Here is a 259,410-nt window from a genome sequence, read left to right as displayed (position 1 = left end):
TTCTAAAATGTACTCAACTTTTCTATAGCAAATCTTAAAGGGGCCATGGCACAATACTTTTTTTTAAGATGTCAAATAAATCTTTGGTGTCTCCAGAGCACATATGTGAAGTTTTAGCTCAAAATACCATATAGATAATTTATTATAGCATGTTAAAATTGACACTTTGTTGTAGTGAGCAAAAATGTGCCGTTTTGGGTGTGTCCTTTAAAATGCAAATGAGCTGATGAAATTCAAACACTGATCACAATGATGGTGGTTTGTTGCAATTAAAACTCAATTGTGCTTTTCTCTGCACTAAATGGCAGTGCTGTGGTTGGATAGTGGTGGTATTATTATAATAAGCCCTTCTTATGACATCATAAGGAGAGCCAAATTTCAACGTCTTCTTTTTTCATGTGCTTGTAGAGAATGGTTTACCAAAACTAAGTTACTGGGTTGATCTTTTTCACATTTTCTAGGTTGATAGAAGCACTGGGGACCCAATCATAGCACTTAAACATGGAAAAAGTCAGATTTTCATGCCATGGCCCCTTTAAAGTATACTACAATATTTCTACATGTGGATAGGCCTAACTGACAATATTTACACATATTTATATAAACTCACACATATAATGCAGAAACATGCACTTAATTAACATGCAGTTATGCATAGTTATGCATATTCAAATATAAAGTTATTACATTTCTAAAACACTAATTAACTAAGTTGCTAAGCATTAAGGTTATTGGTAGCGTCAGGTTGCCTGTATTCAACTTTGATTGTTGTTCCAGTAGTTTTAAATTACCAGTATCATTCAAAATAGTTTTGTTTTATCAACAACATCCATAAATGAACCATTGTTTTAAGATTATACACTGTAAAAAGTGAAAAGTTGAATCAACTTAAAGGGGACATATCATGAAAATCTGACTTTTTCATGTTTAAGTGTTATAATTGGGTCCCCAGTGCTTCTATCAACCTAGAAAATGTGAAAAAGATCAACCCAGTAACTTAGTTTTGGTAAACCATCTTCTGCAAGCATGTGAAAAAATAGGTAATTGAAATTTGGCTCCTCTGTGATGTAAGAAGGGAATAATACCGCCCCTTAATCTGCACTATCCAACCACGGCACTGACAATTAGTGCAGAGATCAGCTCATTTGCATTTTAAAGGACACACCCAGAGATTTATTACTTTAAAGGTCCCGTTCTTTCGTTTTTGAAGCTTTGATTGTGTTTACAGTGTGCAATATAACATGTGTTCATGTTTCAAATGTAAAAAACACGGTATTTTTCCACACAATTGACTTATCTGCATACCACTGTTTTCACTGTCCTCAAAACAGGCTGATGTCTCCTTGTTCTTTGAAGTTCTCCTTCAGAAATACATACTGATTGTGTAGTTTGTTTAGTGTTTAGCTTAGCTGGCGACTGACGTATTCCTGTGGGCGGAGTTTAGTCAACAAATTGTTCTAGTGACGTCTTAAATGCAGGAAGTAGAGGGCTGTAGTCCAAACCGGCCGTTCGCTGTAGGCTTTGAAAGGCGAATTCTGTTAAAGAAAATATATAGCCTGGCAGTGAACTTTGAGCTTTATCATTTTACATGTATGCTATTATAGCAACATTACACACTAACTAGGCCCTACTAGGGTTTAAAAAATGGGATCAGAAAGAACGTGACTTTAAGTTGATTAAACTTTCATTTTGCAGGTGATACCAATCGAAGTTGTTGAACCAACTTTTCACTTTTTACAGTGTAGATTTTGCCACAATAAACACAAATGTATAGTCTTTAAAACTACAATTTAGTATTAAAAATCGTAATCAATCTTCCAAAAACAAAGCTACTTCACTTTTAATGTAACAAACCACGGCTTATTTCCTAAGGGCAGATATAGAAAAGATTATATCTAACATTATTTAAACAATGTTAGACAGGCTCATGCTAAACTTATATTTCTGAGTTATTTAAAATAGGAAGCAAGTGTAAAATAAAGCACTTGGATCTGCTTATGGCCAGTATGAGCACACGAGACAAACTGTCTAGTTCCCCTGACATAATTTCTTTGCAGCCATTGTTTGTCCCGTCATATTCTTGATTTGACAGGAGAATATCTTAATGAATTTAGACAGCATTACTTTAACAACCCTCAGATTGTTAGATTATTTTGCAATGCATGACAAGTTTCCTGTAATCTAATCATGCATGAGATCACAAAGGCTGGATGGAATAGTTGGATTAGAACAGTTAGACAGGCCTGGTGTGGTAAAGCAATCATCCACAGGTTTAAACTAGTGCTTGCCTGCAGCCTTTTTTCAGAACAAACCAGGAGCGTTTACTTTTCAATTCTTAAAATGTTTTAATTATTGCAAGTTATGCAAACTATATAAAAGGCTATATTAAAATGACTATTAAAAAATAAAAAGAAGAAGTACCTGTGACTGGAATATTTGAATCCTTGCAGAAAAGCAGGAATGCCGTTTGAAACCAAACCGAAAGCAGTGCTGTAAAAGAATGTAGGCTATTTTGATAAAAAAAACCTTTGACTATTCAAAGACCGTTCACTTCAGTTCAAAACACACTCTAATTAATTTTCCTCATAAATTTAAACAGAATTGAAAACCTTAATGCATTTGGCCTTCAGACTGAATGGATCAATGATTCGTACAAATACCCATCCAAGTTATCCTGATTGAAATGAAAATCATAGGGTCTCAACCTATTGCCAAGCACAAAATACGAATAGAAACGCACACTTAGCTATCACAATCCACAAAAACTGGCGTAATAGCTTGACTGTGACTAACATGTCTTCCCACAGCCTTCCCATTGCATTTCACTTAGCACAGTCTACGATCCATTTGGATCCATTGCACAGCTTGGCATCAAACTGACAGATGCTACAGATCCAGCTTTGCTGAGGAGCTGGAACAAAACATACCATCATCTGCATTTCATTCAGAATCGATCAAAATAACAGACACACACAGTCAGAAGTACAGAAATCCACATATGCAAACAATTTGATTGATAAGGTAAGTGCCTTGAACTTTAGGGCAAGGTGAGAAGAAACCTGCACCCACATGTTTAACCAAAATGCACAAGGTTATAGCATGTAACTTAATAAACAGCCTTCTGCCTGTCACTACATATTTAACTTAATGTAGACTATATTTACTACAGCTCAAAAAAATGCAAAACCATGACTTGGCCTGCAAGTGTCTCATATAAAGAGGCATGCAACAATTAAATCCTTTTTCAGCCTACAAAAATGTTCAAAATTTTAGCCCCAACATCTGAAAATAATCCAAATCGAAGAAAAAAAAAAGAACCAGACAACACAATATTAATAACCAATAGTATTTAATGAACATTCCCAGTTTTGCCCTGTACCCCTGAACTAGCTCCGCCCCCTCTAGAGAGTTCTTTCCCACATAGATTGAATCAGGCAATTGGCCATTTCACCAGACCTAAACATGTATGAATGTGTGTATTTCTGAATGCATGGGTGTCTGTGTTTCTATGCAAGGAAAAACTTCATCAATGACAAAAAAATAAATCTCATTTTAAAATGTTAAGATTCTGTCCAATTACAAGAAGAGAAACAGAACGGGGGCCATTGGTTAGTGTCGCTAAGACAATCTAAAAGAATATGCTCTAAAATGCACTTTCATAACAGCATAAAGCAAAATAAAAGAAAAACATCAAGTCATAGAGCGCCACCTACTGGTTGTGCTCAGCTTTGGTCATAGAACAGGAAGGGGGAAAGACACATAGACAAACATCTTCAGATACAGCTAGACTTGTCCATTACATTTCTCATACAGTACAAATATCTGATTTCCAGCACTTGAAGATTAGCTTACTCCAAAGTCCATTTATGCTGAATTAGCCTCAGCATTTATCATTTCATCTGTAAATAGTTTAGAAAGACGGATTAAAATGAAACACATTGAAATTAAACCATTGCCAGTATTGCTTCCATAAGAAAAAGGAGGAAAGGAGATGTACTGGGACAATCTTTGCGTCAGAAGATTGTCTCCAGAAATATAGTATGCACATTAGAATGAACAGGCTTATCCCATCAATTGAAAAATTAGGCTGACCTCGTTATAAACGTGTATATATGCGCGCGCGTGTGTGTGTGTATGCGTATGTGTGTTGTGGGGTGCAGGGCAATATACGAGTCTCTTCCACCTGTCCAAGCAGCTGCAGTTCTTGCCAATATTACACTCTCACAGGCAATACACCCTATTTAATTCCTTTTCCTCAGGTTCCCGCTTAGGGGCGCTTTTCACTCCTCTTCCAATCGAAAAACAAGAAACAAAATATTAAACCCTCCAGACGCCTGGGAGGGGAAGAAGGGTGGAGGGGAATGCGTGTCGTTTCCATCCCTCTCGGTTCCCTTCCTCCTGCTCCCTTGCTTGGCAGGTAGGGGGTGTCGGACTCCACCTCCAGTGCACTGCAGAGAGGGGTGGGGCAATAGCACCAATCTCCCCTCCTCCAATCAAAACAAGCAAGGTTGGGAGGCGCTCTCAATTTGAGGCGCTGCTGTTGGAGGAGCTAGACGTGGAGGGGATGGCCATGCTGGAGTTACCGGTGGCAGCCACTGACTTGCGTATGTGAGGGAGGAGGTAGGGATCGCTGGAAAGCTGGTGAACATCAATACGATCCTCCTTACGATACACCAGACATCTGCGAATAAAAGCCTAAAGTAGACAAGGAAGAGAAGAGAAAAGTATGCATTACATTCTTAAAACAGTTTAGTCTGTCATGACACAGCAGTATTAAAGCATAAAGAAACGCATTATTTTAAAAATGGGTATTGATGTATTTACTTTGGAAAAAACATAGACGGATTGAGGGCTCATAAACCCTTCATTTCGTAACACTCAGATACATCAATTCTGGGAAAGAGAACACACAGAGGAAATAATCAACACCCGGTTGAGCATAAATACCTTAGCCTCGGGCGAGACTCCTGGTTTGGGAGGAAACTGCACCTCTGTGGCCTTGAGAATAGTGTTCTCTTGCAGGATGTCCTGCTGGGACTGGTTATGACCGAACGGCTGTGCGGAGAAAGACAAAAAAAGAGATGAGAAGAGAGACTTGTGCATCTCAACATACAAAGAGAAGTGTCACAGTATCATTTACCTTCTTCCCATAGAGGCACTGGTAAAATATAACACCAACTGACCAAACATCCACTTTGTTAGAGATCTTAGGTGGCTCTTTTCCAACCACAAAGCATTCTGGGGGAAGATACCTGGACCGCGAGAAGAAATGCTGAGATGAGTTTTGCAATGATAGCTCAGCTACTTTTTTATACTTGTTAACTAAAAATCAGGGTCAACTTTATTGGCACCAACAATTACACATATAAGCACATCGATATGTGTGCATCCACTCACCAGTATGTTCCCGCCCCCTGTGATGTCAGCTCCATGCCGTCCACCCCATAGTTATCATCATCCATAATCTTGGACAGGCCAAAGTCTGTGATTTTAATCTCTCCACATGCTGTGCCATTGACCAGCAGGATGTTACCTAGCCAAACACGGGAGTCAGTACTTCTGTTTACACCTCATTTACATTCATCTCGGGAGACGCTGTGTTCACAAAGCTCAACTAGTAGGAAATAGTACTAGCGATGCCAAGTTCATACGTTTAATACCCATGAAAACACAGACATGCCAATATAAGGTCTGCGGGTGTAGGTGTCAATACCTGGTTTGAGGTCGTAATGGATGATTGGTGGGCGGATTTCATTTAGGTACTTGAGGGCGTTGACAACTTGCATTATGATGGATCGAGCCTCTTTCTCTGACATTAGCTTGTGTTGTTTTAGGTAGAAATCCAGATCGTTCCCCTCGCAGTACTCCAGTACAGTGCAGAATCTAGAGAAAATATACACATTTTAACAATGAAGTTATTATGCACTACTTAGCTTTAAAAAATGAAAAATGCAGACATTTCAACAAGAGCGCAATTACTCACGAGTCGGTATCCAGTGAGAAATAGTCATACAGTTTAACTATCCTGGGATGGTCTAGCTCCTTATGGATCCTATATTCTCGACACGCGTGTCTGAAACAACGTTAGTCAATAATAGCATATGTAATTCATATTTTCTATATGAATTAAAAGAAAATGGCATTTTATAAATGTTTGCAAAACATTTCCTAGCAAGCCTGTGAGCTGTTTGCATTAGTCAAAGCAAAGATGTTTGCATTACACTTACTTGTGATAGTTCTCCTTCTTCTCATCCCTCCAGTTTTTATTAAGCTGGTGAATCTTCACAGCCACATACCTCTGCTCAGTCAAATCAAAGGCCTACAAAAACATAAGTTTAAAAAAAATATATAACTTATGTAGAGGTAAAAAAGGATGAATATTAACTCTTTCCCGCCATTGACGAGTTATTTCGTCAATTAAAGTGCACCTATGTCATTGTTTAAAAACAATGTTATTTTGTGTTTTTGGTATAATACAATGTGTTTGTGTGGTTTATGGTTAAAAAACACATTATTTTCCATATATCGTAATTTTTTTAGCTCCAGATATACTGCCTTCCTCAAACGCTTTGATTTTGTACAAAACTCATTGATATGAAAAGCGTCGTCCCCCTGATTGGCCAGCTAATCTGTACATTGTGATTGGCCTGAATACCTCTGACGTCAGCTGGAAATGTGTCGCTCCTTACCATGTTTGAAAGATTCGCACACAATGCAATGCTGACAGGAGTTAACTTACAGGCTGTGAGAAAGCAGGAGGAATTATGATACTGTCGATCTTGTCCACGTCAACAGGCCCAGGAAGTAAACTGTTGCAGTCCAAGAAAAAAGATTTACGTTGGAAACGATAACTCGCGTCATCGTTTACTTTGGGGTTTGTACCTTCTGCATATCTTTAACATGTACTAGGGTTCCCACACTTTAGTTAACTTCAAATTCAAGGACTAAATGTGGGGACACTTTCAAGGGAGATCAAGGTAAGATCGTGTTACCTTCTAAGATACATTGTTACAGTTCCCTTTCGAGGAAACTCGTGCTGCATCACTGCGTTGACACTTTGGGATTTAAAAGTGGGTCAAGGGGTAAGTGCGTTTGAATGTGTATATCAAATTCAACCAATGGTGAGGCTTAACGACAAAGACAGGGTGACGCGGGAGCCAGGAAGTATATCGCTATCTGAAATATTGCCAAAGACGGCGTTACACAGATGCAATGGCAAGGGAGACGGAGCGGAGTTACATACATAACCAAAGATGTTTTTATTTGTCAAACACAGCTATGCAAAAAACATTCACATACTGAAGTTATAAGCATTTGAAGCGAACAGTTTAGCACGTGTGCTTAAAAAGTCTAAAATTTTTATGATATTATCCTACACTACACAGGGAACGATATGGATTTTTTCCCCAGAAAAAATATATTTTCAAAAACTTCCCAGGGCCTTGATTGTTATTTTTCCCCCAGATTCACAAACTTTCAAGGATTTCAAGGACCCGTGGGAACCCTGATGGACACACTCACCCCGGATTTCCGCTGCATTACGCTCCGCACTCCGCCGTCCGCCAATACCCACCAGTTCCATATTTGTTGCAGAGCGGCTGCGTGCTAAAGTGACGAGGACCCATGAGGTCTCGCAAATTCACGTGATGATCGCGCGATATCTAGTTCTGTCTCCACCCATTATGACATTAAATTATGACGTTTTGCTGGACCAGCCCAGATCACAACACGAGATCTCGCGAATTCAGGTATGATCACGCGATATAGTTATGGCTCCGCCCTGCGGAGCTGTCCGGCAAAAATAGAAGCTCTGCGTATTTGTTCCGGAGGGCTGCGGATGGCCGGATCTGTGACGGATTCGGAATGCAGTCAGTGGAAATACACACATTGACTTGAATGGAAACCAATTGACTCCGGCGCCGTTCCGCAGTCGGTGGAAATCCGGGGTCACACACCAAAGGAAATGTAAAATCGTGAATCGGAAGGTAGTTGCTCTTTAAGAGAAAACGCTTCCAAGCCAATTACAAGTTTTTAAGGCAATCCATATTTTCACTATAATCCACTAGGTGGCGCTCTTACCCAACTTATAAAACACTAAAGCACCCACTATATCCAAAAACAGTAAAAACTATGTATATATTTTGATAATGGTTCTAAATGTGATCTCTAAAAAAATCTCCTTTACAAAAATGCAATGATCTCAGCTTTTTGTTCAAAATGTTGTATTTTTTAAGAAACCTACCTATATTTAAGAGGTCATAAAAAACAAATGAAGACAGGATAAAAACTATTTAAAGAAGAGAGTCTGTTCCTATATTTTTTTATCTCACATTTTTCTGGAAGTCATTCAACTTTTTGAAAATCATATATGCTGGCTTGCAATCTTTTTAAAAACGCTGGCGGGGAAAGAGTTCATCAAAAATATTTGTATTTTTCTGTATTTTTGTTAAGAGAGAAAAGTTGAAACAGAAGGTGAAGGTCCAAAAGGGTAGCCTGGGTGCCAGCCGATCTTAGCCCCGCCCACAAGATTTTGTAAACGGGAAGATGGGTCTGGGGTTTCTGCGTTGAGGAGCTACTATGCTAGGACAAACGCTGGTCGAACCAATCAAATTGTCAGGGGTGGCTTTATACGATGATGGACAGATAATCAACAGTAACGTAATGAACCACGTCACCAAAGAGTGCGTGTGTTGAATGGCTGCCGCTGTAGAGTTCAGATGTGTGGATTCTGACATTGAGTCTGTTCTAAAAGATATCGACAGAGCATTGATTTTAAAAGAGGAACAGAGAAATGCGAGCAGGGCATTTGTTGATGTTTTTGCCGTCCTTCCTATTCGGCAAAAGTTGGTTGCAACTGAAATGGCTAACGTTATCACGGCGATGCAACTCAGCGTGCACGACGAGATGGATATAATTAGCGGTCGTTGCCAGCTTCTTTTCGGAAGCCCGGAATCGTGGTTGCTGAATAAGTGGAGGGACATGCTAGGCTCCAATATTTTCAAGCAAACGTAATGGGTATCATCGTGGATGAAGTTCACCTAACGTACAAATGGTAAGAGATAGTCTTACTCTATGACTTAGTTAATACTTCATGTTGTGATATAAACGAAATGTTGTAAACATAATAGGTGTTGATGTACATTCACTAAATCACAATGTTAGTGTCATTGTAGCGAAATAACTAGCAGTTCGGTCAGGCTGCAAAGACGTAATTTCAACATACGTCACACACTCCGTTGCTCTGATTGGTCGTAGGTCTATCCAATTGAGTGCAGAGGCATTTTTCGGTTGAGACACGCCTCATAATTATTGCTCAATGGAGCGGTATCAGACTAGACTAGAATTGAGTATGGCAACGTCAGGCTACCAAAAGGCTGCTATGAAATTCAAGAAACAACCAATCATTCTGTATTTTTTGGCAGCATCACAGATCTTCTCTCACCTTATAAACCTCACTGAAGCCTCCTCTACCCAGCAGATGCAGGAGCAGGTAACGGTCATTTAGCGTGGGATGATCTTTAAACCTAAGGGTCAGAGAGACAGTCACATCACAATAGATAAATCCAGCATAAGCTTTGTAATGATTAACCTCTGAGGATCTAAACTTAAGGTCGTTAGAGGAACAGAGGAAAGATAGAGGAGCATACTGGGAATTATCTTCATTGTGGATTCTCTTGAGCTCTCGAATGTGAAGATTACGCACACGCTCCAACCGCTCCAACTCCACCTGAATCTCCGCTTCCTCCTGTCAAACACACACATCACTTAGACATGCACACCTATTACCATGACAACATCAATTCCATCTCATGCGTCATATATATCTGAAGACGCAAATACCTTCTTCAGGTGGCCGAGTCTCAATTTAAATATTTCTTCCTGCTCGTGGTATTCTGCTAATGATAACCTGGGAGCACAATGATAAACAGTGAATCACTATTACAAAACTACTACAACCAAACTACACAAAGCCCATCAAAAAGCAAGCTTACATCTCGTTCTCAGCGCCGTTGCTTTTGCTCTTGCGTTTGTTGGGTTCCAGGTTCGGAGGAGGAGTCTGGCTGGCGTTGGGCGGCTTCTTTTTCATCAGAAGTTTCCGCTGCCTCTCGATGTCCTCTCGCTGAGCATTCACTCGCTCTTGTTGTCTACAAACACATGCAGTAAAAAATTAGTGATGATTTCAGGATATAAATACAAAAAAAGTATGTAAAAGTCATCAGTACACAGCCATCTAAATATGACCAATACAAGTATGATGAAATGCCACAAGATTTTAAAGCTACTTTCTAATTTCTAATTGTACAAGTTTTGGTTGATAATATATTCAGAGTAAATTATACCAGAAATCTAATATTGCTTTTTCCAAGCCATTTTCTCTTCACATACACAAACTGAGCAGATTTTGCAAGTATGTGTATGCGACAATAAAGCATCTGAAGTATCTACACGTGCGGCCCACATACTTGACTAGGTTCTGAAAGGCATAGCCATCTGTCCACTGCTCGGTGAAGGACGCTCCGTGTCTGACGGTGGTGAAATGGCCGAGACGCAGCCGGTCCTGCATGCTCTTTTCCCTGCATGCAATTTTCTCCTGCTTGGACTGAAAAACAAACACAATTTAGGAATTATATAAAATGCACTATATGTACCGAACTCGATATATGCTAGCACAAACATCCTGGTTTTGAAAGACACCAAACCATGACACTGTTAGCATCTATTCAAACACATTAACATGCACACCCACCTTTTCAATAAGCAGTTTCTTGCTCATGGTTACACATTTGTTGAGTCGTTCTTTACACCGTTCCAGCAATTTCTGTTGCTCGTCGATCTGTCTGCGCAGGTCACAGTTCATCTGCGATGCACAAACCCATCAACATGAGCTTATTCTTCAGTAGACCAAAATCAAATCTAAAACTTTAAAATTTCTGTTCCTTTCTAAAATTACTTGGTAACTAAAGATCATACCCTGAGCAGGTCATCAATACGTCCCTCTTTCTTCTCCAGATCTGAACTTTTACTGCTCTCCAGCGCTGCTAACTTCTCCATTGTCAACTCCGACTGAAACCAAAAATTAAGGTGAGTGGCAGGTTATAAAAGATTTTAAAGTCTCTGTAACTGTGAATGTGCTTCGTATGTGCACAGTAATGTTGTGTTACCTGTGTGGTTCGGTGCTGGGTGTGTGTGGAGGCTGGCTTGTGGAGACAGGAGGAATGGGAGTGGTCTGTGTTCACGGAGCTTATAGAAGAGGGGCTTCCTTGCTGCACCTGTCAATCAAAAACAAGCAGTCTGAGAGGATCAGCAAAAAATATCACACTATAGATACAGGAGGGCCTGCCTGTTTTATTATTAGACATTTAAAAACATGGGTTAGTGGCATTTTAAAAGATAACTTGTTATGGAAATCATCACATTTCACCAGTTTCTGTATTAACCACTGGAATGTTATGTTAGGGCACTAAATGAAATTCATACTGGCTACATAAGATTTGTGAAGGAACAGAAAGGTCAAGTAGTAAAAGACTCACAGCAGCAGGGTTTGAAAGAGAGTGCTGAGGCGAGGAGCGCACCACTGGAGGAATGCCACGCGCTGGGCTAGTGCCAGTACCACTGCCCCCTGCGAACTGCATGCAAACAAAGCCAGTAACAGAGTTCAGAGCCAACAAAAATAAGCATGACAATTAAGCTTGATTTAATCACTTATGACCTATGATTAAATCGCTTTAGTTAAATTACAAGTTAGTGTGAAAGCACAAGAATGGGCGTTAAATGGCTGTTAATTGAAAAACAGCTGACAGCTGTATCTCACAGACAGAGGCTGTTTAATACAACTGGTATTAAAGGAATATTCCATTTTCTTAAAAGAAAAATCAGACAATTCACTCACCACCATGTCATCCAAATGTTGATGTCTTTCTTTGTTCAGTCGAGAAGAAATTATGTTTTTTTAGGAAAACATTGCAGGATTTTTCTCATTTTAATGGACTTTATTAGACACCAACAATTAAAACGTAACTCAACACGTAACAGTTTTTTTCAACGGAGTTTCAAAGGACTATAAACAATCCCAAACGAGGCATAAGGGTCTTATCTAGCAAAACGATTGTCATTTTTGACATAAGAAATAAAAAATATGCTCTTTTAAACCACAACTTTTCGTCTAGGTCCGGTCCAGCGCGACCTAACGTAAATGCGTAGTGACGTAGGAAGGTCACGTTACATATATAAAAGACATTTGCGGACCATTGTAAACAATTAACTGACACAAAGACATTAATTAGTATCAGTTGACATACAACAACGTAAGAACGGTCCTCTTTCAACACACTTGTAAACACTGGGGCGGAGTTTCGCGTTCGTCTTCTGTGACCTCTTGACGTCATGACGTATTGCCTGGGGCCACGCTGGCGCATCACGACCAGATCTAGACGAGAAGTTGTGCTTTAAAAGTGTATATTTGTTATTTTTCTTGTCAAAAATGACAATCGTTTTGCTAGATAAGACACTTATGCCTCATTTGGGATTGTTTATAGTCCTTTGAAACTCCGTTGAAAAAAACTGTTACGTGTTGAGTTAAGTGTTAATTGTTGGTGTCTATTTAAGTCCATTAAAATGAGAAAAATCCTGCAATGTTTTCCTCAAAAAACATAATTTCTTCTCGACTGAACAAAGAAAGACATCAACATTTTGTTGAGTAAGTTACCTGGATTTTTCTTTAAAGAAAATGGAATATTCCTTTAAGATGTGTTTTGGTCAATTAGATCACAAGTGGACAACGCTAAATACAGGTGTAAACAGGGTATGAAATGTTTTAAAGCTTATCCACTGTCAATGAACACAGGCCTACCTCAAAATAATCACTGATTTTGTGGCCTCTGGCTCCTCCTTTGCCTGGGAGAAAGATGGTGGATATGTTTTAGAATATGGTTGGAATGTGAACAACTGTCACGTTTTATAAATACTTGGATGTGGAACGCACTGATTCTTCAAATCACTGTGTCAATGGTGATCCTCAAATCAACTCACCCTGGTTGTCATAAGGGTCTCCTTTCCTTTTACGTGGTCTCTGATCATTGGATTTCTTCTCGGGCGTCTGGAGAGAGAACAATGACCACAGAGGGAGAAAGACACAGAATGAGAGAGAATTCATGACATCACCTCATTCCACAACCCTATCCATTCCTGAAGTTTCCATTTAAATGTTAATCACTACTACATGCTCATGCAACCTCATGAAAACACTAGAGGCCAACATCTGCAGACTACCCTAAAGCCCATGTTAAAGGCGTGCGAGAGCTCTATACTGTAGATGATCCGTAGCCTGACGTGCACCTCACCAAATTTTTAACAGCGCGTCAGTTCTACGCAGACCGCAAGCGCTGTGATTGGTCCACTAGAAATCCTCCCGTCAGGTAAAAAACCTGTGTCGTAGGTATTTCCATTTGCGATGGTAAGAACAAAGATGGGCCAGGTTGAGGAGTGATTTAACTGCAAAATTAGTCGCTGTTTATTTACTTCCATCACTGCCGGTCTTCTCAAAACATACACAAGTTGCTGTTTCTTCTTTGTTTGTGGGTTAAACTTTCCAGGCTGCTTCTTCATTGACGTTGCTCTGCTGCTGTGGTTACACGCGTGGATACTGCCTACCAACGGTCTGCATGCGTGTTTGGATGTCGACGCGGACGACACAGTGTAACCTACGCCGTCACAGCTACGCACAACTATAATGAGCCCTTAATAGATCAACTAGATAGATTAGCAGACTAAGCAATATAAACGAAAACCAACTTGTTTTTAACAAGGTAGCTGATGACACTTATTTTATGTTCTTGTTTGTGCTTCACATCTAGGACTGGGACAATAAATCGTGAGATTCTCCAGGAAATGCCTGGAGGGCATATTTACACCACTTTCCTTCAAACCTTTTCATGTATTTTCATAATATTAAGAATATTTATAATGATGATGTTTGACAAGTTTTGCTTTTTTAAATGCATGTTATAAAGATTGATAAGTACGTCCTACTGATCAAAGATTCATAGTACATAAAAGAGCTGTGCGTAATATCGCCTTTGTCAGGGCTCGAAATTGCGACCATTTTGGTCGCATATGCGACCGAAATTTAATATGTGCGACCTTAAAATATATTTGGGAGCATTTGTGCGACTGCCCATTTTGTTGTGACGCGAGTTGATTGTGATCCTGCGTGCTGGCGCTGTCCCAGGTTCAGTGTTCTCTCCAACGTTACATAACCAATCAAATTTCACCATTACGTTCTTGCGTTTAATGAAGACCGCAGATTGGCTAATATGAGCGTCAGTCATTCCTTGTTGCCGTGAAGCGCGGAAATGTGAAAAGACGAACGCGTCGCGAGCATTGAGAGCGAGCCGATTACAGCCAATGTTATTACTATATTTTTTGACGACGATCCGGATTCAAATGTAACTCCACCACCGGAAAATACGAGTTGACGTTAAACCTTTCAGAGAGAGTGGCTTAAAGATTTCGAGTGTCTCCGCTATGAAAATGTAACTTACTGTGTTTACTGTAAATCCTGTAAAACGGCGTTAATGGCGGAATCAAAACATTTTAAGCGCCAGACGTACCTTGCTTAAACATGGCGAAAGTGCCAAAAACACAAGACGTGTCATGACAAATGTGATTATTATTGATGGAGACACAGACCTGTCTGTCAAAGTGTGTTTGATGGTGTATGTGCGCATGCGCTGGTGAATGGACATTCGACAAACATCCTTGTGGTCCATGTTGCTGTGGAATACCACAATGCTGATGGTATGTTTTTGTTGTATTTTTTAAAACATTGCCTATTTAGTAGTAAAAGCATCCTGGTAATGCAGTTATCAATACCAATATATATTAGCCTTCTATATTAGGGTCACCTTTGTAATTTCACAATTAATCAGTGTTTTACGTGTTTGCTAGATTTTCTATGTAATCTTAATCATGTTACCTGTAATTGTTAAATTATTATTGCTGCTATACTATTTCAACAGCATTTGGGTATTAATTTATGAATTTATGCAGCAAAAAATAAAATAAAATAAAATAGAAGACCAACTTTTAAATGCTGGCCATAGGACGTGTAAAGCCCGGTGGTGGTGTTTTATTTTTAATAAAATAAATCTATTAACATTTACATTGTAGTTGTGGTGCTTTTTAATTTTTGGAAGGATGCGCCTACATTTTTGCTGGTGCTCCTAACTCTTTAAAGTTGGGAGCACCAGTGCTACCAAATAAAAAAGTTAATTTTGAGCCCTGGCCTTTGTGATTCAAAAATCGATATCAGTCAGGCATTATTAGTATGGGGAGAGTTTTTCGGTTTGCCCAAGCCATAGCTAATGGCAGGCAAATCTGTTTCGAAAACAGCCTTGCTGTATAAAATAAACACCACACTTTTAAATGCTTGCATAACAAAGAAGTATAAATGTGCATGATTTACAAAATTCAAGTGCAGGGCTCAACATAAAGGACGGCCCAATGCCCCGGGGCCAGTGTGAGAGACACTCGGGCCAGTAAACAGTATTGGCACTGGCTTCGCCCTAAGTCACTAAAATATTTTTTCTGCCTGTGGCCTTTTGACTATATGCAGTCTTATGCAAGGTTACCATCACATTTTAAGCATCGCAAACATTAACTTCTCAGCAATGTCATGAGGTTTCTTCTAACTAATTGGTTGTTGTGGACACAGTTGCAGGTTACGTAAGCTAGTAGAGCCAAAAGACACTAAGATCGTGCCGACAGCCTCTAATTATAAGGCAAAACGAAAAAAAGTAATTATTTAAAATCTTGTAAGCAGACCTTTACACGATGAAAGAAACGATGCAATGTTTTGCACAGTTTGCCATCAGTTTCCAGAAAAAGTCGGGAGCCTTTTTCATTGGATCAAGCAACTACAGTAAATAAAGCTTCGAAGCTAATGAGCATTGTCTTAACAAATGATGAATATGTATACAATTATATTTGACTTTTGAATTATTATTTTAAATATGTGACACTGAAAATTCTGGCAGGGCAGGTGAAAACCTAAACCACTGGCCTGACTGGGCCAATATATACAATTCTTTGCATTGAGCCCTGAAGTGTCTGCTTAAAAAAGGGAGGGCAACAAAATAAGTCAAAAAATAAAGGAAACCACCTTTCCAACCAGACGCCCCAGTGCAACATTGCTGGTTAAATTAAAACATGGCGCCAAATAAACCAAACCTGCCCTGAGAGATTATCTCGATTCAAAAATAAATTCACATCACAAGGACCAAATCGGTACTAACCTCCAGCTCTTTGTCACTGAGAGAGCCCACGCTGCACAGGCTCTGGTTAGATGACTCGTTGGGTCCAGAACCCTGCAGAGAGGAAGAAGACAAATGACTAGATTTACAGTGTTTCAAAAACTGCCAGGGTTTAAAAGGCTGCAAAAGACAAACTCCTGCCCAATTCTGTCTCTAATTCCCTCATCATTGCATGTTGGCCTGAAGGAAAATAAATTATCAACTACGAAAGGGTTGGAAGGAGACCTGCAGGGAAACACAAACGGCGTTCAACAAGTGATAGCATTTCGAGGAAAGAGAGGCTTTTTTTAAAATAATTTCATACGCATGTTATTAATAGACACTTAAATAATTAAATAAAGCCTGACGCAGTGACAGATGCTGATCATTCTGGTCAGGTCAGGCTAAAACCCTCCACAATCCAATAACACGGCGATAAATGCGCTCATGCGGTGCACCTACTGCTGTTTCTTAAACAGAGACTAAAGAGATTGTGACCACTATGATCAGCATCTATCTTCTGAGTTAATGACCAGTTAAATCCCTGATAAAATCTAGCTTGCTTGATATTATTTCTCAGTCCATGGCATGGACTCTTATAAATAAATGATATAAATGCAGTCACATATCAAAAATGCTAATTGATTACCATGGTGATTTACATTTATGCACTTGGCAGACACACTTATAAAAAAGCAAAATCAAGTGCATTCAATCAATATTTCTATATATCAGTATGCGTGTTCCCTGGGAAACAAAACCACAACCTCAACTATCAAGTATCTAATAAAGTATGTTTTTAAGGGGTAAACACTTGAATGACTACAACATAAAATGCGAGCGTCTATTAAACGCAAATCATTTTGAGAATGAAACGGCACATTATATTTACTAAAGCGAGGACAAATACAAAAATTACACATTCAGTGTCAAGTTACTCCACAAAATGAATACTACCGTATTTTTCGGTCTATAAGCCGCGTTTTTTTCATAACTTGGCTTGTGCTGCGTCTTATAGTCAGGTGCACCTTGTAAGTCAGTATGAATTAATTTTGACATTTATGAGGCAAGAGACAACATTACCGTCTATAGCCGCGAGAGTCCGCTTCTGTATTTATGTAATTCATTGGATTTAGTAATTTGGAATGACGAGTATGCTAACTTAACGCTAGTTGGCTTGTTCGGTTAATTTAGCCAATTCAACCTTCCAGGTAAGTTCTTATGCTATGGTTTATCGTTTAAATAACTGATAATATTACTTTAAAGGCGGAGTCCACGATGTTTGAAAACCAATGTTGATATTTGAAATCACCTAAACAAACACGCCCCTACCCCAATAGAATCTGGACCTTCTGTTGATAGACCCACCCCACACATACGCAACCCGGCATTCGATTTGATTGGCTATAAGTGTGTTTTGGTAGTGGGCCCGTCTCCTTTTCCAAAGCGTTTTTCAAACATCGTGGACTCCGCCTTTAACGTACAGACATCCATTCAGCCTGCTGTTCTGTTTGCTATTGTTTAGGTGAATAACTTGCCTTTCCAGATTAAATGTCTGTTCTTCGCCTTGGATTTTGTGAAATAATTTTCTAAATAAACACAACGTATAGTCTACTGTGACTTCGTCTTAATGACGCATTTTTGAATTATGCTGCTTATACTCCGATGCGGCTTATATACTGGAAAGTACAGTAGTTTATCAGACAGAAATGTCGAAGGGAAATATTAAGTCACCCATTGTTTAGTCACCATTTTTAATCTTGTTAAGTCTTACACACCTCCAACAGATGAGAGCAAGAATGGCAGGTGTGACATCCTCTACCACAATAAAAACTATTCTCAAGGGAAGTCTAAAACCATTTTTACATAGCACGGTGATGCAAGAAAATTGCCATAAATTGCCATCTGTGTAAATGCAAACATGTCCCGGAATCGATCACCGGATCAAACCCAGGATGGGGACATTGCTGGGATCAGTCACAGAACACGCCCAAATGGCAGGAACAATGCCCTAACGCCCCATTCAGACAGCCAACGGCAAGCAGTAGCAGAGCGACGCGATCTCATTCATTTCAATGGAAACCTGGCGACTTCTGGCGACACGAGCGAAAGTGACCGTTGGCTAGAGCCCTGTATTTCAGCCCGAGCCCGACGGGGCCCGACCTGTTTACGCCCTTCGGGTCGAGTGTCGGGCCAATTTTAACGTCACAGCAGATACGCGGGCCGGACCTCGGGCTTATTTAGGCTTCTCCATCTTTTTATATTTTTCAATTTAATTAAAAGAACCTTTTGACAGACATTGATGATTGCAAAACAAACATAGGAAGACGTTTAACCTATCGCATGAGTCCGCTACGCACAGCCACACATTTACAATGCAGCTGTTGCGTATAACAGCAGGACCTTCAGCGCACCAGGAAAAATTATAAATGGAGTACTAGATTAAAACCTTGGACACTGTACATAATCTATGCAGACAGCATCCAAGACATAATCTATAAAAGACTTCTCCCTGTAGTAATTTCGTGTAAGAAGGGTGTGTCTTTATTTCTTGTTTGTGTATGTTTCAACTTTTTTTCTTAGTTTAACTGTTGGATGGATACATGAATAGCCATGTTCTGTGGTTAAGTCCTTACATTTAAAAAAAATGTATATGCATTGCGAAGTTGTTAGATAAGGTAGCATGCATGTTTATTCTGTTTCATGTTTATTTCGTTTCGTTTTATATAGCCCTTTTTATTTTTTTATTTCTGCGCCCGTTGCAACTGCGAGCAGCAGAGCAACCTGCATTCGCTTTTTAAAAATATAGTGTGTTTATAATAAACGTTTAAACTAACATTGTGATATGCTGAAAATATATATTTTATATTGTTGTTATTATAGGCAAGTGAAGTGTTGATTTGAGAGGCTCAATTCATCAAACATGTCGTCAACTTGCTGTCGGCTGCTAACAGCTTATAATAAAAAACTTTAACAAACAAAAAATGCTCTAAAATGTTAATAAAAAAAGAAATATAACTATTTTGTCATTTAAAACGAAACTGAACTGCTTTAATTGCTGCAAGAGTACAGCTGTACAACCTGTGTAAGGAGTTATTTTTTGCTATTTCTGCGGATTTCTTTTGCAAAATCTATGCGGAATTTTGCAGAATAATTTAAAATGTTTTAAAACGATCCAAAATATTACAAAATATGCGCTGTGAATATTACAAAAAATAAAATATTTTATAACTATATTATACATTTTATTAAAGGATTACCCTGAATTAAACTGGACCAACATGAACCAACAGATAATGGATAATGTGCTGTCACGACCATAGAGTTTTATATAAATTACATATATTACTGTCTACAGTGTAAGAGTAAAAAGAAAAAGCTTCTCATAATGAATGTAGCATATAGCAAGATAATTTCATCAGTTTAACAACACAATATTTATATATTTATCTTGTAAACGGATTTTAAATAATAAATAATTGTCGCGTCAAGAGAGACGATAGAGATCTCATTAACTTCTCCGCAGTAAGTTTTATTTCAAATTCAAGTTTACATATTAAATAGGCTATTAATAAGTTTGTGTTTCTCTCATAAAAACCTCACAGCAGACAGCACAGACGTCTACTCACAAACACAATGCAGTGATGCGGACACAGATTCCTAATGGGGAGAATTAAAAAGTTCGGACTCGGGTCGGACTCGGGCTGAGAATTCTGATAAGCTGTCGGACAGGGGCCGGGCTAGGGCCTAAGCGTCTCGGGCCAGGGCCGGGTCAGGGCCTAGATTTCCGGCCCGTGCAGGGCTCTACCGTTGGCGACCGTATGGGCGTGTCCAGCGACGCAAGAAAGTTAAGAAAAGTTTAACTTTATGCAAATGTCGAGCGACTTTCGGGAGCGACTACCAATGAGAACAAGGCAGTGGAGTTCACGTCATCCTTCTCTCATCAGTTACTGGGGTGGATGGTACTCATTTGTTTATGACAAGCAGATTTAGAAACGCCTCATTGAAAGAGACAAGCGGCACACAGCGATAACGTCGCTGGCTGTCTGAACGAGGGGTAAGAGATTGTCCACGACTACAAGCTGTAACTGAGACTGGCCGCTAACTTAATAGAACGATGTGCAATGTGCTAGTTTATGATTTAATCTGAAAAAATGAACATGTGTGGATTCTCAGGAGAGAAATCACAGATAAGAAGCAAACTTAAATGCTGCAGGATCTTTACAGGAATCGGGATATGTAAATGCATGCACGAAAAATCACTGGCAGTGTGAATGAAAGAAAATCATACAATCCCGAGACACATCATCAGCGTTTTTCTGGAATCTCTTTTTGAAAAGGTCTTAAGGAGGATAGTCATTTAAACCAAAAGAGATCTGCTTGCTAAATTTACACTTTAATGACATGCATGAGCTTGTGTGGAAAATGGCAGAAAATAAAAGCGTTATTCAGACAGCAGGAGCAGTAAGGCCAGGGAGAGGAAAAAATGAACTTAAACATGAACGTAGACAGGCACAGAGCCAAAGCAAACATACAAATGAGTCCTGGAATTAAGAAGGAAAGACAGAATGATGCTGCAGATGCTGTATGGATGGATGGATGAGGTCTGATGCAAGTGGGAAGGTATGTGCAGGAATTTGTAATTATCATAAATAAATAAGATCGTAGTGATGAGGCAGAAATATTTCAATGAGACCGGACAGACCTTGGCAACTCCGACTCCAGTGAAGCGCGCCTCCAGCAGCTCCTGCCTGCGAGGATCCAAGCTGTGCAATTCCTCCATCATGGCTGTGAGAAAGAGAGGAAGAGTTTGCATTACATTATGTAGTCATAGTGATGTTGACAGATTGACAAGACAGTGATGTGTGTGACAAGTTGAGTCATATGTACCTAATGCCCTACATGTTTTCGAGACCATTCTGAGACCAAGTCACCCCCCTCAACCCCCATCTACCACAGTATACTCATCATTAGTTCACTCCCGCCCAAAGCGATACTGTATGGAGGAAAATGTGCAAGATTTTTTAGAGACTGATTTCCATTCTCAACCACACAGAACATGTAAACTACCAAACATGTTATTAAATGTTAAATTCCAGTAGTTTTGCTATTTGTTCAACCCCAAAATAAATGCAATCACTGCAAAGGCAAACACTTATACAATAATAACTAATATTGTCTGGGGATTTGTCTAAAGCGGAAAAACACCATGAAACCCTATATGTTTCCTAACCAAGAAAAACTATTAAAACATTAGAGAGCTTACAGAGTTGTTTTACTTGAGTCAAATTCATTGCACATCCAACATGTTTTAAACACACAATTTCAGAAAAAAGCCCAAGAATAACCTTACATTTGCAGAATGCCGTTTATTTTTACACTTTAACATGATGAATTAGCATGGTTATTAAGCTAGCATCCTAGCTACATCATGATATGTGTGTGACTGACTAAAATAATCGATAACAAATCCAAACAAATACCAGCTTGCGGAAGAAATACATTAACAAATAACAAAAACACAAAAAATATATATTAAATAACATTTCAGTCACTATTTACCCATCGATTTTGCTTCTATTGTCTGTTGTTCTTCCGTAGACATGAAAATATCCCGGTCTAACCCTTTAAACGTGAACATCTGTCTTTGTACCTGTGATATCGGTGTCTTTCCGCCCTTTTGCTGTTAAATTTGGTTTCTTTCTTCGACCGTTCTCCTCTTATGGTCTCCCGTCTCGCCCTTCCCGCCTCAGCCCGACATTTCAGCGCTGGGCCTCAGTCGAATCCCCGACCCCCGCCTGCGCTCGATGCCTAGAATGTCGCTAGGGGACGCCAGCTCCGCGTCCTACTGTGGGCCGAGGACTGCTAGACCTCAGATGACTTGATGTGGGGCTTGATCTCCCGAACCCGCCTTTCTCCGCTGGCCTCTTCGATGTCAATTTACTGCCAGATTTAGGAAATGTGGCACCTCACCGCAGAATTTTACTTAGAGATTTCCTCTACGAACGTTGTCGATTTACTTTTAAATGAATAAATCTTGGTGGTGTTATCAGATATCAGTTTATCTTGGTTGTCGTCCCTGCTCCGGGTCAGCACCGAACCGGGATCCGGTCCTGGAATGATAAAATTGCTCTTTAAATTCCGTTCCGCCCGCACACCTCGATTGCAAAAGATCGGTTGTTGTAGCTTGACATATTGTTATTGGAATCTGATTCGTGAATTCAGAATCAATTCGGTTCGATTCTATTTTTTTTGCAATGTAAACAATAATCAGTAAATCTCATATTTTCTCGTGAGATTGTGCAAGACTTTTCTACCTTTCGACCACGCCCATATACACTATTCAGTACTTATCAATGAAAGTACCCCTCAATATAATTTCGTGCATTTTCATTGTTTGATAGCGCCTTGCTTTGCAAATAAATAAAATATCAACTTTACTACAGTGTACAGTGGCATCAGGATTGTACAGTGATGGTATCAAATGGTATTATTTTGAAAAGTACAATAAAATTGACATTGTGCTCACTAATCTATAAATACTTATTTGCAGTTGAGACTTACAATCAACTGACATCTTTTGGACTCATTAAGTGGCAACATTTAGGGACTTTACATTAAGATATGATAAATAATAGCAAACAATGTTAATACATTTATAGACCCTTACATGCACATGGTCTTTTTTGATAGCAATACAGTCCAAGCTTGTGCACCTGGAACTCTGTTTTAAAAAATGTATTTTTGATGGAGTAAAGACTTACTTAGAGCCAAGTAGATCAATTGTTTTGTATTTGGAAACAAATCGATAAAGGATACTATGAAACTGGATATGATAAAGGTTAGGCAAAACTTTTATATTGGACAATGAGACAAATTGTCATTTATTATCATTATGAAGAAAGAGCTTTTACTAATTTTGTTTTCAGATAAAACCTGGGTTCTTGATCCTGTTCTTGGATAGCTACTTTTCTGGAGAATATCCAACTTTAACCATTTAATCACAGTTCTTATCTTTTAAAGTTTAGGCATGTTTGTAGAGTCAGGAAGGTAGACCTCTATTAGTAGGATTGAGTACCCCTAAATACAATGTTGAAATGCATGAGAAGGACAATGAAGAAGTATTTTCAAAATAAGCTTGACTATGAAAGTTTAGATTTAATTCATACATTAACAATTTTTAAGACTGAAAGTTTATACATTTCTGTGACTTCCAAACTTGGAAATCACAACTATTAAATTCCTGGCCTTCCAAAACCATGAGAAATCAGTTGTGATGTCATAACCAATGAGAATTATTCATACAAGATATATGAAATCCAGCTTTTGAGACGTACTCTGAAAATTTTCAGCACATGAACACATTTATAATTTACAGTCTCTCTACAGCCCCAACCGAACTTCTTGTTACAGGAAGAAACGCGTTCAAAAAAGAAAAAGCACTATTCATAAAAGCGCATGGTCTTAATAAATAATCAACATAAAATGTAAAATAAAAACTGATGAAATAAGTAAAGGAGTTGGAGAGGTTGATACTTAAACAAGCTTTTACGTATGTTCAACAGCATCCTTGTTTATTTGTAAAATTAAAATAAACATCTTTAAAAACATTAGTTAATGTGACGAATGGGCAGTTAGGAGTCCACTAATGCGTCATGGGACCTAAAGTCTTCCAACATCCTTTTCAAGCAGACTCCATAAGACTGAACATTTGTTCACTTGAGAGCATTCAGCACGGTCTCCGATTTATATAAAAAATGCAGTTCTGTGAACTCTTGCAACCTGTCCATCATTCAAAGGGCTTGACGTCACAAGGACAACATTCTTATGGGTCAGCAGAGCCAAATCACAGCCAAACAGCCATGAATTTAAGTGGGTGCCAGAGCCTTGCGATACTTGCATTGTACCCAAACTCTGTACATAGTCAGCTGCTTTCCTCTGTTCACTTGTAAGCGCCGGTCCACCATATTTTGCACCTTCTCCAATCCAGCACTGGTGAAAAGATCATGCAGTTCATCTGGAAGACATGACAAACATCATGAAATGAAACTAGCTTAGAAAGCAAGGCCTCCCTTTATTTTATCCATATATGGTCAATGTTCTGTCACCATGTATTGTGTAAGCTAGTTTTAATCACCAACAAAAGGCTGCTGTATGGCATAAGACAATACAACACAAGTCTGAACAGGTATTTACCTTGTGTGAAGAAATAGACGCGCGTTCCATCCCCTCTAACGTAAAAATTTTCAGACAAGCACCTCCCTAAATGAGTAAAGAGCAGGCAAATTTGAGTCAGATACAACCAGTAAGACGAACATGATTTATTGATCATCTGAAAATTGAGCGCGCACACACACACACAAATAAAAATGCATTAACTTTTCACAAAATTCACCTTTTTTGAAACGAAGCTGTGCCATGTCGTAGCGGCCATAGTCTCTCATTAAAAGTACTCCACCAGGCTTCAGCAATTGTGCTAATCTATTTATAGCATTCTGCATCCTACAAGAAAGAAGTTAATGTATTGATTAGTGGATGATTGATGCTTACTGATGGCAATAAATATGAAAAGGAAAAAAACAGGGTGATCAAGAATTCTCATTCACTGTCCTGGAAATTTGTAATAATGACCAGCTGAGTGCACATCAGGCTTATTATATATACACATGTATTTACTCAAGTATATGAAATATATATATTGGAGTTAAAAAAAAAAAAAATCACAGCTACAGTATGTCCAGTAGGCATAATAAAGCAATGCTTTATTAGTCAAAATCCAAAAATAAAACACTAGCTCTTATTTATATTAGGTCATTTAAGAAGGTTTTACGAACATACCTTACAAAAAAACACTACAAGTGTGCAATTTAAGACAAAACAATCTTGCAAATATATGTTAAATTTAAACAGGACAAGGCGTTTTTAAATTAAAGCAGCTCAAACATGCATTTTAATCTGGGACTAGCAGGATAAGCCCTGTCTGGGAAACCACCCCTTAAAATAATACACTAAAAATATTTGAAAGCAGAAAACTTGTTTTTTTCCCCACAGTGTTCCTGTTTGCTTTCGATAATACGTTTGCCAAATGCATACATGTAACAAATGTATCTATACACAATGTTATTGTTAGCTAACGTTTCTGGTCAAGCAGCCACAGATATAGATCAATAATGAAAAAAAAAATTGCAATGATGGACAGATTTTTTTTTTAAGAATGGGAACGTTTCCCTCGAAACACACCAAATTAGAGCAATTCCATGCAAATGTCAACCGTATCCTGAAAATTTATTTAAAAATTAATTATTTTTTAATTAAATTAATTATTAAATTATAAAAAAAATATTTTTTTATATAAATTCTTTACACTCGTAATTGCATCATGTATAATCGTCCTAAGCCCGGGATACACTGCACGATTATATAGACGGTTTCATCGGACGCACGTGATACACGTCTGGATCCGAACTTTTTTTCCGGTTTCGTTTTTTTAATGGTCTGACTAGTTGCTAAACTGATCTCTTGAACAAATTCCTAGTCGAAAATAACAAATGTTTTGGTTTCCTAATCTATGTGTTGTTTTTTTGCTTGTTATATAAATAAACTACGTTTAAAGAACTTTGTTGTTATTTATTCTTAGCGGAGTTTACCGGAAGTTACGTGCGGACCGCGACAGCCGCTTGTTTATGTTGTTACTGCTGAAACGGTCTATTGGCTGTCCCAGACGAAAGATTGCCATCGTGAAACAATCGCCGCGATTTTAGTTATCGTGGCTCTTCATCGGTGATCCTATGTCGTACAGTGAGAGAGGTTCAAAGACGGCCGTTTTTCCGGTCTTGCGTCCAAAGACAGCCTACGATAGTTTTCTGACAGTGTCAGAAATTCGGCATGATCACAGCACAGTGTGTACTGGTATTTGTTTACCACGAGCGCATGCTGGTGACGTTGCACAACGTGTGACGCTGCCGCCGAAGCTTCCGTGTCATCATCGTACAGTCCACATGCCTGTCGTACCCGAGTTTAAACAATCCATGTCGTACAGTGTGATAATGTATTAGGTAATGATCTTATAGGAGGGCAAAAATCGTGCAGTGTATTCCGGGCTTTAAAACAGCTGGTGTACGACGTTTTTTAATCACAGAATGCGGCCATGTAAACTAGGGGTGCACCAATAATAAATCGGACGATGATGCTTGCTATGTTTATCAAAGAATTACAGTGAAATGACGCACGTAATATGTGCCACAGAATCATTCCACGTGCATAGATAGATAGATAGATAGATAGATAGATAGATAGATAGATAGATAGATAGATAGATAGATAGATAGATAGATAGATAGATAGATAGATAGACTTTACTGTAGCTCCTATTTAGTAAATATTAATTGCATTGCTTTAGCAGTGCAAATTAAATGGGTTGGACTCCTAGGGGACACAAATATATAATACCACTATATTGTACTCCAAACTACTTTCAATAAAAACACCCATCAAATGCATAAATGTGAACAATTTGCTTGCACACCAAGTCAATGCAATGGGCAGACGCTTTTATCCAAGCTGGCCTACAGTGCCTTACAGGCTGTTTTATCAGTCTTATATGTTGCCTGGAATCAAACCCGTCACCTTTTGCGCTGCTAACACAATGCTCTACCAGTTGAGCTGGCCTGATAAACACTCACTTTTGAGGATGCAAAGCAGAGAGCACAAATATGAGGACAATGACGTCTAGGCTCTGGTCTGGCATTGGATACTCTGCAGACAGCTCACTCATATCATGGACGAATGCGTGGCAGCGTGCTTGGTCATATTCTGGATTCGACTGGCATGAAATACATTGAAATATAAATAAAGTTGAACATGGACTTACTAACAAGTATTAAAGAAATACGTTGTTGCTTTTTGCTTACCTTAACAAGATCAACAGCTGTGCTAGAGAAATCGCAACAGTAAACAAAGAGTCCTGGGTCACTGTGAAGCAAATCGCGAAAAAGTTGAGAAACACAAAGATTACAGAGAAAGATCCATTTGGTTTATATGAATAATGCATATATTCACTCACTTGTTCGTTTTCAAGATAGGAAACACAGTATTGCCCACTCCACAGCCTACCTAAAGATCCCGAAATATACATATAGAATCATACGTAAAACTAAAAAAAAAAATCCTTCAGAAGCTGTATTTAGGGTCATTTAATCACCTGCTTTTAAAACAACTCACCTCCAGGATCCGATAGGATGATGAGGCTCCAGGAAATGTACTCTCACTGTGGGGTGAAGTAACATGTTCGCCATTTAATAAGTTCTTAGGTTCATTATCTGTGGTTCCCTCCTCTCTGGTATCCTGTGAAGCTTTTTGTTGAGGGGCGAGCTCAGGGAACTCCGTAAAAAGCCAGTGGCGATCCTTAAAGAATCGGTTCTCATGAATGGTGTAGAAATCGTTCCAGTATTCATTGGCTCTGCTGTCAAATTCCTCTAAAGGAGAGATACCAACAGAGAACATTTAGCAAGAGTTAAACTATACACAATATATAGTCTGAAGTTAAGGGTATATCCAGTTTGGTAAAACAAGCTTTGATTTTGATAGACTGAAGTAGATAGGTTGAATGTGCTGTTTTCATACCTTGTTTTTCTGCAGGGAGAGGCTGACTGTTTTCCTGCACTTTTTTCTGGGCGGTAGCCTCCTGTTCTGCTGACCACTCCACGTTATCCCTACAGCAGATAAAACCCATCATCAAATGTCAGAGAGTTAAAGCAAGCAAGTAAACAAGGCAGCTGTATTATTCAAAATTATTCAAAAGCAATAACTATGCATTTATGTAATATATTATTTTATCTATGAATGACAAAACACTCCCACAGAAATTGAACATCAATTGGATTCAGTCTTGATCTGTTTTGATGCTATTGGTCAAAAAGATCAGAAAAATAAATGACAAACTCATGGTATGAAAGCATCAGCAGTGTAGTTATAGAGTGTGAGTGAAAAAGACTATCGCACGCACCATGCATTGTGTTGAAAAACCTGTCGTGGGTCTGTCAGGAACCGAGTGCCGAACTGCGGTCGTTTCTGGACATCTGTGAAACTTTCCGTGGGTCCATTAGCAGATTCCGACACGTTTTCCCCGGTGGAAGGCTCAGTAACAACGGCAGGAGCCGCCATGGTCAAGAGAACCGGATGCACATGGTCGTGATTGTAACCAAAGATTATAGATATTAACAAAACGATACGCGATGTCAAAATAAGGAAAGTGCAACGATCAGTCGCTCTAGCAAAGATGTTTCGTCTTCCGGTTAAAGAGCCAATCGTTAAGAGGCTATGTACGGAGTGTTGTAAAGCGCTTTCAACGCTTGCACATGCGCAGTAGCTGTGGCTACATAGAAAAGTATTGTTTTTACGCATTTGAGCTTATTAAACAAAATGTATCATGCAGCTAATGACAATTACAATTGCTGATTAAAATATTTTGTTTAATTGTGATCTTATCCGGTGACTTCAGAGATATCAGTCTTTCTCCATTGAAGTAGATAGGATTTGGTCTTGCATGAGTGAAATAGCTGCCGGTGCCATTACAAACATGGCTGCCGAGTGCGAAGACTTTTCTTATTAAAGGACTTTGGTGTAACTCTCTCTCCGCCACTCAGTTCAGTTCTTCACCACCAGCAAAGATCGCCACCTATCGACCGCCATTAGGCAATGCGCAATAATTTTTTTAAAGAAACATTTAACTGATGTAAATGTAAATTATTTAACAGTTTTCTTAACATTCAGTCCCAAACGTGTACGTGTGCTGTTATTTTGTCGTGAAACACAAAAGCAGAAGTTTTTGAAAAAAAAAAAAAGAAGTTTACTAAGCTCTTTTCCACCCAGGTGGAGTTTATGTGACCCTATTCAAATGGTCTGTAGAATCCTAAAAAGTACCAAAGTAAAGTACCAAAGTGCTGTCCGAAATAAAATATATTAAAATATTGAGAATTACTTAATGAGAAATTAAGTTTAAATAGCCTTGCGTTAAATGCTGGGTATATAATTGGTTAATCAACACATTTGTATATACATTTCCTGGAAAGCTAATAATAACAGTTTAAACAACAACATTGAAACTCCAGTTCAACTGCTGCCATGGAAACAACAGTTCGGTAAAATTCTAGAAAATTGTGCATGTCAGTATCTATGGCAACAAAAGTTTCAGAAGCAACTGCAAAAGTGTTGCTGCAAGAATGTGTCAACTAGAAGCCATATACATGGACGAGCGTGACATGGCATTTACATATTATTAAACCTCATGCTTTGCACTTCATTCTGACACTTAGGACATCATCATCATCATCATCATTATTATCAATAAAGACAGCCATTTCTTCAATTCGCAAGTCAAACTCCAGAGAATTTTTATTAAGAATGCTTTTTCTGTAAAATATTTTTGACACTTTATGCATTAATAAAAGCAGCCGGGATTGGTAGAGACATGGATATGTTGGTGATATGATCATTACCTGTGCCTGAGTGGGCAATGACAGCTCCCTTGTCAGCTGAACCTGTCATATTCATGAATGATCAGGGACTTCCACACTACATGTGCAACCAGCCCCAACATCCTTCAGCTTGGCTTACAAGCCATCACAATTCTTTAGGGCACTGAAAGACTGTCAGTGGGTTAGTTTGTAGGTAACCCTGCTCTTTGGTCCAATGGCTTTTGGTATTTCATCTTTCTTCTTGGAAAAATTCATGTCACACCTGCCCTATAAGTGGATATTATATTTTATATAAGGTGGAAGACAAAGTCTGAATGGGTTTCTTCAGGGTGGCAAAACAGAACACATGTTGGCTCAATCATTCAGACAATAATTGATTTATTTTAGATTACCGGTAATAATATTTCCACACAAGCAACACTCACATCTCTTCTAGAAGTTTTTTTATTTTTTATAAAATTCATAATTGTCAGTTATTTCCCCTGATATATTGTAATGACAGTCATAATGGAGTTTACATTGCATTAGCGTTGTATACTTGAGGCTAGTTTTGTTTATTTATTCATTACTGCCATTCCAGCATCTATATTCATGGTGACAACAGTTAATCTACACACAAGTCAGAAGTCAATACACAAGTTGGGGAGGGCCAATTTACCTAACCTGCATTTCTTTAAGAAACCATAGTACCTGGAGTAAACCCATGCTGACAGTGAAAAAACATTAAAATAGCTAATTGGGTTTTTAAATCAGAACGACTCTATTACATTTAAGACGTCCATGGTAAATAATTCAATCAATTTTGTTCCATAATGTTTTTATTGTAAAGTGTAAAATCATGAATTGGATATTTCTGCATAAAACAATTCAATAAACCAACATATAAACGTTTAACAACAGTCATAAGTTCTCAAGCATGTTATGACATATGGTTATGATGAAACTACTGCAGCACAAACAGCTCTGTGTACAGGATTAGTAAAAACAATCTCCCTATAATTAGGAGCTTTGGGTTTGAGTTTCACAAGATGTCATTTGTTTTATTTTTAAAATGCTTTTCGCACCACTTCCCTGTGCAAGCCAGATTTGAGCACATATAAAGTGTGTGTGCTACAGACTCATGCACTGTTACACCACAGTCACTGATCTCCATAAATCTTGTTGATTGCTTTTGTTACTACTGTATATTCCTAAGCATTTTCATTCCTTATATTCTCATTTTTTTAGCTAGCAATATTTCTGAGCTTAAAGTATTAAATTTAACATTGTGGAAATGAGGAGCTCAGATGCAAAAGCCGCTAAATGCCACCTCGGTCAAACATGAGATATAATGATATTAATCGAATGCTCTGGGCACACACTATACGTTCATCAATAATGTTCTCATACCCACGCCCTGTCTGTTTTTCTCAAACTTGTTTGAAATGTATTGCAATTGTAGACTTGTGCAAGTCTGCAGGGTGGAGTAATGGATAATAAGGCACCTTTAAACATCATCCACAACACCTTTATGATGCAAGTAGGAAAAATCTTATAATAAGACGTTAAATGCATACTAACAGTGCAATACAAAAAGTATTTAGTGCAGAAATGTGTGGTAAGGACAGAACAGTGTACAATTCTTCTCTAAGCAAAACTTTAGCATTAAATCTGTATTTCATTTTGTCATGTCCTCCTAATGTATTATAAAGTTCAGCTTGAGCTGACAGAAAAGCGGTAAGAAGGGATGAATATCAATAAGAGATGAATATCTGTGAAATGTCTGAAGATGTAGTAAATTTGCAACTTACTTTGCACCACTAAATTATTATTTTTAAACAATTTAGTACCATATTTTAATCTCATAAATCAACATTTAAAGACAGCCACAAGTCTTGGAGAAACCCTCCGATGTGATTGGTGGATGAGAACTTCTCTTAGTGATGTTATTCTTTATTGCCATGATATGTTACATTTTGGAAAGTGGTGGTGGCTCCTTTGTAGAGTGGATTATTAGCCTAAAAGACAAAAGACAGTTTCAACATCATGGATATGCAAAATATTGATCACTGAATAAGCTCAAAGCATTAATGTTTCATATCAGCAGACATTTATTACCTACTTTAATTGATGGATGGATGTGTTTTTAGAGCTTTGCATGTTGGCTTTCAAATAAGAAGATAACATGACAGCATTCTAATACAAAATTATTTGTTTATGTTCAGCTGAAAAAAGGAAGTCATCTACATCTACATATGGGATGCCATGAAGGTAAGTAAATTATAAGATAGTTTTCATATTTGGGTTAACTATTCCTTTAATAGGATATGGTTGATTTATTATGGTCATAGATATAAATGAGATGTAAATGTGCCCAGCAAAGAATTTTGCATTTATACGATTTTTAAAACAATTCAGGTTATTTTGGCTAGAAGTGGGTTACTTATACCCGGAATATGTTGGGTCTATAGTTAACCTCCTAAGTGAAATGACGACTATTGCTTGCTGGGTATGTGTGTGTAGGGACGGATTAATGCACGGGTCTATAATGCACGTGCCCATGGCACTGGGCCATGGCAAATTTAGGCTATTGTATGTACACGTTTCATGTAATTTTAATTAATAAAATGGCACTAAATTCTGTAAAATAAAGTGTTTTTAATAAATGCTTTACAAATAAATTATGCCAATGGATTTCATCACTGTTGAGAGCAAGTAAACACAACGTTATGCAGTCACGCGTACCCAGACGTCTTAAATGGCCATATAATCCAAACTGGATTTTGATGACGTGAAAAAGTTTTCCCAAAGGAAATCTCAAAAGATCAGTTAAGGTAAAACCACCTTTTTTATACTATTCCTATCACTACTTTGCACCTTAAAAATGCGTCAGATGAGATAAATTATAAAATGATTTTTAAGAAAATTTTTTTAGATAATAATAAAGATATCTAAAAATTCTTAAGATGCTTTATCTTGATGAGCAAAATGACCCAAGAAAATAAGTCTAGTTTTTAGACCAAAAATATCAAATTTAAGTGATTTTGTGCATAAAACAAGCAAACAAATCTGCCAATGGGGTAAGCAAATTTGAATTTTTCTTGAATTAAGTGTTTAACAAAAATGTTAAAGATTTTTTTGCTTACCCCATTGGCGGATTTCATTTGCTTGTTTTATGCACAAAATCACTTAAATTTGATATTTTTTTCGTTTAAAAACTAGACTTATTTTCATGGGTCGTTTTGCTCATCAAGAAAAAGCATCTTAATTTAAGAATTTTTAGATATTTTTACTGAAAACAAGACAAAAATACTAAGATTTTTTTTTCTTGAAAAGACTTTCTTACTTAGTATTTTTGTCTTGTTTTCAGTAGGAATATATAAAAATTCTTAAATTAAGATATATTTTTTCGACAAGCAAAATGCCCTAAAATAAGTCTAGTTTAGACAAAAAAATATAAAATTTAAGTAAATGTGTGCTTAAAACAAGCAAAAATATTTGCCAATGGGGTGAGAATTTTTTACTTGAATTAGGTGTTTAAGTAAAAAGTTAACTTAAAAAAAAAATCTCACCCCATTGGCAGATGTTTTGGCTTGTTTTAAGCACAAATTCACTTAAATTGTATATTTTTTTGTCTAAAATCTAGACATTTTTATTTTCTTAGGTCATTTTGCTCATCAAGAAAATGCATCTTATTTTAAAACGAGATATTTATACTGAAACAAAAATACGAGATGGTGCCAGGGGGGCCCCAGTTTTATGACATTTATGAAATACTATCCTGAATTCTGTGTAATTAAACCTAAAAAAACCAAGGCTACTAACCAAAAGCACTACTTTTTGTATAATTGAATGTTTTTTTATTAAAATGTTGAGTTTTACAACAGTTTTCTGTCACAAATTTTCTTTGGGGGGCCGCAAAGGAATGCACCGTACACAAGGGGGGCCGCACGCTGAAAAAGTTTGGGATTTTCATTGCTAATCTAAGATACATTTTATGTAATATATGCAAAGTTGTATTTTATATATGACATTTCTGATTTTGCAATAATAAAAAAACAATTAAATAAATGTGTTATTAGGAAAAAGTAAATGCTTTGGTAATACTGCTTGTTTTTGTAATGCATGGATTCGTCTGCTAAATGCGGAAATGTAAATAATATCAGGGATATTCCCCTGTAATATGATTAGGAAAGGTCAGTAGTTTTTTTATCTTCAATAGGCTACTGGTATGATAAAAATGCCATTTTCCGCGTGAAAGTAAATAATGTGTGCATTTATATGCTTTTAGGCTCAATTGTAAATCTTATATTGCAGTACAGGTGCAACACTGTTGTCGAAAAATATGTGGTGCATATTTCCCAGGGCACTTCAAAGTCATAATTCGTGCCTGTGTGTGTGTGTGTGTGTGTGTGTGTGTGTGTGTGTGTGTGTGTGTGTGTTGGTTGGTTGGTTGAAGGGGTTTGGGGGTGGCAACTCACTGCTTCCCACTTGGCCTTGGCTTTCTCTTCCTCAAACTTAGCAAACTCATGGCGGTCATGAACGGTGACCAGGAGCTTCCACAACAAGAGTGCTAGCAGTCCAAGCAACAGGATTGCACCAGTAACAGCAAGAACAACCACCAAGACATCAGGACCCTTAGGACACTCTATCAAAACAGATCACCGGAGAGGGAGGGAGATAGGGATTATTTATATAAAAAACAATCGTTGATTTGGTTGTTACCGTTCAGGTTGCAATTTTGTTCAAGACACACTTGACCTGTAAATATTGTATATTTAGTTGCTTCTGTGCATGTGAATGTGTAGGGAGTGAGGGATATCACTTTAATAATGAAGCATAAATAAATTGGCATCCAGTACAAATTTTTAAGCATTTTTTTCTATTGCGATTGTGTAACAGGGAAAAATAACACATTTGTATGGTTTCTAGAAAAACACAGACATTACCCTGTACTGTACCATCTCAGCCAAAGTGTTGTGTTGGTGTGTGTGTTGGTGTGTAAACGTGTGAATCACACTGCTTTAAAGAATGTTCGACATCATGTCAAGGCATGTTACATTTAACAATGTCTATTTCTCTTTGCCCTTAACTCGCCTGGTTCTTTTACAAGATACAAGAAGGACTTTCCACTGGCATCTTCATAATACTGGAAGTTTTGCACACAGGCGTCCTCATCTTTGTAGCTGCAGTTCACTGCGTTCTTCTCATGAAACTCTGGAAAAAACAGATGGCAAATCAACAGGTGAACAAAAATACATATTGTCAAAAAAGTAAATGCAAATTACAGTTTTTTGTAAATAGCTTGCCCACTAAAGTATACCAGCCTCTCACATATATCTAATCTTCAGAAAAATATGCAAAACTGAAGGCACATTGGTTGCTAAACACTTCTCCTTTTGCAACTGTAAAACAAACTTTTTGCGATACACTGCACAGTCCTATTAGACAAAGTCTAATTTTTTTAGTGAAAATCAGGGCTTTGAACCAGATTTTTTCCTAATTGGTTCGTTCCGAACAGAAACAGTATTTTAACGTTTTCGGTTATCAGTTCAACCCTAAAATTGACGTTCCTAAACCAGTTAGAACAAAAAATAAAGTTCCCGAAACTGGTTAATAGCGTTTCATGTCAGCTGTGGGACATACAAATAAGTGCTGATCATTAGGACATTAAACTTAAATTATTAGTTTACGTAATTTCCCTTTAGTCTCTATCTTGTCATCAAACATTAAAAAGGCTACATTATGTAAGCGGCAAAACTCTAATTCTGACATACAGATATGACATTTGTTGAGTCCACTTAAATATGCGCACACACACAGACGGAGGATGAATTCCAAACAGCGCTTTGTTTGTCGCTCCACATAAAGTGAAAATGACGTTGTTTTTTAGTGCTTTATTCGCAAATGCATTTTAATGAACTACAGTATCAGACACAGTAGCACAACTCTCTCTCAAGTTTATACATCAAGAGTGCTGATCTTTTGAGGGCATAGGGATAATCACGTTTGATTGGAATTGGACCGGTGAGTCCGATGAGTGAACTTCACCGAGTATTGCACAGAAATCTTGTCAAAAAAAAAAATAAATAACGGTATTAACCGGTTACCATTATTTTAAATAAACAATTCTGTTCCGGAACATATATATATATTTAAAGTTTCTGGTTTCATTTCTGTTTCTGGCAAAACATCAAAAGTTTCTGGTTTTCGTTTTCGTTCCGTCAACCGATTCAAAGCCTTGGTGAAATTATATACTCTTATGCATATACAGTCGTGGACGAAATATTACCCCACTTGGTAAATGTGAGCAAAGAAAGCTATGAAAAAAATCCACATTTTTCATTTTGAGCTTTAATAATAAAAAAAAGATGTTTCATTGAAGTAAAACAATAAAAAATGTGGGGGGAGATTACACTATGAAATAAATAATTTTCTCTAACACACATTGAAAACAATTATTTTAAATTTTTATGTGTAAAATATTTATATTAACGTTTTCTTAGCACACAAAGGTGACTAGAAACATGATGTTGTCCAGTCATAACCTTCAGTTTCACAGGAGAAGAAATATGAAGGAACACAAAACCCAAATCCAATGAATCATTCATTACAATGGGTAAAACCAAAGACACAAGCTACACAAAATAGAAAGTGGCTTTAAGGTGTGTTTTTAATGTGTTCAGGCCAGGACCCTTATCAAACTTGCGAAGTTGGGGGCAGATCTGACAATGTATGCCTGAATTACAACAGCTTCCTGTTTTATGACAAAACATCACGCTTTAACAGGCCGTCACGGACACGCCCCACAACGAAAAGTCAAGATCTTCGCAATTTATCACCACAAAGGGCTTAACATCAGTCTGACCAGATATGATGATGATTTGATTAAATTTCTAAGAGCAGTAAATCACGCCATAAAACATGATGGAACTATGATGGAAGCTAAATATTGGCATTGAAATGTGTTCAGGCCAAGACCCTTATCAAACATGTGAAATGTGAGGCAGATTAGACATTGTATGCCTGAGTTATAACAACTCCCTGTTTCATGCGAAAATGGTGAAATTTGTCAGGCCGCCACGGACACACCCTCCAACGAAAAGTCAAAAGCTCCTCAAATTAACCTCGCAAAGGCCTTTAGATCACACAGACCAAATATGATGATGATCTGATTAAATTTCAAGGAGGAGTTCGTTAAAGTATGAAGCCTGGAAATGGCGAAATTTGCACAGAAATCACAGAGAAAATTCAAAATGGCCGACTTCCTGTGGAGTTTAGAGCTTGGTTCAAGAAGAGGCAATAATTGTGGCCAAGGTGTATTTGAAAAAAAAAGTATGATGTGACCCCCCCACACACTTTCAAATTTTTTTCATAAATGAAACATTGGATTTTGGTGAATTTTATAAAAGAAAAGAAAAAGGAGGAATTTATTTTTCTAGCTTTCTTTGCTCATATTTACCAAGGGGGCTAATATGTATTTGGAGCATTGTGCACATACATGAGAAACTCATGTGCTACACTGCACGTGAACAAGTGAGTAAGCTAATTGAAGTGTGAAATGTGAGGTGTGAAGTGTGTGTCTTGGGTTTTGTGTGTAGATTAAGGCAGCAAAGTTTCAGAAACTGTGTGCAATGAAGTTGCACTGTTATTAGTAAAGAGTCTGTTAGTGGAGTGTGGATGTTCCATCTCAGGATGAGATTAAGAGATAGATATTAAGGATCGGTTGGTTGTTGGATGTCGATATAGGCTATAGATGTGTGTGTTTTGCAGTAGAGATTACCCAGCTCATCCACCGGCACAATCTCATCTCTGCAGATGTTATTGCAGTTCTTCTCAAACAGATCTCCTCTCTTGTAGTGCTTACACTCCACACACTCTCTGCAGAAACACACATACACAAACAATTGATGTTTGCACAAACACTTGCGCATATACACTCACTGACCACAGTTTTAGGAACACCTGTTCAATTGCTTGTTAACACAAATCAAAAATAGATACGCAGTTAGCGGCAGTTGTGTGGATGAAAATGCTTCCTTGATGTCTGGTTCAATGTGATAGATGGCAATAGTAGGTTTCCATTGAAACATAAAGCAAAGTTTTTCAAAATTCACAAAAAAAAAGAATGCGAATAAGGTGCGTATTGGTAACCTAGCAACCAACAGTAACTTAAACAAGGCACGCTTAGAAAATGGACAGGACTGCATTTAGTTACGATTTGGCAAGTTATAAATTTACTAGCAGTGCAGCTGGTAATTGCCAAAGCTGTGCAAAGATAAAGAAATGCTGAATTTTTGATGCAGGTGCTAGCAGCAAGAGCACCGCAATGACGTTGAGCCCCATATATGGGAAAGACTACGTTAATACAGCTAGACAATCCGTCACAAGCGAGTGTAAAAAAAAATTTTGAATTAAATGGTGACGTTTCACAAAACTTTTTAAGATCAAAGTCAAATAAATCTACAGAGTGTCTACAGAATACATATCTGAAGTTCCAGCTCAAAATATCATATAATTTATTATAGCATGTTAAAATTCCCACTTTGTAGGTGTGAGCAAAAATGTGCCCTTTTTGGGTGTGTCCTTTAAAATGCAAATGATCTCTGCACTAAATGGCAGTGCCGTGGTTGGATAGTGCAAAATAAGTGGCGGTATTATCCCCTTCTGACATCACAAGGGGAGCCAAATTTCAATGACCTATTTTTTTACATGCTTGCAGAGAATGGTTTACCAGAACTAAGTTACTGGGTTGATCTTTCTCACATTTTATAGGTTGATAGAAGCACTGGGGATCCAATTATAGCACTTAAACATGCAAAAAATCAGATTTTCATGATTTGTCCCATTTAAGGGATTTTTATAAAAAAAATTTGGCATTTCCATCACTCCTTTCTTATGCGATACTTTAAAATCCACATAAAATCAGTGTGATGGCGCAAATGGATGCAGGTTGATCCTCCAACAAAAGACCAGTGGTTGGGAATTGTAAACGAGGTGTACCGTATGGAAAGTCTAACTTTCTCTCTCTGTAAGACTTGGGTTGGTAAATTGTATTAGATATTGGGATAAATGGATCATGCACATCTACCATTGAGTGTGATACAGTAATTTAATCATTGAAAAAAAGAATGCTCCATTTTGTTAACCTATGATGACCCTTTTATTTATCTTATTTTATTTATCTTTATTTTTTCCCCCTTGTATATGTGTCTGTGTTCTTTGTTCTCAATAAAAATCAGTGTGATGAAAACCCAGCTAACTTAAATGACAACTCATTACAACCAAGGTATGCAGAAAACTATCTCTGAATGCACAACATGTCAAACCCTGAAGCAGATGGGCTACAGGAGCAGAAGATCACACTGGGGTTTTTTTTAGAACAGGAAACTGAGGCTACAATTCACACAGGCTCGCCAAAATTGCACAATAGAAGATTGCATAAACGCTTACTGCCTTGATGAATCAATGCAACATTTCAGATATGGTCCAAATTTGATATAAAACAACATGAAAGCCTTATATCAACGGTTCAGGTTAGTGGTGTAATGGTGTGGGGGATATATCTTCTTGGCCCCTTAATACCAGTTGAGCATTGTTTTAACACCACGGCCTAGCTATTGTTGCTGACCATATCCAACCCCTTAAAATCCCAGTGTACCCATCTTCCGATGGCTACTTTTTCCAGCAAGACAATGTATCATGTCACAAAGTTCAAATCATCTCAAACTGGTTTCTTGAACAAGACAATGAGTTCACTGTTGTCCAATGGCCTCCACAGTCAATCCAATAGAGCACCTTTGAGACGTGATGGAATGGGAGATTCGCATCATGGATGTGCAGCCAAACAAATCACTATTAACTGTCAATATGAACCAAAATCTCCATCAAAAATGAGCTAATGATATTAACCAAATGCTCTGGGAGCATACTATATGTCAGGGTTCCCCAAATCTTAGGGTAAGTTTGATTAGGGTTGGACCTAAACTCTGTAGTGCTCTGGCCCTCCAGTGTAAGACTTGGGGAACCCTGCTATACGGTTATCAAATACTTTCCCTTCAAATGTGCTTAATCCCATCTTCATGCCATTCAGAAATACCTGGTTGTTGGTAGAATCCATTACATGAAAAGCCTGATAAAAATGCTCAAGAAAATATGTCAGACGCACTTTTTGCATTGTTTTTTCTCTTTAGGTTCATCCTCGCTTGTACAGCAAAAACCTGAACAACCATGACACATGACGACAATGACAAGTGCACTGCAACTTACTTTTTGATGGTACAGGCATCTGGGCAGGTGGGACATTTTTCACAGGTGAACCCATAAGCTCCTGGCTGAGTGCACTCACAGACACCACACACACAGTGGCCCCGCCCACTACACAACAATCCTCCACTCCCCATACAGGTGTCGGTGCGGGTCGAACAGTCACAGATCTCACCAGACCAACCTGAGTGACACTGACAGGACCCACAGTTGCAGTCGCCATTGCCTAATGGAGACAACATATACATGCATTAATAATGAACAAACCTCAGAAGCATGATTTTTGTTTCAAGCTATCTTTAAAGATTTTTAAAGAAACAGTTAAACTAAAAACAAAAACTACTCATTTGTCATTAATCTTGAGTAGGAATTCACTGATATAATCTATAATCGTTATCCGCAGATAAAAGCAAATTTTTCTAGACTATCTGACATTGGTCAGTTGTTTTAAAACAGCAGATGATCAGGGAAGATTATATCCTAGCAATCAAAAGTGATAGAAAAACACATTAGAACTTAAGAATGCTGTGTGATTATTTTCAATCGAGCGAGTGACGACAAAGTCTGCACTTCTAGGATTTAAAAAGTTAAAAGCAAAACTATCAGTATCTATCGGTTTTGGTAGGTGCTTTTCATCATTTCAAAATATTTCATATGTCAACACATAAAATTGGATTGCATCATGAGTAAATTTTAGAGCAGTTAAGCCTCTTGATTATTTGGGTGTGTCTATTGTACGTTTCGCGCATTTATATACCCAAGGGACACACTTAATGATGATCTTTTATGCATTTTTGACACACCCACAAACACAAAATGATCTAAGTCAATGAGCTATGTCTAAGAAACAATTAAATCTAATTATCTTTATTTCACAAGATCTATCACATGGTACAGAACAGTAAAGCACTTTTTTTCACTCAAAAACTCACTCTCATGATGTTACAAATTCTTTGTTCTGATGAACACAAAGGAAGATATTTTGAATAATGTTTGTAACCAAACTGATCAGAATCGTTCACTTCCATAGTACTCTTTTTTCCGACTATGCAAGTCAATGGTGCTTCTGATTGGTTTGGATACAAACATAAAAAAAAACTTCATCAGAAAAAGAAATTGATACAGATTTGAAACAACATGAGGGTGAGTAAATGCAGAATTTTCATTTTTGGGCAAACTATCCCTTTAATACCTGACAGACATTTTTTTGAGGCAGAAAAAATGGCTGACTTCACACTGAATCCAAAAAGACTAGAAAGGTCTAGAAAGCATAACATTTATTAAAGTGCTTAGTGCAAAAATGTGAATTAAAAACAGAGAAACATGAGCAAACGTTTCTGCAGATTGCTATCCTCAGTGCTCAATATGCAACAAGCAAGCACCTTCTTAGGTAGGGTGACCATACGTGCCATTCTTCCCGGACGCGTCCCGGACAGGATTTCGGTGCGTCTTCCGGAAGTCGTATTTGTCAACTACATACGTCATAGAGGACTATTATTATTATTACAGAAAAGCAACCATTAAAGGAATAGTCTACTCATTTTCAATATTAAAATATGTTATTACCTTAACTAAGAATTGTTGATACATCCCTCTATCATCTGTGTGCGTGCACGTAAGCGCTGGAGCGCGCTGCGACGCTTCGATAGCATTTAGCTTAGCCCCATTCATTCAATGCTACCATTTAGAGATAAAGTTAGAAGTGACCAAACACATAAATGTTTTTCCTATTTAAGACGAGTAGTTATACGAGCAAGTTTGGTGGTACAAAATAAAACGTAGCGCTTTTCTAAGCGGATTTAAAAGAGGAACTATATTTTATGGCGTAATAGCACTTTTGGGAGAGCTTCGACTCGCCTGAAAAGTCCGCTCCCCTTCTCACTCTCATAATGGGAGAGGGAGGGTGTTACCGCGCCGAGTCGAAGTACTCCCAAAAGTGCTATTACGCCATAAAATATAGTTCCTCTTTTAAATCCCTGTGATTTTAAATCTATGTATAGATTCTGGGCTTAAGCATCAAAATCCTCTTTCCTAGAGCAAATACGATAAAGCCTTAAAAATTTACTGTAGGGTAACCCACCTTAGGAGACTATTCTTAGCTGCAGAGGTGGAAAGTAACGAATTACATTTACTCACGTTACTGTAATTGAGAAGTTTTTTGTGTACTTTTACTTTTTTGAGTAGTTTTTAAAATCTGTACTTTTACTTTTACTTAAGTATGTTTTGTTTAAAGTATTGTACTTCGCTACATTTTAAATCATATCCGTTACTGAGTAAAAAAATATTAAAAAAAGCAAGGTGATAAAGACGCGCCACGGATGATTGATTGATGGGCGGGCTGGGCGAACGCGCAAAAAGAACAATGGAGACGGACGAGACAGGCGCGTGCTAATGCAGACCCGCCTCAATTTAATTCTTATTAAAGAAACCACTGGCCATATTTAAGCGACCACTTTCCACTGACGCAAAGCGAGTGTTTCTTTTTATATGAAAGGTAGGATTCATGCTCTTGAGTAAGTAATAAATTGCCGACCGGGTTTTTACCGCTCATTTGCACAATGCTTTTTTAATACCATGCACATTATCTTCCGAGGTCTAGCAGCTTCGCGTCAAGTCAAACACAACTTCAGAACGTCCTCGAGAAGATGTCATATTATTTTTGCTTCAAAAGTGCATAACCACCTGTAAAGATCATTAAACAATTCCATAAATGTTCCTACAATTAAAAACAACTAGTTTGAGATGTATATTCCCTTGTCGTTTTTGAACTATACTAGAATCCTCCACCTCTCCCCGCTGCAAAAAAAAGTAACTTTTACTCTGAGTAAAGTTAAAATGACTTACTTTTTACTTTTACTTGAGTAGATTTTTAGACCAGTAACTTTACTTTTACTTAAGTAAAATATTATTAAAGTAACTTTACTTTTACTTGAGTACAATATTTTATTACTTTTTCCACCTCTGCTTAGCTGTGTCTTTTCTATAAAGAGAGGAAACGATTTGTTTATCAACAAGTGACATACAAGTATCCAAAAAACTGACATTTGTTGTTCCAACCTCATGAGTAAATTTAAACGATTGTCTTAAACAATTCATGTATAGAACAAATGTTTCAAAATCACTTGTAGAGCTTTTGTAAATGACAAAACAATCATCAATGTACCTCTTAAACAAAATTATATTATAAAAAAAAAAATTGTTATTGAAAACATATTTATCCTCCAAAAAACCAAGGTATAAATCAATCTTTAAATAATACTGGTTTTCAAATAAGAAATAATTTTTGGTGAGAACTATTTCACCCATTTCAATGATGAATTTGGATGGAAGGCCATCATCTTCAATACGTGAATCAAGGAAATTTTTTAAGGCCAATAGACCTTCATGATGCAGAATGTTAGTATATAGTGAAGTCACATCCATAGTAGCAAGTACATCCTGTTCAACATTATAAATAGTTGATAAACAGAGGAAATCTGCTGTATCTCTAAGATAACTAGGAAGGGATGTGACTAACGGTCTCAGAACAAAATCAACCAAATTTGAGAGTGGTTCAGTGAGACTATTGTTACCGGCTACTATAAGCCGTCCTGGTAGATTAATCAAGCTTTTATGTACCTTAGGCAGAATGTAGAAAACCTAACAAGGGTTTAAGTTTTGTTCCATATGAAGCCACAGACCCTTTTGGCACCAAGATTGAACTTTTCAAATTTTTCCGGACATTAAGACTCAAATGTTTCTATAAAAATGCTCATTCAGACCAAACATATGTAAATGTGTATAATGCAAGAGCAAAATTCAAACCTACCAGTACTTTTTGTCCATCTAATTCATCTATTGATACATACACTGTAAAAAATGTCTGTAGAAATTACAGTATTAATGGGTGTTACTGGCAACTAGCTGCCAGTAACTTACTGTAGATTTTACATTTATGTTATTTACTGGCAACATTTTGTTCAAAGTTAAATGAACATGAAACATTTTTTGACTTTATCTTCTACAGTAAGTTACTGGCAACCAGCTGCAAAATTACAGCAAATTTTTTAGAGTGTATTGTAGGCTAGTGGAAAGGGATGTGACTAGTTTATTTGAGCAGTCATCCTCAGAACAAAAAGTTCAATTTGATAAACTCTAAAAAAGAGGCTCTTGACAGATTGTGTCGAAATAAAGATATTGTAATTAAACCTGCGGATAAAGGGGGGGGGGGGGGGTTTGGTGCCCCGAGGGCTTTATAATCAGGAGGCTCTTCGTCAATTAGAAAATTCCTCCTACTCTCAAGTTTTACCATCAGATCCAACAGCCCAGTTTCAAAGAGAGATTGAGATGTTTCATCAGGAAGCACCTGCTCAGTTATTGATCTCTGATAAAGAGTTGCAATACTTGTTCAATCGTTCTCCAAGTAGGCCAGTTTTCTACATTCTGCCTATAAGGTACATAAAAGCTTGATTAATCCACCAGGACAGCCTATAGTAGCCGGTAACAAAAGTCTCACTGAACTCTCAAATTTTGTTGATTTTGTTCTGAGACCATTAGTCACATCCCTTCTTAGTTATCTTAGAGATGCAGCAGATTTCCTCCAGTGTTTATCAACTATTTATAATGTTGAACAGGATGCATACTTGCTACTATGGATGTGACTTCACTATATACTAACATTCTACATCATGAAGGTCTTTGTAGGCCTAAGCAAAAGTGTGCCGTTTCTGCGTGTGTTCTTTAAATGCAAATGAGTGGATGAAGTGCAAACACTGATCACAATGATGATGGTTTGTTGTAATTAGAACTCAATTGTGCTATCAATTTTTTTCTCTCTCTCTTTCTCTCTGCACTAGAAAGCAGTGCTGTGGTTGGATAGTGCAGATTAAGGGGGTGTTATTATTGTAAATGGCCTTGCTACCTACCTCACAAGCTCGAACTGATTTTGCCAAGTGGTTGATGTCCTCAGGGCAACATATTGTGTTGACCCAAGGACAAGATTTTTCTAAATAAAACCTAAACCTACCCCAAATCCAAACCCTAACCATAACCAAACCCTAAAATCAGAGGGACATGATAAGTGAAAAACAACGGTCTAGAAACAGCTAATCCTTGTTGTAAGCTTAAACTTAAAACAAACTGTAAACTTATTTCTGAAATCTGATTGGTTGATTGAAATGTTGTCCTGAGGACATCAACCACTTGGCAAAATCAGAAGAGCCTACCTGACAACACAGGCAAAATATGAACAACCTTATTTTTCACATGCTTGCAATGAATGTTTTACCCAAACAAAGTTACTTTTCACATTTTCTAGGTTGAAGCACTGGGGACTCAATTAAATGAGGCATTTAGCACGGTAGACGCAATTCTGATTCATTCTCGCATTTAGTTCATGCTAATGGCGCAAATTGAGCGTCTGACGTGGTACGCGCGAATAGTGCTTTTTGTGCATTTGACGCGAATTTGCGGCTGACGGCCGAGTTGCATTGGCCTTAAACAATTCCTTGATTCATGTATTGAAGATGATGGCCTTCCATCCAAATTCATCATTGAAAAGGCTGAAATGGTTCTCACCAAAAATTATTTCTTATTTGAAAACCAGTATTATTTACAGATTGAGGGCACGGCCATGGGGGCTACTATGGGGTATGACTATGCCAATTTATACCTTGGTTTTTTGGAGGATAAATATGTTTTCAATAACAATCTTTTTTTTGATCATATAATTTTGTTTAAGAGGTACATTGATGATTGTTTTGTCATTTACAAAAGCTCTACAAGTGATTTTGAAACATTTGTTCTAAACATGGATTGTTTAAGATCATCGATTAAATTTACTCATGAAGGTGGAACTACAAATGTCAGTTTTTTGGATATTTGTATATCAATTGTTGATAAACAAATCGTTTCCTCTCTTTAAAGAAAAGACACAGCTAAGAATAGTCTCCTAAGGTGGGTTACCTTATAGTCAATTTTTAAGACTTCATCGTATTTGCTCTAGGAAAGAGGATTTTGATGCTAAAGCCCAGAATCTATACAAAAATTTTAAAACAGATGGGTATCCCAATATATGGCTTGATACTGCACTTGAGAAAGTTTGTAGTTTACAGGAACGGGAAGAAAGCAACTTGATTGTAACTAAAAGTAAGCAAACCTAGTCTTGTGTTTTTAATTCCACATTGAGTCCATTGAGTAATGATGTCAGGAGGATAATTAACAGTCACTGGCACATTATTCAAAGTGATCCTCAGTATGTATTTTATGATCCACCACTTTGTGTTTCTTCCAGGAGTTCTAGTCTGAGGGATAAACTTGTTCATGCAGACACTCATGTCTCTTCTCCGACTACTCGAACTGATGCCCAGGGTCATTTTTCATGCTACAGATGTACTTTTTGCACAAAATATGTCAAATGTCAATCATTTCTACATCCTCGTACACAAAAAAATATATAAGATCAAACAACTGATAACTTGCAAGAGTACATATGTGATTTATATCGTCATTTGTATGTTCTCTGTTATATGTTGGCAAAATCACACATGCTTTACGCACCAGAATGATTGAACATACTAGTGCAATTCGTAGACGTAACGATACATCTCCCATTTATCGTCAATTTAATCGTGCCAAACATTCTTTGTCTGATATGAAGTTCATGGGCATCGAGAGGATTTTACCTCATAGAAAAGTGGAGAGAAACAAGAAACTGTTACAAAGGGAGGCCTTTTGGATCTTTGAACTTAAATCTTTATTTCCTGAGGGTATGAATGAAGAATTTGAATTTTCTTGTTTTCTGTGATTTATTTTCTGTAACATTATTTCTGTATGGATGTTTATACAGTTTATGTTATGTTAAATTTCTCTGTGATTATTGTTGCATATTGAACACTGAGGATAGCAATCTGCTGAAACGTTTGCTCATGTTTCTCTGTTTTTAATTCACATTTTTGCACTGTGCACTTTAATAAATTTTGTACTTTCTAGACCTTTCTAGTCTTTTTAGATTCAGTGTGCAGTGAGACATTTTTTCTGTCTTCTACATATCCTTCTTTGTTCTAAGCATCTGAAGAAACAAATAGTAAACTGAGAGCGCAACAATTTTCTCTAGACAATTTTTTGTCCACATTAGTATGTGTGCCACATAATATTGAATACAAAAACGTGTAAACTTTGCATTCATGTTAATGTTTAATCCACAATAGAGATAACATTTAATTAAAAATGTAAACGCTGTACCCAGTACTACTATTTGTCTGACCTACTTTTTTTCAAAATCAAGCCTTGCTTTTTAAACCTATATCTTATTATATGCAACTGAGCAAAGACGAAGATACAACATGACCTGTAAAAACTTAGTCAGTCATGTGATCTCTATTCAGCTCACAGAGTCACAGGTAATGTGCACAGACTTGCAGAATTGACCGTAATTTCACAACAAATCAAGCATAAGTCTAGCTCATCTGTACGGTTGTGTATGTGGTTACATAACCTAATATGGTGAAACGCCATCCCTGTGCTGAGTTGAAAGTGACATCACTGAATAAAAGGCAGGTACAAAAATCTATGTGCAATCATCCGAAATATGCATTTAACGTAAAAGGGACATTGCAAGACTTTTTTAAAGATGTAAAATAAATCTTTGGTGTCCCCAGAGTACATATGTTAAGTTTTAGCTCAAAAAATCATATAGATCATTTATTATAGCATGTTAAAATTGGCACTTTGTGTGCAAAAATGTGTCGTTTTTGGGTGTGACCTTTAAAATGCAAATGAGCTGATCTCTGTACTAAATGGCAGTGGCGTGATTGGATAGTGCAGATTAAGGGGCGGTATATCCCCTTCTGACATCACAAGGGGAGCCGAATTTCAATGACCTATTTTTTCACATGCTTGTAGAGAATGGTTTACCAAAACTAAGTTATTGGGTTTATCTTATTCATATTTTCTAGGTTGATAAAAGCACTGGGGACCCAATTATAGCACTTAAACATGGAAAAAGTCTGATTTTCATGGTATGTTCCCTTTAAAAGACTACTGTGTTTGTACATGTGTGTCTGTGTAAATAGTTTCTGGAATTTCCATCTACTGTTGACCTCACCTGAACACAGCTGTCCTTTAGAACGAAGACAGCTGAAGTCATCACATTCACAGTACGGGCCCCAAACCTTCCCGAAATCATTCGCGCGACAGGCACACTGGCCGCACACACAGTCTCCTCGTCCACTACAGGCCGCTGTCTCCGGGTTGGGGCTACACTTGTCTTGTTGACTGGGTTTATATTCCCAGTCGGAACACTCGCACTGAGAGCCCAGTCGACCCGGATCGCACAGACAAATGCCGCACTCCAGAGTTCCGTTGCCGTGGTGACAAGAGGGGCTCGCCGGTTCGGAAAACTGCTGACATTGGCAGTCACACTCAAACTCAACAGTGACCTCAAGAGAGTCTTTGAATCCCATTGTTTTTATGGTGAAATTTTGTCTCTTCTCTTTGGGACAACCATGAAGTTTTGCTTCAATGCTAAATGAGACCTAAGAGAAAGAATACAGAGCTTATATTAAAAAGCAAGAGTCTTTGAGGTATTCACAGAGACACACCTCATATATCTTATGGCATATTAATTTAGGAGTTATTTATTTTGTAAACTCTTTGTGAATTAGTTTGTTTTCAGGAAGCATCCTTATGCACAACTATAAAACTGCACCAAATTTATACTAAAACCATTCCTTAATGATATTGATCAAATGACTAATGCATCAGGCGAGCCTACCTTATCCCCAATTTTGAGTCCGGCACAGGATCGGACACCTGCAATGACCTCTCCATTCAGACAGGTTGCATTGATGAACAGCGATAACTCATCCGGAACATCCAACAGCTCCAGCTCAACCTTGGATCTGATCTTCTACAAAGCCAATAATCACTTAAATTAAAGAGCAAGTTCTCTAAGTAGCTTTTGTCTAAATGACTCTTTCGGTTCCTGCATTGCATTAGCAAAACAAAGATCATGGCAGAGAAAACACAATTAAGAAAATGTAGAGATGGGTTTGAACAAAGTGTCTGCCAAATGGACATGTAGATGTGTTCTCTGAAAAACGTCACAAATCAAAATAATGTGAGGGGAACGTGGAATAATTGACAACGGGCCGTTGAATTACTCGAAAATAATGCACACCCAAGTTGGTATTGTGGCAGGACGACAAGTGGAGTTATACCACAGAGACCACAGTTATACAATGGTTACCACAGATATTGCTAAGGCATTACTCTGGTGGTTATTTTAAGACATTTGATAGGTCAGGTGTGCGTTTATCGAAAAATAATGCAATTTTTTCACCAATTAAAATAAAGCGTTTAACAGCCCCATGATATAATGTTACATAAATGAATTAGTGACTTAAAGGAACAGTATGTAAGAAATGTATATCAATTAATCGTAAAATGGCCCTGATATGTCACTAGACATTAAGAAATCATTTTCATTTCAAATACTTATATCACTGACAACAGTGGTCTGGCCAGGATATTGTCATTTAAAAAGTGGAGTTGCAGCCCTCAACTGATGTTTATGTTGTCATTTTGCGTATTGGCCACCAGTTGTGTGATTGCAGTACCAGTTTTAGCCACCAGTTGTGTGATTGCAGTACCAGTTTTAGGGCCAATCTCATTTCTCTGTCTTACCCCTTCCCCTTTGTCTTCGTCTTCCCCTTGCCCCTCGAAACCGAGTAAAGGGGAAAGGGGTAAGACAGATCGTTATTCTAAAAAATGAGACACCACTTGATTACCGTTTGCGTCGACCTTCCCTTGCCGCTAACTGGCTGCTACGTAAACAGACAAGCGTTGACAAACAAAAAAGAGGCCGTTGCCTCAGGTTGTGGTATCAATTGCCTGAGCGGAGCTCAACAAATAGCACATAACTTAGCTGCTAGCTAGCGCCTTAACTAGCGATTCAAAACAAAAACATTACAATTAAAACCGCTTGAACATTTGATTAAAAGTATCATAAAAAATGAGTGTCATAATATAATCTCGATTAAACTGCAGAAATAACGTTACTTTCATTTGTGCGACTCCTTGACAGTTCGACGTTCATCAATAAAACGTCTTGATGTCGGCTCTCCTGAGATATTCCTACGTTAACGTTTACCCCTCTCTTTCAAGTGTGCTCCTTATCACACTTCGTTTCAAGGGCTATGTATCCCTACGCCTTGGCCCTAGCCCTTGATCAAACTGAGAATTGAGACACCCCTTCACCTCACATGAACACGCAAAACCGAGGTGAAGGGGTAAGGGGTAAGACAGAGAAATGAGACGCACCCTTAGCCACAAGTTGTGTGATTGCAATACCAGTTTTGTCCACAATCCTACATACTGTTCCTTTAATTAACACTTTATTTTGATAGTCCACTTTAGACAACTATAAGTAACTTCGCAACTGCTTGTCAACTACCAGTCATTATTACAATATAAGTAGACTGTCTGGTTAATATCTACTAACACTTTATTGTGATAACCCACCAACAGACGCTGTACTGTCTATAAGTAACTTTGCAACTATAGCTGAATATGTAAACATTTTATCGAAATAAAGTGTCAGCGCTACTTACTGCATAAGCATCCAGAATAAGTTGAATAACATTTCCAGAGTCTCCTGATAGTAATCCCACTGCAGAGCCTGGAATCAGCTCACTGTAATTCTGTGACATTTAAGGAAATACGACAACATATGATTGTGTGTACACGTATATGTTATATATATGAAGGTGAGTTTTGTTTGCATTTAAACTCACACGATACAGTGACACCATTTCACTGGTAACAGCAAAGATGAGGTTGATATTATTCTCAGATATCTTGTCTGTGATAAGACCAAGTGAAGGGTAGTCCTACAAAACATATATGTTTAAATATCAGTATACTGTAAAAACATCACCCTTCCAAATATGTAAGGAATAATTGACGACGGGCCGTTGAATTATAAGAAAATAATGCACACCCTAAGTGGTAATGCGTTACACCGCGGGTGTGCATTATTTTCAAATAATTCAAAGGACCGGAGTCAATTATTCCGCTTATACCACGGTTACCACAAACATTGCTCTGGTGACTATTTTTAAGACATTTTAAAGGTTAAGCATGTGGTTATTGAAAAATAATCAACACCCATGGAATATTTCTCAGCCAATCAGAATACAGCATTCAGTAGGTCCGTGGTATAAATATATATAACATGTAGGCTGACCAGTATAGTGGACTTGTCATATTCATTTTTGCTGTTGATATAGCATTTCCCATCATGAGGCTGGACAATTCCGGCAAGTCTGGCATCCAGAGCCAAATGACTCCTATCATCACTAGTAAAGACCAACAAATGAGATGCATCTGGCCTCCATCCAATGTCCTTCTAAAAGAGAAAAAGAAAGTTGATTGTGTGCTATATATATCCATTGCAAACTGTAGTTTAGACAGTGGTGGCTCGTGACTGCTCATCCGAGGGGCGCAAATTCAAAATATTTGTTCAGAGTGTCGTGTGTTGCTTGCGTTTTTAAAATATGTATTTGTTGCGTCATGTGAACCATGTGCATCACGTGTTTTGTCAAATGCCTACATGTTGTGACGAACTTCACATCGAGCGCCCGTGAAAAAAGAAGTCACTGGCCGCCGCAGCGATACTGTTTTTTGTAAGGTATGTTTGTAAAAACTACTTCAATGTCCTAATGTAACTAAGGTCTAGTCCTGGATTAATTTATACCCTGTCTGGGAAACCACCCCTATATGTTTTATATATTCTGTATTTGTCAGTTTATATTGATGAGTGTGTGTGTCACCTTGCACACTACTGCTTGCAGTATGGCATCAAATCCTCCTTCGGGAGCATCTCTATTTCTGGATACTTTCTGTTTCTTCACTTCTTCTGTAAATCGTTCCACCTGCTCCGTCAGAGCGAGTACATTACGATAGCCAAATTGCGGGGGGCAGGTTTGACCCATCTTATATCAACGGAAACACAACAGGTTTTCATATGGTCTTCTTTATGCAAATGTGAAATAAACTTGAGGCTAACTTTAGCTTACTTATAGCAAGGGTTGCTGATGACTTGTTCGGGGTACGTATACATGTAAGGTGAGAGAGGTTTGTCTACAAAAGCTCCGAATCCCATGCGTAGATCACCGGTGACACTGCGTAAACCACGGGCCAGATCACTGCCCAGAGCATAAAGCTTCTGTAGGTCATCTTTCATGGTGTTGGTCATATCCATCAAGTAGTAGAGGTCAACAGGGTAATCTGCTACTTGCTTCACGGTGACAGTGAATTGCTGTGAATCATCTTAAATAAAGGTGGGAGAGCAAAATAATAAGTTGACTTATTAAACATTAAAGGATCAAGATTCATTATGTTTCATCATACCTGGCCTGAGGGTCAGGTGTATTTTTTGTGGTTGCATCTGAACGATGTCGCTCGCTAAGCCCCCAGCTCTGTCACTTAAGGGGATGTCCTGTAGAATCTTCATGCTACTGACTGGAAACTCGATAAACTTCACGCCACATCCGGACTGAATGAGATTGGCCTTTAGATCACATCGGGACAAAGCTGACGCTCCCTTTGCGAAGGCCTGACACATTGAGACAACCAAGAGTGAGGCAATTCAAGCACGCACTTGAATGTGTGTATAAACATTTGTGTCTATAAGGTGTTTGTTACCTCCTGAGAACACCAGGCGCAGGTAGGATGGATAGACAGACATTCTTTACATGTAGTGACTCCTCTAGAAGTGCAGATGTTAGAGCCTAAAACAGGATTATAATTATATTTGAAAACGCAGAGTATATCGCTCTTTAGAAGGATGAGAGCTCAAATGCAAAAGCTGCTTTATCCCGGCCTCGGGCCATTCAGAAATACCGTTTTGGCAGAATCCAACACGCGATGCCAATTTTTCAGCAAAGTCCTCTAAGATCTTGTTCACACTGTAAGTCCAAATCCGATTTGGTGCATGTGATGTTACAGCTTGTGTCGAGCAAAAGTGGGCATGCCAGATGAAGCCTTGATTCGCAGCTTGTGTTGTTAACGTTAAATCACGTGACCAATGACAAACGAAGCTTCACCTTCTGCTCATTCACATACGTCAAGGCCAGGTCTACAGGGGGGCTAGGGGGGGCATTGCCCCCCATTTTCCCTTTGCACCTCCAAAATGTCCAGCCAATCATAAAAAATAGAGTGTCTCTTTAAAAAATAGCGTCCATTGTTAGAAAACGCTATTTATGTAAGCTCCCGCCAACCAATGTCTGCGACAATGTCGGCGATATTGATGAGACACAGAATATGACTTATGTATTTTTTTTTTTTTTTGAGAGAGAGAGACAAATAAAGTAAAAGCTTCAGATCTGTTTTATATATTTTACATTGAGTGTTTTGGCTGCCCACCCAAAATTCATGAATGCCCCCCCAGTCCAGCAAGCCGAGTACCCGACGCTCTTGTCAGAACGTTTAAAGGGGGGGTTTAATGGTATTTCAAGCATTCTGACTTATTAACACAGTTATAGAGTTGTTTCCTCATGCTAAATGTAGGCAAAGTGTCAAAACAGCAGTTGGGCATGTTTCAGAGTATTTCTGTGCCGAATGCACTTCGCCAGGGTTCGTACAAGTTTCGGCTAGTTTTTTTCGATTACGGTTCTAACTGACGTTTCAGGGGTTTTCGATACGTATCACTTCTTTATATGGGCTTCCGCCGGAAAACTTCCCCCGGAAAACCCCGCCCAGCCGTCAGTCAGCGGGAGACCCTAGAGCTTGCTAACAGCTTATCACGCCACTCAGCTTTGTTAAATTTCAAAAGTCAACAATGGCACAACAAGAAGTGTGTTTTTGGATGTAAGGAGAAGACATCCAGCCTTATGGAAACAATGAATATAGTTTATTATCCGGATTAGCAGCGGAGTTTTGCGTGTGTGTTTGATGCTGTGCATTTTCAGAACCAGGTCATGACGAGTTGTCACGTGGTAAGTAAGACTTCTGTCTTATGTTGGAAATAGGCGCGTGTATATTATATAAATGACACGAACATGTAGTTAAGTTAAAACAGTGTTGTATAGTGTTGCATGACTCGTACTCGCTCCTCCTGCGGTAGTAACTCCTCCTTCTTCATTTTTTCGTACGCTATCGGAAAGATTCGGTAAAGCTAATCTTTCTTTTATAAATCTGATTAAACTAAAGACTCTTCAGAGATATAAAGGATGTCATACTACTCTATAGGTACTCCAGATTAACATCAGAAATGCAGAAACAGCGTGTGTTACGTGAGCTTTAAACCCCAGAAGTCCACTCCATTATCAGTTATTTGCATTATTCACATTTTATTCCCACATAATACTGTATAGATAATACTGCATGTACATACTTGTGTGTGAACTTGCGTGATTATTGAATAAAATACAGTATCGAAGAATATTAACTCATACTGGAATTAATTGCCACACTTGAATGAGTAAATACAATTATTATATTGACCATTTACACACACACATGTTGTCTAAGCTTTATTTGTACACATAATAATAATAATATTCATCTGAATTTCATCAGCTTTTTGCTTCATTGACGGAGCTTCTTCCAGAAGCGACTGCTATATGTTTTATTAACCAAATATTGCGCAGTTTTCAACACCCTCTTCTTGAGGCTTTGAATTATGGTTCAAAACAGTAAGGGAAGTATCTGTGCTTCATTCGAGACTTCATTTTCCCATCACTAAATATACAAATGGAATCAATCACATTTAGAAAGTACGAACGACCAAAAACCGCATAAAATCCGTTTTTTTTTTTCGAATCCGTTTCAGGTTACATCCAAAGGTGGTTTGAAATGCGTTTCAAATCGCATTTCCGGAAATCCATTTCAGTCTGACCACTTTGATCGCATTTGTCTAGCTTTTTGGTTACGTCATCCTGTCACGTCACGTAAATTTAACTCCAGCGCAAACTTTGGAACAGTCCATTTCTGACGAAATGATAGGGGTGTTTGGGAAAGTCTATGTATTGGGGTTTATATGATAGATGTTGAGGCAGTTTGTCTTGCCAGGGGCAACGTCATTGCCATAGAAACAGTGCAAATAATCAGCAACACGGCAGATCCTACAGGACGCACAGATCAGATCTGATTCTGAACAGTTGTGATACACAACAATATGGACAGTGAGTCTGTCAAATCAGATACAGGTATGCACCAAAATCAGATATGGACTGACAGTGTGAACAAGGTATAAGTGCACAGAAATCAGGCATTTCTATAACTTTTTCGTTGCCATTAAAGTGAAATCACTGAACCTAAACATAAGAGCCTAATAAAAATGCTATTTTGCAAGAAAACATGATGCAGAGGGTTTTGCATCTGAACTCTTCATATATATCCCATCATTCACACACACACACACACACACACACACACACACACACACACACACACACACACACACACACACACACACACACACACACATATATGTCTTGAACATAATTGAACATGATTTTAATGAATTATTGCTATTGTTAACAATAGTCTAAGTACACAACAACAAAACTAACTTACCCACAGATAAGGAAACTAGTGCTATAACAGATATCCAAACTTCTACCAAAGTAAGTCCCATTTTAATTTATCCAAAGCTACTGGCCAGAGAAAAACAGTCTACTGTTGTGGTTATCTGCGTCCTCTCTGGCTGATTTACTGATGTTTAAACTGGGAGGGGTAGCTGTCATTCCGAAGCATGTTAGAACAGATGACCTCACTCATTTCAGCACTTCCTGACCTAACATGTGTTTCATCACAACTCAATAAAATGTGTAGCCACAGGCAAGTTGAAACTTAACAATTAACTATACATTTCACACTAAAGTTTGTTAAAAAGTACAAAAATTATATTAATTAAACAGTATAGAAATATAGTCATATTCTGCATGAAAATCAATAACTGTTAAGCTTCACAGTATAGTGGTTCACTGGCTTGTAATCATATAGGGAACCATTTAAATGCCATATAGTAGCACCTGTGTAGGACCATTTTGTGCATTACTGTGGTTTCTTATTGTGACTTTTTGTTTCCTTGTTTCTGTTTCGTTCTCGGTGTGAGTGTGTGGTTTATCTTCAGCAATTGAGTAAAGATGTTATTGAAATTGTTTTTCTGTTTGTGCATGTTGACTATCACATCAACATTACACAGTAAAAAGTGTTAAGTTTTTATTACACATTTTTGTGTTAGGCTTTTTAACACACCATGTGCAATTTTAATACATTATGTGTCATTTTGTGTTGTTTTTGTGTTAAAGTAACACAAAATGTGTTGTTCCAAAAATAAAGCAGAGCTGTGTCTATTTTGAGACAGCATTTAGTGCATTTGACAAAAAAAACACTGTATCTAATATTAGAGTGTACAATATTCTTCAGTAACCTTTGAATCACTGATAATTGTAAAAACCTTAAAATTCCTCAGGCCACAAAGCTTAACCAGGTGTGGTGTGTCATCTAGTGGCAATATCAATGTTTTACAGAAGTATGCAGGCTGGCAAGCACCTTAGTTTACCATATTTTCTGATGTATTTTGTAAGAGGAGAAAAATATTTGTAAGTCATTTATCTGCATTTAAAGAGCACCTGTCCTTATAGTATACTTTTGTTTTACCCTATAGTGTATATGACTGATTTAAAAACCTTTGCATTTAAAAACCTTTAATAAGTCTTTGCGTAATGTTATCTTATAATGTGAACAAGAAAGTAACAAAAGAAAGCCTTTTTTGTAGTGGTCTCCAAAAGTAGGACCAAAAATTCTGTATTTTATCAGCCATCCTTCTTTACAAAATCTAATATTATATAAATTCCCCCATTTATAATGGCCTGTGATGCTGCACTGTTCGACTCAATGAAATTGTATGAGAGTACCACCAGTAAGCCCAAATTGTATATTTGGGTGATTCTCACGAAACCATTGAAACACCACGGCACTAATGATTTTAGCTTTAAAATGTGTAATATAGTAACATTAAAAAGCATCAGAATTAACACAATACTGTGTTCTACCTTGCACAATGTGTGATTTTTAACATAAGAATTTATAATTGTAAATTTAATCTCATTTTCTGCTGAAATTCTCATTACCGCAATGTGTCCGGCTGTGTTTGAACATGCGTTATGTTGTAATTTAATCAAATTAACACAAAAATACCAAGAAAAAAATAAATGGATGCCTCGCTAGACTACTCTAGATGACAGAAAAAACACCCACTGAACATTCATGTACAATAATAATGAAGAAAAATTAGGAAAATTATGTGTCCATGCCTGATGTTCTCATCCTCCACAACACTTTTTGAGAACAGTTTAAGCACACATACAGAATTTTAATAAAGTTTGATTTTGAGTGACCAAGCACATGGACCAGTTACTTCAAGATGGCTACCAGGTAAGATCATTTTTTACAGTTAATTTGAAATATTGTCTTGTCAGAATGCTTACACAACATTTTGATTATCATTACCGCAACAGATGCTTATTAAATGTTAATTTAATTAATAGAAGCATAATACTTTGATTTTAAACGCAGATGTGCAGAATCTCCAAATTATGTTCTTTCAGGTTTGTCATGTCATTTTGAAAATATGTCAGTGTTGATGTTTTCTGACTGTTACGGTAATGAGATTTTTTTAGGACTCATTTTTTAAATTATGTTACAAAAAGTGTTAAATGATAAGTAAAAGTTTTTAAATTAATGTTCCCATTTACTCCAGACTTTGTTTTTCAATGTCTGGTGGGAAAAAAAGTAAATTTAAGCAATTTTTACATTTTCATGCTTGACATTTTTAAAACCAAGTTTAAGGAGTTTTGTATAAGCACATTTTTTTTTCAGTTTAGCATTTTGATTAATACTTAATGAGAATTTTCCTCTCTGAATAAGCACTGAAATGCATATGCATAAATAAGGCTATACAAATTTTATCCACATTGCAAAATTTTAATCTGCACTTGCCCAGTTGTTTCTGTTAGCGTATTGGGTGACCTAAGAAAATCAAGTGATAAAACAACAACTTTATTCAAAGCATGCTACACTACTTCAAGTTTCAATGTTGTTTACAAAAAAACAGCATGCAGCATTGAGGTTTCATTTCAAAAGTGCTGGACACACCGAGCATCGCGCATGCCGAGGGAAGAAAGCGGTCTGCAGCAGGTGCGAGCCGAGCAGCGACCGGGAAAAGTCTAGCAGGGTTTACCAGCAGATGCGCGCCTCTCCTCTCGCGTGCTCTCGGTCACAAGTTAAAATCGAAACAAAAATACATTTTGACATTATATAAAGATAAAAACACCCGCGATACCAAGGTGCAAAAGTCACAATGCATGCTTCTGGAAGTGATTGTCTGGTACAAACAATGCAATTATTTATAAATAACTGTACGCTGCTTTTTCTGAGGTAAAAACGTGTAAACACTTCACTGTAAGTTCACTTGTTTCAATACTGTTTCCCTTAATATATAGGCTATACGCAAATGTATCTAAAATACAAAGAGCTACGTAAACATGAATAAACAATACATTCTCATTAAGTAAACGTGCAACTGTATCCCTCATCTTTGCTTTTAACAATTCATTCACGTCGGATTTCTTTACAACAAGAAGAAAGAGTGTTCGTTGCATATCTCCGTTCCCAGTCGGTGCTCAAGCCATTCAGTCCCGCATTACAGGTGACATCTGTCTCTAACTCAACCCGATCATCACTGCCTCGACGTCTTTGGATGGTCTCCGATCCTTAACCAAAAAGTTAATCATACTTTCGGACTTGATCATGAGGTTGCAACCAAGAAAGAAGATCCCGAACATCACGGTGAGCGAGAGGACGCACAGCACGGCAATCTGCACCACACGCGTAACGAACAACTTGCGCTCGTCCTGCGCCAGAACTAAAGACCCGCCGCCGTCGCTCGCGGTCACTTCGCTCCCGTTGCCTGCGCAGCAGTCCACCAGCGTCCCCGCGAGCTCGTGGCTGCGGTTTAGCAGACCCCCGTGCCTAAAAACGGTGTGATTGAAAAATGTTGCGTTCATCCTGGACGCAAAAATACTAAAATACAAAAAAATCAAGACTTTGATGGCATCAACTGACTTTCGGCAACTGCCTGTTGAATCGGCCAAGTTTCATAAGGATGAGAAGTAACGCAAGTAGTTTCTAAAATCATCTGTGGTGATTCACACCATCAATGCAAATTGGATAAAAGTGCGGCGCATTTGTTGCGTTCACAGTTGATTGTTGGGTAACGCACACGATTAGTGCGGCAATGCAACTGAACTGAGACCTGTGCGCAGGTTTAGTGCTTTGTGTGGTCCATGTGGAAAAGGGTGGGGGTGGCCACGAGAGAGCGATCAGCATGAGTGTCGCCTGGGAGACCATCAGACCTGGAAGATGCTCTATTCAGATCAAAAAACGAGCAACATTCCATGTCTTAAAGTTGATGGTGACTTATATATGAAAGAATGTGCTTTTGGAAACATGCGTGGTTTCCCAAAATAAGAAATTGTTGTACAGCCTAAATTAGCCTACAAGAAGAATTGTGTAACCAAAATTTATTGGATTGGATTCACGCAGTGTAAAGTAAATTCAGGAAAACTATGACAATAATTTGAGAAAGTGAAGACAGTGCGTGAGATGATGCCAGGCGAGTTGGTTGAGAGCGCGCGGGCGGACAGGCGTGCGCGCGCGGCTGTTGGCAAATGTCACACTGACAGAAAGAACCGTGGGAGAGATAAGACGGAGATAAATTAAGAAACGACAAACGAAGGGTATTAAACCAAAGAAAACTTTTCTGTAACAGTCAAACTTAAACGTTCAATACTGAATCCTCGCATTCTTTGACAAATGACAGACAAATATATTTTAGTTAATCGAGACGCTGAAATTAGTTTATTCCCCTTCTGAGCTAGATAAAACTTTTTTGCTTAAAGCAATTTTCACTGCCTGTCAGAGAAAATAACGATTTGACAAAAGCGTTTAATACATTCTGGCAAGGGTCATAAGAGATAGACATTTTTCCAAGATAGCGCACAGTGTAAAAGCGCATTAAATATTGTTTTTTTTTACTTTCATCACTTTTAAAATTATCAATTAAGTGGATTAATTAAAAAAAGCATGCACACAGAACCCAAAAAGTCTTCAAACTGTAAATCTACTACAGTATCAGAGTCCTACACACAGCTTTAGTGGACTTCACACATATAACAAACATCTTTGTGTATTTAATAACATTCGTTTTCTTTCTTTGAGACTGAATTTACAATAGCAATTATTACAGTCGGATAGTCTGTATGAATATCAATGCGTTTATGTATCGCACAAACATATTGGATGGATCACCATGCTCCTTAGCAACAAGCAACATTTATGCATGAAGACAGATGGTTGTTGTTGTTTCTTTGAAAAACTGAAAAAATGCGTAATGCAAGAGACAGAGAAGGTTGCAGGGTGCATGGTTAGAAAAGTGGGGAGATGTATTTACCTAACTGAGGGAATTGGCAGCCTAGCAACAAAATTTAAGATGATGTCCCCTAGCAACCAAGTAGGCTTCACCGCCATTTCCCAATGCTCATAGTGGTTAACTTTAACAAACAAGCCAACGACATATATTTTGATAAGTCTGGCACAGCCATGCACGCAAACATACGCAGACACGCTCATGCACTCACTGTTAAACAGGACGCACTGTTCTCGAGCTTTCAGTGTAATTATTTTGGTTGATTCAACTGAGGTACAGAAGAAAACAGGATGAATACAAATGCCTAACCTTTTCTTTTGGCACATAGTTAAAACCGTTTCAAGTCACTGGGGGGTTCAAACCTGTTCCCTCTCACTCATTCTCTCTGGCACGGTCTAAGTGGCACTTTTCTGAGATAACCCAGTGAGGTGCATTAGCAGTCTAGCACTAACCAAAAGACCCAAAGAGGTCACACAGCATGAAGCTGTGTGTGCACTCACATCTGTTTCAGCGAGTTTATGTTGTAATTCCAGTTTCTTATTTAGCCGACATCATGTACTATAAAAATTATTCTGTCTTAGATTTAGTTGATCTTTTTATGCATCTACCCTTATACATGCACAGATACCTGTACACCCATGTTTGAATGCTTATACATGCGTAAGTGCACATGCGTCATGATGTGTGTGCATGTACAAATATAACCCATGCCTTGTGCTTCAAGACATACCTACTAATATACACACACACACACACACATACACAGAGTAACACAAGCTTTCTACCTTACGATTTAATGGTTCTCCCTTCAACCATCTGCTGGGAGAACACGTCACACACACTCACTTCATCTGGTCAAAGATCAGGTTGTCCAGCCGCGCTTAATCCAAACATGCATTATGTGTTATTAGCCCACACTGACCCCAGATCAGGTCTGGAGCTCAAACAATCTTTTAAGCATTCCCCAGCACAATGTGTATGAATGGAAGTGGTGTCACAGGTGAGTAATAGATATCATTGAGGAAGCATTGTCAAGAGAACTTAAATGCACACACACAAAGGCAGCGATCTCGCCTGTGTACTGGTGGCTTATCGCTCTACCTTTCTATTTCAAACAAAGCTCCACAATTCCAGCACACAAGGCAGTAACTAAGCAACAGGCCAGAGATGGGGAGAGAAAAAAGATAGAAAGGATGGGGTGACTATCGTTGGGTCCACTTGTAGCTTCTTTAGCGCTGATCTAATCAGGCCCCTCCACTTTATCTTTTTTACCTCTTATTATTTCTCACAACCTCCTTCATAAGAAAAAAATTGAGATGTCAAGATAAAAACTTCTCTGTCTGAAAGTCTGGTACGGAGAAAAGTACTAAAGGATTACGTTAAAAAATAATAGAGGAGGGTCTTCTCTGTCATCCTGCTTATCTCTTTTCTTGGTTGTGTCTTGTATCGTCTCCTATCTATTGCAATGTCACAATACAGATGGGCTAGGTTTTGTTTAGTTGACATACATGTGCGAATGAAAAGTTTATAATGAGGGATCAGTGATAGTTTTGGTGTTTTACCATACAAAATACTTAAATACTTCATTTATACAGCATTCAATTCAAGCATCAAATGGCTACTGATTTTCTAAGTAAGTTCTTATCACAAAAACTGTCATCCTTTTGGTTGGTTATACAAAAATGCTACATATACAGCAATTTATTTAGCAGAGATAAAAATCTATGATATAGTAAAAAAGAAAAATGGAGAGACCAGGAGTAATTGCTGCAAGGTCTTTATACTCTAAAAATGGCTGGGTTTTTAACCCCTAATGGGTAAATATTGGACAAAATACATGCTGGGTTAAAAATGACCCTGTCCTGGGTTAAAATGATCCAATGTTGGGTTGTTGTTATGCAACCATGGGTTATAATAACCCAGCAGTTGGGTTAAAACAACACGGCATTGAGTCAATTTTAACCCACACTGCAAAAAATGATTTTCAAGAAAAAAAATCTTAGTGTTTTGTCTTGTTTTCAGTAAAAATATCTAAAAATTCCCGAATCAAGATGCCCTTTCCCGATGAGCAAAATGACCCAAGAAAATAAGTCCAGTCTCCAGACCAAAAACATCAAATTTAATTGATTTTGTGCATAAAACAAGCAAAAAAAAAAAAAATCTGCCAATGGGGTAAGCAAAAGAATCTTGAAATTTTTTCTTAAACACTAAAACACCATTTTTTCTTAAACACCATCTCGCTTCCTGCTTTGCTACTGTTCGGACGCTTTTACTTGCGCTCTGTGCTTTGCGCTTTTGCTTTTTCGCTTTTATCTTTTGATTCAACTACCAGCAGTTCAGCACAGTGCTCAAACTAAACAATTGGGCTCTCAAACTAAAACTACAAATTCCTGGAACTATATTGATATTTGGAATATTCAACAACTTGGGGTTTCTATCATAGCAGTCTACCAGTCTGCTATTGCCGGCAGCTGACAATCCTAAAACAGGACAACACAGCTGCCCACACTCAAACAGAAGAAAAGAAGAAAAAATGCCTTCTTTTGGATCTCAATCCACCTGCTGCTCAAACTGCCACAGACTTTTACAAAAGATTGCGGTTCTGGAAACAAAGTTACTTGTGGCGCTGCCGACCCTGCCAGAACATACAGCGGAGCTTCATCGTGGTCCTTCTCAACATAAAGCTGGTGAGTCCTGTGAACCTAATGCTTATAAACAGGTCATAGTGAGCTCAGAGAAACCTAAAGTAATTGAGGACACAAACCGATGGCATAAACAGGGTGCGAGACCCAAAAGTGCTCAAGACATTAGACTGTCACGAGTGTCACAAATTGCTGCATTAGCATCATCTACCCCAGATATGGGTACAACTCGAGTAGCCAATATTGGTATTCTACCACCCCCTGTACGGCTTGAAAATAGATTTGAAGCACTAATGAGTTTGGGTGAAGAATCCCCAAATGTTAATGGACACAGATCACATCAGTCAGTAGCTTACAGAGCTAACAGACGCTCAATATCATACAGGCAGCGGCGCTCCGCTCAGACAGCAGCCGAGCCAAGCACGCTGATAGTGGGTGACAATATTATCAGAAACTTTGAAAGCAAGGCTACCCGTACATACTGTTTTCCTCGTGCAATGGTTTCTGATGTTAACAAGGAACTTGGCAACATTCTGATGAAACATAAGTCTGTCAGTCGGATTGTCATACATGTGGGAAAGAATGATATTCGGAAAGAGCAGTCTGAGCTCCTTAAGGTGGATTTCAATGAACTTTTTGAAACACTTGCAAGACTGAAAGTTAAATCTTTCATCAGTGGACCTCTCCCAGCCCGGGGAACAAATATGTTTTCTCGGCTACTAAGTTTAAATTCATGGCTGCAAAAAACCTGCACCATGAGAGGACTGAATTACATTGACAATTTCAATATCTTCTGGAGCCAAAGGCAACTTTTAAACACAGATGGTATCCACCCAAACAAACTAGGTGCTAGGTTGCTTAAAGACAATATCTTTTTCTCCATGCATCATCCATCAGCTGAGTGTGCCAGTCCACTACTGAACAGCGGAAATGACCACAGGATTTTACACCAGCACCTGGATGGACATTCAGATGACAAGGATAAAACTCTGCAGTCACAACTACTGTTCACAGACACAGCTCAGGCTGAGCCCTGCCCACAGACCTCGCTACAGCTGGATTGTGAATCAACACCCAAGGACGTTTCTGTTGATAATGACCAGAGGAATGATAACACTCCCTCCCAGCCTTCAGGAACACCAGAATCACAGCTGATGTCGTCACACTCTCTCTCCCTCTCTCCAACATCACCACTTCTGGGCTTTTCAGAGAAAATGGAGAAACTGGTATCTGCTGGAACAAAGCTCTCCCACTCTATTGCTGCGAGTCCCCAAATATCAACCAAGAAACGGCGGGCTCCTCAACCACCAAAGCCTTCGGGCCCAGCCTGCCCTCCCCCTCCATCTGAGAGAGCACTCCGACCTCTGCCTCAACGTCAGGGACCACACCAACCCTCATCTGCAAACAGCACTGGTAACTGATGTGTGTTGGGTTCCCGCTACGTCAGCAGTAACAATCATAAATATTTTAAGAACAAGCGGGTGCCCGATGTCCCTTTAGCTTTCCCTATCTCTGTCCTGACATGTGATAGAAAGATGAAGGCTGTCTCCAGCCGCACAGCAATTCTATCTAATCTACTGCCTATAATACGTCATTCTGAGATTGATACAGTGCCAAAACCAGTTACTGTTAAGTTAGCACTTCTGAACATCCGTTCACTAAAGAACAAATCCTTTTTAGTTAATGATCTTATCACCACTAACAACCTGGACTTTATGTTTCTAAATGAAACTTGGTTAGATGACAGCTGCAGTGCTACAGTCCTCAATGAATCAGCCCCACCCAACTTTACCTTTATAAGTGTCTGTAGAGATGTTAGACGGGGTGGAGGAATAGCTGCTTTATTCAAAGATGCCTTTCAATGCAAGCAAGTGTTACTTGGTGATTACCAGTCTTTTGAATATTTGTGTATTGCTTTAAAAGGTACACCACGCATTTTGTTTACAATTATTTATAGACCTCCCAAATACACCTCAGCATTTGTTGATGAATTCACAGAACTTTTATCAACAATTTCCTCTGAATTTGATTATTTTGTTATTGCTGGAGATTTTAATATTCATATAGACAATGCAGAAAACAATGCTGCAATTGAACTGTTAAATGTTTTAAACACCTTTGATCTGACCCAGCACGTGCAAGGTCCTACACACAATCGGGGACACACTCTTGATCTGCTCATTAGCAAGGGTCTAAACATTTCATCCACTGTAATCAAGGATGAAGCCCTATCTGACCATTTCTGTGTTTACTTTGATTTATTGATCTGTCCTGCCACTGATGCTAGATCTGTCTATGTTAAAAAAAGGTTCATAAATGAGAACACCAGTGAGGTATTTATGAATGCTATATCAATGTTGCCAAACATATCGGCAGACTCTGTTGATGTTCTCCTTGAAAACTTTAACATAAAAGTTAAAGATGCCATTGATGGTATAGCTCCAGTAAAGGTCAAGGTGATCACTGGCAGGCGTAAAGCACCCTGGAGAAACACAACAGCAGTACAGCACATGAAAAGAACATGCAGAAAAGCTGAACGTATGTGGCGGAAAACAAAACTTGAAGTACATTATAGCATCTATAAAGACAGTCTTCGTGCTTTCAATGTAGAACTAGGCACAGCTAGACAGACCTTCTTTTCAAACATTATAAACAAAAACATAAACAACACTCGCACTCTTTTTGCTACTGTAGAGAGACTAACAAACCCCCCAAATCAAGTTCCTAGTGAAATGCTCTCTGACAACAAATGCAATGAGTTTGCAACCTTTTTCTTTGAGAAGATCAGTAATATCAGAATGGCGATCAATACGGCCTCATATTGTACTGTGATCAGTCAGATATCATTGCAACAACCTCAGAAATTAGCCATTCTCTCAGAATTTGACATAATTGATATAAAAACCTTGGAAGAAACAGTACAACATCTTAAAGCATCAACTAGCAGCCTTGACACACTCCCCACATCTTTTCTCAAAAAGGTACTTAACTGCTTAGAAACTGACCTCTTAAAAATAGTAAATACCTCTCTGATCACAGGCACCTTTCCAGAGTCATTAAAAACAGCAGTTGTTAAGCCTCTCCTAAAAAAGAGTAACCTAGACAAAACCATACTTAGCAACTACAGACCAATCTCAAATCTTCCGTTTATAAGCAAGATCGTTGAAAAGGTTGTTTTCAATCAGCTGAACAAATTCTTAAACTCAAATGGCTATCTGGACAATTTTCAATCTAGTTTCCGTCAGCATCACAGCACAGAGACAGTGCTCATAAAGATAATAAATGATATTCGCTTAAACTCTGATTCAGGTAAAATATCAGTGCTGGTGCTACTAGATCTTAGTGCTGCCTTTGACACAGTAGATCACACCATACTCTTACATAGACTGGAAAACTGGGTAGGGCTCTCTGGGATGGTCCTCAAATGGTTTAAAACATACCTACAAGGAAGAGGTTACTATGTGAACATAGGTAACCATAAATCTGAGTGGACATCCATGACATGTGGAGTCCCACAGGGTTCAATTCTTGCACCGCTTCTGTTTAATTTGTATATGCTCCCACTTGGTCAAATAATGAAAAAGAACCAAATTGCTTACCACAGCTATGCAGATGACACCCAGATATACTTAGCCCTGTCACCTAATGACTACAGCCCCATTGACTCTCTATGTAAATGCATTGATGAAATTAACTGTTGGGTGCGTCAAAACTTCCTCCAGTTAAACAAAGACAAAACCGAAGTCATTGTATTTGGAAATAAAGATGAAACTCTCAAAGTTAACACATACCTTGACTCTAGGGGTCTAAAGACACAAAATAAAGTCAGAAATCTTGGTGTAATTTTAGAGTCTGACCTTAATTTCAGTAGCCATGTGAAAGCAATAAGCAAATCAGCTTACTACCATCTCAGAAATATTGCCAGAATTAGCTGTTTTGTATCAAGACGGGACTTAGAGAAACTTGTTCATGCTTTCATCACCAGCAGGGTGGATTACTGCAATGGACTTCTTACGGGGATCCCCAAAAAGACCATTAGACAGCTGCAGCTCATACAAAACACTGCTGCCAGAATTCTGACCAGAACCAAAAAATCTGAGCACATTACTCCAGTCCTCAGGTCCTTACACTGGCTTCCTGTTACATTTAGAATAGATTTTAAAGTATTGTTACTCGTTTATAAATCACTTCATGGCTTAGGACCTAAATACATGACAGATATGCTAACTGTATATAAACCTAACAGATTACTCAGATCATTAGGATCAGGTCAGTTAGAAATACCAAGGGTTCACTCAAAACAAGGTGCGTCAGCATTTAGTTATTATGCCACCTCTAGCTGGAATCAGCTTCCAGAAGAGATCAGATGTGCTTCAACAGTAAACATTTTTAAATCAAGATTAAAAACACATCTGTTTAACTCTGCATTTACTGAATGAGCACTGTGCTGCTTCACACTGACTGCACTTTTAACTCAAGTCACTTTTACTTCTGTTTTATTCTTTTTAACATTTTAAAGTGTTTTTATTAAAATCACATTTATTTTCTTTAATTGTTATTCTAAATTCTCATGTATCTTTGTTTTTATTGTGATTTAATTGTGTATCTATTCTTTTTACATTTTCTTTTTTCTCTTTTATATACTGTTTTCTCATTTCTATGTAAAGCACTTTGAATGACCTCTGTGTATGAAATGTGCTATACAAATAAACTTGCCTTGCCTTGCCTTGCCTTGCCTTGCCTTAAATTCAAGAAAAATTCAAGAAAAATTTGCTTACCCTATTGGCAGTTTTTTTGCTTGTTTTATGCACAAAATCACTTAAATTGGATATTTTTGGTCTAAAAACTAAACTTATTTTCTTATGTCTTTTGCTCATCAAGAAAAAGCATCTTAATTTAAGAATTTTTAGATATTTTTACTGAAAACAAGACAAAAATACTAAGATTTTTTTTTCTTTAAAATCATTTTTTGCAGCGCAGCGGTGTGTTCTATTTACAGTGCAAAAAAATGACTTTCTTAGTATTTTTGTCTTGTTTTCAGTAGAAATATCTTAAAATTCTTAAATCAAGATGTATTTTCTTAATAAGCAAAAGTCTAGTTTTTAGACAAATGAATGTGTGCTTAAAACAAGCAAAAATATCTGCCAATGGGGTGAGATATTTTTTCTTGAATTAAGTGTTTAAGAAAAAAGTTAAATTATTTCAAGATTTTTTTTCTCACCCCATTAGTAAATATTTTTGCTTGATTTAAGCACAAATTGTCTAAAAACTACACTTTTTTCTTTGGTCATTTTGCTCATCAAGAAAGTACATCTCAATTCAAGAATTGTCAGATATTTGTACTGAAAACAAGACAAAAATACAAAGAAAGAAAGTAATTTTTGCAGTTTATCCAAAGTGGCTTAAAAATAACCCAGGCATTTTTAGAGTGTATCTCAATTTTTACAATATCTCAAGAGTCCAGTTTTACAAATGCGTATAGTAGGTCAAAATCTGTATGAAAATCCTACACTGAAAATATGATTAATTAAATTTAATCAATAATTTAAACAAAAGTTTTATATTTTATTTTACTTTACTAATCTTTTTTTGTTTAAATGTAGCTTAAATAAATTGATTGCAACCACTTACCTTAAAAAATTGATTAAATTCTTTGAATCATTATTTTCAGTGTATGCGAGTCGAGTAGTATGTTTGCATTCATAGTATTAAAAAAAACTGACCCCAGCAATATAAAAAGTCCCCATCCCAGGATCGATCCTGCAATTCCGGTGCATGTTTGCATCTGAAATCAACGCAACGTGTGAAAGTGATTTAATTGGGGGTCCATAAGAAAACCAGATCATGCATCAGGATCTTCTCGGTTTCTCTATTCAGCAGAATGATGGGCTTTAGACAAGCTGAGGTTCATTATTCTACTGCTACAAAAAGATGCTGATAATAGCAAAGTTTCCACTTAACTTCAAGAGGCTAGGCTGTTGAACAATAGGGAACATCACACTCAAGCAATTATGTGTCAATGATCATTCACCGGGGAACATTCAATACAATGTTTTGAAAAACCTCCAGCATAAGCTAGGAGAACACTTTAGAAAAGAAGTCACTTTAGTATAATTAAAACCAAAAACTAGCAGTGAGTTTAAACAATGCACAATATCTCTCATTTAAATTCTCAAAATGCTTTGTAACAGTACAGTTTACCATCCAGAGCTTCTCTCAACAGGCACAGGAAAAGGCTGTACCAAAATGAACCAAGAGCACTGAAGCATAAGAAGCTTCAATGCCTGGGGGACATTTAAATTAGATATCTTCAGTGCATAGTGGGACCTGATGTCTTAGGAAGTAAAAGAAGGAAGACAGTATGGAGGGCAATATGAGTTCAGGAGAACTAAAAGTGAAGCAACCATGAGCAAAAGCATCTTTAGAGTACGGACAGGAGTACCTTAACTTGGGCAAGATGATCTGTTATCGTGAACGAGCCCAGGAGAAAAGATTTTCATGTTGGTTAAAGCTGGCTTGGTGTTGGTCAAACGTGTTGTTTACAACGAACAAACGCTGGTCAACCAACATTTTTAATGAGGCTGGGATGAAAGAAAGCTTCAGGAACAAAATGATCAAAGGCTGTTTGGTCAGCATGGCCCACAGTCAACCCCTGCTGATACACTAATAACTACCAACTGGTCCACACAGCATCTTTCTTCATTGACAGCCATTTAAATATAAATTCAAACTATTTTGTTATAGAATAGCAGATGTCTCATCACTGCCCAGTTTTTCTGAAGTTGTCTTAAATGTGTGAAATGTATTTTTACACTTTCTTCAGCTTTTCAAGTGACAACTCAAGTTGGACGCTAATAAAGGGTTGGGTGCATGTTGTTATCAGCCAACAAACGTTTTCCCATATTTCCTGCAGCTTCGGAGTAATTAGTCACATGGCATTAACAGTGTAGGTGATTGGCTCAAAAAACCTGCATGTGGGCCGAGGGCCCATAAACAATAGTGGCAGTGAATTAATTTGTGTTTGTATGTTTATACATACAAAGTGTGTGGGTTGGCTTGCTACGTTTAAAGAGTGACATTGTTATTTTTTTAAATAGTAGCTGTAAATGATCTCAATACTCCATAGCTTCACAAAGCATACCTTGTAAGTGTGGCGCACACATACGCGGGCACACACACACAGTGTCATCTGCACCTAAAGCCTGCCATCTCAGGTTAGGGTTACCATAGCAACCAAAAGTGATAATAGCCATATAGTTGGGCACATGCCGCAGGGTATGCGAGTGTGAGATAGAGAGATGTTTCTGTCAAAAAGTCACTGACACTAAGTGGATGATGGCTAGTCATCTGTTATGAAACAGAAACCAGTTAAGACCCTAACACCCTAACATCTGACTACCCTGACTATTACAGACTAAGTGTACCATCTGGACACTTGGTTCATTGAGGATGCATTGGTTCCCAACAGGTTAAGACCCAGGTTTAGAGCCAAAAATGAGTTGTTGTCTGGTCTGATAGAAAATCAGATGAAATGGAGGCTCAAGAAGAGAGCACTTCTGATATCTGGTGTTGTTGGCATCATAGGTCATATGAGTTCAGCTCTTATGTGACCCTGTCTGGGAAATCTAATGATGAGATTAGGAGCATCAAACTTTGATTTCACTCATTTACTTCACTTTAATTTCAATCTTTGACATTGTTTGTTAGTATAAAAGATTTTTTAATAATAAAGATATCAATCTTATATTAACGGAATGTTCTTTACATTATATACACTGAAAAAAATTATTCATTGAATTTAATCTTTTTTTAAGGTAAGTGGTTGCAATCAATTTATTTAAGCTACATTTAAACAAAAATATTAGTAAAGTAATATAAAATATAAAACTTTTGTTTATATGTAGCTTAAATAAATTCATTGCAACCACTAACCTTAAAAAAAATTGATTAAATTCAATGAATTATTTTTTTCAGTGGACGATAATACAAAAACTTAAACTGCATTAATGTTGTTAAATTAGATTAAATTTTTCCTGTTTGTTTTGCTTATACGGTTAATATTAAAAATTCTATCTGTGTGTTTGTGAATGAAAGACGGCGTTAAATATAAAGAAATGAAAAATACAGAAACAATGGAAAACAAACTTATAAAAAATTATAAAAATCTATATACTTGTGCCATTTTCGACAACCTTTCATTCATTTTTTTTTCTCACAGACTATACGTGTGAAACAAGCAGCACAGAATAAAGACATCAGGCATATTGCAGAGCTAAATGCACTTCAAATAAATGAATCTATCCGCTCTCTTTCTGTCGCTCTCATTTCTCGATGCCCTGCAGTGACAGGGCTTTTAAAAATAGCCGCCCCTCCTCCTGATTACTGCACGCGTCTTGATTAATTACAGTGTTTGAGGTGTTACTGTGCTGTGGGTGGGATGGTTTGTGGGAGAGATGCATTGAAACAAGCAGAGAATAGAAGAGTGGGAGCAGACTGCAAGACAAAATGAGACACTCCTGAATTTAACTCTCATGCTTTAGAAGTTTGCTGCTTAACCAGAAGGCTGGAATGGGCCAAGTCTCAGTGCACTGGGGTTCGCTGTTTAAACTACAGGCTCAGATAGATAAAATCTAAAGCTGAACAATAAATAATGAGGACATAGTCTATAGTAGGGACTTAAAGCACTTTAATAGGCTGTAGCAGGGACTTAAAGCACTTTAATAGGCTATAGTAGGGACTTAATGCACTTTAGGCTATAGTAGGGACATAAAGCACTTTAATAGGCTATAGTAGGGACTTAAAGCACTTTGATAGGCTACAGGGACTTAAAGCACTTTGATAGGAGGGACTTAAAGCACTTTAATAGGCTATAGTAGGGACATAAAGCACTTTAATAGGCTATCGTAGTGACTTAAAGCACTTTAATAGGCTATAGGGACTTAAAGCACTTTGATAGGCTATACTAGGGACTTAAAGCACTTTGATAGGCTATAGTAGGGACTTAAAGCACTTTAATAGGCTATAGGGACTTAAAGCACTTTAATAGGCTATAGTAGGGACTTAAAGCACTTTGATAGGCTATAGTAGGGACTTAAAGCACTTTGATAGGCTATAGTAGGGACATAAAGCACTTTAATAGGCTATAGGCACTTAAAGCACTTTAATAGGCTATAGTAGGGACTTAAAGCACTTTAATAGGCTATAGGCACTTAAAGCACTTTAATAGGCTATAGTAGGGACTTAAAGCACTTTGATAGGCTATAGTAGGGACTTAAAGCACTTTAATAGGCTATAGGGACTTAAAGCACTTTAATAGGCTATAGTAGGGACTTAAAGCACTTTGATAGGCTATAGTAGGGACTTAAAGCACTTTGATAGGCTATAGTAGGGACATAAAGCACTTTAATAGGCTATAGGGACTTAAAGCACATTTAATAGGCTATGGTAGGGACTTAAAGCACTTTAATAGGCTATAGTAGGGACATAAATCACTTTAATAGGCTATAGTAGGGACATAAAGCACTTTAATAGGCTATAGGGACTTAAAGCACTTTAATAGGCTATAGTAGGGACATAAAGCACTTTAATAGGCTATAGTAGGGACTTAAAGCACTTTGATAGGCTATTGTAAGGACATAAAGCACTTTGATAGGCTATAGTAGGGACTTAAAGCACTTTAATAGGCTATAGGGACTTAAAGCACTTTAATAGGCTATAGTAGGGACTTAAAGCACTTTGAAAGGCTATAGTAGGGACATAAAGCACTTTAATAGGCTATAGGGACTTAAAGCACTTTAATAGGCTATAGGGACTTAAAGCACTTTAATAGGCTATGGTAGGGACTTAAAGCACTTTAATAGGCTATAGTAGGGACATAAAGCACTTTAATAGGCTATAGTAGGGACTTAAAGCACTTTGATAGGCTATAGTAGGGACTTAAAGCACTTTGATAGGCTATAGTAGGGACATAAAGCACTTTAATAGGCTATAGGGACTTAAAGCACTTTAATAGGCTATAGGGACTTAAAGCACTTTAATAGGCTATGGTAGGGACTTAAAGCACTTTAATAGGCTATAGTAGGGACATAAAGCACTTTAATAGGCTATAGTAGGGACATAAAGCACTTTAATAGGCTATAGGGACTTAAAGCACGTTAATAGGCTATAGGGACCTAAAGCACTTTAATAGGCTATAGTAGGGACATAAAGCACTTTAATAGGCTATAGTAGGGACATAAAGCACTTTAATAGGCTATAGGGACTTAAAGCACTTTAATAGGCTATAGGGACTTAAAGCACGTTAATAGGCTATAGGGACATAAAGCACTTTAATAGGCTATAGTAGGGACTTAAAGCACTTTGATAGGCTATAGTAGGGACTTAAAGCACTTTAATAGGCTATAGTAGGGACTTAAAGCACTTCGATAGGCTATAGTAGGGACTTAAAGCACTTTGATAGGCTATAGTAGGGACATAAAGCACTTTAATAGGCTATAGTAGGCACTTAAAGCACTTTGATAGGCTATAGTAGGGACATAAAGCACTTTAATAGGCTATAGTAGGGACATAAAGCACTTTAATAGGCTATAGGGACTTAAAGCACTTTAATAGGCTATAGGGACTTAAAGCACTTTAATAGGCTATAGTAGGGACATAAAGCACTTTAATAGGCTATAGTAGGGACATAAAGCACTTTAATAGGCTATAGGGACTTAAAGCACTTTAATAGGCTATAGGGACTTAAAGCACGTTAATAGGCTATAGGGACATAAAGCACTTTAATAGGCTATAGTAGGGACTTAAAGCACTTTGATAGGCTATAGTAGGGACTTAAAGCACTTTAATAGGCTATAGTAGGGACTTAAAGCACTTCGATAGGCTATAGTAGGGACTTAAAGCACTTTGATAGGCTATAGTAGGGACATAAAGCACTTTAATAGGCTATAGTAGGCACTTAAAGCACTTTGATAGGCTATAGTAGGGACTTAAAGCACTTTAATAGGCTACAGGGACTTAAAGCATTTTGATAGGCTATAGTAGGGACACAAAGCACTTTAATAGGCTAGGGACTGAAAACACTTTAATAGGGAGGAATAATACCATTTTTGTATTTAATTTCCGAAGTGTCCGAACATTTGAAGTGTCCCCGTACCCACATACAGTGGAATAAATGCAATGTCTTTATATCATTTTACAGAAAACCATTTGAAGTTACATAAAAAGCTTTACGTGCTAAACACTGTCTTTGAAAGTTTATATATCAGGCTCTCTGCGCTCTATCAGACTGCAGCCAGTTCTGGTTGTAGCAGCAAACGGCAGTAATCACTCAAAAAAAGAATTGTCTCTTTAGCTTGTTGTATGCCAGAGTCAACTGAAGGGTGGGAAAATCCCTTTTTTTTTGTGAATATCATAAAAGTACTTTGTTGTGTTTTGCACATACAATATATCAAGGGATTATTCATGCACACAACCAAAGAAAACGTTGTAAGTGGATTCATTTTGTAGAGGAGAACCTAAATTAAAAGATGGTGTAGCATTTATGGCTATCTGTGCTATCTGAGGCAGTTCATGGTCAAGTTTTACTTGCAAGTTTACAAAAGACCATTTCTTACTTCATTATTCATTCGACGATTGTTGGATATGGGATGATAATATAATAAAATGTATGTAATCTTATTCCTTATATACAGACCATTAAATATTAAAGGAATATTTTATATTAAGTCATTTTAGACCCTGCACAGGGTCCGCAGAGTTAAAGCACTTTAATAAGCTATTGGACTTAAAGCAGTTCAAATAGGCTATAGTAGGAAATATCTAATGAATCTAACATTATGTTATGTTGCTTTCTGCACGTATCACAGCAGCTTTGGAGAGAAATCTGAGTTACACTCAGAGGAAGTACACTTTCTCATAATACTGCAACATTATTTCCTGTATTGCTACGACTTTTTTGTGGAAATCTTGACTTTATTCTAGAAACATCACGACTTCGTTCTCATAATTTTACTTATTTATTTACACATGGCAGCATTTTTTCTCCTCTAAGTTAAATGTCACATTATAATGACTTTAAACTTAAGATGGCACTAATTTTCTTTTGTAATCCACTGAAGTTTAAACTTGAGAAGTTTTGAAATCGATTTTTTTTAATTAATTCAATTAAAGTAAAAATAAATAAAGATTTACACTTGAGTAAAGTTCTTTTAAATATTGTACTCTTAAAGTGGCTTATGTGTATTTTCCAACGTCACTCTGTACAACTTTGTCCAAGAAATTTGGGAATGTTCGTTGTTCTTATTTTGTAAAATAAAACGATTATATAGCGCCATCTAGTGGATATAACTAATAAAATATTAAAGAGGTGTTTTATAAAAAACAATTCAGTCATTGCATGATGTCCTTTCATGCTGTGCATGACTACACTTTGGGAGAATGCAAACTTAGTTACTGAATGCTTAAAGTATACTGCATTTGTAATTTACATTAGGCGAGTAAGTGATTTATGCAGCAAATCCACCCAATGTTTATAACATTACTCCCTATTATTTTTATTCTCTACAGACATAGCCAACTACTTTTTTATTATTCACAAACTTCTGTTGATACCTCTGCAGTTTCACAGAAACCTTGAAATTAAAATGACATTGTAAAATCAAATATGAAGGTATTAGGTTGCTTTCAGAGATGATCTTATCAAAAACTTCTCAAACTTGTTTCAGCAATCTTATTATTATTATTGTTCTTTTGTTTTCTTTTATTTGATAACATCATCAGTCGCGTGATTGAAAACAAGATATTCTTAGCAGAGTCAAACCAGTTTAGCAGTTCTGTAAGTTTCTGTAAATAGATTTCTTGGATGTTTGGTCTGTAATAGATTATTAGATTTCATAGGGCTACAAAAACGTTCAATACAAACACAAGGAGGCCTTTGCAAAAATAAATTTATTATTTTATGTAGAATTTGAATTTTACTTATTTTATATATTTTTGCTATTACAGTCTATCTTTGTCAGTTAGATGGTAAGTTGTTCAATCTTGTATTGTTCACCGTGAGTAATTTAAACAAGAAATTCCCTTATTTCTCTCATTTATGTGCAACCAAGCCTCTCTCAAGTGGGAAGGATGCAACAGAAAAGTTTTGAACCTGACTGACGGTCATATCTGTGTTAAAGACTGAACTACATATCAGTGTTTCAAGAAGTATAAAAACCGAAGCAATCTAATGTGTAAAAGCAACATAGACATGGACTGATCATAGTAATATTAAGACAGACATTGTCTATTAACATTTCTCTGTCTGTCCTAATGTACCTGACAACTGAATCTGAAACATACAGGTTAGCCCCTCATGACAAGGACGAAGCTTTATTCCATCTCTTTTTTGAATAAAAATTCAAACAAAAATGATGTATCACATTTTCACATTTCATATCACATTTTCTAAAGCCTTTCAGCTTGAAATTGAGCCACCTTAAATAGTGTCATTTAGTTATATGTCTCCTAATAATCATCAGTGTCCAAGTGGCTGTCAGAAATTGCTCCTATACCCTAAATTACTATTCCCTATATACTTTACTAATATAGTTCACTTGTCATGAATAAAAAGTAAATTCAGCAGCAAGATATAAATTGACTGTCCTTATAGATAAAAAACTTAAAGGCTCATTAATTGGCCAATCACTTTTCTGAAAGGGTTTATTAAAATATTACAACTATTATCGACCAATATATGTATATGAAATATTCTCACTAGTAAAACAAATGCTGGGTGTGGAAGCGCAAACTTGCATGCACTCAGTTAATGAATATTTATAGAATCATAAATCATTGTAATGCTATGCCAAACGCATTCTAGGCATTGTGCAAATGTTATGTCTGCTTGCAAAACACAATGCAAATTTGCATACTTACAATGTTTTGCCACTGAGTTTATGCTGTGACCATTGTACAGTATGGCTGATTTTTATGCGTATAAAATGTTTTAAAAACCTTTGCATGCTGCTTGCATGCTGTTTGCGCTTCAAGTTTCTGTTTTTATAACACAACCAAAAAAAAGTGGGCATCTAATATGCAACTGTCATTCTGTGTAACTTAAGTTTATTAAAAAGTAGAATCTGAAAGTGTTGTACTACTTCTTGAGGTACAGCCATACAAACTTTGGGGAGAAAATCCAAAAAAAGTCACCAATGGCATCTAATGCAACAAGGATAGCAAAAGTCTTGTACTAATAGGCCTACCATAGCACAATGCAGAAATTTTTCAACCCTATGGCTTCCAATTTTGTATGCAAAATATTAATGTAATGGATAAATAGCCTACTTACTGAGAAATCTATGGACTATGACATTTAATATTTTGAAATTCTTTATCTATTAAAATGATCAAAATCAACATTTTCAGTTAGGGAAGTATTCAAAATTTGATTAACTTAACCCCATACATTTTTTTTTGATTGATTGACAGATGTGACATTGCAAAATACAGTATTGTTCAAAATAATAGCAGTACAATGTGACTAACCAGAATAATCAAGGTTTTTAGCATATTTTTTATTGCTACGTGGCAAACAAGTTACCAGTAAGTTCAGTAGATTCTCAGAAAACAAACAAGACCCAGCATTCATGATATGTACGCTCTTAAGGCTGTGCAATTGGGCAATTAGTTGAAAGGGGTGTGTTCAAAAAAATAGCAGTGTCTATCTTTGACTGTACAAACTCAAAACTATTTTGTAGAAACATTTTTTTCTGGGATTTAGCAATCCTGTGAATCACTAAACTAATATTTAGTTGTATGACCACAGTTTTTTAAAACTGCTTGACATCTGTGTGGCATGGAGTCAACCAACTTGTGGCACCTCTCAGCTGTTATTCCACTCCATGATTCTTTAACAACATTCCACAATTCATTCACATTTATTGGTTTTGCTTCAGAAACAGCATTTTTGAATACACCCCACAAGTTCTCAATTGGATTAAGGTCTGGAGATTGGGCTGGCCACTCCATAACATTAATTTTGTTGGTTTGGAACCAAGACTTTGCCCGTTTACTAGTGTGTTTTGGGTAATTGTCTTGTTGAAACAACCATTTCAAGGGCATGTCCTCTTCAGCATAGGGCAACATGACCTCTTCAAGTATTTTAACATATGCAAACTGATCCATGATCCCTGGTATGCAATAAATAGGCCCAACACCATAGTAGGAGAAACATGCCCATATCATGATGCTTGCACATCCATGCTTCACTGTCTTCACTGTGTACTGTGGCTTGAATTCAGAGTTTGGGGGTCGTCTCACAAACTGCCTGTGGCCCTTGGACCCAAAAAGAACAATTTTATTCTCATCAGTCCACAAAATGTTCCTCCATTTCTCTGTAGGCCAGTTGATGTGTTCTTTGGCAAATTGTAAACTCTTCTGCACATGCCTTTTTTTTTAACAGAGGGACTTTGCGGGGGATTCTTGAAAATAGATTCGCTTCACACAGACATCTTTTAACTGTCACAGTACTTACAGGTAACTCCAGACTGTCTTTGATCATCCTGGAGGTGATCATTGGCTGAGCCTTTGCCATTCTGGTTATTCTTCTATCCATTTTGATGGTTGTCTTCCGTTTTCTTCCACGTCTCTCTGGTTTTGCTCTCCATTTTAAGGCATTGGAGATCATTTTAGCTGAACAGCCTATCATTTTTTGCACCTCTTTATAGGTTTTCCCCTCTCCAATCAACTTTTTAATCAAAGTACGCTGTTCTTCTGAACAATGTCTTGAACGACCCATTTTCCTCAGCTTTCAAATGCATGTTCAACAAGTGTTGGCTTCATCCTTAAATAGGGGCCACCTGATTCACACTGTTTCTTTACAAAATTGATGACCTCAGTGATTGAATGCCACACTGCTATTTTTTTGAACACACCCCTTTCAACTAATTCAACTAATTGCCCAATTGCACAGCCCCAAGAGCGTGCACATCATGAATGCTGGGTCTCATTTGTTTTCTGAGAATCTACTGAACCTACTGGTAACTTGTTTGCCACGTAGCATTAAAAAATATACTAAAAACCTTGATTATTCTGGTTAGTCACATTGTACTGCTATTATTTTGAACAATACTGTATGTATTACATAAAAGTAATGCATATTTTAGTAGACTTTGTGTACTGTTGAACACAAACTTTTGTTATGTTGTATTCAAGAAAAATGTGTGGGAGCTAAACACAAAATACGTCTGTTACAGCCATCAATCAATCGAGTGCACCGTGCAAAGAATTTGTTCATGCTTTGTTTGTCTTACATCTTATCATACTGGTGGAGTGTTTGGCTTTTAGTGTTCACCACACGCAAGGGAAAATGACAGCACATAAGCAGGGCGTCACAATAGACACACCTGCATACCTCAATGCAGGGCTTTACGCAGGATTTTATAAATACTGAGGTTTATATATGTATTTTTCTAGGGCATGCACCATGGAAAAAAATCTTATTTCCCTGCTCTACATATATGAATCGTAATACATCAGATAACCAAAGAATTACATAATTATAGATTTTAATCAGCTTGTAAGTAAAACTTAATTGACATTCTAAAGCTCATTAACATATCTAGATTCCAGGGTCATAGACCCTTTTACAGCCTACGTGATCAAATAGTTTGTGTGCGCATTCTTTCAACAGAAGTGGTGTTGTTCCCCATTGGTTCTAACATGTTAGCAATCCAGAAGGTTTATCTAAACGGTTTCCCAACATCAAAATGTCTGGTTGTTGCGTTTGGTTGCACTAATATAATATACGTACAGGGCCGGATTAACATAAGGGCTAGGTGGGCTGAAGCCCCAGGACCCGTGGGATTAGGGGGCCCGTGATTGGCTGGAGGAAAATAGATTGTCAAGTCGTAGGTGGTTGATTTGTGTATAATAAAATAACAAGAAGTTGAAAATGTGCCTGACTGATATAATTCATCGCCCAATCAAATTATCTCTACAATTTTAGTGTTTGTTCACTCTTATTTGCTTATAGACAAAGATAAATTCCCACATATCTGCAATGCCATAAGTGTTATAATGCAGTGACTTGCACTGGTCTTGGTCTTGACTTGGTCTCGGCCTGACTTGGTCTTGGTCATGACTTGGTCTCGGTTTGGGTGGTCTTGATTACAACACTAGTATTCGCTCATATTTTTGAATTTGCGTGGAATTGTCTGCGCTATATGCGATCTACAATTAAACTATCACTTGGATTTAAAATGAAAAGCGCTCATAAACACAACAAGACAAGAGCATCAATAAAGCTCTGCATTGCATGTGACACACAGGTAATGTAGTCAAAATCACCTCGTATATCAGCTCTTCAATGTAAATGTATGATGATTTTGTCAGACGATGTCGCATTAATAAATCAGGATTTTAGCAGTAGTAAAGTGGATTAAACACGAGGTGATATTGGGTCATGTTTAGTCACAATTATATACTCTTTCTTAATGTGTGACAACAAAACAGATAATATGTGAAAATAGCATTTAGTTTTGTTAAAATACAATATAACAATCAATGAAAGTATTGCAGTACAGTAGAAGACTGGCGTGGCAATCAGATGAAAGGGGGCCCTTGGTGTTGCTATAGACCCAGGGCCCAAAGTCCTCTTAATCCAGGCCTGTATATGTATATATGTATCTGGCCACTTTATATTTGGCCATCTGCTAACGTCTTCTATCCACTTCACTGCAATACACAGATCTGGTAACTGTGTTGAAAAAGTTGATAAAGTCAACTTTTTAAAATACCTTTCTCTGTCTGTGTTGCTTCACTGCTGATTCTTGCCATACTTGGCATACGTTGCCACGTCATCATTGTGTACAAACAATAAAAAGGTCTATTGAGAAGAGAGTTTGACTGCATTTGACACAGGAGCTTGTTGAGCTGGTTCAGATACCTGTATTATCTCATGACTCTATGGGCATTGATTATACTCAATAATGTGATATACATTGTTTTACCCTATTAACAGTCTAATGAGGGATTATTTCACTTTTGTGTTAACAGTCTTAGGTCACCTTTTTTACATTGCTTTTTGTTTCTCCAAAACTCACACATTGAAATCTGTTAGCGTGTTGTGGACAGTGGACACGGCTGTATTTGAGTTTCACTGATTAACAAGAGTGTTTAGTTGTGTGTTTTAAAGAAATCATTTTATAAATGTACTTTAAAAGACATTATAACATGGCCTGTCTTATAGCATAAAGTCGTAGGAAGCATTTTCCTAGTGGAAGATTTGCATTGCATCCTACAAATAGGCTAATGACACCAAATCAATATTTCATGTAAATATATTACCTTATAGCAAATAGCTTAATAAACAGGATAACATACATCCAGCTGGCTGATACTGCAAATAAATCCCCTCAGGGTTATTCAAGACCTCTCTTCTTTGTACATCATTTATAAATTCCATTACATCTCTTAAATATATTTATGCATCCCAAATGTAGAATGAGAATTGAAAATGCACTTTAAGAAGTATACTTTTTATATTATCACTTCTTCACTTAATTTTTATTACATATGTATGATTCTGTGTAGCCCAATATCATGTCAAATGTGTTTTTTAAATGACAGAAATACGAGTTTACTCATTTATGATTGCTTTATTATATATATTGAGTGATTTAAACAGTACATGATATCAAATCACTTTGCAGTATAGACTGATTGCATTGAGATCTCATTACTGGAAGTGTACCCGTTAAAAAGAAATCAGTGTGATACTACAATACCAATATGTATCTTTGATGTACTAATATGCACATACAACACATACAACACAATTTTATACATGTTATCATTTATACTACACATACACAACACATTTTGATTACTAGTTTGTTTTCAAATAATTTATCTAAAAAGAAATAAATGAAAAAAAAAACTTCCCTCATTACCTATTTATGACAGTGTGTACGCACGTGTTGCTTCTTCGCTATATAACTATAATTATTATGATTCAAACAACCTTCAAAAAAAGAGACAGAAGATGAGAGAGATGATGGAGAATGTGAGGGTAAGGGGAAATACGGAAAGGCTGGGTGAGCCTCCACTGAAGATATCAAAAAAATCATAGTAAATGGGAGTTGGACTTAACGGAACATCAACACTCCTGATGACACTTGGGATCCAGTCCTGATACTGAGACACTCTGGTGTACACACCAGGAAAACTGGAATCTGCACATCCTCTACCAAAACTTACAACACCAGCCTGTATCCATCTGTTGCCCTCCCTAACGACCAGTGGCCCTCCAGAATCACCCTGCATAGAAATTAATATTTATTTATTTATATCTAGCAAGCACGTAGGTTGTGATGCAACACTTCAATTGAAACTGATATTATCTTAGTTCTAGTTCATGGCAAGACAAGTTATTTCAGGGGACTGTAATAAATGAGCTATACTTGTAAATCAATGATTGGCATTTTACCTGACATGAGTCTTTCCCTCCAACGTTTAATAGTCCAGCACACAGCATGTTGTCTGTGATGCTACCATTATAAGCAATATTGCAGGCAAAGTTGCTCACAATTGGAATCTCCACCTCCTGCAATATGTCAGGATATGTCTCGTCTATAACATAAAAAAGAGATGCAGTAAAGTTTAGTGAAAATGTTGATGGTTGTTGTGACGTTTTTCTCCAGAATCTTCCAAATCTCGTAATTTAAAAAACAATGTTCACTTACTTCCAGAAGTGTCCCCCCATCCTGTCACCCAACATGAAAGTCCTTCATAAAATTCACTGCCAGCAGTAGCCAGACAGACTGGTTGAATATAATCAGTGAAATCCACAGGAGATGAGAGCTGAAGCAGTGCTATGTCATTGTCTTGAGTATTTGTGTCATAGTTAGGATGTCTGATGAGTTGAACCACTGTTCTGGAAATCTCTTGCGGGTTTGGGCCTTGCTGGCTCTGACGTCCCAAGTAGATCACAAAGTCTGATGGGTGGGAGCTATAAATAGAAGCCAGTTTAAATTCATATGCTGTTGATTTAACACTTACACTTTATTTAGGCCTGAACTACTTCATACCCAGGAAAGCAGTGAGCTGCAGACAAAATCCAATCGCTGTTGATGAGACTTGCACCGCAGACATGGCTATTAGTACTGAGTTCGTGAATGCTTACTTGCCAGGGCCAAGACCCCGCAGTCGCATCCTGCCCTCCAACAATTTTGGTGTTGAAAGGAGCTTGGCCGCACACTGAAGGGAAAACTGAACTGTTTTAGTAGTACAAATGACTAAGAAATGTGTTTAAGATTCTGTGTGGAACATTGTGAGTAGTTTATAACTTACCATCTACCATCTGACAGAAGGTGCCTATATGAGGAGGAAAAAAAGAAAATATAATTAATTGGACTAAAAATGAATGTTAATTAACTAATTTCTAAGTGTTTAAGCAGCTCAAAATATGACAAGGATCATAAAACACAGGTATAGAGACAGAGCTGCAAAACAGGGTGGACCTTTCTGCACCCATATAACTTGGTTTGCCACTAAACCACTTTTTTTCTTAATTTTTTTCTGTTGCCAAATCGTAATCTTAGTTTAAGCTAATTTCAGCATTTACTTCTACAGCATTTTTTAAATTAAAAGTGGTATCTGTTAACAACAATGCACCATGAACTAACACGAATAACCAACAAGAATTTGTACATATTTTACGAGTTGACTAATTCCTATCAATTACGGACACATTTGAAGTTTGGTACGATTTGCCTTGCCCCATGTGACATTGAGGTTAGGTGCAGAGTTAGGGGTTCGTTTCGTTTTTTTTTTTTTATGGGAATCGTACAATTTTGCACAATTAACTTCTTATGAAATTCGTAAAATATGTAAGATTTCTCATAAAAATCAGGCTGGAATAACTGTATTGGCAATAACAAACATTAAAGGCATAGTTCATTCAAAAATGAAAATTCCGTCATAATTTTCTCATCCTCGTGTTGTTCTAAATCTGTATGAATTTCTTTTTTCTGATAACAACAAAAGAAGAAATTTTGATAAATGATAATAAGCACACAGTTGACGGTATACCATACACTGTAAAACCTAAAAGTTAAATCAACTCAAACCATTTAATCATATGGAGTTATGCACTTATATTTAAGTTCACACTACTTAAATATAAGTGCATAATTGCACATGACTCAAGTTCATCCAGGTGGATGCTGCACATTGGTGGTGGTTGAGGAGATTCCCCCATTCATATGTAAAGTGCTTTGAGCACTGAGAAAAGCGCTATATAAATGTAACGAATTATTATTATTATTATTATTACTTAAATGTATGTGTTTTAAAACTTAAATGGTCTAATGCAACCGGTTTACTTAAATGGTTTGAGTTAAATTAACTGTTAGGTTTTACTGTGAGGTAAACGGTGCTTACCATCATTTATTAAAATGTCGTCTTCATCGTTTATCACAATACTTCCTTAAAATTTGTTTAATGAGTTTACATAAAGAGTTTATAGAAACATTGTCACCGTGTTTACATTTTACAGTTAAACAACAAACCTATGAAACCAAACAAACTTCCTTTAAAACAGAAAATAGTCTTTATTTTTAAATCTTAGAAAATAGTCTATTTAGTTTTATTATTTCACTGGAGTCAAGTATTCAAATCTATAATTTGTCACATAAAATATGTTTATAAAATATCTTTGATATATTTTTGAAAGCGTTAAAAAAGTCGTATGATATGATATTGTTATTAATTAGAAAATCTTTCACTGTTTAAGAGTTTTCCTCTGTTTAAGAGTTTTAATAAACACTCGCCTACCTGATAGATTAAGTACAGCCACAGCAACACACAAAACTGTATTAAACCCCATTCTTGTGTTCTTACTGCTTACAAGTGACATGTAATATAGCACCACAGGCTTTATATACAGGTATTTTGCCAACTCCCCAATTCTAATATTAGCTCAACTTTTAGTTTCGTCTATGACCAGGAACAATTGAAACATCACACAAAGAACCATTGGTTATGTAATAAGTTCAGCTTCTTTAGCCCACATATTAGTGTAATTTGTTAAACTTAGTAAAGTTTACATTTTAATTAACATATCATACATTGTTTATTTGTCAAATCACATTTATTTGTACAACATTTTTTACAATCCACACTGTTTAGAAAATCATAAAGGAATTATAAATTATAAATTATACAGCCACTTCCTGATCATAGTCACTCCCAATCTTTACAACAAAGCTCTGCTGTTCAGTTCATTCTTTGTCTCCAAATACAATTGTTACAATGTCTATAGGTGTGTTTAAACAGGCTGTTCAATGTTGAGGTGTCATATGCATTTACAAAGCAGTTATTGTTGAATAAATAATATTAAAAGAGTAATGTTTAAAAAGATAAATATAGACAGATGAATATTATATGAAATTATACTTTGAAATAAGTATTTTCAATAGGTTTTTATATTAAAATTGCGTGAGATGCATGGTAACAGGATTATACATTTGGCAGACACTTTTATCAAGAGCAATATACATGCAATTCAAATAGATTTACTGTAAACAAAAAAAAATATTTTAAGACATTATAACTCTGTGCTTCTGTAAATTAACCTTAATGAACAAATATAAGAACAAATAGATGCTGGGTTCACATAAATTGGTGTGGGTATTTCACATTTGAAATGTATAGTTATTTTCTTCGAGTCCAGTAAATGTCAATGGTGCCATCTAAGCAATGTAAGCAATGTAAAATTACAAACCAAAAACCAGTTCAGCAGCTCTGTATGTCTGCAATTGCATTTTTTTTTGTCTTATTATGCTCATGTTTTGAATAAGCCCATAAACCCCAAACAATACTGTCAAACAAGCATTCGCGTTACTATTTTTATTTCAATTAAAACTAGGGATGCACCGATACCGATACTGGATCGGGTATCGGCCTCGATACCACATTTTCTAAAGTACTCATACTCGTTAAAAGTCCCCCAATACCGAGGATCGATACCACTGTCTGTGAAATGTCTATTTTTGTTGTCCAAAGAGGCAGAGTTTACAACAAACTGGAAAACTAGTCCCTTGGTTTTTTTTTGTTGTTTTTTTGTTAAATTATATGACTAAAGCTGTTACCTGTAAATTTAAATCATGTTTTTTATTAAGTACTCGGTATCGATATTGGCAAGTACTGAAATGCAAGTACTCATACTCGTATTCCAAAAAAGTGGTATCGGTGCACCCCTAATTAAAACTTTTAACTCACTTCTGAATACACATTTTTTGCTGCCTTACATTTTTACAAGTTATTTCAATCCACTATAAAATTTTGACCAGTGGTGAGTTGCTGTATAACATATATATCAAAATAAGCTTAAATTGTTTAAGTTAAAGTCATGTAAAAACATTTTTATTGTAAGTTTAAAGGATTTGTAACAACAGTTGGGCTGTGCTTAAGTAGAGCAGCTTTCAGTTTTTACAGTAAGATTGTATAATACATCAGGAAGAGAATGTAAGTTTTTAAAAGACTAAAACAATACACTTACCACTGGTTTCACAGACAAGGCTTAAGGCTAGTCCTTGATTAAAACATGTTTAAGCTGTCTCAACTGAAATAATGTGCACATACAGATCTTAAAATATGCCAGTGTTATTGATTTGTCTTAAGATACACACCAGTAATGTATTTTTCTAAAGCATGTTTATACATTAATACTTTAATGTCTTACTTTAACTAAGGCCCAGTTTGTCATAATTACCACAATGGCTCCCTCTGCTGGTCACCAGAGGCTTTACTACCCAAGATCTCAGGACTCCATCCCACACAATTCTTTTGCAAAAGACTCATTACTGCCACATCTGTTTCCTGGACTATTTAAACCCTGTTCATTATCACTATTATTGCTAAGTATTGTTTGTCTTGGCTATTTCACTGTTCCTTGTTTTCTGTTGTATACCTGTTTTGGTATTCAGCCCTGGCTTTTGCTAAGGCTTGTCTGTGAAACCAGGCCATAGTCCAATGGAAACATGATTAGAAATAAAAAATATTTTTTTTAAGACTGATTAATGTTGGACTAATGTTTCCATAACCAACCGTGAATCAAACAAAACTTTTAAAAAGGGAAGATGAGAGAGATTATGGACATTTTGTGAGGGAAGAGGGAAATAATTGGCATAAATGGTTAGGACTGGTTGAGCTTCCACTAAAGATATCAGGATAGTGCAAAATTGATGCTTTAAATTTTTTAAAAACTTACTTTAATTGTTAACACCTAAAAAAAGTTGTTTTATAAACATTATAAAACCAAATGCATAAATAAAACACCAAGTTTTACCTTATGACCTTGCCATAAATCAATAATTTAATTAATTAATTAAGTATTGGTTCCTTAATGTCACCATGAAACAGAAGTAGCAATTGTTTTATTTTCCCCGTGGTGATGTAAATAAATAATATGTTCGTCTAGCATTGTGTAATAATAAAATACTTTATATTGACATGATCTGGTAGCCAAGATGATGCCACTGCTATTAAGTTTCCAGTTTTTTTATTTAATTTTGCAGTATGTACCGAGGTACTGTCAGATTGTAATTCATCATGCATTGCCATAGCAAAATCTGTTATGTAAATAATTTCAAGAATGTCACCATGCTCTAAAGGTGGCGAATCTTCTTCCTACTTGGCCACGAAGTCTGGATTAACTTTCCAATCTTGTTTGGGATTCAGACATATTCAATCTGGTGAGATGTTTATGCCACAATAGTCTATGTTGGTATTCATCCACTCACAGAGAATAGTCCTAACGTTATCAGACTTCCTTTTGGCATCATTTAATTTGCGCAACGAATGAATTGATAAGCATTTGATACAGTTTGCAAGGTTTGTGTGCGTGTACGAATTTGTAGGATAACGAATACAAACAAACGCATACGAAAACTACAGCGTGCAAAAATCTTACAGGAACAGTATGTAGGATTGTGGCTAAAACTGGTATTGCAATCACACAACTGGTGGCCAATAAACAAAATGACAACATAAACATCAATTGAGGGCTGCAACTCCACTTTTTAAATGACAATATCCTGGCCAGGCCACTGTTGTCAGTGATATAAGTATTTGAAATGAAATTGTTTTCTTAATGTCTAGTGACATATCAGGGCCATTTTATGATTAATTGATATAAATTTCTTACATACTGTTCCTTTAATTGTTTCAAACAAGGCCAGACTATTTATCTTACATTTGAACTTTTTCCAGAGCAGTCACACAACCAAACATCCTTTTTGTAAAGTCGACTCTGCAGATTACAAATTTATGCTTTTTAAAGTAAGCTTGTAAGGTCGAAATAGTGACTTTTAAGAAAAAGTCAGTGAGCATGGCTGTTAACAGTTATAGCCAAAGCAAAATACTTACTTGGCATTTATTTGATGCTTTCATGTGAAGTAACTTGCAGTACACTAATTGCAGGGATCTTCGGAGGAACCTAACCTTACTATAATGAACAGTAAAAAAATGTAATTGACAATGAACATTATATTGATAGCCTAATATACTACTGTTCCCTTTCAGTCGGTCACTACGACGTCACGTCGTGACCGACGAATTGGGAACTCGCTTAGAGAGACCAATCTGCTTCGTATACTACTAAAACGCCAATGAACTTGGCATTGAGATATTTGCATAATGCTGGTGCCGCCCCGCCATGTGCCTTTATAAGCAGCAGGTGCAAATAGGGAAATTAGCCTTTTCGCTTCGAAAGCCGGCATTATCTGCTACTGAGAAGCTACTTTCTGCTCTTCTGGGAACGGTTGCTGAAGTTGATTGACAAGCAGTACTGACACAGCGGACGCTCGCAGTATTCCACTGCTCTACATATTTTTTGTTTTGAGTTTAGTGTGTGCGTTGCCTTTCCCTGTGCGCATCATCAGCTGAGCACCTAAAGAGTGATTTCCCTAAAGAGTGATACGTGAGAGCTCTGTGTCTTTTTAAAGACAGCCACTCTCTCGTATATTCGGAGATCAGGGTCCGTTTCAGGATTGCTTTTCGTCCGTGCGATCTTGGATGCGAGAGGTATAAGGGTTCCAGTTATGGTCACGAGCGCTGTCTTCGTGCTTGGGCATCAAGCACTCTGAGGCTGCGTTCGCGGAGAGTTTTTGGTCTCTCTGTGAGAGCATAACCCTCTTGGATTGCGGAGACGACTGACGTTTCTACGGGAATGCTGTCCGCGCCTTTGCAGTGCTGACGCCGCCGTGGTGCGGCTGTCAAGCGCTCGCAGGACGCTCTTCGCATCATTACGCTGAGTAGGACGGAGGATGCGTCCTCCACCTACCGGCCTCTCATCCTCAGCCGGTTGAGGCTCCGGTGAAGACTGCAGAGTCGTGTTCTACGATTTCTGCCGAATCCATTGGACCTCCTTCTGGTCCCGTTCACTTCTGCAGCATCAGAGGGGTGCCCATTTTTTCCTCCGAGGTGGAGTCGTTCCGGAGATGGCGGCCGTGCCCGCTCGAGCGGCGGAAACGGTAGAGTTGGAGAGGTTAACCCCTCTCCGCCCGAACCGTACCGCCCACGTGATTGGTATTTCGGAGCTGCTCGGGCCTCTTGGTCCTCTCCTCCTGTGCCTTTCTTTCCCAACGGCACGAAGAGCTGACTTGATTTGCGGCCATCTCGGCCGTTCAGCGTTCAGCTTTAGCTTTCACCCCTCACCTCCCTCACCAATGGAGCCGCTAAGGGCGGGGATCCCTTCAGTGGAGCGGGGGGTTGCGATGCAGCTGCGTTCCTGGAGGGACCACCCAACCCTTCCCTCCCGTGTTTGTAGACAGTCGTCCGGTTATGGCCGCTGTCCGTCAGACATGCTGAGAGGCGGCTTCAGCCCTGCACGCAATAACGTTGCTACAGTTTCACCAAGGATTTTCGAGGGAGGCCGCAACCTTCAGTCGTGCGATGTCCACCACAGTGGTTCAAGATCGCCACCTTTGGCTGTGTCTGGCTGACATGACGGATGCAGGCGAGAACAACTTCTTGAATGCTCCTGTCTCACAGACCGGCCTCTTCGCGAGGTCGTGGAGTCGTACAGCTCCGCTGCGCAGACTGAGGCGATCTCCTAGGTCATGCCCCGGCGAAGGAGAGCTGCCCTTGGTCCACCACGCCGGCTCCTCAGTCTGCCTCTCGCCGTCGGCGTCCTGCGGCGGCCACCTCCGTTCCCCTCCTCGGACCCCATCTCGGCAGCGCGGGGGGAACCGGTCGTCAGCAGCTCGCCCGCCCGCTTGGCCGCTTCCCGTGAAATCGGGAGTTTAAGTGGCCAGTAACGGGCGACCCGGATTGGCAGAGGATCACTCTTCAGGAGATGGTGATTCGCTCCTTCCCCTGATAGAGGGTCGGGTGGAAAATTCTTGGTTTGCATGTGTTCCACCGGCGGTTTAGCCGGTACCCACTTAACCACACATAAGAGTGCATTCCTCTTTCCTCTCCAGGTCTCCGGAGGATCGAGAGAGCCGTGAGCGGGCACACACCAGCTCACCCTACCTCTCCTCTATCGCCAGCGGGTGTTCTGAGGAGTCCGAGCCCTCCACTGAGGAGACCGGACCACCAGCACCCTCATCGGAGTCTGCGCTCTCCGCAGAGGAGACCAGACGACCGTCACCTTCAGCGGGCTCAGGTCAGTGTCACACACACATACTGTAGATGTTTATGCTGTCACAGCAGACGCACCGGCAGTCTCACCTGTCTCGCTTCGCTGCCCCACCGCAGGTACTTCGGTAGTGTCGTTAATTCTCCTCGTACGGTGCCTGGGTGCTTGGCTTCAGTTCCGAGCCCGTTTCGTTGGGTTTTACGCACGATCCGCCTCGGTTTTGAAATACAATTACCGGCACACCCCCAAAATTCTCGGGCTTTCGTTTCACTATAGTGAAAGTGTCCAATGCACATGTACTGCGTGCATAAGTCGATGTCCTGCTGGCGAAGGATGTATCGAGCTGGTCCCTCTTATCGAGATGATGATGATAGGGTTTTTCCAGCCTTTATCTCATAGTACCCAAAATACGCGGCGGGTAACGATCGATTTGATTTACGCACCGGTTCTACAAAGGTGGTCTTTTTTGAATCGCCTTAGACCGTTTTTTCGCTCTGCATCGTGGGGTGGGCATATTAATATTAAGAACACCATTCGAGCTGTCTCTCTCTCTCCGTGTCTCCATGAAAGTGCTAGTCACGGCATTAAAATATCAGAGAGAGAGAGTTGTTCGCATTCTGCTTTTATTTATGTCGACTTATAATAGCCCGTTCTTGGCAGACGTGCGCGAACACAGAGAGTTAATGCTTCGGCATGTCGCTCGTTTAAGTAATCAGGTCGACTGGGAAAGCGCAACTTTGCCCCGTGCAGAGGATCCTTTTTCTCAGTATGGAATTAGACTCGATCGACTAATTGGCGTGTTTTTCAAGAGCGCGCAACTAGTCAGTTCTGACTTGCCTCGGTTTAATTCGAGGGAAGTACGCGGTCCCTCTGAAACAATTTCAGAAGCTCCTGGACATATGTCAGCATGCTGCGGCTGTGACACTGCTCGAGCTGCGTCATATGAGACCGCTTCAGCGTTGGCTTTACGACTGAGTCTCGAGGAGAGTGTGGCGCACCGGCATACATCGTGTAAACACTACACCTGCGTGTCATTTAAATTTTCCCCGTAGTAGACCCAGCATTTCTGATAGCAAGATATGCCTCTGAGGGGTCTCCTGGCATTCTGTAGTGCGATGCCCTAAGCACAGAATGACGGGCTTGCAGTCTCTGGGGTGTGCATAGCACCCCAACTGCCGCTAGCAGTGCGCTGTATATCTGGGACTTGTACGCTCCGCTATGGAGATGCGAGGGAAGGATGTATTAGTCGACACCGACAACATTGCGACTGTTGCGTTATTTACCGTTAAGGCGGTTTTGCGCTCTCGTCACCTGTCGCATCTCGCTCATCATCTCCTCCTTTGGAGTCAGAAGCATCTGAGGTCCCTTCGTGCAATTTACATCCCGGGTTCGCTCAATACAGCGGCAGACGCGTTCCCGAGCTGCGCGCTCCGGCGAATGGCGACTCCACCCCCAGACGGTCCAGCTAATTTGGAAGAAGTTCGGTTGTGCGTAGATAGATCTGTTTGCGTCGCCGGACGATACCCACTGTCGCCTATCTTATTCACTAACCGAGGGCAGCCTCGGCGTGGATGCGTTGGCACACAGCTGGCCGCGGGGGGTGCGTAAATACACATTCCTTCCAGTAAGCTTTATTGCGCAGACACTGTGCAAAGTCAGGCAGGACGGGGAGAGCCTTTTATTGATCGTCCGTACTGGACGACCAGGAATTGGTTTTCATAGTTAATGCTCCTCGCGACAGCCCTCCCTGGCGGATTCCCTTGAGGAAGGACTTTCTTTCTCAAGGAAGGGGCACATTTGGCACTCGCGCCCCAACCTGTGGGATCTCCATGTATGGTCGTTGAGCACGCGCAAGGTTTAGGTGATTTATCGCAAGCGGTATCTAACACCATCGGCGCGGTTCGAGCACCGTCCACAAGACGGGCTTACGCGCTTAATGAAACAAGTGCAGGGAATTAAGAAAAGTGGACTCTTATGTGTTTAACAAAGAATGTAGGCCCTTATCAATCAACAGTATGCTGCCATCTGTTATTTGCCAATAAAGTTTTGCTTTTTCTAAAAACTACAACCTGCTTTTGCCCTCTGCTTTCAGCACATACAGTATTTTCATGGTAATGATAGATGTTAAGTAATTAACTAACAATAAAATGTATTGTTTTTTTTTTAAATAAACGTATTAATAAAAAACATGTTTGAGATGGTAGAAATAATTAGGGCTGCACGATTATGACAAAAATAATTTCAAGTTTTAAAATGTTTTATAACTTTCTGTTGAACAGCTGTATATAAATAATATAATGCAAATAAACAAATAATTATCGGAGTCCAAAACGTATGGCTAAAGAACACGTCACCTTATCAATCTATCTAATCTTATCTCTGATTAACCACACTTACGGAAATGGGCAAAATTGACAGCTTTAATTGAGGCTTTTGGCGATAATGCATATTGTTTCACCTGTATTTGTAATCCTGATTCGTTTTTCGATTAATTTTGCAGCTCTAGAAATAATGTTCATGTAAATTATGTTGAATATACTTTAATACATTTTTAAATGCATGCATTACTTGTCCCAGTACGTGTTGCAGTGTAACAGCCCAATAGCGGATTAAGCAAGATAATTGATAAGTGTATTTTGTTGCACCCAAAGCATAGTTATAAATTCTTTGGAACTTAACAGGTATGTTTATTTGTATGTGTGCTGTTGCTTGTCGTAAAACTTAATTGACATAAAATTGACATTAAAGCTCATAATCCATGCCATATCTAGAGTCCAATGTCATAGAGAAGAGAGTTTGACTGCATTTGACACAGGAGCTTGTTAAGCTGGTTCAGTTACATGTTTTCTCATGACACTATGGGCATTGATTACAGTCAGTCATGAAATATACAGTGTTTAACATATTAACAGGAATTCTTTCACTTTTGTGTTAACACAATAACACAGTCTAAGTTCACCTTTCTTTACCTTGCTTGTTGTTTCTCCAAAACTCACACATTAAAATCTGTTAGCTTGTTGTGGACACTGCTGTATTTGAGTTTAGTTGTGTGTTTTAAAGAAATCATTTTATAATTGTACTAAAAGTCATTATTACACGGCCTGTCTTAGCAGGTAATTTGCATTGCATCCTACAAATAGGCTAATGACACCAAATCAATATTTCATGTAAATATATTTATTTATAGCAAATAGCTTAATAAACGGGATAACATACATCCAGCTGGTTGATATTGCAAATAAATCTCCTCAGGGTTATTCAAGACCTCTCTTCTTTGCTGTACATCATTTATATATTCCATATTACATCTCTTAAATATGAAATGCACTTTAGAAAAGAAGTATACTTTTAATATTATCACTTTTTCACATATTATTTTATTAATGTATGATTTTGTGTTTGATGTTTGAAACCGATCATGTAAAATATATGTTTAATAGGGGTGGCACGGTTCACAAAACCCTCGGTTCGTATCACGGTTCTATGGTCACGGTTCTCGGTTCAGTACGGTTCTTGTTGTTATTTTTTTAACACTCCAGAAATGTATTATCTTATTAATGTATTAATTATCCATAATTTAGGATACAGTATTAAAAAAAGTTATATCATGTAATCATGCAGAAACTGAATTTGACTTTATGCACATTATTGGGAACATCCCTGAGGAAAGCCAGGCGAGATTTTGACACAGCAAGAGGGAAGACATTGATGATTTTAACATGCTTTTCATTTATTTGGCAAAAAAGAGAATGTGTATTGCCATCTACATGAACTTTGTGTGCATTTTTAGCACACAAAGATAACTTGCATTTATCAAAATGCCAACTTCAGTGTAGCTTTAAGATTTATCACTGAGAGGCTGCTTAAATACTGCAGAGAGAATATGTGAACGAGAGAGAAACGTTTACACCTGTAATATTTAAATCCGTCTCTTTTGTCCACTTTTCACCATTTCTGTCCTGATTACTTTAAGGGGCAGTTTATGAAATAAGATCGCGCAACTTTCGCACGCTAGCAAAATGAAACTACGCGGAAATCACCCGCTTTCGTTTTATCAACGAAAGGCTAAAAATAGCGCTGAATACGAAAAGACGTAAAACAGTGTTCATTACCTCAGATTAGATAAATGGTCGAAGAGAAGGCTGTCGCGTGTGGCTGTATCTATTGTTTTATTTCCGCTGTCATCATAGGTAACATGAAATAAAAAATGTTTCCACACACCAAACTTATACGACGCTGGCGCATCCTCCAACTGCGGGCAGACTTCTTTTTCTCTCCCTCTTGCCATTTCTACACGTAACATGACCGGCAGCACTCACTCTCCACACCAGTCACCTCTTCTTTCGCGCTATTCGCGAAAGGGGAACACGCTATCTGAGGTCACATACAGGGCACGAGACTACATACATTCGCTTGTCTTTTTTCATGAACCGTGCCACCCCTAATGTTTAAAAAAATGACAGAAGAATAAGTTTACTCATTCTTTTATTATTTAATTGTTTATATTGATAGTACATCTAAATATAAGAATCTATCAGATCACATAGCAGTACCGACTGATTACGTTGAGATCTCATTATACACTTTTGGAAATAAAGGCGTTACTGGAAGGGTACCATTTAAAAAGGTCCTAATATGTACAATTTAGGAAACCAGTGTGATATAAATATGCCAATATGTAGCTATCTTTGATGTACTAATATGCACCCTTTTGCTACAAATGTGGACTTTTTGAAAGGGCACCCTCCCAGTGACAATCTACCATTTTATAAATGTTATCATTTAAGGTTCGATATAAAAAGAACAGAAATATTGTAAGGAATATACTACATTATTCTACACATACACAACTCATTTTTATTAGTTTGTTTTCAAATAAAAGATCAAAAAAGAAAAAAATGAAAAATCACCTAGCCTATGACAGTGTTTACACACATATTGCTTCTTCGCTATATAACTGTAATTACACTGAAAAAAAATAAAGGCTAAATTTACTTAAAAATATAGTGCATCATTTTGCAACCTTTTTTAAGTAAATGCAGCGTATTATTTTTTACAGTGTATTATGGCTCAATACAAGAGGCAGAAGATGAGAGAGATGATGGAGAATGTGAGGAAAACTGGAAATAAGCAAAGGCCGGGTGAGCTTCCACTTAAGACATCATAAGCAATATAATAAATGGGAAACGGAATAAACGGAACATCGCCCATGATGACACTTCCAATCCAGTCCTGATACTGAGACACTCTGGTGTACACACCAGGAAAACTGGGTTCTGCACATCCTCTACCAAAACTTACAACGCCAGCCTGTATCCATCTGCTGCCCTCCCTAACGACCAGTGGCCCTCCAGCATCACCCTGCATAGAAATAAAAAAAGTATTTATTTCTAACTAACAAATATAGCTAAGCACATAGGTTGTAATGCAGTGTCCCAGTTTTATTTGGTGAAGCCCTTAAATTAAGACTGATAATATGATCTTGTAGTTTTAGTTCAAGACAGTTAATCCCAAAGTTATTTCAGGGGACTGTAATAAATGAGCTGTACTTCGATTACAAAGTGCATCATAAAATCAATGATTGACATTTTACCTGACATGAGTCTTTCCCTCCAACGTTTAGTCCAGCACACAGCATGTTGTCTGTGATAGCTCCATTATAGGAAAAATTGCATTCAGAGTTGCTTACAATTGGAACCTCCACCTCCTGCAATATGTCAGGATATGTGCCGTCTATAACATAAAAAAGAGATGCAGTAAAGTTCAGTGAAAATTGTGTCAGTTGTTGTGACGTTTTGTTTCAGAATCTTGCAAATGTGTAATTTTAAAGCAATGTTTACTTACTTCCAAAAATGTCCCCCCATCCTGTCACCCAACTTGAAAGTCCCTGATCAAATTGACTGCCAGCAGCAGCAAGACAAACTGGTTGAATATAATCAGTGAAATTCACAGGAGATGAGAGCTGAAGCAGTGCTATGTCATTGTTTTCAGTATTTGTGTCAAAGTTAGGATGTCTGATGAGTTGAACCACTGTTCTGGAAATCTCTTGCGGGTTTGGGCCTTGCTGGCTCTGACGTCCCAAGTAGATCACAAAGTCTGATGGGTTGGGGCTATAAATAGAAGCCAGTTTTAATTTATATGTTGTTGATTTAACACTTACACTTTATTTAGGCCTGAACTACTTCATACCCAGGAAAGCAGTGAGCTGCAGACAAAATCCAATCGCTGTTGATGAGACTTGCACCGCAGACATGGCTATTAGTACTGAGTTTGTGAATGCTTACTTGCCAGGGCCAAGACCCCGCAGTCGCATCCTGCCCTCCAACAATTTTGGTGTTGAGAGGAGCTTGGCCGCACACTGAGGAGAGAACTGAACTGTATGAGTACTCGGTTCAAATTACTGAAAAATGTGTTTAACATTCTGTGTTGAACATCTTGAGTAGTTTATGACTGACTTACCATCTACCAGCTGACAGAAACTGCCTATATGAGGAAGAAAAAAGAAAATATAATTAGACTAAAAATGAATGTTGTTTAACCAAGTGTTTATGCAGCTCAAAATATGACAAGAATCTTAAAACACATAGAGACAGCGAAGCAAAATAGGGTGGACCTTTCTGCACCCATAACTTGTTTTTAATATTCATAATTTCTCATTGACGTCAAAGTGAGGTTTATTGGTATATTTTCTCTGCAGGGCATTCCTAGTTTGTTTTTTCCACATGTTCCAGTTTATTTATTCATTTTCTAGATTATCGCTTGTCTTACTTTGATGTGTGATATAATCTCCTGTTTGATAGTATTTTGATATTAAAAGCAGTGGCGCCCGGAGACTTTTTTCCGAGAAGTTCATCACAACATGTATGTGTGTGGTTCGTAATTTCAAAATATGTGTTCTGCGCGTCGAGTGATCCTATGCGCATCACGTGTCTTGTCAAAATAAGTGCCTGATGCAGACGCGTCTAAAGGGATTATGATAAAAGAGACCTTCGCGTTTGCCAGATACTTGCATAATCTTATGCTTAATCAGAGTTTACTGTTAAAGGGGTCATAGCGTGAAAATCAGACTTTTTCCATTTTTAAGTGCTATAATTTGGTCCCCAGTGCTTCTATCAACCTAGAAAATGTAATCAAGATTAACCCAGTAACTTTGTTTGGGTAAGCCATTTTCTGCAAGCGTGTGAAAAAATTAGGTCGTTCAGATTTTGCCTGTTTTGTGAGGTAGGTAGTAAGGCGAATTACAATAATACCGCCCCCTTTATCTGCAATATCCAACCACAGCACTGCCATAGTGCAGAGAGAAAGAGAGAAAGGAAAAAGTACTTAACAGCACAATTGAGTTTCAATTACAACAAATCACCATCATTGTGATCAGTGTTTGCACTTCATCCGCTCATTTGCATTTTAAACGACACACCCCAAAACGGCTCACTTTTGCTCAGGCCTACAAATTATCAATTTTTACATGCTATAATAAATTAGCTGTGGAGTATTTTGAGCTAAAACTTCACATACACACTCTGGGGACAGCAAAGATTTATTTTACATCTTAAAAATATGTCATAATATGACCCCTTTAAGGGAGTTTCTTGCGTGTATTTTATGAACGTGAGCGTCTCTTTTATCATAAACGGTTTTGATGCGTGTGCAGCAGGCACTTATATTGACAAAACTTTTAACGGTTTCTTAAAATATATCTTAAAATATATCAGCGCCATTGTTTTGTCTCAAGATCCACATCAGCAATTTGTTTTATAGGTATGTTTGGAAAAACTCCTTAAATGTCCTTAATAACTAAGGCCTAGTCCTGGCTTAATCTAAACCCTGTCCAGGAAACCGGCTTATTGTGTTTAGCAATGGATTTTTTTAAGAATCTCACCTTAGCCATGGTTTGCCACTAAACCACTTTTTCTCTAAATTTTTTCATGTAGCCAAATAGTAATCTTAGTTTACGTTAATTTCAGCATGTACTTCTACATTTTTTAAATCAAAAGTTGTATCTGGTAACGTTAATGCATCATGAACTTACACGAATAACCAACATTAAAGGGATAGTCCACCTAAAAAATTAAAATTCTGTCATCATTTTCTCATCCTCATGTTGTTCTAAATCTGTATTAATTTTTTGTTTGGATGAACGCAAAGGAAGATATTTTGATAAATGAAAGCACAAAGTGTGCTTTTAATTTATCAAAATATCTTCTTCATCATCTTTTATCACAATACTTTCAAAATATTTTTTATGAGTTTATATCCACTGTAAAAAATTGCTGCCTTAATTTTTTTGTTGAATCAACTCAACTCGATTTAGTTAAGTTATGTCGACTTATTGTTGTTTATCTTGAGAAGAGATGAGTTGCTACGACTTATAAAATGAAGTTGACTTTTTTCAACAACTCATCTCTAGTCAAGATAGTTGAAATGACTTGTAAAACTGAGTTGGTTCAACAACAAAAAAAATTCATGCAGCAAATAATTTTTTACAGTGTCAGGAGTTTATAACATTGTCCCAATGTACATTTTAAAGTGAAACCAAACATACTACCTTTAAAATAGCAGTCGTTTTATTATTTCACTGGAGTCAATTCCAGTATTCAAATCTTTAATTTGTTACATAAAATATGTTTATAAAATATCTTTGATATATTTTTGAAAGTAACAAAGTGTTAAAAAAGTTGTATGATATGATATTGTTCTTAGTTAGAAAATCTTTCACTGTTTAAGAGTTTTCCTCTGTTTAAGAGTTTCAATAAACACTCGCCTACCTGATAGATTAAGTACAGCGACAGCAACACACAAAACTGTATTAAACCCCATTCTTGTGTTCTGACTGCTGACAAGTGACGTGTACTAAAGTAACACAGGCTTTATATACAGGTATTTTGAGAACTCCCCAATTCTACTGTTAACTCAACTTTTAGTTTCTTTTATGACCAGGAACAATTGAAACATCACACAAAGAACCTGTTATAAGTTCAGCTTCTTTAGCCCACATCAATTAGTGTAATTTGTAAAAGTTAGTGAGGTTTACATTTTAATTAACTTATCATACATTGTTCATTTGTCAAATCACGTTTATTTATATAGCACTTTTCACAATCCACACTGTTTAGAAAATCATAAAGGAATCAGAAATAAAGAATAAATGTCTTCCCTGTAAACCACTAACTATCCATTTTTTTATCTGCAAAAATAAGTTATCGCATTTTTCATCTTTTCATTGATAGAATTATACAGCCACTTCCCGTTCACAGTCACTCCCCATCTTAACAACAAATCCCTGCTGTTCAGTTCATTCTTTGTCTCCAAATACAACAATGTCTATAGGTGTGTTTAAACAGGCTATTCATTGCTGAGGTGTCATATTACTTTACAAAGCAGTTATTGTTGAATAAATAATATTAAAAGAGTAATGTTTAAAAAGATAAATATAGACAGATGAATATTATATCAAGTTATACTTTGAAATAAGTTTTTTTAAATAGGTTTTGATATTTATGCCATATTATGATAAACCATAAAAACAGCGTGAGATGCATGGCAACAGCATTATACATTTGGCAGACACTTTTATCAAGAGCAATTTACAAGCAATTCAAAAAAATTTACTGTAAAATTACCTTAATGAACAAATATAAGAACAAATAAATGCTGGGTTCACATACATTTGTGTGGGTATTTGACATTTGAAATGTAATCTAGTTATTTTCTTCTTCACAAAGTTAATTCCAAGCCAACTCCAAATCCGGTATTTTCAGTTTTGAAATGTCAACGAGTCCAGTAAATGTCAATGCTGGCATCTAAGCAATGTAAGTAATGTAAAATCACAAACCAAAAACCAGTTCAGCAGCTCTGTATGTCTGCAATTGCTTTTTTTTGTCTTATTATGCTCATATTTTGAATGAGCTGCATAAACCCCAAAGGAAATTGAGGAAATTAAGTTACCATTTTTATTTCAAGGGAAACTTTTAACTTCCACTTCTGAATAGGCTACACATTTTGTCTGCCTTAAATTTTTACAAGTTATTTCAATCCACTATTTAAAATGTTAACTAGTGGTGAGTTGCTTTAACATATATATCAAAATAAGCTTACATTGCTTAAGTTAAAGTGGTGTAAAAACATTTTATATTGTAAGTTTAAATGACTTGTAAAGTCAATTGGGCTGTACTTAAGTAGAGCAGCTTTCACTTTATACAGTAAGATTGTATAAAACATCAGGGAGGTTTCACAGACTAGTCCTTGATTAAAACATGTTTAAGCAGTCTCAAATGAAAATAACGTGCACATACAGATCTTAAAATATGCCAGTGTTATTGAATTGTCTTAAGATACACACCAGTAATGTATTTTTCTAAGACATGTTAATAATGCTTAAATGTCTTACTTTAACTGTAAGGCCAGGTTTGTCACGATGACCACTGTGGCTCTCTCTGCTGGCCATCAGAGGCTTTACTACCCAAGTTCTCAGGACTGTTCATTATCACTATCATTGCTAAGATTTTGCCCTGGCTATTTCACTGTGTTCCTTCTTTTCTGTTGTATACCTGTTTTGGTATTCAGCCCTGGCTTTTGCTAAGCCTTGTCTGTGAAACGGGGCCATAGACAAGTGTAAAACTGATGCTTTAAATCTTTAAAAAAAACTACTTCAATTGGTAAAATTCATAACCACATATTTTAAGCATTGCTGGTTTTAGAAGGAACTAAAAGGGTTGGTGTTGATTAAAAGTGGGGTGGTGACAAAACACCAAAAGCCTGCGGTGCTTTAGTTCACATGTCGTCTGTCAGCAGTCAGTATAGTTTTAAGAATGAGGTTTAACACAGTTTTGTGTGTTGCCGTGGTCGTACTTCTCAATCTAGCAGGTAGGAAACTATAACTTCAGAACATCTATATGTGTACTCAACTGTGCTATTTTGAGACATCCTGTATTACCAAGTTTTGCTGTTATTTAGTATAGTTTATTCAAGTGTACTAACTTGGTACAACTGCGTAGACTTATACTTTTATTAGTAGGCTATATTTGTGGTGTATAACTTTTACTGCGGTTACCTGCAATGACTGTGGTTGATTTGATAAATATAAACAGCATGACATTGTTATTGAGGTAATAAGACATCTTTTTGTAAACAGTTTGACTTTCATAGTTTGTTAAATTGTTATTATTGCTATAATTTTTACAATATTGCACATCATAAATTATCATAAAAGGAGTCTTCTTTTATTTATAATTTTATTCCCCCTGAGCCAGATTTTGCCATTTTCTATATTTAGATGCTGTATATTTTTCATTTTTTCATTAACATACATTTTCTTATTGTTAGAAAAAAAAACGTAAATGTTACCTTGAATTTAAAGCTGCGGTCGGCAACCTTTTTGATCATATTTTTTGATCATATTCACTGAAAGCAACACTATGCTCCAATAGAACATAAATTAGACTGTTTAAGAAAAAAACCCATGCTTCTAGCTCCACCTAGAGCCTGTTATTTGTTTTGCAAAAATCCACCGCGATTCGGTCCCCTCTGGCAATTCTGCCCCCTTAGAACCCCCACGTGATTCCATTGGCTGAAAAAACTCCTCATGGGTAGTTTTCTTAGCGGCTTATTTCAATTCCTACAAAATCGCGTTATGATTTATGTAGTTAGAACGTTGTAAAATTACAATTGATGTCTTTTAAATGATATGTTTCATATAGTAGTATATAAATGAGGCTATAGGTGGGAGATCTACACATTGCTTGTGTCATTTTATTACCGGTATTTAGATTATTATACTGTAGTCTACCCTTTCTACTTTTGTACTGTGTAAAGTTAATAAATTACTTATAATACGAAACATGATTACTACATAGCTGAATCACACATTAAAATTATAATTTATAAGCCATGATTACTACACTTTTACTATTAAAAAATACATTTTGTAAATTTACAAAAATAAAAGTATTGTTTTTGTAAAGCAGATGATGACACAAAAGTACTGATGTGTCTGCAACATGAATATTATTTTATTATTTTATTTTTTGTTAACTTCTATTTTGTACAACGTAATTAGCTTGCTAGACCGCTAAGGCAGACGAGATATCTCAATGACAAAATTTTGACCAGGCATTAGTGCTAGGTACCAATCGGGGTCCTAGGGGAGACCGAATTGCCAGGGGGGACCGAATTGCTCATGACACCTGTCTATTTGGTCTAATCAGCCCAGGCCGGTTCATTTGGTCCAGTCAGTGCAGGGCTGTGTAATTTCTGCCTGTCAATCACAGTTCCTGCATGCGCCACAGATCCCCCCTCACGCGCACAATATCACATGCAACCGCCTGAAGTTCACATTTGTTTTGGTTTGAACGCAGCGTGATGGCGAAAGAAAATTCATTAACAAACTTCCGATTCCTCGGTTAACAACCAGAGCTAAGAAAACCAAGGAAAAGAAGGAAATAAAGATAGAAAGCGACCGTGACCGTAATAAAACTAGAAGGATCAATATCGGACCGGCATTTGAAAAGTGGAGGTATCTACGAGATTTTCAAAGGTTCGAGCTGGATGCAGAGCTTGCCACATTTCTTCTCGACAGGTAATTGTGCTTTATCAACCATTGATTGTATTTCGGAGTGTTATGTAAGTAATCTAAGTATTCTTGCTAAGTATGCGTTCACAATAATACTGGTGCACACGCACCGACGAGGACGAGCTCGAAGGGAGGTTGCTTGGTGGTAGTGGGGGAGATGTAAGAAATTGTAAATATTTGAATCAGCTCAATCCTCCAGAGTTGCCGACCGCAGCTTTAAGTTTCACTTACGTGACAGTTTCACACAATACCTGTCTGATTGACATTTTTGGCTCAAGGCAAATTGCAAAGTGATATCATGTGTTTTCTGTTTTGTATAAGTTCATCTAATGATGATTATATTATCATTAAACGTAAAAAAAATTGAAAAATATCACTTCTAACCAGATTAGCAGCTCTGTAAAGTGTCAGCATCATGCCTTTTTGCTGTCATTGTGCTCATATTTTAAATTGTATTATTTTGAACAATTAAAACAGTCTTTTGCACTAAATCTTATTCTTGATTTCTCCTCATCTAGGCTCTTTCTGTCAGCTAGATGGTAAGTATGTCTAAGTGACCATGAAAACTCAAGACGTTTAACACAGAACGTTTTGCACACTTTTTGAAACATTATTTCAGTTTTCACATGCTGTACTGTCTTCTCTCATCAGTCTGTGGCCAAACCTCCCTTAACACAAAGATTATTGGAGGAGAGAATGCAAATGCAGGGTCTTGGCCCTGGCAAGTATTGATCAAGTTCACCAGCTCTAAAGTTATTTATACCTGTGGTGGGAGTCTCATCAATAAAGACTGGGTTTTGGCTGGAGCTCAATCCTTCTAAAGTGATCCAAGCTAGAATAAAATTTAAGCATTAAATCAACATTTAGCGTATGGATTAAAACTGACCTCTATTTATAGCTTCAACAACATATCAGACATTACGATCTACTTGGGACTTCAGAACCTGAAAGGCCCAAACCTGCATAAGATTAACAGAACGGTGATTCAACTCATCAAACATCCTAACTATGATCCAAACAGTTTTGACAATGACATAGCACTGCTTCAGCTCTCCTCTTCTGTGAATTTCACCGATTATATTAAACCAGTCTGTCTGGCTGCTGCTGGGAGTGAATTTGGTGAAGGACTTTCAAGTTGGGTGACAGGATGGGGGTTCACCTCTGATAGTAAGCGAACATTGCTTCAAAATGGCACATTCAAGATTTAAAACAATGTCACAACAATAAGATGCATGATGTGTAATAAGCATTTTTATGTTTTACTGTAGATGAAACATTTCCTGACACATTACAGGAAGTCGAGGTTCCATTTGTGAGCAACCATAACTGTAGTATTTTCTATAATGGAACGATCAATATCACCGACAACATGCTGTGTGCTGGACTAATAAATGTTGGAGGAAAGGGCCCATGTTCGGTAAGATATATTAACAGTCAGACATTTCATTCATTCAATTAGACCCAGTTCATTTATTATGTTGTTCTAAACCAAAACTAAGACCTTTATATTGGGATTAAATAAAAAAATAAACACATCACCAATCTATAAGAAACGTATCTGGCATCATACCTTATCTGTTATTGATTTACCTGTGGGTGTAAATGTGAAATGTTTGTCATTGCAGGGTGATTCAGGAGGGCCACTGATCAGTAAGCAGCACTCCAGATGGATTCAGGCTGGAATTGTGAGTGCTGCAATAAGTTCTAGGTTCTGTGTGGACCCCATGTTTCCATTTGTGTTAACCAGAGTGTCTAAATATCAGGATTGGATCAATGCTGCTATAGTCACCAACCAGCCTGGATTTGTTAAATTCCCTGATTATAATTATTATACTCCAGATTATAGGCCTACCACAACAGATTGTCCCTATCCTTTATTTCCTGATATTTTCAGTGGAGGCTCATCCAGTCTTTACTTCCTTCCTTCACTTTCTCTTACATTCTCCATCATCTCTCTCATTGTCTGTCTGTTTTTATAAAGGTTGTTTGGGTCACTGTTATTTTTATAAGGTAAAATGTTTCTGATGTCTCATGAATATGTTAAAGGTGACATAGAATGGTTGAATGGAGTATTTATCCTTGTTCTGTGACAAAAAAAAATTAGTTTGGGTCTGTAATGCCTTAGAAGCTTCCTAAAAACCTCTCTCAGATAGCTCTATTAGGGTGGGGGATTTCAAACAAGTGGTTTTGCACCTATTTGGCTCCCCCTACTGACTTAACTTGCAATCTCATTACTGATTGGCTGACTTTGCTGCCATTTAAAAAAATGTAGCCAATTATTTTAAAGTGGAGGGGCAGTTAGATGCCTGTGATGTCATAAGCATCAGTTTTTCAGATTGGGCTGTTTTCTGGCTGACATTTCTAAAAGAGGAATTTCTATGAGACCAAGATGTTTAGCATGTTTAGCACTTTTTGTATGTTTGTGAATGTGGGTAGACTACCATTATTCAACAAAGACAAGGTAAAAATGGTTTTTCATTCTCTGTCCCCTTTAAGAGAGCAGTTTGATTGGTCATTTACTTTGCTTTTTGTCTTCTTTTAATATTTTATTTGAAAAGAAAAAATGCATAAACCTCTGATGTAGTTTTGCATTCTTTTGTATATTTTAAAGGGGATATTTCACAAGACTTTTTTCAAGATTATAGATTAATCTTTGGTCTCCCAGGGTAAGTTTTAGCTCAAAATATCATATAGATAATTTATTATAACGTGTTAAAATTGCCACTTTGTAGGTGTGAGGAAAATTGTGCCGTTTTGGGGTGTGTCCTTTAAAATGCAAATGAGCTGATCAATGCAATAAATGGCAGCAATGTGGTTGGATAGTGCAGATTAAGGGGTGATATTATCCCCTTCTGAAATCACTGGGGGAACCAAACTACAATTACCTATTTTTTCACATGCTTGCAGAGATTGATTTACCAAAACCAAGTTGATCTTTTTCACATTTTCTAGGTTGATAGAACCACTGGGGACCCAATTATAGCACTTAAACATGGAAAAAGTCTGAATCTTTATATCTAAACTCTTAGTAATAAAGTTGAAATATCTGTGTATCGCACAATGTGATTTAATGTGACATAAATTTGAGATTCAAAGCTTCTTGGGAATGAAATGCTTTCTATTCATCCTATTTTTGGAAAAGAACAGATCATTTGAAAGACTGGTGAACTTTCTTTATCAGGAAACAATGCATTTAATTTGTGATTTGACCTGCATATATAAGGGGATCTCAACATAATCATTCTGTACTGCAATGTGATTTGATATATTTCATTTTTTGATATACCAATCATTCACTGATGTAATCACTCATTTTAAAAAGAATAAATAATTGGTTATGGGAACGCTCATGCCAAAATATGCCATAACTGTTACTGTTGTTGTTGTTTTTTTTAGATTATTTATTACTTGGCGGGTATTAATAATAAGTAGATTTAGAGATCGAATATAGTTCCATTAATGATGCGGTAAAGCCGTTAAGGCACCAAGTTCCATTCCTTCCTTTCTAGAAAACTGCTTTAACAATCCTTATTCAGCACTTTTGAGATATGCTTAGATATACTGACATTTCAATGTATAAACAATTATACAATTATTTCTTTAAAACACCAAACAACTACACACTCTAACAGTTACACGCTAATACACAAAAACAGCCAGTGTTGGAAACACTGGTCTACAAAGTCCTGATTGTTAATTTGCTCCAGTTTCCAATATACAGCTTCAGGTCAAAATTGCATTAAAATGACTCATTTTGTGCGGTTATACTCCATAACTTTTCTGCAAAATGTGATATAGCAAAGCTCACCAATCACTAAATGTATATATTTATTAATACCAATAACGCTTAGGTTACTCACATAACCCCGGTTCCCTGAAATAACGGGAACGAAGCATTGCGTCAGTTGCTGATGCTATGGGTGAAACTCCTGTTTACTCCGCGATTGAAGCCTATTGGTTAACCTCTGTAGCAGAGGCGATTCTAGGGTTAGAGCTTTAGGGGTGCTGAGCACACAATGAGCTCCACTGCCACCACCCACCCTTTTTTCACCCAAAAACCAATAATATGTCTACTGTAAAATAACTAACATTTTAACATTCGGTCAACTAACTCCAAAAGAAGTCCTTTCAGGCATGAAAACCGGTTAGGGGTGAAAAAGATGAGAAGAATATTACCCCTCTAAGGGGATCTGGGGGCATGCCCCCCATAAGAAAATTTAAAAAATTACATATTTTAAAGCATCAATCTGATGAATTTTGAGATGGATTTTTTTCCAACTTTTTTATTTCTGATTAATAGCGAGCTAGCACTTTTTTGCCATTAATGCCATATTGAAGTCTCAGGACAAAAGGTGGGTTACAGCAGCAGTGCGGGTATGGTTTTATGTGAATATACAGTGTATTGTTTTAAGCATTTGCCAAAATGACAGATCTCCTAATTTATAACTTTTATGCCTACAACATATGGTAGATTTATTAATAGTTTGTTAATTTACATTAATTCTACATTACGTTAATTCTTTTAACAGTCCTTTTAATTGAACACCTTTACTAAATGTCTACTATATGTCTAAAACAAAACATTCGTGAATCCTGCAGGTTAAGGGTTAAAACGTTATCCTCTTCATATTAATCTACGTGTGACAAACTTAAAAAAAGTACTTATTGTCTAGTTTGATAGTCAGACACTATGGAGGGATTATTGGGTCAGATTGTAAACTAAAAGCCCAAAACTAAAAGTCTATCGAAAACTAAAAGTCGAAGTTGAAACTGAATTTTGTATTTAGGATTGGGCATTTGGTATTTAGGATTGGGCAATTGGTTATTTAGCTATTGAGGATTTAGGATTTCACGCTGCAGGCACGTGACTGTGTCATATGGTTTTTAAGTACCGCGAGAGCGTTTCGAGAGTAGCCGGATAGCTCAGCGGGTGCAGCTTCTCCAGAGCAGCTGCACGGAGTTGTGATGACGTAACAGCTTTACGTGATTGGTCGCCTCACAGATGACAACGATCACGTGCGTTTCAAGTTTAATCCAACCTTTAGTTCCACTAATAAACATTATAAATTCATGTTTTAAAACAGGAAAAAACACTTTAATATGCTTAAATATGTTATATTGTGTCGTGTAATAATATAAAAATGAAAATAACAAACTCTATTGGTATTTTAAAGCAACACTATGTAGTTTCCATGTAAAAATTACTTACAGCTCCCCCATGTGGTTGAAAAGTGCAACAGTGCCTGGTATCAGACACTCTTCTGCAGGCAGGGGGAGGGGTGGGGCTGTGTTTCCTACCCTCCACCGCCACTTTCAGAGTGTGCTTGTAGCAGCTAGGAGGCTGCTCAGGTTGCAGCAACAGTACAATTTGTCCAGTTAAAAGTTGTTCAATCACTGAAATAATTTTAGAGACATTATTTAAAGGTAAAAAAACTACATACTGTTGCTTTAATAATATAGGCTTGTTTCCCGTTATTTTTGGGTATACAGTATAGACCGTTTCAGCAGTAACAACATAAACAAGCGGCTAATGTGGTCTGCACGTAACTTCCGGTAAACTCCGCTAAGAATAAATAACAACAAAGTTCTTTAAACGTAGTTTATTTATATAACAAGCAAAAAAACAACACATAGATTACCTAGGAAACCAAAACATTTGTTATTTTCGACAAAGCATTTGTTCAAGTGATCAGTTTAGCAACTAGTCAGACCATTAAAAAAACGAAACCGGAAGTAAAGTTCGGATCCAGACATGTATAACGTGCGTCCGATGAAACCGTCCATAAGCAGCAATTAAAATATTCGATATAAAATGTTTCTGGTTGCAACTTTTTATTAAAAGGTTTGTTTTTATCAAATCCAGCATCTAATTCACTTCATTTGCGATTAAAAACAAGGAAACACGGCGCACACGTCACTACGGCAAGCAGCAGGTGTCCGGCTTGACTGCTCCGTCTTCAGTTCCTCCCTCGACTGCAAGCAGCAAACCTTGCCGATCGGTCTGCGCAGCGCCGAATGATCTCGAACACACCTAGTATATCGTGTACACAGGCTCGGGCACTGGTAAGGACTCTAGCTCACTTGACATTGGGACAATGTTCACTTATTTTTCTGTCACGTGGCTGCTTAAGCGCGCTGTGATCATTCACAGCTGTTACTTAACAACAACCGGCGAAACCAACATCTCTCTGACTTAATTTAAACAGTACATTGTGAAAAACGCTGTTATTATTCTCTTACATATCCGTGCATATAGGAATATAATTACATTTTAAATGTATTTTTTTACAATTTAAAAAAATACTATTATTTTAAATATTGAGTAGATTGTGGTTCCTTACTGTGTAGCGATGTGTGTTTATATTTCAAATTAAAACAAACGTTTGTCTTTAAAAAAGTTTTGTCACATTTCATAAAGTTTGAGTTGGATCATGTGATGTACGGTTGGCGAGCTTCAGAAAAGGTCAGGTGATTTCCGGTAAGGGAACATAGGGACCATCGATGCTCACTGGTTTTTGCGTTGCATTGTGGGAGTTTGTAGGGAACGAACGTTCCAGTGCACTGACTGGATGGATTTTGCAATTGGCCCTGTCCCAAATGGCGCACTTCATGTGGACTTTCGGTCTTGTGACCTTAAACTGCGCGTTCTCGCTTAGTCTACGAGTCCGTAGGGTGTCCCATCTGTCATTTTTACGCTTTGAAGTGTGCTCATCAGCGCCTCCTTTGCCCCCCTGATGCGGTCTTCAGCGAAGCCCGCACTGCAGCAGGCTTCGCGCTCTTTGCCAACCCAGAAGTCCTTGCGAAAGGGCAATCAGACCAATCAGACCAATCAGGCCAATCAGGCGACGGAAGGGAGGAGTTCACACTGACGGGCAACTTCTCTACCTATTTCCGGTGTGAGGCTCGAGTCTGTCCCAAAATACAACTCTGGTGCACCCACGTGGACTCGCATCAAGGGTCCCTAAAGTCTGGACTACGTGATGTCATCAAAGTGTGGACTCTGAGGAGGACCACAAGTCCGGAGTGTGCCATTTGGGACACGGCAAACGAGACAGCTTGGCCGACTCCCTGATCAGTGCCCTGACTACTGAACAAGGGAGCTGATTTGAGACACACGGACTGATTAAATTGCCAAAGATTCATTTTCATTATAAAGAAGATGGCAGATACACTACACCAAAATTGCCAACATGTAAACTTAATAATGCACAGCTAGGGCTAAACCATTATCCACGAGTTAACATGCTTGGAATGACGTTGATATTAGGAAAACTTTAGTAAAGTATCATAAGTAACGTTATACAGGATGATTAAAAACAATGTTTACTGTCAAAATTATATCAATAAATCAATACTTACTCAAAAGAAAGTCCCAGCAAAGAAAGTCTCGATTGACAGGTCTGCATCGTTTAACCGTTCAGAATCAGTAAAGGCGCGTCCGAGGATCCGACATGGGTCCGTTCAGGATCCGCTGTTTGATAGTAGAATTTACTGCGCTGATCCTCTGTGCGGCTCCAAAACGAATGTGACAGTCACGCGGGTTTGGCGACTTGAACGCGGATCCGCATAGGAGTCTCCTGCTGTGTGGGATACTTTTTTCTGTCAAGTAAAAGATGGTGTTAATTATGTTTGGCAAGTCACAAATGTACACAAGAGGGCGCTATAGCATCACAGTTTAATTTTTGTGCTTTTACATCTGAAACTAGACATGCATAGAATTTTTTTTAATGTGTTTGATAAATATTTAGAAGAAATGTTTTAATGCCATTCATTTAAAAAACATTTTTTAAAAACATTACTGATGTTTGATGTTCTGTGATTAAACGTATGTGACTTTGATGTTTTAAATGTGAAAAGTTTTTGTGGGGGAATAGGGGGGCAAGATCCAGAACAACAGGTCTAAAAAGATCCTGTGACATACCAATCGGAACAATAGCTATGAATGCTTCATCTAGAAGGAACTGTTTTCAAAAAGATTGGACAATCGATAGGAGAAACAGAAAGAGATCAAACAATTTCCAGGTAGTATGGACTGCTGGACAAATGACATACCCATACTATGAAATGTCTCACTACACATGACACTAGAAACAATAATAATTATTAAAATTGATACTAAATTATATTTAGTGCATTTGGAGACAGATTCATCTAAAATTAAATGAAAATAGTACAATGGTGGTTTAAGCCATGCGGTGTTTGGTCCATATTGCTGCAAAAACGTAAATTAATGAAATGTTTTTCTTTTTCTTCTGTCAAAAGATGTCTGTGTAAGGAAGAACAGTTGTGTTAGTAGTCAGTTTTTATGTATTGTGCATAAATAAATATTGTGCATAAGCTAAATATATTTTATGTTGTGTCTGTGGCAGCGCCTAAATATGATGCCTAAAAAATGATGACAAGTTATGTTGTCTTGGTAATGTCAAGTTTTCATAACAAAGACATATCAAACAATGTCATCTCTGCATTAAAAATGACATAATTGAGCGAATGTCACTTAATGATAGTTGTCATAAATGTGTATAAAATCTTCTTTATGTTCATGACACATGTCATGTCATGATTATGAACACCCTTCAAGTAAAGAGTTACCTAAAGGGTTAGTGCACTTATTTTCACCTGGGTTATAGTGTCTAATAAGTAAATAGACATTTACTGGACTTAGGGGTGGTTTCCCGGACCAGGATTAGCTTAATCCAGGACTAGGCCTTAGTATAATTAGGAAATATAACTAGTTTAACAAACATGCCTTACTAAAAACATTACCTGTGTGCATTTTGAGGTAAAACAAAGGGCACTGATGTATTTAAAGATATGTCAGTGCAAGTTGTTTTCAGTTTAGAGAGCTCTTAAAAGTGTTTAAGTCTAGGACTAGTCTAATTCCTGTCCGGGAAACTGCCCCTTAGAGTTCCAAATTTATTGTTGGCTTGTAAACTTGTTTTATTATATATCATATATCAAAGGTTTAGTGTCATGTTTCTCTTAGAGCCTAGCCTTTTAATTCCCATAATTTCTTTTGTGTTATCTCATGTTACGGAGGGTACTAACAGGTTAAGTGGACAGGTGACACTAAATCAATTGCTATTAAATTCTAAGACCCAAAGATTATTGTGCCTTTTCATTTCATTCACTGCTGGTCTCAAAAGGAACAAGGAGAGGTTGGTGGCAAAATACTTTTATAAAATGTCTGAGGCAATATAGAGTAGTCTACATACTACATCTTCAGAACATGAACATGAAGTTGAACACAGTTTTGTCTGTTACTCTAGCTGTACTTCTCAATCTAACAGGTACGTCAGCGCTTACTAAAACTTTCAAACAATGAAAGAACTGTGGTTTTTTTTCTTAAATAGTGTTTTAGTTTTATCTGCAAATTTCATTTATCTGTGAAGACTCAAGAGCAATAAATACTTAAGGTCTTGTGGATGATTTGTAAAAGTAAATAGCATGATATTGTTTTGAGAATAACAATTAGTTTGTGAACAGTCAACAGTTAAGTTTAGTTTTCATAGCTTGATTGTTAAATGGTTAAAATTCTAGTGTGGAAATCTAAACAACCATGAAGGTTTAGAGACAAGCTAAAATAAAAAATAAAAAAATCTCGAGATTAAAGTCATTACAATGCAATATTTATCTATAGTTGTTCGAGAGAAAAAAATTACAAGAATAAAGTTGTAATATTTAGAGAATAACATATACATACCTGCCAATATTTATTCCCATATTTTACTTATTTTTACTATTTTCTTAAAAAAGTAGTAGGCTAGTTAAATCTTGCATTATAATAACTTTAATCTTAATGATGTTTTTATTTTAGGTTTAAACCTCTGTGGTAATAAACTGACCATAAATGAACTATCAAAGTATAACTACCAAGTACAAAAGTACAGGGCCGGCCCTGGCCAATTTGCTGCCCTAGGCAAGATTTCACCTGGTGCCCTTTAGAATCACAGAATCACAATTGTGTTCCAATCATTTTGTTCATAAACTTACACAGAAACAAACTGCACAGCTTTGTCTTTTTTTTTTTTTGAAAATATTTTGGAAACACACACAAACACACAATGCCCTGTCACTCAGGCATTTGATCTTGATATTGTTAAAATCTTGTCTTTTTTACATGTTTTAACACTGTACATTTAACTTAAAATATTTAATTTTGTACAAGAAAACAGCTGTTATTAATGAATTATTAGTAGCATGTTGTAATGTCTCGGGAGATTGTGTCATTGTTAAATAGCTTCGTGGCTATACTGCACTGAAGCGGAAGTTTAAAATATAAACCCAGAATTCAGCGAACGTCAAGAACAAGAAAACAGAAACAACAATCAGACCGAGACCCGGGATTTACATAACGTTATCGCGGACCGTGTTTAAATTTCAATGTTTCTGGACAGAAATACCACTATATATACCATTATATATATATATATATATATATATATATATATATATATATATATATATATATATACATCAATGATGTTTAGTCTCATTGTGCTCACTTCTTTTTTTCCTCATTTAGGCTCTTTCTGTCAGCTAGATGGTAAGTAACTCTAAATGATATTTCACACAAAAATGTTTTCAGCAGTTTATAGCTTTTGAATTTTCACATTTTTTTCTCTCTCATCAGTGTGTGGCCAAGCACCTCTTAACACAAAATTTATTGGAGAGAAGGATGCGAATGCAGGGTCTTGGCCCTGGCAAGTAAGCATTAACGAAATCAGCTATCAAAACCATTTCTGTGGTGGGAGTCTCATCAATAAAGACTGGGTTTTGTCTGCAGCTCACTGTTTCCAAAGGTATGAAATGGTCCAAGCTTAATTTAAATGTCAAATCAACGTACATACAGCATATGGATTGAACTGACCTCTATTTATAGCATCGGCATGCCAGACATTGTGATCTACTTGGGACGTCAGAACCAGCAAGGCCCAAACCCGCTTGAGATAAACAGAACAGTGATTCAACTCATCATTCATCCTAACTATGACCCAGATACTCAAGACAATGACATTGCACTGCTTCAGCTCTCATCTTCTGTGAATTTCACCGATTATATTAAACCAGTCTGTCTGGCTGCTGCTGGGAGTGAATTTGATGAAGGACTTTCAAATTGGGTGACAGGATGGGGGGCCTCTCTAGGTAAGTAAACATGTTTCAAATGATACTACTGTACATATCCAAGGTAAAACTTTCACAACGATTGAAAAATGGAATGTAAATGTAATGTTGAATGACATTTCTTGGTATGTTACAGAAAAAATATTTCCTGACATGTTTCAGCAAGCAGAGATTCCAATTGTGAGCAACAATGACTGCAATATTGGCTATAATGGTATTGTGACAGATAACATGCTGTGTGCTGGACTGTTGAATGATGAAGGAGAAAGCCCATGTCAGGTAAGATATCCATCATTCATTTTACAAGAATTTCACAGTATAGTCCATTTCTCATAGCCTCCTGAAACAACCTCGGGTTTGTCATGTTGCTCTAAACCTAGGCCTGTCAAAAATCACTCACAAGAACACTGCTAAGAATTGACTTAAAGTAATACCACAGCCAAATATCAAAATGACCTTATGATTTACTCAACCTCGAGCAATCCGAGATACTTATGTCTATTATCTTTTTAGACGAACACCTTTGGAGTTATTTTAGTAAATGTTCTTGCTTTTCCAAGCTAATAATCGGAGGAAACAATGATCAGGAAACAACTTCTGACTTTACAGTTTTTTACAGACACTAGGACACATTTCTCAATACTTAGGTCACTTTTGCAAAACTCTTCATACAGTTCTCCTAACCAACTTTCAGCTTAGCAAATCACGCATTTCATTTCACATTCAAAATGCACAACAACTACCAAAACAGTTTATTCAGGTCTCAAATCAACTCATTCTTCCAAAACACTAGCAAAGGTTGACAGCCGATAAACAAATTTTTTCACCCACAAAACAATGACTTAAAAACACTAACAACATGTAGCATTATACAATGTTTTCTTGTGTAAAACAAGGATACATCCCTGTTTATAATTCAATGCAATATATGTTACTGGAATGAAACATGATGCAGAATTCGTCAATATTTTATGTTGTTTCTTTTTTTTATTACAAAATTACAAGAATTTGTATACACACCTTCCACTACAATACAGATACAATACTAATGTTTTATAGCATTTAATTTTAACATTTAAAATATATTTCATTAAAATATTATTGTAGAAATGTAGCAAATTGTTGTCTTATTTCGTTTTGTATTATGTTATTGTTTTGAACATAAGTTTCACAGTTTTGAAAACAGTATGTAAGCATGTGCAAATTGTCCTGTATGTATAAAAAGTTTTGGCAGTTGTTGTGTCTAGTGAGAAAAGAATTTATGAAATTTGCGAGATGTAGTTATTGAATGCATTTTGTGCCAAAGCAATGATAATTGATCCTCAGTTTAGCCCACATAGACTTCTGTTGTGCTCACCGTGTGAAGTGTTTTGCAAAAGTGACCTAAGTATTGAGAAATGTGTCCTAGCGTCTGTAAAAAACTGTAAAGCCTAAAAAGTCCATCCATCCTTCACAGAAGTAATCCACATGGCTCCAAATTGTTTTAAAAAAGGTCTTTTGTGGGTAATTGATGCGATTTTGTAAGAAAAATATCCATATTTTCAACTTTATAAACTAGTTTGAGGTAACAATGCCATCTTAGATTCATGGAAGAATTTAACTTAAACCTTAAATTAATCTTTACTTAAACAATGAAGTAAACATCACTTAATATTTTGTGTCTTGAAGCCAAAGCTTAAAAAAGTTTAGATGATTTAACTTTTAAGCGTACAAAATCCATTAAACTAAAACATTCAAGTAAAATGAACTTAAAATAATTAGTTCATGTTGTGAGGAATACCCATAATCCTTTGCACCTGAATATTTTGATTATTTTCTGCTTTTTCACAGAATAAAAACTGATAAGAACTTTTATTACTTAAATATGTGTTAATAAAATGTCATATAGGTTCAAGCTCTTATATTATTGATGTTGTTTTGTTGTAAATGATACTTTTTTGAAGTCACCGTTCAGGTGATCAGTGTTTCCGTACATGAACCCTGTTGAACATTCGATTGTATTTCTCTCCACAGTACTGACAATGTATGTCAAAAACGCAGTTTTGTGTGTGTTTCTGTGGAGAATCACATTTATTCAATGATTAAAGTCGGTCATTAATATTGTGTTATAATACCATTTATAACACATTTATAAGTAATATAAAGTGGTAAAAACTATAGTTATATGCAACGGGTTTCCTCGCAAATTTCGAATAATGTCAACTAATCCGGGTTAAGAGTGCAGGAATATTAAACGAAATTAAAACATTAAGTCTGTTCAACTTAAAATTGTTGTTAGAACAACTTGTTTCAGTAAACTTCATTAAAAATTGTTAAGTAATCATTACTTACATTTTTAGGGCAACGAGTTACCTTCATTTTTTTTAAGTAAACTCAACTTATTCGGCCTTAGTGTGTTGATAAAAACGGGCCTAGAGCTAAGATTTTAATCACAATTTTAAACTTAATACTGAATTGGGACTTTTTTTACAAGCACTGCATCACCAACCTTTAAAGCAACACTATGTAGTTTCCATGTAAAAATGACTTACAGCTCCCCCATGTGGTTGAAAAGCGCAACAGTGCCTGGTATCAGACACTCTTCTGCAGGCAGGGGGAGGGGCGGGGCTGTGTGCTCTACCCTCCACCGCCACTTTCAGAGTGTGCTTGTAGCAGCTAGGAGGCTGCTCAGGTTGCAGCAACAGTACAATTTGTCCAGTTAAAAGTTGTTCTATCACTGAAATAATTTTAGAGACATTATTTAAAGGTAAAAAAACTACATAGTGTTGCTTTAATATGCATTCCCCATCTATATTTCAATCTCTGTAACAGTTGTTAATAGTTTATTGTAGAGGTGTATATGTGATGTGTTTGTCATTGCAGTATGATGCTGGAGGGCCACTGGTCAGTAAGCAGGGCTCCGGATGGATTCAGTCCGGAATTGTGAGTTTTAATCAAGGCTGTTTGGAACTCACATTCCCTAGTGTGTTCACCAGAGTCTCTCAGTATCAGGACTGGATCAACATTTACACAGTCAACAACCAGCCTGGATTTGTTACATTCCCTGATGATTACGATTATGCTCTAGATCCCATTTCTAATATAACTAGTATTTTCAGTGGAAGCTCAACCAGCCTTTACTTACCACTTAACCACACATTCTCTATTGCCACTTTCATCTTTTGTTTCCTTATTCAAATGTTGTCTGAGTCATCATAATATTTGGTTATGGTTATTTGAGAAACATAAAGCACAGATAAATGGGTAATGCTGGTGATTGTTCTTGTATTTGTCCTTTCTTTGTATTTGTTTCTTTCGGTTTCCTCATATTCGTCCTTTAAAAAAAAACTTTATACTCAAAATGAAACTTAACATTTTGGGCTTACCATATTGGTTACAGAGACAAACACCAGCCAACAGTTCAAACGAATGTTGATACACAAAACTTCTGGAGGTGTGTAGATCCAAAAAAAATCAAAAGATCATCTGTCCATGTGAAAAACAATATGCAAGACTAATAGACAAATCAAGGCACGTATTATTGAACATATAAGTGCAATTAAAAGACCAGAACTCTCCTGTTGCTCGCACTTCAATGAAATGTCCAATACAATATCAGATTTAAACTTTGTAGTTATTGAGCACATAACAAAATCACATAGAGGTGGTAATATAGAGTGGAGACTTTTCAGAGTGATGGATCTTTGATCTTAGATATATATCCTCTAGGTATGAATGGTTTCAGCAGTAAAAATTAGTGATGCACCGATGTGAAAATTTTGGCCGATACCGATAAGACTCCTGTCTGTTATGCCCGATACCGGTATTTGCAGATGCCGATATTGCTGTATAGAAAACACATTTTTATGATAATCAAATAAAGAGCTATTTTCCAAAACACTTTTTTTTTACTTTTGTAATTTATTTCCAGAAATGACTGATTGGGCACCTTTATCCATGTGCAAAATGTCATCAATTAGCTGATTTCCCATATTCTTTGTAAGCTTCGGGATGCTTCTTTTTTAGGGGGGTGATCAAATTGGTTGTGTTGAACAATTTGGCCCGAACTCCCCCTCGCATCCCCCAGTCCTCACTCTCATTGCATACAGCACAGCATAGCAAGGATCTTCTTCAGACACTTTGAAGAACGACCAGGCAGACAACAGAGCCTGCTTCAGCACACGTGTAACTTATGCGCTTGTGCAAAAACAAACATCCTCACCCCCACACTCACATCTCCTACACACACGTCAAATACACAGGAATGATTACTATTTTGACATCGGAACGATGCCAACGTGTCCAAAAAAATGACTATATCGGCAGGCGATATATCGTGCACCACTAGTAAAAATAATGAGAAATGTTTGTAACCAAACGGTTCGTGGACCCTATTCACTCCCATAGTAGGAAAAAAGAATACTATGCAAGTAAATGGGGTCCACGAATGGTTTGGTAACATTCATTTCTCAAAATATCTTCCTTTGTGTTCATCAGAACAAAGAAATTTATACGGGTTTGTAACAACATGAGGATGAGTAAATGATAGAATTTTTATTTTTGGGTGAACTATCTCTTTAAGTTAAATACTAAGACTTTCTTAAGAAATACTTAAGAATCAAAAAAATCAAAGTACTGGTGTTATCATTCAACATAAACATAACAAATAATCAGTTTTAAGCAAACTCATTCTTATATTCTGTAAAACCAGCAGCAGACATCATTCAAGAAAAAACATGAATCAGACGGACATGTTGCATCTGGCAAAAAGTATCATATTACCCCACCATTTGGTAAGGCACACCTCTAATGATAACATGAGAATTGAGAGTGGACACTTCCATGGTAATCCTAAATGTAAATTTCAAGTTGTCAACGCTGTTGGCTAAAATAAACTTTATATATACATTATATACTAGTCAACATTCGAAGTGGATCAAAAAACATTCATCAAAGTTGTCCTAAGACAAGAACGGGTATTGTGTGTTGGTTTTAAGACAACTTTTAGAAAAGGTTTTGATCCACTTCGAATGTTGACTAGTGTATTATAAAGCAATGTACTGTAACAAAGTACACATACTGTACACTACTGCCATCATGGTTTCTAACATTGTGATCTACTGTGAGGATAAAAGACCAGAGAAAGAGAAAAAGACAATGTAAAAAGTATACTTTATTTAATCTTCAACACTCTTTCTGCACATTTGGGACACTTAAATATCTTGAATTTTAAAGTACAAATGAACATTTATAAAACACAATTTGAGAACAAACTCTGTGGAATGAAATCCAAACACACCCTACAATAACAAAGGATGCACGCTTCAGTCTTACAGGTCATCAATGAATATTTCTGTACAGTTTGTTATGAACTGGGAAGCAGGTGAACGTAATGATTGTATAATGCTGTACACACAAACTTTAGTTCAAAGGCACTTAATCACTCTCTCCATCATCACTGATGATTCCCTGCAGGTTGCTCCAGGCTGTTGCTTTCTTGCGCCCCCTGTTTGTGTGGTTGTCCTCACTGTCTGAGCCAGAGTCCACAATACGCTTATAGACAGGAGAGGGAGGAGAGACATTCGAAGATGTGGGCCACACCCCTGATGCTGCTCTTCTTTTGGGACGTCCTGACAAACAAAGTATAAAAGTAGTGGAGTCAAGCGTCAAGTAATGTAAAATGAAGCGACCCCAGAGCGTGTGTTTTTTGATATGCAGATAACAAGCATGAAAATGGTCACATATTCTCCATAGGACTTTTTCCTTCTAATAAAATTAGTTTTTTTTTTTTCTAGGAGTTTTTTCAACCCCTATATATACATTAATTTTACATTACATTAATAAAAGCAGAAAAAAACAAATATATATATATATATATATATATATATATATATATATATATATATTTATTTATTTGTTTTTTCCTGCTTTTATTAATGTAAAGCTGCTTTGAAACAAATAAACAATTGTGAAAAGCGCTATATAAATAAAATTAAGTCGAATTGACATATTGCCGGTATAACCGCATTTTACATTTTGGATAATTTTTTAAAGTCATTTAATTGACCTGAATGAAATGTATCAGAAGATCTCACAATAGGTACAGTTACCCTGAGTGGTGATGATGTTGCTGACGTCTAACTCGGCCACCTCTTGTGCTTCTTCTCTCTTCAGTCGAGCCTTCTTACATTTCCCTATAGTCGGCTGTCCTGCAACAGATATATTGTGTTTAGCTCCCACAGGATCCATCACACAACACAACATCAGTCCCACACAGTGTACAAAAATAACATGTGAATTCAGTGGCGGCTTGTGACTGCTCTTCCGTGGGGCACAAATTCAAAGTATGTGTTCGGAGTGTCATGTGTGTTGCTTGTGTTTTCAAAACGTGTGTTTGTTGCGTCATGTGAACCATGTGCATCACGTGTTTTGTCAAAACAAGTGACTGCTACACACGCGTCAAACCCGTTTACGATAAAAGAGATGCTCACGTTCACAAAATACACGCTAGACACTCCCTTAACAGTGAACTCTGATTATGCATGAGATTATGCGAGTATCTAGCAAGTGCGACCGTCTCTTTTATCATAAATCCTTTAGACGCATCTGCAGCAGAGTTATTTTGACAAGACACGTGATGCACATACAGTAGAATCACTCGACGAGCAGAACAAATATTTTAAAAATAACGAACGACACACATGATGGGCTACATACATGTTGTGACGAACTTTGCATTGTGCGCCCTCAAAAAAAAAAAAGAAGTCACCGGCCACCACTGTATGAATTGTTATTAAATGCTTTTTACATTAGTAAAGATGCACTTGCTCAACCTGACAATAAATATTACACAGCTTAAAACTAAACTACTGAACTGTAAGTGCGAAAAGCAAAGACACTGCTTGTAGACTTCTCTAAACAGCAAGGGGGTAAACGCGTGATCTCTGTCAGAATGTTGTGGTTGGCCCAATGCATGCTTTTATGTCAGCGCAGTCTGACCTTGTATGTGCTTATATCATTAATCTTAATCTCTGTTGACACATAGCATCATGCTGGTAATTGACCGGTAACTTCTTATACAGAAAAACTGCCATGACCGGTTTATATTTGAAAAGGTTTTGTTTACACAGGACTGTTTACGTTAATTTACAAGATGCAATTGTATGAGTGAAAGCAGCTAATAAATCGCCATGCCACCAGTGCATGCCATTTCACACAAAAAGAGACACACTAACCTTCCACACCAAGCTCTTCCAGCTCTTTCTTCAGCACTGCCACTTTGGCCTTTATCGATCGACAGTCGCCTAAAAGCTTCTTGTAGTTTCGTCTCACACCACAGAGGGAGATGTATCGCTTCAGCCGGGCCACTGACTTATTCTCCTCGTCCTGATCATTAAGAGTTATTATAATCAGTTAGCACAATCATGACATTGTTTAGCAAATGTCAACAGTGGGATTGTGAGTTAAATTTGTATATGTAACGTATATGAGTGTTTTTTTAGGGCAGGTGTGGGGGTATTCCAGAAAGCTAAGGGTAAGCAAGTTGATAAGCTTTCGAGGTACGCAAGTAACCATAGCAAGTGACTTTCTTAAGATAACAATCTTCCAGGGTGAGTTCATTTAAATCAGTGACAAAGCTTCGGAGAATGTCAGTGCACGTGTGCACTTGCGATGAGCATGCAAGCAGGTGTGAAAGCACATATTTTGCGTAATAATATAATGTTAAAGCATTTATTTTATTATATTTGGGGGTGGTTTCCCAGACAGAAATTAGGTTAAGCCAGGACTAGGCCTCGGTTTAATTAGGAAATATAACTAGTTTTAACAAACATGCCTTACTAAAAACATTACTTGTGTGCATTTTGAGGCAAAACAAACAGCACTGATGTAATTTAAATTAATTTTAGTCTAGGACTAGTCTAATCCCTGTCCGGGAAACCACCCTTACAGTCGCAAATTGATGTTTTCTACTTTTTAAAGCTCCACTGTGTAGGATCTACTCCCATCTAGCGGTGAAATTCTATATGGCAACCAACTGAATATTACTTTCTGAAAGCGCGAAAGGCAGAGCTTGAATTTCAGGAATGTCCTTCGTCGGCAAATGACTTTCAAAAATGGAGGCACAACATGGATTCAGTCGAGCGACTCAGCCATATGCATTCTAAATAGCAGATTCTACACTTACGAGAATACTTTGATTAGTTGGTGGAAGTAGTTACACATGAATGAGCACATACTTTTGACAGAACACATGGGTTTTTGCTAAGAATTAACCCCAAAAAACTACACAGTGGAGCTTTAAAGATTACAATTACATCAGTTAATAAGGGATAATGGGTCTTGTATCACACTGCCTATACATTATCCTGCTTATTACACTGCTATTTAACTCATAAGTAAGGTAAGGAACATAAATATTAATTTAATTATTTGATTCGCACATTTTAAACTAATGCAGACCTTTCGCGAAGAAAACACGTTTACTTTACGGTTTTAAAATAAGACAAAATGTTTAAATGTCACATTATTTGGTTTAATAATTTGTAAATATAATATCATATATTTTTATTAAAGCAACACTATGTAGTTTCCATGTAAAAATGACTTACAGCTCCCCCATGTGGTTGAAAAGCGCAACAGTGCCTGGTATCAGACACTCTTCTGCAGGCAGGGGGAGGGGCGCCACTTTCAGAGTGTGCTTGTAGCAGCTAGGAGGCTGCTCTGGTTGCAGCAACAGTACAATTTGTCCAGTTAAAAGTTGTTCTATCACTGAAATAATTTTAGAGACATTATTTAAAGGTAAAAAAAACTACATAGTGTTGCTTTAAACTTTGTGTAATATTAAACTGTACCTGTCAAAATGATTTTCAGCATCCGGGTTACCGTCTGTTATTAGCTTTGAGCGGTTGTTATCTGGGAATAACAAACCTGCAAATGTCGCAACTGGCCAATCAGAATCAAGCATTCCAACGAGCCATGTAATGTTAACAATAAAGTACAATTTCATATCAATTATGTTAATTCATAAATAAACTCATTACTCTCACCAATTAGATAATATGAGTATCAGTTTATAATAAACGTGAAAGCAAACCATCACAGGTCTATGATGCAAATATACAACCCCAAATCAGAAAAAGTTGGGACACAGTAGAAATTGTGAGTAAAAAAGGAATGGAATAATTTACTTATCTCATAAACTTAAATTTTATTTACAATAGAATATAAATAACATATCAAATGTTGAAAGTGGGACATTTGAAATGTCATGCCAAATATTGGCTCATTTTGGATTTCATGAGAGCTACACATTCCAAAAAAGTTGGGACAGGTAGCAAGAAGAGGCCAGAAAATGTAAATGTACATATAAGGAACAGCTTAATTACTAATTTGCAACTTATTAGGTCAATTGGCAACATGATTGGGTATAAAAAAGCCTGTCAGAGTGGCAGTGTCTCGCAGAAGTCAAGATGGGCAGAGAATCCCCAATTCCCCCAATGCTGCAGCGAAAAATAGTTTTCTGAGTTTCTCAGAGAAAAATTGCAAAGAGTTTGAAGGTATCATCATCTAGAGTGCATAATATCATCCAAAGATTCAGAGAATCTGGAACAATCTCTGTGTGTAAGGGTCAAGACCGGAAAACCATACCGGATGCCCGTGATCTTCGGGCTCTTAGACGGCACTGCATTACATACAGGAATGCTTCTGTAATGGAAATCACATCATGGGCTCAGGAATACTTCCAGAAAACATTGACAGTGAACACAATCCACCGTGTCATTCGCTGTTGCCGGCTAAAACTCTATAGGTCAAACAAGAAGCCATATCTAAACTTGACCCAGAAGCGCAGGCGTTTTCCCTGGGCAAGGCTCATTTAAAATGGATTGTGGCAAAGTGAAAAACTGCTCTGTGGTGAGACGAATCGAAATTTGAAGTTCTTTTTGGAAAACTGGGACGCCATTTCATTCGGACTAAAGAGGACAAGGACATCCCAAGTTGTTATTAGCGTGCATTTCAGAAACCTGCATCTCTGATGGTTTGGGGTTGCATGAGTGCGTGTGGCATGGGCAGCTTACACATCTGGAAAGGCAACATCAATGCTGAAAGGTTTATCCAAGTTCTAGAACAACATATGCTCCCATTCAGACGTCTCTTTCAGTGAAGACCTTGCAACATGACAATACCAGACCAAATACTGAATCAATTACAATGTCAAGACTGCGTAGAAGAAGGATCTGAGTACTGAAATGACCCGCCTGCAGTCCAGATCTGTCACCCACAGAAAACATTTGGTGCATCATAAAGAGGAAGATGCGACAAAAAAGATCTAAGACAGTTGAGCAACTAGAAGCCTGTTTTAGACAAGAATGGGACAACATTTCTATTCCTAAACATTAATCCTCCAGCTGTTCCTTATATGTACATTTATCTTTTCTGGCCTCTTACCTGTCCCAACTTTTTTGGAATGTGTAGCTCTCATGAAATCCAAAATGAGCCAATATTTGGCATGACATTTCAAAATGTCTCACTTTCTACATTTGATGTTATCTATAGTCTATTGTGAATAAAATATAAGTTTATGAGATTTGTAAATTATTCCATTCCTTTTTTACTCACAATTTCTACAGTGTCCCAACTTTTTCTGATTTGGGGTTGTATTTCCATTATTGTGCCAGAAGTTAAAACATATTATGTTACCGAACACATGACAAGGCATTTTCTATTATAAGGTACATAATGAAATGCATAATAAAAATTTGTTGTTGTAATTTTTATTTCTTAAAACATACACTTCTGATGCTCCTCCACATTGGATCTGTAGCTATAGTCTTTTTTAAATCACTTTATTTTTGGTCTTTAAAAATGGGCCTTTTGCAGCTCATTCCCTGAGCCATAATTTTTGAGCCAAAAGAAAATGGAGATATTTAGCTATAATAAATGACACAAAACGACATATTCAAGTTCATGTTACTATGGGCACTAATTTAACATTTTAATTCTTCACTACTGTCCTAATCGTCTAATGCAAATAATCAATCTATCAATCAATCTAATAATCAAATTAGTGTAGTGTCCTGAACAGCACTACACAAAATTATTTAAAATTATGACAACTTTAAACAGGCTTTACAATTAAAAGATGATCAATTACTATGACTCTATCAGCAAATTATGCAAATGAAGGTGATACAGTGTCCTTCAATGCAGTCAATTTTACAAACCCCAAAATTAAACAGGGTCACCCAAAGAGTGTTAACATTTTTAGGAAAAGATACATACAGAAATACATACAATATATAATGCATATTATGTATACACAATACAATCACACCTACAAAACTATAATAAGCATTATGACAAATCTACACTTTATGTGACACAAAAGATATCCATAATGAGTACATATTAAAATATTTCAAATGTAAAATCTACCATTATATTTATACAGGCTAAAAAAATGTCCAATGCCGACAAAACATTCATTCATTTGGTCCGTTTTTTAATCACGCACTTCTAAGTCGATCCTAAAATGTTTATTTTGCGCGAAATCACTGGTTTATAATGTTCTTTCTCATTTAAAAAAATTAAGTTCCCTGCCATTTTAATGACTCGTGAAATCAGAGATCCATTGACAATCAGGAGTGCGCATTAACTCTGGGTTACTTTCAATGGGTTTGTTAAACTAACTTTTAAACTGTATTCTGGAAACTACATAGCCCAGGTAAGCAAGGTTTGTGTTTCAAGGTTAATCTGATGGTAAGTTAACCCTTGTTTCTGGAATACCCACCCCGTTCAACAACATAGACAGCTCTCATCACCTACTGTCAAGATATAAAGCTGCCTTCTGGTTTATAAAATCTCAAAAAATAAAATAAAAAAATCAGAAATTGAAAAGCTATGTGTGTGTTCATGTATTGTGAGATCTTGCCTTTCCTCTCGCTGTGCCCTCTTTCTCCTCACTGCGTTTCTTCTTCGTCGCACTCTTCTGTTTTTCCTCCTTCTTGTCCTTCTGCTGTTCTTCCTCATCCTCCAGTGAGGGAAGAGAGGAAGAGTCAGAGTCTTCCTCTACCTCCTCCTGCTTTACTTCTTCCTTCTTTGTCTTTTCTGTAAAGTAAAAGATGGAGTTAAGTATGTATGGCAAGTCAGAAATGTACACAAGAGGGCGCTATAGCACCACAGTCTGAGACTGGCATGCATACGGTACCATTGTTCTCCTTCTCTCTAAAAGATGAATTAGCAGCATCTTCTCCTTCACTCTCTCCAGTTCTTTCGCTCCCGGAGTCGCTGCTCTTCTTGGTTTTAGTTGTCTCATTTCTTTCTTCCTCCTCGCTGTCAGAGCTGCTTCCAAAAACTTGTCTTTCCACTTCCCTCACGGCATCTGTCTCTACGGACTTCTTTCTGGTGCGGTTTCTTTTCTTCTGCATTTTCTCTTTGCTCAGTCTTCTTTCATCTTCAGAATGATCACTTTCAGACTTAATGCTGTTATTTTTTATTAGTCTGCTACAAGCTTTTTCCTCACCAGCTGAATCATTCTTTTTTATTTTTTCTCCTTTCACCGTTATTTTTAGCTTTTCGTCATCTTTATCCGAATCCTTCAATTCTTCCTCCTCCTCGCTTTCTAGCATTTTCCCTCGTTTCTTTTGAGGCTTTTTCATCTTACTGTCATCTTTCTTTGACCGCACCTCTCGCCCTTTGGTTTGCTTGCCGTCTTTCATGTTCTGTTTTTGCTGCTTGACTTTTTTCCCAGCATTCTCCTTTTCCTCCTCGCTGTCTTCATCTGTGTTTTTGTCACTAAAAGATTCTTCATCTTTCTGGTCTCCTTCGTTTATAGCCTTTACTATTCCAGAGTCAGGGGAATCTGGAGAAGAAAACATTTAAGGTTACTCACAAATTGCTTTTAATGAAGACCGTTGATGAACACTCACTCTACAACTTGAATCCAACTTTAACAAACAACATTTTTCTTGGCAATGAAAGTTCCTCAAATGTTGCATGGTCACCTGGAGAAGACTCCTCATGCCGTGATCTCTTTGTCCTTTCCATCATTTCTTTCTTTAAGCCTTCGTCCCCATCATCGCCATCATCACTCACCCTTTTTCTTTTTCTCTCCACAAATTTAACAAGAGGTTCGTCATCGCTGCTGTCCTGGAACAGAAAAAGGTTTAATTGACCCCACCCAACCAATCAAAAAGCTATTTCTCTTCGCCAAAGTACCAGGTAATGTTTTGCCTCCAAGTCCGTAGTACTGTGTGATTTGAAGGTACCAAAACATAATTTCACAAAAATTCTCGATATTGTCATTGCACAGGTACAGTAAGATTAGTTTTGTTCCCCACTCATAACAGACATGTAAGGCAACAGTTTCCCCCAACATCCAAAATAAATGTAAAAAAAAAAGTAAAAATACAATTTACAATCAAGTAATTAAAAGTTCTTTGTGTAAATTGTAGAAAGATCTCTTGACAGAAATGCAATATAATATACATAAGTATATTATCAGTGGTGTATAAAGACCTTACATAATGAGCTGTATTGTTTTTATTACTTTAGAATGAGCCGTTTCTCCATACACCGCGGGCTCATCACATGGAAGTCGCGGTCATGTTTCTACAGTAGCCCTAAATGCACAAACTGCTCTGAGCGCATTTAGTCACTTCGTTGTCTCATATGACGACATGTTTGTTCTGTGACGGCTACCATATGCGTTTTATAATTGACGGGGAAAGGTTGGTTGCAATTCACAATCTCACCACTAGATGCCACTAAAATTTACACACACCACCTTTGATTTAAAGGCGGGGTGCATGATTTTTGAAAAACACTTTGGAAAAGGAAGTCGGGACGAGTACCAAAACACACTTTTTGCCAATTAGCAGTAAGGGGCGTGTCTACTAACCAACATCATTGCCTGGGTTGCGTATGTGTGGGGCGGGTCTAACAAAAGAAGGTCCAGATTCTATGGGGTTAGGGGTGTGTTTGTTTAGGTGATTTCAAATGTCAACATTGGCTTTCAGAGATCATGCACCCCCCCATTAAGTGTGTTGCATATATTTTAAGAACTGAAGGCTTTTTCTGATCTTTGGAACCAAAAAGCATACTTTTGAGGTGTTTTTTTTTTCTGGGTGTGGGTGGATTGTGACCACTTCAAGCTTTGCAAAGGTGTTTGAAAAATCACTTTTAAAAGGAAAATTTTTATTTTCTACTTGAGTACATTTTTAAGTATTTTATCAGTGTTTTTCTTCGGAAGCATCATCATGTTTTCTTTCAAAGCATAATATGATATCATACCTTTAAATCCACTACATTTCATAAATACAAGTTTTGTTTTATATTTAAAGGGATAGTCATTATGAGGTGACTCACCCTCATGTCGTTCCAAACTCATAAGACCTCCGTTCATCTTCAGAACACAGTTTAAGATGTTTTACATTTAGTCCGAGGGCAGCCAATCTTATTACAGCTATTTCATATACTACGGCTTTTGATCAGTAAGTCCTTATCGATCTAAAATCACTGTTAGTTTGAGTCGTTTATCAAATGCATTTGAAAAAGCAAAACTCGTTAAACATAATTATTAAACATATTCTTTATTATCATGAAAATACCTGAAAAGGTTTGAAGAACAGCAATATAAATATGTCCTTCAGCCATTTTGTGGAGCTGCGTGTCATCACAGCTGCGCGTGTGTATTGTTCTTCGTCTACAGCGCATTTTGAGTTTCTGCACGAGAGCGCCCCCTGGCTTTTGGATGTAGCGGCATTTCACCGTTATTCATTGAGAAACATAGCAAGCATTATCGGCCGATCAATCGTAGCATCCCTACCAGAAAGGTAATAAAAACATCATCAAAGTAGTCCATGTGACATCAGTGGCTCAGTTAGAATGCGTTGAAGCATCGAAAATACATTTTGGTTCAAAAATAACAAAAATTACGACTTCATTCAGCATTGTCTTCTCTTCCGCGTCTGTTGTGAAGTGCATGCACAAGGCTGCAGTGACGCGGCTGACGTACAACGCGACTGACGTATCTGGTGCACCCCAGAGGGGGTTTTTTTGTGCGCCCGGGGTTCGTTTACAGTCTGAGGGAGAAGTACCCTGTAAGTTTGAAAAAAAAAATTTTGCAAACATGTCTGAGCATAACACATCATCCGTGTCACTGCAGTCACGTCATTTTAGTCTCGCGCATGCACTTCACAACAGAGAAGAGAAGACAAATCTGAAAAAAGTCCAACTTTTTTTTATTCCTGGACCAAAATGTATTCTCGATGCCTCAACACATTCCAACCGACCCACCGATGTCACATGGACTACTTTGATGATGTTTTTATTACCTTTCTGAGTAGACATGGACAGTATACGGTTACTAGATTTTCAATGAAGGGTCAACAAGCTCTCGGACTAAATCTAAAACATGTTAAACTTTGTTCCAAAGATGAACAGAGGTCTTATGTGTTTGGAGCAAAATAAGGGTGAGTCATTAATTACATTATTTTCATTTTGGGGTGAACGATCCCTTTAATATTTAAGTACATTAAACATCTAGTACTTTCTTACTTTTACTTATAAAAAGTACTTTTACTTGAGTAAAAGTACAGAAGCATACTTTTTATGTATGTAGGTATTAAATAAAATGTAATACGCAATATAAAGTATATTACATTCTGAGGACATTGATAGTACAGTACAGATACTGGAAAAATTTAACTAAAATACATAACTGCTGTCCACCTCTGGTGACTAAATGATGACAAAATGTTATGCTTGTATTAACCAACCCTTAAAGCATCGGATTTAATTCACATTCTATGGCTTTTAATAATTTTACGGGGTAATTAAAACATTTTAAGCCCATACAAATAAATTGCAATATCACTGTAATCCTATCCAATAAGTATTACAATCCAGTTTTTACCAAATAATGACTGCATTTTACTAAAAAAGAAATGTAATTCTTCACAGAAACCTTTTATTTGTATTTCCATTAAACAATATGTGCAGATGTGATGTCTGAGATGGAGTAGCAGCATCCAGGTGACAGAGACAAATTAATTTCTCTAATCATAAAATCAGGACCACATGACTTTACAATAGCTTATCAAATGCTCACGTTCTCACCTGCATTTTTAAGAGTTCCTCCTCAACAATTGTCTTCATCAATTGTCTATCCTTGATGCTGAGTGACTCTCTCCCAACTTGCTCGAGGTATCGCTTTCGTAGAACCCCTAAAGTCAGTGAACTGGAGAAACAGCAAAACATTAATGCACGCGTGCAAGTGTCATTTTGATGGACCACTAGACATCTGTGCATAATATTATGCTTATATTTTATACTGTACATATGAAGCAAAACATTATCCGTTCATTTAGGAAATAAGCACATTATACATGAAACCTGATACACATCTGTCCTCGTACTCGTACTGTAGTATTGACTAACGTACTAGTCATTGGAAACGCAAAAAAAAAAAAAATCAACGTACTATCGTACACCTGTTTATAAATCGCTTCTTGTGTAAATTAACTGTTTTCAATCATTTACCAACCACCCCTTACTACCTGCATAGTTTGTCGCTAATTTCCGACCCGCGTTGACATGTAAACCGAGTTAATGATTCAGGCCTGACTTTTTAACATAACGTTGTTTGATCGCTGCTGATCATAACCACATTTTTGACGTTTCCGTTAGCCCGCTGTTTAACTTACCTGAGGTCCGAGCAATGGGTGAGCTCTCGCACAACAAACTTTCGAATAACGTCCTCTTCTTTAACCATGTTTACACATACATCAGTTTTTACATTAACGTTACAAACATCACTGCGTAGTAAGCGCGCTACCCTAGCTTGGCGCGCTTTGCTGTGACACGTCGCATACGTCATGACGCAGCATTTCCAATAGACGCGTTCACGTTTTGCAACACAATAAAACTGACACAAGTTTTACAAATGAGCATTTTATTTGAAAATGTTAATAAAACTCCCATTCCTTTTTAAAAGAAATGCCAACACAACATTAATACGGCATTCTGTGTATTAGTAACATTGGCAGCATGGGAGCGTTTTTTGTTGTTGTTTCGTGTACATGCGTGCGTGCAAAAGGGTTTTGTTATTTAGTAGGGGGTGTTAATAGCTTTATTTATTATTTTCAAATCTTACTGTAATGTACTATACCATAAACACAATGTTAGTCTTACTTGTCCATATCAGTTAAATGATGTGATGTCATCTTTAGATCTGTGTATATTAAAACATTTAAATCTATTCCTATTACGTCTGTGGCTGTGTACATTTCTGTCAGTTTCACAGAATATCTGTCCTATCTGTACCATATTTCAACAAGTACCACTCGAACTGTACCATTCAAACATACAAGTCAGCTTACATCACAGTTTACCATTAAACACTTAAAAACGCTCATGTGGTCCATACAGGCTAAACAATAAAGAAATTATTTCACATTTTCTTTTTAAAAAAGTGAAACATCTGGACAATAAATTAACTGAACAATAAATTAAATGTAATACAAAACAAAATTATTAAACAGAAATAACAAGCAAAATTGTACCACACTGTGGCAATTGTAAGATTATTTCTAAACTAGCCTATAAACCCCGCCCCCTTTCAGTGCAGTATTAAATGTATCAAGTTAAACTAACATATTTCCCATTTATTTTGACATGGGTACCAGGTTTACAGGACCCTGGTAATGGAAGGCCTTCACTCTTTCAAAATGACCATTTCTCCATTTCTTTGTACCTTTCTAATGTTCAGTCTTTGTAAACAGTCTGCTGTCCGTGACCCCTCTCATCATGCATAATGTGCCTTCGCACATGGATACGCCTCACCCGTCTATCCCCACACCCTGCTCCCGCCCCGTCCTCATCTGACTGGCTAACACCTGGTGATGAGACACTCCCTGATTCCAGCAGGGCCATGCCTCCTGAACCTGACCCTCGGCCATTTTCATAGATCAGGATGTTGAGTGTTTCCTCAAAGATACGTGCTTCTGGGAACTCAACCTAAATGAAGTGATAAAAAAAGTTGGAGAATTAAGTAAAAAATTAAAAAGAGAGAACAGACACTGATAGCTGTATTGTTTGTGTTGTGCCTAATTTTTCTAAAACTGTTTGTCAATGGAGATTCCAAGCACGCACAGAAAAAATAATCAATATATCTCCACTGCTCAACTTTGGTCTGTTTCTTTTCAGTGGCGTAAACAATGGAGGTGCAGCAGACTTCAGCAATTTTGCGTCCCTCGCCATAGAAAGACCAGCAGCATATCTCGTCTCCCAAAACGTCTTTAATGAACAGCACTCTGCCATTAAAGCGCAGCCCCAGCTTATCAAAGAGCTCAATGTTCTTCAGAAGGTTATCATCTGAGTTGCTATGAAAGGAAATGGTGAAGTTTATAGAAAAAAAATGTGTTTCACAATAATTTTAAAGTCTACAGTCACTATGTCACATCAGTAAACAAGTACTCCTCCATATCAAGGGTAGTATTTAAAGGTGCCAAATAATGCATTGAAATAATATGTTATATAGTTCTTTGATATTTACATAGAAGCTATGTAACTTTATTAAGTGCAAAAATTATCCAGAAATGTTCACCCTTATAGACTTTCACCCTATTTGGAAGGGTCATGAATAATAATGTTGAGCTCTGCTCTGCTTGTTCTGCTCTGAGGCTCATGCCAGTAGCTCATATTAGTAAACAGACCATTTATGTTTGAGTCTGTATCAGACGAAAATACACACTTTGAGGAACAACTAATTGTTTGGAGATTGTTAATGGACATTTCTGAGTGGTAAGTTTATGTTTTTTATTTTCAGTATGGACCTGCAAAACTTAACTGTAAAGTCAATAGAACTTTAGCCTAAACGTTAGCATATAGCATTAATTAGCATGTAGTGCTAACTCAGCAGTCACAACTTTGTTTTTAAAAGCTTTGCAAACAATCTAATGTGTTGATTAATGTTGGGGGCATACATCTTGCCTGTGACATGTGTTATGTTGAGTGTGGCCTCTTTTCCAGCTGTCTTTTGCGTGCACGAGGTTTACATAAAAATGAGGAAACTAACGCATTTGAGGCTCACGACATGTCATTACCATGTACAGAGCTCTTATTATTCATCTATGCCTAGGTAAATACAGTTTTACATTCTATGGCACCTTTAACTAAGCTGCATTACAGTTCATATGCTTTCTAAAATGATATGGTGGTTAACCTAAAGTATCTTTAATACATAAGAGTTAATACTGTATGTACCTGGTATAGGAGTATTTATTGTTCCCTCTGTTATTCTGCAGTTTCACCACTGGCTGTAATGAGTTTTAGAAGATTTATGAGGGAAATCAACAAAAATTATCAATAATAATTTACATGCATACTACTCCCAGAATTCCATGTTTCATAATAGAAGCAAGTCACATTTCATTTGTTGTTTTTGTCTCTGTAAGTGGTTTTATTTTTATCTTACTTTTCTACATGTGGCTATTATCCTCTGCTCCTCTTTGGCTGAAGTGATCATAGGAATGTGGCATCCCCTGCAGATATCCCTGCGTTTCTGAATCAACATAAAAAAACATAAGTAACTGATAGTACCCTGATAAAACCCAACAACACTTAGATCAATTACTTTCCTTTGATCAAAAAACCACAAATGATTTTAATTCTACTTTATATCAACCCTGGTTCTGGTATGTGGTGTTGGCTCCACCTCCAATTGGTACATCATTGTGCTAGCAGTGTAAAACCCATTGGTTTGATTCCCAGGAAACACAAATGTAAATTTTTATGCATTTGGCAGACACTTTCCAGAACTTTCGTTGCAATTAAAATCTAATCAAATAATTGTAACCTACTAGTCTAAAATGTTCTATTTTTTTATATTTATTCGTGTTTGGATCAATGAGGTTTATCACCTGTACGGTGGTAAGGCAGTGCTGCACAAGGCCTTGGAGCCTGTAGTATTGTGCCTCCTTCAACACTTCCTCCAGCTCTCTTGAGTTCTCTGGCAAAGGAACCGCCCCGTCCCGCAGGAAGTTCAGCATCAGAGAAAAGTGTCTCCCACTTCTGTCCAACACAACCCAGCCTTGGCAAAGTAAACACACGCTTACAGTAAATAAATATGCATGTCATCTATAATAATCTGTTAATACAGTAACATGTTAATTATCTGCACAGTCGAATCTCGCGCACATATCAATAAGCTTAGATCTTCTCCTTACCCTCTGAATCTATGGTGACCTCCAAGCGTCCATCACACATGCTCCTGAGCAGACTGTCCTCCTTGCTGAGCGTCTGGACCGTGGTGTAGTGGAGAGTACCTCCAACATTGAGCTTCACATACTTACTGCTGGTCAGGTTCCTCCCGGCCTTTTCTTCTCCAGCACGAATAGTGGAGTGTGGGGCAAAACCGGTAACAGTCACCACGGGCCCTCCAGATGAACCAGACGCCTCGGCAGACATCAGAGGAGTGAAAATCAAAACTGCTAATCTTCTGCCTGATGATTAAATATAATGTAGAGAGTGAATTTTAGGTATCTCTTTGTTATGAGAGATACTGACTAATTACATCACAGCAACAACATGGTTTGCAGTGTTTTCCAATCCTGTTCCTCGAGGCCCCCCTTCCAGAAAGTTTTAGATGTCTCCTTATTTAAAACACCTGATTCAACTTATCAGCCTCTTTCCAAAATGGTAAACATGTCTTCCTAACAAGCTGATGAGTTAAATTAGGTGTTATAAAAGGGAGACTTTCTGGGAGGGGGGCCTCGAGGACCAGGATTGGGAAACACTGGTTTAGGGTGTGAACAGGAAGCATGGAGAGTGGGGCATCAACGTTATTATTTTTAGTGATAGTTAATAGGGTTATATGCACAACGAAATAAAAAAATACTTTACGAGGGCCACATAAACTAATAAAGGTACAGTAAGGACACCCCTAAGGAGATGCGTCACTAAAATGTGCACCAAAAAAAATAAAACATCCAGCCTCATGTAACGAAGTATAACAGAACATAGAACAAAACACTGCATTTAGCAGCCATCATGTTTATACCACTAACCTTAGATATTTTTGAGGACCTCTAAAAACCTCATATATACAAGAAAAACATGTTTTGGCGAGGGCCGTCAATATTTGTCAGCAGTAATACGTAAAGAATCCTAAAGAATTGTGTCAAAACACCTTTAACTCCAGCTAACGTTAAGAGATCTCGCTAATCCACAGACAAACCACACCAAATATGTCTCTCTGCGGTCATTTAATAATTTGACAATTAGGAGTTAGAAGGTACGCACGTTTACACAACGTATCGATGATCACTAGCCGTCAGGTTTGGTAAATATGATGTCTAAATATGAATAATCTTATTAGCCCACATGCTAGCTCTTGATCACATCTGAGGGACTGTCAATGAGCAAAGCACTTACCGAGCTGCGCAGCGAAAAGTCCTCGCGACGAGGTGCACAAAATGCAGAGTAATCGCTCCAGACGATTACATCTACACTAGTGATCCTGTCATGATTTTTCACCAAATCATAATTTAACTCTTATTGTCGGGCACAACTGTCTTCCTCTTTCTTGCTTCTTGTTGTGAGTTGAGTTGACAGACAATGGCCGCTTCCCCTCGCGAGGAGTGTCTTCCGTTGACTGATTGGTTAGGACTAACGTCTGTCAAGCAAATTAGTCCCGCCTCTTGTCACATGTACAGGCGTGATCGAAATCAGGCGGTGCTGCGCAGACAGATCGGCCTGTGTCGTCAAAGTACCGCGAGAACAATAAATTAATATGCGCTTTTGGATCGCTCTCGCGATACTTCAATGCCTATATCGATCGTTCTGCGCCATATGAAGTCAAACAGGCCACATGATGTTTTTGAGTAGCGCGGCTGACTGTTTGAATGCAGCCGACAGTGAAGAGCTATTTAATTAGGTAAACGTTTTAATAATATAATTATATGTAAATCTAAACACCCGATGCCTCAAAGCTTCTGACCTAATCCAAGCCAGTCAGGTCAGGTGCGACATGGGTGTAAAAAATTATGGATTATTATCTCTTATGTATGCAATTGCATTTTATGGACCATATTGATGTGTTAGTTCTAATATTTTTTAATACCAAAATAGCCTCGGCTATTAAGACTTAGTTTAATTTAAGAGGTGATGGGGATACTCTATCCCATTGCACCTGTTACACTAATCTTGCATTTAATTGTATAGCATTATAAAAAATGAATTTAAATGATTAATAAAAAAATTCAATGAAATAAAAATTCATTTTCACCATCCAACAGAGACTTTTATTTAGTCGTAAATCTCAGCAAATAAATAATGTCTTCATGACAAGTATAATATGTTGATAAATAAATAACAATCAAGTAATACTATAATGCAACAAAGCCCACGACATGGGCTCCGAAAAATGGCACAGTGGAAAAGACAAAACTCACTGCATATTAACAAGAAACCATGAGATACATAATAAAAAAAATGCAATTTATAAAAAGCATTTCAATTCCATTACTGCATCACAGCAAGCAGTTTTTTCAGTATATATTTTTTCTCAACATAGTGCATATGCAACAACATCAACTCTGATAACAATGACAGTAAGTATAATTGATTGTGAATTTTAAGCTGAAGCGGTAAAATATACAATCGTTGCGTGCCGTAAGCAAGAGGACATTCTGTTCCTCTGAAACATGGTCATTCAACATCAAGCAGAAAGAGATCCATAAGAAACAGCAAAGAACAATATGAAATGCTGGCATTGTCCTCATTATTACATAAAAATGTGAAAAATACTATGGCAACCAGTGAAACATAAAGTGACGTCACATCATGGGATGGGATTTTGGCACTGAATCAGTTGTGTATACAGAAGCCTTGCTATTTAATCAAAATATTTACATTCAGTATGTTCTCGTCATCATGTATGTGTTAATGTGTCTGCACGTGTCTGTATACAAACGTGTGCACGTGAGTGTATAGTTTCTGCATTATAGATTATATACTTTTGTGTACTTGTCTCAACCCCTGTGAAAAGACCAGCTGGTGTTGTGGTTTGAATGCTGGGCATGAAAGGGCTTTTCTAGTCCGCCCTCTTCACTAGAAAGGCTTTGGTTGACCAATACTAAACCAGATTTATGATGATTTAAGATAGTCTTTTCAGCAGGGACTTTACTCCATCTGTGAAAGTCTCTCTCTCTCTCTCTCTCTCTCTCTCTCTCTCTCTCTCTCTCTCTCTCTCTCTCTCTCTCTCTCTCTCATACATCTGTGAGTTGATGGAGAGGAACGAGAGAGAGAGACTTTCTAGAGTGTAATTTAAATGAATATAATAAAACCAATAATTGTCTTGTGGAGAGAAAATAACAGTATCCCTTCTTCTCCTATTCCTCCATTCAATTAAAGATGGTCTCAGATGGACACCTCATACTCTCGTGTGTCCTACAGTGAAAGAGAGAAAAATGCATGCATGATGTAATTGCAGTCAGGACAGTAAAATTTACTAGTTATGACCATCCAATGCCTAGCAGTGTTGAGAAAGCTACCTACTGATACAGTAACTACAAGCTGCCACAAGTAGTTAACCTTATTCCATTGAAATCAATAACTCTTAATATAATATATTGTATAATACTAAATCAAAGCAGTATTTAATAGGTGTAATTAGAATGAATCTCTAAATGAATCTCTTTGGCTAAGACATAAGACATATGTCCTGCTTAATCGTAATCAGTGAGTCATTGGAATGTATTTTGTTTAGTTGTAACTATAAGTAATCTAAATTGCTTAGGCATGCTTATACATGTTTATCTGTTACTCATTTATTGGGGAATGTGTGTTCAGCTGTTGTTCGGTTACATTAGCTATAAATTCTTCTTACCCCTGCCTCATAAAGTGGGTTGTTGAAGTCAGACTCCACTGTAATGGGACTATATGAGTGGGTGTGAGAAAGAGACTTCCAGAACAGTGGTTTCCACTGCCACCTACATACACTGAGAGAGACAGAGGCAGGTGTTAGCACAGAGAAGCTAAATAAGAAGCAGCTGCGAAACGGTCATCAGTGTTAAAAGCTGCAATTCGTAACTGTCTTTGGTTAAGAATAAGCAAAAACCAGTTACAGAGCAAGTACATGAACAATTAATGTTCAAAACTTTCTCTTTACCTTACCACAATTCAAAACTGATTGATAATTTGGGTTTCTCAACAAACGTAAATGTAAGTACGTAAAGTAACCTGCAATTTTATGTTTCAAACAGAGATTGTGATAGATCAGCAAAAAGTTAAGAATTGCAACTTCAAGGTCAACATTTAAAGGTTTTCACAATCTATTTCACTTCAATAGAATTGGGTCTCATTCACTAATAATTGCGTATGTTTTTCATATTTATACGCACACTTGAACTTCTCACAAAAACTTTCCGCCTGATTCACAACACCTGCGTATGCATAGGAATTTGTTCTTATACTTGCTTTTGTGTTAGTGAATTCGAAGTGTTCTATAGGAGCAGCCAATTTGCATAAAACACGGCCAATATACACTCACCTAAAGGATTATTAGGAACACCTGTTTAATTTCTCATTAATGCAATTATCTAATCAACCAATTACATGGCTGTGGCTTCAATGCATTAGGGGTGTGGTCCTGGTCAAGACAATCTCCTGAACTCCAAACTGAATGTCAGAATGGGAAAGAAAGGTGATTTAAGCAATTTTGAGTGTGGCATGGTTGTTGGTGCCAGACGGGCCGGTCTGAGTTTTTCACGATCTGCTCAGTTACTGGGATTTTCACGCACAACCATGTCTAGGGTTTACGAAGAATTGTGTGAAAAGGGAAAAACATCCAATATGCAGCGTCCTGTGGGCGAAAATGCCTTGTTGATGCTAGAGGTCAGAAAGTTTTTGTTGAATCATGAATTGTTCCTGAAAACGTACATACGCACATCTCACATACAAATTTGCTTCCCCAACTTACTTGGTGTAGTACATGTAGATTCCACCAATCAGCAGGATGACCAGAATGATTGGCAGAATGATAGCCAATGCAATGTTCTCACTCAACATTTGGTGGGAGGCCTCTAATGACTGAGAAACTGAATAGAGGGGAAATTAATAACATGGATATCATTAGTGACACAGTAGTATACTATAATAATGTGAATGGCACTAATTCTGTGAAATTCAACATTACCCTCCAATTTATGATCGTCCAGTAGCCCTTCATAGGCCACTGCAAACAACAGAAAACAAAGTTTTATAATAGCAAATCTCTATGCAGTGGACTAGTTCACATCCTCATACCTTTACAGAAGGGTGGTGGGCTGTTCCACTGAGAGGGGTGTCCTGGGACACAGTTAATGATAACTTCCCCAATGAGCTCGTAGCCCTCATAGCAGAAGAAACGCAGAGTCTCGCCTGCCTGGTAACTGTGCTTATATAGGGTCTGGTAGCCGTTGTCTGGTACCCCAGGGTTTGGGCATGGATCATATTTTACTATTTATCAGACAAACACACATAAGCACAAATAAAGGAAGATATGGTTGGTTTGGTTTATTGATGGTTTTCAAGGTTTCGCATAGAGTACTGAAAGGGTGTCTGTCAGTTTTGTACTCACAGACACACTTGGGGCTGCGGTCGCTCCATTTGGGCATGCCCGTGTCCCTGCCATGGCAGGAGATCTGACTAGGGCCCTCCAGCTGATAACCCTGGTTACATGTGAAGCGTACCACGGTACCCACAGTAAAACCAGTCTCAGGGTGTACTGAACGTGCTCCATTCACCACCTCTCCTGGATCAGGGCACTGCTGGACTAAAGGGACAACAAAACCAGGATAAAATAAGAGCACAGAACATTAATGAATAATAAATGAATCAATTAATCAATCAATCATCCAAATAAAAAATTGGAGAATTGGAGTAACTGTATACTTATATATTGTAGTAAAACTCATTTAACTCATTTTACTTTTTACACAGGTGGGCGGGTTGTTGCTCCAGGAGAGATCCCATTGGCAGGTGATGATGTCAGAGCCAGCAATGTCATATCCAGGTTGACACTGATAGGTCAGCACACTGCCCCTCACCAGGGACGGGTGAGAGGAGCTGCTCCAGCCGAACTCGATTGGGGGAAGGACGGGACACGTGTCATTAGGCTCCACCTCTGCAAGAAACGAAAGTAAGTGACATCATAATAAAGTACACAAATTGCACAGCTGCAACTTTGATACTTTTTACCTCTGTAGTGAATCAGGAAGCCTTGGCTGAGTATAAATGTAGAGTCATCTGGATCGCTCTGAAACTGAATGGTGACCTCCGAACCCCCAGATACAATCCTGAACCTCTCTCTTGAGCCCAGGTACTGTCCAATCACGTGTGACATCAGATCATGCCCATCAAATATAGTCAGAACGTCATTATGGCGGATGTTCAATCTGCAAGCAAAAGACAAATGCGAGTTAAAAAATAATCCACAGGTTCAAACATGCACAAAGATGCAAACACACTTACATTTGTACATCCAGTTCGATGCGCTTGTCCTCGCTAACGTGTATCTGCCACACGCAGTCCTGCCCCTTAGAGTAGCTTTGTGGCCAATCAGGTGACAGCACTGTTCCAACTGGGTCTGTCAGTTCACCACCACACAAAGCTTAGAGAGAGAAACAACATTGTAAAAAAGATTTCACATCACAACATTGTTTTTATATCTACTAAACAAACAATTTGGGTAAACTACGCAGATAATTTAGTTCATGTTCAGCTCATTGTGGCAAATATAAAGACATTTTTAATGTCACACCTCTGCAAACTGGCTCGCTCTCATTCCAGTGAGGTTCACTGGGGTCAACACACTCCATAACTCCTGAGCCCTGCTCCATGACGAAACCAGGAGAGCATGAGAAGGTTACTACGGTACCCAGCGGGAAGGTGATGTCGCTGCTGCTGAAGTTCCCATGAGGCAGGTATGGTTCATAACAGTGCTCCCCATCATAGGCTTTATGATAGATAGAGACAGTTAAGAACATTTGAATGTTATTAAGTAAGGATGAAAGAATATCTGGACATTTAAAAAAAAAATCTTGCATCGATACTAAAAGTTTGAGGAGTGTTGAAAATGGTCTGATGAAATGGGAGGCAGAGGCAGTGATGGTCTTCTTGCACAACCAGAACTTTGGACCAAATTACATAATGTGGAAAAAAATAGTGGCACAGCTTATGCTTGAAAAAGTTGTGAAGACAAAAACTGCCAGTAAATGTGTATACATACACTGTAAAAAAAAAAAATGCTGCGTTTTTTACAAACCAGTGTTGGGTCAAAAAGGGACAAACCCAGCCACTGGGTTAACTTAAAAGATTACTCCACTTTGTTAAAAAAAAAAAATTAGATAATTTACCCCTATGTCGTACAAAATGTTGATGTCTTCCTTTGTTCAGTCGAGAAGAAAGTAAGTTTAAAAAAAAAAAACAGGCGAGGCATAGGGTCTTATCTAGCAAAGCGATTGCCATTTTCGGCAAGAAAGATAAAAAGATATTATGTTTGGATATTATGTATTATACTCCCATCTACTTTTAAAAACAAAGTTTAAATGCGGGTTTACGTGTTTACTAGAACCTAAAGTGTAATCTCATATACAGTGTTACGGCGTAAATAGTACTCAGATTGTATATTATATTCTATTACAAAATGTTCATGCGAAATCTGATGTAAACAACAGACTATATATCTTTATTTCATGGATAATACGCATTTGTGGACAAAAATGGTCATTGGATGTATTCTATTAGACGGTTTTCATGGGTTATGCACACATCTGAAACAGACTGGATTCGACTCCCGATCATTATATCAACACAAAGGTAAGAAGTCCTGTTTATATTTTGCATGTTGTCATCTGGACATCTGTCACAAAATACTACATTTATGATGCTGGAGCATCTGAATCTCAAAACAGAAACCATACACTGATGCTAAACCCGTAGACCTTTTAAACGATGTATAGTAATGTTAATATTATTAATGATTGTAGACAGTAGGCTATATAGATATTGTTAGCAGCTTTAAAATAATTGACGTCATCCCGCCCACAAATTAATGCGCGTCGAGAAGTTAAAGCCCTTTGAAGCTGCATTGAAACGGCAATTTTAAACTGCATTGGAACTGTAAACTGTTGGGGTCCAATAAGGTCTACTAAATTGAGAAAAATCCTGGAATATTTTCCTCAAAAAAACATAATTTCTTCTCGACTGAACAAAGAAAGACATCAACATTTTAGAAGACATTGGGGTGAGTAAATTATTGAGATTTTTTTAAGAAAGTGGAGTATTCCTTTAACACAGAAAATGTTTATATTTGCCTCAACAACTGTTAAAACCCAAGTCAACGGCTGGGTTCGTCCTTTTTTTAAATCAACACTGGATTAAAAATAACCCTGCATTTTGTATAGTGTATACTCTGTATTTAGTATTTCTGTTTAGCCAAAAGTAAAAGTACTTATTTAAGAAATAAGAATAGTCTAGAAAAACAAAGCAGGATATACAGTTTTGCTTGTGGATAACTTGTTAACTTTCCATTAAGTACCTCAAATAAATCTCTAAATATCTTCCAAAAATGTAATGCAAAAACTTTTCAATTTTTATCCACACAAATACTTGAATCATCAACCCAGTGTCTTGAAAAACTACCTTGTTTACAACAGACCAATAAAAAATTGTGTATCCCAGAGATTGTGTCCCCGAAAGTCCCCGAAAAAGAGTGTCAGATTATGAAAAAACTTTACATTTTGTGTGTAATATGTATGTGGGTGGTCAGTTGGCACAGCACATCTGAGACTAGCAATGATGCTACAGCTATACAAGCTATATAAGAATTACTACCGGTAATCTCTATCAGTGTCTCCCTCTCTTTCAAGTGCATATACAGTCAAGGCCAAAAGTGTTGGCACCCTTGGTAAATATGAGCAAAAACATCTCCTTTAGAGCCTTACCCTCGTAGCGGAGCGCCAGCAACAGAGGAATGGATGAAGAGTCTGCAGTGAGTTCCACAAAGAGAGACATTCCCTCACTCACGATTCCTCGCTCAGGAACATCATCCAGATCCGAGTCGAACAGAAGAGGTGCTGCAGAGCTATTCCCACTGCGCACAATCAACCTAGGAGGGAGGCGGGTAACAAAAATGCAGAGAAAGATCCAGGAGAGAACATTGTGATATTTAAAGAAAAGAGTGATTTTAGAAAGATCTAGATATTATGGCAGCATATCACCAGTGGCGGCTCGTGACTGCTCTTCCGAGGGGTGCAAATTCAAAGTATGTGTACTGAGTGTCATGTGTGTTGCTCAGTTTTTCAAAATATGTGTTTGTTGCATCATGTGAACCATGTGCATCACGTGTTTTGTCAAAATAAGTGCCTGCTGCCAGCGTGTCAAATCGTTTATGATAAAAGAGACGCTCATGTTCACAAAATACACGCAAGACACTCCCTTAAAAGTAAACTCTGATTACACATGAGATTATGTGAGTATCTGGCACATGCGATCGTTTCTTTTATCATAAACCCCTTAGACGCGTCTGCAGCAGGCACTTATTTTGACAAGACACATGCCGCACATAGGTTCACTCGACGCGCCAAACACACACCTCGAAATTACGAACCACACACATGATGGACTACATACATGTTGTGACGAACTTTGCATCGAGCGCCCTGGAAAAAGAAGTCAATGGCCGACACTGCATATCACAGAGCTAAATAACTTTCATTGTCAAAAACAGATCATATTTCTGTATAGCACTTTGAGTTATATCTAGGTTTTGATTTTAGTTATATAAATCATAACCTATTACTTCAGTTTTTGTTACCTGTTTACTATTTCCAAATGCTAGCTTAACTGTAAGGACATTCACACACAACAATACATTAGTGTATTTACTTGTCATTGTCTTCATCAAGAGCCACCCTCTCAAAGTGAAGGTGGAGCCTGTGTCCTTCCTTGGCCTCCAGGAGCCAATGGCAGCTCAGGTTGCTGCCGCTGCTATGGTTACTTGCTGATGGGAGAGTCGGAGAGAGTATGCGGCCCACAGTGGCGTTTCTGATCCATCCTCCACAAGATACAGCTTGAACACAAAGAGATGCTTACATATATGACAATAATCGGAGGCAGGTATACTCAATGCCATCACGCAAAAGCAAACCACTAACAGTTCTTGCAAGGTGAGGAAAAACTCAACAATTCAAGAAATAACCTACCCACACACTGGGGTTCAGAGGTGCTCCATCTTGGTCGAGTTGAGTTCAGACAGGTTGCAACCTCATGACCTCTGACCTCAAACCCAGGATCACAATGGAAGTGAGCTTGACCACCAGGATGAATATCGGTCACAGTCACTCCCCCACCCTCAGGAGAAAGCGGGAATGAGCAGGACAGAAGGAATGCTGGAATGAGAAATGATTTATTTAATCATCATAATACATGACATAGTATTTATTATAAAAAACTAAATAGTCACTAAGTTGTACCTTGGTAGTGAAAGCTGAAAGCGCCATGATTTGCTTGTTTCAGGCTCCTATAGTGAATCTGCACCTGATTGGTTGAACTACGGATCACCTGACCTTCGCTCATCAGCGTCTCGTTGGCCAAACGCTCTGGTGCTGCCCCACCCAGCTCCAGAATGGTAAGTGATTCCTCCTTGGACAAGTTCACTTTCTTTACCTGAGAGACAGACAGATTGTGTTACCATAACAACAGCTAATGATGATATTCACTGAGATTGTATCAAGGGCAAAGATTGCAGAACTCATTAGAGCAACATCGCCCATGCAAATGCCAACAAGCTTCATAGAGTACTGGTTAACCATTCCAGTCAGTAACCATAGTGACCTGCAGAGAGGCTATCTGAGGTTAAAATGGTAACAGTGAGGCTGCCATACCTGTATCTCAACACCATATCCAGGATAAACAGTGATGCTGTAGGTGCATTCCAGTGGGGAATATAGAGATGAGGAGGAGAGTGGATCAGGGGACTCGACTATTCCCTCTATTCCTGACAGACTGGCGTTACATTGCACTGAAAAATAAAGAGTTTGGAAAGACTATTTAAAGGGATAGATCACTCAAAACTGTTCTGCCATTTATGCTAACATTCATTTTTACTTTAAAGCAACACTATGGAGTTTTTTTTACCTTTAAATAATGTCTCTAAAATTATTTCAGTGATAGAACAGCTTTTAACTTGACAAATTGTACTGTTGCTGCAACCTGAGCAGCCTCCTAGCTGCTACAAGCACACTCTGAAAGTGGCGGTGGAGGGTAGAGCACACAGCCCGCCCCTCCCCCTGCCTGCAGAAGAGTGTCTGATACCAGGCACTGTTGCGCTTTTCAACCACATGGGGGAGCTGTAAGTCATTTTTACATGGAAACTACATAGTGTTGCTTTAAAAGCCAAGATATATTTAGCAGAAAGACAGAAATATTAAAAGTATGGATAAAATAAAGGCATGGTTTTATACCTGGCGTGTGCACTGTTGTTATTGTCGTTGTGGTAATTAGAGTGGTTGTGGTCTCTTCCTCTGCTGGTGGTGATGTCACGCCACTCCCAAAACCTGACTGGGCAGCTCGAGGTGCAGCCGATGAGGTCACTGCTGTGGTGAGGATACCTGGGGACATCATTGTCGAAGCAAGTTCTGATTCTCTGATGGACGGGACGGCCTGGGTCGGATTGGTAGTTGTACCTGTAAATTAAGATCATAGATTGAAAGACTATATGTAGCACAATGGTGATTCTTCTTTCTTTTTTAAAATGAGTAGTAATTCAACAGGTAGCTCAGTCTGTTCCCTTTAGAAAAGACTGACCTGTGCTACCAAGGGTATGGCCAAGGTACTCCTTACTCATAAGTGCAGCGTGGATGAGTTCTCCCAAGGGGCGGGGACTAGAGGTCATGGTGGGGGGCTCCTCAGGGTCCGGTGTCCCTAAGGATGCACCTAAAGGGAGAATGATTCACCAAGGAAAATGTCAAACTTTATTTCTTTCTGGAGGATGACAAGAAAATGTATTTGCACATATAACTTACATACAAATACATATACTGTGATGTACCAATTCCATTGGGTACAATGAGCATCTGCACCTTAAATACATACTTGCACACACATCACATATATTAATAATATACTTTATATATATTGATACAGTGTGATATATATACAGTGAGGAAAATGAGTATTTGAACCCCCTGCTATTTTGCAACTTCTCCCACTTGGAAATCATGGAGGGGTCTGAAATTGTCATCGTAGGTGCATGTCCACTGTGAGAGACATAATCTAAAAAAAGGTCCAGAAATCACAATGTATGATTTTTTAACTATTTATTTGTATGATACAGCTGCAATTAAGTATTTGAACACCTGAGAAAGTCAATGTTAATATTTGGTACAGTAGCTTTTGTTTGCAATTACAGAGGTCAAACATTTCCTGTAGTTTTTCACCAGGTTTGCACACACTGCAGGAGGGATTTTGGCCCACTCCTCCACACAGATCCTCTCTAGATCAGTCAGGTTTTTGGCGTGTCGCTGAGAAACACGGAGTTTGAGTTCCCTCCAAATATTCTCTATTGGGTTTAGGTCTGGAGACTGGCTAGGCCACGCCAGAACCTTGATATGCTTCTTACAGAGCCACTCCTTGGTTATCCTGGCTGTGTGGTTCAGGTCATTGTCATGCTGGAAGACCCAGCCTCGACCCATCTTCAATGCTCTAACTAGGGGAAAGAGGTTGTTCCCCAAAATCTTGCAATACATGGCCTCGGTCATTCGAAAAGCATTCCACCCCAAAGCATGATGCTACCACCCCCATGCTTCACAGTAGGGATGGTGTTCTTGGTATGGTACTTCACATTCTTCTTCCTGCAAGCTAGTTCTATTTTGGTCTCATCTGACCACATGACTTTCTCCCATGACTCCTCTGCATCATACAAATGGTCATTGGCAAACTTAAGACGGGCCTAGACATGTGCTGGTTTAAGCAGGGGAACCTTCCGTGCCATGCATGATTTCAAACCAGGACGTCTTAGTGTATCACCAACAGTAACCTTGGAAACGGTGGTCCCAGCTCTTTTCAGGTCATTGACCAGCTCCTCCCGTGTAGTTCTGGGCTGATTTCTCACCTTTATTAGGATCATTGAGATCACGAGATGCGATCTTGCATGGAGCCCCAGTCCGAACGGAGATTGACAGTCGTGTTTTGATTCATCCATGTTCTAATGATTGCTCCAACAGTGGACCTTTTTTCACCAAGCTGCTTGGCAATTTCCCCGTAACCATTTTCAGCTTTGTGGAGGTGTACAATTTTGTATCTAGTGTCTTTAGACAGCTCCTTGGTCTTGGCCATGTTAGTAGTTGGATTCTTACTGATTGTATGGGGTGGACAGGTGTCTTTATGCAGATAACGACCTCAAACAGGTGCATCCAATTTAGGAAAATAAATGGAGTGGAGGTGGATATTTTAAAGGCAGACTAACAGGTCTTTGAAGGTCAGAATTCTAGCTGATAGACAAGTGTTCACTTATTTGCAGCTGTATCATACAAATAAATAATATATTGTGATTTCACAGGGGACTTGAACCTACGATGACAATTTCAGACCCCTCCATGATTTCTAAGTGGGAGAACTTGCAAAATTCAGGGTGTTCAAATATTTATTTTCCTCAATGTATGTATATATTGCACTGTAAATATTATCTTCAGTTACTGTTTTACTTTACTTTGTACTTTTTATTTTGTACTCTTTAATGCACGGGCCTCATTTTAAACCTAAACTAGAAAATCTACTATGTGCATTCACTTTGCTTGAATAGTTAACACTCACACGTTTTTGTACATTACCTGAAGCCAGATGCAGCAATGTGACATACAGTGTCACAGCAAAAACTGTGGACACCATTATTTATGATTGGAGGACAGCCTGGATGCAAGAAGGACAATAAGAAAAAACAAGTAAAAAGAGATGTCATAAGACAAAGTGATCTATAATAAAAAATTTTATAACAATTATTATCACGCTCCATAAAGCATTACTGTTTCTTCAAAACAATTCTGAAACTTTTTATACATAATATTATTTTAAAAATAAAAAAAAAAATAGTTCATCCCCCAAAATAATGTGCCAGCTGTCGTTGTGGTACTTCAAATCGTATTGTCACCTGCGTGGCCATGAAGGCCTGACAGTGCACGAGACATATGGCCTCTGTCATGCCCACCTTCACCTATCAATGATGTCACCACTAACACAAGAGGTAGGTAACCAAGAGCAGATCTGTCAGTGGCCCAGTCACCACCAGCAACCTCATTTAGTATTTACCGCACACACCAATGCTGATAAAAATAGGGCTCATAACACAAATGTCAACAGTATTCAAAAACATACTGAATGTGGATTCATATGCAAATATAATAACATACACCAGAGAATGCGTGCAGATGATGTTGCTGGCACTGCGGGTTGAACGTTCAGATGTCTGCTAATATATTCTCATCTTAAAAAAAACATCTCTCATCCCTGCCTATAACGCAAGACGCCCATTCCCCCAAAAAACGCATTAGCAAACCGTCTAGACTAAGATAAACGCGCATCTTTCTGACTAAGACCAAAGCTATAGGCCTATAAATATAACGGATGTGTGTTGATTTTATCAGTGCATTTATATCATCCTTACGCAAGTGACTATGTAACGGTCTCGCCAAAATACCGCGCCGTCTATAATATATGCAAGACGGATGGAGACAGAAAATATACGCACCCGCAATACGCAGTCTCTTATTTGTGTTCGTCAAAATGTATCCTATAGGCGTCCTGTTGCAATCCTTCAAAATGTTGTGTTTTTTTCTGAGCCTCGCTGCTGCGATTCTAGCGCGATGTTCCGTCTGTCGCTCCTCCACCCCCTCCAAAATACCACAACTGGCGTTGCGCGTCAAAAGGCTTTTAAATAATCACTCGCACCCTCCCGGCCCAGTTAACATCAGCTATGCGTTTGCCATTCAATCTCCCAGAACACACAATACTCCTTCCAATGTCCGAAAAACGTTCTTAGTTTTGTATTTTCGCCTTTATTTTTGTCGGTCTAGGCCTAAGGGATGCTTGCAGGTGAGCAAGACTGGCATAGATGGCAGTTGCTACCCGTTTGGTTGACGCGTTGACTGTCAATGCGTTTGGTTGGCTTGAGGGTATTTTGTCTTCGTGTAAGTAGCGCCGCGATGTGGTAGAACTGGTATGTGTTAAGCTGCGCAGACTGACATAAAAGTACCGCGAGATGTGTGCTGTCGAACCGCTCTCGCGGTACTTGACGTCATATGTCGATGCTTCTGCGCAGTGCCGCGTTAAGTCAAACAAACCAATAGACGGCGCTCTGCATAGGAGCTGTCCAGCATCCCAGTGCTGAAACTTGCGCTGTGCCCCGCGGCCAACGGCGAGAGAGGGAGACAAACACTTAAAATAAACCCTTTAATGCGTCAGTACATGGACAAATGTAAACAAAAACATGTTCGGTCGTAAAGAAGGAGGAGTCGTTCTTTCATCCTTACGGAAGCAGTGAATGCGGAATCCAGTGTTTACAGGGCTGCAGACCGAGAATAAGATCAACAGAATAGACTTGGTCAAAGCGAAGGGTTAAAGAGAGATTGAGTAAGGTGTGGAGAAGTGGTAAGTACACACGCATACAGCACAGATAGTATTTTAGTAAGTGTTTGAATGGTAGCTTGTCGCACTTGCGTCACTCCGGAAATCCGCGCGCCATGAAAACGAACATAAAATCTGACTGCAGGAGGAATCATTATGCAACAGTGCAACATAAATCACGTTGGAAAACCACTGATGTGCTTGGATTACAGAAAGATGAATTGTCTGTGACTGTTGTACTCAGCTTAATTTTAATTCATAAACATAAAGGAATAGTGATAAGTCAAAGTGTATATATATATATTGATTTCACAGTCTGGAGAAGTATCATGTAACAAGTGCTTTTCTGGTCATGGAATTCATAGGCAAACAGTCTGGAGCCTGTTTACGAGAAAAACATTTTACATGATGATTTCATTTTAATGCCTTCTTTCTATGCTCACTCTCTCAGCATTATGTCCTGGTCGCTTGACTTGGTGCCTCTTCCCCCATGTGCACTGTTGGGAGGTCCACCCCTCAGCGGACTGCTATGCACCGTCCTCCTCCTCTTCCTCTGGTACTGCTACCGTGTAGGGTCTGACCCACCATCCCATACCGGAATGCACAAAACCAGCTCCACCCGCTCCTCGTTCTCTCGGTCATCCAGCCGATCGCCTGTTGACCCTGGGCACTCCGTCCCTAAAACAATTACCATGGAAACAGTGGAGGAAGAGGAGGGGCCTGAGAGCTACCTGACACCTGTGTTGAGCCATGCTCTTTTCCCCACTGAAGCTGCAGCAGAAAGCAGAAAGTTGTATAGAGCCCTACAGGAGTATGCAAAACGCTACAGTTGGGCCGGCATGGGACGCATTCACAAAGGCCTACGTAATCAGGTCAGTCATTAATTTTACAAATCAAAGTTTTATGCTCCTAATCATAAATTATGAGACTTTAGTCTGGGTTTCACAAGAGAGTGTCACATGGTTGCAGGTCCTAGATTGCAGAGGACTTTATAAACTGAACCTTTTAACCATATAGGGTTTAGGGTTTAGAATGTTGTACTTCATAATCATTTAAAAATGTATCTAACTTCTGTCTAGGCCAGAATCAATGATCGCCCATCTATTCAGAAGCCTCATCTCTTCTACCTCCCAGATGTTCCCAGCATTCCCTTCTTTCCCAGGGATGCTCATCGTCATGACATTGAGGTTCTGGAGGCCAGCTATCCCATAATCCTTGCTGAGTTCCAAGCAGTGTACCAGAGAGGAATTGATACAAAGTTTGGGTGGACTTACCAAGGACCAAAAGTAAATAAATGCACCAGTCTGTTTCATAGATTATAAAGTGCCCTGGTTGATGTTGAAAGACGTGTAAATGTTTTTACAGACATAGTCACAATGAACTATCATAACCAGCACATGGGAGCAGTGGTAAATAATGTAAAAATTCTCATTTTTGGGTAAATGGTTCTTTTGAAAGATTTAAAGATGCAGTGTGTCCATTTTAGCAGCATCTAGTGGTGAGGTTGCGAATTGCAACCAACAGCTCAGTCCACTGCTCACCCCTTGCTTTTGAAACGCATAGAGAAGCTACGGTAGCCATCACCAGAAAAACATGTTATCATCGGAGACAACTTAGTAAAAACAGTTTGTCCGTTAAGGGCTTCTGTAGAAACATGGCGGCACAAAATGGCGACTTCCATGTAAGGGGACCCTCAGTGTATGTAGATAAAAACATCTCATTTTAAGGTAATAAAAACATAACGGTTTATTATAAAAAGGTCTGATAATATAGTTTTGTATATTATTTTGCATTTCTGCCAAGAGATCCTTTTAAAAATTACACACTGCACCTTCAAATCACCACTGTTTGGGATCTCTGTTTGCTGAGGCCATATCCACACAAACAAGATTTTCAGTAGTTATAGACTCACATATGAAGCAAGAATATCTGCATTTGTTATTGACTGAGCTCATTTGTTTCTCTCTTCTTAGGGCCAGGCTGTGTTTCCTCTCTATAATGCCGGAGTGTGTGTTGCCGGTAACTGCCGTGCATGTCCGTATACATACCGAACGCTCCTGTCTCTCAGAACCTTCATCAGTAGTAACTCTCTGGGGTCTGCTGGCTTCTGGATCCTCGTCCCTGGTGCAACACTGGGAGGGGCTTATGGTCCTACAAACACTCGTCTTCGCTGCCAGCTTGGTATGACAGAAACATTGTTACATTTTGTTGTGATAAAATGTCATGTGTGTATGCATGAGTAAGTTACAGGAATGTTTATCTTTCTTTTAGGTCTTCAAACACCTGCCCAGTGTGAGCTGGTGGTGGGTGGGGAGCCACAATGTTGGTCGGAGGGACACTGCCTCCTAGTAGATGACTCTTTCCTGCACACAGTCTCACACAATGGTCAGGCAACACCACTGTCCAAAGCTTTCAATTCACATTAAACTAATTTTGTTTAATATGTATGTCCAAGAAAATCATGTGTTATACATAACCAAAATTTGTATATGTCTGTCCACTAGGAGGAGCTGAAGACGGTCCAAGGGTCATTTTTAGCATGGACCTCTGGCATCCTAATGTGGCTGCGGCAGAGAGGCAGGCATTAGACTACATCTTCGCCCCTGAGCAGTAGTTACAACTTTATTTCCCAGGATGCACCAGTCGAACCCTCTCTCACATGTAAAATGCCAAAACTATGCTTATAATTAGCTAAACGTTTTTTTTTTGTTTGTTTAGTTAAAGGCAACACTGTGAATATGCACCATTCAAGGGTCCCTATGCAGCAGTTTGCGAAATCATTATACAACCAGGAATACAGATAAGACAGCTTATAGACCATGTTGTGCTCTGTAATTCTGAGCACGCAGAGATACTGTGATGAAACACAAACAGTTTTTATACTTTATATCATATCTGACCTGTGCCTGTCTGGAAAATTCTGCACTCGTGTTTCGTGGTTTTTGTGCCTGATGTTTCTTTTCCTATCTTGACATTTCTGATGTATACTGTGATGTTTATGGTTATCCGTAAATACTGTACAAGTGTGAAGTTGTTTTATTACATCAGATGGTGATTTATTTTCAGAAGCTCACACTAAAGACTATATACTGTATAGAACCGGATTACTTGCATGCATGTAGCCAACAATGCATTTAATGACTATTCTGCAATATAAGTGTGTTATTAACTAAACTGACATAATTAAAATAAAGTATTTGTTTAAAGTTAAACACCTTCTAGTCGCTGGTGATTACTGAAATGCAAGCATGCACACAGCAAGACGATCACTCAGCACACACCTGGGGGTACATGGGTCTCCTCTGTCAGCAACTATATTGTACTGCACTGAAAATTAGAAGAATGATACAATGTCACAAAGGGGCTCAGGGGACCAATGATTAAAAAATGCATGAGAGGGGTGAGTTCCTGAAATACAGTGATGGAGAATGCTGAGGTCACTGATGATGTTTTTAGTACTTAGTTTGATAAACCAATCTTCTACTATCAATAAAACAGCTTTTAAACAGATGTCATAATCCCACCATTTTACTATCACAAACACAAAACAAGATTAAACAGCCATCAAACGTTTTATATGCACACACACACACACACACACACACCTATATCTCTCTCTCTCTCTCTCTCCATTTTCAATATCCAGAGATATTAATAGTTTGGTTTTGTCTCTTTTGTTTATAAATGGCTTATATTCATTTGTACTGTGTGAGGTTGAATTTATTTGGTATTTTACACTTTTTTTTCTTTCTTTCTGGATTTACAGAAAACTGTAAATGTAAGTACACTCTAAAAAAATAATTCAGGCGATCTGTTGCCACTATTTAATTTAATGCATTGGTGCAAGTTAAAAATTCTAAATAATTGATTTATTGAAAGATTTAAAGTTGTAAACGGTTTTTATTGAGTTGTCCAGACATAATAATGTTGATAGTTACATCAAGTTAATATTGTGTGTAACTTCAAATTAATTGTCTGTGTTAGTTTGTTTAAAACATTACTTAAGCTGTAGCAACTCGATGCATTTAGCTTGATAACTTCAGGTTCCCAGCATGCTTTGCATGGGACTTGATAATGAGAGTAAATGTAGAAATATGGTGTTATTTTATGCATTTCTTATCAAGATGAAAACATGAGAAGACTTTTAATGAATATTGTTCTGTACTTTTGGTATTTAAAAGATTTTCTGTTATGTTGTTGATTTTTAAGAGGTTGCCATTGTGCTGAAGAATAGAGCATTTGCTCAAGTTGAGAACAGACTCACCGAGCATTATCTTGCTGTTTTAATCAGATGGCATTTTGATAAAAATGCTAAAACTGGTTGTCTTCTGCAACCTGACAAGTGTTGTTAAATAAAAAAGTTTGAATAATTTTAGTAGTTTTGTGTAAATCAGTGTCCACGATTGAATCAAATTTAAAATGCAAAAAACAAGTTAAAACCATAGACCGTAAAAAAATATTGACGTAGTGTTCGGTACGTCACCCATTGGTTTGTGAAGATCGTTTCTGAAGCTTAAAGTAGGCGTTGCCTGCCGTCGCCATCTTGGCCGCGCGTCCCCGCGAATCACTCGCGGATAACCGAAAATGGGTAAAGAGGCGGGACATGGGTGAAGCTGAGGTGAAACCACGCCCGCCTAGCGCGAGTCTAGTGACAGCAGTGGCAGTTCAAAAGTCACTCCAGTGGCCATGCCCTTAATTATGCAGAACTTTAAGGCTTAATATAATTTAAACGGAGGAGTTACAAAATAATTCACCCCCCTCACAGTTGTCAACAAGGGCAAAATTAGCTATATAGACCAAAAACAGTTTTTGTACCAGGCTGTAAACATATTAATTTCTACTGTAAAGTTGGACATTTTTAACATGCGAGTCTACGGGAATTGACACCCTTTGGGAGCCAGCCTCAAGCGGCCAGTCGATGAATTGCAGTTTAAGTCACTTCCGTTTGGCTTCACTAGAGAGATCGGAAGGTTGCCACTCGTTAAAACAACTTAATTTTTATGAGTATTCAGCGACATTTTTTAAAGTACATCCAACTTATTATAGTTTGTTGGCTGGAATTAATTTCTGAAGTAGTTTTCTTAACTCAAAATAATTGATGCAAAACGTGTTTTTTTTGTCCAAGCTATATTTTTTAGAGTGTACATTGTGATTTTAGTGCAGTTCCGGCATCAGTCTCTGTGATCGAGCCATTTCAAACATTTTCATCTACTTAGATATCTTCTCTACATTCTTGTCAGTATATTTCATTTTATCAGACATTATTATTTTATCTTTTCGACTGTTACTAATCCTCTTTTCAGATGCGCTCTCTCGCTGTCAAAAATGAGCTGTTAATCTAGCATATATACCAGTATTGGTGGTGAGCGTGGACAGCTCTGGGATTACTGGAAATACATTTCGGGAATCAAGAAAATGCTGAGCATTAGCAATTTACATAACAAACTCACTGACCATGTATGTGTGTCACTAATATTTTTAAATTACATAATTCTGTCATCCTTACATAAACCTTTAATGCAAAACACATGCGAGTTTAAAATAATAATCATACACTGGCATTGATGTAAAAATAAAAAAGAAACATGCATTTTTAGTGTTACAAACCTATACATTTTCCAAAAAGTTTGATAAGCCTAATGTGAATTATTATTGTTTTTTTTTAACAAATACAGATGTTGATATATCTAAATTATTCATTCAACAACAGACATGTTGAAATGGAAATGAACATCCTGTACAATATATAGAAGAAACATAAAATTCGCAAAATCACAGACATTTTTCTTGGATCTGCTTATGGATTTGATTTATCTCTTTATCTCTCTCTCTCTCTCTCTTGCTGTCTTTCCCACTGTCATTCAAGTACTCATTCATTCACTTACTGTCTTCCTCTCTTACACACTCCCTCCCTCTCTGTATCATTGAATCATTTAGAGGCTGTTGACTGACAGTGAGGAAGGTTGTTTTCGCTCCTCCTCAGAGAAATGTGAACAGAGGGACAGAGAGGAGAGACAAACACAAAGCTAAAGAGAACTGAGGATCACTGTTGTACAGAGGAACTGAGGGAACAGGTGAGCTTGTGTTTAAAACTTCAAAACTTTTTTAATGTAGCTAAATGACTATATGAGACGTCATTCTTAGCAAAAGATGGATTACATATTTTTAACATGATAATTTTACTTATAGTTTTTATTATATTTTATAATCTTTACATTCATGCTGCCACTTTTATTTAAAGTGACACACAGTGTCTCAGTTATGAGTGTTTCACAACCTTCAGTTGTAACTCCTGTAAATGTGTATGCTTATTAGAATATTATTACTAATGTTTGTTAATGCAATAGTTTTTTTGACATAAATGCAAATATTTTAACAGGTAGATATACGAGGCTGTCAGATATGAGTCTGGGGCCAGCCTGCATTTTCCTAAGAGGAGCTAAAAGAGTTGTAAGTATGTTTTATCCTTTTTATTTATCCATTTAGTTACGGCAAGTTATTCTTCCTAGAAATTCCTTGTTTGGAAGAATTATTTAACAAGTATTCCCGATACACTGACACCAACAGTTTGTTTTGATGAAAATGCACAAAGAAACTAACTCTAAATGCTTTTACAGGAACGCCCGTTGGCTGATGAGGAGATAGACGGTAAGTCATACTTTACATTTTACTACCTTACTACCTTACTAGGTTTAGGTTTTACTTTTAAAAGGAATTGAATAAACAACAATTTATTCACTTATCAGAGCTGTTTCAGGTCATTTACATAACCAGATTGACCTTAAGATGCTTGTTAAGGTCATACAGCATACAGTCCAAAGACTGAAGCTATAGTGAAAATCATCTATTTTACACTACACAGTAATGTGAACTAAAACATTAATACACTGTAAAAAATTCTTTGCTGTCTTGAAATGTTTAGTTGAATCAACTCAGATTTACAAATAATTTTAATTTACTAATTTCTCTTGACTAGAGATGAGTTCTTATAACTTAAATATCAATAATATATAATACACTGTAAAAAAACATTTTTTGCATTTTGTCAAATTAATATTTTTATGTTACTTTAACTTAAAAAACTATGTTTAACAATTTCAATGTGATTTTATAAGTTATGTCAACTCTTCACAAGCCAAAACTTAAAATAGTAGGTTGAATTGACTTGCAAAACAACGTTGTTTTAACTTCATGTTGCATTTTTTTACAGTGTATAAGAAAGAAGGCAATTTCATTTTATAAGTTGTAGCAACTCATCTCTTGTCAAGATCAATAATAGTAAGTTGACGTGACTTGTAAATCTGAGTTGATTCAAGAAAAAAATTAAGGCGGCAAAGATTGACATTTAACCTTAAATGTCTAGTAATTGCAATATAATTTAGCTATATTATATAATTTTATAAAAATAAAAATATAAAATATATAATTGATTATATTGATTACATTAAGTTGATTTAATTTGAAACATCAATTGCTTTGTCCAAAATCTCCACCTAGTTAACTGAGTTCAAAGATTTTCTAGTTTTAATTCATTTATAATTATATTACTTTGTGGGGCGGTTTCCCGGACAGGTTTAGGTTAATCCAGGATTAGGCCTTATTAATATTAGGTCATTTAAGAAGTTTTTACAAACATACCGAAGTTTTTACAAACATATAGGTGTGCATCGTAAAATGTTGTCAACAAAATATGTTAAAATTAGATGTTTTTAAATTACAAGGTGTTTTTAAATGATAGCAGCTCAAACATCCATTTTAGTCTGAGACTATAGGATAAGCCCTGTCCGGAAAACCGCTACATGCAAGATCTGCTGACTCTGTAGCCATCTTTAAGAACCTCTCTTCACTGAAAATAATGATTCATTTAATTTACTCCATTTTTTAAGGTAAATGGTTGCAATTAATTTATTTAAGCTACATTTAAACAAAAAAGATTAGTAAAATAAAATGTTAAAATGTAGCTTAAATAGATTGATTGCAACCACTTACCTTAAAAAATGGAGTAAATTGAATGAATCATTTTTTCAGTGTTCCGCCAACACCTTCCTTACTAATACAGAGCTTAATGTCTGTCATTAAAATAAAAAAACCTAACTAACCCTTGGCTATGAATACTGTTTGATGAGACTAGCTCACTATGTGCACTATTGCTGTTCTTGTGTTGCTCTAATTTGTAAATCGCTTTGGACAAAAGCATCTGCTAAAAGACTAAATATAAATGTATGAATGTCTTAGGCCCTGTCCACACATACATGGAGAATTGTCACACCCATAATAGAGAAATGTCACGTCTATAATGCTGTTTCTTCCTGTATACAAAACTTTAAATTAAATAAATGTGACCCTGGACCACAATCATAAGGGTCAATTTTTCTAAATTGAGAATTATACATCATCTGACAGCTGAATAGCTTGATGTATGGTTTGTTAGGATAGCACAATATATGGCCGAGATAATATTTGAAAATCTGGAATCGAGAAAATCGTCTTTTAAGTTGTTTAAAAGAAGTCATTAGCAAAACATATTACTAATGATAATACATTTTTTTATATATTTATGGTAAGAAAATTAAACAAAATATCTTCTTCGTACATGATCTTTTCACAAGCAAATGTGGTATTCATTTTCTGATTAGCGGATATGTAGAAATATAAGCTCATGTGGACTAATGACATTGATGATGGGCTAAGCCCCGAAACTTTTGTCTGTATTGTTGCATCTTTGGCCATTGGATTTTTTTGGCATAGAATAAATGTTCTTGATATTATTTTGATTACTGTGTGCAGACTTTTCTTCTCGTTATTGTTCTAATTTTTGGAGTTACGCACCGGTGTTACCACTACATTGGACTAGAGGCGCGGACGCCATCCCTCTACACTTTTCATAATATCCAAATGATTTTTGGCATAAAAGAAAAATCTATATTTTGACCCATACAATGTATGGCTATTGCTACAAATATACCCATGCTATTTATGACTGGTTTTGTGGTCCAAGGTCATAAATATTAAATGTTTTTTTGAAGAGCTGCCCCTTCTTCATTTTATTATTATTCTGGTATGTTCCTTTAAATTTACAGAATTACAAAGTATGTTGTCTTTCTCCTGATCCATGTAATAAACTAATGTTTCTTTGTGTGTGAATTGTATGTTGCAGAGTTACGGGAGGCATTTAAAGAGTTTGATAAGGATAAGGATGGGCTGATTAGTTGTAAAGATCTGGGCAACCTGATGAGAACGATGGGCTACATGCCCACAGAGATGGAACTGCTTGAGCTCAGTCAAAGCATCAACATGAACCGTAAGACGTCAGCTCTTTTGTGAATTAATGCACATCTACCCTGTAGATTATTTTCTAAATGTATTTTTCTCATTTATTTCTCTCTCTCTCTTTGTTGTGCAGTAGGGGGAAGAGTAGATTTTGAGGATTTTCTTGACCTCATGACTCCAAAGCTGCTGGCGGAAACAGCTGGAATGATTGGACTGAATGAACTAAAAGAAGCATTTAAGGAGGTTTGTAGAGTAGTAGCCTATAAAATGTTGCCATTTTTACTTAGTAATATCAATGCCTTTTTAAAGGTTACTAAATTCCATTATAAAACTGTATATCATAATTTTTTAATGTGTGTAGTTTGATTTAGATGGTGACGGCTCTATTACAAAAGAAGAACTGAGGCATGCAATGTTAAAGTTATTAGGTGAAACAGGAAACAAAAAGGAAATAGAGGCAGTGGTCAGAGAAGCCGACAACAATGGAGATGGGAGTGTTGATTTTGAAGGTAAAAACTAAAAAAGAAGCACATTCGGAGTTGTTTTTTTTCTCAGCAAAGATATAGAAATGCTTTTAGGTTCATGGATGGTGTCACTGTGTTTCCAAAAAACTGCATTTATAACAATAATTTTTTTTTATGATCTCGTTCCTGCAGAGTTTGTCAAAATGATGTCTAAAAATTGAGAAGATACCCAAGCTGAAATCATCAATATACTCTACAGACCACAGAACTGTGCATATAAGGGAACAGCATATAAACACATTGTTTATATACTGTAACTACGTCACTTTTTCTTTATTATATTATATATGACCTCAGGCACTGACTCCTATAAACACTGTATGTTATAATGATGTCATATGTTAGTGTTATGCAACTTTTTAATGCTCGTCTGATACATGAGAATCGGATTTTGGACATGCATACTTGAACTTTTGGCATAAAATCAAATGAAAAGTGTTCCAGTGACTGCTTCAGTTCTTTTACATTAGTGTTTGTGCATGTGGATTTGTGCATGCCATGTTAATGATGTTGCTGTAATTTGATCATATCAGCTTTAGTTAAGCTCATCAGTGAAAATGAAAAATGTTATTAAGATCACAGTCTATCTGGAGTCTGGTTCAGCTTAATTACTCTGGTGCATCATTTTGAATAGAAAAAGCATTAAGGGTCAAACTGACTAACTGGCGGTGAAATCAGATACAAGTTTAAATTACTATATTTTATAAATCATATGGACTTGGAGATAAGCTAAAACTGTTTTTATCTGTAGACTGGGATGTAATTTTGAGACAGAAGTCTCATACTCTTGCCATGCATTCACAAATTATTTTGAAACCACTGAAAACTGCAAATGCCTTGGTGATGCCAAAGGTCAGAGAATGGTCAGCCTGGTTCGAGCTGAATAAAATAGATTAAAATTTTTAAAAATTTGGATATAAAATGATAGGTAGATAAAGTTGAAACTCTGGAACAAATGCTCTGGTTATGATGTAATGCTGTGTGCATGTCTCTCAGCCGCTGCATTTCAAGAGAAACAGACTAATGACAGTTGCCGAATGTCATCAGTGGCTTATTTTGGGATCTTTCGGCAACATCTGGCCCAGAGGTTAATCAGAGCTCGCTGTTAAGACAAGTAGTGCAGGGTATATGAGGAGATGTCCGTCCATGTGCTGTTATTAAAAGAATGCAATCATTTGGACAGTATGACAAATAGACTTTTGCTTTTGACAATGTGAATAGCAGATGTTTATTAGCAGTGGCACAAGCTTAGGTCAGCTGAAAAAGTGTTGAGCAGATGTGAGGCAGAGTTCGTGGAAATGTGCGATCATCATCTGCTGAGGTTAAGGAGATTAGCAGATTACAGGATTTAATTGTATTTTCTATATAACGTTACCTAAAGGTTTTCACGATAATACTATTTTCAGACCATATAATGCCAAATGCGAGCACCAATGATCTTTCAGTGTCGGGATTATCTGTCTAATCAGATTGTCATCTAGCAGAAGGTCACTGATGCAGATGTTTCAGTTTTTTATGCCGTCATTTCTCTTTTTGAATTTTTTCACCTGTTTGAAAATCTTTAAGGCAGTAGTTCTGTTTTTATTTTGTTGCTGTATGAGATATTATGACGTCGTCTTAAATATTTAACACAGGTCATTTTTCCCACAAAGATTACAACATATAATAGAATAAAAGAGAAAAATGGTACTAGGACATATAAAACAGCCAAAGTAATCCCATCAGTTTTATCCAGTGGCCCCAGAAAGTATTGGGACATCTAAACCACACCTAAAAATGTTTGCATGTCTTTGCAGTGTGTGTGTGCGCGTGTGTGCGTGTGACCGAGAAATGGCCAAGTATCGTATTATCATATTGCCCAGAGCGGAAATGACATAAATGAAGTCTGAGCATGTTAATGGCAGAAGCCACGGACATACATAATGCTGGCCTGTTTTAATCCCACTACAGGCATTTCTTTCTTTTAAACAACATAATCCCTTATTTACTCATAACACTCTCTCTGTCTCCCACATTTGTGTGCATTTAATCCACTATTTAAGTATTTAAAGCAGGATGTTTTCCATAAATATTTCATTCAGATCATACAACAGGATCTCTGTTTTGATCGGTCTATTGTGAAGTGGCTTGACTCATTTCTTTCTTGCATAAAAATGCAGCATTTTTGTTAAATCAACATATATTTTAGGTTAATTTAACTTAATAATTTAAGTTAAACAAATTCATTTTGTTTTCACAAGTTATGTCAAATTATTACAGGTCAAAATTTAAAAAAGTTGGTTGAATTGACTTGCAAAACCAAGTGTGGGCAACTATAATCTTGCAAAACGGAAACATAAGTCTCAGCTCAAAGTCAATAACCAAAACTGCCTGAAAACATACAGTATAAAAAGTCCACGATAATAGGCATTTTAAAAATATAAATACCTGTTTAAAACAGTGTATAGGGAAAAATTGCACGTCATGAGTATCAAAAGAATGTCAGTACACAAACTAGCCACAAGAGGACACTGTTTGTGTGCTCAATGAGCAGCGATTTAAAGTAAACCTAATTGCAAAAAATAACGTTATTTTGTGTCTTTGGTATAATACAGTGTGTTTGCGTGATTTATTGTTAAAAAAACATTATTTTCCACATACCATTCATTTTTGTAGCTCCAGATATACTTATTTCCTCAAACGCTCTGATTTTGTACAAAGCTCACTGATCATGATTGGCAAGCTAATCTGTACGTTGTGATTGAATCTCTCTGACGTCAGCCGGAAATGTGACGCTCCTTACCATGTTTGAACATTTAAAAAAACAAAAAAACATGTTTGAAAGATTTGCTCACAATGCAGACAAGAGTAAATTTACAGGCTGTGAGTCAAAGTGGGAGAAATTATGATGTCGGTCTTCTCTACATCACCAATCCAAGGAAGTAAACTGTTGCCTACAATCCGTGTGTTTGTTTTAATCTAAGAAAAGAGATTTACATTGGAAACGATAACTCACGTCATGATTTACTTTGGGATATGTACCTTTTAACATGTACCTTTACACATTTACACAGCAAAGGAAATGTAAAATCGTGAATCGGACCATTGGTGCTCTTTAATTCATATGATGGACTGTACAAAGAATAAAAACAGGATGGATCCAAAGAAAGATATGCCTACTGTAAACATCCATGAATAATAATATTTAGAAAAAACAAGATGCTGAATCAAAACAAGGTAATTTTGTTAAAAACATTGTCATATTTGTTTACCAAATGTTGCAATTCAAAACAAAACAAAATTTGTCTAAAATTAGCCTACATTTTTAAATGAGAAGGACCCGAGCCTTGCTTTTAACAGTGCAAAAGAATCAAAAGACAGACAGCTCATGGTAGTCAATGATGTTTTCTTTTATTTGTTGTTACAATATTGTAAATTGAACTTCACTTTCCAAAAATTCAGGCCATACTCTTCTGAATTGAGAGGTGTGGCCTGTGGCATGTCAGTCAAAGGTGGGAGGGGTTTCAAGGTTCTTACACTCATCTTAAAAAAGAAACGATACCCATTCATAGCTTTTAACAAACGTCTACACCCCTTTCAGTGCAGAACCAATCCGAAAGACCACCGTAACTAAACCGGAAAACCATTCTGCTTTGAGCTTCATAGGAGTAAAACAAGCTCTCTTTAATCCATTTTATGTCCGTTTTCTGACATCGATCCTCGAGGCATACGTAAGATCCCACTGAGATTTTCCAAACAGCAAGACAAATGTAACATAATTAGGTAAATTACTTAGTCATTTATTAATGGTCATACATGTGGTGAAATGTTTCCTCGGACTCCACTTGTGCATTCAGTAAAAAGCTGATGGTTGCAAAATGAACCAAAAACCATTAAACAGTTATAATACTTACTTATAAAAAGAAATGCCAGTATCACTTAATGTCTCTTAAGTGAATCTCAAAGAAATTGGCAGCAAATGAGGTGTAAAGTTAAACTGCACAACCACTGATACACATGCATACTGTACACATTCACACAAACATTCACACGCGTGGTAATGGACATATCCTGGGTAAGGGATGACGATTTCCTGTTTGGAAGGGCTTGGTGATGTGGCACGTTGTGACTGGCCATGAGGACTGAAGGAGGTTAAATAAAAAGTAGCCCCTTTTATGTTTTCTTTCGATTTTCCTTTTCATCCTAATCCTCTCCGGCTTTCATCCCTCTCACAGAACCTTGGCTGCGCATCTGAAAATGAAGTATAAAGATATGAGACGATAGCCTGGACTTCACAGACAGAGGCACATATTTGTTATTTAATTTCATCTGTTTAGTGAAATAAGACGGGTCACAGTCCTGGTTACTTTGTGTGTTATTTCTGATATGGCATTTTGCTGTAAAGCATATCTTGCCCGTTGCCCATGGCAACCATTCTCCTACACTGTGCTAGTTTTATGTCTCCTATACCCCTGTGCAGCTTTTCACATAATACAATAAATTCAACTTAAATCAATATTTGATGGTCAAATATTTAGGAACAATGTTCATAGCAACATTATTTGACTGATTATAACTTTCAGCTGATCATTATTACTTCAGATAAACTTGCCGCTATTAATTTTGCAATTCAAGTAAAATATTTATATATAACATATAATAGCACGTTAATGCAAATTCATTTTAACGCCACTAATTTTATTAACGTGCGATTAACGCAACGCGCAATTTCAGTTTGACCCTTGGTCTAGAACATAGTTTGATAAATTGAGATGGAGCCTTAGACAGTAAATGTGACCCGTGCTGTTTAAATAAGTCAGAGGTTTTTATAAAAAACGTACATTAAGCTCTCGTCTAGCAAATCCAATGCTCTAAATACTCGTTTAACTTATTTTTATTTGTACGTTTTCTGAGAAGTGTACCGTCCTAAATGCTTAACTAATACACAAAGGATGCGTGTCCATCCACTTGCACGCCTGAGATTTTGGTTTCGGTTTTAAAACAGGAATGAAAAAAAGGAGTGTAGGATTTGCTTGATGTTAAAATAATTAAGTTCAGGACCTGATTAATGTTAAAAGAGTTATTAAGAGCAACAAGACTCAAGAGCGATCTTCCTTACACTGACTAAGACATCTGAAGCGCGTGCACACAGACACGCGAGTGCCCAACCCCGATATATAGACATCTACACGAATTAGTTTTAAAAATATCTGTTTTGACAAGAATTCACGCAGATTACTTCTGTTTTGTCTTAGTGCAAATCATGCATTGTTTTGAAGTTTTTTATTAGAGAATGTAAAATATAAATAACTCATTTTTTAAATGTGCTCATTTCGACTCAATTTGTCAGCACGGGTCACAAATGATGCAGCAGCAAATCTTATGAAAGTACAATTCATATACAAAACAATGGCTGATTGTTCTGTCGAAAATGTAAACAGGCTGGTAAAAATACATTTGCACAAAGCATCTTTATTTGTCCCATGTTGATTATAGTATTAAATTAGGGTAAATTTAAAACAGATAAAAATGTGCGATTAAAGTACGATTAGTCGCGAGTTAACTCTTGACAATCATGCGATTAATCTAGACTAAAGATCAATTTCTCTGCAGTGATCTGGTTCCAAACGTCATTTTCCCGGTCCATGGACACGTGGCCGGGTTGCAATTCTTAATGTCGTGAACTCTAGGGGCGATGCTTTATTTACGTTGTCTGATTTATCAACACCCATCCATTCATGCGATGGAATTGGTCGCATACGACAGTTTAATGAATCACACGTGAGCATTGGCGTAAGCTGATTTTTTTTGATCGAATGTACGCTGGTTTCTACATTTGTTTGATAAATGAGGGCCATTGTGACAGTACCTACTGAATTACATGAAGTACCTACTCAGCCCGTTAAAACACTGCATTTTGTATGAATATGGGTAGTGTGAATGAAATTCGGACGTACTACATCCGCCATGTTTATAAACCATGTGAAATACGTTAGGTGAGCCGTTAACTTGTATGCTGTTAAATAAGCGCATTTTAACCAAAAGGAACAACTTTTTCCTTAAGCATTTACGTTTAAAGTTGCGTCACCGCTTTCCAACATTTTTGAATATGACAACACCTCTCCTTCTTCTTCGTTGAGCGACTTGAATGTGCATCGAAGGAGTAGGTCATCCGAGTAATTTTCACCTAGTGTTTTTCGAAGACAATAAATTCGAACATACTTCTCGCATCACCTGTTGCTTTTCGTCTACTATATAGTATGAAAAATAGGCAATTTTGGACGCAGGAATGGTTTCCGAAGTAATAGATACCTGGTCCAGCTCCCTCTGCGTCTCTTCTTCCATCCGACGAATGTCGTCCATAGTGAGGTCCACCCAGCGGTCCAGCCAACAAAACAGCTGCCGGTGGAAATTAGTGAAGAGCCTTTTCTCCTGCTACTCCATGAGAAACAGATGTTGAGGTTGGTGTTACTGTAAGTACATCAGTGTCATGAGAACCAGATATGGTACTACGAGATGTTGATGATTAAACCTTATGAATGAAGTTCTCCACACGTCCCTGCAGTCCCCACCAGCGGAAATGAACCGTCACCAACTTATACGCTGTCATATAGGGACAGTTACCGTTGTGAAGCTCTTTCTGAAAAGAGATAAGAAAGATGCATTAAAATTGTATTTATTATGTGTAAATACATGCAGATATAAATTTGTCAATGTATGTGCACGATCATGTTTACCTTCCATTCAGGTCCCAGAGGTCCTCTCCCAGTTTTCTCAGAGTGGTAGACGGCAGGGTCCTCGTCTGGTTTATAGTCCTGAGAAATGAAACAGAGATGATGGTATGAAGGAATGTGAGACGTAAGCAGCCCAACACAGATATCTGTGCATATGAAGTAACATTTATGAGGTTTATTTTAAGGCTTTGCTAACATATAACTGGATCCAAAATCATTTTACACCAAGACAGTAATGAAGTTAATCAACACACTATTTAAAAGAACCTGATAAGATGGGAAGTGTTGCCATTTTTACTATTTGGCAGGATTGAGACGGTCATAGATGAATGTTTTACCTAGACTGCTCTTCTTATTTCAACCCCTTCCAGTACGGATCCCTGCATCTACATTCAATGTACTAGATAAACTCATATCAAAGTTTATTTGGCAGAACAGACGACCTAGAATAAAATTAAAAACACTAACTTTAGGAAATGATAAAGAAGGGCTGCGTCTCCCTAATTTAAGATATTATTTTTGGACCGCTCAGGTCGCTCCAATAGTGGCATAGATCAACAAGGATGCTGAAACAGGAAGGATTAACATGGAACAGAGCACAGTACCATATGTCATCCGTCAACACTAGCCTTTATGATGATCCAAACCCAAGATTTTTTTTAACTGGTTTTATCAACTTTGAAAGTTTGGACCACAGTGCAAAAAAAAAAGTTTAGCTAAATAAGACCGTATGCCTTGGTTAGGATCATTTAGAGCCCTTTGACGCTACATTGAAACTGCAATTTGGACCTTCAAACCATTGGGTTCAATTGAAGTCCACTAAACACGGTTTCAGCAGTAACAACATAAACAAGCGGCTTTCGTGGTCAACATGTAACTTCCGGTAAACTCTGCTAAGAATCAATAGTTATCCTCAAATAATTTAATTTCTTTTTTAATTGAAGAAAGAAAGACATAAACATCTTGGATGATAAGGGGGTGAGTAAATTATCATGATATTTTCTTATGAAAGTTCTTATGGACTTGAAAATGCATGAAAAACTATAACAATTAATTGGATAAAACCACACCCTCCAAAGCTGGCTTAGTGGATAGAAAGATGTACATACGTAAAATGGACTATATGACTGCCCAACTCCAACTAAATTTCATTTTCATACAAAAGTGAACACCTGTTATTATGTATCTTGATACACTGAAAATAAACTGATCAGTATGGAACCTTTACATATTCCCATACTAATTTTTATTTTATTTGACCATAACATTAAGTGTGTGTTTTCATGTTACTCTTCAAATTTCTGTTTTTAAATGAAATTTCTGTTATCATTTACTCACTTGTATGTTCTTACAAACCTGTATAAATTTCTTTCTTCGCTCTGATGAACACAAAGAAAGATATTTTGAAGAATGTCTGTAACCGAACCATTCATGAGCCCCATTTACTTCAGTATTTTTTTTCTACTATGGAAGTGAATGGGGCTCATGATCGGTTTGGTTACAAACATTCCTTAAAATATCTTCCTTTGTGTTCATCAGAACAAATAAATGTATACAGTTTTGTAACAACATGAGAGTGAGCAAACAATGACAGAATTTTCATTTTTGGGCAAACTATCTCTTTAATGTACAAAAATAAATTAAAATACTGAATTTCTAATTCAACTCACCACATCATCCACCTGAGAGCGATCAGCTATATCAATCGGCACAATCTCAATCTCCTCCCATTCTTCAGGAGGAAGACCGTGAGGCTGCATAAGAGAAAGATGAAAACATTACATTAAAGATACAACGTTTATTCTATTTGCAATTAAATAGCAGAATAAATGTGTTTTGAATACTCATGCATGATGCATTATGTCAACAACTGCCTTGATAATTATCCTAAATAATATCACTTTGTTTATGCAATTTAATTATGATCAGTCCCAATGCAAAATGGCTTCTTTAAAAATAAATAAAGCACTTTATTATAGTGACAAAATGAACATTATGAATAGATGAGACCTAAATGTAACCACAAAACAAATAGCAAATAAAGAGCACATGACAAAAAGCACCTCGTGACATTTATGTCTGTTTGATCTCAGCCTCAGGCCTTTCAGAAATACCGCTTTGTTGGCAGAATCCGTTAAACACCATGTTGTTTTTCACTAAAGTTATTTTACCTGGTTAAATCAGGTTTACCAAACATATTAAGATGTTGACTGAATTTTTAGCTTTTTACCTTTATTCGGAAAGGTCAGTTAAGAGTGACTGGAGACTTATTAAGAAGTGGAGATTTTTGTTCATGTACTTAGAGGGTTTTGCAGAAAAAGACAGTCACATATGTTAAAGGACAAGTTCAGTATTTTACACTTAAACCCCTGTTTTCAGATTGTTTATGATGAAATAGAACGGTTTTTACTGAAATTTGGACATATGATGCTGGCCTGAGAATTTTTGGGTGTTTGTTCTATCACCTTCCACCTCTAAAATGGGTGTATAGGTGCACTGGAACAATCCTTCCTAAAATGCACCAAACCTTCGCCCACAAAGACGTGAAACCCACCGAGTGGTCAGGGGTGTTCACCGACATGCCAACACAAAAATCGCCGCAAAAGATGCTTTCCAACAGGTTTTATCGTAGTTTTTGTCCAACTCCATTGACTTGTATTAGATGTGCTGTGAGGTAGGGTATTACTCCGCGCCGGGAACCTTGTTTGTGTTCTTGCAATTGGCAAAGGCGGATTATCGCCACCAACTGGGCTGGAGTGTCTGTTATTCAAGCTCTCAACGGAAGAATAAACGGGTGTGAGGCGTTTGGAAAAATAGGTCCACAAGTTAACAACGAATGGTAAAACACCTGTTGGAAGGCATCTTTTGCAGCGATTTTTGTGTGGGCGTGTCGGTGGGCGCCCCTGACCACTCGGTGAGTTTCATGTCTTTGTAAATGAAAGTTTAATGTATTTTAGGAATGATTGTTCCAGTGCACCTATACACCCATTTTAGAGGTGGGAGGTGAAACACAAACACCCGAAAATTCTCGGTATAGAGGGTGTAAAATTCTCGGGCCAGCATCATATGTCCAAATTTCAGTCAAAACCGTTCTATTTCATCATAAACAATCTGAAAACAGGGCTTTAAGTGTAAAATACCGAACTTGTCCTTTAAAAACAAATAAAATGACTACCAAGAAAGTGACATTTGTAAAAATAAGGCATTCAAACACTGACTAATAACCTTTTCATTGCCATTAAAGTTAAATTACTGAACCTAGAGGGGTGATAAAAAGTGCTCATTTACATACAAGGACATTTACATAACATGTCAGATGCACTTAAAGGAATATTCCATTTTCTTAAAAGAAAAATCCAGATAATTTACTCACCACCATGTCATCCAAAATGTTGATGTCTTTCTTTGTTCAGTCGAGAAGAAATTATGTTTTTTGAGGAAAACATTGCAGGATTTATCTCATTTTAATGGACTTTAATAGACACCAACAATTAACACTTAACTCAACACGTAACAGTTTTTTTCAACGGAGTTTCAAAGGACTATAAACAATCCCAAACGAGGCATAAGGGTCTTATCTAGCGAAACGATTGGCATTTTTGACAAGAAAAATAAAAAATATGCTCTTTTAAACCACAACTTTTCGTTTGGGTCCGGTCCAGCGCGACCTAATGTAAATGCGTAGTGACGTAGGGAGGTCACGTGTAAAATGCACATTTGTGGACCATTGTAAACAATAAACTGACACAAAGACATTAATTAGTATCAGTTGACATACAACAACGTAGGAACGGTCCTCTTTCAACACAATTGTAAACACTGGGGCGGAGTTTCGCGTTCGTCTTCTGTGACCTCTTGACGTCATGATGTATTGCGTGGGGTCCCCTGGCGCATCACGACCAGATCTAGACGAGAAGTTGTGCTTTAAAAGTGTATATTTGTTATTTTTCTTGTCAAAAATGACAATCGTTTTGCTAGATAAGACACTTATGCCTCGTTTGGGATTGTTTATAGTCCTTTGATACTCCGTTGAAAAAAACTGTTACGTGTTGAGTGTTAATTGTTGGTGTCTATTAAAGTCCATTAAAATGAGAAAAATCCTGCGATGTTTTCCTCAAAAAACACAACTTCTTCTCGACTGAACAAAGAAAGACATCAACATTTTGGATGACATGGTGGTGAGCAAATTATCTGGATCCTTCTTTTAAGAAAATTGAATATTCCTTTAAGAGGGTTTTGCATCTGATGGGACAACATTTGGTGGATTATTGTTAATTTATCCTGTAATTTCATATAGATTAAAAGCAATTTACATTTCTTAGTACTGTATGCTGGATAAAAGGTCATTTTAAAAGTGTAAGACCTGTCTAATAAACTCACATTCTCAGTTGTTCCAATGTCAGGTTTATGCCAAGTTTCAATTTTAATGAAGAAGTCATCTTTCATGTACTCATTCTGAAAAAGAAGAGTATGTCAAACGATGCCATATTTATGCAATATTTAGACAGTGAAACATGCTGACTAAACTCTTGAGTCGACAAAAATGAACGGCGAGTCTAGTAGTCTAAAATGATCTGGTGTCAATACACTTACTGTAACAACTGCCGTGTTCCACAATCAGTTTGGATATAGGAAAGAAAATAACACATTGATAGTCAGTAAAGTTATTTTGTTTGCACTATAAAGGACAGCTCAAATACACCCACCCTGTTTAAGTACTCAAGCAAAGATCACAGAAGAATCATAAAATGTCATACAAAATCACATATGTGCAAAGTATGTTGTGTTTACTAACTAGTGCGACAGTAGGGGTAAGCATTCCAGGCTTTCTCATGAAAAACCAGGGCTCCTTCAGGTGCAAACATCTGAATAAAACCGGGAACCTTGCTGTAAAAGACAAATATTATGTATATAACTCATCTCAGTAACTAAGTTTTGGACTCTATATAAAAATATCTTACTAGGATAGTATGTCTTAGTCAGAAGTTCCCAAACCATCCTAGGACAATTCATAAAATATTTATAAAACAGGCCAGTGTTACAAAAAACGCAAACATTATGGAGATCAGCATGATCAGCACATGTATACTTACCTGTGTATGTGGTAGATCTTGTGGGTATACTGTCCCTTTTCCCCATCTTTTTCATAGGGTTCATTTCGGAGGACCTCGATGCCCTCTCCACCACCCGTGTTATTCTTACTGGCCTCTGCAACTGAGTACAGTTGGCCAACCTGGTACTGGGAGGGGAATGAGATGCCTTATATAAGTAACCAATGGCAACTGTCCGCTAGTTTACAGTAACATGGAGATAAATAATGTAATGCAGTAGGTGATATGTTGACTCTGAATTGACAAATGGAGTCGTCTGAGTATTTGTTTAGGCAAGCAGGGAAACAGAGAAAATGTAAACAGCTACTGATCCCACAAGGCATAACAGCGCTAAATATTGAACTTACCTCTTCTACTGAACATGGCAACAACACCTGGCTGAAAACAGAAGTGAAGAGAGATGTAAAAGGCAGTTAGACCTCTAATAAAACATAGTGATCGTTTATTCTGATGTTATGGAGGCTGTATCGCCTTGCGCCTATGTAACGGGCGTGTCAATAACCGGCCCGGTTTCTTCATAATAAACAGCGCTTTGCCATCCGGTGGGGTTTGAACGCGATATATTGTTTTGGTAAGCATGCAACGTATCACACATTGAGTAACAGCGGTACTGACGGGAAAGCGGTTGATAAAACACACTGATACGGTACCGGGCAGGCTAGGCGGCTAGCGATGACCAGCCGATCCAAATCAGGGTCTTTAAATCCCCCATTCATTATGCCGTACAGGGATATGGATGAAATACGGAAACCGCATAATGTGCATGATTAGATTAATAGCATAGGTAAAATCTAGGCGAGGTATGGTGTAAAAGCTACTCACTATTGCTTGATGAGTACCATCCCGAATCTGGACAGAACGGTACATTCAACAACAGACTGCGATCGCCGGAAATGAGAGCAGCGCGTCATCACTGGAATGAGGCGTCATGCAAAGGTTGCAAGGAAAGAGACCATGATGGGAAGGGAATTTCATTGGGGAAAAACTTTCTGTATTAGACTCATCGATTTGGAAATAATAATGTATATATTAAAATAAATAAAAATAATGCATAAAATTAGTGTTTTCTAAATAATCTCCGTACTAATCTCCATTTGTTGTTTTACTATTAAACAATATCAATTTGCAAACTCAAGTAGGGAACAACTATATGCTGAAAATACTGTACAACTAATATAAGAATAAATATTTAATTAAATCTTCAGTATCTATTTGTGTACATATATAGGCCTGCTTAAACTTATATGCTCCAGTAGTTATAAAACAAGAATTAGGAGCATATTCAGTACAATTTAACAATAACATTTGGGGGGGCTTACAAGGCAAGTGCAGTAAGAAGTACTTAAAGGTGGGGTGCATGATCTCTGAAAGCCAATGTTGACACTTGAAGTCACCTGAACAAACACGCCCCTATCCCAATAAACTCTCGACCTTCTTTTAATAGACCCACCTGACACATAAGCAACCCAGGCAACGATGTTGATTAGTAGACACGCTGCTTACTGCTGATTGGCTACAAGTGTGTTTGGTAGTCGGCCCCACTCCCTTTTCCAAAGTGTTTTTCAAAAATCATGCACCCCGCCTTTAAATCTTAAATGGAAAGAGACTCATACATAACTTTATAATCTACAAATGGATTGATTGTCTTTGAATAAATAGTTAATGAATTACCATTTTTTTAAATAAGGAGGGATAACAGTTATTCCACTTTTTTATAACTTGGTTTCCAAGTTAGCAATCAACATTAGCATCTGACAAATACTAGACTATTTTAGCACATGCTTCTGTGAGTGAACATTGTATGATGAGCCTGATTTTCTTAGCTTTTTACAAATGGATTATTTTCATTTTAACTTTAACTGCTTTATAAGTTGCTAAAACTCTAACCTGCTATAATTTTTCATGTATAGGCTATTTAGTGGAAACAGCCTTTTGAAACATGTTGTTTTACTGTTTAGTTAATGTTGCACTCCATGTAAGTTATAGAAGACTGATATTAGAGCAATTCTATGAATATTGTAACAATGTCAACAACTTAATTTTCAACAGTTTATTGAGAATTCAGACACAAACCATGAAAAAATGCTAACATTAAATGAACTTTTTCAGATATAACAATGCCTGCATTTACTTATAACTGAAAGACACATACAGAAAAATTCTGTGCATTTTAAGTTAACACAAAGTTTCTACTTATTCCTTAACATGCAAATGGAACACCATTTAACATCTTTTGATAAACATTAACAGTCATGCGTTTTATATATTATTGACAGAAATATATGTTTCATATGAAATAATCTCGAGTTACAATATATTAAACAATATTAAAATGTACTCAGTTCAAATTCAAATAAAAAACAACATAAATCTAAACTGAATATAATACCATCAAGAAACAGAATCTTTGTTATAGTTCACAACATAGAAATAAATGGTCCAAAAGGTTTATATAACTGTAACTGTGTAAACTGTATTGCAAAAATGCTTAACTAAAGAGCGATATCATATCTCTTCTTATACCTAATCCACCTCCTCAATTGTTGGACCCTGAGATCCGGCCTCTGAGCTAGCACGAGTCTGAGCTCCACAACTTCCTGTTGGCATCCCACCCTGGTATAATTTAGTGATGATTGGGTTGCAGACTTTTTCCAGCTCCTTTAGCTTATCATCATACTCTTCCTTCTCAGCCAGCTGGTTGTTTTCTAGCCATGAGATGGCTTGGTTGCATTTTTCTATGACTTTTTTCTTATCATCCTCACTGATTTTTCCTTTCATGTTCTCATCCTCCACACTGTTCTTCATGTTGAAGGCGTAAGACTCCAGTGAGTTCTTGGCAGCAATCTTCTCTCTTTGCAGATCATCTTCTGCTTTGTATTTGTCAGCGTCCTGCACCATTCTCTCAATCTCTTCTTTGCTTAGTCGGCCCTTGTCATTGGTGATGGTGATCTTGTTCTCTTTGCCAGTGCTTTTGTCCACAGCTGACACATTTAGGATTCCGTTGGCATCGAGGTCGAAGGTCACCTCGATCTGCGGAACACCGCGTGGTGCCGGTGGAATTCCTGTCAGCTCGAACTTTCCGAGCAGATTGTTGTCTTTGGTCATGGCCCTCTCTCCCTCATATACCTTGATCAGGACACCGGGCTGGTTGTCTGCATAGGTGCTGAATGTCTGGGTCTGTTTGGTGGGGATGGTGGTGTTGCGTTTGATGAGGGCAGTCATGACTCCTCCTGCTGTTTCAATACCCAGAGACAGTGGAGCAACATCCAGCAGCAAAAGATCTTGAACGTTTCCAGATGTGTCGCCCATAAGGATGGCGGCTTGCACTGCAGCACCATAAGCCACTGCTTCGTCTGGGTTGATGTTCTTGTTCAGCTCTCTTCCATTGAAGAAATCCTGCAGAAGTTTCTGGATCTTAGGGATTCTGGTTGATCCACCAACCAGAACGATGTCTTTAATCTGAGACTTGTCCATTTTGGCATCTCGCAGGGCTTTCTCCACCGGTTCTAGAGTTCCCCTGAAGAGGTCTGCGCACAGCTCTTCAAACCTTGCTCTGGTGATGGATGTGTAGAAGTCAATGCCCTCATACAGGGAGTCGATCTCAATGCTGGCCTGAGAGCTGGATGACAGGGTTCTCTTGGCTCTCTCACAAGCTGTACGAAGCCTCCTCAGTGCCCTCTTGTTCTGACTGATGTCCTTCTTGTGTTTCCTCTTGAATTCTTCTACAAAGTGATTCACCATACGATTGTCAAAGTCTTCCCCACCCAGGTGAGTGTCTCCAGCTGTGGATTTCACCTCAAAGATGCCATCTTCAATGGTCAAGATGGACACATCAAATGTGCCTCCACCCAGGTCGAAGATCAGGACGTTACGCTCTGAACCTTTGCTTTTATCCAGCCCATAGGCGATGGCTGCAGCTGTGGGCTCGTTGATGATTCGCAGAACATTCAGCCCAGCGATTACTCCGGCGTCTTTAGTGGCCTGCCTCTGAGAGTCGTTGAAATAGGCGGGAACTGTGATGACCGCATTTGTCACCTTCTGTCCCAGGTAAGCCTCTGCAATCTCCTTCATCTTAACCAGGACCATGGATGAGATTTCTTCAGGGTAAAATGATTTGGTTTCTCCTTTGTATTCAACCTTTACCTTTGGCTTTCCCCCATCGCTGATGACTTGGAAGGACCAATGCTTCATGTCAGACTGCACAACTGGATCATCAAATTTCCTGCCAATCAGCCTCTTGGCATCAAACACTGTGTTGCTGGGGTTTATGGCCACCTGGTTTTTAGCTGCATCTCCAATGAGCCTCTCTGTGTCTGTGAAGGCAACATAGCTTGGTGTTGTTCTGTTGCCCTGGTCATTAGCGATGATCTCCACCTTTCCATGTTGATAAACTCCCACACATGAGTAGGTGGTGCCCAGGTCAATTCCAATACCAACACCTTTTGCAGATGACATCTTTGTTTAACAGATATTTAACGGCTTGCTGTCTGTAACAATATAGAAACACAATAAATATCTGTTAAATGCGTTTAAACATTTATACACTGTATAAAGTATAACAAGTAACCAAATTAGTGTGAAATCAGCACTACGTGGAAAGTTTTAGACAATAACTAAAAAATAGTTGAATACAAATAAATTATATACTAAATTAAAAGGTTGCTGTTTGCCAACTAACAATATTTTATAAGTTTAAGTTAGATTGTAATAGAAGAGTATACAAAACGTTACAAATTATTTGGAAATAACATGCCCCTATTTATTAGGGTAAATTCCGGTAGATTGAGACACTTTTTGACATTAAAGTCACCAGTGTTGGGTAAGTTACTTAAAAAAGCAAATTAATTACTAGTTACTAATTACATCTTCAATCGTTAAATTAGATTACTGTACAAATTAATTTGTCCAAAACTTATTTAATTACTTATTACGTTCTAAATCCTATTTTTTAAATTATACAAAGATAGGCTTGAAACGTCTCGAATAAATCATATAAAAGTACGATCACACTTTTTAAGGTCCAATTCTCACTCACTATTAACTATACTCCTAATTATGACTTATTAATACTTAGTACAGTAGTTGTTAACTTTAAGTATTAGTAGAAATTGTTTAAGATTAAAGATAAAAAATAAGGTTTTTGCAGAATCAGGCATTAATATGTGCTGTTTAAGTACAAACAAACAGTCAATGTCTCAGTAATATTAATGCTAATAACAAACCAGTTTAGTGAGAATTGGAAACTACACTAGAGTGTCTTATTAACTCACCAAAGTATTTAAAGTGAGAAGGATAACTTACATAAAAAACATGCATTTTAACCTTAGACTTTATGTATTTAACAGAAGTAACTGTTATTAAATTACTGGAAAAATAAGAGTAATCACTTAATTTACGTTTTAATGAAAATTAAATAAAAATTAATTACTTAGTAACTAGTTACACCCAACACTGAAGTGACTATCAAAAACTGTCATAATTTTACCTGAATTCATTATTCGTGTAAAAGTTCAAAGAAACGATGCAAGACTTACGTGAAATATCGTGAAGTAGCTTGGTTTTTCAAGCAGAAAGTAGTTTTATTATCGGTAACAGTCGTCCGCTTCGTTCTGTGACAACACTGCACGCTCAGCTGTTGATATACAGAAACAGCGCGTTTTCTACGCGCTTCTCGAACGCTCGAGAGAGGAGTTGACCAATGAAAAGGCAGAACGCGCGTAAAGTTCCGCCCATTGGTTGCTGCCATTGGTTGCTGGTTGAGATCCCATAATAAACTTCGTTCGCTTTCTGGAGCATTCCTTCAGAAACTGGTGATGGGTCGATTCTTTAACTTACTTTTGACTTATATTTAGCTATATTTACTTTCTTTGTATGTGTGCTTGTAAGACCTAAATTGTGCTTTCAGACCTGTACCCGTACCAACTAACGACTACTTTGCAATTTTATTCTCCTGAAATGTTGAAAATGTTTGTTGAAAATGTTTTATTAGGCTTTCGTCAATAGAGGGCAGTATATGGAAGTGAAAAAGTGACAATCGAGCATACACCTGTTTTTGAGGAAAATGTTGAATTGAGTTCACGTTTATTTATATAGTGCTGCTTTCACAATTGTTCATTGTTCCAAAGCAGCTTTACTTGAACTAGAAACCAAGAAAACCCAGAAAAGCAAAAAACAACAAAAGCATGGCTTTTAAGTTTAACTAGCCTATTACAGTTATTTAAATGGATTTCCTTATTTGAATAACACAATATTCCTAACTATATATTATGAACATAGTCTAGGATGGAGTACAACTATATTTTTAAATCTACATAGGGGTATTGAAAATTGTTTTCTAATAGAAAGATGTATTAGGTAATAATAGTCTATAATAATATAATAATAATAATACCAAGTAAAGTAACGAAATCTGTAAGATTGTAATTGGACCAAGACAATGAAAGCAGTATAATGTAAATGTACAAAATAAAGTTCTGAGTTACACCAATGTCAACAGTCTCACGGTAAGCAAAATGTCTACATTTTAAGTCTTTAAGTACATAACATGATTAAATATTTTCTCAAATTTTTGCTTGTTTTCATCTGTGGTTTGTACGAAGTATAAAGAGACACTGCACTGATAGCTGCCCACTGCTCCGGGTGTGTGTTTATGACTTGCTGTGCATGTGTTCACTATTTACTATATGGGTTAAATGAAGGTTAAAATGAGGTCACATTCCAAGTATGGGTTACTACTATACATTGGAAGATAGTTCACTTTTTTCATGTTCTAAGCATAATTCTTTTTTTTCTTTTTTTTTGGAAAAAAGATGAAACAATTAACTATACAAAACCTTTTTTTTTGTATAGTGGAAATGTAAGTGCTTGGGAATAACATTGAAAATCTAATACTAAGCAAACGTAGCTATCATACTAAATAACCAACAGTTAAATAAAAACTGGGCTTATAACATTGAGGTGTTTTTGTGGGTTTCCAAATGGTCCAAAATGAAGTGATGGATGGTCCTTAACAAAAGCAATCAAAAACAAATTGTACATTAGGCATACATGAGGTTTACATTAAGGCATAGATGAGACCTTATAAACCTTTTAATTAATTTGTCATGGATAGCTAATAAATTCTTAAACAGAAGCTTAAAAATATTTTTTTCATATTTTACATTAATTGTGCAGCACACTAAATTCACGGTTATATCTGAGGAATAATAAATTTAATGGGAAAATAGTTGTCTTTTTTGCAACTACTCTATGGGAGACTGCAATGTTTACAGTAGAGAGAACAAAGTCTTCTATGCATACTTAAGTCTTATAATGTATGTTTATTTGTGCTTTATTGCACTTAAGCGCACAAATTCCTTACCTCTTTGATGTAAACAAAAATAAACAAAATGTTCTATTGACGTTAGCCTGTGAAATTTCTATTGGGTACACCGATCCACACGCTCTGATCTACAGGAAGTATGGAGAATGGGAACACCATAGCAAAAGAAGGCTAATCTTTGAACTGATGCATATCCATAGACTTTCCCAAAGATATTTCTGTGTAGTTTCTGTGATACAGTAAATTTACTAGGTTTCAGAAAAGATTTAAAAGGATTTAAATCTCTAACCTTAAATGAATTTTAGTTCACCAACCTATTCTATAAAAAATAACATGTGTTTTCTACATAGCTCATGCAGCTTTATAAGCTGTATTAACTTATTTAATATGTTAACAGTGTTTGATAGTAAGCATAATATAATTTGTAAATGTTTACTATCTTATGCAAAATTGCACACTTATGCTATATAGACACAATTCTGTTAATTAATTATGTAAGAATCAATTTAACCAAATACAAAATATTTACATTTGCAAATTCAAAAGTGATTCTTTATTCTAAATAACAATGAAAGCATTTTTATCCTCCCAAGTTCAAATTTTTAACGTCAATTAAGCATCAATCCCCGTTGTCCAAAGTGCACATCCCTTTTCCTCCTAATCTTTTTTCTCCCATTGAAAATCCCCCTTCTCCCACACTCTCTGTCCCTCAACCAACTTCCTCTCCCACTATCGCGAGAGACTGATTGGGACAGCAGGCAAAGAAATATTCATATACCAGCAACAAGACCGGTTGCAAAATCCTTATACATAAATGTATATGATTAATCAATAAATGTAGCATCAGCAAGGGACCGATCAGCCAGAGAGGAATGAATATTAGTGTTTTTAACATTGGCAGACACACTGCCTGCTTAGCAATACAGTCAGCTAGCTGACCAGCAGCTCAAACTTGGTAATTTATGAGCAGAGCTAGGTTAGCCAGTTAGCAACATAGGCTAGTCCAAAATACGCTTGCACCTCAACTTCTTTGGGGTTTCGGTCAAATTGTGTGGGTTTCGTGGAAATAGGTGAGTTGACTGAATATTTTCTTTCTATTGCACTTGATTGTTAGCAAACTGCCCAACTCAAGCTAGCTTGAGTTAGCTCGGTGTGTTGACATTATCAGCGTGAGCGCAAATGACAATTAAACTCACAACCAGGCAGTTAGATATGACGAGCTTTGTTGTTGTGCTATGTAGATTTGTCGCATCTCTCGGTCGTTTTAGTTTACACAGATAGCAAATCTTTAACGGTTTGTGTGGGTTTTCTTTGAAGCTAGCTGCATCGGCCTCGAGTTACATACTAGCCTAAAGACAGTGAGTTATCACGGGGGCTTATGAGCATCATTGTAGCATCATTGTTGCATATTATGCTTATGTAAACCGACTCGGTTTTTTTGTATTATAAATGGTTTGTATACTACAAGTTCGGGTTCGAATGCGTAAACGTCTCAACGCGTGGGTTCTAGATTAGTTTTTAATAAAATAAATGAGAAAATAGCGATCAGCACGTTCTTCTGAAATCAGGTGCAACAAGATTGAGTCTCGCAGCTCGAACTATGTCATGGGATTGAACCCATTGTGGTTCAAGCAAAACAACGCGTTTATCACCGCCACTTGACGCAAGTAGCTTAATGTATAAATGTCATTTTTACGCCCTTGTTAAATAAATACGATGATCATGCCTGTACTGTACACGCCTGTTACTATTATCGATATGCACACATGAAAAATAACACAGTAAAATATTTTATTTACTATAGTTAATTGTATTGAAATTTTAATTTAGAACCTTACTATAGTAAATGGTAAATTATACTTCAATATTTGCTGTAGTTCATCAGTTCACTATAATTAATACTACAGAACGCTATAGTATGTAGAGGTCGACCGATAGTGGATTTTACCGATAAGTTGGTCCCTACTTGCCGATATTCGATTAATCCACTGATAGTTATTAAAATGGATACTGGATAAAAAACAAACATAACACTAAAAGTGAAACAGTGCTGAAATGTATTACAAAGATAATAAAACAACAGTACTGAACCACGAAAATGGGCTAAATGAAATAAATGTATAAATAAAAATATACGTATTCATTGAAATAAAAACTTCTGTGAGTGAAATACTCCCACTGGTAAAATTCAAATGACATAAATGTATGTTATGTGTGTAGTCTTGTACTTAACTTGTTTCTGTTTTAACACTTGATGATTATCTAATCAAAATAACAAAAGATGTATTTGCAGTGATGATAAAAGAATAACTGAATTCTGATTTTGATTTGTTAGATATGTTAACGTAGCCTAATGCAGCATCTATTCAGCAGATGAATTACTTCATATTATGATATGAAGCAATGGATGAACTCTGAAAAACTATTGGCATTAATTTTTTGCCGATAACCGAATGTTTCGCCCATGAACTATCGGTGTCGATTAATAGGCAAAACTGATTAATCGGTCTACCTCTAATAGTATACATTAACAAAGTGTAGTAACTTCAAATATTTAACAATTTAGTACAGAGTACATACTAAATTATACTACAGTATTTTTTTCTTGTGTGTCAGTATTAGACTGATTATTTACATTTACACATTTGGCAGACACTTTTATCCGAAGCGACCGACAGTGCATTACAAGGTATACATTTCTTTATCAGTAAATGACTGGGTTCAATCCCATGACCTCTTGCTCTGCTAATACAATGCTCTATTACTGAGCTATTCCAGATTATTTTAATTCATTATGGGGCGGTTTCCCAGACAGGGCTTATCTTAGTCCCAGGCTAAAATGCATGTTTGAGCTGCTTTAATTTAAAAACACCTTGTCCTGTTTAATTTTAACAAAGTTTGTTGACATTGTTTTGTCTTGAGATGCACACCTGTAGTGTTTTGTGTAAGGTCCGTTTGTAAAAAACTTCTTAAATGACCTAATCGTAATACGGCCTAGTCCTGGATTAACCTAAACCCTGTCTGGGAAACTGCCCATACAAATGTTAAAATGCAGTATTTGCAAAAACTTTCTCCTGAATCTAAAAAATTGTTTGCAATGAAAGCTATTTATAAAGATATTTAATGCCTTCAGAACTGGCATTTAAAAGATGTAACATTATTGCATGTAAATTAAAGTGGATGTGTAAATTATTTCTTCGAATAAAAATACTAATGTTGTTTCTCTTTTGTTTTTATTAATCATTTTAGGTCACTTCAGGATCCTTGCACAATTATAAAACTCCGGAGACCATTTAAGAACTAGCCTGCTGCTCTTGACATTTTTTAAAGTTACTTGACATATAGCCCGTTAAGCATACATTTACACACATTATGTGTAAAATGTAAACTATTTTGTAACATCAAACTTGTGAATCAGATTATTGTCTTTTAAATGGGGGAAAACAATTATAAGTCATTTTTAGGTCAGGTATTTGGAATTTATGTCTGTTGTAAAATTATAGCCCGATGAACGGCGCATACACCCCCCATGCCCATGTAGATCGCCGCGATCACTTGATTCTTGACCCAACATCTTTAATATTCAGTTGGTCTTAAATTGATCACTCTGTTTATCAGTCATGAATGGCTCGCTCTTAACTCCGCCTAGTCCTCGTGCTGCGGCTGATTCGTCTCCTCTTCCACCCTCCCCATCTCCCTCCCCTTCTCCTCCATCCCCATTGCTGTTGCCCCTCTCTACAAGACCCCCACCGTTGCCTCCTCCAACTCCTGCGAGTCAGCCGTTGTCGTCCTTATCTGACACGCCCACACCATCTCCATCTCCCTGCCTTAGCTGGACCGAGTTCTGTGAGCTCCACGCACGGGTAGCCGCTGGTGACTTTGCCCGTCATTTTCGGGCCTTCCTGCAGGAGAACCCGCATTACTCCCCTGATTCTGCTGCTGCTTTTTGTCGCCGCTTTACTGACAGATTTGTTCAACATTTCGAGAGTGAACTTGAGGGGACTGCCGTTGGTAGGGAAGGACCCTGGGTCGCCCAATCAGATGTTACATCACTGGAGGAGGATGCAACATCTCCACCCCTGCTGCCACCAGAGGCTACCACCCCCTGCCCCCCCACTCACATTCGTGCTGCGTCCAAATCTCTGTTACCCCAGCACGGTCACGACGAGGCCCGCGGTGTGGAGAGATTCCAACACCCTGCAGCATTTCAGGACTCCTATGCTCATACACAAATCCTGCCCCCTTCATCTTCTTCTTCATGCTCTTCCTCAATGGGCGGGAATAATGGGCGGAGGGAGGAGAGGGGACTGACAGGTAAACAGTATCATCACAATCCATCTGGCTACAAAGACCTAGAGGAAGAAGAGGACAGCTGGGCGGGGCCTGTAACTGAAGAGGAGGTGGACACAGACATTGTAGGGAAAGACAATGAGGCAGAAGGTGATGTTACCTCAGAAAGATCTGATCTCAGCCAGACTCCAGCATGCTTCAACCCCTCTGGCACACCAGCAAACTCTGGGTCAAAAGGCAATGGTACGCCCATGGGGAGTCACTCCAAAAACAAACTAAAAAAGCGCTTTTCTCTGCGCAGCGTGGGCCGTAGTGTTAGGGGGAGCGTGCGAGGCATCTTACACTGGCGCAGCTCCTCCAGCGACTCCCCACAGAACTGCAGTTCGGGTAACTCCTCCCCTCTTCCTTCCAGTTACAGCTACACTACAGGTTTGCAGGATGGCAAGAGGAACTCCCAGGCTGTTCCTACTTCTCTTCCTGTCTCCCTCTCCCTTCCCCTCTCCCTGCCCCACTCTTCTTCATCATCTTTGCCTCCATCATCCTCCAGCAGTGCAACCTCCCTCTCGTTCTCCGAGGCCCGTGATTGGCGGAGGAGCAATGGAGATGGGGAGAAAGAGAAGTGGAGTCAGAGGTTGGAGAAATTACGACTCTCCCGGTCACCGCCACCGAATCTGTCCACTGCGGCTCCGCTATCCTTGGCCATATCGCCCTCCGCTTTGCCTCCCAGCAGCGCCGGTGCACCCAGGAAAATGGGCAGGCTGGTCCGGGAGGGAGGTGTGACTGTGTGCTCGTCTTTGGATGAATTTTCTAGCACTTTCGGTTTCACGGGTTTCTCGTTTGGACTGCTGCACCACGGCACGGACAACAGCAACCCCGCATCGATGCATCCTCCAGCCACGGGAGGAGCTGTTGGTGGGCGGGGTATGCGTTGGCACAAGTGTCGTCTGGTACTGAAAGAACGAGATAAGGATGGAGGGGATGGAGGACTGGAGTATTTCCTGGAGTTTTACATCCCACCAAAGGTGAGAAAATTGAATTCCAAACATCTCATGATTCCGAAAATCTTACATGTTAAGGGGTTGTGCACACCAACACTTTTAAACGCGGCTGACAACGCCGAATGCCAGCTGTTTTTCAGCTGAGTGCCAGCTTTCTTCAGCTAAGCGCTTTGGTAGCACTGATATGTCAGCTGTGAGACGGTTGGTTGCTGTGATACTTGTCCCGCCCCTCCTTCACTGTGATTGGACGGCCGCGTGAAAACTGACATTGACGAGCGGAGCTTTTCATCCAAAGTTGAAAATTTTTCAACTCTCTGCGCTCAATGCTGAGCGCGGAAAAACCGTTGGGCGCCGGTGTTCTGCGCGGAAGAAAACCACTAGCTGCTGGCTTATTTGAAAAACGCAGAGCTTCCATTGGAAACAATTGAAAACATGCACCGGCCGCGGGTGTAAAAGCTTTGGTGTGCACGCCCCCTAACTTTAGTGATATGTTTCAATGATGTTTCCAAGTTACATGCTGCCAGATGTCACCTAACATGCTTAATTGTAAATGCCATCAGTGCCATCATTTTAGTTACCTATAATATCTCTTACAGATTATAACAAAAATGCTACAAAACACCTTAACAACATTTAGTGTATGTAAAGACACAAAGCCACTTGTGTTGTAGTGAATCATCATCATCATCATTATTTAGATCTTCCATAATGTCAATGTTGATGATATACAGAACATATTGCCAATAGAAGGCACTAATTGCTTGTAAATAGTTCCTGTAAATAAGTCTGTATAGTGTATTGTATATATTAAGCGTATGTTGATTTTTTTTATTTAAAAAAATATTTTTTGGTTGTAGTCCTCCAAGCCCAGACTGACTGTCCCATGCTGCTCCATTGTTAACGTCAGAAGCACTACAGCTATAGAGGTGCCAGACAAGGAAAATACCTTTCTTCTACAAGTATGTCATCATTCCACTTTGTTTGTCTTTAAGTTACCTTTCTACTGTACACGACATTCGGACACGATTGTCAAAGTTTGCCCCTTAGTGGCAGTTGTAATGAAATTTCAGAAAGAGAGAGTTAGTGATAGTGATTTTTTTTTAATAAAGATGTGCAGTCAGTCAATTTCTGTCAAGTTTCAAAGAAAGTCTTTGAAAATCTGAACATGCTGCACTTCCACTGTTCATCTATGCATTTGATGCATTTGTGTTTTTTATTTCTTGCAGTTGGAAGGTCAGGTGCAGTACGTGATCGAGACCAGAGATGCAGTTCAGATGCGAGCTTGGCTCAGTGACATCAGAAATGCCATTTGTCTGAGGTAGAGCAAAGTTACAAGTTACTAAAAAGTAACCACGTAATTATGCAATAAACTGAGCAGAAACCCATCAAACGTACTTATTGCCATCCTTCCCATTAGTGAGCAAGAGGACGTTGAGGGAGTTTGTGGCAGTGCTCTCACCGAGCTCAGCGGAACGCCAGAATTCAGCGACCGTCTGTCTCAAGGTAAGTGGTGTGGGGATGATGTCACCAAGATGTGGTCAGCTGCATTCAGGACAGCATGTGTAATGGGCCATGTGCTTGCACCCATCTACATGTGTTTGCCTGTAACTAGTTCAGACTGGTTTGAAAATAGCTATGACAGTAGCACCAATGATCATTGTGATGTGATTAAGCAAAATAGTGTTGTAAATACACATACAGAAATTATCAGCTGTTTAATGTTTTTTTTAACGCAGTGTGCTATGGTGGAGTCAGTGGATCTCCCCAATTGGAGCCTCTACCTCCTGAGTTACCACCCCGTGCCCCTCTCGATGAATTTGGTGGGGGCGGAGCAAGTCTTGGCACTCCTTTTGCCGAAACACCTGATGCGACAGGTAGCATGCTGCATTAAACTATGCCTGCTATGAATGTATCCACATCACCCCAATTCTATTAATATAATTTTGTTAACAATAGTGCATAGATTTAAGAAAGGTACTCTTGAGTTTGCATGTTACCATGACACCATGGTTTTGGCATTGCTTTTATAATCATTGTTGGGTTAGCAGTTACACCCTCACTTTGTTGTTGTCCCCTACAGGGTCGTTCCTGTTCTCTGAAGGTTCTGTGTCAGACACAGTGGAACATCCTCTCAATGAGTGTCAGTGGTTTCACGGCACATTGTCTCGTCTTAAGGCGGCCCAGCTGGTGCTTGCAGGCGGCATGGCCAGCCACGGGGTGTTTCTCGTCCGGCAGAGTGAGACGCGGCGCGGGGAGTACGTCCTCACGTTCAACTTCCAGGGCAAGGCAAAGGTAAAATGCATGCTCTTCTGTGAACTGTGACAAGCACTCAGACGTATCAGTAATGTGGTTGCTCGTGTGAATGATCAGATACACATGTCGGTTATATAGCATAGGGTATTTCCTGTAACCACAGTTATGTAAGTTATGTCTGTGAGGATACAATATCAGAGAATAAACATAGAGAGGATTAAATGTCAGATCCGAGTTAAAATATCAGCTTTGTGCGTTAGGCCTTGCTGTGATAAGGTTATGCCACTATATAAACCAGCTGCTGTGAATCTTAATATTAGGAAAAGACTATTCAGCACAGAATCGGGATTAACACACTTAAAGGGACACTCCACTTTTTTTGAAAATATACAAGTTTTCCAGCACCCCTAGAGTTAAACATTTAATTGGAATCCATTCAGCTGATCTCCGTGTCTGGCCCTACCACTTCCAGCATAGCCCAGCACAATCCACCGAATCCGATTAGACCATTAGCATTGTGCTAAAAATAACCAAATAGTTTAGATATTTTTCCTATTTAAAACTTGACTCTTTTGTAAGTTACATCCTGTGCTAAGACCGACGGAAAATTAAAAGTTGCGATTTTCTAAGCCGATATGGCTAGGACTATACTCTCATTCTGGCGTAGAGTCAGGTTTTAAATAGGAAAAATATCGAACTCTTTGGTTATTTTTGAGTGTGATGCTAATGGTCTAATCAGATTCAATGGATTATGCTAAGCAGTGTTCGAATTGAGGGGGGTCTGGGGGGTTCCGGACCTGCTATAAGCCTTAAGGGACCCCTCATAAAGCACAAAAATATAAATTAGGGGGGTCCCCTGCATGGTTTTTGTTAAAATTAAAATACTACATGAATTTAAAATTCTCATGTTGCGCTGTCACAAAGCGATAGGCTGCTGTCTGTTATTTGTCCCAATTTTCGCAATAAACTAATTCAAATGATTTCTGTCTGAAATAAATATAATCTCGCAAGTGTGCCTCATGCTGTTTTCTGGAGGAATCGACGGACGAGTTAATGTCTCTGTCTGCGTGTGGATTATTTTCACCTCAGTGACGGAAAGAATAGCCTATTTAGTTTTCTTTAGGTTTTTTTTTTATTCTTCTCAAACTATTATTTCATATCAATGGCGAGGCTACACACTCAAATTGACAGCTGGTCCACCAAGTCAAAAGAAACACAAAGCAGAAGAAATCACGCGTAAATGATAGTCTCTTTAATACTTATCACTCAAATACACATCATTCAGAAATAAATAACTATTTATAGAAAGTTAACTTTTGCATGTGTTTTTTAAACCTTGCAAATGTTAACATGCAAGCCAATTTAAACAATTTGAGCGCAAGACGTTAAAGTGAGCTGTTGTGTGTGCGCACAGACAATCACGCACACACATACTCAAATGGACGCACACTCGTAAGCGGACGCACTGAGACACGCGATTCTAAAGCATGCAAACACAAAATTATCTCGAAATCTCACAGTCTTGGCACCTATTCTCATAAAAACATTATGTCTTAAAGTGAGTGCAAATAGTTCAGAAAGATGTCAGATCTTTTTGTTGATCTGAAGGTAGCAGTTTTTATCTGCTTGTGTTTCTGTCATTTATATTAACTAAACAACAGAAAACAAAGGAAAATCACTTCTGTATCTTTAAAAATATTAATTATATTTAATTTATACAAAGAAGAAGACGGTGTTATTATTCATTTGATTCTATTTATGTACCTAAATACTACTGTTAGATCTTACTTTATTTGTATAACTTTGTTTATTTTTATATGCTCATCTTTTTTTAATTTGTTCTTATTTTATTTTATTTCCTAGCCCCAGTTTTGCTGATACGAAAATTATTCGATATATGATTTTAAAATGCAATGTAATCCATTTAACCAATACAATATAGTAAAATGTTGTAATTTGAGAGTAGGCATTGAGGTCCACCCTATTTTGCACCTCTTCTGTTTAAAATTTTTTTGGCCTTGCAGTGTTTCACACTAATTTGAGGGGTAAAAAATGTTTAGGGTTTGAGTTACGGGTAATTTAGGGTTTCTGTGATTAAAACCAGGATCAGATGATTGTTGATCCAGGATCACATCTTACTTTGTCAAATCACAGTGACCCTATAATGAGGGGGTGGGGCTTAGCTAGGAGACCCCCATAAGCGTTGACATAATTCGAACACTGATGCTAAGCTATGCTAAAAGTGGTAGCGCCAGACCTGGAGTTCAGCTGAATAGATGCCAAAACCGTAAAAATCAAATGTTTAACTCTAGGGGAACTGGAAAATGAGTATATTTTCAAAAAAAGTGGAGTGTCCCTTTAATATGGTATGCATTTAATTGGTCTCCATGTCTGACCCTTTTGCTTCTGTTCTGAAATTCTCCTCTCAGCACTTACGTCTCTCCCTGAATGAGGATGGACAGTGTCGTGTGCAGCATCTTTGGTTCCAGTCCATTTTTGACATGCTGGAGCATTTCCGTGTGCACCCCATTCCTCTGGAATCTGGGGGAGCCTCTGACGTCACCCTCATCAGCTTTGTGGGGGCCACGAATGTCCGGCAACCAGGTATGGAAGTGGTGGGAGGGATGAGCATTTACAGCTGAGCCACAGGAAAATATAGGAAAGTAATCAAAACTCTTCCATCTTGACAGTTATTTTTGACACACATTTGCCCTAAATTTTCTAGATTAAAATAAAGACATAATTGTTTACAGTTAGGTTAGCTGTTTTGGGGAGATCCTAGTGGGGCAAAACTATTTTCCAAGATTTCTTAAGAGGTGTTAAGTAGTTTCAGATTGATCGGCTTGGTTGAAATCCTGGTTTAGAATCCTGGGTCTTTGGCACCGAGCTTGTTTGTATGTGTGTCATTTGAGTGGGATGAATCTGGAGTGAGATATTATGTGTATTTGTGTATGAGTGCGTATGAAAAAGAACATGGCCACCGCTTGAGTTGTTTGCACCTGTCACAGAGATGTGACTGAATGTGGGATCACCCTCTGTATGAAGTCACTTCCTGTCACTAGTCATGGCATGCTATTAAAAGGACACACTGTGCAAGCATCAGCACTGACTGTTCGCGCACACATCCATCGCTGCTGCCAGAGTCTGATGTTGGCCGCTTGTGCATGGTGGTGTTGTTCTGTGAATAATTTGTCTGTAAATTTTGATTTTTCTGTGTGCATGAGTGCTTCCTGATATATTTACCTGTACAAACTCCTCCCTAAACCTTTGAAACATTTCTTGGATCACATCACCTCTCATTTATTACATTTCCTTATCCTCTGAATCTCCTCTTAACTGTTTTTATTATCACATCATTACAGCATCTTGATTCTTTATTACACACCTTACTTCTGCTCTTCTTTCCTGTCTAAACCTCTTTTCTACTCTCATCACCATTGCTTTATTTCAGTTTGATCAATCACACATTTATTCATACCGCACCTCTGCTCCTCATGCTGCTTCAGCCTCTGGCCTTCCCCATAGTGCATATCAGAGCTCTGATTGGCTGTTTCTGTTGTTGTTTGTCGTTGGGTCATCTTCGCAGGCCGGGAAAGGGCAGGCAGCCGCCCCACAGTCTGTGATGTCATCACCACGCGCCACCCTGACTCTCCATCAACCCCCATCTCTGACTGTGTGTAAGTGAGACCAGATTCAACTGAAAGAGACGGACAGGGTCTGAGACAGAAAACGTAGTTGATAAAACTATACTGGTTTGCAGACTTTAGACAATCATAACAAAGGATATATACATATAGAAGAGAAAGGTATAGAAGCAAAAACTGCTTGTTTAAAGGCATAATTTATAATTTTCACTGCTAGGGGTCACTAAACACCAACAATGGCCATTGTTGTTAGGAATTGTTTTATAACTGCTACTTTATAATGTAAGCCCCACAGTGTGGCTTGATAGAAGACATGATATAGCAACATGCTCTGGTGGTCTCCAACAGGGTGCCCATGGGCACCAGGTTGTGTGCCCGCCAAAGCACGTTTTATTAATAGCCTTAATTTTTATGTGTATTTATTACATATCTTTAAATTAAAGCAACACTAAAGAGTTTTTTTACCTTAAAATAACATTTCCAAAAAAGTTTTAGTCGTTCATTCACTCGAAACAGGGTGAACGGCACTTTCACATTCGCTTTGCAGCCCTTTATCGGCCAAAACCGCACCAAAGAAGTGTCCAACTGTCGGGTCGTGGTCCTGTAGTTCGAGTGAAAACTGCAAAAACTTGGACCTACAATCCAATCAGAGCCAGCTTTGCTGCAGTAGGCTAAATAATTTATGACAGCGGTAATGGACAATTCCGCTTCCAACCTGTAGGTGGAGCAAAGAGCAAAAAGTCTTTAGTGTAGCTTTAACTTGGCTTCTTTTATTTAACATTTTAAACTATCATAAAACATAAGCAAGTATAATAAAATAGAGTCAACAAGTAAAACAATGCTTTGAGTAGACTATATTAAAAAAGTAGCCCCCCAGATTGTTTTATCCATTGTGGTAGCCCTTGATCAAAAAAGTTTGGAGACCCTTGTGCTAGACGTTACTAAATTTTTGCATTCAGACTACTCTAACTGTGCGGATCGATTGGCTTATGAAATCAAACTATTGCAAGAGTATTACATTCAAATCCCTCTCAAGATAGTTTGATGTCATAGATTGCTCGATCTCTGCAGTGGCACATGAAGTCAAACCAAAGATATTTGGAATAATGGGGGAGATCACAATGGTCTGATTGGTCGCTCTAGTCCCGCCTCCCAGTAAAAAGGGCCAATCGAAATCCACTGGGAAAGAACTTTGCGCATGTGCAGAAGACGTTGCAAATATGGTGGTGGGGTGACGCGACTTCCTCTAAATGACTTTGTTCAAACACACCTATGGTTTCAGTGGCAGCAAAAGCAGAAACCGCGGATAACTTGGACATGACACTACTGACAAACGACCTTTTGAAGAAGAGCAGAATGTTTTTTAAAACTGCAAATTTTCTCAATCCAAATATTGTTGAAAACGTTTGGGATAACATAAGTACATGTGAAAAAAATCACTGTGTTAGTAGATTTTGGACATTTTAATGTGAACGTATCGTTTCATAGAGAGGGTGAAAATTAAGTAAATTTCTAGAAATAATGTAAAGGTGATCTAAGCGAATTCACGCGTTTTAGGCAACAAAACATTTTTAATTTCATACAGTAGACATCTCCTCACTATCTGCTAGCTGCCTGTCCTCTGAACACACTGTAAGAAAACGCGATCTCTGCAGACAGCCCAGGTTTCACAAACTGCAACAAAAACAAAGTGGTCAAACCTACCACCACGAAACATAACAAAGTGTTCCAGCCGATAAACGACAAGAAGGATTTGGGAGTGGGGGTTGGGCGCGTTCATGACTTGTTCAGAAAGCACGGAAGGGAGGGGGAGGGAAGGAGTTAGCTACGCTCCGTTTAGTTTGAGAACACTTCGAACGTCAACAGGAAGGGACGTCACACAGAGTGCCTTTAAATAAAATGCTTCAACAATGTTAAAAGGTCCAGTGTGGGTTTTTTAGTGAGATTGCGAATTGCGACCCACAGCTCGCATAGAGAAGCTACGGTAGCCACCACAGGACAAACACGTCATCGTCTGAGACGAGTAGGGGACGAAACGCGCTCTATAGAATAGTTTGTCTGTTTAGGGCTACTATCCACCTGTTTCTTGATGTAAATGTGGGCGCCGCCATCTTTGAGCTTTCCTGTTTATGACTTCCAAGCCACTTAAAGCTAATGGTAGTCTATTGCGAAGGACACAAGTGTGCCGTTTTGACTCAGTGTGTAATGTTTAATATGAAATCCAGGAAGACCGACATAATTTGTGCAGTTAGGGGTTGCCATAATAGTAAATACAAACGCAGTTAATCTCTACAAAACATTTGTTTTAACCATTATCCATGCACAAGAACTGAACGTGTATGTGGTGCACATGCACTCATGATCTGTATTTACAAATCCATCCAGTAAAACCTTTCATAGAAACTGCCAGTAAACAATAAATACAATAATTGTTTAAAAACAACTAATATTATGCTGATAAAAATATGCTGATTTATTTATTCTGCTACTATGTATTATTACAAAAATGCAATTACAGTACAGAATATATATGACATTATCTGCTTAGTTAATGTTTATAATAGTTCTTAATGTGTTTGCGCATACTTTTGTTATGTTTTAAATGAAAAAGCAAATACTTTATAAAGTAAGCAAATATTTCATAAGCACATCTCTCCACCTAGTGCGTAAGAAGCAATGTAATAATATTTTCATCAAACAAAAACAATACATGTAATAGTTTAAAATGTTTATTGTGGTTTGTTCAAATAACTTACAATGTGTTGAATGAGAAAGTTACTGCTGACTGTGTCGCCATAAACAAGTCACTTAAAAATTGCCGTTTAAAAAAACCTCACACCAGAGGGACAGTTGTGACATTTTAAACCAGCCCCTGAAAAGTTAAAAACACAAAGTCTTGGTAAATTCCATATACAAACACTCGACTGACTTTCCCATTGTAAAGATACTGGTGTGTCTCTGTGCTTTAATATTTGCGCATTGAAGACCCGTCACCTCCGACAACACGAAATGATTGAATATATCTTCATATATCAAGCCACTTCTTACTTTCATGCTCACACTGGTTCATACATGGTAGGTGTGGTAAATATTAACTGTTTAAATCATGTTTTATGCGTGCTCCCACTACACTGTTTTCTACCGGCTGGCTATTCAACCGGAAGTCTCGCACCGGAAAGGAAATACGTCAGATCACTTACTTCCGTGTTCGAGAAAAAGGTGGATAGAAACATAGTGGTGACTTCCATTTAAGGGGACCCGCAGTGTATGTAGATAAAAATGTCTCATGCTAAGGTAATAAAAACAATACAGTTCATTATGTAAGGTCTTTATAGACCACTGATAATATAGTTATGTATGTATATGCTCATAAAAGTTCCACATTGCACCTTAAAACCAAAATGGCTTGTGAATGTAGTTTTATATTGGTTTTAAAGTTAAACAGGATAGTGGACGAGACAAAACGTATCTAATATAATTGATTTTAATGTGAAACGTGTGTGTTACATCCAGAATAAAGCCAAGCAATAGACAAAGACCACCTTTTTAAAACAACCTGCACTGATGTTTAATAAAAGTGCGATTGTGTATTGGGAAAAGTAAATAGGGTCTATTTTCATTTCACGACTCAACTTAAAGTGACAGAAAATAGGGAAAAGAAGACACTTATTAAAATAAGACAAATTAAAACTGCAAGCAGTGATGGAAGGGCCCTCGCACTCATTTGCACCGCCACTCTCTGGCCTTAGTAAAGCAATAAACCAGGGGGATTGAAATTTCCGTGGATAAATATAGGTGGATATTCAAAGGAACTTTGAAGTGCCACTACTCCTTTATGCAGCAGGTGGCGCTATGATTGTAATTGATTGTTGTAACATTGATGTGTTGAGGCCAGGACCCTTGTCAAACGTATGATGTCTGTGACAGGTCGGACATTGCATTTCTGAGTTACAACAGCTTTCTCATGGCGAAAAATCAAATTTGACAGGCCACAACAGACACGCCCCTTTAACGAAATGTCAAGATCTTCACAATTTATCATTGTGAAGTCCCTAAGTTCAGACTGACCAAATATGATGATGATCTGAATACATTTCAATGAGCAGTAAATCACAGTGTAAAACATGGAATTTCCTGCTTCCAGCAGGTGGCGCTATAAATTTTACTGAATATTGCCATGTTGATGTGTTCAGGACAGGACAATTATCAAACTTGTGAAGCGTGGGTCAGATTGGACATTTTAAACCTGAGTTAGAACAACTTCCTGTTTCATTGAGAAACACAGAAATTTGGCAAGCCGCCACATACACACCCTCCATTGAAATGTCAAGATCTCCGCAATTTAGCATTGCAAAGCCGTTTAGATGACACTCACCAAATATGATGATTATCTGATTAAATTTATAGGAGGAGTTTGTTAAAATACGAAGGCCAGAAATGGCAAAATTTGCACTCAAATTACAGAGAAAATTCAAAATGGCTGACTTCCTGTGGGGTTTAGAGCTTTGCTCCAAGAGACTTTTTTGTAGGTCTTGGGGTGATACATGATCCTACCGCATTTCGTATCTGTGCGATTAACGTAGCGGGGGGGCTGCTCTATTGAATTTTTGTAGGTGGCGCTACAGAGCCATTTTAACACCCCAAGTTCTGAAGCCTATATCACATGAAAATATTCGCCACTTTTGACACGTGTGCAATGTTTCATGACTTTTTGAGCTCGTTTAGGCTGTCAAAAATGGGATTCATTTAGCGATACTTTGCGAGGCCGCAACGGACACGCCCTTTAACGAAAAGTCAAGGTCGTTGCTATTAATCATCACACAAAGTCTTGAGATTAGACTGATGAAATATCATGTTGATATGGTTAAATCTCTAAGAGCAGTAAGTCACAGCATAAAAGGTGGTATTTCCTGCTGCCTCTAGGTGGCGCTATGACTGATACTGAATTATGCCATGTTGATGTGTTCAGGCCGGGACCCTTATGAAACGTGTGAAGTTGGGGGCAGATCGGACTATGTATGTCTGAATTACAACAGCTTCCTGTTTCATGGTGAAACATCACACTTTGCCAGGCTGCCACGGACACGCCCTTCAACGAAAAGTCAAGATCTTTGCAATTTATCACCGCAACAGGCTTAACATCAGTCAGACCAAATATGATGATGATTTGATTAAATCTCTAAAAGCAGTAAATCACAGCGTAAAACATGGTATTTCCTCCTACCTCTAGGTGGCGCTATGAGTGAAGTTGAATATTGGCATTGAAATGTGTTCAGGCCAAGACCCTTATCAAACGTGTGAAGCGTGGGGCAGATTGGACATTGTATGCCTGAGTTAGAGCCACTTCCTGTTTCATGGCGAAAATGCAGAAATTTGTCAGGCCGCCACAGACACACCCTCCAACGAAAAGTCAAGATCTCCGCAATTAAACATCGCAAAGGCCTTTAGATGAGATTGACCAAGTATGACGATGATCGGATTAAATCTGTAGGAGGAGTTCGTTAAAGTATGAAGCCTGGAAATGACCAAATTTGCACAAAAATCAAGGCAAAAATTCAAAATGGCGGACTTCCTGTTGGGTTTAGAGCTTTGCTCCAAGAGACTTTTTTGTAGGTCTTGGGGTGATAGATGATCCTACCAAATTTCGTATCTGTACGTTTTTCGTAGCGGGGGGGCTGTTCTCTTGAAATTTTGCAGGTGGCGCTATCGAGCCATTTCTACACGCCCACTTCTGGCGCCTATACCAAAGGTAACTTTTTGCCACTTTTGACATGTGTGCAAAATTTCATGACTTTTCGAGCATGTTTCGCCCCTCAAAAATGCGATTCACTTTGGAGAAGAAGAAGAATAAATAATAATAATAATAATAATAATAATAATAATAATAATAATAATAATAATAAACCGAGCAAAAACAATAGGGTCCTCGCACCCCGGTGTGCTCGGGCCCTAAAAAAGACAGAATCCTGTGTAGTACGACAGGTCATCTGTTCACATCAGTGCACATCTGTCTGCTCAACTTCCTCATTCACAGCTTGGCTTCAGTTGCACACATCCATCTTGAAATTGTGTGTCACGGGGTAACGCATTCATTAAACATTCACCCATTCTAGCCTGCGTCAGTCATAAAACAGGAGCATTTTTAATGTCACGCATTTAATGCTCTGTCTCCTTAAATTTAGCATTAGATGGTAGTGTAGTTTCGAGTGAGTCCCTATGTAATGAACGAGCAGAGATTTATTACTTCATGAATCTTTATGCCTGTTTAGTGGAGGCAGGATGTAAACAGTCTGTGTGTAATGTGTTGATCGATTCTGTTATAAGCATTTTTCTCTGTATTTTACACTTTATACTGTTTGTTACTTCCAAATCATTGTTTTTATGTTTAATTCTGTGTGTTTTCTCCACCTTATTCCTCTCTTCTCCTATACTGGAAATGCCTCCCTCTTTCTCTCCTGTCTCTGTTCCTCTTTCAGACTTGACCAGCAGACCCCGTAGTCCTCCTCAGCCACCACCTCTGCCTCCTGGTCGCCCACCGCCCCCCACCCCTCCGCAGGACCGAGGGAGCGAAACAGAGGCTGCAGGAGGAGGTGGAGCCAGCAGCGCGGCGGAGGAGTGCGAGGACCGCGAAAGGGATCCGCCTCTGCTTCAGCTGGAAGGGGTGGAGGGCGAGGAGAGGGAAGGAGGGAGGGCAAGAGCCATTGATAACCAGTACTCCTTCGTCTAAGCAGAATGAGAGTGAAGAACGAGGTGGGATATGGAGGATGAAGAGGAAATCCCTTCACAAGCAGTATTTTTTTTCTTCATCAGAAGAACTGACCGAGGGTGTCCCAGAACCAAGTTGTTAACACTATTGAACAGAAAGAGAGAGAGAGAGATGGAGAGAATATGAGAGAGACATCCAGAAGTATAAGCATATATGATATTGACGGTACATTATTAAAACACTAAGTAAAGGTACTACACTAGAAATGATGGTGGATTGTAAAAATATTGATCAGCTCTTACTAATCTGTTCTCCAGTGTTTGTCATTGCTAAAGTTCCTCTTTTGGTGCTGCTGCATAGGAAGGTACAAAAGCTTCAGCATCAACAATGTTGAAGCATGCAGATCCATGGAAAGGTACCACACCATAGAGCAGTGGTTCTCAAACTGGGGGCCCTGAGATGGTGCCGGGGGCCCCAGTTTAATGTCATTACATTCATTTATCATAAATTCTGTGTTATTAAACCTCAGAAAATAAGGCTACTAACCAACAGCACTACATTGTATAATTTAATATGTTTTGTTTAATTTTGTTTCATGTCATACATTTTCTTTGGGGGGGGGCATGAAGGGATGCACCATACACAATGGGGGCTGCACACCGAAAACGTTTGAGAACCACTGCCATTGAGTGCCACAGGGATGACATATTTTTGTAGGCCAACCCGGAAGTTAGCAAAACACTTTTTCCTTGACAAAAAGCCCATTATTTTTACCATAGACTTAATAATAAAATAAGCTCAGTGTTCAACAAAAGTTTATGAAACTTGCACTACCAAGCTTCGGACAGCTCTTTCAAACTTTATTAAACCCATTTAATACATGTTCCCTGATAAGGAAATACTCTGGATAATTTTTTTTTTTTTTGTTGGAAATTGTGCCCATGTTGCATTGTGTTTGAGGTCTTCATGGATGATGTCGTTTAAAGTCTCTAACAAAGTCCCATGGAGCAACTTGTTAGCAACCACCCTGTTAAAGGTGCAGTGTGTAAATTTTAGCAGCATCTAGTGGAGAGATTGCGAATTGCAACCAACGGCTCAGCCAACTGCTCACCCCTCACTTTTGAAACGCATAGAGAAGCTACAGTAGCCGCCACCGGAAAAACACGTCATTGTCGGAGACAAAAATGTTTGTCCGTTAAGGACTTCCGTAGAAACGTGGTGGCACAAAATGGCAACGTCACCGTAAGGGGACCCTTGTGCATGTAGATAAAAACTTCTCATTCTTAGGAATATAAAACATAACGATTCATGATAAAAAGGTCTTTATACACCCACGATAATGTAGTTTTGTATATTATATTGCATTTCTGTCAAGAGATCCTCTAAAAATTACACACTGCACCTTTAAAGCTTTAAAATCATGAGTTAGGGCTATTACTGCTGTTTTAAGTCATAGAGTAAACGTGAAAATATCTTGGGCTTATTTTAACCTAATATCTTATTTAAGGAGTTTAACAAAAACCCCATTGACTTAAGGACGATGGAACCAGAAGTGCTAAAATGCTAACCCAAAGGTTTTGCATACAAAAATATGTCATCCCTGCAGCACTCTTTTGTTACAGTTTGTTTGCCTCCCTTATTAATTGAATTGTCTGGTGTTGCCTAGCTCTTCGCACTTATACAAAAAAATTGTTTGTTTGTTTTAGGAAAACACCGATGTATCAACCTATAATCGGTATCGGCAGTTAAAAGCTATTTTTTTCACTGTCAGATATCGGCCAATTCTTAAAAACAGTCAATGATCAGGGCAAATTATATCCTGGCAATCTAAAGGGGTGGAAAACACATCAGAACTCAGAATGATTTGTGATTGTTTTAAAATCGGGTAACAAACAGAGTTGCAGTACAGTGCAGTTTCAGAACATAATAATTTGAAACCAGGATTAAAAAGCAAATCTATCGGTATTGGTAGATGTCATTCTAAGTAATCGAATATCAGTATCTGCACAGAAATTTTGTCCCTCATATTTTTTTCTATTATTTCCTCAGGTGAGCAGATATTGTTACCCACCAGCACTCTTATATACTGGAGTTTTGATTGTTTTATATTTTTGTTTGTGTTCTGCCACTGACAAACTAAGAATGTCACAAAGTAATAACTTTCCTCCTTCCTGCTCATTTCAATTGTACTAATCACTAGTTAAAGGCTTTGCCCTTGTGCTTACAATTGGTCCAGCCATTGCCAAAAAGCCCAATTCTCTGAAGTCTAGTGATATTACTTTTTAAGGTTAATTACAATATTAAACATCTCCATAGATTCCATTATTACCTCAGAGTCCTGATCTGTTACCCAGCTCCTCTCGGTGTATGAGATCACAGCATACAGACCCAGGACGAATCCTCTACTCTCCCCCTATCTCACTCTCTCTTTATATCCTACCGTTACTTTTAGCTTTACAACCTTTTTTATTAGTGCATTTATTTTAAAGATGGAGTCAGGAGGAGGGAGAGAGAATGCCCTTCATTAGAAAAATGCTGAGTACGATAATGACAATAATAACTGATAATAATGAATTTAAATTGTTCAAATAATAGTATTATTTTAATTTTTTGTTTGTAAAATGCCTTTATTTTTTTGTTGTTTATTATATGAACACATAATATTTGTTCTCCAAGAGCTGTTTTTTGTTTATAATTATTTGTGCCTTTTTATATCTCACACTGTTCCCCGCTGCTGTCTCCTAAACTTTCGGTTTCTACAGATTTCAGGAAAACTTTGTGAAAAGGAAAATAAGATGGTCCCTTTCTTCTTGTGCCTTTTCGTGTTGTTAATTGTCTTTCCCTCTTGTTTTGTGCCAGTCATTTTTTGAGTTCGTGCCTCAAGTCTTTTATTGCGTCTGATGTTCAGTTGAGTGCCTGCATCTGTAATCTCCTTTCATTTCATTTATTGCTTCTTTCCAGTCACATCTTTTTCAGTTGCTCTTCTTAATCCTACAGATCATTCAGTTTGATTTGTCGTTTGCTTCTTTCTCGCCCCCTTTTGTCCTTTATTTAAACCTCTTATTGTGCCTTCTCTCTCTTTTCTCTCTGTCTGTCTGTCTATCTGTGCTGGGACCGTGTGTTAAGTGGACAGTGTTGCCCACTCTGTGTAATTAGTTTCAGGTACTACATTGAATTTAATGATGATAATAATATGATATAATATAATGATACTGAAACAATAACTGGTTGTGTTGTGTTTAATTCAGTATGATCAATATACACTAGTCAACATTTGAAGTGGATCCAAATCTTTACTAAAAGTTGTCTTAAAACCAATACCAAATACCCGTTCTTGTCTTAGGACAACTTTGATGAACATTTTTGATCCGCTTCAAATGTTGACTACTATAGATAGGTAGGTAGATAGATAGATAGATAGATAGATAGATAGATAGATAGATAGATAGATAGATAGATAGATAGATAGATAGATAGATAGATAGATAGATAGATAGATAGATAGATAGATAGATAGATAGATAGATAGATAGATAGATAGATAGATGCATACATAGATAGATAGATAGATAGATGCATACATAGATAGATAGATAGATAGATAGATGCATACATAGATAGATAGATAGATAGATAGATGCATACATAGATAGATAGATAGATAGATAGATAGATGCATACATAGATAGATAGATAGATAGATGCATACATAGATAGATAGATAGATAGATGCATACATAGATAGATAGATAGATGCATACATAGATAGATAGATAGATAGATGCATACATAGATAGATGCATACATACATACATAGATAGATGCATACATACATAGATGCTTACATACATACACACATACTGCACAAGTTTGGTTTGCACCATGACTTATGTTCGAGAAGGTATATTGAGAAATGGTGAAGCATCTTTTATATTTTGACAGGAATCTTTTAAATTCTGATGCAGACAAAAATGCACATGGCTCAACTCATAATTAAATCAATCTATTGTGCTTGCCTAATAACGCAAGGGGTAAGTTGCTGTCATATATTAGTTTGTGTAATTTTACTTTCTTGAAGCAATACGCTTTTTCGTTCTTTTTATATATACAAGCGCTTCTTTGTCGAAGCATGTGAGCCTGTGGCAGTCGACGTGATGCGGATCTTGTACGCCTTTGCGTCTGTACGCTACGTTTTACGGCATCGTCCAATGACAGTCGAGGATTTTTAAAAAAACGAGACTGCGTTGATCGCTGGCTAATTCGCGAGACGTGGTGCCGGTAATATTTAATAGAAAAATAAGGCTTATTTTCTCTTCGTGATCGAATAACAGACTGAACTGGACTGGGTTGAGACGCAAAGCAGGATCGAGCCGATCTGAGAACCCTGCGGTACAACAAAATAGGAGTGTAGACAGGCTAGTATAGTTGCTAGCTTGTCATAGGCAACAAGGGGAAATTTAGCGGGCAACTCGGCGGCTAGTTATGTCCTTTCGCCGACAGAACGTGAGTACCATCTCTACATAGACATTATTTAAAAAGTAAACGCACGATTTAATCCAGTATATTTTAGATCGTATGAAATTTTCTGGTGCAAAGTTTGTCACTCCTCTTAAACTAGCAACTTCGACTTTCATACCTAACGTGCTAGTGAGCTGGCTAACCATCATCGTATTGGCTAGATCTTTAAACTTCACACTTATGTTTATACATCGTTAGGCAATTTGTGTCTGTAACTAATTAAACGTTTTCTGTTGTGACAGCAGCCTGGACCCGGCGGCCGCAAAACATCCAATGGAACTTCAGGCTCCATGGCCTCGTCAGTTCCAGGGAGTAACTCGAACAGACCCATTCCGGGAAGGTAACTAGATATCGGATACTCTTCTCAGAAAGTCCGCGGATTGCATGTTAACTTGAGGCCTACCGGTTAAAGTGGGCGTGGTCAGAACGCATACTTCATTTAGTACCCCTAAGAAAAACCAATTACATCGAGTCTTGTTAAATTAGCAGTGCCGGTAGCCAATCGTCGCAAACCATTTTTGATCGACACGCTTCTGTGCCAATGATTAATACGATTTTCGTGGCCCGCACACTGTAGCCCAGAATTTTTTTTTGTAAACCAATAGAATTTAGCTTTTATTTAATTGCCATTTTTTCCAGCCTATAACTGATATCATAGGCGGGGCGTGGACGAGGATCAGCCGTGTTTTGTTGTTGTTTTTGATCACATATGATTCAGTATTGTGTGCCGTGTTTGACTTTCAGTTTGAGTCGTTTTAAAAAGACGACCTCAAGGAAGAGCCGGAATGCATATGGCAAAAAAGTACAAGCCTCGCTTTTTCTATTCGTGTTCTTTGCTTGCGATTGAGGGTGCCGATCGCGTACATTCGCGCACATTCATGTCAAGCTGTTTGTCTTCGGCATTTGCTTTGGTGTTAGCCAACGCCGCTAACCTGCTTTGCTTTGCGTTGTGACGTGAATAAAACACGCGTTCGGTTGTCATTGTTCACACATTTAGATTGCTAAATTATTTTTTGTTAGATCAAGTTATCCGATGTAATCCAAACATTGTCATTTTATTAAATGTGTACGATTGTCCTTTTGTTACAGTAAACGCTGTTGTTATTGTTTGCAACATATGTAACAGAAGAGCAATACGTGGAGCAGCGAGGTCATGTACAGAAACCTAGAGAGCATATTTTATTGCACTATTTAAGATACATATATATATATATATATATATATATATATATATATATATATATATTAGTACAAATGAGTGCTTTACCCAATTTTAATTTTATGTATTGTTATTTTTTCATTGAGATGTTTTGATCGAACGATTTGAGCAAGCATGAACACATTTTTTCGTGTTAAAATGTAATTGTTTTTTGTTTGTTTGTTTGTTTTTAGGAACAGAAACTCAGTGAAGACGACTTCGCCATCATCACCTGTATGTATTTCAATTCTATATATTCATAGTTTCAAATTTCTTAAAAAAATCTTAAATAACAAAACATATTTGTACTAGTAGACTCAAACAACAGAACAGAATAGATCTTTTATTATCATTGTTTTAAGATCAACAAAAGAAACTCTCTCAAGATTTAATAATAGTTAATTATGTAAATGGACAAAGTAATAAATACAAAATGAAGTATAAACACAATTCAATTTCCAGAAAGCCATTTACTGAACTACTTTGTGCTTTTTAGAGATAATGTTTGAATGCATCTTAACAGGATTTTTATTTTGTATAGGTGTTTGATGGTGTATACAACAACTCCCGGATGCTCCATTTTCTCACAGCTGTTGTGGTGAGTTTTAGCATGGAGTAAATCGGGAAGAAATGTTGAAAACAAAATTTTAGTAATATCATAAGTTAATGATGTGATTAGTTAGTAGTTTCGCATCTCTTTTTGATTTTGATTTTTTTTACTTTGTGCTTATGCATACATTCCTTTACTCAGGGATCCAGATGTGATGTTATGGTGAAGAATGGTAGCATGTACGAGGGAATATTCAAGACTTTAAGCCCTCATGTGAGTTTGTCATTTACATTACATTTACATTCAGTCATTTAGCAGACACATATACCCAAAGCAACTTACAAATGAAGAATATCACCTGCAGTTTGTCTTTGGCTGCATTCACACGGTTCCATAATATGGCATCAATCCCACATTTAAATCCTTTAGACGGTTGCCTTCACACGCAGTTCGGTTATTTATGGGTTTTACAACCGCATTCTATAACCGACCTCACACCCGTAAATATTCGGGTTTCACAACCGCATTTACAGAGAAGCTGTGGTGTGTGAACGGAATCAGGCTGACGATAGGACGATCTCAAAATGGGACAAATCGCCTAACACTAGCGGTTGTCCTTCCTGAAATTTTGCTGTCTGAAATAGGGATGCTTTGATCAGGATTTTTGCAGCCAATACCGAGTACTGATTTGTCGTCTTCATGATCGGCCGATACCAATGCCGGATACCGATTCTTCATGCTGATTTGCAAGCTCATTAATGACTGTAACTGTTAACATTTTTTCTAGATAAAGTAGTATCACAGATGTTGCCTTTGTTTTATTAAAGGCGGAGTCCACGATGTTTGAAAGGCAATGTTGATATTTGAAATCACCCAAACAAACACGCCCCTACCCCAATAGAATCTGGACCTTCTGTTGATAGACCCGCCCCACACATACGCAACCCGGCATTTGATTTGATTTGATTGGCTATAAGTAGGGCCCTATAATTTCCGCGATCACGGAATCGCGGACGGAATCGCGGAATTGGCTAATTTACACGGAATCTAGTATAAACGCGTAATTTCGCGGAATTTTACATATTTTGAATAAAATTATGTTTTTGTGTGGGAGACGAACGTATGTCTGGGGGAAATGCAGACCGGGGGAAGTAAATCTGGGCGACACGCCCCCTCCCGTCGTTTCAGACCTCCTCCAAAACACTGAAACCATGGCGAAGCGGCTCTCCACGACTCTGCTTTCGTCAGCGAAAAAAAATGAAGAAATTCGACGCTAAGCACTTAGTTCCGAGCAGGTCTCACATGACTTTTATGTGACCGGAGAACTGTTAGTTTGGAAGTTTAGTCAACACTCTGTTCACGGTGAGCGCAAAGATACATGCACTCTCTCATCCATGTCTGTCTCACTGTACCTCTCTCACATGCACGCGCTCACCCATCTGTCCGAAGTGCGAACACAAATCCTCATGTATTTGTTCAGTTTTATGCATTTCAAGCGCGCTGAGGCAAACTAACTATCCCTCGCATTTAAAATATAATCATCTACATCATGGCGCCGCTCTCTGTCTCTCTTTCGCTCGCACGTGAAAAGAGCTGCATGCTCATGCTGTCCTAAGTCAGATCACTATCCTGTGTATGTTTGTAAAGTTATATGCATTTTAAGCGATTGTGTATAAAATATGGATCGCGTTCCGCTGGATTGATGTGTTTAAGGCACTTCTGAAGGCACCACTGCGTTGACACCTTGTTGTAGCCTCCTCCTGCAACAACACTAAAAAAACAATGCATTGAATTGAGTTGTGTGTGCGCGTGCGCGCGCGTGTGTATGTGCGTGTGTAAATGCATCTTTTATAGTCATTAAAAGTAATCCTGTTATCCCGTTTTTCCCCCAAATCATTTACATTTTAATCATTAACATTAAAAGGCACACTCTTTTTATGACTAAAATAAAAGTAAAGGGTAAAAAATATAATTGCCAAAAATTAAAACGGATAAAACGGAATTTGCAAAAATTAAAACGGAGAAAACGGAATTTGGGAAAAAATAAAACGGAATTTGGGAAAAAATAAAACGGATTTTATAGGGCCCTATATAAGTGTGTTTTGGTAGTCGGCCCGTCTCCTTTTCCAACGCGTTTTTCAAACATCGTGGACTCCGCCTTTAATACTTGCAGTAATTGGGTATATTATTGTTTTAATAGAGAATCAAATAAATAAGCACAACAAATTTAATATGCCTTTAAAAAGGCTTATTTTTATTAAAAGTAATAAAAATGAAACGTGTCACAGTCTTTACCGTATAAATGAAATGAACACGCGTTCGTATGAGGTATAACAGTTTTTCAGTGAAGAGCAGAGAGTGATTTAATTGAGAGATGTATTAGGTTACTGTAGCTTTAAGACGTGAGATCGATCGCTCTGTTTACGTGCACTGGACAGGCAGCTGTGTGTGCGAGCGGCGGGTGTACACGAAAAAGACCAGCTGTGAGAAAATGTAAGTTTAAACTGTCAAAACTTTAAAACGTATGCCAATAATAAACTTTTGTCCGTGATAGATATCTGTTGTATATGCTGTTTGATGGGGATGTGAAGACGGGTCACACTGTTAGGACCGGAGCGTGTCCTCATAGAAAATACACATATCTCTGTAAAGGCAAAGAGAGAAATCCAAATCTACACGTCGCGCATGAGCAACGGATTATAAAAATGTTCGCACTGCGTAAAAATTTTCTCTAATTGCAGCCGCATTGAAGAGCCCTATGATGACAAAAGAAAACCGAAAGATCGGTTATGAAATCGGCAAATTTAGCGAGTACCGATCGAGTCATTTAATGCCGTTATCGTCCGATACAGATCTGCAACCGATCGGAGCATCCCTAGTGTGAACGCACCCATAGAACAGCGAACAATGCTTGCGGTATTTTAATGCTGCATTTTAAGATTGTGTAGTGTGTGTGTATATATATATATATATATATATATATATATATATATATATATCTTTTTAAGTTTTATGTAGCGAATAGAAAATGCTTTCCATCTACTGCACTAAATTTGTTTTGTGAATAGTACACCAGTAGTATGTTGTAGCAAATGTGTCAACCTGAAATCTAAAAGTGTCATTTACGAAATTGATTTCATGTGCCACTCCAATCTAACTGTGTGTGGATGTGTGTGTTTAGTGTGAACTTGCAGTGGATGCAGTGCACAAGGTGAAAAATGAGGAGGGAGATGGTGGTGGTGGCGGTATAGTTGCTCATCCCAGGAGAGAAGAGATTACAGACATGGTGATCTTTGGCCCAAATGACCTGGTCACTATGACCTGTAAGGATGTGGACCTCAACTACGCTACACGGGGTATGTACATGTGTGATTTGAAGAATGGTCAGTGTACAGTTTGTGTGGGAAAATAGCGTTTTAATTCTTTGTGTACTTTTTAGATACCTTTACAGATTCAGCAATCAGCTCTTCGAAAGTAAATGGTGACCACAGAGAGAAGGTGCTTCAGAGGTGGGATGGCGGTGACAGTAATGGCGAAAATTATGACCTAGAAGGAGATGCAGTAAGTTCAACCCTTTCGCTTCTGTGTATTAAACGGTGTGATCCTAATTTAGCATGATTACCTTTAGTTACAGGTAGCATATTAAAGCTGACATAAAACACGCTGTTTCTGCATTTCTGATGTTAATCTGGAGAAGTATTACATCCTTTATATCTCTGAAGAGTCTTTAGTTTAATCAGATTTATAAAATAAAAATTAGGTTTACTGAATCTTTCCGATAATGTACGAAAAAATGAAGAAGGAGTTACTACTGCGGGAGGAGCGAGTACAAGTCATGCAACACTGTTTAACTTCTGATTCACTACATGTTTGTGTCATTTATATAATATGCACGCGACTATTTCCAACATAACACGGAAGTCTTACCGCATGCAACTCATGACCCGGTTGGGACTTTTCAATGAAATCCAGCGCATCAAACACACACGCTGCTACCCCGGATAATAAACTATATCCATTGTTTCCATAAGGATGGCTTTCTTCTCCTTGCATCCAAAAACACACTTCCTCTTTCGTGCCATTGTTGAGTTTTGAAATTAAACAAAGCTGTGTCGCGTGATGTCATGTTTGTAAGTTCAAGCGTCTCCCGCTGATTGACTGGTGGGTGGGGTTTTCCGGGGGAAGTGCCCATAAAAAGAAGTGATCCGTATAGAAACCCCTGAAACGTCAGCTGGACCCGTAATCGAAAAAAACTTTCCGAAACTTGTACGAACCCTGTCGAAGTGCATTCGGCACAGAAATACTCTGTAACGCGTCCAACTGCTTTTTTTGACACTTTGCCTACGTTTAGCATGAGGAACAACTCTATAACTGTGTTAATAAGTCAGAATGCATGAAATACCATTGAACCACCCCTTTAAGTTATTTCATGTCCTTTCTTTCTATCAGTCTAATGGCTGGGATGCCAGTGAGATGTTTCGCTTTAATGAGGAGAACTATGGGGTGAAGTCAACCTATGATTCCAGTCTCTCCATGTACACGTAAGTTGGTACTTGTATCACTTCTTATAACCAGTGTTTTTATTACTTTAGGAAAGAAATATTCGTCTCATTTTTGATTATTTAATTTTTTTTATTTTAGTGTTCCTCTAGAACGGGGCAGCTCAGAGGGCTTCAGGCAGCGCGAGGCTCGGGCCACTCGACTGGCCAATGAGATCGAGTCAAGTTCACAGTATCGCCACAGAGTTTCGTTGGAGAACGACGATGGGAAAACTGAAGAAGACAAATACAGCGCTGTTGTGCGAGAGAGAGATGGAGAACGGGAGAGAGGAAGAGACAGTCCTGGATTCTCCAGCGCTGGAAGCAGGTTCGACCCTTCTTTCTTTCTTCAACCATCAGCACTCCCTATCCTTTTACCATTCACACATGTTTGTATAAATATGCTAATGGTTATTGCTGTCTGCGTGTTTATTCTAGGGAGGGTAAATACATTCCTCTACCCCAGCGGGCACGCGAGAGAGAGATGGGTGTTTCAGGAAGAGGTGAAAGAGGTGGCGCTGTATCCACTCTGCCCAACCGAACAAATAGACCTGGATCTTCAAGCTCTTCCCCCAGGCCCCTCCCCTCTGGAAGCGGTCAGCCTATTCATTCCACTGATAGAAGTAGTCCTCTGTCTACCAGGGGAGGATACAGCAGCCCTCCCACACAGCCCCGCCCCTCAGAGCTGGGTCACTCTAGCCCTCCTTCTCCCCACACAATCCCACATTCGCTCTCACACCCACAATCTCTTTCTGATGCAGGCCGGCCTGTAAATGGAGGTAAGCTATGTGTGCGCGCATATGCGCTTGTGTTCGTTTCTGCATGCCAGTGTGAGTTACTAATGCTGTTTTTTGTTCTTATCTAGTATCATCCAAAATGTCACCCAAGGCTCAAAGACCTGGACAGACCAACAGAAACCTGCGTACCCCAAACTCACACTCATCTCCTACAGGTTAAAATGCACGCTTGCTGTCCATCTGAGTTACACATCACAAACCTCTTTAGAAATTACAAGTGTAGATCATTGCTTTACACAAAATGGTGCATAGTTCTTATGCTGCGTTCAGACCAGCTGCGGTAAAGGCATCAAACGCGAGTGATTTCAATGTTGGGGCAATGTAAAGACACGTTGACGCGCGCCTGGAGGTCTTGCGGTGTGAATGAGGCGTTTAGCGCGGTGCGGTAGACGCAATTTCGCCTCATTTGCGCGTCTCGTATGCTCAATTGCCGCGGGAAATGTTGAAAGTTGAAAAATTTTAACTTTGGTGGAAAAACGCACCACATTAACCAATCAGGAGCTTGCTTTAGTAGTGATGTGATTATAGGAAGCGAGCAGATTCGCAGAAGCCTATGGAAGCCCCTCCCATGAATGTCTTGATGACTATAATTTCATGCGCAAATGACGCAAGTAAACTCAAAATGTTCAAGCGGCAAACTAGACGCAGTAGATGTGAATTTGACGCCTCAAACGTGGCTGGTGTGAACCCACGGTTACCCCAAGGTTGATGATAATAATGCTAATCACACCCCAAAAGCTGTTTTTTTAGTTGATTTTACTCTTAAGTTAACATGCTTTCCTTTCTGTCTTTCTCCAGTCTCTCGTTCCCCTAAACCTGATGCTCCTTCCCAGGACCCTCCTTCAGCCACTTCCCCTTACCTGGATACCTCAGCTACCATGGTGACCCCCAAACCCACAGGCCCCGCCCTTTCGTTTACTGTAGATGGTGAGAAATAATAAAATTTTGTGGTTACGTGCTGCATGTGTCTTGGGTATGTGTCCAACTATGTTACTCTTCCTGTCGCTTTTTTAGTGAATGAAATTCTGTCTAAGGAACGAATGGAGAGTCCAGCTAGTCCCCAGGAAAGCAAACCCCTGAAAGGTAATCCTGACCAGCCCTTTTAAGTGGTTAAATTTTAGGCGTTTGACTACTTGCAACTTTTTTATAAATCTTTCTTATAATTAATCACTTTCCTATTTCTATTCAGTCCAGCATAGACAAGACATGGAGGAGGAGCTTCGCAGGTTTGGTCAAAATTTTAAGGTGAGTGAAATAGATTGAATTTTGCATATGCATTTTCTCCATAATATTAAAATTAAATGTCTTTGATTTCAGCTTCTATCTAGCTCCAACACTTCAACTGTGGCCACAGCCTCTCCTCAATCGAACCCCTCCCACAACACGCAAACAGACCCCACCCCTCCTACGGAATCGAAACAGGCCCCACTCACGACCCCAGAGCTTCCTGCAGAGGAGAGAAGTAGAGAGACAAATGCAGAAGGTGTGGCAATCACCACCCCTCCACCAGTCGCACCCTCTGCCCAGTCTGGCCCTGCCATGCAAAATTCCACCGGAGACGGGCAATCGTCTGAGACTCCCCAGCCTGCGAGGACCCCGGGCAGTGAGGAGAGCAAAACGGAAACATCTGAGAGATCCGAGGGCATGGCTGAGTGAGTAAAACATTTAGAGGCTTCATGTCATTGCAGTATTTTTGTTTAATAACTAACATTTTTGTTTGGCTTTCCTATTTAGTCAAGTGAAAAAATCAACACTGAACCCCAACGCCAAAGAGTTCAACCCCACCAAGGCCCCTCTTAGCATGGTGAGAGTACTTGCTTTAACTTTTTTTTTTGCTGTTGAAAATGTACAAACTATCTTACCTGACCTAACGTGTCACTTGCAGGTGAAGCCTTCAGCCACACCCACCCCACCACGCCCGACTCCACCCAGCCCCACAGTGGTGCTACAGCCCCCACCAGGCCAGAACACCATATACAATACCCAATACCTGAGCTACATGTCACCCATCCAGATACAGGGTCACTCCGTACAGGTGTTTGTCTTATAGGGTTCCTTACTCTGGTGATGTTAAATGGTTATTTGGGAAAAAATAAATGATATGAAGGTAATAATTGTTTTCTTGTTTATAGCCACAGATGTACTCGTATCCCATGCCAACTGTCAATCAAGGAAAATACCCAAGAGCTAAAGGTAACTTTTAAAATCCACATTTCCCCAGGAGCATGCAGAACAATGAAATGATTCCATGTAAATCAAGCTATGTTAAGGGATTAGTCAATTTTCTTTAGAAAAGTCCAGATGGTTTGCTCACCACCGTGTCATCCGGAGTGTTGATGTCTTTCTTTGTTCAGTCGAGAAGAAATTATGTTTTTTGAGGAAAACATTCCAGGATTTTTCTCGTTTTGATGGACTTTAGTGGACCCCAACACGTAACTCAACACTTAACATTTTTTTAACAGAGTTTTAAAAGACTAGACGATCCCAGGTGAGGCATAGGGGTCTTATCTAGCGAAACGGTTGTCATTTTTTACAAGAAAAATAAAAAATATGCACTTTTAAACCACAACTTCTCGTCTATCTCTGGTCCTGTGATGCGGTCTTGTCAAAAATGATGATCGTTTTGCTAAATAAGACTCTTTTGCCTTGTTTGGGATCATTTAGAGTCATTTGAAGCTGCGTTGAAACTACATTAAAACTGTTAAGTGTTGGGGTCCTTTAGAGTCCATTAAAATGAGAAAAATCATAATTTTTTCTCGACTGAACAAAGAAAGAAATCAACATTTTGAATGACATAGTGATGAGTAAATTATCTGGATTTTTTTTTAAAGAAAATTGACTTATCCTTTAATAAGGATCCAAACTCAAGCATACATGCATTGATGATTACTCTGCCTGTTTGTCAGGTTCTGTGGTGACCCCTCGTCCAGACCACAGCTCTTCAGCGCCCCCTATGATCCAGGCTGCGGCATCAGCTGCAGGTCCTCCTCTGGTGGCCTCTCCTTACCCTCAACAGTTTCTGCAGTATAATCAGGTCATCCAAGCCATGCCCCACTACTCTGGACAGGTAAACGCACACACACGTCTTTATTAATAGTACATTCAAGGTTGTACACAAAGTCAGCTTTTAAACAAACTTGTTTACTTCTCCATCTGGTCTCCAGGTCTATTCTATGCTCCAGGGTGGACGGGTGCTGAGTTCAGGAGGGCACCCGCAAGCGCTGTGTCCCCCAGGACCCCAATATCCTGGCCAGGCTGAAGGACCACCAAATCCTCAGCAGGGCATGTATGGTAAGTAACGCAAAGACTTGAGGACATGGCAGCCCTAGAACTGAATTTCTAGATTTAGGTCGACTCTATTGTGCATAGTGTTTTTATGACATATTTTACAGCCATGTGATGTTCTCTTTCAGCTCCACAGTCGTTCTCTCATCACTCGGGTTCCATGCACCCCCCTCAGCCCTCCAGCACCCCCACAGGCAACCAGCCACCCCCTCAACACCCTGCTCCCAGTCCAGGACAGGTACATCCACCCGCCAGAGTGCATGAAATATAAATTTTAGGGATATGCAGAATTAAATAACTTGCTTTTGTGTATTAAGTTACTGAGGAAAGTATAAACTGTTGTCTTTGTCTCCAAAGTCTGGTCAGTCCGGTCCTCAGCCTCCTTCTCTGTACCACCCTGGGCCGATGTCGGCACAGACACCCCCTAACATGCCTCCGGGACACAGCTCTCCACAGGCCCCCTACCCCATTCAAGGCTACACTCTGCCCGGACACCAGCCCCTTCCTCATCCTTACTCATCCTTAGGACAACTCACACAGGTGGGTCCCACATCCCTAGGGATGCAATTAATAATATGTATTTGTGTGACTGCCGAGACGATGAATTTCTAAACTAACTGTCATTTTTCTCAGACTCATGTTCAAAGTGCTCTCTCGGGTCCTCACCACTCAGGAGGTCACGGGCCACCTCATGTGATGCTGCTTCATGCGGGACATCCTCCTCCTCAGCAGGGCTCTGGCCCTCAGCATGGACCTCCCCCACCCCAACATCCAGCTCACCAGCAGTACTCCTACATGCCACCTCAGGGTAATAGACAATCATTTATTCCTAGTTTAAAGGAAATCTCTAGTGACTATAAGTGTTTAATGCTATTGTGAAGTGTGTGTGCGTGTTTACATTTTGTTTCTCTTATTTTTTTTATCAGTGCAGGGTCACCCTACACAGCAGATGCAATTCCACCCTCCTGGAAACTGACAGCATGACTGAGACCGGAACAGAGGCCATTGCCACAGTGTGACAAATGAGCGCCCTCACCTGGACACTTGTGTGTACCATCGCACGCTCATATGTACATACTCTAAACCTGCTCTCTCTCTCTCTCTAAGAATGGAAAAAGATTTTGTTTTTATTCATACCTCTTGCAAGACTGAATGTGCTCGTTTTATTTTTTCTTTGTGCTCTTTTTAATTTGAACGAACGGAGTGTTTAAAACGGACCGAGGGAAAGGGCGTGAGAGCGGGAGAGAAACTCGAATGGAAAGAGCGAGGGACATTTTTATAAAAATACAGTGACCTCTCCCTTTATCCTCAACCCCCTTATTAAATAAGTAAATAATAAATGGTAAATAAAAAAATAAAAAAGAACAAAAAAAATTAAAAAGTGTATAAAAATAAATAAATTTTTAAACTCTCCCTACTTGTTTTGTCTCAAATGTTTTGTCTTTTATAATCTTGCACTACATACTAACTTGATGTTAATCTATTAACTTGTTAAGACTTATGCTGAACGCAAAATAAGATATTTTGATAAATGATGGTAAGCACAGCATTGGTGGTAACCATAGTATATGTTTATCCTACATCTGTTAGTGGGTACCATATTTTATCAAAATATTTATTATTTTGTGTTCAACATAAAAAATAAATTCATAAAGTCTAAAACAACATGGTTTGAATAAATAACAGAATTCTCAGATTAATTACTCTTTAAAGGGATAGTTCACCCAAAAATGAAGATTTTGTCAATTTTCTCATCCTCATGTTGTTCTTAACCTTCTTAACTGAATTTATTTTCTGATGAACACAAATTAAGATATTTTGATAAATGATGGTAAGCTGATTGTAACCATTGACTTGTATAGTAGAAAATTCAAAAATGCAATGGGTACTGTCAACTGCGTGCTTAATAAAATATTTATCATTTATTACAATACTTCAATAATAGTTTTCCTACTATGGAAGTCAATGGTTACAATCAGCTGTGTGCTTACAATCATTTATCAAACTATCTTTTTTTTTTAAAATATATATATTCATACAATATGCAGAATTTTCATTTTTGTGTCACTGTTAATTTTTCACACTGATTTGATGCTTATTTAACACCCATGTTTAATAGCAGGTAAAGCATGATTAATAATTTTACCAAGTCATAAACAAATAGTTGTTTATTCATATTAATAACAAAGTTGTATAATACATTGTATACTCAAACAGTCAACGAAATTCTTCAAAGTGGTGTGGTCATATTTTTGAAAGTAAAAGTCAGTATGCAGTACATTGTAAATAGCAAAAATACTTAAACAGAAAAACTATAAAAACATTCTCAGGTATCGTCAGCAGATCTGTTTTTAATGGTTGAGAGAAGCAGTAGAAATATCTGGAGAGATGACAGTGATATGCTTGTTAAATTTCAACATCTAGGCACATCTCAAAACTCATCTGGTTCTCTTAGGTCTTTGACATCCCATCATCCTTGGGTTAAAAGAAAGTAGATCCAACCAAGAAACATCTTGGAGAGACAAAAACAGTTTAAGAACGTTTTAATTAGCATTTTCTATTAAGGCATCTGAGATACAAAATGTGTGAAACATACCTTGATTATAATAAATTAGGGGCTGTGTTGACATAATCAGAGCTCCCCCGGTCATCACTGTTTTTACTGTCATAGGACTGAGCTGTTGTGAAGCAAGAAAAACAGGATCATACATTTCAACGCATCACTTTAATCATCATATTAGTTATTGGGTGTTAACGACTTCACGCGCTGCTGCGCAGACGGGACTTGCGAAGTACCGCGAGAGTAATTCAAAATCAGTGCTGCTTAGTACCTGTAAAGCGTTTTCAAACTTACCTAGAGGTGAGTTGTGGAGATTTATATAATCATTATCATCTTTGTCTGTAAATACAGCCCAGCATTAGTTACACGACACATATTTAACATTAATATTCCATTTTTGGTTATTTGTTTTTTAAGTGTGTGTTATACCTGATTCATCCTCCGCGTCCCCAACGTTTATATAATTTTCTCCTACGGAGTTAACGTTAGCATAACGACAGCATTGTCATATAACAACAACATCTCTTATAATTAAATTAGATTTTGTGCGCAGTTTACAGTCTCACCTGAGCTATGGGACGATGCTTTGCTCTGCGAATCAGGAATCACAGTTCTGAGGGAAAAAATGTCGGTTTAATAAGTGTTTAAGGTGTAAATAAGAAAATGAACATTTGAATTGAAGAAATTTGTGTGTAATTGTTTGGGACAATTGATTTGGGATCTGGTAGATTTGTTCTTACATGTAATTATTGTCTGTTTCATCTGTGGGCTGTTGGTATGGCTCATCTTCTCTGTCTAAAGCAGAATCACAGATTCATCATTATTTACAAATCACATAAGCTACACGTTGGCATACACCGAATAGTTTAAGGGGACACACAAAACATTAAAGTCCATGTAAAGTCAGATATTAAATGTGTTCTGAGTTTGTCACACCACAGAAAAATGTGTTATTAACCATCCAACCAAGTGTGAATGCTGTAAAAAAACGCCAAGTAAATAAAATAAGTTAATCTTGGGAAAAATCTCTTAAACAGGGGGGGCGTGTCCGCTTTCGGCGCTGAAACCACGCCCACTAAACGGTCAAATCATAGGCTGTTTCAGATAGCACAGGTACGTCTGCAAGATGTCTGTTAATGATCTGGAGATCTGGAATACATCTGGTGTGTAAAAACATCTCAGACTTGCGCGCTGAAATCAATTGCGGCAAAACAATGGCGGAGGTCAGGTGACCAACAGGAAGATCGCACACATCTCAATTTTCAAATGCGGTCTGTGTTCCTGCGACCACCTGAGTTCATTCTTCCAAGGTCGCCTGGCAAGACCAATCTCCACGAGAACGCAAGTCCGTTCTTTGCGTTCTTGGAATTGAGAAACAGCCAGTGACTGTAAAAAAAAGATGGACTTAGTGTCCATGACATCACCCATTGGTTTCTGAAGATCGTTTTTGAAACAAAGTAGGTGTTGCCTGCCGTCACCATCTTGGCCGCGTGTCATCCCGCATCACTCGCGGATATCCGAAAATGGGTAAAGAGGCGGGACGTGGGTAAAGCTGAGGTCTCTGGTTGCTGAAACCACACCCGCCTAACTCGATTCTAATGACCGCAGTGGCTGTTTACCCCTCACTCAAGTGGCCACGCCCTTAATTATGCAGAACTTTAAAGCTTAATATAATTTAAACCGAGGAGTTACAAATAAATTCACCCCCCTCACAGTTGTCAAGAAGGGCAAACTTAGCTATACAGACCAAAAACTATTTTTGTACCAGGCTGTAAACATATTATTTTCTACTGTAAAGTTGGCCATTTTTAACATGGGGGTCTATGGGAATTGACTCCCATTTGGAGCCAGCATCAAGCGGCCAGTCGATGAATTGCAGTTTAAGGCTACGTTTAGATGGAAACGATCTGAAAAGAAAACGCAAAAGTGGCGTTGCGTTATCACTTTTTATTCAGCGTTTACACAAGTGTTTTGAGGGGGAAATCTGCGTGCATATGGTGACGCAAAAGTGTGTGATATTTGATGTAGTATGCACTCCAAGCGGCTAGGTGGCAATGTGAAGCAATGACAGACAGCAACACCTAGTCCGCGCGCCTGTGTACAACCTTCTTCCCTGTTCTCCTCCGACGAATTGGCGCATCAACAATTTGATGGAGGTAATTAATGCACCTTCTCTAGCTGTGAATATTTCGTACAACTGCTGGAAAGACTTGTATATTTATCAGAGCTGCTATGGCAACTTGAAGGTCTGACATATGGAAATAATTCTACATGTTTGTTGTTATTTTCCTGAACTGGGGCATGCCTGTGACGTAAACGCGTACGCGACGAGAGCCACCGTGAGCAGACTTTTGCATTTTTACCCTTCAGACGGGGATGCGACGGTAGATAGTTTATAAGATTCCATATTGGCTTCATAAAGACAGAGCGCAGCGCATCATAACCTGAAAACCACGCCCACCGGGGGGGAAAACAATCCAACCGTCTCCATTGACTTTGTATTGCGAGAGGCTGCCTCCTTGTCATTTTTGGCTTATAACAAAAAACAGAACAATGCCTAAAAGCTGCTGTGTGACAATATGTACAGCTAACAAGCCAAAAAACACAGAAACAAGTTTTTATAAGCTGTCGACCTCAAAAAACGAGCGTTTAAAGACACAAAAGTGGAAAACAGGCAACTTTTCATAGTACTTCTATTAGTAGAACTGCGCCCACTAGAGGGAAACGTAGTCGGCGATCCAATTTTTTCTCCTTAAAAGGCTCAGTTTTACGGCTCGACAGCTTATAAAAACTTATTTCTGGGTTCTTTGACTTGTAAGCTGTACATATTGTCACACAGCAGCTTTTAGGCATTATTCTGTTTTTGTTATAAGCCAGAAATGACAAGGATGCGGCCTCTCGCAATACAAAGTCAATAGAGACGGTTGGATTGTTTTCCCCCCGGTAGGCGTAATTTGCATAACTGCGCTCAGTCTCTATCAGAGAGCTCGCAATTGGGTTAGGGGCGTAGCCATGCGTTGTGGCTCAAGTGCATCATTGGACCACCGTTTTAACCCTGCCCAAATAATCCTCAACACAGACAGACATGGTGAAAAACTGTTTAACGATCTAACTCTCCAATTCAGTATAGATTACAGTCTTTTTGGTGTGTTTCATCAATACGTCTTAAACATTTATAATTTGTTTAGAAACAATTTTCAAGAACGACTTTACAGAAACTTTAATGTTCATCAATGCACCTGTAAGCAAATCAAACCCACTGGATTATCTCCATAACTACATAATAATGTGTTGTGTAATTGGTAGTTGGTATATCCCTCCTTACCGCTTTGGTTCACATAACTGGCTTGACTTCCAGCTTTAAAAACAAACAAAAAGCAAACAGGTTTGTAATGACATACTATTGAAGAAAACAATGAGAGGATTTTCTTAAAAAATTTTAAATAAACTATCTTTTTGTTTAAAACAGCTAGACGGTTTCATCTAAAGCATGCGCGTTGCCGCGGTTACACACTGATCCTTAACTTCCAGTCTGTGTTTGTGACTAAACTGACCTTTAAAACAAATACCTTGTGGCAAATAAAAAATGTTTGGGTTCCAAAAGATGAGGGGAGACAGTGAACATAGACCAACACTGTGTGGATCAGCAAGGCAAATATTTAAGTATCTGTAGCTAACAGTGTATACATTCATTTTACACAGTAACATTAGCTCAGTGTAATGGTTTATATGCTTTTGAGGTAAATTACTGTTTATTTGTTTAGCTTGTTATCAGAAATAATCGACTCTAGAGGGACTCTATGTTTAGGTCTACCGGAAGTTAAGTTTGTTCCTTAAAAGCTGTTTATTTCATTGTTGCCCATTGAAACCGTCATTCTGTGACCATAAAGACTAATGTAAAAAAAATATTTTCAAAGATTGAATAAAACTCACTTTCAGAAGGGGGACATGAGGGAGACTTCACTGCAGAACTAAATGATGGAGAACTGAGAGAACTGTGGGTAAAGTGATTATTAACAAAACACAACACAGTCTGTACATCTGTGTATTTTTAAGAAAGGGTCAGAACTCACTGGGGTAGTTGGGTATGTTGGTAGTTGATTCTGTTATGGTCCGGATAGGATGCATCTGATCAGAGAGAGAACAATTTTAGTAGCTATAGATGGATTTATTTTTGGTAATAACTTATGAGTTTGTGTGTGTTAGAAATAAGGAAAAAATGTTAACATGTAGACTGGGGATGTCGAACCACAAAACCCGGTCTGTATGGAGAGAGAGAAAGAGAGAGAATGCTGAACTAACACATACTGTGTGTAACTTTATTTGTGTAAATCTGTGTGTAAATTTAAAGGGGGCATTTCAAAAGACTTTTTTAAGATGTCGAATAAATCTTTGGTGTCCCCAGAGTACATATGTGAAGTTTTAGCTCAAAATATCATATAGATAATTTATTATAACATGTTAAAATTACCACTTTGTAGGTTTGAGCAAAATGAGCTGATCTCTGCACTAAATGGCAGTGCCATAGTTGGATAGTGCAGATTAAGGGGCGGCATTATCTCCTTCTGACATCACCAGTGGAGCCAAATTTCAATGACCTATTTTTCACATGCTTGTGGAGAATGGTTTACCAAAACTAAGTTACTGGGTTTCTAGTTTTCTAGGTTGATAAAAGCACTGGGGACCCAATGATAGCACTTAAACATGGAAAAAGTCAAATTGGCATGTCCCCTTTTAAGGTTATCAAAAGGTTAATTTTTAATTGTGGACACTTCTGTAGACTCTTAGACATATCCTCCTTAAAACACACTTTACACTATCACTAATTTATTTAATTTGTATTTTTAAATGTAAAAAATGCTTACGTTGGGTGTTCTGGACTGGAGTCACTGGATCTTTGAGAGATGGTTGCTGTAAAGAAAATGTATTACAACAAATAAGACTTTCCCATCATGATGCACATACAAAACATCGCAAATTAATGTGAGTTTTGCATCACTGAGCTATAGAGTAGTAATATTTTTATTATGGAGCTCCAATGAGACAAAAAACTTCAGACAGATAATATGATTTATTTTTTTAGATCATAACACTTTGTCTTACTTGGCTGCTTGCTCCGAAAACAGTTAATACACAGACCGGTTACAAATATGATTGACAGGAGGAGAGCCCCGCCTACCACCGACAACAGTACAGTGGAGTCCATAACTGTAAAAAGAAAGCAAAAACATAACTTTTATAGCACTAGGGTTATAAAATAACAGCATAAACCTTTCATTGAAGCTGGTATTGTGTTGTATTTTTGTAGATTAGTGCCAATAAACCTTAAAAATTATTCCCTAAGCCAGTGGTTCTCAAACTGGGGTCGCAGGATTGTGCCGGGGGGCCCAGTTTTGTGACATTTTATAAAATACAAAAATTTATCATAAATTCAGTGTAATTTTACCTTAGAAAAAATAAGGCACTAACCAACAGCACTACGTTGTATCATTAAATGTTTTTGTCATAAAATTTTCTTTGGAAGGCCATGAAGGGATGCATCGTAGACAAGGGGGACTGCACGCTGAAGAAGTCAGTTATATTTAACATTTGGTCATTTAATTTATACAACAGTTTCATAATGCAAAATGTGGGGCGATGGTATCTGGTTCCTCACAGCTTTATCTTATAGAACTGGTATAGACACGATTTATCATTTACTACTTTCTAACAGATATTTTTCAGCATTTATAGCTTTATTTAAATAAAGAGAGAGAGAGAGAAGCAGGAGCCAGGAAAGGACAAAGACTTGAGATTCGAACCTGGGCCGACTAAAGCACTGCTGTATGGAGGACCACAAGAGCCATGCAAAATGCAATAAAGAACTTCAACACCCAACAACCACCTGGACAACAAAAATAGCAATCAATAGAGCCGTTCAAACTTCACCAATCAATCCACAAATAAATAGACAAAGCTACAAAAAAAATCATTATGTTACATTTTATAAGGCAATAAAAAGTAGGGGTGTCAACAATAATCGATTTGGCAATGCACGCATGCACGATTTAGCATCGATTCAGCAAAGTACCATAATCGATTATGTCACTGTTTATTTTCTGGCCTCGAGTGGACAATAAAGTTGTAAAGTTTCAATAACTTCCGGGGCATAACAACAACAATCAAGATGGCTGAGGCGGAGAGAGATGACCGTGATAGACGAGTAAATAGAAATGCACCCTTTTCTATGGAAAGTGGACATATGGGCACATTTCGGATTCTATGAAGTTAATGGGAAACTAGACAAGACTTACGCTGTCTGTAAAATTATTATCTCAGGTATATAATTGTCATTGTCTTAAAGTTGCTAAGCTTCCGTTTTTGTTGAGAATAGTTGCACTTGACTTTACTTGACTGATTAAAAATTTGCCTTGTTGTGTACAGTAGAATTCTGATGCATCGCAATGCATCGTAGAATCGTAATTGAATTGAATTGTGAGGGCAGTGCCAATGCACACCCCTAATAAAAAGTGAGATTATAAAAATAACGTAGAAATGAAATATTAATCCATTAATAAATAGTTCAAAGTAATATAACAATTTACAAAAACAACATAAAACACTCAATAAGTTCATCATTTTAAATTGCATTTATAAATTCTTAATTAAATAATGGAATTTCAAAAAGCAATTTAAAAAGAGAAATAAATAACTGGATTTATAAATTGAACTACAAATACAGGTTTAAATTAGGCATTTAAAAGTGCATTTCCGTTTAACATTTCTGTTTTCATTTCCCGATGGTTCTCCTTATTCTTTTCGCTATTCGATTTGCTATTCGTTTTAGCTTCTCTATTTAGCTTTTCCGTGACTCTTTGGATCCTTGCAAATGGTCAAATGAGAAATGCAAATTAGCTATGGCCAGGTGGATGTAACAAGCTCGCTGATTGGCTCTGATTGTACGTCATGCGCAGATTTATAGATCCTCGACCCAAAGAGTCACGGAAAAGCTAAACAGAGAGGCCAAAACGAAAAGCAAACTGAATAGCGAAAAGAACAAGGAGAACCATCGGGAAAATGAAAACAGAAATGTTAAACGGAAATGCCCTTTTAAATGCCTAATTTAAACCTGTATTTGTAGTTCATAATGATTTTTTTTGCAACTTTGTCCATCCATTTATAGATCAATCAATGAAAATTTGAACAAATCTATTAATTGCTATTTTTATTGTCCAGGTAGTTATTAAATATTGAAGTTCTTTATTACATTTTGCATGACTCTTGTGGTCCTCCACACTATGCTGCTGTACTGTGTCATCACGCAGACCATTGGCGCCGATGTGATTTATCGTTTGTGTTGCAAAAATTATTCAATAATATCATTGAATTATTTGAAAAAGTGTTAACTGAACATCTTAAACCAAGATAAATGATATGTTTTATACAGATTTGTAAAATGTACCACTTACAAATGTACATTACAGCAGGTTTTATAGACGTTTCTGAGATTGCATTTTGAATGCATTTCAAATCTTGAATATGAATTTGGTACCTTTTTACTTGTTTAAAGCATAACATTTACCAAATGTGTTTATTCAAATTTGATATTTAGCTCTGTGCCTAGGTTGCACTTAGGATAACATTGAAAAACACCTGTTAACACTATCATTGATCTTTTGCTCATTTTCGCACACAACTTTACCATATCCGACATTTTTATACAACCTACGACCTGTTACACTTCTCAGGTGAAGTTTTAGTTTGACTTGCTTAAATTTACCAGATTCTCAATCTGCGTAATTTCACTCAGCATCACTCGCTTTGCAAGTTTTAACACGCATCTCTCTATCTGTGTGTAAGTTACTGACTGTGGTTGCATTTAGTGCCAGGAAACGGATTTCCTGTATTTTGCAGTTAGATGAGAAAAACGACACATGATGAGAGGTTCGGGCCTCCCTTGGCCCACTGTCAATTTCTCTTGAATCTTGGTAGCCTCAAAAGGACAGCACATGGTAGTACCAACACTTTTTTGCTAAATACGTGGATGGTCCCCAGCAGATGTTTTAAAACATCACACCATTATAAATAATACGTAAAATCACTTCAAAGCCACACTGAACGATGATATTTTTAAGAATGTGAAGTGCACTATGCTGTAATTAGTTTGGTGAGAAAAGATGGTGGTGGTGGTGTGAAGAATATGAATGATGGTTGGTCTGTAACTGACCAGACAAGAATAAGTGTTATGAGGTTTAATTCACAGTTTGACATGGTGTGATATCTTGACCCTCAGATCTTAATGACACTATAAACCAGCATAAATGTACCAGTAAATAAAAAATACAAATAAACTGCGTTAATATATAATCAGTTCAGTGCAATTTTCAGTCCTTTTATGTAATGCACTATTTTAAATGAGCTTACTGAAGAAAGTAAAGTAAAATTAGACAATATTTAAGACAACGAGAAAGAAAAAATCTGAAATGAAAAATTACAAACATGTCACTCCTAAAAAATTATAACAAATGAACATTTAATTTTTAAGATATTGTCATATTTCCAATATTTTAAAATATTGACTTTTAAATGTTTTACACTCACAAATTGGGATAAATATCTCTAGTAAGACTTTTTAAATATAATGCAAACGAAAGGTAGTGGACTGAAGTAGTGCATTTAAGCAAATAAAGGTCCTTCAGGGTTGCCATAGAACCATTTTTGACTGAATGGTTCCATAAAGAACCTTTAACATCTGAAAAGTCTTTAGGTAATAAAAAGGTATACAACCAATTGTTCTTTGAGAAACCAAAAATTATTCATCTATGGCATGCTGTGAAGCACCTTTTAAGCACCTTTATTTTTTAAAAGAGAGAGGATTTGAAACACTCGGGATATAAAGTCCAGTTACAAATAAATGATCTGAAAAGGTTCATCAGACTAAACATGGATACATTTTTCGTTCTCCAAAGAAGCTCTAAAGTCAAAGGAGAACCTTTTCTTATCTTTATATAGTCTGTAGGACCCATTTCTGTTACAGAGAACTGTTCTGTTATGAAACTATACAAAGACAATTTTAGGAGTGTAGTTTATAAACATCAAAAATAAATTATTGTACGGCCTTTTCAGCTTACGCTTTTACTCTACTACAGTAGGTATTGTATCATAGTAAACTCTAAATACATAATTTTTAACATGAGATTTCTTTCACACTTCTACTCTGTCAGTAAAACCTGAAATAGATAAAAAAAATGATGCTTACCTTTTTAGCAGCAGAAGCAAAGTGAGTCAAGCCAGCACACGTTTCTGCTCAGCAGAAACTTTTAACCACACTGTGGAGACTAGTTCACACATACACTGCAGGCTGTAAACTTACAACTTACAAGTCACAGCTCACACTGAGGGTGCCATCATTTTTAATTCTTCTACCCACACAGCTTGCCCCTTTTCGCTTCTTGGGTCCACTACCTCTCCCCTAACTTTTTCCACCTAGATTTCCCAACCTGAATTTCTGCAATCATTCAGTCTCTTCATATGCGCTCAAGTAATCGAAAAACGTATTGCTAACGTTGTACTTTTTATACGAGCCGTTAAAATGTGTCCTGATCTACAGGGCCTTGCCGCAAAAAAACTCACTGCACTTGCTTTCTCTCCTCTCATAGGCTGACTGAAAGTGTAGCTCCGTCACCTGCGCCACTCAGCATCTCTTTTCCTCCTCTTTATCTCTCTAAGTGGCTGCTTTCCCGTTCATTTCACCTCCCTCTTTATCTACTCTTTCATCTGAACATTCGGCTTCTGTCTTTCTGTCACCATGCAGATTTTATTCCGTTCGCTTGTTTGTCATATATGTTTGTCATCTAGAGGCGACCACAGATCAAAAGCCTCAAAAGCAACATGGGTGCATGTGATTGGCCTACATTAGACTAAAATCTTGTCCTTTATAAAAAGATAGCACTTTTATGGTGTTTAGATACAAAACGAAACCATGGAAGAACCATTTGTGCATGCTTTTTTATATTAGGAAGAACCTTTCTTGAAACAGAAGGTTTCTTTATAGAACCGTTTAGCCAAAAATAGTTCTTATACATAAAGAATGTGTTAATTTGTTAATTGAAAATTGCTTTTAAGTCGTCTCAACTCTGAGCATCATGATTGCCGACAGTGAGTCATAGTTTCTCAATCTTGCCACCCACTCTTATGGCATTTTGTGGTGTTGCCGTTGCCTACACAAACAAGCAAAAATTACAGGAACAATAGGGGTACGAGTGTGCTCTCACACAAGCAAAACAACATTCAGCCAATTTTCCACCGCACAAAGAGTGATTGTTTCGATTCAGGCTCTTAAGTGTTCATAATTCATTCACGAGACCTTTTCGGAGCAAATTCACCAAACAAGTTTTGCATCTCTATATCCCACCTACAAACAGGAAACCACAGCAACTGAAAACCTTCTGATCTTCATTTGTGCCACTGCAGAGAGAGAGAGACTGAACGAAAACATGCAAGAAAAAGAGACGACGCAAAAGTTGAAGTAAAAACGTGCTATTATTAGGATGGGTAGGCGAAATACAAAAAGACAAGATGTTTGAAGGGACCAAAACGACACAAATTAGAGCTAATCTGTCATTGAATATTATAAAAGTAACAGTAAGAAAATAAGATTAACAAGCAATGTCTTGTAAATTAGCTCAATGTATTGCCGTTGGGGAAAAAAATTTAACAAAAATAAAAACACCACAGTATAAGGAATGCACAATAACCTGCTCTCAGTTAAAATATTACAAAATTAGAAGCGTAATGTTTGAATCATGTGATGGCAGCATTAGTGTTTGTTTTTTGGTTCCTTTCTAAAAGATCATAAAAAAGCTGAAATGTTGCATGGTAGAAAAGCAATAAAACAAAGACATGTTGTTGTAAAGGCAGATCTAGGCAAGCCTCAGTGCATTGCTTGAGTCGGTTTCTGCTGTTTTTTTAGTCAGTTTGTTGCATAAAATGCAAAAAAAAAAAAAGAAAAGACAGTGCCTTAGGTTTTAGTTTATATGTTGCTATGAGGACAGCCACCGATAGATGGCAATTTGAAAAATCTATTCAGAGCCTCTTCTATAAAAAGGTCTAAAATTAAATTTTTACATTGTATGAAATCTAAAACACAAATAGTATGCATGTCAATTAAAGCTAAAACAATGTCTCGAAATAACAACCGTGTTCCATTCTTCATGTCACCCACTTACGTTTTTCTACTTCCACTTGACTCTTGGAAAGCAAGAAACACATTTCTGAATGTTTGTTAGTTTCTGAGTTTCCAAATCAATGGTTTGGTGTTAAGGATATAAACAAAATAAAAAAGCATAATAAATTACTATAAAATTCCCCAATTGTGGAGATTGTCCAGTCAGCGATTATTTGTCTGACATTTCTGCAGGATTGGCTGTGGACGGCACAAACAGTGTTTCGCCTAAACCAATCACAGTGCTGGTTCCCGAGTTGAGAACCATCCCGATCCTTTTGTCTCCTCAAATTGAAACGCTCGGCACTGAAACTTTAGGGGACCCCTCACTCTTTGGAACAACAATTGGTGCATCATCTGAAAAAAGAAGAAAACGTACATGAGTATAACAGACTTAATGACAAAGTGGACCTAAATGACAAAATGTGACCCTGACTGTGAACTGTGTTTGATGTCTTAGTTATCCTACATAATGTAAAGAACCTTGATATCTTTATTACCATCACTGTCGCACAGGTGGGATGTTTGGCATTACATATTTAAAACAATAATTTCATATTTCAAGGCCATTTGATGATAGAAATTGTAAAGTGACAGTCATTTTGTTAATTGTCACTGACCCCGCAGGAGTACATATGAATTTGTATATATTCATAATTCTAATATTCTTCAAATAAATCTATGAATCTTCAAAAATGTTGGCAACCTATATATCGTTGGAAAGCTCTAAGAATCTAATTTCCATATTTCAAAACCGTTTTGCATTAAAAACAATGCAGAGCCAGTAATTTATTAATTTGTGACAAGATAATGCAGCTAACTGTTGACACCTAGTGGCTTTTGTTGGTAAAACCACTAAAAGTGTGACAGAAACCTCATTTTTTGTGATTTTAACGAAAGCAGAATTAATGAATTAATTTAAAACACAATGACAAAACAGCAAATCAGACCTCCAGGTGATTAAATCATAGGCTGTGTGGAGGGGTGATCATATACAGGGTTCCCACACCTTAGTCAAATTCAAGGACCTTTTAAGGACTTTCCAGGTCTAATACCATCAAATTCAAGGACTAAATGTGGGGACACATTTCAAGTGAGAGCAAGGTTACATCGTGTTACCTTTCGAGGGAACTCGCGCTGCGTCAGGTGACACTTTGGGGACGCCCCCAAGGGCGAGTGTGTCTGAATGTGTATATCAAATTCAACCAATGGTGAGGCTTAACGACAAAGACAGGGTGACGCGGGATCCAGGAAGTATATCGCTATATGAAATATTGCCAAAGGTGGCGTAACAGGAATGCAGGAAGTTTGGCAAGGGAGTTCCCTTCTCAGGGAACAACAGTCACATACATAACACGAGACGTTTAATGTGTCAAACACAACTATGCAAAAAAGCATTTTGGTATGAATCAACATTCGCATACAGAAGATATAAGCATTTAAATCGAACAGTTTAGCACGTGTGCTTAAAAAGTCTAGAATTTTATGATATTATCCTACACTACACAGGGAATGATATAAATTTTTTCTTGCATAAAATAGATTCAAGCACTTTCAATGACCTGTATCTATGCATGTATATTTTAAAACATTTCCCAGGGCCTTGAATTTTCCCCCCAGATACACAAACTTTCAAGGATTTCAAGGACCAGTGGGAACCCTGATATATTAATCTTGACAATGGGAAAAATAAGAATTACAAAGCATGAGAACCACTTGGATCACTTACCAGAGGGCACATAATTTTCAGCCAGATTTCGGTCTTTCTCAATAAAGAAGGCCGTAGCCAGGAAGAAAGCTCCGCCTCCCACGGCCACAAAGGAGCACAACAGGAGGGATATCTGAAGAGAACGGAACTCCCACATGTACGAGTCTGACGCCTTTATCGAGTCTGATACCTAAACACGGAGGAGGGGAAAGAAACGGGGCTGCATGTTAATTGGCATCCTGATAAATAACATCTCTGAAACTGTGTGTGTGTGTGTGTTAGAGATAGACCAACCACTCCGATGAGGTAAGGGCTGATAGCATCACCCAGCAGGTGTGAGAGGACGATCTGAAAGGCCTCTGCTGTGGAGCGCCGTGTGGGGATCACTACATACTGAGAGGATAGGGAAACAAATGAACATCAACAATGCCATATGCACCACATTTCTAGTCTTCTGAAGTGATAAGACATCCAAATAGAAAATGAAACCCACCAGCAGAATGTCTGCAACTATGGCCCAATTCATAGACAAGAACGTCTCGCCAAAGAAAATAAAAACCTGGTTGAAAAAACAAGAACACGCATACATGCATTTAGTACAAAACCACCATTACAGTCAGCATAAAACTGCCCTACATTCAACCACTGCTATATGACTGCGGTATCGGTATAAAACTGCAAACATTTTCAGGATGAGGAACAAAAGGCTAGTTAAGCCTTTTTAGATGAGGTTTAAAATGGCAGAAAAATCAAGGGAATCGGACAGGTCACACGCACAGACACATACAGGTAAAGGAAGGACTTACATAAGTGGCCACCGTGCTAACTTGAGCAAACATGATGGACAGATAGAGAAAAGGAGCGGCCAGAAGGAGTCCTGTCGCACAGACCAGTGGATCAGCGCGTGGGGTTTTCGTCCTCAGTTTCTTGCTGGCCTGCACGCCACTCGCCACACCCAGGATACCAGTTACAATTGTGATGATACCAAAAATCAGGCTAAGGCAGAGCACAGGAACATTCAAGTCACATTTATTTGTGTAGTGTTTTTAACAATGTTTTATTGCACTGAAGCAGCTTGACAAGAAATGCAGGAATGCATAAAAAAAGAGAAAAACAATTAACTCTGTCCCCACCATTGACGAGTTCTCGTCAATTAAGAGAAAACATTTGCATAAAAAAACTGTTCCTGATAAATTTTTATGTTAATCTGTAATACCGGGATTATCCACTAGACGGCGCACTTACCCAATTTATATAAAACTGAAGCATTTTTTTACTCATTTTAAAGGACAAGTTTGGTACTCCACACCCAAAGTCCCGTTCTCAGACCGCTTATGCTGAAATAGAACGCTTTTGACTGAAATTTGGACATCTGATGCTGGCCCAAGAATTTTCGGGTGTTTGTTGTTTCACCTCCCACCTCTACAATGTGTGTTTAGGTGCACTGGAACAATCCTTCCTATAATGCATTAAACTTTTGTTTACAAAGACCTGAAACACCCCTGACCACTCGGTGAGTTTCACGTCCTTCCAAACCAAAGTTCAATGCATTTTAGGAAGGATTGTTCCCGTGCACCCACACAGCCATTATAAAGGTGGGAGGCGAAACAACAAACACCCAAAAACTCTCGGGCCAGCATCACACGTCCAAATTTCAGTCGAAACCGTTCTATTTCATCAAACAATCTGAAAACAGGGCTTTAAGTGTAAAATACCGAACTTGTCCTTTAAGCTCTGTGTATGTTTTGATAATCGTTCTGAATCTGATCTCTTACAAAATTCCTTCACAAAAATGCTATTATTTCAGCTTTTTGCTAAAAAAAAAAATTTAATCTTAAAGAAAAATACCCATATTTAAGAGTTTATACGCAGAGAAAAAAATATAGATGGGATGAAACTTTTTATTTTTTTTCGTTTTGTTTGTTTGAAAGCAGACAGCCTGTTTTTTCATTTGATATATTTTGATGTTTATATATTTTTAGAAGATAATTTTTCTGGAATGCATTTTGTGAAAATTACAATATATAAAATATACATTGAAATTGTTTTTTAATATAAATGTAATATAAGAGCAGGTAACAGCAATGAACCAACGAACCATTTACATTATGCCAAAAGTAACAGTAAGAATGGGGGAATTACCTGCCAGAGTCATCACAGTTGTCCTTGAAACATGGCTGTTTCTCACCATTGAAGACACCCGCTCTGAATAAAAATGCAGGAGCCCACAGGGCCAAAGATCCTGTCACAAAGGCCACAGCTGTGAAGCCAAACGTGGACAGAACAAAACTGTGGCTAAATAGGAAGAGAAAAATATATACATTTTAGGTAGAAAATAATATTTTCTATCTATTTAGACATGCTTTTTAAACAACACTGAAGGAGTTCACTTCTATTTTGGGCTCTTATCAGCTGCTTTTATTTAGTCATCAATTTCAAACATTTTTTAATAAAATTTTAATTCTCTAATAAAAAAAAATTAATACGTTTGGCACAACTATATTTTGATATACAAAAGTAATTTCAAACTTTTAAAAATACACCTTAAATGATTTTTCAGATTATGGGAAACATTTCCAAACGTGTTTCCAAACGAATCAGCTTATTTTTTACATTTACGTCTCAGATAACAGCTATAGTCATGGAAGTAGTCAGGAAAAGGAACTGCTGCAGAAAAAAACCTGTTCCAGCGAAGCAAAATTATCAGATATTAAACAGTGTACAAGTGCACAGTTTGAAATTGAACCACTTATATGAACCACGTATACACACACACACATATATACATATACAGTCTTGTTCAAAATAATAGCAGTACAATGTGACTAACCAGAATAATCAAGGTTTTTAGTATATTTTTTATTGCTACGTGGCAAACAAGTTACCAGTAGGTTCAGTAGATTCTCAGAAAACAAACAAGACCCAGCATTCATGATATGCACGCTCTTAAGGCTGTGCAATTGGGCAATTAGTTGAAAGGGGTGTGTTCAAAAAAATAGCAGTGTCTACCTTTGACTGTACAAACTCAAAACTATTTTGTACAAACATTTTTTTTCTGGGATTTAGCAATCCTGTGAATTACTAAACTAATATTTAGTTGTATGACCACAGTTTTTTAAAACTGCTTGACATCTGTGTGGCATGGAGTCAACCAACTTGTGACACCTCTCAGCTGTTATTCCACTCCATGATTCTTTAACAACATTCCACAATTCATTCACATTTCTTGGTTTTACAGCATTTTTGATATCACCCCACAAGTTCTCAATTGGATTAAGGTCTGGAGATTGGGCTGGCCACTCCATAACATTAATTTGGTTGGTTTGGAACCAAGACTTTGCCCATTTACTAGTGTGTTTTGGGTCATTGTCTTGTTGAAACAACCATTTCAAGGGCATGTCCTCTTCAGCATAGGGCAACATGACCTCTTCAAGTATTTTAACATATGCAAACTGATTCATGATCCCTGGTATGCGATAAATAGGCCCAACACCATAGTAGGAGAAACATGCCCATATCATGATGCTTGCACCTCCATGCTTCACTGTCTTCACTGTGTACTGTGGCTTGAATTAAGAGTTTTTGGGTTGTCTCACAAACTGCCTGTGGCCCTTGGACCCAAAAAGAACAATTTTACTCTCATCAGTCCACAAAATGTTCCTCCATTTATCTTTAGGCCAGTTGATGTGTTCTTTGGCAAATTGTAACCTCTTCTGCACATGCCTTTTTTTAACAGAGGGACTTTGCGGGGGATTCTTGAAAATAGATTAGCTTCACACCGACGTCTTCTAACTGTCACAGTACTTACAGGTAACTCCAGACTGTCTTTGATCATCCTGGAGGTGATCATTGGCTGAGCCTTTGCCATTCTGGTTATTCTTCTATCCATTTTGATGGTTGTCTTCCATTTTCTTCCACGTCTCTCTGGTTTTGCTCTCCATTTTAAGGCATTGGAGATCATTTTAGCTGAACAGCCTATCATTTTTTGCACCTCTTTATAGGTTTTCCCCTCTCCAATCAACTTTTTAATCAAAGTACGCTGTTCTTCTGAACAATGTCTTGAACGACCCATTTTCTCAGCTTTCAAATGCATGTTCAACAAGTGTTGGCTTCATCCTTAAATAGGGGCCACCTGATTCACACCTGTTTCTTCACAAAATTGATGACCTCAGTGATTGAATGCCACACTGCTATTTTTTTGAACACACCCCCCTCAACCAACCGCCCAACTGCACAGCCCCAAGAGCGTGCACACCATGAACGCTGGGTCTTGTTTGTTTTCTGAGAATCTACTGAACCTACTGGTAACTTGTTTGCCACGTAGCAATAAAAAATATACTAAAAACCTTGATTATTCTGGTTAGTCACATTGTACTGCTATTATTTTGAACAAGACTGTACATACATACACATATACATACATATACACACACACACACACACACACACACACACACACACACACACACACACACACACATATATCAATAATGCTTCAAAGGCAACATGAGCTCTTGATGACTCACTTCCTGCAGAGCGCTTTCATGTCTTCCAGCCAGCTGGTTCTGTGCAGCATGTCCTCTGAATGAGCTTCAATTGCCCCGCGCTTTGGCTCCTGAACCACAAATATCAACAGGATCACTGCCAGCAGCCCCAGGCCAGGGGTCACCTATTAAAGAAAAATTCACAGAATTTCACAAAAGGCAGAGAGAACAATAGAAAGGGAGATATAAAAAAAAAAAAAGTTTAACAGATATATAACACACTTAAAAATATTATTTAATCAAGGAGAATGATGGGGCGGACGTACCCGAAGAGCCCAGTGCCAGTCTTTAGCCACAGCAGCCACGCGTGAACCCACTATATAACCAAAACCACTGAAGATAAAAACAGCAGATATGAATGAGAGTTCAGCACTAGAGAAAAAAACCCCAGTGAATCCAATATTCTTTACAGAGAAACCGATTTTGAACCCTAATGTATGGACCTTTCAAAAGACCTTGGACATTAGGTAATGACATCTTACTTAAAGTGAAGTAAATGAATGGGGAAGAACCAAAGTCATTGTTTTAGAAATGTTTTTTGAGTTGAAAAGTGAGCATATTGCTTTATTGAAATTGAAAAAGTTTTGTGTGTGTGTGTGTGTGTGTGTGGTCTCACCTGCCCACAGGAATGGCGAAGTAAAAGATGGAAAGCATGTTGGTCCTTTTCTCCTTGATAAACAGATCAGCAATGATGGTGGGAGCGATTGTGGAGTAACTGGCCTCCCCTACACCCACAAGCCCCCGAGTCAACAACAGCGCCCAGAAATGCTAAAAAAAATCTCTCATCATTCCTAATAACGATTTAAATCTTTAAGACACTAAATCAAAGGCAACAACAATCAGATAATAAAAATCAGCATATAAAGCTGATTTTTAAGCATTTGGAAAGCCTGATGGATACAGTGCGGGACTTACATCTCTGCCGACGTAGGAGCTGGCCAATGTCACTAAAGACCAGAAGAAAATACCACCACTCATGATCAATTTCCTGTTATACCTGTCGCCCAGGTAACCGAACAGAGGAGCCAGGAACATGTAACTGCAGATGAAAACTAAGAATAATGTCAAATAAAACATTAAAATATCTACACACATACAATCTCATGACAAGTACAAATCCCACATATTGAAAATAATCCTCACCTGTCTGAAGCAGCCCTGATTTTCCATCGCTAATTTTGAAGAATTTCTCAATGTCAGTAAGTACACCTGTTAAGGTAGGATGTAAGTGTTAAGATATCACGGTTTTATTATTTTCATCTTTCGTGTAAATATATTGTAGATTCAATATTAACTAACCCTGAAGTATTTCAGCAGTTCTATCAATAACTCAAGCACTCATTATTACACTGTGGGGTAGTTTCCCAGTCAGGGTTTAGATTAATTCAGGACATTTTAGGACATTTAAGTAGTTTTTACAAGCATAACTTACAAAAAACAAGACTGATGTGCATTTTGAGACAAAAATGGCACTGATATATGTTGAGATATGTCAGTGCAAGATGTTTTTAAATGAAGGGAGCTCAAACTTACATTTTAGTCTGGGACTAGGATACGCCCTGTCTGTCCGGGGAACCACCCCACATTCTTAAGTATAATCAAATTGGGTAATTTCAACTTACTATTTCACATTTTAACCAGAAAAGTGTAAATGTCTTACTGTAAGTAAGGCCATTTAGAAATTACTTTGATTGTACTAAAAAAATTAAGGCAGCAAAAAAAAATACAGTGTAAGTGTAAGAATTTGTTTTTGCATTCCAACAAATGTCTCTACAGCTAAAGCCAAAAGTATGTCCACTAACTTTGATAAACAATAATATATACAAACTGAAGCCAGACCACATTTATTCAGCTATAATTCTTTACACTTAATCATGTGATTTACCTTTAAACTCTTTTAACAGGAACAAAAAGAACAAGATGGACTGTAGTATGAACTGAGGTCACGTGTACAGACACTTGCTTTGTGAGACATCCCAGTGAATTTCAGTGTCAGTTCAACTTGAACTTCTACAAAAAAATCTAATGGCACTGTTACCTGCGACAGTGAATCTGTCCATATAGTTCAGTAGGTTGATGTAGCAGAGTACAGCTACGGTCAGTTTAGCTCTACTACTAGACACTCCACTAGCCGACTCCTCCTCTGGCGGAGATGACACCGCCCCATTTTCTGTAGGCTCCTCCCCCTTATTATCATCTGAGAAGAAGGGCGTGCTGTCTGCTGGCTCACCTGACATCACTGCTGGAAAAGAATTAACAAGGGATTAAAGAACAACTCTTTCAACCAGCAGAAGCCAAATGTTTCAGCAATGAGTTTGCAAATATAGAAAAATAAAATAATACACTTTACAAGTGCAATAATACACATACAAGGAGTCTGCTAAAACATTTAGCAAATTTTTACTGCAATGTAGTTGGTTTGGTCTGTCACAAAAATTCCTCCCAGAAGCAAAATGAAAGTATTGAGACAGTTTTGGACAGTTTCGTGTTCAATGCTAAAGGACAAAACTACCAAAGTCCACCCCTGTCTGAGTCTATACACTAATATGCAAACAGTCATTGATATAATCTCAACCATATGAGGATGTAACTTCTGTGAGATGAACCATTAGTCAAGAAAAAGCAGGAATACTGCCAAAGTCTAGTGCACTAAACTACAGCAGACTCCACTGGGACTGAATGCATAAAGTATGTTTATAACCAAATTCATCTGGAGTATAACACAGACACCGAAAATGGGAAGTAGACACAGATGCAAGTCGCGTGATGTCAAATCTTACCAGAATGTCACGTGAATACAGTGACCAGGGGAAAACAGGGTTGGGAGTAATGTTAAGAGAAAGCTGTGTATGTGCTGATATTACTAAATATAACATCACATGAACATCTGGACACATGTGACCCTGCCTATGAGTTAACCATTTCTTGTTATTTACTGTTTTCAATATAAAATCATCATATGTAATGTAAATATTACATCCTTGTTATCTTTAATATTCACTGTAGATTGAAACTAAAGTGAGCTAAATTAAACTTTGATGTTTGTAATATCATTCACAGGCAGTGTCACATATGTTACAGCTTAATTACAAAGGAATGGCATCAACCCAGGAAATAAAACTATTGCCTAAACACATAATCTAAACCTGACCTAAGATTTTGTTTTTTGACAGAAGACTCTTTATCCACTTTTTGTAATCTGTGTCTTTGAACTAAGATAAGCATGTCAGCTGAATCCAACCAACCCCAACATGTTTGTGCTGACTGATCACATCTGATGACTGCTGTTGACCAATACTTGTCTATGTACATGACACTACGTTAGGCAATATTCCACAGGCAGTGTTTTAAATAAGCAAAAACAAAAATCTTGTTGTGTACAGCACTCTATTAATTTTAGATGTACAGAAAGCACACAGTGTGTTTGTTTAAAAAAAGCAAAACATTAAAATGTATCAACAAACTAAGGAACAAGCTTCCAGTCGTTTTATATATGCAAGGCAGACATCTAATAAATAAAGCAATATGAACTAGCCATGTGAAATACATTACTGGCTTTTAAATGCATGTGTAAAGTATTGTGCCTTGACGTTTGTGTTGTTGTTTACCTGGAAATGCAAAGCAGAGGCAGGCGCGTCCACAAAGTTCTGTCTCCGGCCGCTTTTTGGATACCTTTCAATTGTCGAGATGTTTTAGGATATAACCTTTACCTGACCTCCCGTGTGGACATCTTTAAATTTTCAGTGGAGGGCTCTGAACCAAACTGTGCAGCGGAACGACTTGTTGTTGTTGCCGATCGATGAACTCAGCACGACGCCATATTGGTGTGACGCAGTACTTCCGCTGTCCAGTCATGTGACACCCACGCGACACAAGCCTGGGTCATTATTGCAATATTTAAAACAGTAATAAATCTATATCGATTACAACATGAAAATGTATACTTAACAAACATTACAAGAAATTATTTTTAGTTAGTTGTTTAAACCTTTACTATTTTGTTGTTTATTTGCATTTTTTTTTATTTGTGACAGGAAGAATTCAAAATAATTTAGATTATCTAAAACGAATTGTTTTTTTCACTGTTTATTACATTACACCAACAAACTATTATAAAAGATACTAACAAAATCAGCAATGAGTTTGAATCTTTGGTTAGCCTACTTTACTGATTAATCACTAGTGTTTTAGCAGCACTAACTAATGCACATGTAAAAGACTGATTAATAGTTTGAACTGATCAATGACCTGAGATAACAGGAGTTCACATGAATGGCGACTACAGCATTCTGCAGTGAATTATGATTTAGAGCCATTTAGGCAGACAGTAAATGAAGCAATGCAATTTTAAAAAATTCAATTTTTATTAAATTTATTTTAATTAATTCAATGTTTTATATTAAAAATAAAGAACATTTCAACAATTCTTAAATAAATCTGGCTTACGTAAACAATGTAAAAATTAATTATATTTTTTTTACAAAAAGACATCAAATAAGATAAGATCTTATGAACCACAGAAACCAGTCTTTTAGACACATATTACATTACATCTAGAACATGGTGTAGGTACGCAACGCCAAACAACACTGAAAGTAAAAGCATTTAGGCCCAAACTTCAATGACATCACCATCCTCCATTTCTAGCTCAGCTGGAGTCTGATCATGTGAGATCCTTGACCCATCAAAGAGGAATTTAGCCCTCCGCCTGTCACTGGCCGGAAGCCCAGAAATATACTGAGACAGGATGGATCCTATAGGAGCAGTCTTGAATAAAAAAGAAAGAGTTACCTAATATAATTACCATATTTAAAGACAGTAAGCTACTATATTTAAGATGCAAAGTATCTTCATTTCATCTTGGCTTGCATCCAGCATGCCATACACACCTTTTGCAATGAATACTCCTGCGTCGATCCTTTCTCTTTGCCTTGCAGTCGCAGAGTAATGACATCACATTTAGTATTCTCGTCTTGTTTATCCTCTTTTATTACACAGTCTGGAGAAAATAAAGGGTGATAAATGCACTTGGATTGCAAAAAATTAAAGATAGAAAACCTTTAATCAATAAGAGATTTTCTTATTACACAGTCTATTATGTCAGCTATGCCAAGTCCCAGCTCACTGACGGAGGAGTGAACCGGAAGTTCAACATCTTTTCTTAATAACAGAATTTGGCTGTGCCGGACATTAAGTTTAATGGCCAGCTGTTCCACAGCTTTACTCAAAGGGGCTGTCTGCAATTGAAAGTCACGTACATATAAGAACACCTATCTTCCAGGAAGCTTGAATATATTTTTTATAGTCTAGGTCACGATTTCAAAGCCTGCAAACGCATACAGTGTATTTATTCCACTTACAGAAAGTATTGGAATTTTGTGCAATTCTGTTCGACAACGGAATTTTAGTGAGATTTCTCGTGCCACGTCTCTGTGCTCAGTATTCGGGTGACGTCTTTTCCGTTTGTTGTCAGAAAGAATGATGATCTCATCATCTTCATCATAATCATTTACAGGAGATGGAGAGTTTCTGTACTCAATAACAGGTTCTTGATTCACAGGCGACAGACAAGCAAAAGAGCCAATAGCATCCAATTTCCTGTTGAAAACACAGAAAGAGAAAATATCAAACCCGATGTGCTTTACTTTGGGCTTATTATTTGTTCATTTCATTACTTTTAATACTGTTACTTTCTTATCCTTCTGGAAATCTGATAACACTGTTTGAAAATGTATGATAACAAGAGCGGATGAGAAAAGTCATGCTAAAACCCACCTCAGACGATGTCACAAATAGATCAGTACTAAAGATGACACTCACTTTATTTTTTGGTTTGCCTGTCTGCTTTGTTTGACCAGTGGACTACATGGTGGAGGTGGAGAGGGGGAGCGAAGAATTTCCCTGAAAGTAAAGATAAAAGTTAAATTATAGTAGGTCAACAGTGTTGATGGTACTGTGCGCAATACATTGACCCTAACAATAGTGTATGTATTTTAATTTTGCAGCCTTATTGCACACAATACCATTAACACATTTCATAATTATTATGTATTTTTAGCACCTTCAATGTAGTCACCCTTTGCCTAGAATTTTTGTCAAAATGTACTCTTGGCAAAATGAAATACAGTTACTGAAATTTAAATAAACAATGTTTATTTAAAGGTGCAGTGTGTAATTTTTAGCAAAAAAAAAATCTCTTGACAGAAATGCAAAGTAATATACAAAACTATACTTTCAGGGGTGTATAAAGACCTTTTTATAATGAACCGTTATGTTTTTATTACCTTAGAATGAGAAGTTTTTATCTACATACACAGAGGGTCTCCTTACGTGGAAGTCGCCATTTTGTGACGCCATGTTTCTACAGAAGCCCTTAACGGACAAACTTTTTTACTAAGCTGTACGATAACATGTTTTTCCAGTGGCGGCTACCGTAGCTTTTCTATGCGTTTCAAAAGCAAGGGGTGAGCAGTGGACTGAGCCGTTGGTTGCAATTCACAACCTCACCACTAGATGCTGCTAAAATTTACACACTGCACCTTTAAATTTGACTAATATCTAAACAATGTAAAATATGAATTATTAACTAAAACATTATCCCAATCCCGTTAAAGTGCACAATTCACCCAAGCAGGTTATCGACCAATATGAAGATGTCTGACTTTTTAAAGTCTGATTGCTTACGGAGCTTGAATCTGTTGTGGCTCCTCCTCTGAATCACTCAGATTGATGCTTGTTGACTGTTTCTCTGTTCGTGGTGGAGGCGGAGACCATAGAGGACCATCCTTTTCCTCCTCTGTAATTTTAAAGCGAAAGGTGATAGTGACATTGGATTTAACCTACACACGTTAAGGAATTAATCAAAAAATTTAAAATTAAGAGGCAAATTGAGTAATTACAAATTGAGGAGCACCACTGAATTACCCGTGAAATTGTTTTGTGTGAAAGTCGTTGGCTTCAGATTTAAGGACCTGTTTACCTAAAGCAGAATGAACATGTGATTTAACATAAACCAATACAGCCATATTTCAACGTTTTAAAGGTCACCAAGACCTTAATAAATTTAATATAGGGCGTGATAGGGGGTTTCAACAAGAGAGCAGTTTTTAAAAGCCTTGCAGTTTTTTAGATTGTTTGAGGTCATCAAAGAAAGAAATTGTGGTGTTTACCCCACCTTGTTGGAATAAACGGGTACTGTTGTGATGGATGTGGGGTCGATAATGCGGCGACGTTTGGGACGCCTTTTCGGAGAGTCTGATACAGGAGCATCCCCTTCACTGTCCGATGTCTAGAATAACATATTTCATCCGTTATACCATAATGTAAACACATTAAACATACACTGTAAATACACTGCTTAATTATTTGTAACATAAGTCCACCCCTACTACAGTCATGGTCAAACGTTTTGAGAATAACACAAATATTAATTTTCACAATTTTAACAAAAGTATATTTACAAGCATTTCGTTGTCAAAGGCTTTTATTGACAATTAAATCAAGTTTATGCAAAGAAAATCAATATTTGCAGTGTTGACCATTCTTTGCAAGACCTCTGCCATGCCCTGGCATGTTGTCAATCAACTTCTGGGACACATCCTGACTGACGGCAGCCAGTGCAGCCCATTCACCCATTCTTTTGGGCACGGCTGTATAAACTACCATAGTTTAACAAAAAAAATTTTTTGTTAATAAAATTGTATTTATTTCGCAAACATACACGGTTACTACCGTTTTATTATAATTAAAACATGACTAATTTTTGGACACGTGCATGTAAACGTAACGTTTCATCGCTATAATGAAATATACAAAGGACAATAACATTATTAATAACTAGAAACAGTAAAATCTATTAAGGTTTACACAAGCTTAAAAAACACGAAACGATGGAAGCGTATAATCTAAACAAGCGGTAAATTGCGTAATGCTAATCATGACTTATGCTAATTTATTTATCAACACCATCACTGATTAGCAAGTGTGCTAGTGTTTACAGCAAAACTACGTGGAAAAACGTTGCGTTGTTTTCTGTCGACGAACATCCGTAGGTGTAGAGTCAATGTCCATTTGGAGATAACGGTCCAAATCAAAGTTGTAAAACTTCTTTCTGAAGAAAAGCATAACAGATATCTCACCCGATCAGCCATGATCCGCTTCCGCGCGCTCAAAGCCGTGCGCGCATGCCGAGTGACGTCACAAAGCGATTGTTGATACTAGGCTCTGTAGTAGTGGATTTATAAAAGTAGATTCAGCACGAATTATAACGATATAGATTGATGTTTATTAATTTAAACTTAAAAAATTAATAAACAAAGGACTGTAAAGGACCTAATTAAATAAATGAAAAAGCCATTGATCAACCCCAAACCACTCTTTTGGATATTATTATTGGTCCTCTAATAAAGCACAAGTTTTGAATTGTTTAACTTTCAAAACGGTTTTATTTTCTGCATAATTCACTTGCAGTTCAACTAGACCCACATTAACATCATACAAAAAGATACAGTATAAAACATACCAACACTATGTACAACAGAGAAAAATAAACAAAAGAAACATCAAAACAAAGACTGGTTGCTCTGTTCACATTTTTTCACTCCTTATCATAATAATCATAATGCGGTTGACATTACTTTTTGCAAACAATGTCCCATTTTTATTCTTTATCCATTTTTTATTCTTTCGCTTTTGTTTCCTCCTGTCACTTCTTTTTGTTTTCCTTGCAGGCCACTACATATCGCTGGGCAACGTTGAGAGGTGGCGAATAGCCATCAGCATAAGACGTGTCTTCAAACAGCACAGAGTAGTCATCCTGGGGCTGAAAAAAAGTGATATTTGTATAATTATGAGAAATATATGTATCTACTTATACATAACTGGCCTAGCTTGTCATTTCTTGTGCCTCCATGTACTACTAACTGAATGCACTTATTTAACCAACACATCCGCTTTGTGCATCCTTATGGCCAAAAGTCATTTTTTTATATTTACTGTCTAAATAAAATCATCCTACATAATGTAAAGAGCATATAACTCCTTGAAATATTGATTGATTGATTGATGTAATGCCATGTCAAGGAATAAAATCAATGTTAACTCTATGAGACTTTAGCCTGGATTTTACAGAAAGGTTCACATATAATGTATCTTACAGAAGCATCTTTAAAGGGGACAGAGAATGAAAAACCATTTTACCTTGTCTTTGTTGAATAATGGTAGTCTACCCACATTCACAAACATACAAAAAGTGCTAAACATGCTAAACAGCTCAGTCTCATAGAAACTCCTCTTTTAGAAATGTCAGCCAGAAAACAGCCCAATCTGAAAAACTGATGCTTATGACATCACAGGCATCTAACTGCCCCTCCACTTTAAAATAATTGGCTACATTTTTTGAGTGGCAGCGAAGTCAGCCAATCAGTAATGAGATTGCAAGTTAAGTCAGTAGGGGGAGCCAAATAGGTGCAAAACCACTTCTTTAAAATCCCCCACCCTAATAGAGCTATCTGAGAGAGGTTTTTAGGAAGCTTCTAAGGCATTACAGACCCAAACAAAAAAAATGTGTCTACATGTCACATCACAGAACAAGGATAAATACTCCGTTCAATCAATCTATGTCACCTTTAATTCCTCTATTACCACACTTCAATCAATCCCTCCTTTCTTTCCTATTTTGTGTCTCTCACCCGGTGTGGTGGCGTGTGGATCAAGGCTCTGTAAAAGCATGTGGTTTGTGGATAGAGCGCCAGCACCAGCTGGTCTTTACTGAACAGAGCCTCTGGGTCCGTCTCTGGGTTTGCCTTCCACTGTGGGAGAGGGATAATTCTCCTCCGACTCAGCGTGTGTCTCCTGAACACAGAAAACAACAATTTTATTTTATAGATAGATCTATTTAGATGTATCTATCAGTTTGCAGAGGAAATCATACTTACTCTTTACCCTCTTCATCAATGTCATCCACTTCATACCTGATTAAAAAAAGATTTCACAAATAGTTTAGGAATCCATATTAAAGTTACTATTGCAAGTGGCCTCTTTGCTTAAATCAACTGGTAGATTACTTGTTGGTGGAGTGGTTGTAGCTGACCACTTCTGCAAGAATCCACTGCTCATCTCCATCCACAGCCTTCACACGTGCCGCCACCTTGTCCCCCTGCTTAGCCACATAGTCACTGCTTGCTGGTATAGCACCACATAGTGGGGGAGGACTGAAAGACAAGTAAAGTACAAATTTGCAAAATAAAAACAAAATAAATCTGAGATGACATAAGTGTAAGAGAAATTAAAGGAAACTCCAGGACAAGTACCTCTCCCCAGGTTTGCCAATCCAGAGAGGTAGGGTCATAGCTGACTGCTGCAACAGGGTCATGAGAACACCTCTGCGCATGGTCTTTCTCGGAGGGTCAGTGTCACTGTATACCCCTGCCATCCTGGCAGCTGCAGAAGGGGGGGACAATCAGTTATCTTTCAAAATTGTCACACAAATACACATCATTTATACACTTGCATCCAAGACATACCAATTCGTCTTTCCTCCAAAAGGGATTTGATTTCTGCAATCTTGTCAAGCGCCCGCCGAAGTATACTGAGGGAGGAATGCAGACAAATCTTGTAATTCAATACTTTGAAGAAACAAGAAATAAAACAACTGCCTGTCCAATCAAAACCTCTTTGAGGACATTTGAGGCAAACCTACCACAAGATGGGGCTATTTAACCTTAGTTTAAAATGTCAGTTGTCAACAGCATATTTTTGGTATGAAAGAATGCACCTTTGCAGTTAGTTAAGACTACAACAATCACATCAACTTACCTGCATTCAGCCTCAGCATCTGCTTTTGCTGTTGTGTAAAGACCCCTTAGTTTTGTCCGATAGTATGGAGATGCTGGGGGAGGAGGTCAAAGAAAACATTAAAACAGATAAAAAATTAGACATGAGATGCAAATTTAGAGATATATAAGCAACTGTATAATTTTAATAGCATGCTTTAAAATAAAAAATTATTTTGCTGTGAAACACATATGATGAAACCATTCCTTACTTTTATTTTCTGTCTGCATCCTTTCATGTGTCTTCTGGATGTTGAGAAGATTGTGTTCACTTCTTAATCGCTCCTCCTGTTTTGTTTTGTTTTGTTTTTAGGGGGGAGATAAACAGGGTGCACAAAAGTATGGCATAAATCTATAGCAAGTGTGTCTCATAGCAACATAACAGTTACCCAAAATGTGTTATGCTCACCTGAGTTTGTTTTATGAGTTGATGTAGCTCGTTAAGGAACTCTGCAATTTTTGTGTCTGCTGATACTAAAGCCATCCTGTCTGGGACAACAAAAACAATAATAACAAATCAATACATCAAACAATTGCAGAATTACAACAATTGGTGTTTTAAATCTATATCTAGGTTTTGAAACTTCAAATAAGTTATGCATAAATGCACAATACAAATAATAATAATTAATATGGTAATAATTCTAATAATGCATATAGCAGAGGATTGTTTTTATCCAGATTGAGTACATGGATGGGCTGGAGCCGACTTGCACACCCTCCACGCGCGCCCTGTTAGACTAGAACAACGTAAATCTCACCTTTAACCACACCGTTCGCTGATGACCTTCAGATACGTCTCCTATAGTATTTAAAGTATTAAGACAAAACCATTTATTTGTTTTTTAGCCTTCCTTGATGAATTTTAGTGATTGTTTTCGTTTTGCAATGATTGGTTAGCCTTCTTGCTAGCCCTCGTACGGACACATTGAAGGGACAAACTACATGCGTGCGTGCAAAACGCGTTATTGGGTCTCAAGTGGGGGCTTTCTTTTTGTGGACCATGTTTACAAAAGCCTACTTCCTAAAGCGATAACTTAATAACGATATGTAATAACATGTACACATACATAAAAATACACGCAATATTACGGCAATATATTAATTATGTGTAATTATGACCTTGTCAAAAATCATATTGGAATTTCAGTTATTATGTAGGATTCTAATGGATTCTTCAAATCCTATTGGACATTCAGATTTATTTTAGTGGAATTCAGTTTATCCTATAAGATCCTATTTGATTTTAAATATCCTGCAGGATATTGTAATATATTATTTGAATTTAAAAAATCCCATTGGACATTGTGATACAATCTCATTGAAATAGTTTGACATTTATTTAAAGTATAACACCCTTGAGATGCACCATCTCGTTTTCGAGGGGGTCCTTAAAACAGAAATTTCATTTTGTCCTATAACATCATATTTTAATTATTAAATGTATATTATATGAGGAATCAAACATTTACAGTGCATAAAAGACAGGATTATCATTATCACCACCATGTAATAGGCTATATTAATTTGGTTTAGAGTGCAGAATTATGCTTTCAATTTATATTTTTCATTTTTAGTGTTCTTGATAAATATTGGCCCCCATTTTAATGCCCATTCTGTTGTATTAGCATGTTTATTTAGTATATGGGTGATTCTCACAGAACCATTGAAACACCACGGCACTAATGATTTTAGCTTTAAAATGTGTAATATAGTAACATTAAAAAGCATCAGAATTAACACAATACTGTGTTCTACCTTGCACAATGTGTGATTTCAACATAAGAATTTATAATTGGAAATTTTATCTCATTTTCTGCTGAAATTCTCATTACCGCAATGTGTCCGGCTGTGTTTGAACATGCGTTATGTTGTAATTTAATCAAATTAACACAAAAATATTAAGAAAAAAAAATAAATGGATGTTTTGCTAGACTACTTTAGATGACAGAAAAAATATTTACTGAATATTCATGTATAATAATAATGAAGAAAAATTAGGAAAATTATGTGTCCATGCCTGATATTCTCATCCTCTGCAACACTTTTTGAGAACAGTTTAAGCACACATACAGAATTTTAATAAAGTTTGATTTTGAGTGACCAAGCACATGGACCAGTTACTTCAAGATGGCTACCAAGTAAGATCATTTTTTTACAGTTAATTTGAAATATTGTCTTGTCAGAATGCGTACACGACATTTTGATTATCATTACCGCAACAGATGCTTATTAAATGTTAATTTAATTAATAGAAGCATAATACTTTGATGTTAAATGCATGTGCAGAATCTCCAAATTATGTTCTTTCAGGTTTGTCATGTCATTTTGAAAATATGTCAGTGTTGATGTTTTCTGGTAATGAGATTTTTTAGGACTAATTTTTTAAATTATGTTACAAAAAGTGTTAAATGATTAGTAAAAGTTTTTAAATTAATGTTCCCATTTACTCCAGACTTTGTTTTTCAATGTCTGGTGGGAAAAAAAGTAAATTTAAGCAATTTTTACATTTTCATGCTTGACATTTTTAAAACCAAGTTTTCGTGAGAATCACCCATATAATATATAATACTCAATGTTCTTGCTGATATGTCATGTAATAGAGACCATATGGGGAAATAAGCAGTTGATAGAAATGAAATATTAACCTGAATAAAGCAGTAGTAGGTCATTCAAATAGAAATAACACCTAATTTATCTGACCTGGACTTTACTGTGTCCAAAGAACATGAAAAATGAGATAATGTGAAGTTAATTTTCAACAGAGAAGGTTTGAGGACAATGTAATAAACAAAACAGAAAGTGACGTGTTGGTTTATTCAGCACGCAGCAATCCTGGTATGTGCAGGAAAAGGCTAGAAAGCTTACGTTGTCATAGCTGAAAGCATACCTAATAACTTTGTAAATATTTGCTGTACTGAACACTTGACTCTCACATGATACTCACCTGAGAGCCAAGAAAAGAGTGTAAAGTATAAAAAAGTAAAACCTAAAGCAAATAGACAGAGAAAATGTTTTTGTTTTATTAGTAAAAAAGATTAAGTTCCAGGAATTAAAAAAACATTTCTGTTTGTACTGAGTCTGACACACTGACTGTACAGTATGTGCTGATTCAGTATTGTTTTTGTCTTATGGAGACAGAACAGCTGTGTTATCTATTTCATCTCTTGCCAAGGACCAGCATAACTCTCTCATTTCTCACGTACTTCATGCACAAAAACACGCCATGGAATTTTTGACTACAGTAGAAAAACTGAATAGCACTCAGTTACAGCAAACTAGTGTTTAACACAAAACCACAAGAGTCTTACTGTAAACTACAATGGCCAAAAATATCCACAGAAGTCAGACATCACACAGGCCTGTGACAAATTACACTTAAATGGCAAAAAGTCAAAAATAAAGAGCAAAAAACAAGTACTTTGCTGGTGAATACATGCACAATAAACGTCTAAATAGCTATTAAAAGCTATAAATCTATAGCTGTAAAACTCTATGTACTTTATGACTAGCAGACACAAGAACACTTTGACCTACTTTATATTTTGTTTTAAAGTTAGAAGCATATGGAGCAAAATATCATTAGTCATGTTCACATTAAAAACCTTCTTTTGCAAACATGTCAGCAAAATATCTACTATAAAATAATTAAATATGTATATTTATACTGTTGAATAGCCATCAATGCATTTTACCAGCAGCAAATACCAGCATGGCCCAACAGTCCCCTTAGGTACACACACATATACTATACAACACATATATAATACAGATATGTGAGATTGCATTTGAGTTTACTGTTGCAAATGTTATTAAAATCAACAGCAGGGTAAAACAGATCTTTAAGTGAGGTGTGGTCATTGCTTTTATGGTGCAGTTATGTTTGCTAGAAGTTGATGGATAATGGATTGGGCTTTGCGGCAGACAATTTGGATTCCAGCAATGGATGACAGATTGCTTTCTGTTTCTGCTATAATGCAGTTTTGTTTTGCTTGGTGGCACCACACGAGCATTTGATATCTCAGTAACTTTTATTACCCAGACCTATTGTGATAGGGCCATAGCCTTTGTTTTTTTCCACACAAGCAATACACAATAAATCACAAGTGAATTTACATAGCAAGATACGAGAGAGAATAGTCAACGACATTGCATAAAAACAAAACATGCATATTTTTCTGCTGCTTTGCTCCTGGTGGAATTCAAAGACAATGTTGTTTAATAGATCTCATTAAAACAACATCAGCCAAAATAACAATAATCAGATTGGACAGGTGTAATGGTCTGGGGTAAATAATTGGCAACAATGAATAGGCAAAACAAAAAAGACGAAAACAGAGAGAGCACACACATACAGAATATTAAAGCAAATATTTTGCAAATGCATTAAAAACACATTTTATAATTGCCTTACTACACAAACAGCAACAGAGACGATTTTGAATGTACATTTTTATCAGGTTATATAAATGAAAGTTTAAGTCATAACAAAAACAAGGTCATCTGATATGAATGACATCTTTCTGGCAGAGGGTGAGGTCTAGTTAACAAATATTAACTATTCTTTCTGATGCAATCTTTCTATTTGGTCATGTTGACCGACGTGCAGTAGGGAGGTGAAAGAAACGAGGGCGGAGCGACTTCTTTAAAAACAAGACGAATGCAGACATAAACAAAGCAGAGCCAAGAAAAAGAAGAGCAGAGCTACCGCTGAGCATCGTCTACATTCTGCTAGCTTTTTTTTAAATTACAGAGTTGTAAAAAGTTTGTCTTCTTCGTGTGGTGTTACTCTTAAAAGTTGTATTATTGTTTTTTGTTGTTGTTGGCTGTTTACTGTGAAAAATGAGTAACCACGTTGACGTGAAAAACATTGAACCTACCACCTTTGAGGACCGCTACTTTGATGAATACGAATATTACAACTTAACAGACCGTTATACCGGTAAGTTTCTTCACTAAAAATAGATAAATATTAAAAGAGTTAACGTTACTTAAAAACAAAATTGGTCTTTTTCCAAAGTTGTGCCTTATTTGGTAAAATTCTATGTAATTCGATTTGTGTTTTCGCTGTGTGAACTGCAGAGGGCGCCAGTCGCAAAGGCAGAACTAAGAAGGACGCGAGCTTGAACACAAACAAACACAACCCCGGGGGTCACGAAAGAAAAATCGTGGAGAAACTCCAGAATGCTGAAAAGAAAGCCAAACAGTGATCCGAAAGGTTTGTCGAAAATAGTTGTTTTAAACTTCACGGAGCGCTTGGCAGACCGATCTAGGTAAGACATCAAAATACCGCGAGAGAGATTCGAAAGCTTTGCTTATGTATCGCTCTCGCGGTACTTTGATGTCCTACCCCGATCGGTGCAACACACCTATGTATTTAAACGCGTTCTTTTTCAGAAGTTTTAATTGAATGTCCACGCCTGTCTTTACAGATTTAATGGACGGCTATAACTGGAAACCGACCACAGGTCTCTGTGCAAGAAATGGGCAGCAGGCGTCGGCAATGACTGGTTCCTGAACCTCATGCTCGGGGTTCGGATTAAATGAGTGGGCTGAGGTTGAGCAAAGCTATGGGTCAGACGTACCACTCTTGTGAATTGGGTGGGCCCTAAATGCGCACCTGTTTAGATGAACTAATGTGCATGGGAAGGTGATGGTTAATTGTATTTTAATGTTTACACCATGGCATGTGTTTTAAGGGTACAATTGTCTTAAAAAGTTCTTTTAATAAAAAGACTTTTCATAAAAAATTTTGACCTGATGTTTCTTTGATATTCTCCATCCATAACACACTTGATTTGTGTTTTTATTTTAAAAGCGTGGCTCAAAATATTTGCAAAATATAAAGCATGTGCAGTGCACAAAAATGTAAAAAGTGCAACCACAGACATAGATCTCTCACCCATATGGCTAGTTGTGAAATGCATGGGTTACATTTCTGCATATATAGTTTCTACATTTTGCAACCAAGAAAGCAATCTCTCACAATTTCACATAAAAGCCTTTTTCTTACCCAGAGATTGAAAAGGAGCAGTAGCAAGACAGAAAAGAGATCTGAGTAGTGGCACAAAATATATGGTGTGGATTTGCAAGATTATCCAGATGAGCCTATAATAGCGCTTTGAAAAGCATATGGTATAGGGAGCAAGTTCAAAGCAAATATTTTTATTAGTACCCTTGTGAGGAGGGTAAAACGGAATAAACAAACAACTTTGTAGCTCATCATGCAAAAGACTGTGAACTGATATTACTTCATATCATATACCATATGATCTGAAAATCTTTTGCACTTACATTTTTAAGTTTAATCAACTAAGATTTGCAAGTCATTTCAACTATCTTGACAAGTAATGAGTTGTGTAACTTAAAGGTGCAGTGTGTACATTTTAGCAGCATCTAGTGGTGAGGTTGCGAATTGCAACCAACGGCTTAGTCCACTGCTCACCCCTCCCTTTTGAAACACAAGCTATGGTAGCCACCACCGGACAAACATGTCATCATCGGAGACAACTTAGTAAAAAAAAAAAGGTCCGTTAAGAGCTTCTGTAGAAAAATGGCAGAAACAAAATGGCGACTTCCATGAAAGGGGACCCTCGGTGTATGTAGATTAAAAGGTCTCGTTGTAAGGTAATAAACACAAAACGGTTCATTATGAAAGGATTTACACACCCCTGATAATATAGTTTTGTATATTATTTTGCATTTCTGTCAAGAGATCCTTCTAAAAATTACACACTGCACCTTTAATAAATCAATTTGAACTACTTTTATAAGTTAAAGGAACTCATCACTAGTCAATAGAGTTAAAATGACTTGTAAATCCAAGTTGAATAAAGCTAAAATATAAGTGCACAAGAGATTTTTCTTACAGTGTGGTCAAACTAAAAATAACAATAAAAATATCTCCCGTTTTATGAGATCCACAATTATGACTGCATAACATTAAAACTGCAGAAAGGTCTAATGCATTGATTATGAATTTAAAACCAAAGCATGTTAAACTAGTTTTCACTCAAGTAATATGTACTTTGAAATGTGCTCTATAAATGTTTAAAGATCCATATTAGGTTAATTCAGCACGTAGAGATATTCACACAAAACCAACGCAATAGATTAAAACTTAATCAGTTAGCAGGCCAGGGGAATCGTTCAAGGTTTACAAGTATTTAACTCTCTGCCCTTTTCTCTTTTTAAACGTGCAATGAATGTTATCAACATGTGAAGGTTAAGCCTGTGGTGTGCTGTCACCTGCCGTCTAAAGGCTTACCAACACAGAATGAGAAGAGTGGGAAGAGAGCATAAAGCTTTTAATTTACAAGACACAAATAAACAGTCGGAAAAGTATGATGATGAAATAAACTGCAATATATTATCTTGTGTTTTACAGCAAAATGAGAAGGTTTAAGATGCTGTATAACTAAGGTCAATAAAAATAAATAGTCTGTATTGTAATTAAGTTAAGTTTAAGGGGGATCCAGTCCCACACACACGCACACAAAAAATAACACATTTTCTCAACACCTCCACTTTGCTTGTACCGTAACACACCATAATCCATTTACGTCTCCCACAGATACACTGCAGCATCACAATACTCCTTTTCTCCTTTCACAGTCTCTGTGAATGTACATGGTTACAATTGCAAAAATAATTGCAAATGGAAAAATAGTACTATAAATTAAATGCAGTCTTAAATTATGTATGCAGATATTAAAATGAGAACGTGTCCTAAAGGAAACAGCATTTTATGATAGGAGCTGTTTAAAAATTCTATTGCTGTATTCATTTAAAATGAGTTATATGCTCATAACTAAACTGAGATTTGAAGTTTCATTTAATTTCGCACTGGACTGTATTTCCTGCTGGATGACGAATGATAAACAATAGGATCATATTAATCACAGATATTAAAGGAGCTGGGCTGTTTATGAGGAACTTTATGGAGAAGTTTTGAGATGATCTTTAAAGTATTGTCCCTCATCAATCTTTCTATTCATTTCCCTATCAGTACTGCTGGAGAAGCTCCTCTTGTTGCCTAGCAACAAGCCTTTGGAAATTCCAAAAGAGACCACAGAGCCCATAGACCACCTCGTCTCATGGCGCACGCGTGTGGATGTGTGTGTAGGCGAGGATGGATGGGTGCAAAGAGTATGTACAGGTATGAAGTCAGAAACTGCTCCACTGACAGACGTGCAGGTGTGTGTGTGCGAAATAATTGTATGAGTTGTGTCTCATCAGTTTGAACATCTGCGGAGCCCCTGCTGTCACAGTAAGAATGTGGAGCTGGTGTGTGTGTTCATGCATGCGATCACTTGGGCTAGCAGTCATGTCATACTGTGTGTGTGGACTGTCATAGCTTTGACATGATTCCCCCCTCTTTGCACACATGGTCAGTGTCTTAATTTGCCTCTCCGTATATGTCTTATTATATGGTCATGCCTTATAAGTGTGTGATAAGAATAAAGTGTGTCCGTTCCCCAAGGGATCTCCTCTTACTTGGTTTTCATTAGAAAATCCTCTGATCTAATTCATATCTGCTGGAGTAAATGACATAAAAATTAATTTACTAAGTCTAACCTCATTAAACGGTTTGATGGGCACTGCTTTCCGGTGTGTCTAAATTATAGGACTTTCTTTGAAATTGAAACAAAAGTTTGAGCAAAATATATTAAAGGGCTGTGCACTACCTCGTAGTACACGAGCTTGGATGGAGTCGTGGACGTGGTCTGAAAGCTGATTTTATAATATCTTTAAGATTATTTTAGACAAACTTATATGTCTGACTGTATGGCTCATGCTAATGTCAACACTAAAATGCAAAAATATGCACAAGTAATATTTGTTTATCTTCATGCTTAAATGTCATTTTTTAGTCATTACATTCTTCTTCCTGTTTATCTGTTAACCTTCTGGCTGTGGTCTTTTCCTACCATACTTCTCTCTTATTAGGGCTTTTTCTTACTTGGGTTCCCACACCTTAGTTAACTTCTAATTCGAGGACCTTTCAAGGACTTTCCAGATCCAAAACCCTCAAATTCATGGACTAAATGTGGGGACACATTTCAAGTGAGAGCAAGGTTACATTTTAAGATACATTGTGACAGTTCACTTTTGAGGGAACTCGCGCTGCGTCACTGCGGTGACACTTTGGGGACGCCTGCAGGGGTAAGTATGTCTGAATGTTTATATCAAATTCAACCAATGGTGAGGCTTACAGGGACGCAGGAAGTATGGCAAGGGTGATGCAGCGTCTCGTTCCCTTCTCAGGGAACAACAGTTACAAACGTAACCCAAGACGTTTAATGTGTCAAACACAACGCATTTTGGTATGAATCACCATTCGCATACAGAAGATATAAGCATTTAAAGCGAACAGTTTAGCACGTGTGCTTATAAAGTCTAGAATTTTTATGATATTATCCTACACTACACAGGGAATAATATGGATTTTTTCCAGAAAATGTCTTGCATACAATAGATTTAAGCACTTTCAATGACCTGTATCTATGTATGTATATTTTCAAAAACTTCCCAGGGCCTTGAACCCCCCCCCCCCCCCCCCAGATTCACAAACGTTTAAGGATTTCAAGGACCCGTGGGAACCCTTCATTTATCAATTCTCTGTATCCACTTGCCCTCTTCCGGGTCACAGGGGTTTGAATCCTATTCCAGCATGTCGGGGCACAGGTGGGTACACACTGGAATGATAGCATGTCCATGTATTAAACCAATTATCTATCAATTTCGTTCTCTCAGTCATAATTTGTAAATTGTTTTCTTTTTTCTCCCGGAGTAATTCTGCAAGGCTGGAATAATGGCACTTAGCCATATTAGACACCAATGGCTGTAATTAATTGAGAAGATAACAATCCAGTTTTAATTTTATACACATTAATGTGCTCTGCTCTTAGACCCTCGTGTCTCTCCTCCTCCCCCTCCCTCACGGATCAACAACCTCCCCCACCTGTTTGTGATCCTAACCCTCCTCAATTATTTTAATATGCTCTTTTCAGGTGCATACTTATTGCTCTGTTTGACTACATGAATGAGAAAGTGTAGATGTTGTGTGTTATGTTATGATGTGTGTGTGTGTGACTCATTACCATGGTGACAGCCAGGTCAAGTTTAGGGGATGTGGCATCATCCCTTTGATGTCTGTTAGTGTCAGTGTCAATGTCATTGTAAAGAAACAGTAGCTTTGCCCTGATCTGTGTGTCTATAAAAATCCCTGCTTTGTTTTGTGATACACAAAGACGCATTTATTTTTAACACATTCTGTTTTGGGATCAGTTCCGTTCGAAAGGACATACAGCATTTGAACTCATTTGAATTTGAAAGCAGGAGGTGCAGACTTTATTTATGTAGCACATTTATGTGTATTGTGTATTGCATTGCATTGCGTTGTATTGTGCCCTCTAATAGATAATACAAAAAGTTTACGCATTGCATTTTTTTGCACACCGGTACACATAAAAACCAGCAGTGGTCTGAAGCCTTTGTCGCTGTGCCGCAAAGCCATGACAGGAGTACTGGCACAATGCCTTATCCCTGTTTACAAAAAGAAGCAGTGACTTGTTTTGTAGTTTGTTTTTCCTTCAGTTTCTTCCCCTCAAATGCATTATTTATTAAATCAATGTTTGTTTTTGCGTCAAACACAAGAATATGCTTCCTGTTTTTTCACATTTTGAAAGAGTTACATAGGTTATTTATATTCAGTATAATGTAAACAACGGCAGTAGCGAAGCAAAAATATGTGAAACCTTGTTGTATCCACATACACTAATTCTGCTCCATCCACATGCATCCTTATTGCGTGCCTATCACTGAAAAAAATGATTCATTGAATTGAATAAATTTTTTTAATGTAATTGGTTGCAATCAATTTATTTAAGCTACATTTAAACAAAAAAGATTAGTAAAGTAAAATAAAATATAAAACTTTTGTTTAAATGTAAATTCAAGAAATTGATTGCAAGGATAATGAAAATATCCTTGATATATTTTAATTGCATATTGTTTAACAAATAGTTAGAGTACAGCTGTATGAAAATTCCTATTGAAGTGCTTGATAAAAAAATAATAATAATGCCGGGTTACTTTCAATCTCACGTTGAATCGAAAGGGGGCAAATCCAGCCGATGGAATAAAATAAACAAGAATATGTTTATATTTGACCCGGCAATGGGTTAAAACAATCCAGCATCTGGACCCATTTTTGACCTAAAGCTGAGATGAAAATATCCCAGTATTTTTTACAACTGTAATGTAGAGTCCAATACAAGAATGACAAGTATGCTACATCATATACAATATTAAAGAGATAGTTCACCCACAATTGAAGATTATGTTATCCCTACCCTCATGTTATTCTAAGTTTCTTTTCTCTGTTAAATGCAAAAGCAGATATTTTGAAAAATAATACAGTTGACGGTACCTATGAAAAAACAAAAATTATGCATGCTAATCTAACTTCAATTAAAAAAATGATTGTATAAATCATTCTGCAATACGATTTATAACTCATGCTCCTACATGTACCCACTATTGTATATTGTTTGAACTTGTTGGCTGGCCCTGGTTTCAGGGAAGAAAAATGCATGTTGTTTTTTTATTGCTAAGGCTCTGTTGGGTAAACTGCCTTCATAGTCTTTTATCACACTGTTCTGGTAGTTATAAAACGAAATAGTCCTCTAAATAACTTTTAACTGTGCCTAGATCGTATTCTGAGTTTGGTAAAACTGCCTTTTCCTCGTATGCTCCCAGAAGTGCTTCCATCTTTAAATATTCTCAGAAACTTTCTGGAATCTTATTTAAAAGAATCATGTTCATGTTCTACTTAAAATTGATATATTTTATTATTAATAAGGGGACATATCATGAAAATCTGACTTTTTCCATGTTTAAGTGCTATAATTGGGTCCCCAGTGCTTCTATCGACAGAGAAAATGTGAAAAAAATCAACCCAGTAACTTAGTTTTGGTAGACCATTCTCTGCAAGCATGTGAAAAATATGTCATTAAAATTTGACTCCTCTTGTGATGTCAGAAGGGGATAATAGCGTTACTTAAGCGCATGGTCTAAAGCGCACGGCGCACGGTTTAAACGGGTGTGTCCGATTCCACTTTTGCTAATTTAAAGATGGGAAAAATGGTTTGTGCGCCCAGCGCATGGCTGAAAAGAATGTTGTTCCTATTCTCATAATGAGTAATGGGTGTGTTTTGACGTGCAATAAACCAATGAGAGTCTTAGCTCTCATCCCCTTTAAAAGCCAGCTGCGCTCGAGCCATGCCTAATCCCTATTTAGAAAGCGGAATTTGTAAACTGAAAAAATAAGCGGAGGAAGAAGACCACCAGTTTAAGAATAATGTACATTTTTTTGTTGTTTTCATTTTTTTGAAATTGTTTTTTTTATTAAAACTTTTAAAATAGGTTTTCTTTGTGTCATATACAGTTGTGTTCAAAATTATTCAACCCCAACTGAAATTGATTGTTTTGGCCGGTTTGACATTGATTTTGATCATTCAGTCATCCTGCTTACAATTACATCAAAGAGGCATGTGTAGGTCAGACAAATATAACATAACATTTATAATGAAATAACCACAAATGTCTTTTCTGTGCTCACATCATTATCAGTTTTATTCAACCCCCAAGTGACAATCAATCTTAGTACTTAGTACAACATCCTTTTACAGTTAAAACAGCTTTTAAACGTGAAGCATAGCTTGACACAAGTGTCTTGCAGCGATCTACGGGTATCTTCGCCCATTCATCATGGGCAAAGGCTCCAGTTCAGTCACATTCTTAGGCTTGCGCACTGCAACTGCTTTCTTTAAGTCCCACCAGAGGTTCTCAATCGGACTTAAGTCTGGTGACTGCGATGGCCACTTCAAAATGTTTCAGCCTTTTTTCTGCAACCATGCTCTAGTGGATTTGGAGGTATGCTTGGGATCATTGTCCTGTTGAAAGGTCCAACGTCTCCCAAGCCTCAGGTTTGTGACGGACTGCAACACATTGTCATCCAATATCTCCTGGTACTGAAGAGAATTCATGGTACCTTGCACAGGCTGAAGTTTCCCTGTACCTGCAGAAGCAAAACAGCCCCAAAGCATGATTGACCCCCCACCATGCTTCACAGTAGGCAAGGTGTTCTTTTCTTCATAGGGCTTGTTCTTCCTCCTCCAAACATAGCGTTGATCCATGGGCCCAAACAGTTCTAATTTTGTTTTATCAGTCCACAGAACACTATCCCAAAACTTCTGTGGTTTGTCCACATGACTTTTGGCATACTGCAGTCGACTCTTATTATTTTTTGGAGACAGCAAGGGGGTGCGCCTGGGAGTTCTGGCATGGAGGCCTTCAGTACGCAGGGTGCGCCGTATTGTCTGAGCAGAAACTTCAGTACCCACATCTGACAAATCTTTTCTCAGTTCCTCAGCAGTCACACGGGGACTTTTTTCCACTCTACGCTTCAGATAGCGCACAGCAGTCGCAGTTAGCATCTTTTCTCTGCCACGACCAGGAAGCGTTTCAACAGTGCCCTTTGCCTTGAATTTGCGCATGATGCTTCCTATGGTGTCTCTTGGTATGTTTAACATCTTTGCAATCTTCTTATAGCCATTGCCCTTCCTGTGAAGATTAATCACCTCTTCTCTTGTCTTCCTGGACCATTCTTTTGACTTCACCATGTTTGTAACCACACCAGTAAATGTTTAGAAGGAGTTGAGTATCACAGTCATTTTAAAGCTGCCTAATTGGTGCTTATTAGGCTTTATTGCTGTTCCATGACATCCATAGGTGTTTTCAATACCTGATTGAAAACACTTCAATGAACCTCTGTTCTTCAGAGTGGTAGTTCTTTAAGGGGTTGAATAATTGTGTTAATGAAGAATTTACAAAAGAAACATTTACTACTATATTACAAAACCAATTGATGTCATTTTAGTTGCATATGGTTCTTTAAGAAGTCGTTGTATGATTTCATTCTGAATACAATTACAAATGTACACTAAATTCCCTAAAACCCTTAACAGCATTGGGGGGTTGAATAATTTTGAACACAACTGTAAGTAAATAGCAGGCTTTTAATTACTATAAATGTATTGATATCCTACATAATCATTGGAATCTCATAAAAAAATGTGCAAATATGCAAGAAAAGGTTTGTACTCCAAAAATACTTTCTTTGTCAAGAGATAAAGAATTTACAAACATGCGGAGAGCCGTTTCAGCGCTCGGACAGCACCGTGAGTGCTTTAAAAAGCATTTCTTTAAAAACGGTTCTCATCTCATCATATCCACAGGTACAAAGTCATCATATACAATAAATCCGTAGCGTAGCATTTAAAAACATTTAAAAATAGATGCTTTTGCTTAAAGCATTTATTTACTTACCAGGCTACAGGTGAAGCAGCTCTTTACGCCTTCTAACGTCTCAAAATGGGTCCTCGTTTATGTCCAAGAGACTCAATAATATATTTTACATTTTAATTCTTTAATTGTTCATATTTAAAAGCGTTTTTGTGCTGCTGCGCATCCACGTGTGTGATAAGCAAACCCGCGTTGTCATCCCGTTTATAGGCGCATATTACAAACGCGCTCATTAAATAACAAAAAAATTATTGAAACTTTAGACCAGGTTTTTGTTGGTCAATGGCGTAGTCTATTTTAGTTGCCTCAAAATAGCAACACACCAACAATGCGCCTGAACACACCTTGTTTTCAGACCAGAACGCCCATGGGCGCGAAATTGAGCGCAAATGCATTTGCTATTTAAACAACGTGGCGCCAAATGTAAAAATAATCATTGCGCCGGGTTGAAACTAGCAAAAGACACTTGTGTCGCACATTGTGCCGGGTGTATGATAGAGCCCTTAATCTAACCAAGGCACTGCCATTTAGTGCAGAGATTAACTTTAAAGGACACACCCAAAAACTGCAAATTTTTGCTCACACCTACAAAGTGGCAATTTTAACATGCTATAATAAATTATCTATATTGTATTTTGAGCTGAAACTTTACATAACTACTCTGGGGACACCAAAGATTTATTTGACATCTTAAGAAAGTCTTGTGAGTCTTGTTTCCCATTTAAGAATTGTAGTTATGGGTTCTGGACACGACTTTCTCATTTTATGTCTTTGAAAATATTTTTGTGTGAAACTTTGTGTGCTTCATTTTTGGCAATGACTCCCTAGTAAAAGAGATTTATTTCTCAGTGGGACTAATCCTGGTAAAATAAAGGATAAATAAAATGAATAAAAAAACATCTTTTGTACTCAGCAGAATAAGGGCTGACATGAGGGAGACAGAATCTTCATTTTTGTGTGAACTATCACTTTAATTCCAAATAAGGGATGTAAAATCCAACAATGAATGATTATAAAGCCTTCTGTCCACAAACATCTGTCCAACGTAAGGGACATCTTCGGGTGAATGATAACATCAACCATCCTATGATGCTCTCCTGTGATAACAATCGTAATATCCGCATCACATTACAAAATATGATTCATGACTATTGCAGCGTCAGTCACAGGCTGCCAAAGTCTCTAAAATTTGAACTCGAAAACATTTCAGATTCCCTTTAAAGAACCTCCACTCCTCCACAATCACAAACAACCCCAAGCATTCTTTTCTACCACAACTTGACCTCCTCTCCTTACATTAAATGATAAGAATTAAGCACTTCAATTAATCATATCTAAATGTGTAAACTGCGGTGCGTCCTCAGACGAAGATGCGTATGGAGGCTGCGGGGCAGATCAGTAGCGCGAGTCTGGTTAATTGGTACGGCGAGGCCTGTGTGTGCGGTGAGAGAGGACTTTCTTCACTGCGAGCAATCTCTACCGCTATCTGCCAGGCGCTCTGCTTCGCTTTCATTACATCTGGGACACAGAGCTCTCTGATCAGCATGATAGGTCCCTAAAAAAGAGTCATATGAAGAGGGAGAACAACACAGTGATTTAATAAGCAGACAATATATTACACTGCAGACCTGCGAAAGAGAAGCCAAGGTAATGAGATAAAATAAAATACAGAAAGATACAAACAAACCAGAAAGGAACAGAACACAAAAATATTCTGTCTGTCATACGCATGCATTTATTTAAGCAAGCGAACATCCACTGGGAAGAGACGGAAAGAAATAGGGAAACAGAGTGGGAGTGTGTGGGAAGAGAAATGATGGAATGCATAGAAAAAGGAGGGATGGAGCTAGAAAAGATTTTTATAGGAAAAATAAGAGAGGGAGAGAGAGAGAGAGAGAGAGAGAGAGAGAGAAAATGTAAAAAATATAAGTTATTGCACTTTATTGCTTACTGTGTTGACTGTGCATTTAAATGCATTGTTAAACTGTGTGTGTGTGCGCACGTGTGTGTGTGTGTGTGTGTGTGTGTGTGTGTGTGTGTGTGTGTGTGTGTGCACGCGTGTGTATTCGAATAATCTTCAGATATTGTGATGCGATTGTGCGTTTAAACACAATCTGATATGGTATTGTTCAAGTGTGCGTGAGCGCTTGTGTCTATGCAGAAGTGTGTCTTCTCACGCATGTATCATTAGGCATCATTAGAGCAAATTATATGGAAGGAGAGAGACAGATGCTGCCTTTGGCACATGTATCTGTAGTGCTATGAAGAGCTCTTGCAACACAGCAGCATGCTGCACGGAGCACAGCCAAGGAGCAAAATACTTGACACAAGCCAAAACATGTGTACGCCATACAAAAACACTAAATTCTTGCCTATAAACATAGACCCACGAAAAA

General features: G+C 37.7%; 21 protein-coding genes across 40 annotated transcripts; 7 read left to right on the top strand and 14 right to left on the bottom strand.

The window, feature by feature from the left end:
* Positions 1-3,332: 3,332 nt before the first annotated feature.
* On the bottom strand, positions 3,333-22,602 carry tlk2 (tousled-like kinase 2). Of its 3 annotated transcripts, none has more exons than XM_055194401.2 (21): positions 21,852-22,602; positions 20,995-21,077; positions 16,293-16,364; positions 13,030-13,096; positions 12,851-12,894; positions 11,532-11,627; positions 11,163-11,270; positions 10,972-11,064; positions 10,748-10,858; positions 10,464-10,600; positions 9,993-10,145; positions 9,841-9,907; positions 9,648-9,742; positions 9,443-9,524; positions 6,228-6,319; positions 5,984-6,073; positions 5,714-5,883; positions 5,398-5,533; positions 5,141-5,252; positions 4,948-5,055; positions 3,333-4,695 (listed from the first exon to the last, which is right to left on the bottom strand). In XM_055194401.2, the coding sequence occupies exons 1-21, from the start codon at positions 21,928-21,930 to the stop codon at positions 4,522-4,524; spliced, it is 2,169 nt and encodes a 722-aa protein (XP_055050376.2). In that variant the 5' UTR covers positions 21,931-22,602; the 3' UTR covers positions 3,333-4,521. The 3 variants fall into 3 exon arrangements, with proteins under 3 accessions (XP_055050376.2, XP_055050375.2, XP_055050377.2); XM_055194400.2 differs by having other exon boundaries at positions 9,648-9,745; positions 21,852-22,601; XM_055194402.2 differs by lacking the exon at positions 11,532-11,627 and having other exon boundaries at positions 9,648-9,745.
* An 809-nt stretch (positions 22,603-23,411) lies between these two features.
* Positions 23,412-28,557, bottom strand: mettl2a (methyltransferase 2A, methylcytidine). The gene is made up of 9 exons (XM_055194421.2): positions 28,294-28,557; positions 27,912-28,000; positions 27,510-27,763; positions 27,352-27,401; positions 27,200-27,260; positions 26,972-27,111; positions 24,685-24,791; positions 24,486-24,551; positions 23,412-24,306 (listed from the first exon to the last, which is right to left on the bottom strand). The coding sequence occupies exons 1-9, from the start codon at positions 28,449-28,451 to the stop codon at positions 24,158-24,160; spliced, it is 1,074 nt and encodes a 357-aa protein (XP_055050396.1). The 5' UTR covers positions 28,452-28,557; the 3' UTR covers positions 23,412-24,157.
* Positions 28,558-30,564: 2,007 nt separating this feature from the next.
* Positions 30,565-55,721, bottom strand: itgb3a (integrin beta 3a). Of its 2 annotated transcripts, none has more exons than XM_073857455.1 (15): positions 55,568-55,721; positions 52,694-52,779; positions 52,400-52,604; positions 52,071-52,318; positions 51,820-51,987; positions 51,234-51,395; positions 50,782-50,877; positions 50,599-50,688; positions 48,762-48,896; positions 48,093-48,522; positions 40,013-40,235; positions 37,527-37,624; positions 34,841-34,960; positions 34,225-34,391; positions 30,565-31,761 (listed from the first exon to the last, which is right to left on the bottom strand). In XM_073857455.1, the coding sequence occupies exons 1-15, from the start codon at positions 55,626-55,628 to the stop codon at positions 31,690-31,692; spliced, it is 2,361 nt and encodes a 786-aa protein (XP_073713556.1). In that variant the 5' UTR covers positions 55,629-55,721; the 3' UTR covers positions 30,565-31,689. The 2 variants fall into 2 exon arrangements, with proteins under 2 accessions (XP_073713556.1, XP_073713557.1); XM_073857456.1 differs by having other exon boundaries at positions 51,234-51,392.
* A 2,998-nt stretch (positions 55,722-58,719) lies between these two features.
* Positions 58,720-59,064, bottom strand: rprml (reprimo-like). Its single transcript, XM_073856652.1, has one exon. The coding sequence runs from the start codon at positions 59,062-59,064 to the stop codon at positions 58,720-58,722; it is 345 nt and encodes a 114-aa protein (XP_073712753.1).
* A 22,678-nt stretch (positions 59,065-81,742) lies between these two features.
* Positions 81,743-85,032, bottom strand: LOC129436345 (chymotrypsin-like protease CTRL-1). Of its 2 annotated transcripts, none has more exons than XM_055194429.2 (6): positions 84,941-85,032; positions 83,456-83,479; positions 83,194-83,362; positions 82,849-83,114; positions 82,593-82,735; positions 81,743-82,423 (listed from the first exon to the last, which is right to left on the bottom strand). In XM_055194429.2, the coding sequence occupies exons 1-6, from the start codon at positions 85,020-85,022 to the stop codon at positions 82,130-82,132; spliced, it is 978 nt and encodes a 325-aa protein (XP_055050404.2). In that variant the 5' UTR covers positions 85,023-85,032; the 3' UTR covers positions 81,743-82,129. The 2 variants fall into 2 exon arrangements, with proteins under 2 accessions (XP_055050404.2, XP_055050402.2); XM_055194427.2 differs by having other exon boundaries at positions 83,194-83,374; positions 84,941-85,031.
* An 8,970-nt stretch (positions 85,033-94,002) lies between these two features.
* On the bottom strand, positions 94,003-99,609 carry LOC129436347 (tryptase-like). 2 transcript variants are annotated; one of them, XM_073857453.1, is made up of 6 exons: positions 99,515-99,576; positions 97,209-97,232; positions 96,939-97,119; positions 96,594-96,859; positions 96,343-96,482; positions 94,003-96,110 (listed from the first exon to the last, which is right to left on the bottom strand). In XM_073857453.1, exons 1-6 carry the CDS (start codon positions 99,564-99,566, stop codon positions 95,820-95,822), a joined length of 954 nt encoding a protein of 317 aa, XP_073713554.1. In that variant the 5' UTR covers positions 99,567-99,576; the 3' UTR covers positions 94,003-95,819. The 2 variants fall into 2 exon arrangements, with proteins under 2 accessions (XP_073713554.1, XP_055050406.2); XM_055194431.2 differs by having other exon boundaries at positions 94,010-96,110; positions 96,939-97,107; positions 99,515-99,609.
* Positions 99,610-101,358: 1,749 nt separating this feature from the next.
* LOC129436340 (trypsin) lies at positions 101,359-106,673 on the top strand. The gene is made up of 6 exons (XM_073857452.1): positions 101,359-101,612; positions 103,836-103,856; positions 103,969-104,137; positions 104,213-104,484; positions 104,586-104,734; positions 104,943-106,673. Exons 1-6 carry the CDS (start codon positions 101,558-101,560, stop codon positions 105,294-105,296), a joined length of 1,020 nt encoding a protein of 339 aa, XP_073713553.1. The 5' UTR covers positions 101,359-101,557; the 3' UTR covers positions 105,297-106,673.
* A 5,529-nt stretch (positions 106,674-112,202) lies between these two features.
* On the top strand, positions 112,203-118,245 carry LOC129436343 (chymotrypsin-like protease CTRL-1). Its single transcript, XM_055194425.2, has 6 exons — positions 112,203-112,607; positions 113,843-113,863; positions 113,951-114,119; positions 114,200-114,462; positions 114,578-114,720; positions 117,304-118,245. Exons 1-6 carry the CDS (start codon positions 112,547-112,549, stop codon positions 117,637-117,639), a joined length of 993 nt encoding a protein of 330 aa, XP_055050400.2. The 5' UTR covers positions 112,203-112,546; the 3' UTR covers positions 117,640-118,245.
* Positions 118,246-119,573: 1,328 nt separating this feature from the next.
* Positions 119,574-131,289, bottom strand: hirip3 (HIRA interacting protein 3). The gene is made up of 8 exons (XM_055194404.2): positions 131,124-131,289; positions 130,537-130,657; positions 127,422-127,566; positions 126,626-127,279; positions 126,350-126,525; positions 121,656-121,806; positions 120,531-120,629; positions 119,574-120,050 (listed from the first exon to the last, which is right to left on the bottom strand). Exons 1-8 carry the CDS (start codon positions 131,189-131,191, stop codon positions 119,857-119,859), a joined length of 1,608 nt encoding a protein of 535 aa, XP_055050379.2. The 5' UTR covers positions 131,192-131,289; the 3' UTR covers positions 119,574-119,856.
* Positions 131,290-131,354: 65 nt separating this feature from the next.
* Positions 131,355-136,074, bottom strand: kctd13 (potassium channel tetramerization domain containing 13). The gene is made up of 7 exons (XM_055194424.2): positions 135,853-136,074; positions 134,646-134,921; positions 134,340-134,509; positions 133,895-133,981; positions 133,684-133,736; positions 132,605-132,800; positions 131,355-132,435 (listed from the first exon to the last, which is right to left on the bottom strand). Exons 2-7 carry the CDS (start codon positions 134,884-134,886, stop codon positions 132,184-132,186), a joined length of 999 nt encoding a protein of 332 aa, XP_055050399.1. The 5' UTR covers positions 134,887-134,921; positions 135,853-136,074; the 3' UTR covers positions 131,355-132,183.
* Positions 136,075-136,694: 620 nt separating this feature from the next.
* On the bottom strand, positions 136,695-149,596 carry sez6l2 (seizure related 6 homolog (mouse)-like 2). 3 transcript variants are annotated; one of them, XM_055194375.2, is made up of 19 exons: positions 149,207-149,596; positions 148,293-148,371; positions 146,269-146,397; positions 145,926-146,147; positions 145,347-145,483; positions 144,936-145,128; positions 144,666-144,851; positions 144,349-144,532; positions 143,406-143,569; positions 141,221-141,415; positions 140,932-141,070; positions 140,659-140,855; positions 140,381-140,584; positions 140,039-140,233; positions 139,726-139,917; positions 139,616-139,654; positions 139,400-139,517; positions 138,308-138,419; positions 136,695-137,868 (listed from the first exon to the last, which is right to left on the bottom strand). In XM_055194375.2, the coding sequence occupies exons 2-19, from the start codon at positions 148,348-148,350 to the stop codon at positions 137,839-137,841; spliced, it is 2,694 nt and encodes an 897-aa protein (XP_055050350.1). In that variant the 5' UTR covers positions 148,351-148,371; positions 149,207-149,596; the 3' UTR covers positions 136,695-137,838. The 3 variants fall into 3 exon arrangements, with proteins under 3 accessions (XP_055050350.1, XP_055050352.1, XP_055050351.1); XM_055194377.2 differs by having other exon boundaries at positions 146,305-146,397; XM_055194376.2 differs by having other exon boundaries at positions 140,390-140,584; positions 149,207-149,595.
* Positions 149,597-149,648: 52 nt separating this feature from the next.
* Positions 149,649-153,293, top strand: asphd1 (aspartate beta-hydroxylase domain containing 1). Its single transcript, XM_055194378.2, has 6 exons — positions 149,649-150,105; positions 150,533-150,953; positions 151,161-151,367; positions 152,055-152,262; positions 152,353-152,466; positions 152,586-153,293. The coding sequence occupies exons 2-6, from the start codon at positions 150,537-150,539 to the stop codon at positions 152,693-152,695; spliced, it is 1,056 nt and encodes a 351-aa protein (XP_055050353.1). The 5' UTR covers positions 149,649-150,105; positions 150,533-150,536; the 3' UTR covers positions 152,696-153,293.
* A 2,727-nt stretch (positions 153,294-156,020) lies between these two features.
* On the top strand, positions 156,021-160,311 carry cabp5b (calcium binding protein 5b). The gene is made up of 7 exons (XM_055180335.2): positions 156,021-156,155; positions 156,461-156,531; positions 156,699-156,729; positions 159,239-159,382; positions 159,485-159,594; positions 159,713-159,860; positions 160,008-160,311. Exons 2-7 carry the CDS (start codon positions 156,484-156,486, stop codon positions 160,034-160,036), a joined length of 510 nt encoding a protein of 169 aa, XP_055036310.1. The 5' UTR covers positions 156,021-156,155; positions 156,461-156,483; the 3' UTR covers positions 160,037-160,311.
* Positions 160,312-163,243: 2,932 nt separating this feature from the next.
* Positions 163,244-172,650, bottom strand: pitpnbl (phosphatidylinositol transfer protein, beta, like). The gene is made up of 11 exons (XM_055194374.2): positions 172,522-172,650; positions 172,047-172,077; positions 171,682-171,827; positions 171,384-171,475; positions 171,182-171,189; positions 170,969-171,043; positions 168,259-168,342; positions 166,592-166,669; positions 166,387-166,494; positions 166,167-166,289; positions 163,244-164,105 (listed from the first exon to the last, which is right to left on the bottom strand). Exons 1-11 carry the CDS (start codon positions 172,608-172,610, stop codon positions 164,058-164,060), a joined length of 882 nt encoding a protein of 293 aa, XP_055050349.1. The 5' UTR covers positions 172,611-172,650; the 3' UTR covers positions 163,244-164,057.
* Positions 172,651-173,734: 1,084 nt separating this feature from the next.
* On the bottom strand, positions 173,735-177,385 carry LOC129436311 (heat shock 70 kDa protein). Of its 2 annotated transcripts, none has more exons than XM_055194372.2 (2): positions 177,234-177,385; positions 173,735-176,186 (listed from the first exon to the last, which is right to left on the bottom strand). In XM_055194372.2, exon 2 carries the CDS (start codon positions 176,152-176,154, stop codon positions 174,223-174,225), a length of 1,932 nt encoding a protein of 643 aa, XP_055050347.2. In that variant the 5' UTR covers positions 176,155-176,186; positions 177,234-177,385; the 3' UTR covers positions 173,735-174,222. The 2 variants fall into 2 exon arrangements, with proteins under 2 accessions (XP_055050347.2, XP_055050348.2); XM_055194373.2 differs by having other exon boundaries at positions 173,735-176,182; positions 177,234-177,346.
* A 2,353-nt stretch (positions 177,386-179,738) lies between these two features.
* sh2b1 (SH2B adaptor protein 1) lies at positions 179,739-200,136 on the top strand. 2 transcript variants are annotated; one of them, XM_055194371.2, is made up of 10 exons: positions 179,739-180,090; positions 182,270-184,332; positions 185,166-185,267; positions 185,535-185,626; positions 185,726-185,811; positions 186,045-186,182; positions 186,389-186,600; positions 188,991-189,165; positions 190,148-190,238; positions 196,682-196,847. In XM_055194371.2, exons 2-10 carry the CDS (start codon positions 182,641-182,643, stop codon positions 196,701-196,703), a joined length of 2,610 nt encoding a protein of 869 aa, XP_055050346.2. In that variant the 5' UTR covers positions 179,739-180,090; positions 182,270-182,640; the 3' UTR covers positions 196,704-196,847. The 2 variants fall into 2 exon arrangements, with proteins under 2 accessions (XP_055050346.2, XP_055050345.2); XM_055194370.2 differs by lacking the exon at positions 190,148-190,238 and having other exon boundaries at positions 196,682-200,136.
* Positions 200,137-201,082: 946 nt separating this feature from the next.
* atxn2l (ataxin 2-like) lies at positions 201,083-213,210 on the top strand. 4 transcript variants are annotated; one of them, XM_055194366.2, is made up of 24 exons: positions 201,083-201,414; positions 201,672-201,769; positions 202,822-202,861; positions 203,169-203,225; positions 203,379-203,450; positions 206,359-206,533; positions 206,617-206,738; positions 207,627-207,718; positions 207,819-208,043; positions 208,154-208,494; positions 208,581-208,667; positions 209,311-209,439; positions 209,527-209,595; positions 209,702-209,757; positions 209,830-210,164; positions 210,247-210,322; positions 210,404-210,547; positions 210,645-210,705; positions 211,419-211,579; positions 211,677-211,803; positions 211,926-212,035; positions 212,155-212,337; positions 212,431-212,605; positions 212,724-213,210. In XM_055194366.2, exons 1-24 carry the CDS (start codon positions 201,394-201,396, stop codon positions 212,771-212,773), a joined length of 3,006 nt encoding a protein of 1,001 aa, XP_055050341.2. In that variant the 5' UTR covers positions 201,083-201,393; the 3' UTR covers positions 212,774-213,210. The 4 variants fall into 4 exon arrangements, with proteins under 4 accessions (XP_055050341.2, XP_055050342.2, XP_055050340.2 ...); XM_055194367.2 differs by having other exon boundaries at positions 201,084-201,414; positions 201,675-201,769; positions 210,247-210,316; positions 210,398-210,547; XM_055194365.2 differs by having other exon boundaries at positions 201,084-201,414; positions 210,247-210,316; positions 210,398-210,547.
* Positions 213,211-213,950: 740 nt separating this feature from the next.
* lat (linker for activation of T cells) lies at positions 213,951-224,823 on the bottom strand. The gene is made up of 13 exons (XM_055194364.2): positions 223,596-224,823; positions 219,461-219,565; positions 219,223-219,268; positions 218,585-218,619; positions 218,431-218,485; positions 218,291-218,352; positions 217,683-217,715; positions 215,098-215,152; positions 214,924-214,970; positions 214,787-214,828; positions 214,652-214,696; positions 214,394-214,475; positions 213,951-214,309 (listed from the first exon to the last, which is right to left on the bottom strand). The coding sequence occupies exons 2-12, from the start codon at positions 219,561-219,563 to the stop codon at positions 214,399-214,401; spliced, it is 600 nt and encodes a 199-aa protein (XP_055050339.1). The 5' UTR covers positions 219,564-219,565; positions 223,596-224,823; the 3' UTR covers positions 213,951-214,309; positions 214,394-214,398.
* A 119-nt stretch (positions 224,824-224,942) lies between these two features.
* Positions 224,943-240,149, bottom strand: LOC129436304 (protein spinster homolog 1). 4 transcript variants are annotated; one of them, XM_073857450.1, is made up of 19 exons: positions 239,951-240,149; positions 238,987-239,100; positions 238,737-238,791; positions 238,497-238,608; positions 237,633-237,713; positions 237,173-237,410; positions 236,902-237,049; positions 233,851-234,054; positions 232,956-233,021; positions 232,728-232,864; positions 232,429-232,580; positions 232,079-232,145; positions 231,795-231,937; positions 229,411-229,563; positions 228,075-228,264; positions 227,762-227,827; positions 227,563-227,661; positions 227,290-227,458; positions 224,943-225,917 (listed from the first exon to the last, which is right to left on the bottom strand). In XM_073857450.1, exons 1-19 carry the CDS (start codon positions 239,960-239,962, stop codon positions 225,847-225,849), a joined length of 2,277 nt encoding a protein of 758 aa, XP_073713551.1. In that variant the 5' UTR covers positions 239,963-240,149; the 3' UTR covers positions 224,943-225,846. The 4 variants fall into 4 exon arrangements, with proteins under 4 accessions (XP_073713551.1, XP_055050331.2, XP_055050330.2 ...); XM_055194356.2 differs by lacking the exons at positions 236,902-237,049; positions 237,173-237,410; positions 237,633-237,713; ... (2 more) ...; positions 238,987-239,100; positions 239,951-240,149 and adding an exon at positions 235,421-235,659 and having other exon boundaries at positions 233,851-234,051; XM_055194355.2 differs by lacking the exons at positions 236,902-237,049; positions 237,173-237,410; positions 237,633-237,713; ... (2 more) ...; positions 238,987-239,100; positions 239,951-240,149 and adding an exon at positions 235,421-235,658.
* A 352-nt stretch (positions 240,150-240,501) lies between these two features.
* sgf29 (SAGA complex associated factor 29) lies at positions 240,502-243,610 on the bottom strand. Of its 5 annotated transcripts, none has more exons than XM_055194363.2 (10): positions 243,406-243,610; positions 243,054-243,129; positions 242,857-242,932; positions 242,628-242,700; positions 242,336-242,400; positions 242,123-242,252; positions 241,877-242,023; positions 241,748-241,783; positions 241,502-241,664; positions 240,502-240,633 (listed from the first exon to the last, which is right to left on the bottom strand). In XM_055194363.2, exons 2-10 carry the CDS (start codon positions 243,126-243,128, stop codon positions 240,517-240,519), a joined length of 882 nt encoding a protein of 293 aa, XP_055050338.1. In that variant the 5' UTR covers position 243,129; positions 243,406-243,610; the 3' UTR covers positions 240,502-240,516. The 5 variants fall into 5 exon arrangements, with proteins under 5 accessions (XP_055050338.1, XP_055050336.1, XP_055050337.1 ...); XM_055194361.2 differs by having other exon boundaries at positions 243,054-243,133; positions 243,406-243,609; XM_055194362.2 differs by lacking the exon at positions 243,406-243,610 and adding an exon at positions 243,335-243,376 and having other exon boundaries at positions 243,054-243,133.
* Positions 243,611-247,306: 3,696 nt separating this feature from the next.
* On the top strand, positions 247,307-248,394 carry nupr1b (nuclear protein 1b). The gene is made up of 3 exons (XM_055194354.2): positions 247,307-247,586; positions 247,727-247,862; positions 248,077-248,394. Exons 1-2 carry the CDS (start codon positions 247,487-247,489, stop codon positions 247,852-247,854), a joined length of 228 nt encoding a protein of 75 aa, XP_055050329.1. The 5' UTR covers positions 247,307-247,486; the 3' UTR covers positions 247,855-247,862; positions 248,077-248,394.
* The last annotated feature ends 11,016 nt before the right edge of the window (positions 248,395-259,410 follow it).

The sequence above is a fragment of the Misgurnus anguillicaudatus genome, chromosome 19 (assembly GCF_027580225.2).
Source record: "Misgurnus anguillicaudatus chromosome 19, ASM2758022v2, whole genome shotgun sequence".
In the NCBI taxonomy this organism is placed as follows: Eukaryota; Metazoa; Chordata; class Actinopteri; order Cypriniformes; family Cobitidae; genus Misgurnus; species Misgurnus anguillicaudatus.
This window is presented reverse-complemented; position numbering and strand designations above follow the sequence as displayed.

Bases quoted from the DNA above. Each gene is read 5' to 3' on its own strand.
- tlk2 (XM_055194400.2), bottom strand. From the start codon at position 21,930: ATGTTCACGTTTAAAGGGTTAGACCGGGATATTTTCATGTCTACGGAA. The intron at 10,859-10,971 runs GTATGATCTTTA...TGTGCATCGCAG, and splicing joins GTATTGATGACCTGCTCAGG to ATGAACTGTGACCTGCGCAG. The intron at 10,146-10,463 runs GTATGTGGGCCG...ATGTGTTTGTAG, and splicing joins GCCTTTCAGAACCTAGTCAA to ACAACAAGAGCGAGTGAATG.
- mettl2a (XM_055194421.2), bottom strand. From the start codon at position 28,451: ATGGCGGCTCCTGCCGTTGTTACTGAGCCTTCCACCGGGGAAAACGTG. The intron at 28,001-28,293 runs GTGCGTGCGATA...TATCTGCTGTAG, and splicing joins GTTTTTCAACACAATGCATG to GGATAACGTGGAGTGGTCAG. The intron at 27,261-27,351 runs GTGAGTGAATAT...TTTGCTTCACAG, and splicing joins CCTATCTTGAAAACGAACAA to TGACCCAGGACTCTTTGTTT.
- itgb3a (XM_073857455.1), bottom strand. From the start codon at position 55,628: ATGGGACTTACTTTGGTAGAAGTTTGGATATCTGTTATAGCACTAGTT. The intron at 52,780-55,567 runs GTAAGTTAGTTT...ATCCTGTTTTAG, and splicing joins ACTAGTTTCCTTATCTGTGG to GCTCTAACATCTGCACTTCT. The intron at 31,762-34,224 runs GTGAGTTGCCAC...TTTGTCTTTTAG, and splicing joins CCAAGGCCAAGTGGGAAGCA to GCTAATAATCCACTCTACAA.
- rprml (XM_073856652.1), bottom strand. From the start codon at position 59,064: ATGAACGCAACATTTTTCAATCACACCGTTTTTAGGCACGGGGGTCTG.
- LOC129436345 (XM_055194427.2), bottom strand. From the start codon at position 85,022: ATGTCACTTGTAAGCAGTAAGAACACAAGAATGGGGTTTAATACAGTT. The intron at 82,736-82,848 runs GTAAGTGAACAT...TTTATGTTATAG, and splicing joins ATGGGGGGACACTTCTGGAA to ACGAGACATATCCTGACATA. The intron at 82,424-82,592 runs GTAAAATGCCAA...ATTTCTATGCAG, and splicing joins GAGGGAAAGACTCATGTCAG to GGTGATTCTGGAGGGCCACT.
- LOC129436347 (XM_073857453.1), bottom strand. From the start codon at position 99,566: ATGGGGTTTAATACAGTTTTGTGTGTTGCTGTCGCTGTACTTAATCTA. The intron at 97,233-99,514 runs GTAGGCGAGTGT...TTCCTCATATAG, and splicing joins CGCTGTACTTAATCTATCAG to GCAGTTTCTGTCAGCTGGTA. The intron at 96,860-96,938 runs GTATGAAGTAGT...TTCTATTTATAG, and splicing joins GCAGCTCACTGCTTTCCTGG to CCCCAACCCATCAGACTTTG.
- LOC129436340 (XM_073857452.1), top strand. From the start codon at position 101,558: ATGAGGTTTAACACAGTTTTGTGTGTTGCCGTGGTCGTACTTCTCAAT. The intron at 101,613-103,835 runs GTAGGAAACTAT...CTCCTCATCTAG, and splicing joins CGTACTTCTCAATCTAGCAG to GCTCTTTCTGTCAGCTAGAT. The intron at 104,485-104,585 runs GTAAGCGAACAT...GTTTTACTGTAG, and splicing joins ATGGGGGTTCACCTCTGATA to ATGAAACATTTCCTGACACA.
- LOC129436343 (XM_055194425.2), top strand. From the start codon at position 112,547: ATGAACATGAAGTTGAACACAGTTTTGTCTGTTACTCTAGCTGTACTT. The intron at 112,608-113,842 runs GTACGTCAGCGC...TTCCTCATTTAG, and splicing joins TGTACTTCTCAATCTAACAG to GCTCTTTCTGTCAGCTAGAT. The intron at 114,721-117,303 runs GTAAGATATCCA...TTGTCATTGCAG, and splicing joins AAGGAGAAAGCCCATGTCAG to TATGATGCTGGAGGGCCACT.
- hirip3 (XM_055194404.2), bottom strand. From the start codon at position 131,191: ATGGTTAAAGAAGAGGACGTTATTCGAAAGTTTGTTGTGCGAGAGCTC. The intron at 127,280-127,421 runs GTGACCATGCAA...TTTCTTCTCCAG, and splicing joins GCATGAGGAGTCTTCTCCAG to ATTCCCCTGACTCTGGAATA. The intron at 120,051-120,530 runs GTAACTGTACCT...TTTGTTTGTCAG, and splicing joins CAACATCATCACCACTCAGG to GACGTCCCAAAAGAAGAGCA.
- kctd13 (XM_055194424.2), bottom strand. From the start codon at position 134,886: ATGTCTGCCGAGGCGTCTGGTTCATCTGGAGGGCCCGTGGTGACTGTT. The intron at 134,510-134,645 runs GTAAGGAGAAGA...TACTTTGCCAAG, and splicing joins GGTCACCATAGATTCAGAGG to GCTGGGTTGTGTTGGACAGA. The intron at 132,801-133,683 runs GTACATACAGTA...TTCCTTTCATAG, and splicing joins AATAAATACTCCTATACCAG to CAACTCAGATGATAACCTTC.
- sez6l2 (XM_055194375.2), bottom strand. From the start codon at position 148,350: ATGGTGTCCACAGTTTTTGCTGTGACACTGTATGTCACATTGCTGCAT. The intron at 141,071-141,220 runs GTGTGACATTAA...TCTCTCTCTAAG, and splicing joins GAGCGAGCCAGTTTGCAGAG to CTTTGTGTGGTGGTGAACTG. The intron at 140,856-140,931 runs GTAAGTGTGTTT...TTTTGCTTGCAG, and splicing joins ATCGAACTGGATGTACAAAT to ATTGAACATCCGCCATAATG.
- asphd1 (XM_055194378.2), top strand. From the start codon at position 150,537: ATGTCCTGGTCGCTTGACTTGGTGCCTCTTCCCCCATGTGCACTGTTG. The intron at 150,954-151,160 runs GTCAGTCATTAA...ACTTCTGTCTAG, and splicing joins ACAAAGGCCTACGTAATCAG to GCCAGAATCAATGATCGCCC. The intron at 151,368-152,054 runs GTAAATAAATGC...CTCTCTTCTTAG, and splicing joins GGACTTACCAAGGACCAAAA to GGCCAGGCTGTGTTTCCTCT.
- cabp5b (XM_055180335.2), top strand. From the start codon at position 156,484: ATGAGTCTGGGGCCAGCCTGCATTTTCCTAAGAGGAGCTAAAAGAGTT. The intron at 156,730-159,238 runs GTAAGTCATACT...TGTATGTTGCAG, and splicing joins GGCTGATGAGGAGATAGACG to AGTTACGGGAGGCATTTAAA. The intron at 159,861-160,007 runs GTAAAAACTAAA...TCGTTCCTGCAG, and splicing joins TGGGAGTGTTGATTTTGAAG to AGTTTGTCAAAATGATGTCT.
- pitpnbl (XM_055194374.2), bottom strand. From the start codon at position 172,610: ATGACGCGCTGCTCTCATTTCCGGCGATCGCAGTCTGTTGTTGAATGT. The intron at 172,078-172,521 runs GTGAGTAGCTTT...TTCTGTTTTCAG, and splicing joins ATGGTACTCATCAAGCAATA to CCAGGTGTTGTTGCCATGTT. The intron at 171,828-172,046 runs GTAAGTTCAATA...TTCCCCTCCCAG, and splicing joins TGCCATGTTCAGTAGAAGAG to TACCAGGTTGGCCAACTGTA.
- LOC129436311 (XM_055194372.2), bottom strand. From the start codon at position 176,154: ATGTCATCTGCAAAAGGTGTTGGTATTGGAATTGACCTGGGCACCACC.
- sh2b1 (XM_055194370.2), top strand. From the start codon at position 182,641: ATGAATGGCTCGCTCTTAACTCCGCCTAGTCCTCGTGCTGCGGCTGAT. The intron at 184,333-185,165 runs GTGAGAAAATTG...TTTTGGTTGTAG, and splicing joins AGTTTTACATCCCACCAAAG to TCCTCCAAGCCCAGACTGAC. The intron at 186,183-186,388 runs GTAGCATGCTGC...TGTCCCCTACAG, and splicing joins CGAAACACCTGATGCGACAG to GGTCGTTCCTGTTCTCTGAA.
- atxn2l (XM_055194366.2), top strand. From the start codon at position 201,394: ATGTCCTTTCGCCGACAGAAC. The intron at 202,862-203,168 runs GTATGTATTTCA...TATTTTGTATAG, and splicing joins CGACTTCGCCATCATCACCT to GTGTTTGATGGTGTATACAA. The intron at 209,440-209,526 runs GTGAGAAATAAT...TCGCTTTTTTAG, and splicing joins CCTTTCGTTTACTGTAGATG to TGAATGAAATTCTGTCTAAG.
- lat (XM_055194364.2), bottom strand. From the start codon at position 219,563: ATGGACTCCACTGTACTGTTGTCGGTGGTAGGCGGGGCTCTCCTCCTG. The intron at 218,620-219,222 runs GTAAGCATTTTT...CTCTCCATACAG, and splicing joins TCCAGTCCAGAACACCCAAC to ACCGGGTTTTGTGGTTCGAC. The intron at 214,829-214,923 runs GTGAGACTGTAA...TTAACTCCGTAG, and splicing joins AGCATCGTCCCATAGCTCAG to GAGAAAATTATATAAACGTT.
- LOC129436304 (XM_073857450.1), bottom strand. The intron at 227,459-227,562 runs GTTGGTCTATCT...CTCCGTGTTTAG, and splicing joins GCCCTTACCTCATCGGAGTG to GTATCAGACTCGATAAAGGC. The intron at 225,918-227,289 runs GTAAGTGATCCA...TTCTTTTTTCAG, and splicing joins TGAAAATTATGTGCCCTCTG to ATGATGCACCAATTGTTGTT.
- sgf29 (XM_055194359.2), bottom strand. From the start codon at position 243,336: ATGTACTCAATCTGGATAAAAACAATCCTCTGCTATATGCATT. The intron at 243,134-243,293 runs ATTAGAATTATT...TTGTTGTCCCAG, and splicing joins AATCCTCTGCTATATGCATT to ACAGGATGGCTTTAGTATCA. The intron at 240,634-241,501 runs GTGAGAGACACA...ACTTTTTTTCAG, and splicing joins TCCACACGCCACCACACCGG to CCCCAGGATGACTACTCTGT.
- nupr1b (XM_055194354.2), top strand. From the start codon at position 247,487: ATGAGTAACCACGTTGACGTGAAAAACATTGAACCTACCACCTTTGAG. The intron at 247,587-247,726 runs GTAAGTTTCTTC...TGTGAACTGCAG, and splicing joins CTTAACAGACCGTTATACCG to AGGGCGCCAGTCGCAAAGGC.